The following is a 248,567-nucleotide window of genomic DNA, read 5'->3' on the forward strand; positions in this document are numbered from 1 at the left end:
GTAGTTAATGATATTTTTATGCTACCAATTAGCCATTTGTTGTCATAAAAATATTTTCATTTTAAAAAAATAATGGCAAATGCATTATCTTGTGTGCCAAATTATTCTGGTATTATACCTCAACAGAGTCTGATGTTTTTTATGTATTATTTTGTAACAGTGTTTTTGGTGGTTAATTATGCGCCCAAAAATTGCTTTTACTGAAAATTTTAAATATCATTGATTTACTGTTAGGCTTTGCATTATTGCCAGTATTTAGTCCCAGCTGACTGCCACTTTCGTGGGTGAATAAAGGGTTATGTAAGACTGGACTTTTTTTTTAAATACATGCTGCAAGTTTACACTGAAAGAGGCATAGCTTTCTAAAAGTATTATAACTTAATAAAAATGATAGATGGAATTCAATATAAATTATGACCGAACGTTTATGATACTAAGTCATGATTTTGACTAGACATGGGGTCTTAATTTGAAAATATCAAAATTATGGCTCCAGTTTCGCTAAACATAAACAAATGTTATTCCTCAGATTATGATTTTTTTCAATATCTTTCTTACTTCTTGGCTGTTAGCATGATTTTCTTTGCACAATACATCAGCACGCATAGGGAATTAAATTAGATTTACAAAATTCCATTAAAGTTTTCGTAAACGAGTCATTTCTTATCTTTAAAGCCTTTGTTAGATTTTCTTTAACTGAGCAATTCATCAGCTCTTTTTACAAGAATAAAAATATTAATTCGTTTATTTTATAACAAATAATAATCGTGCATTCTTTCCGCGTTCTCTACGTCGGCCACAAATATTGACATTGTCGGAAAGATCATAATCAAGATAAAGAAAAGTACCAATCAGATGAAAAATTTAGGAATCCTAGTGAAACGCGGCCAGATAACAGATTTTACGATCTTTTACTGACTTTGGCGTTGATAATAAGTACTTAGTTGTGAACAATCTCAACTAAAAGAACTATTACTATTAGTGTCTACTACTAGTGTCTGTTATTACTATTAGTGTCTACTACTAGTGTCTGTTATTACTATTAGTGTCTACTACTAGTGTCTGTTATTACTATTAGTGTCTACTACTAGTGTCTGTTATTAATATTAGTGTCTACTACTAGTGTCTGTTATTACTATTAGTGTCTACTACTAGTGTCTGTTATTAATATTAGTGTCTACTACTAGTGTCTATTACTACCATTCCTATTGAAGGAATACGAGCATTGATAAAAACTACCTAAACAGGTAAGCGAGAACGTTTGGAGAATCTTAAGGTCGGGACAATATTTTTGGTAATGCTCTGACAAGGGACACGTTTGACTATGGGCACTCTTCGGGCAGTTGTATTTTTGCGAGTTTCTTTGGGGGTCGTGTGACATCATTATTGCTACCAAAGTGTAACCAAAGATCATTTTTTGTTGGTTTTTGTTGGAAGTAATAATAGCAGCCACGGGGTCCGCCATATTTAGCCGTAGTCTTTGTGTGGAACAAAGAGTTCGGACTGTACATCCTCACCATTTCCCCACTCAGCCGTGTGAACATTAGCATGTTTAATTGATTATTTTTTGGACAACACATGAAAATTACATCCTGTCTGACATACTAGGAAAGTTTCAAAGTTTCAGTCTTCGTGGTGTACAGTGCTGGGAAGTCGGTAAATTAGCTACACGTTTTTCTTAAATCGTTAGATTTCTATACCGTGTGAACTTTCAACAGCGTCGGTTGAATCCTTAAGGTTCAGATGGGCCGCAGTTTTATTTTAATTTTAATTATTTTTTTAACCCACCCTATCCCCCGCCAAACAAGAACATGATTAACATTAATTTGCATTCATAATTTGCGCTACAAGCCTAAGTTATAAATAATGCTGCATATTTTTCTTTGAGACATTTAAGTTATAGTCTGTATCTAACTTCCAGCAGAACGTCAACAGTGGGAAATTCACATTAGAACACTACTTTACAGTAGAACAATTCAACAGAGATAACTGGTGCACAGTCTAGAGGTGTTAATGTCACAATAGGAATCGGGTAACAATTAATACTTCCAGTTCAGTACCCACGAATGTAGTTCTAGTCTAATTTTTGAACATATTTTCCTCTCTCATTTTGGTGGTGATAGAAGAGTTTTATTTATGCATTTTTGGTAGGGATTTAAAGGTAACTGTTTATTCTTGATAATATGAGCTCAGGGTGTTGTTGTATGTGTGTATTTCGGCGACAGTGCACAGAGAGTAATATAGCCTTGGTGATGATCCGGAAGTGAAATATGTGTTCTGTTTACATGCTGCTATGTTGACAGTCCAGTATCTCAAAAAAGAGCAGGTCAACCTTTGACGAGAACTTCACCGTGAAGTCATCTTTGAAGGTATTATTAACATAATAATTTGTATTGATTGTCACACAGTGGAAAGGTCAGTACTGAGAAACAAATGTAGAGAACATATAGTAAAATTAATTGTGTTCTATGTCCAATAGCCAATGAGGTCAATGACACACATAGGCTAGAGGTCTAGTCCCTGCACCGGACATCAATTATTCTTTCGGACATCATTCCAATTATTCTTTCGGACAGCATTGCCAAACATCGGCAATACCACAAATTAAAATACACTATGTCTTGAACTGAAAAGCATTCATTCAAATTTTAAGCTTGTATAAGATAAATGCATAGTGAAAATAAAACAAATCATAGATGAGGTCCTAAATATTATCAGTGCGCGCGCTTGCGTGCGTGGAATAAACTTCTCTTTAAAATTTGCAATTCTATTTGAAATGACTGGAATACAGGACGGAACGTTTGCGTTATGTACAATCTGTAGATGCCAAAGTGAACAGTCGATACATCCAATCAGTGGTATTGAATAGCATGTCCGTATGAATAGAAAGTCGTACGGTTAAACTATTCAGGTAACTTGCTTGGGGGAAAGGATAAACCACAGAATCTACGTTTGTACAAATAGCAAGTCAAAGTCCAATTGCACGTGAATATTTTAAACCATGGCGTGTCAGAACACAGCAGTACAGCTCTAAAATAGGTAGACATGGAGAATAAACACAATAATCAAACATAATCCGATAGAAATAGATTGTTCTAGGCGCACCACGGAGAGAGAGAGAGAGAGAGAACCAATTGAAACGAAAACTCAAAGTTGCATAAATTGTAAGAAAAGTAGGGATGAGTCTTTCTTGGTGAAAAGGCTTGACCCACTCGTTGGCACACTCCAGATAAGATTAGTCATTCAGGTCGACGAAGAAGTCTTATCACTTAATAAAGAAAAAACTGTTGAATTCAGCCAAAATATACTACTACTACTTATTATTATTATTATTATTATTATTACATGACATTCAGTGATGTATCTTTTCTTTCTTGGAAATGTTTGCTTCTTTGCTTATTTACTGCACTGTTTACCCTATTGCAAAACCAAAATACTTTCCAAATGAAATACTTACCATCACGAAAACAAACCCACTTTGTGTCACGAAAAATAAATTTCTAACACAAGACCAAAATTCTATCTCTGACGAAAACAAAATGTTTTCCATCAAGGAAACAAAGTACTTTTTATCACAAGAACAAAATACCTTTTATCACGAATACAAAAATACTTTCTATCACAAATACAAAATATTTTCTATCACGAATACAAAATAGTTTCTATCACGAAAACAAAATACTTTCTATCACGAATACAAAATACTTTCTTTCACGAATAGAAATACTTTCTATCACGAATACAAAATACCTTCTATCACGAATACAAAATACTTTCTATCACAAATAAAAATACTTTCTATCACGAATACAAAATAATTTATATCACGAATACAAAATACTTTCTATCTCCAATACAAAATATTTTCTATCACGAATACAAAATACCTTCTATCTCCAATACAAAATACTTTCTATCACGAAAACAAAATACTTTCTATCACGAATACAAAAAACTTTCCATCACACTAACAAAATATTTTCCATCATGAAAACAAAATACTTTCTATCAAGAAAACAAAATACTTTCTATCACGAAAACAAAATGCTTTCTATCACGAATACAAAAAACTTTCCATCACACTAACAAAATATTTTCCATCACGAAAACGAAATACTTTCTATCACGAAAACAAAATAAGTTCAAGCACGAACACAAACATTTTATATCACGAAAACAAAATACTATTCATCAAGAAAAAAAGTACTTTCCATCATGAAAGCAAAATATTTTCTATCACGAAAACAAATTACTTTCTATCACGAAAACGAAATACTTTTCATCAGGAAATAGCAAAATTAGAGTATGTGAATATTTATATCAATCGTCTTGATCATAGTCATCGTCAAGATCGTCAGTAGTGAAAGGGGTGAGATTAGCGACAATGGGAATTAGCATTAAAAACAACCCCTGGGTAAGATTAGCGACAATGGAAATTTAACATTAACCACCCTGGGTAAAATTAGCGACAATGGAAATTTAACATGGGCAAAAAACCCTGGGTAAGATTAGCGACAATGGAATTTAACACTGAAGAAAGGAAAAAAAAGTGACAAAGGCATTCGAACAATGGAAAAAAAAATATCGATTCTAGGGACAAAGACAATTGAACATGGGGAATAGAGTTTGGGTCTGTCTAGGGACAAGGGGAATTGAACATGGGAATAGAGTTTGGGTTTGTCTAGCGACAAAGGGGAATTGAACATGTTAGAAAAAAAAACTACTTTAGGGACAAGGGGAATTGAACATGGGATTTATTTTTTTTTTTTTTAAAAAAAAAAATTAAAAAAGGGGTAGGCAATCGAAAGGCTATCTCTTTTCGAGAAATGTGGGTGGCCCTGAAAAGGGCCTTTGGGTTTATGTTAATATTAATATTAACATAGACGGCATCTGTCACATCTTCTTCTTCTTAAACTCCTTCTAACTGCAGGTCCATACACAAGTACCCTCTTGAGGCATCCTTGTCTTTCTATGTAAACTCTTCTCATCCATAGACTAGTATCTGTCCTATCAACAACAGTCCACTTGGACCGGACATACATGAGCATGTCCGTCTTAAACATCATTGAAGACACAAGGGTGGATGATTCAACTGTGGTCCACATCGTGAGGCGACGAGAACAGGTGAATCAATGCAGTGAACTGCGCTTATTTATAGGTAGAGGAAGGATTGAAACGGATTGAGTTCATTCACCAATCCGAACACGCGTTACAAAATTCAGTCAGTCCGCATCCAATCCGAAGAGAGCAGTTTGTGACGTCATGTGGTCTATATAGATTCGCTAGCGCCTGTGTGCTGTCAATCTATGCGACAGTGATTCAACATGACGGAAACTCAGAAAACGATCCATTGGGGTGCACCAGCAGTGGAGACCGCCCAAGGGAACCCGGACTTACTTTCAGAAGAGGTGCATTGGGATTTTGTGGATTTTCTTACCTCGCAAGAATTTGTTCCGGAACCTTCGTCTCATTCTTCATTACCGCAAGTGGAGAATTTTAGACAGAGACAGAAAGACGAATTGGAGAAATTTATGCAACGACAAAAGGAAGCGGAACAAGCTTTTCTCCTACAGCAACAGCAACAGCAACAAGAAGAGGTAAGAAAAAAACAACAACAACAAGAAGTTGCAAGAGGGTGAAAATCAAACGGCTACGGTACTGTTGGACATTTTAGCGGAGTTAAGAAGTCTGAAACAAATGTATCAGACTTCTTTATCACGACCGAAGAGAATACGACCTTCCCGAGCTAAACACGCCAACCCTGTGATTAAGCCTATCGTACCACCCTTAGTGATTTCAACCCAATCATCATCATCAGAAGTAGGCCTCGGCCGTGGCAAAGGTTTAAGGCAGTTAAAGTTGATTGCTTAAACTCACCCCTACACCAAAAAAGGCCCTTTTCAGGGCCACCCACTTCTCTCGAAAAGAGATAGCCTTTCAATTTGCCAATAACTCAAAAATCAACCAGAAAAACCATTTTACCCTTATAGTACATGTCTGTGTATGAGTGCGTGAGTGTAGATTCTTATTTTAAAATCAAAACTCAAAGACACTTACCTTATATAATTAATGTATTCTTTTCTCCATAGTTACAATCCAATTCACAATTCACAACAGAACACTTTATAAATTACATTCACTTCTTCTTTTTTTTTTTTACTCTCTCTTTTTTTTCAATTTCTTCACCGTCACAGTCTTTTACTCCTCTTCTTCCTCACTTTCTTCCCTTCTTCTTTTCTTCTCCTGTTTCTTTTTCTTCACCTGGCTGCTTTCTTCCTCTGAAGAATCTCTCTCTTCTTCTGAAGAATCCCTCTTTTCTTCCGACTCCTCTTGTTTCTTTTTTGGGCAATCTGGAGACCAATGTCCTTTTTCTTGACAATAATAACAGGTATCTTGACTTTTGTCTTTTTTAGCCCCTGTTTTTGTTCTTTTTTGACGGTCTGGACACTCTGAAGACCAATGCCCTTTCTTCTGACAGATATAGCAAGGTATCTTGACTTTTATCTCGAAAGGAAGGAGAGTAGTCCGTCGGCTGGTCTGAAGACAATTTTCTAATGACCCCTCGCAAAGCTCTGATGAAACGTTCCATCTGGGTAGTCTCTTCCATCGTTGTGCTCGGTTTGAGAGTGAAATGAATAGTGAAAGGACAAGACACACACCCTTTTTATATACGCTGGTTTGCCATGACTATAAATTAGTCTATAGTGTTTAAACTTGAGTCATTTGACGTTTTGCACTCAAGATGAAACGATCCTATTCATTCGAGAAGAAAGAAGAAGAAGAAGAAAGTAAGAGGCAGAAGCGTGATCTATCGCCTCGTACCAGAGCTGAAGTCTTGGCACAAATTCATGCCAGTGATTTTGAAGAGGACATGAGTGAACCAGAATCCGAACCCTCTAAACAAAGTTCACCACCCTTAGTCAACACTGAAAAGTACTATTCCATTCGAGAGACGGAAAAGCGCTCCTCTAGAAAATTTAGAACCACGGCTTACACCTACACAGTGAAGTTTAAAGATTTCAAGTCCGACGTACCATTGGAGAAAGCAGAAGGGTTTATCACCGAGATGTGGGATTCTTTGCTCACCGCACTCAAGCGACAATGTCAACCCAAAGAAGACGATCGCTTGACACTATCCATAGATCACGACAGCTTGAAATCCCCTGTTTGGATCGAGTTTAGCAGACCCGCAGAACTAACCCCTTCCAAAGTCATGGACAAGATTCAACACGTACAACAATCTAATGACCAGTTTGACATCACCGATGGTAAAGCCACACTGAAAATGGCCCTCGTCTCTCCTCCTCAAGGGACCGGACAACGCAATAAGGTGTTATTGGTGAACGACCTTCGCAACACCAAAAAGAGTCTCGTCCAAATTCATAATTCTCAAGACCAGATGTGTTTAGCCCGAGCCATCGTTGTGGGACGAACCTATGCCAACAAGAACGACACGACAGAATGGAAAAGAGCCTGGAAAACTATTCAACGATCCGACCGAGCCAAACAACGAAACGAAGCAGAACTCCTGTTACAACAAGCCGGACTGTCCAAAGACACACCCTGTGGCATTCCTGAGATGCAGAAATTGCAAGATGTCCTAGCTCCACTCTACACCTTGAAAGTGCACCCTCAAGAAATGCGCGGACCACTGTTGTTTCGAGGGAAAGACTTTAAGGACGGAAAATACATTCATGTCTATTATCACGATGACTATTTCGATACCATTACCACTATCACTGGATTCCTGGGATACAGTTATTACTGTGAGAAATGTGACTATGGCTATAACAATCGAGAGCAACACAAACATTGCGGATGAAAATGCCCAGGATGTTTGGCCTCTCCACCCTATCTGAGCGAAGGACAAGAAAGAGTACATTGTCCTGCTTGTCTGCGCACGTTTGTCAGCCCTGCCTGTTACCAACAACATCTGAAGACGCAAGGTTCACAGCAGAAATGCACTTGTCAACTGCTGGGATTGTGCCCTACGTGTGGACAAGGCATACGTACCAACAGTGCCAAGGCACACGTATGTTCAGGAAAGAAAAAATGTCACATTTGTCACCACATCGTGGACTTGGAACACGAATGCTACGTGCAAAAATACCAACCCCCACCAGAGAAAGAGGACGGTCACAAGATAAAGGCAATTTCATCTTTTTCGATTTCGAATGCATGCAAGAGACTGGCATTCACATTCCTAATTTCTGCGTGGCTCATCGAGCGTGCGAGAAGTGCATTCAAGAACCTATCTTCAGTCATTGCCCTCACTGCAGCAAGATTCCCGGAGGGCGTGAAAAAATCTTTAGAGGACCGAACACGTTAGCCGATTTTGCCCAATGGGTCTTAGATCCCATCGACAAGACGTGGAGCCAAGAGGACATCGAACGTTACGGAGATTGTCATCGTCATGCCACAGTGATGGCTCACAATTTCTCCGGATACGATGGACAGTTTCTTCTCAGATACTATACGGAACAAGGCACCGAACGTCCTAAAGTGGGACAAGTGCAGTTTAAAGATTCGATGAGCTATTTGGCCATGCCTTTGAGTCGAATGCCTAAAACGTTTGGAATGACAGAAATGGCTAAAGGGTACTTTCCACACTTTTTCAATACGGAAGCCAATCAACACGCCGTTCTACCCCATTTGCCTGAGGCTCACTATTACGACCCCGACAACATGCGTACCGAACAACGAGAAGCTTTCTACGCTTGGTACCAGACTCACGCCTCCGACCCTTTCGACTTTCAGGAAGAAATGCTAAAGTATTGTCGTTCTGACGTGGACATTTTACGGCGTTGCTGTGGAAAATTTCGAGAACTGTTCATGGAACACGGAGGGGTCGATCCTTTGAAAGAAGCTTGCACCATTGCCAAAGCGTGTTCCTTAGTGTATCGACAACGATTCATGTCTGAAAACACCGTAGCTGTCATCAGTCCTCAAACGACCCACTATGTCAAACGTCAATACTCGGTCAAAGCCCTACGTTGGTTACATTACTTGTGCGACAAGAAAGACAAATGGATTCAGCATGCCCGCAACGGAGGAGGCGAAAAGACCATCGGAACGTATTCGGTCGATGGATGGGACTTAGAAAACCCCAAGATCGTGTACGAGTTTAACGGTTGCTTATTTCACGGATGTCCCGTCTGTTACCCTGATCGTAGCACTAAAAATCAGTTTTTACAACGAACCATGGAAGACTTGTACCAGGACACTTGTCAGCGACGCCTAAAGTTAGAACAGCAAGGATACCAAGTGGTGGAAATGTGGGAACACGAGTACGATCACCGTATGAAAACCGATCCCGAGTTTAAACGTGCCGTGGAAAGTTACAAGCTGATGGACCCCCTAAACCCGAGGGATAGTTTGTACGGAGGAAGGACCAATGCCACCTGTTTGCTGTACCAAGCCGACGAAGAGAAAGGAGAAGAAATCAGATACTTGGACGTGTGTTAGCTGTATCCTTACGTGTGCAAATATTGTCCCTTTCCTGCAGGGCACCCACAATTGTTCACGGAACACATCGACCTGAAAAACATTCGACAATACGAAGGCTTGATCAAGTGTAAAGTTTTGCCTCCCACGAACCTATACCATCCCGTCTTACCTCACCATTGTCAAGGCAAACTGATGTTTCCTTTGTGCCGTACTTGTGCCGAAACGTGCAACCAAGACCAACCTTGTCAGCACACCCAGGAAGAACGTGCCTTGACGGGAACCTGGGTCAGCGTAGAATTGTTCAAAGCTCTGGACATGGGATACCAACTGTTAGAAGTGTACGAAATTTGCCACTTTCCCAAGACACAACAATACCGCAAGGGTGACCACAGTCAGAAAGGCATTTTCGCCGACTACGTGGATGCCTTTTTGAAACTGAAGCAAGAAGGCAGCGGCTATCCTTCCTGGTGTCACACTTCAGAAGACGAAAAGACATTCAAAGAGAAATACTATGAACAAGAAGGCATCTCTTTAGACCACATCGAGAAAAACGAAGGCAGGCGGTCGTTCGCCAAAGTGATGTTAAATTGCTTGTGGGGTAAAATGGCACAACGACCGTGTTTACCCAAGACGGAATATTTGACAGAACCTTCCCGCTACTTTCAGATGATTCACGACAAAACCAAATACATGAAACACGTGGACGTCGTTCGCGAGGATTTGATCTTGGTCAATTACGAAGAAGATCTGGACTTTGTACAAGACGACCCCTTTGGAAATGTCATCATTGCGGCTTACGTGACAGCTCATGCTCGCTTAAAATTGTACGAAGCTTTAGAACTGTTAGGGGAACGTGTCCTGTACTTTGACACGGACAGTTGCATTTACATCCATCACCCGATTCAACAGCACCCTGACATCGAAGGAGACCGTTTAGGAGCCTGGACAGACGAACATCCCGACGACAAGATTCTAAGTTTCGTCAGTGGTGGTCCTAAAAATTACGGCTACGAATACCGGGACCCACAAGGAGAATTGCACACGACGTGTAAAGTGAAAGGATTGACTCTGAATTATCGTACCAGTCGTGTGGTGAACTTTGGGGTATTGAAAGAAGCCTTGCAATCGGGAGAGGATGCAAACTTTAAAGTGACCACCTATCAACCGAACAAAATTGTACGTTTACCCACTCACCACATCGTCAGTCGACCCTTGGAAAAAGTCTATCAAATCATGTACCAGAAGCGAGTGCGACTTCCCAATCATTTCACCTTACCGTATGGACACGTCGGTATTGGTCTGTATATAAAAAGGAACCCTAGGCAAGATCGATAGTTCATTGTGACTACCGAGCGAACAAGATGAATACTTTCAGAGAAACACAAAACACGTTTAGACAGGCACAATTCAAGTGTGGGGCTTCTGAAGTGGAATGTGATTGTGAGCCTTGCGACTTTTCAACCTGTGTTAGTGACGGTGCCAGAAGAACCCGTCACCCAGGACGGGACTGTCGTGGACAGGCCTGAAAGACCCTTTCGGGAGGACACTTGTGTGACCTTACCCCCTACTATAGAACTGGTTAGAACATTACCCAAAACATGTTGTACAGACACTTGTGTTTATTCCACGTTGATGGTTATCATGTGCCTTTTATCCTTATACTTCAGCCTTTGGCTTTTATGTATTTTTGTCTTTCGTATTCATGTTTGAAACATTCAATAAACGTGTTCTGAAAAAAGTATATAAACTCTTGTCTTGTTTGTTTTCGTGTCACAAGTGACATTTCTCACACTATGGCTACCTCTGCTGTCTCTGCTCCCTCTTCCTCTACTGTCAAAGTCATCGACGAACACTTAGATCGTGCCAGTTGGGAGGCTTTGTATCTTCGCCATCCCTTTAACATGCTCATTGCTGGACCTAGCGGTTCAGGCAAAACCGAATTCGTCAAACGTTTGATCGAACATAAACATCATTTGATCGATCGGCCACCTCAACGGATCGTGTGGTGTTACAAAGAGTGGCAATCGGCGTACAGCCTCTTGCGAGAAAGTCAAGGCGATTCCATCGTGTTTGTGGAAGGCATTCCTAAAGAAGACGACGGCATCGTCTCTGACTCCCGTCTAACCCATTTGGTCATTTTTGACGACATGTTAGGAGAAGACGAAGAAGAAATTAAACTGTGGTTCACGCGCAAAGGGCATCACCGTAATGCCAGTGTCGTTTACATCACCCAAAATTTGTTTCAACAAAGTAAAGCCCATCGCACCATCAGTCTCAATGCGCATTACGTGGTCTTGTTTAAAAGCCCTCGAGATAAATCGCAAGTGCAAGTCTTAGCCAAACAGTTAGGAACGCCTTGGCTGACTCAGGCGTACGACGATGCCACTCAAACTCCACACGCCTATTTACTCGTCGATTTGAAACCTACGACCCCCGAGGATTTGCGATTTCGTACCCACTTGTTTCACCACTGGTGCCAAGACGGAGGGCCTGTCCTGTACACGTCTCCGTCCTCGACTTAATTTCACTCCACAAAAAAAATCTATAAAAACCTCAGACCCTTTTCGTCTGTCTCACACAGCGTCAACATGACGTCCCTTCAGTCGCATCTTCCCGTCAAATTGATTCGTGCCTTGTATGGCATCAGTCGAGAAAAAAATCCACAAATACGAGCTCGTGTCTTAGAAGCTAGTCTCAAAGAAGTCTTACGATGGTTCACGGTGACGGCACGTCAATTACTCCAAGGAATCATTCAGATTCCTCATCAAACCAAACGCTTTTTCGATCGAAACAAAGTCGCTTTGGTCCAACTGGCCGATCCCCGCATCGACACTCAAACCAAAAAACAAATCATTTTGAAACCTGGAGGGAGCGGTACTCTAGGAGGGGTCATCATTCGCTCTCTCTTAAGATGGGATCCTAATGCCCCCAAACTTCTCCCCAAGAAAAAAGTCCAACGAAGTCCCAAGAAGAAGAAAAAGACGAGGTCCCCAAGAAGAACTTCTCCAGTGGCGGGACCCTCCTCTGACCAGACACCACCCCAGAAAAAGAAAAGAAGCCCCCAGAAAAAGAAACAGAGAAAAAGTCCCCAGAAAAAGAAAAGTCCACAGAAGAAAACTAGTTGCAAGAGAGGCACTTCGGCCAGGACGCAACTTTACACTCGCAAACTACGACCTGCCACGGCGGTGACCGCATCTCCGGCAGCCTCACGTTCATACACTTCTCCGTTGATGACACCAAGAACTGAAGAGTACTTGGAGACGTTGATCACACCAAGAACTTCTCCGTTGATGACCCCAAAAATTACTTCCCCAGTGGCAGGACCCTCCAAATTAGTGGCAGTGGCTGCTGCTCACAAAGTACCTTCTCCCAAAATCAAAGTTCAAGAAAGATCGGGCATGTTACTAAGTTTACTGGATTTGTCCAAGCAAGAACTGGCTCGATTTAGTCCGTTACGTACCCCTGCACGACGTGTCATGCCTGTCCTTAAATTGATACGACGTAAAGACAATCAGTGGCGACGCATTCCAGTATAAAACAGGTGTCACCCTCCAGAAAACCCCAAGGAAAGAAAAGGAAAGGACTACCACCACGTTTAGTCAAACATGGGGACATGTTATCTGTCCTGTCCAAAGCTTCTCCACCTCTACGATAAAAACTCATTCAATCGGCCTCCAAAGAGATCATCGATACCGTGTGCGAATGTTGTTTGAACGTCTTGAAAGGCACGATCCCTTTGTCCAAACACCAGAAACAATGCTTAAGCAAACATCGTCACGTTCTTCGTCAAATGGTTCAAAAGAAAATTCCGATTCGTCAAAAAAAGAAGATGTTGGTCCAACGTGGAGGCATTTTACTTCTCTTGTTAGGCCCCTTACTGAAAGGAGTCTTGGGAACCATGTTGGGAGGACTGGTGGGAGCAAGATAAAAAGGCCCTCGGAAGTCCCAAGATTTCAGAATCGACCCCTGACAACCCCATGGAAGGACGAAAACTAGCTTTAGTGCCTTACAAACGATGGATGGAATACCATCGGTGGCAAGAACAACGCACCCCGCATTTACCTCCCAATCCCCATTTGAGCGAGATGTCCTAGTTACAACACGAATTGCAGTCCTTGATGGATCGCCAAGATTTGTCCGAAACAGAAAAATCGCAAAAGTACGGTCAACTCTTGCAACGACTGCAACTCTTTTACCAGAAAGCTTTAGACGAAACAACTCTACCCACTCTGAAAGATTTTAAGACCTTGATGATAAGTCCAGCACCATCACCAGTACCAGTACCAGTACCAGTACCACCACTACCAGTGACCAACACAGAAAAAGGAGAAGAAGAAGAAGGGTTTCAAACTCCACCAGAAAAAGTACGCAAGTTAACAACACCACCTACCTCCAGAATTGGATGGATTAAAAAGATGTTGGCCACCCCTTCTTCATCACAAGAGAAAAAGAAAGTGAAGACAGAAGTGAAGACAGAAGTGAAACAAGAACCGATATCCCCCGCTCAGACATCCTCCTCTTCAACACCTATTGCCGGTCGCACACGCAAAGCATTGCAATCCAAGAAAATACCCCAAGAGAAAAAGAGTAGCATCCTCCAAGAGTGGGTGTCTTATTAACACACCAACCAACACAAAAAATGGAAAAAGTCTTAGCCAGCATTTACTACGATCCCTCGCATCCTGCAGGTTACGCAGGAGTTCAAAAATTGTATCGTGCTGCCAAAACGCGACTGAAAAGTCTCCGTTTACCTCAAGTGCAACGATGGTTACAAGAACAAGCTACCTACACTTTACACAAACCCATTCGACGCAAGTTTGCCAGAAGTCGCACCCGAGTGGAAGACATCGATCATCAATGGCAAGCCGATTTAGCCGATGTCTCTCATTTGGCCAGCTACAATCGTGGCTACAAATATTTGTTTTGTGTCATCGACGTCTTTTCCAAATTTGCCTGGGTCGTGCCCTTGACTTCCAAATCGAGCAGCGAGTTAGTGCGAGCCCTGCAACGAGTGTTGAAACAAAGTGGCCGTCACCCTCTTCGATGGCAAACGGACAAAGGCACCGAATTTCTGAACCAAGCTTTCCAAAAAGAATTAAAGAAACGTGACATTCATTTTTTTACCACCGAGAATCCCGAAACCAAAGCCAGCATCGTGGAACGTTTTCAACGCACTTTGAAAGAACGCATGTGGAAATATTTTACGCATCACCACACTTTGAAGTACATCGACATCTTACCGCACCTGGTGCAAGCGTACAACCAATCTTACCATCGAAGCATCGGACGTGCCCCGCAAGAAGTGACTCCCGAGAACGAAGTGTTGGTGTTTGAGCGCCTGTTTGGTACGTCCCCGACGAGGGCTGTCCCCAAGAAAAGTGGAGAGTTGGCCGTAGGAGATTGGGTGCGCATTGGCAAAACCAAACGCACTTTCGACAAAGGTTACTTACCTAACTGGACGACCGAATTGTTTCGCGTCACTGGACGAGTGCATGGCCGTCATCCTGCCGTCTATAAATTGGAAGACATGAACGGAGAAGTGCTCAAAGGAACGTTTTATTTGCCCGAGTTACAACGTGTGACCAAAAAAGAAGACGACGTGTACGACATCGAAAGCATTCTCGAACGCAGAACCCGTAAATTTGGCAAACGACGTGTCAAAGAAGTCAAAGTACGTTGGAAAGGATATCCACCCAGTTTTGATTCTTGGATCGACGCTTCGCAAGTCATCGACTATAAAAAGAAGTGACCATCATGCCCTTTCACACAGACGCAGCTACGTCGACCACTCCTTCACCTAGTTCTTCTGTGCAAGATTTACAAAAACAACCCTTGTGGGTGTGGTGCGGAGAACGTGTGCCTAAAACGCAAATCGTCTTTTTCTGCCAAATCTTCGTGGTGTATTGTGTCATCGGGGCAGCCATTGCCAATTTGAGTTTGCAACAAGGAGACAAACAATTGTGGACCATTTTATTGAGCAGTTGCATCGGTTACCTGCTTCCCAATCCCTCCCTGAAATTCTCTTCCAACGGGAACCACGGGAACCTAGTGTCCAGTACCAGTGCCAGTCACCACTCCAACCACAACCAGAACCCCATTTTGAGCGGAGACACGCCTCTAACGTCCAGTAACCCCTTGGACAGCCACAGAACTCTGGAATTATGAGTCACCAAAACCAATTTTACTTAACCTTACCCAGTGACAGTTCCATGGAGGTGTTTCCCCACAACACGTTGTGCTGTTACACGGCCAAATTACCTCAGGCCATCCCCTTAGATCACGAAGCCCATTGGGAAGTGGCTTTGGTAGAAATGATTCACCCAACACAAATCAAAAACATCACTGAAACTCAAAACATTTTTGACGTCGAAATTCTGGACCCAACAGTGCAGGAAACCATGACGACCACTTCTCAACATAAATCACTTCCCAAGACCCCAATACTCAACAGTGACACTTCTCCTCCTTTTTACGTTTATCACTTTAAAATTAACTCAGGCCATTATTTTAGTGGTCAACATCTGGTGGAGGCCATCGCTGACAAATTCTATGCAGCATTTGACAAAGTTCTGACCAAACTAAATAAACGTGTCACCATGGAGTACCACAAACTGTCTCACGTCTACTCATCAGATTTGAAAGTGAGGAAAAAAGTATACGTGTTAAATTTTGCCCTGAATTGTATGACATTTTGGGTGGAGACCTCAATATGGTCACGGATAAGCAGACCAAAAAGATTCACATAGCAGACATTGACAACAACGGGCATTTTGCGAGGTACTTTCGTTTCCCGGTAGAACTGAACCAGGGACTGAATTTGATCTTTGTGTACTCCGATGTGGTGGAGTATAACGTGGTGGGACACACCTCTGTGCCGTTACTGCGTGTCATTCCTTTCAAAGTAAATTCTGCCACGGTCACTGACGAGGAAGGTGGAAACACTTATCACGTCCACCGCGAATTTGTCCATCCTCACTATTTGCCTGTCAGCAAGTCGTATTTGGACACGGTCAACATTGCTATAAAAGGAGATTTGGGACAAAATATTCCATTCACCAAAGGAAAAGTGAAACTCCATTTTCGAAAACGGTTCTCTCACGACTCGTAAGTCATGTATCCAGTGTACCGAGGGGTTGCTCGACAGCGAGGACACGGTTTAGGAGATATGTTAAAATCGGCCTTTCGTTCGGTGGCTCCGGTGTTGAAACCGATGGTGACACGCGGATTGCACGCCTTGAAAGATGCGGCACTGACGCAAGGCAAAGAATTTCTCCAAAATGTCATCATCGACAAACAAAACCCTAAAGAAGCTTTCATGAGGGCAGGCAAAAATGTCTTGCTGCAAACGGGTAAAGACCTTTTGGGCCAACGAGACACACCTATAAATGCCCTGCACGCTACCGAGTCAGGCATTCAGCAAGGACAAGGCAGAAAGAGACGACGAAGAAAACACCCTTTCACCAGACTTCACACTTCTAAAACTAGAAAGGCCAAGAAAAGAAGAACCGTTCGAGACTTAGACGTTTTCGATTATTGAGACACAGCAACAAAAAAATGATGCACCGAGAGTCATGCGCCTGTTCCAAGTCGGAACTGGATCTGTTTGCCATGCCGCCCATCATGATGACCATGCAAGAATCCCAATGGGTGGAATTTCATCCCGTCTCCTCACTGACCGATTCCGCGCCCATCGAGTTTGAAATCAAGGGACAGCCCGAAGATTACATCGATCTGAATAGCAGTTACTTGTACTTGAAAATCAAAGTTCTAGATAAGGATGATGGTGCAGTAGAAGACACGGAAAATATAGCTCCCGTCAACAATTTCATGCATTCCTTGTTCAGCTCAGTGGACTTGTACTTGAATAACAAACTGGTCAGCAGCAGCATGGATACTTACCCTTACCGTGCCTACCTGGAAAATCTCTTGACGTACGGAATAGATGCCAAGAATACTCATCTCAATGCTTGTGTGCTATGGGAACCTGACGAAGCGGGCAAGTTTGACGAAATAGATAAAGACAATGACGGCTTTGAGGAAAGACGAAGCAAAATCTTAAATAAGAAGAGTTTAGAACTGATGGATCGTTTGCATTTGGACATGTGGTTGCAAGAGAAATATTTGCTGAACGGGGTAAATGTTCGCTTGAGACTGAATCGCAGCAGTACCGCTTTCCATTTGTTGGCTGATACTGCTGCTGGCAATCCTAAAAGCCAAATCGAGGACGTCAAACTCTACGTACGACGCGTGGAAGTGTTACCCAAAGTGGGAAATGACATCAGTCAAATGTTGAGCAGAACGACCGCCAAGTATCCCATACGACGCGTGGAAGTGAAAACGTTCACCATTCCCGCTAGCCATCATTCCATGATCGAAGATCATCTGTTTCAAGGACAGTTACCCAAGCGTGTAATCCTTGGTATGGTCCTGAATTCAGCCTTCAACGGAGCCTTCCATCAAAATCCTTTCAACTTTCAACACTTCAACGTGAAGAAAATCGAAGTCAGTCGCGATGGCAAGACCTTGTGTACCCGACCTTTCGAACCTAACTTTTCTCCCAATAAAATGAATTACTTGAGATCTTACTTGTCCTTGTACGAAGCCACCGGACAGTTAGGAACCAACACCAGTCACGGCATTATGTACGAAGATTACGCAGGAGGCTATGCTTTGTGGGCTTTCGATTTCACTCCAGACCAGGGCAGCGAAGAGGGACATTTCCACCCTATAAAATCCGGCCAGATTCGTGTGGAACTTCAGTTTGCAGAACCACTGGACAAGACAGTGAACGTCATCCTGTATGCAGAATTCGATAATACGATAGAAATCAACAGTTTGAGAGAAGTCATTCTAGATTATTAGAAGCCATGGAAGACTGTTCTCCCTCTTTATCTAGTGGAGAAGCTTTGAAGATGGAATGTGAGGAGACCGTGGAAGGAGAATCCCAACACAAAGACGAAAAGGACATCGTGATCAAGTCGAGATGTCCAGAACAAGAACAGCAATTGGTCTCCTACTGTGCTACATACCTGGCAGACACAATTACGATATGGATGAAGCATGATTACTATGAATGTCAAAACATCAGTCAAGAAGAAAAATTCAACGAATATATGGACGAAGCTTGGAGTCTGTTTTAAAAAGACGTGTTACGTTGGTGGTATAAAGACTTGCGTGAACATTTCTGTCCTCCATTAAAGACTCCAGACATCCATTACATCAAAGCCCTCTTTGACAAATTCAAAGAGAAAGTCGAGATCGAAATTGGTCACTTATTATCAGCAAAAGAACATTTAGTGACTTATTTTGATCGTGATTTTTCTAGAAACGATGAGAAAGTAAATCGTTGATTTTGTGACTAGTATGCTTATTTTGTTGTCTTCAGCTAGGAAACGTAGTGTCCATCCATGACTCAATGACTTGCAACAGTGGAAATCACAATTTCATTCACAACTTTGCCAACCCTGTTTAAAGTAGAGTGTAAATTGAAAAAAATGTTTGTCATTTGAAAAAAATGTTTGATGTTATATTGTTGGATTATTGTTAAAAAATGTTAGAGTTGTTGGTTAATGTTAAGTGATTTTGAATAAAAAATGTTATGTTTTGAAAAAAAATGCCTTTGTGGTTTGTTTGGCTAAAAGAATGTTGATTTATGCTCTTTGACTTCTTACTATCCCTCTCATGACACTCATTGAACGTTGCGGCTCGAAAACCGTAGAGGGATGTTTTCCTTCACGTCCGCGCTTTGACTTTAAGAACCGGGTTGTTTCCAGTCTAACCATCCATTGTCGACTCATCCTCCTACGAAGATGTGCTACAAACTAGCTAAGCTAAACGAAGCCTACGTGAATTTGCATAGGGTCAGACACAGTCTGATACCGAAGCCAGAAGAGATAGAGAATGTGAGAATGTTAAAAGTTACTGAAGACCTGATAGAAGAGCTCTTCAGAGAAGAAGTGAACAGGGAGAAAGAAGAATGGACAGAGAAGTACAGACTTCAGAGACAGCAGCAGCAACAGCAACAACAACAGCAACAGCAGCAGCAGCAACCTGAATCTGACAGAGGCTTTGTCGATTGTCGTATCGACACCAAAGAGTTCTTCTTCTCTTTCCGAAGAAGCAGACCTATCGCCAGAAAGTCTATCCTCAGAGGACATCGCATTCTTAGAAACTAAAAGATTGCCATAGCAAACAAAAAAACCAAAAAAAAACAGCCCTTTTCAGGGCTACCCAATACTCTAGAAAAGAAATAACCATCAATTTGCCAATGTGTGTAGGTAGAGTAGTGTGAATATAAACACTAACTCTTTTTTTAATAGTGCGAGTGTATGTGTTTGTGTGTTTGTGTTTGTAACATCTCACGTACGTTGGTGTGGATAGTAGATTAAGATCATGTTTTTTTGTTGTTTTTTTGGCTGTTTGAGGTGTGGGGAGAGTAGATTTGGGTGGGGTTTGATTGGATTGCTTTGCGTATGTGAATAGTATATTGAAGTGATTAATGAAAAAATTTTTTAGAATAGTGATGGGTAGCATAAAAAAGTGAGTGAGCGTTTCTTTTAGGTCCGCGCGTTGTTTTTTGGTCATGATCTAGGTAAGATCAATTTTATGTTTTTTGGGGATGTTTTCCTTCACGTCCGCGCTTTCACTATAAATTGAAACTCGCTGGGCAGTCTAGCTACCCTTGTTGATTGATCAACACCAGAATGAACACCAGACTAGCGAAACTGTTGGAACTTCATGTGCATCTGGATTATGCCAGGCGCCTGTTGAACGAACTGGCCGCGGAAGCCATTGTGGAAGAGGGAAGGATGAAAGAGGAGGAGAGAAGAAACAAAGAAGAGGTGGAGAGAAGATACAAAGAAGAGGCGGAGAGAAGATACAAAGAAGAGGAGGAGAAGAGAAGAAACAAAGAAGAGCAGGAAAAGGAGAGAAGAAATTTCAGAATCCCAGAGACAGAAAATTGGGATTCTGAAGCTATTTATCCTCCCTCTGCTCTCTCCCCAAAAAAGTAAAAAGCAACTGGAGAACAAGATGTGTATGTGGCGCCAGGCCTGGAAGGTGCCATCATTAACCAGGTGTCCATGAAGTTCCAAAAAACAGCCCTTTTCAGGGCTACCCAATACTCTAGAAAAGAAATAACCATCAATTTGCCAATGTGTGTAGGTAGAGTAGTGTGAATATAAACACTGACTCTTTTTTCATAGTGCGAGTGTATGTGTTTGTGTGTTTGTGTTTGTAACCGCTCACGTAAGTTTGTGTGAATAGTAGATTATGGGTTTGTTTATTGTTTCTTAGCGTATGTGGAGAGTAAAGTTTGGGTTTTGTAACCGCTCACGTACGATTGTGTGGATAGTAGATTAGGGATTTTGTTTATTGTTTCTTAGCGTATGTGGAGAGTATAGTTTGGGTTTTGTAACCGTTCACGTACGATTGTGTGGATAGTAGATTATGGATTTTGTTTTAATGATTTGCGTGTGTAAATAGTAGATTTGGGGTTAGTTTATTGTTGCTTCACTGATGTGGATAGTACATTATATGAATTGAGAAAAGTAGGGGGATGTTTTCCTTCACGTCCGCGCGTTGTTTGGTCATGATATAGGTTAGATCAATTTTATGTTTTTAGGGGATGTTTTCCTTCACGTCCGTACTTTAACTATAAGAACCCACAAGGTTTGATGTTCGAACCATTCGACGGAATAATAAAAACGAAGATGGTGGTTGCAAGTGAGTTGTTCAACAATTTGGTACATATATACAATTGGATAATGGATGGTATCTATGTAGTGGAGAGACTAGAAAAAGAATGGAAGATAGCAGAGTATCTGGACTACGCTAAATGCCTAAACGTAGCAAAAGAAGTGATAGCAGAAATGATAGAAGAGGAGGAAAAGAGATTGAGAGGTATGATAAATCCCACCTATGTCAGAGTGGGAAGCCTAAAGGAAGCACTTGACAATGCAAGCAAAGTCAGGTGCTTTCTTGAAAATATGTCACATGGGACAGAGTGCTCTTTTGTGGACAGAGGTCAGGAAAGACTGAGGAAAGGAGAGGAGTTGATGAGAAAAGTGATGGAGGTAGAGGTAAAGAAGATTAAAGAGAGATGGAATAAAGAAAGAAAAGATCAGGAAAACAAAAAGAAACAGGCTGATTTTGAAAGGCTAAATCAGAATTGGATCAAAGTCCAGGAAAAGTTTAGAGCCTTGGGCCATCCAGACTGGATGCCAGAGGAGAAAAAGAAGAAGAAAGGAATAATGGAAAAAGTGAGGACTTGGTGGAAGAAGTGGAGAAGTTAGAAGAAGAAGAAGAAACCCAAAGGCCCTTTTCAGGGCCACCCACATTTCTCGAAAAGAGATAGCCTTTCGATTGCCTACCCCTTTTTTTAATTTTTTTTTTTTAAAAAAAAAAATCCCATGTTCAATTCCCCTTGTCCCTAAAGTAGTTTTTTTTCTAACATGTTCAATTCCCCTTTGCCCCTAGACAAACCCAAACTCTATTCCCATGTTCAATTCCCCTTGTCCCTAGACAGACCCAAACTCTATTCCCCATGTTCAATTGCCTTTGTCCCTAGAATCGATATTTTTTTTTCCATTGTTCGAATGCCTTTGTCGCTAAAATGGATATTTCCTTTTTTTCCTTTCTCCAATGTTAAATTCCATTGTCGCTAATCTTACCCAGGGTTTTTTGCCCATGTTAAATTTCCATTGTCGTTAATCTTACCCAGGGTGGATAATGTTAAATTTCCATTGTCGCTAATCTTACCCAGGGGGTGTTTTTAATGCTAATTCCCATTGTCGCTAATCTCACCCCTTTCACTACTATCGTCATCGTCGTTGAATGACATTGTTCTCTTCATCATCATGATGGGAAGAGAGCATATCACAAACGAAAATAGTAACAAACACTATAGCTGAAACTGATGTGACCATTAAGAATCATGCAGATTAAATGAAGTCCAATGATTCTTGCAACTGCGCCACTCAGTATCTACCGCAGAACCACGGAGACGAAAAGCGAGTGGCTTAACCAAATTATTATTGGTTGACTTTATTCATTTTACGACAAGTATTCAATAAGTTTAAAAACCTTATTCTGATGAGCGAGAGAACTTTAGGACAATGAAGATCGCGGTAGGTTGTCTTTGACTTGGAGAAATCTGCGTACTGGAATCAACCTGATCACATGGCTTGATGGCCACTGATTTTTGTATCTGCAGGTATCGCAGAGTGAACGTGAAACGGCAGAGATGCAATGTGAGTGTCCAGGGCAGTGACTAATAGTAATACAGGCAGTAGTAGAAGTTGGACAAACAGCAGCAGTAGAAGTGGCAGTAGTACTAGTAGCAGCAGTAATGTTAGTAGTAGTAGTAGTAGTAGTGGCATAAGCAGCTGCATTAGTGTTGGTAGTATTAGTAGCAGTATTAGTAGTAGTTGTGACAGTAGTGGTAGTAGTCGTCCTTGTAATAGTCAAGGAAGCAGCAGCATTGATAGTTGATTTAGTAGTAGTAGTAACAGTATTACAAGGTCAGTGGCAGCAGTAGCAAGTAGTAGCACTAGTAGTATAGGCAATCGTATTAGTATTAATAGCATCGTTATGAATAGTAGAGGCAGAAGTTGTATTAGTAGTAGTAGTAGTAGTAGTAGTAGCAGTAGTAATAGTAGTAATTCTTGTAATGTTAGAAGCAGCCATGGTAGCTGCAGAAGTAGTAGTTGTAGTAATATTATTAGTACAAGGGCAGCATGATTAGTAGAGCAGCAGAGAGGGCGAACAGACTCTAATTGACTCACCCTCGAATTGGAAAAATAAGCCTTCCTGAAAATCGCAAAAAAAATTCGCATGGGTGGGGGTTTGCGATGACTGGGTGCCGTGTAGGAGACTTCGCCCTCTCTGCTGCTATTAATTAAAAATTGTATCAAGACCGTCTCGGTATCTCGACCTTGGGTCATGTAAATGTGTTGTTATGAAACCATGCGGGGATAACTGAGCCTGACTAAGTAAATTTTTGTACTTAATTATATCGATATCACCGCTACACCAAGTCTGATGAATATTTCGCAGAGTATGTGTATCAATTCCGTTAAACACGGCAAGAATATTACAGTTATCCCCGATCACTTTAGGTATTTGTGTATACCGCTGAGTAACATAAATCACATCTGCGTTTTTATGTCTACCTCGTGACAATATTATATTCGGTTGTAGTCTGATTAATTTTTTTAAACTCCCTTAATTCTGCATCAAGAGATCTATGATTATCAGTTATCTTCTCGTAATAATCCACAAAATTCTTTAGCCAGCCGTGCGGAGATGGCCCAACAAATGGTGGTGGTTGACTGTGATCGCCGCACATGATCACAGCTGTATTTTTCAATAACAACCAATCGAGAAACATTTTTAATGTATCTTTAGATACTGTGCATACTTCATCCCAAAAAAATAATTTTTGGAATATATTTCTCTCCCATTCGATCAGGAGTCCATGTGTCACCCTTGTATCGAAAAAAGCTATGCTAAGTACATGATCGCACTCCTCGTTGTTTCATTTATCTTGCGAGTCTATGTGTAGGTGTTGAAACAACCATATTATCTGAATTCTGTCGAAATAATTCGATCACTCGAGTCGTCTTACCAGAACCTCCCGGTCCGTATAGATAGACCATTTTGTGTCTGGATACTGGATCATACACAGATGCCGCAGACAATAATTCTGACATCTGATTATTTTTGTGATAAATATCTTTAATCGTAACATTTGCGGATTCAGAATAATTATATAACATTTCTTGTTTTATTCTCCATTAGCCCCATGATGCATCAGTACTTGTAAATTGAGTCAGTAATTCTGAATATTTTTTTTCTTCGATATAAAATGAATCCGTAGCAACTCTGACTGCAGTGGTAGGGAATCTATTTATCATCGATAATAAATTTATAGAAACATAAGCGATCATTGAGGATCTTAAATGAGTAAAATGAGGTGACTCACCATCAATGTAACCAACAATTGTACCGAATCGTGCTCCGTTAGACAAGTAGGCGTTTTCTCGACTTACAAAAATATCTCTCTTTGTTGCATCGGCGATTATAAAATTATATTCAGCATCGTCTAGAATTAATCGTGCATAATGTCATTTATGATAATATGCCCCACCTTGAGTAAATTTACCGATTATTCTTGTACCGAGATCTTTTGCGGTTTTATCATCACCAGGTGGTGGTAACCAAACTTCGGTCTGCTTCCGATATGATATAATTGCCTCACTTACAATCAGCGATATTAGTATTTTACAATCAAGCATATATCGTAATAAAACTATTGGTGCCCAGCGTTTTTCTGAAAAGAGCCTACCAAACCAAACACAACAGATCGGATGAAGACCCTTAGCAAACTCGAATGATACAATACGAGCGAATCTGGTCAGAGTAAAATCAGGTAGTGGTCCATTTATCGATACTCTTGTCATCTCGTGTGTGGGGCGTCCAAATCTTTTAAAATATCCATAACATTCTCCGTAACCAAGAAAACTTCCCGGATAACACGCGACCATATCAACCGAGATAACGTCGTTGTGGTCATACTTGGTATTCCACAATCCACCGTGTCCGTATTCACAGCAACTAAGCTGCACGTCTTCCAGAAGTTCAAATCTTGTTGGCTTCCACGAATTTTTCTCTCGTGCAAAGTGAGCTGCAACAGAAGGAAACTGTACCACAATTATTTAATAATTGTTCAGTATTCTCTGTTGAAAATTTCTGCGCGAGATTTTTCATTTCTTCGTGGAGAGATTCTTTACGATATATTTCGCGGTCAGGCCGTACAAATTGATCATATTTTTCATCATCTGAACTTTTAAATAGCTCTACTGATACAGGGTCGCTATTACTTATTTCGTGAATAAAATCAAACATGTTTCTCCCAGAGACTTTCTCTGGGTAAAATCTTACAGACCGATCTCGTGGAAATATTGTGACTGCGCATTATGATCAATAATTTCAATTGGGGCTCCTCTCGATTTATTCTTTGATTCACATAAAATCTCTTCGGTTATCGTTGCTATCTTTGCTACTATTATTGGAAATTTTAATTTATTTCCAAACTCGGTGACATCATTTATTGTAGCTCCGGTATCCTTAACCGATTTTGCCCATTTTTTTATTTTTTCACGTCGTAGATCCGTTAACCTATTTCCACGCATCGCGTTTGTAAAATATTCGATTACTCGTTGGGCTACACAATTCAGCTTTGAAAATCTCATTGGTGCAAGATCATTAATGTTTAGTCTTATCATTTAGCTGATAAATTCCATAAATAACCGCGGTCATAGGATACACTCGAGCGTAATATGGTCTGTCAATTCCAGTCAGCATTCCTGGCTTGGAATTTTTACTTAGCACAATGGTTTTTCCATTAGCAAGGACAGGGTCACGTTTGTCACGGATAATCCACTCAGCGGAATCTATTTCTGATAATACAACAAAAAAAATTTCTGAAGAAAATATTTCTGATCGTTGAGATAAACAATAATCGTTTTCGCCCGCTCATCGTTCATTGTAGCATCAATGACTTCATGGATGACTTTGTCATTGCGTATGACCTTGAATGTCGACCACGTGTGAGATGCCCCATCATCACGAAATTATTTTTTAGCATTCCGAATATTATTAATCAGATTATTCATCGGATCAGCCAGACTTCGCCTCCGAAAGTCAGGAGTTACTCTGTCAAGATTGAATCTGGATTCAGGAAACGAAGTTTTCCAAGGCTTGGTTGTCGATAATCTCTCAAACTCTTCCATATTATATTTTAGACAAGTATCTAAATAAAAAATATTATATATACAATGACTCAAATAAGGAATCAGTGCAAGTGGTTGATGGTAGGGTCTTCAACTCCTTGTAACAAATCCTGCGTAAATGAATTCTGCAGACAGCATTTGCAACGCGTGAGAAGGGTGAATCTTGGTCCAGACCCCTGTTTACGATGTGGTGTTAGATTTGAGGGAAAACGCAGTTGTGTGTGTGTGTGTGTGTGTAATGTGGTGGTAAAACATACAGACAACTAAAACGATATTATGATTTATAAAAATAACTACGTTGACTCTGTCAAGGACTCTGTCCTGGATAAGGTTATAAGAACCCTTGAAGATTATATAGCTAGATTTAAGACAAGTTATAATTTAGACAAATAATGTTATATATAAATGGAGCATAAAGAATTTGTCAGACATCCTATCATCGAGAATTATGAAGCATCTCGTTATGGTGTAATCAGACACTATCGACTGCAAAAAACAGTTGGTTTTGGTGATAGTGTCGGTTATCTTAGATTCGGCGCCGGGGGGGGGGGGGGTAAAAGTATTACAGTCACCGATGTATATACGAATGTTTCTTTCGGTGATCAAAGACGGATATTGACTTGGATAAGAAGAATTCTTTGGATAACCTGCAAGCTATCACACAGGGCGAGAATTCTGCACGTGGAAATGCCAGAAGATGCAAAACAGTTTCAAGAAAAGCAGTTAAATCTGTCAATATTGAGACCGGTGAAGAAATAATATGTCAGTCAATGACGCGGCTGGCAGGTATTTCGGTATTCACTCGCAAGGGGTACAGCGTGCTGCAGATAAAATACAAAAATCAGCGTTTTAAAACAAGTATGAACAGTGGATTTTATTTTCTTATGTTCCAATAGTGTTCGATAAAATCAACGGAGATAACTCTGCCTCGGATATGTAACGCGGTTGATAGAGTTATTCCCCTTGACACTAACCCCCTGTTCTTATCATTGACTCTGTCAACGGAAATAAGTTTCAGAGCATTTGTAAATAATTTTTGTGGTTAATTCTCTCCCAGGAGTACCTCCCGGAAGTTACACTCGGGGGATTCATGTATTCCTAAAGTCACAAAATCTAAGAGTTGAAAAAACAATCTGTATACTATAATGTTAATTTGACAAACGCGGAAGTAAATAACCACGGTCTGTCAAGCCGGTGTTACCAGGAAGTACAAACCATAGTATTTACTTGAAGCGCTGACAGTTGCCTCCGTTGTTGCATATCGAGGACTACCAGTAAAGGCAGGTGTAATCCTTTATTTAAGATAAATAATATGCTTTTTAAGAAATAATATTCTCGTTTTACTGAATCCGTCCGGTTTCCTGGTTCATCCGTATTATTTATGCGATTATAATTAATAAAACAAACAACGAGTAGTCACACCATTTCCTGAATATTTTCAGGTATATATATTATCCAGAAAATAACTTACTTTTTAAATCTGCCTTGTTAAGTAGAAAAATGTTTATAATAGCGTATTTTCTCTGAATTTGTGTGTGCAGATCTAAGTTCAAGTTGTAAAAACTTATTTTCTTGCAATACAACATAGCTAACTTTATAATAATTTCTGAAACATATATCTGTCAGATATCTCCGTAGCTCATTGACAAAGCATAGAACTCTGGTACTCGAGGTCTGGCGATTGAGTCCCATCGCCTCCGCCGCGAAACTCAACAGGAAATAAAACACACACCCGCCATGTCACCACGTGGTGTGTGCCCTTTTGTACTCTCCTGGGGATGATTTCGGAGGTGTGTGTGCAAAAATCTGTTAAATGTAGAGAATTTCTTCCGTGTATGTTGTGCTGTACTTAATTAAAATTGTATATACTACATGCATTGTGCCGTCCTTGTATATACTACATATACTCTGCCGTCCTTAGAATTAAGGTTTACTTTAAATATATCTTCTTGAGCCTGCTAGAATGTTATTTGACAATCTAGGAATTTCATGGGTGATTGTGCCGTCCTTACTGGAAACACGCCCTCTTGAGCCTGCTAGACTGATGTTTGACAGGCTAGGGTTCACATGGAGGGTTGTGTTTCGTGTGTCCCTGAGCTTCCTAGGATGTCATATGGCACTCTAGAGTTTCACATGGAATTGTGTCGTCCTCGGTGTAAAAAAAAAAACCTTCTGCACTTGCTAGGATGTCATATGGCACCCGATGAATTCACATAAAGTTGTAAAATATTTTTCTTTTAAACGTATATTTAGTATATAATGAATTACGAAAATGTCAATGATATTATTTCTGCTATCAAAAAATTAGAAAAAGACGGCTTAACTATATCTGATGAACTAAATCCTGAAAAAATTATTTCTGATTTTGAAACATTACAAGAACGTAAGGATGATGGGGGGGTATTCGTTACCATCAGAATATCGATTCGTAAAAAAATCAAACGGAAATGTTTAATAGCTGGCCACAGTAAAAGAAAATGACGTGAGAGAATCTCTCTCTCTCTCTCTCTCTCTCGTGCAATCGAAAACATAATTAGATCAGAACTATCTCGTGAATACGAAGAAAAAAGATAATTAATGTTCGCATAAGACAACTAAGAAAAGTTATGTCAGAAACTGTTAATGGTAATGAAAATGAAAGTTAGACTCATTCGTGGAAATGAAAAGTGAAAGTGTGTCAGACTTTAGTCTTTCTCTCACTGATTTTAGTCCGTTTGTCAGTAAAAAAAAAATTATGCACCCTTGATTTTATCAAGGACAAGGAGAAGACTTATTATTTTTTGCTGTTTTTAATGTGTATCACGCGTCTGTGACATCTTTAAAGTATATACTTGTTCCCTTGCTAAAATCAAGGGAGACAACACTCTGCTATTAAAAATCCTCGAAAATCGTAGATGTTTACGATTTCACATATAAATTCAGACTCAGGGTTTAATTTCGTAGGTCAAGCAAGTTGCCGGACTGGTCAGTTAGTCTGAAATTTATTCTTGATAATAGCGGATTATGACATCTTAGATAGACCGGATTAATTGGTTCTTGCACAATCAGATATCCGGGTGGAACCTGCGGGGTAAAAGTATACAGAATATATCCTTGCAGTGCCTGCGCTGATATTTCTATGTTTGTCTGATAGCTTCCAGCAATTACGTCACATACAAGATTGACCGCGATCGTTGCAGTTATTTTTACGATTCCCAGAGAAACGTGGTAGTCCTGTCCGTGTTGGTCATTGTTGTATCTGAGAACAGCTGCCGGCGGCAGTGTTTTTCTCCATTGTTCAAATAATTTAGGGAAAAACTTGTCAATGATATCATTGACTGATTTTTTTTATATAACTCAGCTGCGTTATACCCGGGAAATTTAAAATTTGGTAGATCCGCTTCTGTTATCTAGCATGCATTTAAAAATTGTTGTTTAAAGTGATTTTTGTTATCAATATTAATTGTTGCATGAATTACTCGGTGGTTAATATATTCCATGTCGGATACAAGCTGTTTTAATATTTATATTTGTTTAATAATTTCCTTGCGTGAACTTGCTATATCAAAACGATATTTAGTGAAACTTTGCTGTAGTGTTTCTCGTTGTATTTTATGTTCTTGATTAATGATTTTAAAGTATTTAATAATTTCATCTTGGTAAATAGCCATAGCTCTATTTCTTCCTTCAGGTATTCGCTCATAAATAAAATACCACCATATTTCGTCCTTACTTCTGAAGCCAAATGTAGTATCCAACACCAGTACATTTTTACAGCAAGTAAATGATCTTTGTCTGATGGGGAAATTTCCCAATATGGTAGTTTTTCCGTCGTACAATCAACCCGTATAGGTTCATGTATAGGTGGAGGCAGTAGCGGAGCAATTTCGGGCCATCCTAGCACTGATCTGATCGATGACTGATAGATATCCACGGCGTAATCGGGGAAATTTATTTAAAATCACGGTGAACAGTGTTGGTTCATGGACTGTTATGGCTATCTTGGATTCCTTTCCGGTAATATTTTTTATTCAGCTCTGGAATTCATCATTGATCTGTTCTATATGATAACTCCCCGTGGATATTACAACAACTACCCAGTCAGGTGTTCCATCTGGTTTATTTTTATTTGCAAATACCAACGAATTATTCGATTGTAGACCGACAAATGATTTTGACCTGATATTTGGCCTGTAATATACTTGCAACTGCGCAAGGGCGATTTCTTTTACTGGAATCCCGATTGGAAAATTAATACAAAATTCAGGGTTTGTTGTTCTGTCATTATTTAAATTTCCATTTTCCAAATGGCGGTTTTCTAAATCAATTACTTCATTGTAGGTCTTAACCATTATATCAAATTCAGAATCTGATATCGTCGTATCGTCAAGGCTTGATGATATCACCGACGATAATTTCGAGTACGCGTTTGATACCGTGTGTAATCGCACAACGTAGTCATTTAATTTTGTACTCGTGCACGTGGATATCTTTTTCGCGATAATATTAAAAAACACAGCGATGGCCGCAGATGATGAAACACATATCGTTGCTAGTGCTACCGTTAGCGGGGTCAGCGCTGATAACGCTACGTCGGTGGACGCAACGAGTGTAGATGCCGAGTATACAACAACATCGATGGCAACTACACGTCTTCGGTATTTTTTTACTTTCGCGCTATACTTGTCAACGATGGTTTTTAGTGCTGTTTGCCATTCACGTTCTTGATCATATCTAAATTTTTGAACGTCCATCATACCTTACACAGCAACCAATTAAGGGGTTTCAGCAACAAATTCCAGACACCACCAGTAAGATGTTGCGGTTAATTTCTTATCAGCTGCTTCCAGTATAAATGTTTCTTCGTTCCCGCTATTTAGCACAACAGACACAACCCCAAAAACCTTATCGGTTGAATGCCGCCAGAGATATGTAGTGTATATACTAAATTTTGCAGCGCTGAACACAGACAACCTGTACACACCAGTGACTTTTACGGTATGTTTGATAGTATTACTTTGCTGTAACCATGTCGAGAATCCCGAAAACTCTGTGTATACTATATTGGTGATCTGTTTGTGGGGAATTTTAATCATATTTATTTTGTTACCGATATCAAGAATTCCACTTACGAAATCTTCTAGTGGGTTTTTTTAATCATTTAAATGCTCGTCTTGATATCAGAAAGTTTCACATCAGCGGTCAACGGAGTACCGAAGAATTCCGCTGCGGTTTCATTAATTTTTATAACGTTTCTATGGAGATTTGTAAACGTACTTACGTGAACGTCATACTCGGCCCGCAGCGTGGATAATTTACCATCAACGGTGTTGTAGTTAACGTCTACATATTTTTTTGTTGCCGCGTCTTCGTCGGATGTTGGATCTCTGAGCACTACTATTTTATTTCCGTTCATACTGAGTTCACCTGTCATTGTGTCACCGGTATTCTTCAAACGATCAGCAACGCTTCTTGAAATTTCATCTCTGATGGTTATAAACGATATATGCTAGTCTCTCATTCTACCGAAGTCAGTAAACACAGGGATGATATCCGCGGTAGCACCGAGAACTCTACAAATTATATCATTCCATTTGATATTGCTCGTTTTCAGAACGCCGTATTTATCATCCTGAAAAACAACCACTTCATCTCGGTCAACCCCATAGAGGTTCATGAGATCATTAAGATCGTCTTTAGTCGCGTAATTTGACAAATCTATTTCGTGGAACATTTTTTTACTCTTAGTAGTATCACCGCGGGATCTTCCGTAAATATCTACCATTATTTCCTTCATCGTTTTTCCAAATGGTGATTTCTCAAAATGTTGACTTTTAAAATTATGCACAACTTTATGAGGCGGCAACGATGATTTTGATACAGACTTGAGTACAGCAATTGCTTCACGGCCGCATATTGGCGGATCCGTTAATTTTTGTGTTGGGAGCGTTGAGTACCAGATTGGCACTCTGTGTCCGACTTTGTACGGTGCAACATGATTGATAAATTTCCGCGGTGGAGCTAACCCATGCGAATAGAAATAAACATTTCCACGGGGATCAATCGCGTATGCAACACAGTGAGTTCTAGGTCCAGTGCTGTTATCGAGATTAATAATACCGGTTTCAGTATTGGTTAATCGTTGTGGTAATTGATCTCGTATAGAAATACCTCTAAAATATTCATTTTTAGTTGTTTAGCAGCATCAAGTAAATCAAAATGTGACATCGGCGTAAAACCGCTGATTTTCAACGAAGTGTTCCTGGAAGTCTCAGACCTTTTCCTCGATGAGTCTCCAGAATTCTTAAGCTATTCTCCCGTTGCTTTTTTAATGCCATTTCAGCAGCGGTTCCAACAGCAACTAACGCGGCTGCTTTTGCAACGGCTGGAGATGCTGCGGCTATCAGCGCTGGTATTGCTGCGAGAAGTGGGAATATCCCGCCTGTCTTAGCACCGCGGTGGAAAGTTTAAATCGTATTCCAGTCTTGGATTGTTTGGCTTTATTAAGATGTTTAAGCTGACGTTCGTCAACGACAGTTTATTTTCACCACCTGTGATTTGATTTTGTTTTAGTGTTATTGTGGTCCCACATTTTTTTGCTGATGCGGATTGTAGTTTTTTTAATCTGACCAGGAGTCAGACTAACACTAACGTGATGGTAAGACATTTTATAAAATACTCGTGTTTCTAAATAACGTGGATTAAGGTAACACATTAAGATTTTCAACTGGCGCATCAACGACTCTCATTCGACCACTACCACCTTCAAGTAACATTGAGTTGTCACTGAGTATGACCGCGATTGCTCTGTAAACAGTACCGCCACCTGTATCCACGCTGGCTTTGAAGTGTATACCAACGACATGTTGTTTGGATAAATCAAGATACTCCAGCGAAAAGTAATAGATTGGATATCGTTCTTTAAAATCATGATGTGAGATCTGTAAACCAGTATCTACGTTTTGATCACGTCCAATAAATGTCATTAACCGATGGTACACAAGTGCTATACGATTTTGTTCATAATTCAGTAGTATGTTTTCTGTTGGTTCTTGTTGTCCGTATATCCATAAAGAAACCTCAGTAACACCCAGTTTGTCAAATATCATATGGGAGTGAGTCTGTGAGTTTACTCGATTATAATAATGAAAAGCAACAAATATATGTCGTGGTGCAGGAACACTTTGCTGTGGTGCTATGTGCCATGTAAATTGACCATTAATATCAGTCTGAATAATATCCATGGTTGTTGTCAACCATGACAACAGAGACTTACCACCTGTGTCCATAAAAGATAATAGTCGTTGTTCTTCTGCGATCGTTGGAGTCATTATCGGCATCCACAACGAACGTTTTGCCAGTACTACTTTAGCAGCATCACCAATAGGTCTCCATATAGCACCGTCGTCGGCATTCTTTCTCACAAGAGCAACTGTGTGTTTAGCTCCAAAGATACGTCGGCGATTTCAGGACGAACTCTGCCAATACCTTCAAGTATTTCTTCATCGACGGGGGGAGGTTGTGCAGCATCTATGTCAGTTGCAAGAGCTCGTAAAATCTTTTTTGCTTGTTTAGTTCTCGCCGCTAATTTTCCAGTTTGCTCAGCGTTTTGTTGTACTGGCGTAAGTAGACCTTCAGTAGCAACTACGACTTTTTCAGTAATTGTTGTAAAGGTTTAAATAATTGTTCTGTGCCTGCAGCGAATTCAACTTGTGCTTGTTGTCGCGCTTGTGGGTTTTTCCTGAAAGAATCTCTCACGGGGCGAAATTTTTTAATTGCTTCTAGTCGCTCTCGGGCTAGACGTGCAGTGCAAAATTCCGGCTGAACCATTATTTGTTATAATTTTATTTTAATTAATAGCAGCAGAGAGGGCAAAGTCTCCTACTCGGCACCCAGTCACCGCAATCCCCTCTTCCGATTTTTTTGTTGCGATTTTCAAGAAGGCTCATTTTCGCAATTCGAAGATGAGTCAATTAGAGTCTTTTAGCCCTCTCTGCTGCTAGTAGTGCAACAGGCAGCAGTTATAGTCGTAGTAGAACAGCAGTAGTATTAGTACAGGCCTCAGTGGGAGTCGTAGTATGGCAGCAGTAATCGTAGTGGGGCAGCAATATTAATACCGGCAACAACGGTAGTTGTAGCAGAGCAGCAGCAGTATTATTAGTCCAGGCAGTAGTGGTATTTTTAATAGCAGTAGTATTGGTACATGCAGTAGTGGATGTTGTAGTAGCAGTATTAGTAGTAGTAGTAGCAGCAGTAGCAGTAGTATTATTACGGGCAGTATTGGTAGTCGAGCAGCAGTAGAAGTGGAAGCGGTAGTAGTGCTGGTAGTAGTAATTGTGGCATCATTAGTATTGGCACCAGAAGTAGTAGCAATACCGACTGTTAAAATAAAGCAATAAGAACGACATATCAGACAGAAGGAAAATCTTAATGCTATAGATATGTTAAATTTACTTACTTTTTATCTTCTTGTTGAGTTGAGAATTTTCCCAATTTCTTCAGGTGCAAAATTCTGTTTAAAGTTCTCTTTACGTGGCTGAATGCAATTTTGTCGAACTTCATCGACCTGCGTTATCACCGCCAGGTATAACTGATAAACCAATGAATTTGTTGCAATTCGAAAGCAGTGATATGTAGCAGAAAACCGAACTTCAAACAGCGGACATGTATTCGTCAGTTGGTTGGATTATCTGTGTTGATACTTGCGTTCGAAAATGCTCCTCAACCGCAGATTATACCTGGAAATAATTTTCCTCATACGTACTTATATGCAAATACATGAAGTCATGTTTTTGTTTTAAATTACTTTTTCAAGGATAGAGGTGTTGTCATATTAGGGATTCGATCTGTCAGCATGTAGGGATTTAAGGAGACTTAGGATCTAATTTAAGGGTTACATAATTGTATGTGGAAAAGGACCTTCCTATATGGCCTTGACATGAATTTGTGCCACAGAATCAAACAATGTATTTATGTTATTTCTTTTGCACACTTTGCTGAGGACGGACTCTTTGAATAAACGAGCAATAAGGACCGTTTTTAATATATTATTGCATTTGTTTAGTTGCCTGATTGGAAAATTTGGAATAATGATCAGTATTGTGTGCAATAGAATACAACAAACCATCTTATGGATATCAAATTCAATTTTAAGAAAATGGGGTAAGAATACAGTTGCATACGCTTGCAGAAACTTCAAAAACATTTAAATCTTCACAAGTACAAGCCCTTCGGTTAGAGATCAAGCATAAATAGGATGCGCTGGAGTTTCTAACCACTTGACGTTATTTACTTCATCACAATATCGTCATCGCTGCCGCCGCCATTATCATCAGCATCGTCGTCGTCATCATCGTAAGCATCGCCACCACCGCAATAATCGTGATCATCATCGTCGTTTTCATCATGGTCGTTTTCATCATCATCATCATCATCATCATCATCACCATCATCATTGTGAGGCATATAATTATCGCAACAAAAAGAAAGACAAGAGGTAGCAGTTGACTATTTAGCATCAAGCTGATGTAAGAAGCAATTACAATGCTATTGGTTTCAGGTACCTATATAATGACTGTATACTAACGTAACAATTGTGAAAGCCGCTCCAGTGGCCTAGCGGTTAGAGCGTCCGCCTCGGATGCGAGAGGTCGTGGGTTCGATCCGCGGCCGAATCATAAAAAAGACTTATAAAAATGGTACTAACAGCTACCTCGCTTGGCGCTCAGCATTAAGAGGTTAGTGTTAAGACTGGTCGACCTGGTGTCTGGATAATGTGGCTGGGTGGGACATCATGCTACATGTATGCGGCATGAAGCCCCAGTGCTAAGCGACATCAGTATAAACTGACACACTGCAGACATCATAGCGATATGACTGAAAAATTGTTAAAGCTAAATTAAAAATCCAAATCACACGTACACACAAAATTGTGACAAATATATGGATATATTTTAATTCATGTATCCCAATATTTGTACCATCTTTCCTATGAATATCGTGTGTTGTTATGACTTAAACTCAGTAAGATAATAGAGCGAAAACAAACAAGTTTTGCAAAATTCAACAAATAATTTATTTCCCATGAATACAAAGTGAAAATTTAAAAAGAGCTTACAGTTTGTGAATTAAATCACAAGTAGTCCTAAACGTTCTATCACAAGTACAAATGTATGAAGTGCCAACTGAAATCCAGGGGTATTCCAAATAAATTCTGATATTGAATGTGTTAATGTGCATGTAGTCTCGAAATATGCTAATGTGAAACTGGCCTGGAGTGCAATGATGTGCTAACAGTCTTTTGATGTATCACAATAATATAATCCAAAATGATCTTATCTGAATTCGCTACGATTCGAAATTAATGTTCCAGTCCAAGACTATTCTTGAGCACTTTGTAATTCCAGTGAATAACAATTTGAATAAATAAATAAATCCAACAAACTAAACACTTAACACAACAAGACTGATTGTAATTGAGATGTTAATGCAAGAATTAGTAATTTTTCAAGTAAAAAGCATTATATAAAAAGCTAAGACACAATAATAGGACCAGGATGTAGGTCCGTCTCCTTTATAAAACATTCAAAGTTGTCAACAATTTTAGGAATTTTCAAAAGAAAATGTTAATTTCCTAGACTCACAATAAAATAAACATGTTTACCTTCATTGATAATGATCTGAATATATATTACGTAACCTTAGAGAAATATTAGCTTCTCGTGGGTCGGTGGTTCTTGCCGGGGTTTTCCCTGATTCTTCCTCCCCCATTTATACTGGCCACCATGTATAGCCTATCTTGTGCCGAAAAATGGCGTTAAACCCTATAACAACAAGAACAACAACAACAAAATAAATGTGTCAGGTAAACCATTGCCTTGATTTTGCACAAGTCAAGTACAAAATACAAATCTACAAAACATATAATCATGAGGGAAAGCCAACAAATAATACAAATTATATATATATATATATATATATATATATATATATATATATATATATATATATATATATATATATATATATATATATATATATATATATATATATATATATATTGACAGTATATTTGGCTAGTCATTACTCGATCTACTGATAGAATCAGCCATGTCAGTTTTATTAACCTCCAATCCTGCTTATCTAAGTTTTAGTTACAACTGAGTGGGACAATTTTCAGTGATCCTGTTTAAAGATTGTTCTCGTGGACAACGTGTGCAAAGAGGCGGGTGGTGGTGGTGGTGCAGAGCCGGTATGCCCCTCCCCCCCCCCCCCATGAGCACAAAACAACTGCAACGTTTTCTATTGTAAATATTCTTTACAGTATGTTAAAAGTATGCACCGGAAATGCTTAAAATGCAAGAGTTTCCAGGGGCTTTTCCCCATGGCATCTATCAGGAGGTCTATGCCACATACCCCTAAACGACCCTGTTTAAGCCTAATCCCCTCCTCAAATGATATTTCTGGATCCGCTCGTGTTAAATATAGTCAAAAATTAAACTGTAAGATAACTCGAATATATATATCGATCACTCTAATACTCGGCATCACGAGAATGATTCGATCAATCCCGCTATAAAGCTTTTCCTATCACTCAGACCTTGAATAAAAAATAAACAAAACCTCGAAACAATAATTCGGACCGGCATAGTGTGAGGTTTTGTTCTCGTTATCGTCGAAACACCTCAGTCCACATCGACCCTTGACATATGTAGCTAGAACGAGCGCACTCTTGCTGATGAAATAGTTGCTGCCCTTAGCAGGTAAAATTAATAGATCAATGAGAGCTCGCTACGTGACCCACTAGTTACTCAATAAGACGACTTCCAGGATGTTCACAAGCATAGGCTCGAAATTAATACTTGAGAAATAAAGTCTTCCGATTATCATCTGCGATGGCGCGCACAAAGCAAACAGCCCGAAAGTCCACCGGATAATAAACACAGGAACCAAGGACTATAACATTGTTCTGTGACCATGAAATGAAAATTTGAAGAAGAAATGCTAAATAACAAAGATAATACAGAAGTAATAACTACAAGAAAAAATTAACAGTGAGCTCTACTCAGGAGAAACACGAGAGAAAATGGTTGCTAATAAAGCTAATAAGGAAGTTAAAGAACTAGAGTAGTTTTCAAGACAAAGAGGATAGAGATAAGTGAAGGATCGCTCCTTGAATGCTCATACAGAGAAGGAACACAAGAAATGGACATGTCAAAAATACCACGAGAAAGGGTACCAGGAATAACAGCAGTGATGATAGCACTAAACGTCCTAAACCCAGAATCCATACAACGAATTTACTCCCTCAACACAAACGGGTACATAGGCTATATATTACGACCTAGACGAACACAACCGATATTACCACTCATGGAAATAACCGTTGCAGGAGAAACGGTTACAGTAAAGGATCCCACACCCATCTTTCGGAAAACAAAAAAATAAGAAAATGGAGAGCTACACCTATCTGACATCTCACCTGATCTGCCATTACAAGCAACGGTAGAAAAGTTTCACTTCAAGGTGATAACATCAATATAAGCAACTATTCTCTTAATCACAATATACAATGAAATAAGAATACTGGTAATAGAAAAGAGGAGAATGATATACGTACAAAGACCTTTCTTTTTACATGGTTTTCTGACTAAAGCATGGTACAAGGGATGTATTTTGTCGTATAAAAAGTAATAGATTTAGACAGAGAGAGGGATACTCCACACAAGTGCCCTAAAAACGAGATCCAAGCAGAGACCAGAGAAGTGAATAAAGAACAGAAATTAACGATGACAAAAAAAAAACAGCAACATCAAAACAACAATCCGGAGAAGAAAACAAGAAGAAGGAAAACAAAACCCAAAACAGCAACAAAAATAACAAAACAAATATAAATACAAAACAAAAAGAGTATCAAAAGGAGAACCAAAAAACAGCATCAAAGAATAGAAGAAACAGCAAAGGAAGAAGCAAATCAGAAACCAACCACAGGACAAGAGAGCAAACAACAGGGAAAACAAAATCAGTAAGAACAAAGACAGGTATCAAAAAACGTTCAACAACAATAACAGGGACAAAACAACAGAATCATCACAAATTTCCTCGACAGCAACAGAAGGACAAAAAATGGAAGAAATAACAAATGAAGATACCAATCAGAAACAAACGAAAGTGGAAGAGAACAAACAACACGGAAAACAAAATCAACAAGAGCAAAGACGGGTATCAAAAACATCAATAACAATAACGACAGGGACAAAAACAACAGAATCATCACAAATTTACTCGACAGCAACAGAAGAACAAGAAAAAGAGATAGAAATGGATATAATTCGAAGGAGAGCTAAAAGGAGACAAAAGACAGGAGTAATATATAACGATGGAAGAGTATCTACTAGAATATGATGACTGTTTAGAATTTTATTAAAAACCACAACAACAAATTATTTATACAAACATTTAATCAACAAATTTATTACCATCCACCCCATGGCCCAAAAAAAACAAAAAACAAATTGCCATAGCACAAGCAGTAACATTATTGGGCAAATATAATAGTATGGTAGGGGCCTCCCTAAATGGTCTGAAAAGATCAACCAGAGAGAATACTCCCCCCTCGGGTGCGGGAGATCGTGGGATCGATCTCCGGCCGAGTCTTACCAAAGACTTAGAAAAATGGTACTGACAGCTGCCTCGCTTGGCGCTCAGCATTACGAGGTCAGTGTTAGGATTGGTCGGCCTGGTGTCAGGATAATGTGACTGGGTGGGACATCATGCTACATGTATGCGGCATGAAGCCCCAGTGCTAGACATCACTATAAACTGCCACACTGCAGACATCGTAGCCATATGACTGAAATATTGTTAAACCTACGTTAAAAATCCAAATCACAAACACAAACACAATACCCCCACCAAAAAAAAAGGAATTAATACTTGAGACAAACATTTCAACTGGAAAAAAGAATTATGTGCGACTTGTATCGTTGTTAACATAGGCTGCTACGATTCAACTTGCAACTATTTCATAGGCAAACGTAACAAGGGACCTGATAAGATCAGATTCTTCCAGATACATCCAATCCTATAGCATATCGACTAGCTACGTATGCCAAGGGCCGATGTGGAACGAAGCGGATAGATAACAATTGGCCTGTCAAGATGTTGTAGCTAGTGCAAGCTTACAAAGGGCACATAACCGAGAATCGTAAAGTCCTGACATAGAACACATTTTTCACGCAAAAGGACTGCAATCTTGTCTGACTAAAACTTGTATAAAGTTTTGATATTCAGGCAGGTGCAATATTAGTGTGCATTTAATGAGCGTCCAAATCAGGCGTATCTGGGTTTAGCTGAATAGTGGGTAATGGGGTTTTGGTAACGGCTGATCATGTTCGGTTTTCCCAGCCCGAAACAACTTTTAGGTTTCACATAAATCTTTAACAGTCCGAATTTGCTTTTGCGCGCGACTGCTTTCCGCGATTGTGGCCCGCATGAGGTCGAGATAAAGCCCATGTTATGGGTTTCGGGTTGCGGAGACATGGCCGTCCACACGCCAAATTTTGATACTGCTCCTTTACAATATTTATACTGCAAGTAAATCAATTACCTTTTTCTTTCTCGGCTTCGGGTTGGTTCGCTCAGGTTCTCGTAAATATTAACTGCCATTTTGCGTATGTTGTCAGATTAGCTTCTAAATGATAATGTAAAATTAACAAGTAACAATGTAAAATCAACAAGTGACAATGTAATATCAACAAGTGACAATATAAAATCAACAAGTGACAAAATGACAAAGTAAAATCAACAAGTGACAAAGTAAAATCAACAAATGACAATGTAATTTCAACAAGTGACACTGTAATTTCAACAAGTGACACTATTTTCAACAAGTGACAATGTAATACAAATGGTGAATTTTTGTTGCTTCCATGAGTGCATGAAGTGCTATAACAGCAAGATGAACACATATTGGCCCGTCTGTTCGAGTTTGTAACGGCATCGTTGAATAAAACAACAGTCGTCCAGTGGCAAGCCACCATGTAAACGACTTCACATGACGGTGCAAACCCGTATGGTTCAGAATACACAATATGTCAATCCGTTACCAATTATGCATTCCAATGAGACCAAAGTCCTATTCTTGAATCCACGTTAACAATGCCGGTTTCCCACATGCGGAGGATCATTGGCGCAAGTTCACCCCATACGAAGACGTGTCGGAAATATCTGATTGATTTTGTCATCGGGATTAAATCACAATTGATCACCTGTGATTCCACAACCGAAGTTATCTTCTACTCGGAAGCATTTAGTTCCTACACATGGATAGTCGAAGACTTTTCCATTTATCATGAAGTAACAATAGCAATCCCGGATGCGATTCGTAACCCCGGGAGCTGCATCTCCCAACAGTGCTAGAATGGCCGTGCGAAACAGAAATATTCCGCCGCTCTTTTGCATTTGCGTCACCCCTGACTTTGACAACTTTAATGTTATCGGCGTGTTCTTTTGTTTATCTTCTTTCATCTTTTTAAGTTGCATTTGCGTTGGTCACCAGGACAAATTTTCAGTTAACTTTGTCGAAAAAGTCATCAATGTCAGTCCGCATTCGTTTTGTTTTATCATACTTGTGATTTTTGCAAGGTGGTTTTAAGCTAAGATCCATAAATTCAGGACGTGACATTATTTTTTAACTGTGCTGTTTAATTAGAACAACTATAGGTTTTGGGAGGTCTCTATCTTCTTTCCACGGGCGCAACAGTCACCAACTGTCGGCCACCTGTGTCCTCCAGCAACAAAAGCTTATCAAAAAGGATCACAGCAATGCATTTGTGATTAGCACGAGCCGCATTCACATGTGCAGTTAATTACGTGTGGACCACGGATTATTTAACCAGGTTATGATGTTCTAACGAAGCGTAATCTGTCGAGAACAACACAGTGACATCCTTCTCGGAAATCTGCAGATCCTTGTCAGTATTTTGAACCAGGCCACAGTTCGTGAAATGCAAGTGCAACTAGACTGGTTTACCAGTCAAGTCAAATATCGTTGGATGATTTCTGATGGACGTTTAACTGCAGAGAAACGTCAAACGCTACTAAGCGGTCAAATATCATCGCAGTTCTGGTAGACCATCACTCATCAAAGTCCAAATTTGAAACACCGCAAGCACGTGTCTTGGTGTGCTGATACCTCGTTAAGACGTTATTTGCCATGAAAACAGTTTAGCATTGATTTGTACCTAGTCTGTGGTGAGCGTGAGAAATGACAAGAGTTTATGTGCTTCCAGGCACAATAAGCGACAATAAATGAGTTTATATTTTGCAAACCCAAGGTTGTGATTTTCATTGTGTTAATGAGTATGGCTTGTACATTTTCTTTCATCGTCGTCTGCTTGTTTCTGAGTTCACCTACTTATATGCGGTAAACGATCTGCATGGTATTTTTCACCCTTGTGAAACATCATAGACAGACTAGCAGATCTCGCGTAATTGTCGCTAAAGCTTGCGAATCCGAAAACGTCGATGTTGTCCAAATAATGCTTGAATTTTCTTTCCAACGCCGTTGTTACATCCAACACATCTTCGTGGACCAGCATGAGGGTTTTTCTTTATAAGATAATTATGTTTTTTGCAATATTCTCCACGACATTTTTTATCACATTTATTAGTGGTTCCTTGACGCAGCCACGCACAATTGTTCATTATATTAATGACATCTTTTTAATTCAGTTTAATTTTATCATCACCCCTGTTATCCAAATATTTTATCAAGTCCAATACGATATCTTGTTCTAGGATCGTGTAAATTTATTGTTATAAACCCATGCGGAGTAGCTTGCGCCTGTGAAAAGAAATTTCTGAATTTAATTATATCCATGTCACCGCTTCACCAGGTTTGATGAATATTTTGCAACGTATGTGTGTCTACGCCATTAAACACAACTAAAATATTACAGTTATCTCTGATCACTTTTGGTATCTGTGTGTATCGTTGAGTAACATAAATAACGTCGGTATTTTTATGTCTACCTCGAGAAAAAATCCTGGCTGGGTTTGATTGTTTGTCCAGCATCACATCGTCGTATACAACTAAATTATTAATAAGTCCGTCTATGGAATCAACTGATGGTGCTTCATCAATATCGGTTATAAACTCGATAACGTCGTTAGCGTTTTCATTAAAATCCTTAAGTACATTATAACATCGCTGATCATCAACTGACGGGGCTACCAAATATAATTTATCCCATTTTAACCATCTCATTATAAGATTAAGTAACAACTGTGTCTTTCCACTTCCAGATGGTCCTATTATTATCATTCTGATGGAATTTGGTAACGCAGGATGGTGCTTGACAGGTTCTTGTTTTCTTGTCGCTGAGAAATCAATTATATCCATGTTGTATAAAATATCTATGAATTTATATTGCTTACGCTGTAAAGTTAAAACTCCAACTACTGATTTAGCTACGGTTATAACAAAAAATAAAAAAATAGCATACGGTGGAAAATGTTCTATATGCGGTAGAAAGAAATTTTCGTTTTTACCTAATAGGCGCGGTGGTGATATTGCAAATTTGATGTCAAAGTTTCCAGGTGCTCCATGGGCTAAATAGAGCGGAGAAAAACATCTACCAGGATATAATTATTGCGGTCCTGGTACTCGACTCGATATCAGGCTTGATAATCAGGATCAACCAAAACCAGGCGAGGAACCAGTAAACGCTATTGATCGTGCTTGTCATGTTCATGATGTAGCTTATAAAAGTCAAAATCTACAAGATAGACATATTGCAGATGTGAAATTAATTCATGCATTAAATTCCATAAAAAATAAAAATATTAGAGAGTCATTAGCTAATTGGTTAGTAAGATCCGCGATGAAAGGTAAATTAGCGCTAGGGGCTGGTAATATATAAATGGAATCGATTTATTATTCACCAATCGGATACTGGAAGGGTAAAGCAGCAATTAGTAAACTCGCTGATGCAGCAGCGGTTAAACATTCTACTGCTAAAGCGTGGTTGTCCAGGCAGGCAATATGGCAAATTTATCTACCACGTCCTAAGCAAAGTCGATTTGCTTATTTTAGTGTCAGTGTTCCTAATGAGGTTCATCAAGCTGATATTCTGTTTTTACCACATGATACTGTACGTAGAAAAACGTACAAATACGCGCTAACTGTTGTTGATGTTGCAAGTAGATATAAAGATGCAGAACCGTTAACGACTAAAACAGCAACTGAGGTAGCCGACGCGTTTAAACGAATTTATCAACGAGGTGGTGGATCACAAGGTGGTCTACGATGGCCACAGCTACTACAGGTTGATCCTGGCAAGGAATTTCTTGGTCCAGTATCATCGTTGATGAAACAACATAATACCAAAATACGACGAGGACATACTGCAATTCATCGTGATCAGGCAATTGTTGAGCGATTTAATCGAACACTTGCCGAGCGGTTATTTGGATATCAGTACGCGAAGGAATTTATTCAGGATACGAGATCTCGTGAATGGGTGGCAAGATTACCAAACGTGATAGCTGCATTAAATGATGAGATTACTAGAACGACCGACATGAAACCCACTAGCGCAATTACGAAAAAAAAATATACCAACACAACGAAAAGATGTTGAAAAACAGAAAATATTGGGTGATGTCACAGTCAGGTATTTATATGAGCCTGTTGAACTTGAAGGTGGTAAAGCGAGAGCGACTGATCCTATTTGGAGTGTTACCACACACAAAATATCCACCGTGACAAGATCCTCAGGTAGACCTGCAATCTACAGATTAGATTCAGCTGCTCCTCAACGTGGATTTACACGTGAACAACTACAAATAATCCCAACGGATACACAACTACCACCGCGATCACTTAACTAGCACTAGCGCCTCTACGTCGATTACATTCAAGACAGGTCAACATTATATTTTCTCGTGTATGACCAAGATTGTTATTTTTTCTATCTACGGTAAATTGTCTTGGATCATTTTTCAGATACCGCCATAGCATTATACAATTACAACTTGCGCAATGATTATTCTGTTGTTGTTTCAGCGCATTAATAAAATCAACATCAAGATCAAAATTGCGTTTATTTTTTTTATCGCACTGTTCATAACCAGATAATTTTTTTCTTATTATATCACCTCGATATTCATCGAGGTCATCACTAATCACTGACGAGTCCATGACGATTCGTCTCAATTGAGATATTTTTCTAACTCGAGACACTGCGAGATAAACCAAGTTCGACCATTCGATGTGATCATCAACGATCCAAACAACTGTATCAGTAATAGTTAATCCCTGAGATGAATGAATCGTCATCGCGTATCCAAGCGTCCACGGGGATTTATCAGCACGTAGAGCATCTTCAACAACATCAACATCAACTGCAACAATATCATTCAATACAAGATTATGTTTCCTCTTTGACTCTCCTGGTATATCAACGTCGATATTTTGCCGTCGCGTATCTGCTGGTCGAAAACATAACGGAACTGACAACGTTGGAAACTTTTCTCGTTGTAACTGAAACAATTCCCGTTGAAGTTTATCACGAACTATCTTTCTGCTTGCAACTATCAAATCGTTTGGTCGCCACGTTTGCAGAAAGTCTTTCATGGGTGTTTCTGAAATTATTTCACGCATTATTTCACACTGAATTTTATTCGGTTGTAGTCTGATTAATTTTTTAAATTCCTTCAACGCTGCATCAAGTGCTCTATGATCATCAGATACTTCTTCAGCGTGGTCAACGAAATTTTTCAGCCAATCATGTGGAGATGGTCCAGCTACGGGTGGTGGTTGACCATGATCGCCGCACATTATCACGGCAGTATTTCTTGTTAACAACCAATCAAGAAATGTTTTTAATGTTTCTAGCGGTACAGTGCATATCTCATCCCATATTATGATCCTTGGAATGTATTTCTCTCCCATCCTTAAAGATGTCCATGCATCACCCTTCCATCGAAAAAAGCTGTGATAAGTACAGGAATTAACACCGCGTTGTTTCATCTCTCTCGCTAGTCTATGTATAGGTGTTAGTACAATCATATCTGAATTCTGAAATAGTTCGATAGCTCGAGTGGTTTTACCAGAACCTCCAGGTCCGTTTAGATAAACTGTTTTGTGTCTGGTTATTGGATCGTACACCGATGGTAACAACGAAGTTGTCAACGTTTGACATTTTTTACAGTAAATATCTTTAACCGCAACATCAGCGGATTCGGAATAATCGAGCATATATTCATTCTTTATTCTCCACGAACCCCACGATGTATGAGTGCCTATGTTTAATCCTTCTAACAGTATTGAATGTTTTTTATTTATATAAAACGAATCAGTAGCAACTCTGACGGCATGCGCAGAAACCTTATTTATCATCGATAATAGATTTATTGAAACATACGCGAGCATCGATGATCTTAAATGAGTATACTGAGGTGACTCACCGTCCATGTAGCTCACAATTGTACCTAATTTATTTCCATTTGACAAGAAAACTGTTTCTCGACTTATAAACGTGTTCTTGTTCGTTGTATCAACGATTATAAAATCTAACTCAGTATCGTCCATGATCAATCTTGCACAATGTCGTCTGTGATCATATGCTGCTCCTTGTGTAAACTTGCCAATTATTTTTCTACCAAGATCCTTCGAATCGGTTTCGTCCGAATGTGGTAACCAAACCTCGGTTTGTTTTCGATATGATATAATTGCTTCACTTAAAATCAACCGTGTTAATATCGTATAATCAAGCATATACCGCAATAGTACTATTGGTGTCCACATTTTTTCTGAAAAATGTTTTCCAAACCAAACATAACAAATTGGATGAAGTCCTTTAGACATTTCGAATGACTCGATACGAGCGAATCCAGTTAGGTCAAAATCCGGTAATGGTCCATTTATTGATACTCGCGTCATTTCATGCGTCGGATGACCGAATCGCTCAAAATACACAGAACAATCTCCGTATCCAAGAAAACTTCCGGGATAACACGCAACCATATCAACTGAAATAACATCTCTGTGATCGTATTTAGTATTCCACAATCCGCCGTGTCCATATTCGACACAACTAGATACTATGTCATTGAGAAAATCAAACCGAGTTGGTTTCCACGAATTTTTCTCTCTAGCAAAATGAGCCGCAACTGACGGAATAGTAAAACAGCTACTCAATAATTCGTCAGCGTCATCAGTATATTGCAGTGCAAGATTTTTCATTTTCTCGTGAAGAAGATCTGTTCGATAAATAACGCCATTTGGTCTCACAAACTGATCAAATTTCATATCTGATTCGTCGTTAGAACTCTGAAATAACCATACTGACACAGGATCGTTTTTACTTATTTCGTTAATAAAATCAAACATACCTCCATCAGAATTATCTATGGAATAACATTTAACAGTTCGATTTCGTGGAAACACTGTTACTGCGTTAGTCCACGCGTGTGCGTTATGATCAATAATTGTAATTGAGGCTCCTTTTGATTTATATTTTGATTCATACAAAATCTCCCCTGTTATCGTCGCTACGGTTATTGGAAATTTTAATATTTTTCCTAACCCAGCTACATCTTTGATAGACGCACCGGTATCTTTAACCATATCTCCCCACGTGTTTATTATTTTACGTCTTTTATCCGTTAGACCGTTTCCACGGGCCGCGTTTGTAAAATGTTCTGTTACTCGATCAGCCACACAATTTATTTTTGAAAGTTTCATCGGTGATAGTTTATCAACGCTGGGTTTTTCATTTAACACATAGATTCCATAAATAACCGCGGTCACGGGATATGCTCGTTCATAATACGGTTTGTCAATGCCAGTCAATAGACCTGGTTTGGAATTTCTACTTAGTACGACAGTTTTTTTATTGCCGTGGACAGGATCATATTTGTCACGGATAATCCAATCATCTGTTTCTGTCAACACGACGAATTTTATTCTGAAAAGATACTTGCGATTACCTTGATGAATATCAAAGAGGAAGTTAATGATAGTTGCTGCTCGTTTGTCGTTCATCATAGCGTTAACGATATTTTTGTTGCGTATAATCTTGAACGTTGACCAGACATGAGATGCACCATCTGTGTGAAATTCTTTCTTGGCGTCGTGAATTTTATTAATCAAACCTCTGTTTTTCGGATCAACCAAATATTTCATCGGTAAGTCAGAGGATATTCTGTCAAGATTAAATCTATTTCCACCTGAGGGTTTTATTCGGGATAATCTATCGAATTCGTTCATATATATCAAACAAATATTTAAATAAAGAATATATGTATACAATGTCTCAATGCAAATGGCTCATGGTGGGTTCAGTAAATCGATGCAATAAATCCTGTAGAGGTGAATTTTGTTGGATGCACTTACAGGGCATACGGCGGGGGAGTCTAGGACCAATACCATGTCTGCAGTGTGGTGTTGGAGTGCGAGGCAAAACAGAATTATGCGGAAAGTGCGGTGGTAAACGATACAGAGAGCTTAAAAGATATTATGACAAAAAAAAATAATAATAGTGAAAATGCTATAAAATCCGTGGAGGATTATATATCAAGATTTCAAACAAACAATGATTTAAACAAATAATATTATTATAATGGAGCAAAATATATTTATCCCACATCCTGTCATAACAAACTATGAATCAAATATTAATGGTGTCATCAGACACTGCAGGTTAAAAAGACTGGTTGGTTATATTACTAATGTTGGTTATCTAATGTTCACATGCGGGGGAGAAAAGAAACATTATCTATGTCATAGATTTACGTATGAATGTTTCTTCGGAGTGATCAATGACCGTCTTGTTATTGATCATATTGATGGAAATCCTCAAAACAATAATTTATCCAATTTACAAGCTATCTCTCACAGCGAGAATAATGCACATGGTAATACAGGAAGATGTAAGACAGTTTCTAGAAGGGCGGTAAATTCCACAAACACAGAAACTGGCGAAGTAATTATATTTCGTTCGATGTGTGCTGCTGCGAAATATTTTGATATTCACTCACATTCAGTACAAAAAGTAGCAGAAAATATATATAAAACCGCTTTCTCGAAAAAATATAAACAGAAAATCACCTTTCAGTATTGTTAACTATCATCACCACCTCGAATTAATTTTTTAAATTTATGTCATAGTATTTCCCCCATACACTACTTATTTTTTGACTCATGAAGGGAGGTAATTTTATGGTCATAATTATCTACGGTTTCTAACTTACAAAAATATACAGTTCGTGTATTTTTCTGTTCTATTCGTGAAACATTTAGAACAACACAACACATAGAAGCAACATTACATCTAACCTACAGAAAACCGTCATGTATATTCCAGCTTACTGAGTGCAGAATCCAGCGTCTAGTCTGTATCGATCGTGGGGTTAAATTTTAGATCTACAGTACAGCACAGGGATCCTGCGTGCATTTACTCGATTACAGAAATACGTGCAGGAATTAAAAATCAGTTGCATTTTCCTTGTTCAGTGCAGAAATTATGTACGTGTGTGTGATTCGAGTAATATTAGCAACTAAATACTCCATTGACTATGACACAGATTTACGAGTGGGAAATCTCGTAAATATATTTCTCCACTGAACAGTTATAGAGAGGACTGAAAATCTCGTATAGTCACAGGAAGGATGAAAACATCTAACAGTTAGATGGCGTGGTATAGTAAATAATCCAGCTTTTATAAATAACTTGTTTGGTGAAAACGTATTTCTTGAACTCAGAATTGTATTGGTTCCTTAGCTATATATTAACTTCCGAAACATATGTTCGTAACAAGGTTCGATAGCTCAAACAGTATGGTATTGGACTGTGACGCTCGCGGTCCAGGATCGAATCCCATGACTGACAATTGGTCGGGTGGTTACGCATATTAGCGATTTTTATAATTAATTGGGGCACCGCCAGCCTCTCTCCGCGAGAAACACCACCCATACATCAACTGGTGGTTGATACATGTTTTGTACCACCCACGGGTTGATTATTTGGTGGGTTCTCAGCGGAGAAAATGGCCTCTTCATTCATTCATTTCATTATATATATTTCATTTCATTCATTGCATACTTAATGAACCTGCTAAAAGACTCGAATAGAGGTTCATTCATTGTATATATCCATTTCATTATATATTCATCATTGTATATATTCATTTCCTTAATTAAGTTATATGTTTGTGCCGTCCAATGCATAATCTGAGCTCGCTAATACACTCGATAGGGGCTCTTCATTCATAATCTGAGCTCGCTAATACACTCGATAGGAGCTCTTCATTCATTGTTGTCCTTGAAACATCCCGACGAACTCGCTAAAGACTCGATAGGGGTTCTGGGATAATTTTTTTTTTATTTTAAAGATTTATATACTAAATAATGAACCATGAAAATATCAATGATGTAATTGTTGCTATCAAAATACTAGAGGAAAACGGAGTTAATATATCTAATGAACTAAATCCTGAAAAAATAGTTTCTGATTTTGAGATTTTACAAGAACGTAAAAACCAGGGAATACACACACTATCATCTGAATACAAGCTCATGAAACGGATTCAGGCGGCAATGTTTCAGTCGCTAGCTACCGTAGAAGATAATCAGGTGAAGGAATTCATTCCTCTCTCTGCCATAGTAGAAAAAATTAGATCGTTGTTATCCCACGAGTACGAGGAAAAGAAAACAATTAGTACTCGCATAAGAGTATTGAGAAAACTTATGTTAGCGAGTAACCTAGTTGGTGAAACGATCCAAAATGAAAATGAAAATGACTGGCCTGACCACGTGTAGATCATATTTATTCTGAATTATTATTTATTCTGAGATTATATTTATTCTGAATTATTATTTATTCTGAGATTATATTTATTCCGAATTATTATTTATTCTGAATTATTATTTATTCTGAATTATTATTTATTTTGCAATTTTGATGGGTTAGTTGGTACTTAGATTTATGCAAATCAATCAAATTTGCAATTTTGATGGGTTAGTTGGTATTTAGATTTATGTAAAATGATCGATTTGGCAATTTTGATGGGTTAGTTGGTACTTAGATTTATGCAAATCAATCAAATTTGCAATTTTGATGGGTTAGTTGGTACTCAGATTTATTATTTATTCTGAATCATTATTATTTATCCTGAATTATTATTATTTATTCTGAATTATTATTATTTTTTCTGAATTATTATATTTATTTCTGAATTATTATTATTTTTTCTGAATTATTATTATTTTTTCTGAATTATTATATTTATTTCTGAATTTGATGGGTTAGTTGGTACTCAGATTTATGCAAATCAATCAATTTTGCAATTTTGATGGGTTAGTTGGTACTCAGATTTATGCAAATCAATCAATTTTGCAATTTTGATGGGTTAGTTGGTACTCAGATTTATGCAAATCAATCAAATTTATAACTCTGATGGGTTAGTTGGTACTTAGATTTATTATTTATTCTGAATTATTATTATTTATTCTGAATTATTATTATTTATTCTGAATTATTATTTATTTCATAATTTTGATGGGCTGCTTGGTACTCAGAATCATGCAAACCAATAAATTTCATAATTTTGATGGGTTAGTTGGTACTCAGATTTATGTGAAATGATCAAATTTATAATTCTGATGGGTTAGTTGGTGCTCAGATTTATGTGAAATGATCAAATTTATAATTCTGATGGGTTAGTTGGTACTCAGATTCATCATTTTTTTCTGAATTATTATTATTTATTCTGAATTATTATTATTTATTCTGAACTATTATATTTATTTCTGAATTATTATTATTTATTCTGAATTATTGTATTTATTTCTGAATTATTATATTTATTTCTGAATTATTATTATTTATTCTGAATTATTATATTTATTTCTGAATTATTATATTTATTTCTGAATTTGATGGGTTAGTTGGTACTCAGATTTATGTGAAATGATCAAATTTATAATTCTGATGGGTTAGTTGGTACTCAGATTTATGTGAAATGATCAAATTTATCATTCTGATGGGTTAGTTGGTACTCAGATTTATGTGAAATGATCAAATTTATAATTCTGATGGGTTAGTTGGTACTCAGATTTATTATTTTTTCTGAATTATTATATTTATTTCTGAATTATTATTATTTATTCTGAATTTGATGTGTTAGTTGATGAATCAGATTTATGTGAAATGATCAAATTTTCAGAAAAAAAATATTCAAAAAAGATGAATTTTTCAACACAATTACCTCATCAGATATATTTTGCACCAATATTTTTATTTATTAATTATTTTTTTAAGTTGATCGACTTTAATACAGGAGTGTGCATAATTTAGAATCTGATCTCTGTCACAAATGATCTCGATAATATGTTCTTGACGGAGTTCATCTAACTGTTCTTGTGTTAATAAGAAATCCTCGCTTCCGTATTCATCAATAACTAAATTAACGTTAAATTGTTCTGTGTTTTGTGAAAACGCTGTTCTGATGGCGTTTTCAGTGCTTCTTTGTCATGTATAAAAACCCTCACGTGCTGGTACATTATATAATATTTATTGGATTAATTTAGAATCGAAGATTCTTGATCAAAGATCTACGATTTCACATATATATTTATCACAAGCTCTTCTCCACGTAGGTCAATTAAGCGATTAAGCTGGTCTGTGAGTTTGAAATTTATTCGTGACAAATACTGATTATGCGTGCGTAAATAAACAGGATTGGTTGGTACTTGCACGATCAAATCACCAGGGGGAACTTGTGGTGTAAATGTATATAAAATATATCCTTGTTGAGCTTGATTTGATTTTCCAAGATCTATTTGATAACTGCCTTCTATTACGTCACAAACTAGATTAACCGCGATTGTCGATGTTATATTAACGATTCCCGGAGATACGTGTCTTCCACCGCCGAGTGGATCATTATTATATCTAAGAACAGTTGTTGATGGGGCTAGTTTTCTCCACGCATCGAGTATTTCAGAAAAACTTTCCGTGATAAGATCCCTGAGCGTTTTTCTTAATTCGTCGGTTTCAAATCCTGGTAGTGTAAATTTTAATAATTCTGCTTATAATGATCAATGTATGCTTGTTTGATACTATTTTTTCCTCCTATATGTATCTCTATCGTCGAGGACAGCGTCGGTTCATGAATATTAATCGATATTTTTGCTTCCTTTCCTGTTATTGATTTTATTCTACTTTGAAATTCATCATTGATCTCCTCGATCTCATAACTACCAGTGGGTATTCCAACAACAACCCAGTCAGGTGTTCCATCGGGTTTGTTTTTATTAGCAAATACGAGCGAATTATTTGCTGGTGTACCATTAAATGATTTTGATTTGATATTTGGCCAGCTGTAATATACCCGTAATTGCGCTAGTGCAATTTCATTAGCGCGAATTGCAGTTGGAAAATTGATATTAAATTCAGGATTAATAGAGCTTACCGAGATCATCGTTGTCTTGTGCGGGGTTGTGTTTGCCACGATCTGCTGGAGTAATTCCGTCATTATTAATATTTGTATCTTTAATACCGATACCTTCGTCGTATATTTTAGTTATCATTGAAAACTCGAAATCAGATATAATCCATCACTGAGACTTGCTGATAACAACGAGGACAATCTCGAGTATGCTACCGTCGCTGTGTGTAATTTTATTATGAAATCGGATAATTTTTCATTCGTGCAAGTACATATTTTTTTTTGCGATGATATTAAGCACACCTGCAATCGTTGTTGCTGCTGAAATAGTTACAGCTACTGGTGCCATCATTGTTACCGTGGATAATATTATTCCAGCTCCAGCAACAACAGCGGATACTGAATAAACAATCACGTCGACGATAACTAATCGTCGTCGATATTTTTTTACCTTTACTGTATATTGTTCGACTTGATCTTTTAGCGCCACCTGCCATTCACGCGCTTGATTGTGCCTGTATTGTGCACCGTCCATATATTTTTATGCAGTAACCAATTGAGGTGTTTCAGCTACAAATTCCAAACACCACCAGTAAGATGTTGCAGTTAATTTCTTATCAGCTGCTTCCAGGATAAATATTTCTTCGGTTCCGTTATTTAATATAACAGATGCAACCCCGGAAAACCTGTCGGTGGAATGACGCCATGGAAACGTTGTAAATATTTCAAATCGCGCAGCACTGAACACGGACAACCTGTACACGCCAGTGACTGTTGCGGTATATTTGATAGTATTATTTTGCTGCGACCATGTTGCAAATCCCGATGATACCGTGCACACGATGTTTGTGATATGTCCGGGAGTTATTCCGGTTGGAATTTTAATCAAACCGGTTTTGTTAACGATCTCAGGAATTCCCGCTACGATGTTTTGCTGCGTTTGTTTGATCGTGTCAATGTTGGTCTTGATATCTTGCTGTGTTTGTTTGATCGTGTCAATGTTGGTTTTGATATCAACGAGTTTTATGTCAACGATAAACGGAGTGCCGGAGAATTCATCTGTGGTTCTTTGATAGTTTCTGCGAAATCTTGCAAAAGCGCCTGCGTGAACATTATACTCGGCCCGTAACGTGGATAATTTACCGTCTACGGTGTCGACGTATTTTTTTGTTGCTGCGTCTTCGTCGGATGTTGGATCTCTTAAAACTACTATTTTATTTCCGTTCATGCTAAGTTCACCTGTCATTGTGTCACCGGTATTTTTTACGCGATTAGCAACGCTTCTTGTAATTTCATCTCTGATGGTTTTATGTGACATACTTGAATCCCTAATTCTGCCGCTGTCAGTAAACACAGGAATATTATCCGTAGCTGCACCAAGTACTCGTCGGATTATATCATTCCATTTGATATTGCTCGTTTTTAGTTTACCATATCGATCTTGAAAAATAACAACTTCATCTGGGTCAACTCCAGCCAGGTTCATAACGTCAGCGAGGTCATCTTTAGTTGCGTACTTTGACAAATCAACATCGCCGGATGCTCTCTTAACACGTGAGGATCTTCTTCCGTAAATATCAACCATTATAATAAGACCTGTTGTTTAAAACGCTTTACGCGCAACGAATCGGTTGCTTGTATAATCATGCACGATTTTATGTGGCGGTTTGGATGATTTTGATATAGCGCTAAGTACATTAATTACTTCACGGCCGCATATTGGCGGATCTGTCATTGTTTGTGTGGGTAACGTTGAATACCAAACTTTACAACCAGAGGTTGTTGCGTGGAGTGGTGCAACATACTTGATAAATTCAACTGGTGGAGCTAACCCGTACGAATCAAAATAAACGATTCCACGTGGATCAACTGCGTATGATACCCAATGAGTACCAGGTCCAGAACGTTCATCGAGATTAATAATACCTGTTTCGAGTTTGTTTGGTTGTTTTGGTAATTGATCTCGCATGAAAACACCTCTGAAGTTTTTTATTTTTAATCGTTTAGCAGCATCAAGTAAATCAAAATTTGATGCTGGAGCGTCTAACGTGGAAGCCTCAGACCCTTTCCCCAACGAGATCCTGGCAATCTTAAGCCGCGTCCCTTTTTAAGTATCCTTTCCCTGTTGCTTTCTTTAGAGCCATTCCAGCAGCTGTTCCAACAGCACCTAACGCGGCTGCTTTTGCTACGGCTGGCGCGGCAGCAGCTATTAATGCTGGTATAGCCGCGAGAAATGGAAATACGCCACCGGTTTTAACCATGTCTTTGATGGCGCTCGGGGAAAGATGAAATTGAACTCCAGTTTTTGATTCCAGGGCTTTATTGAAATGTTTAATCTGATTATTTGTCAACGATAATTTGTTTGGATCACCACCAATTTGATCTCGTTTTAGTGATATTTTAGTTCCACATTTGTTGGTGGTTTTTGATTGAAGTTTTTTGACCTGACCAGGAGTCAGAGTAACATTAAGATGACCATACGACATTTTTATATAAAATATATTTTTCTAAATAATACGATTACAGATTTTCCACCGGTGCATCAACGACCCTCATTCGACCACTACCACCTTCAAGTAACATGGCTTTATCGCTAAGTATGACCGCGATTGCTCTGTAGAAGGCACCAGCACCTGGTGGATTAGTAACACGAGCTCGAAAGTGTATATCAACGACAGATTGTTTGGATAAATCAAGATGCTCCAGTGAAAAATAATAAATCGGATATAGACTTGTAAAATCTAATTGTGATATTTGCAAACCAGTATCTATATTTTGATCACGTCCCATGAATGACATTAAACGATGATATGCGCGCGCTACATCATTTTGATCAAAATTTAACAATATATCCTCGGCTGGTTCTTGATGTCCATTTATCCGTAAGAAAACTTCATTAACTCCAAGATTGTCAAATATCATATATGAATGTTCTTGATTATTTGTTCGGTCATTATTTTGCAGCGCAATAAAAATATGTCGTGGTGAAGAAACACCTTGTTGTGATGCTATATGCCATGTAAATAAACCATTAACATTACTTTGAATAGCATCTGTGGTTACTGTTAACCATGATAACAATGATTTACCGCCTTGATCCATAAAAGAAAGTAATTTTTGTTCCTCAGTAATAGATGGAGTCATTACTGGCATCCACAGTGAAAGTTTTGATATATTTACTTTACCATCAGCAACACCAGCGCCTCGCCAGATTGCATCATTATCATCACCTTTTCTTACGAGCACAATTGTGTGTTTGGCTCCAAAGATGACCTTTCTAACATTTCTACAAAATCCAAAGATGTGAGATAATGGAATTGCACATGAAAAATTTCTATCATTTCCTGACAACGTTGCTCGGCGTGTTGCAAATCCTAGGTTGTAAGTCGCATTAACGCTTCCTATAATATCAAAAACATCAGCTGGTCTGTCTGCGTGTTCAAAATCAACTGGTTGTGGATCAGATGCAGTGTTTCGTGGTGTTCGTATTTTGGTATACTGAACATGATCAGCGTTGTTGGTAATATCTTTAGCAAACATCATTGTTGGACCGGCTGATCTTGTGTAATCATCAGAATATCTCGCTAGACCAATTATTGTTGTAGCAACATCAACATCCTTCTGAATCGATTCGATATTTTTTCCATCAATCATGTATGTGGCGCTATCGAACAACGCCATAATCCCGTTGTTGACAAAACCAACGCGCAAATTAGCAGCATATGGCGTATTAGCTACAACATTCGTTACAAGTCTACCTTCTACTTCAATAAACGCCTCAGCGGGCAAGAAATATCTACTTGTATCATGAACCTGTAATTCGATTCTCCCCCGCTGATTTGGTTGTATTGCGTCATAAGAATAAAACTGATAATCACGTATAGATTCATACTTAAGGACAGGTGCCTCCATATCAAATGCTGGGTCTGATTCGCGCCTGAACATTTTTATTATAATTACCATTTTTCCAAATGATGATCATCGTCGACGAAGCCCGCTTCCTGCTATTAAATTTGCTGTTATATTTTTTTCCGCTTCTTCAGATAATTCCGCTAGTTTTTGATTTGCAGCTTGATTTATTATTTTACTTACGTCTGCTGGCATCACCTCAGTACTTGCCAGTTTCACAGGTGGTTGTTGTTTTCGTCGCAATAATCGTGCTAGTCTTTCTTTGATCGCCGAGAATGCCTTACCAGCAACATTGATAATTGCACCAGGAGCTTTATCACGAACAATATCGATAGCTTTCATCGATAATTGTTTTGCAATAGGTGCTGCTTTTGGAGCTGTCCTTGTAAATAATCCCTGAATAACATCACCAAGTCCATCTCCGTAAGTAGCTCTGTAGATTGGTAATCGTGAGTTCACCGCTCTGACCGATACGGATTTACGATGATTATTGTGTATGATCATCTTATTTTATTTACCATTTATCTAATCGCGGTGACTAATCATCAACGAGCTCATCAATAAGCTCTCGGTAAACGCCAATATCCATGACACCACCTTGAAATAATCGCCGACAAATATCAGATGCTTCATTGGTTATTTCTGGTGAATTATTTCCGGCACGTTTTCCTCCTATGAGAACCTCTAACCGTGACACATCATTAATGATATTATCAGGACAAACAAAATTATTTCCCAAACCACTGCCAGTAGCTCCTTCTTCTGTTGTCTCTGCTTCTTTAGATAAGGATTTTCTCGCTCTTTTAAGATACTTCTCTTTAAGTTTCGGCGAAGAAGACTGTTGTTGTTCCATTTGTCGCAGAGGTGAAGAAGATTGTTGTTGTTCCATCCGTTGCAGAGGTGGATGAAGTTGATACTGAGAGAGTTGTTCCTGTTTTAGTTGTTTCATTCTCTCTTTATAAAGTCTTTTTACTTCTTCATGAAGACTTTCGTATTCTGGACCTCTAGCTTGTTTTTTGTTGTAATATACGCGATATATCCATTTAATAAAATTATCATCATTTACTTTTTCATGACCAGTTTTTAAAATACCAGGTTTATTAAATATACCAGATGATATCATTTCAGGTAATTTTTCTTTGTCAATATTTCTAATATCTTCAACAATTCCTTCGTTAAATCTTGCAATCAATTCTAAGTTTTCTCCTGCTGGTTTGGATTCAGATGCATGTTTTTTTCTCACGTCGGCGACTTCAGTACGAAGTTTTCCAATACCTTCAAGTATTTCTTCACCGACATGTGGAGGTTGAGCTGCAGCTATTTCCATGGCTATGTCAGGTGGAAGATCTCGTAAAATCTTCTTTGTTTGTTTAGTTCTTCTTGCTATTTTTTCGGTTTGTTCCGCTGTTTGTTTTGATACCGGAAGAAGATCCTCTTTGATGACTGTTGTAACCTTTTCAGTAGCTGCAGTGACGGGCTTAAACAATTTTTTAGTTTCTTCTTCATACTCAGCTTGTGCTTCTTGCTGCGCTTGTAGATTTTTTCTGAATGAATCTCTAACAGGAAGAAATTTTTTGATTGCTTCTAATCGTTCTCGAGCTATTCTTGCAGTATGAGATTCCGGATGTACCATTTTATTATAATATAATGATTTAATTATAGCAGCAGAGGGGGTTCGTCTACAATTCTGTTTGGGACAAACAATAATCGTAGACGTGGTATTGACCTCTATGAAGGGTCATTATTTTTTTTTGATTCAAACACAAGGTGACCATTCCCTTAAGTGGTCTGATCCCCCCCCCCTCTGCTGCTCTTCTCTTCTTCTTCTTCTTCTTCCTGTCGTTTCCTTCTTGCCTCTTTTTCTCGTTGTTGCTGTTGAAGGAGAAAAGCATGTTCTGCTTCTTTCTGCGGCTGCAACAATTTCTCCAATTCTTCTTTCAGTCTCTGTTTAAAAAAACTCGACGCGTTTTAACGAAGGAGAACGTGGCGAAGGTACTGGTACCGGAACGAATTCTTGCGAAGAAAAGAGAAAATCGACTAAATCCCAATTAAAATCGGCCTCTTCTGGAAATATGACTGTGTTGACTTCTGTAGCCGTTGCTATACAATTACTCCTCGTCTCCACGGCCGGTACACCCAAATTCATCGTCTTCTTAGTTTCCGTCATGTTTGAAAACTTTCGCATTGATTCACTGTGCACAGACGCTAGCGCATCTACATAGGGAATCTGACGTCACATGCAGCTCTCATCGGATTGGAAGACAGACTCCACACTGTGACTGAATTTTGTAACGCGTGTTAGGATTTATGAAAAAAAACTAAATCCGTTTCGATCCGCTCTTCCACTATAAATAATAACGGATCATTTTATTCCCTTCACCTGTTCTCGTCACAAGATGTAGACAAACTTAGAATCATCTGCTCTCATATCGTCGATGCTGTTCCGTACGGACTTACCCAAGTATGCCAAATCATCATGGACAATCATCTAGATCACCGATACGAGCGTTTGGAAACGAAGAATGTATGTCGGGAGACAAGGCTGTTTGAAGAGAGTCCTCATCTACGGTCCAGAAGTCAGAATAGGTTTGAGGAAGAGAAGAATACCTATGCGATGCCCTCTATGTTAACGGAATGATGTTAACAAAAACAACAAAAGGCCGTTTTCAATGCCACTAATATGCCTCGAAAACATTTGCCTACTTGCCTAAAAAATTTTTAGTCGGTTGTATAGTTGTTTGTGTGATAGATGGATGTTCATCCATCTATGTTTGTATGTTGTATGTGTTATATATGTCTATGTCCCGCGAAGTGTTCTAGGTTTTCGTCCCGCTCTTTGGTCCCGATTGAGGTCAGCCCCTTGCATCATTGTTACCCATCTTCAGTACCGTGACTTCACCTCACCTGTTCCATTCATATTGTCCCTATACAACAACCCCACTTTCGCTTGTCCGTATACAGTCCCAATATCCCCCATGTTAAATTCCCATTGTCCGTATATCGTCCTATGGGGGGGGGGGGGTCTTAAAAATATTTTCCGTATGTCGTCCCAGGGGGGGGGTATGTCTTGTAATGTATTTTCCCATTGTCCGTATATCCAGTCTCCGAATACAGTTATTTCACTTAAAGAGTACTATCTCAGTAAACTGTCCTGTTATTCGTTTAGTATAGTTGTTTCTTTGCCTGCGAAGTTTGGATAATTATCATGCTATTGTTTCAAAAGATCCTTCGGTTTAGTGTTCTTGTCAGTTTTTAAGCGGAAACTTTGGTCATATAATTTGGCCCTACAATGCTAAACGATGATAAGTTCTCTTCACGATATCAGATATGTCGCAGGTTGCAGGTTAATCGCTGCGAAACGAACGTCGCTCGGTCATTTCCGTAAATATTTTCTCAACTTGACGGAAAAGGACAAGAACAGTCCGATTGAGGTTGTTAGGCAAGGTCGGGTTAAATATCTCGCGCGCGTCTCATCGTCACTTAGTTATACCCGCTTCCAGTTGCAGTTCGAAGTCAATGTTGGCCTTACAAAAACAATTGGCCTATATGTCTGTGTATGGAGTAACGAATCAACTTTAAAGAGTAGATTTTGCCTTCTTTTTGTTGCGATAGTTCGGTGATTTGATAGAAGCCGAGGTAAATCATGATTTCTTATTTTTGCTCCTTTTTACTGAGTATATTCGACTGTTGATTCAAATATCAAAAATATTTACTATTTTTATGCTTAATGCAGGAAAGCAGGTGATAAAAATAACTGAATTGTACCAAGAGAAATAGTTTATTTACTTTTACCTATTGTCATACAAAAAAATCAGTTTAATTATTGTGGTACTGTTTTCACAACCAAGTATTTGCTGAGCAGACGACACCACCCACCCCACTTCCGGTTAATATAAACTGTGTTTTTCTTTTGTTTTGAAGGAGATTGACGCGTTAGGATAAAGAATGTTGTATTTATTATTAACAGTGTGATTCCTTTTTGTGTAGTTTGGAATTTAAGCACTACTGAAACAATTGCATTGTTTGTGTTGCGGAATTTATTACATGATGTTATTCACATTTCAATTCAATACACAATTATTTTTACTTGTACTTCTGTGATGGAAGTCCTATAGTTAATTCGTCAATTAACACTGGGAAGATGTTGTTATATATGGAATCAGTGGCCTCGTTATTTCTTTCCCTTGCGTGTGTGTGTGTGTGTGTGTGTGTGTCATACGTTTATTTTATGTTATCATTTTACTGTGATGACAGCTGACTTTGTAGCAGTATAGCAGTGTTAAAATTGCATGACATTCACCAACGCCCCTGGCAGTTTGTAACTCACTTCAGATTTCGAAGACGAAAAGCCTGAAGGGCGTTTTAAACAAATGCACAAACACTTAGTCATTTAATTTCTGAATTATAATTTATAGCCCGATTTTATGTGTCTGTGTGGGGGGGGGGGGTATCTTTGGACTACACATATCACCAAGTCGGCCCAATCTGCGCGTCGGGTAATTCTGCGCAATGATTTTTTGAAAACATTGGATCACGTGTTATTTTGGGTCAAATGTCCATTTTTTATCAAGAAAGAACGATCGTACCTTAATTAAGAAAATTAATATTCATAAAATGTACAAAAATATCCAATATTTTGACTCGAAATGCATATGAAAATATGATTTCTAAAAGTCAACATGAAGACCCACTCCATGACCTTCTTGAACCTGTAACCCAAAAAATCCTATTTACTATGTATCTTTTAGAATGATACAGTTAAATGCATTATTTAAAAGATGGAAATGTGTACCTTAAAAAAATTCTTCATCTTAATCCAAGTTTAAAGTTTTTCAAGAAGTTGTACCACACGAACAAAATCGTCTGCTGGAGGGGCCCCGAGTGGCCGAGTTACGAATCACTGCCATCTCACCTGTCTGCGTGGGTTCGAGTCTCGGATTCGGTCAATGTGGGTATGTGAGAAAGCTTGCCAGTAGCTTCTCGTGGGTCGGTGGTTCTATTCCGAGTATTCCCGGGTTCTTCCTCCACCATTAATACTGGCCGCCATGTATAGCCTATCGTGTGCTGAAAAATGGCGTTAAACCCTACAACAACAACAACAACAACAACAAAATCGTCTGCTACCCAACGTGTCAACTTCCTGCTTGACTGGGTTTCTCAAGAAATTCCACAGCGTATAGTCTGTTTCCACATAATGGCTTTTTTCTAAAATGTTTAACTTTACTTATTTATTTTTTACAAGATCGGTTTAGTTTGCTTAATATATTTTGCCATTTATTGGCATTGTTACGTTGAATTTTGTAAAACAAACTTATAAACCTGATCTAATTACTCGACTGAGCTGCTGACAGAAACAGTCCAAAGTAACGTGTTTCTTTTCTATAACCCGATGGACTAACATTACATCTTTTCAATACTGTACGTAGAATAGGCCGGCATATCGCGAGTCACGAAAACACGGGGGTGGTATCCCGTGCGTCCAAAAATATAATTTTGAACAGAACATTCTGGTGATAATTGCCTCTTTTCAAATGGTAAGCATTTCAGTATTTTATTTTCGTCAATCGAACGAATTCGGTATGCGTTTTGCTTTAATATTGGTGACGGAAACCTTAGGTGCGCAGAAATGCCCGACAGCATTGTACATAGAAAGTAAACACTCTGCCATCTGCATCCAATATTTTTTGAATTTCTAGCTTCAGATGATTACAACAAAATTTTTTTACAAGAAGTGTGTTCTTAAACTTGTAAACTGTAAGTAGTTGAAAAATTGTACCTTTATTGTCTAAATTCATCAAAATAACTTCGCCCACGCAAATATGGACGTGGTGTTAGTATGGAAAATCTCATTCGGCTTGACACTCGCAATTTGTGAAAAGATAAATCATATTCCTGTCGATTTCATGCTGGTAAAACTCGATGTAAGGTTGCTTACATTTGCTATAATAAAAGTCATTATGTTCGTGTATGCGCATTTACTCTCTTGAATTATATATAAATTGTTCATTGAAATATAATAATGTTTTTGCTTAACCAAAGTTTATTCAGTCCTGATAATTGAACAATCTTTACCTTAACTATTATCAAGAAATTTCCTGACGGTTCGGTGGCCTAAGTGGTTAGAACGTCCGCCTCGAATGCGGGAGGTCGCGGGTTCGAACCCTGGCCAAGTCATACCTAAGACTTATAAAAATGGTACTAGCCCTCAGCGTTAAGAGGTTAGTGTTATGACTGGTAGGCGTGGTGTCAAGGTAATGTGACTAGGTGGGACATGATGCAAGATGTCTGCGGGATAATTCATGAGCGTTATGGATCGCTATAAACTGCCACACTCAAGACTTCGTAGCAATATGACTGAAAAATTGTTAAAGCTACGTTAAAAATCAATATCACATACACAGAGAGAAAGAGAGACTAATGCCGTCAGAGAGAATAATGGGTACCAGGGATTGGAGGTCCAAACCATCATTTAAAATATGTATGTCAATGGTCTTGTAGCTGCTCAACAGTTAACACTCAACACCTATATCCCGTGCGCCAGTTAACTCCTTTGACTTACTTAACATTTAACCGCCGTTCTATTGCGATTTTTTTTAATATATGACGTTTTACTAAACATAATAACGAACAGTAACTCATATGAAGGATACTACTGTGGGTTTGATTCCAATTTACCTCATACCATAGGCTATAAATGGCGGAAAAGTATAATTGGCGGAGGAAGAACCCGGGAAAATCCAGGTAAGAACCACCGACCCACGGGAATCAACTGACAAGCTTTGTGAAGTACTCACATTTGCCGAGCTCGAGACTCGAACCCACCGCGAACAGATGTGAGATGGCAGTGATAATTAAAGGCGAGCGCTTTTGTCCACTCATTCACCCGGGGCAACTAAAATGGACGAAACAAATATCTTCAACATTAATCATAAACTGGACTCCTTGTGGATAACGTATCATGGTATGAAAACGTACGATCAAATCATGTTTGTTTTAAATATTAAAAAACCTTTAATATTTTCATGCATGACACCTGGGTTATGATTTGACACTGGCACAGATTTTATTTATGTTTTTTTTTCTTTCTCAAACTAAGAAGCAATTAAAAAGCAATATGGTATTGTTCGCGCGCGAAAACAACCAAGTAGGTATAATGATGACAGGTTACTGTCTACTGCCATCACGCATCCACGCATATTTATTTTACCCTCTCTCTCTCTCTCTCTCTCTCTCTCTCTCTCTCTCTCTCTCTCTCAGGAGTTGGATTTGGGTAAATACTTGCAACAGTTCGTATAGTTGACCATATGTATTTGTGCCTGAAGAAGCATACAGTAAATGCAAAACAAGTTGCACATATTTATCGGCGTTTGTTGTTTTTATATTTCAGTTAATTATATTTGATTAATATTTTTTCCTACAAACATCATAGTTAGCATAAAAGCCTCATTACCTACGTAAGTATTTAAGTTGCATCAAATGTGTTCTTGGTAAATTAGGTTTAAAAAAAATTTCATCTTGTCTTCAAGTCATAATGATGTGTATTTCAATCTGAATTATGCTCCATTATTATCATTCCAGACGGAGATTTCACCTTACAAAATGAACTGGTACGGAAGAAGAACCCTCTTTACATTAGGTATTAATTATTGATTGATTGGTTGATTAGTCAGTTAAGGTTTAATGAATGAGTACATAAATACTTGGATACAAACACTGAGCGCAATGCTATTTATTTAGGTTATAAATTGAATCTGCTGAGAAAATTCACAGGGTATCTAACTATTCCATACATCGGTTGTATTTTTGAAACGCGGAGTTGACATGGAGGTATGAGTGAAGCTGTTTTCCCTTTGTTAATATTAAAAATTTTGCCTGCAGCAATTTTATTTTCTTGTTTAGTGATGTTTTCGAATGAAAAAAAGAAGAATTTAATCAAGCGGATATATTGTATGGAACCGGGAGCTTTAAGTACCTTCCGTGAACTGTGTGTCGTAAATACTCTCAGTGTATTGAGTGTTTTAAGTACATTCCGTGTATGGTGTGTTATATGAAGTATCTGTGTAGAACGAGTTGTTATATACCTCCGTCTGATAAGTGGCCTATGTACCCTTTGTGTATAGAGCCGTCTGAGCATACTCCGAGCATGGAGGATATTCAGTTTGAAAATTTAATCTTATTATCAGATTGCAAACCATTGATATGTTTGTTTATTTTATTTTTTGTTTAAAAAGGATGAAGACTATTAATAGGAAAAGACTAATAGGACAAATTTTATAACAAATATAATTTGTAATTATTTCTTAGTTGTTTATATCGTTTTTCTGTTTCATTTTTTGTTGTTGTTTAATTTTTCACAGATTTGAGTAGCTGGGATCTTGATTTATTAAAAAATTTAAATTGTATATTTTCCCGCACAGAGAAAGAATCTAAATCCGTCTTTCCTCAGACTAGCTTGAAACTATTATGGAAAAATGGCTTTACCTCGTTTACATCTATATACCCATCAACAACATGGACCCAGATCTGCTGTCGCACATTGCGCATAATCCAGGTCCCAAGATTACAGATGTTCACTATCAAACAAAGACTCAGCTCAGAATTTTGACCATTGATTGGATTTAATTTTAGCTGTTGTTGGTGGGGGGGGGACATTTGTTTGGGTTATTAACTGTCATTCAAATTTGGAAATGAATTGTACAGATCTTTTAGTTGCAGCATTTTCCGCTATAATATCCGCTATATGAGATTCTTTTACTAACTTGTTGAGTTTAATTATAGTAGCGTTCGCACAATTGTGCATGTGCCACTTTTTTTCTGACTGCACCGCAACATGCTAGTTGTTCCTGGGGAAGGGGATGGTGCCACCTCCCCCAGGCTTTTATGGATTCAAGGAACCCTGATAGTTTGGCCTCAATCTGTGGGTCCACAAAGGTCCCTACAGTTGCATGGTTGGCTGTCATTAGTGAGAAGGAGAGCTCGGGAACGGTCCTGCTTGCTTTACATCGCTGGTTTCTTGTTGCATTTGCCTGGTGGGTTTTTTTTTCTTCAAAATGTTCTAAAAGGAGGGGGGATGTTCTATGCTGTTTATAGAGGTTCTTAGTAGATATCATGTATGAAGAGAGATTTTCAAGGTTATTATGGTATTGCTAGTCGAGGTGTTTAGGGTGTGTTTCCTACGTTATGTTATTTATAAGTTTTTAGATATTACCTCTTTAAGTTATTTATTAATTGATGTTTTTAGAGACTGAATGTTATTTATACTTTATTTAGCAAGAGACCGGAGTCCTAGACGATTATACGGTTCGTTAAGGACATCTAGGACATCCGATTTTGCGGTTTCCTTAGTTTTTTTATAGGTGCTTCGCAAGTGAATTATTTATTAATACTTTTATAAAATTGAATGATATGTTATGGTTTTTTTATGTGGTGGCTTCTAAATTTATTTAGCTAGTTACTGGGTCTTTTGGTTTTGTGGGGATAGTAATTATATTTTGTTCCTAAGTCCTGCTGAGTCTATGAATTGATTTATATTTTTATATGCTGATCGTTTATTTTTATTAGAGTCCATAAGTAACTCTGGGTATGTGTGTGGTGATCCAATCTCTTTTTGGCTTTTGATAAATATTTTCCGAGCGGGTTGATATTTTGGGCATATATTGAATACGTGGTGTAGATCTTCGGTGGTGTGGCAGTTAAAGCAGTTAATGGTTGCTGGTTTGTGTCCTATAAACCTTCCAAAACTGCTTGCTATTTTAGTTTTTCCAGTTATTATCCTGTTTATGGTTTTCTGTTCTAAATAGGTACCCTTAGGTAGCTGTATGTTCCTATCTACGTTTTTTTGGGTTTCATGGTGCTTTTTACTTTTTGTGGAGGAGTTCCAAAAATCTTGCCATATTTGGTCTATATATGTTTGTGCGAAGCTTATTGCTTCTGTAGAGCTATAGTTAAACTTGATAGAGTTTTGATCTCCTAGTTTATTTTTTGCGACTTTGTCTGCTGTTTCGTTGCCAGAGATTCCAATGTGCGACGGTATCCACATGAGCTCGACTAATTGATGTGCTGTGGTGATATCGTCGATTAATTGACATGCTCCGTCGAGGAATTGTTCCCTAGAGTGTGTATTGCGATTTTGGATCGATTTGATAACGCTTAGGGAATCGCTTATAATGACTGCTTTAGGTATTTGGTTGTCTTTGATCCATTGTAGTGATTCAAGTATAGCCCAGAATTCAGTGGTGTAAATGGAGCAATAGTCAAGTAATCTGGATCCCGTTTGTATATTGAATTCAGGGATGACTATTGCTGCTGCTGTTCTTGGTGGGTTGTTTGTTTTTGATCCATCAGTATATATTTTAACATAGTCCAGGTATTTTTGGTTGATTTCGTTTACCAGTACAGGTTTTAGTAAGTTTTCTTGTCCTTCTTTATTGCCTAATTTGGTAGCTTCAATGTTAATCCTTGGTGGTTTTTGTAACCATGGTGATTTGTTCTGGTCTGTATTGTTTGTTACCTGTGTTTTTTAGTAGAGGTATCTTTTCTCTTAGTTCAAGGATTACTTTGCCACTTGGTGTGACAGGTATGATTTTGGGTTTGAAGACAACTTTACACTTATTTATAGCTATTTTGGTGGGATGGTTGTCTGGGTGGGTATCTAATCGAATGAAGTATCGGAGGAGCAGTTCTTGCCTACCTAATTTTAAGGGTAGTTCTCCTGTTAGTGTTTGTAGTTCTTCTAATGATGTTGAGGGGAGTGTTCCTGTGCATAATAGCAAGGCTTTTCTCTGGATAGTGTCAAGTTTTTGTAGTACAGGCTGCTTAGCCGAGTTATATGCTTGGCAACCGTAATCCAGTTTTGATCTAATTAGGCTTTTATATATCGTGAGGAGGGTTTCCTGGTTGGATCCCCAGTCAGTTCCTGTGATGTTCCTGAGTAAACTGAGATCTTTGTTACAATTCTGGGTGAGTTGTTCAATGTGCTGTTTCCATGTGAGGTGGTTGTCAAAGAACATTCCTAGGAATTTTACTACTGTTACGTATTTGATTAATTGATTTTGTATATAGAAGTTTGGATAGTCTAGGCTGTTATTTCGTTTGGGGGTGAATATGATTGCCACAGTTTTTTCATGAGATATTTTGAAACCCCATTTGTCCGCCCATCTCCCTATGTTGTCTAGGCACTGCTGGATTTCTTTAACTATTGTGTTATTGGCAGGATTTCCATTCCTCCATATGCCACTATCATCTGCAAATTGTGACAAGTTTATTTTTGTGGAGGCTACATTGAGGTCAAGGTCGTTTACCATTAGATTAAATAGTAACGGACTTATTACACTGCCTTGCGGTGTTCCATTTTCAAGTGATTACTAACTATAATCATGAAACTCTGCGAAATGACTGCGATGTAAGATTTTCCATGGGGTACCGAACACAAAATAGCGGCTTGTTTTGAGAGTCCAACTGCAAGGATTGTCCCTGCAGATGGTTTACAGAGGACCACGTCGTAGCACACGTGTTGCTATCGATTCGTCCAGTATGGATATGATCCATGATCGTGGTTTCTCTTGAACTATCAGAAATATAATGTAATAATATCAAAGCTAGCTTTTCCAAGCTATTGTTTTTCAAATAGTTTGTATGGCTAAATTGATTCAGGTATGCCGAGCTCGTTACTTAAAAAAAACAAAAAACTACGTGAACATTATTATCAAGTATAAACGCCCGTATTAGATTTGTTATCACCAACTTTAGAACGGACGGCATTAACTCTGATCCGCCGGACCCTTGTACGACGTAGATTATCTAATTACTCACAAAGTCCTTATACAATAAAATAAATACCGTATGTACTTGTATGAAAGGGAGTGGACGATTTTTAGTCCTGATTGTTTTGCAGATGACAAATGGTTATGTGATAATGCGTACATGAGTAAATACATTATACATTCATTTCTAAGCGTAACTCATACATAGTTGAAAATGCAAACCGAAAGCAAGACAAAGTTGGAAAATAAGAGGGACTGAGTAAAACGGCTTTACTTTTTCATAATTACACAATCTATATTCAAACACAGTGTTGTATATGTAAAAATGATCTGCGAGTAGCAAATATTGGAAATCAGAATGGACTTAATGTTGAATTAAACGTATTAATGGCACCGTGAATATTTCTCACTTTTCTAGCACTACTTATGGGTGTCACAGCTTGGACAGTTGTTACAGCAACGTCAACTACCTCCGAAACTACTACTTCCGAATCCACTACTGCCTCCGAAACCACAACGGCTTCCGAATCCACTACTGCCTCCGAAACCACAACGCCCTCCGAATCCACTACTGCCTCTGCAGCCACAACGGCCTCCGAATCCACTACTGCCTCCGAAATCACAACGGCCTCCGAATCCACTACTGCCTCCGCAACCACAACGGCCGCCGAATCCACTACTGCCTCCGCAACCACAACGCCCTCAGAATCCACTACTGCCTCCGCAGCCACAACGGCCTCCGAATCCACTACTGCCTCCACAACCACAACAGCCTCAGAATCCACTACTGCCTCCGCAGCCACAACGACCTCCACAGCCACAACTACCTCCGCAGCCACAATTACCTCCGCAGCCACAACGACCTCCGCAGCCACAACTACCTCCGCAGCCACAACTACCTCCGCAGCCACAACTACCTCCGCAGCCACTACTGCTTCTGCAGCCACAACGACCTCTTCTGCTACCACTGTAGGAGTCGTATCTACCAGTACCTCGATGACAACAATAGCTTCCACTCCTACTACAGTCTCAACTACTGGCTTCACCAATGCAACAGCGTCTAACTCAACTGATGCACAAGCAGAAAGCGGTTGTGATTGTGCAGTATCTAGATCATTTTATCTTCTATCTGCATGTATTACATTGGCCACCATAATGTATTTGTAATTATCAAATTCCAGGAATGCTTTGAATAAAGAAAATGACTATAAAAAAAATTCTAGAGGGAAGTGGGTTGACATCGTCAATATTCGCCCCAGACAGAATACAGATATATCCAGATACAAACAGGATGCTTAAAATTTATATCCAAATGAGGTTTATAAAGATAACGAAAACAGGGTTAATTAATACTTAAGTCAAACTGAAAAGTAAAATTTGAATAGCAAATGTTAACCCATCTGTCAGGGTATGATAATCAAGCACTAAACAAAACCGTTTTTTTTTTTCTGTACAGTCTAAGTAGAAGTATTATAATGGGTTGATAAAATCCAGAGATCAATATTTCTTTCATGTTTTTAGATTAGTCAGTGTTCTTACCAACAGCAAAAAATGCTCTGAAAACTATTAATACTGTCCATCGATATAAGACAAATTTCACTGGGTGAAAGTCACAGGCTTTTAGTAACCTTGGGGAGATAGCTACTATGTCCACTATTGCAAGCATACTTCATGAATCAGGATGTATCATTATTATCATCTACATCTGAGGTTTTACATAAACTGCATTCGGACTACTCATCAAATTCCTATATACATTCTCATGTGCAGTAAATGGTTAACCGGCTGATAGTATCCTATCACAGTATATAATGTATAGTCATTAATATGGAATGTTTACCACTGAACAAATATAATATCTGCTTCCAACTGCATTAGTCATATAGGTCCTTCTAGCCCATGTCAGTAAACTATAAAATATACGTTCACTGTGACTTTGTTTCGTTGTACGGGTGTGGTCCTAAAAGAGATGAGTTAAATTATCAAGTTATCTCATTCGAACATAAACAGGACCCGATAAATGATATTTAAATACAAACTTCCAAACTTAAAAAACAATTTTTTAAAAAAAAAAAATAATTTAAAAAAAGGAACAGCTGTCGATTGATTTGCTTCCGACCTCTCTATTATCCACTAGTAATCAGTGGTTGTGCCTAACCTGGCTTAAAGTATGTACCAGTACTGTTTATGAGTCTGTGAATTTTAGACTTTCACTTTCATATTGGTAATTTGCAATCATCTTATTCTTTTAATTATTCGTCATATTTGCCTAAAACGTGGCCTGCTTGTTTTTTTGTGGGTGATATTGTCTACTTTGTATTTCTTCACTCGAAGGCATCAATTTTTATGAAATGATGTCCCCAATGTTTATCATTAAAGGCATTCTTTGTGTTAACCAATCAGAAGCAGTTATTTGGTCGTTTTGAAGAGATGATTTACTGGACAGTTATCCTCTCACTTAAACTTCACTGATGAAAATGATTTTAAAAAACTTGGGAACGAGGAATGTTTCATTGAAAAGCAAAATATCGTCCATTACTCTTGTTGTCTATCCCACTTTTTTCAAATATTTTTCCGTCATCGAATTTTAGATTATAAAATGTAACTAGGGATCCAATTGGAGTGTACCAAATGTTATCAGCTACCCGAAACAGGACCCATATCCGTATGGAAAGATTAATGATGGCGTTACTGTTCAGATAGGAAGATAACCAAATACGTGAAATAAATCGATTTATCCCAACTAAACCAACTTCCAAAACATGGGTTTTGTAGAAAATGTCCTTTATCGTATGCACACAATTCCAATGACGAATATAGGTTACCTGTGGTAAATTGATTTCCCAGTTCGTAAATATACAAATATTTAATAGCTTAGTTGAATTAATAGACCATTTCAAAAAGGTTTGTGTAATCTTTCTTAACACTGTATCCGAGTATAGAGGTTTATTAATTCTTTTTTACCAGTATATGCATCTGAATGTGATATATTTTTGTATTTATTTTGGTTGACATCTTCAGCATAAGACGATATATATATATATATATATTACTGTTGTTATACCTACTAACATAAAACGTGAACTTGAATAGATGCTGTCTTACAATGTAGATATTTTCATATTTTAAACTGATGATTTAGTATTTGACAATAAAGAATTTATGTTGTGTTTTAAACTTGATTCGTTTTGATGGCACCCAAGTAAGATAGATTATGTTTCCCATCCACCCACCCGCCCTAAGCCACATGCTCAAGTTTGTCTCTCCAAAGCAATCTCTGAAATTTTCTTACTAGTCAAAATGCAGATTCAGGAATTGCCTTATTTTGTACACTTTGATACTAAATGGGGAAAAAAGATTCAAGATTAGAATAATACAGAATTATTTATGCAATTTGTGAAATGTCTACCATTTTAGATCATGTCTAAATATGTCCTTTTATAATACATATTTATGAAATAGAGTTCGACCATGTTTTTCTTAGGCAATAATTTCAAGATAGATCCGTGTTGCGTTTTGCACTCACTTAAACTGTACTTGGGCAATATTTTGAACTAAATTGTTCGAGTTCATATCGGTTGTCACCTTTACAGCAAAACATTACCTTAAATATAAATAAGAGTGCATTTCATTGCTTTAGCCATTTATTCAGTCCTGTATTTCATTTGTTGACAAAACTAGAGCCGAAAATAATATCAAAATATTCGTATTCGAATACATTTTACGAATATTCGAATACAAAAATCGTTAGGGGTTATCCATAAAGAAAGTCCGCTGACAACACCTGTTTTCCCACCCACCCACCCCTTTTCCGCATGTGGCTTACACCACCACCACCACCCCCTCCGGCTGCGGACGTCCTCGTCTATTATGTATGGAAAAGTTAAAGTAAAGTAAAGTCCGATCGTTTTAGCTGTGTAATTATTTTTCACGGAAGAATTTTTTATGTGTTTTAAAATTTTGAGAGAACTCGTTGACCGTCAAGTCAGTGAAGCCGCGTGACCAACAGTAGTTGCCATTTCTCATAGCAGCAGAGGAGGTGAACAGACCTTTTGCTATAACGTCATTTTTGAAGAAAAAAAGCCTCCTACGAAAACGAAAAGAATAAGGTCAATAACGCCAAATCGAAGCCTGTAACTTACCGAGAGTTTCTCTAATTGGATTAGTTTATTTTGTTACTTTATCTTTGACGTTTGTGTTTTTCTAAATTTGTATGTGTGTTTTGTTTACACGTCGGAACATTTGTTTTGAGGTCGCTCCTCCTCTGCTGCTATATTTAGATCACTATCATATATCAATAATGGCACCAGGTGCTGAATCTTATGTAGCTAGATTAGCTAGAGAAAGATTAGAAGCAATCAAAAAGTTTGTATATGTTCGTGATTCTCTTAGACAAAAACTTCAAGAGCGTCATGAAGCAAAAGTTGATACGCGGAAGGTACAGAAAAATTATTTAAACCTGTTACAAAAGTTACTGAAAGAGCTGCAGAGGCAACCGAATGTCTTCATCCAATGTTAAAACAGGCTGCAAAAGATACTAAGAAAATGGCAAAAAGAACTGAACAAACAAGAGATATTTTAAACGTTATTTCAGGTGAAGCAGATGTTGCTCAGCCTGTTGACGTAGACGATGATAGTCTATTGACATCGATGAAGAAGTACTTGAAGATATTGAACAAGCTAGCATTAAAGATGATACACCAGGACAAGGAAAAGTTAATGCAATTCATAAATTTAACGATGATAGTATTTCCCACATAAGAAATAATAAAAGGTAGATTTACCTACATTTGCGGTGGATAGTTGTCATAAAAAGAAGAGTTTTTGAAGCCCGCGTACTCTGATAAATATGTAAAAGATGAAACCTGGTACGATTGGGTTTATAAAGTACATTATAAACTTGATAGGATCGATAAAAAAAAAGATGCAAGATATAATGATTTTACTGATGGAGTAAGTAAATACATCAAAAAATTACGACTAGAATCACAACAAATATTAGAATTACAGGAGCAACTATCTCCAACAATAAGTAGTAAAGGAACTGAACAAGAAGGAAAACAAAAGGAAGAAGTTAAACGAGAGAGAGAAAAAGAAAAAGACTCGGGATTTAAGAGAACTAGACAAATATGGGAATTACGTTCTTGGCCAGGTAGGAAATATGCAGATGAAACAACTGGAAGTGGTTTTGTTACTCAAGGAATCTGTCCTGACAGTGTTCTTTCTGATGTAAATAGATTGGAAGTTCCTATTGGAGGAAAACGTGCAGGAAATAATTCGTCGGAAATTATTAATGAAATATCTGATATTTGTCGAAGATTGTTTACTTGCGGTATTATGGATAGCCGCATTTATCTTTCCCTTATTGATGAAATTGCTGATGATTATCACAGCGACTAAACAATTAATTAATCAGTATATAAAAAAATGATTCTACACAATGATCAACGTGGACCTGTATTGGTCAGGGTAGTAAATTCACGACTGCCAACATACAAAGCAATTTACGGAGATGGACTTGGTGATACTGTTATGGATTTTTTTTTTTTCTTTTCTTCAGAAGGATGGCTCCAAAAGCAATACCGATTGCAAAACAATTAGGGATGAAGGCTATTGAGGCTGTTCGTGATAAAGGCATCGGCACTGTTGGTAATCTTGCTGGTAAAGCGTTCTCGACAATCAAGGATAGACTAGCACGGTTAATTAGACGAAAACCGCAGCAAGTAAAATTACCCAGTACCGAAGTTATGCCCGCAAATGTCAGTTAAATAATAAATCAAGCCGCAAATCAAAAACTAGCGGAATTGGTCTAAAATGAAGTAGTTCCCACAAAGTTAGCTAATGAAATTATACCGACAAATACAAGTTTTATTTCAGGAAGTGGTCTTTGTGTTAGACGTTAATAAATATAATAAAGATGTTCAAACGTGTATCCGATCTGGCGTTCGATATTGACGCATCAGTTCTCAAAGATGAATCAATACGCGATTATCATTTTATTCTTACGACGCACGAACACCAAATCAACGTGGAAGAATCGAATTACAAGTTCAGGATACAAGTAGATATTTCTTACCCGCTGAAGCATTTTTCGAAGTAGAAGGTGAATTATAAAAACAGACCATCCTGAATACGCAGCTGATGTTAGAATTATTTTTGTCAAAAACGGTATCATGGCGTTGTTTGACAGTGCCACATACATGATTGATGGAAGCAATATTGAATCAATTCAGAAAGATGTTGATGTTGCTACAACGATAATAGGTTTAGCAAGATATTCAGATGATTATACAAGATCAGCCGGTCCGACAATGATGTTCAGCAAAGACAATTCTGATCACCCAGACAGCAGGCCGTATAATAAAAGGCGACCAAGAAATTTTGCCTATAACGCCGACGCTGATGTATGACCGATTGTTCATGACGCTAATCCAAATTACAACTTGGGATTTTCAACACGATGATTTATGTTAAAAGATGCTCGTAGAAGATTTTCATCCGCAATTCCATTATCCCACATCTTTGGTGTTGTAGAAATGTTAGAAAAGTTATTTTCGGGGCTAAACATACAATTGCACTAGTAAGAAAAGCTACTGACGATGATGAAATTTGTAGACCTGCTGGTGATGCTGGTAAAGTAATACTGACAAAACTTTCATTGTGGATGCCGGTAATGACTCCATCAATTGCTGACGAACAAAAAATACTTTCTTTTATGGATTCAGGCGGTAAATCATTGTTATCATGGCTGACAGTAACTACAGACATCATTTAGAATTCTGTTAATGGTTTATTTACGTGGCACATCGCTTCACAACAAAGTGTTTCCGCACCACGACATATATTTGTTGCTTTTCAGGAATTTACGCGAATAAACTCACAAACACGTAGTCACATGATATTTGATAGACTTGGAGTTAATGAAGTTTCTTTGCGGATAAATGGACATCAAGAACCAGCTGAAGATACGTTATTATATTTTGATCAAAATCACGTAGCGCGTGCATATCATCGTTTGATGCTGTTCAAGTGACGTGATCAAAATATCGATACTGGTTTACAAATATCACAAATAGATTTTACACATTTGTATCCGATTTATTACTTTTCCCTGGAACATCTTGATTTATCTAGACAATCTGTCGTTGATATTCACTTTCGAGCTCATTTAACACAACCTCCTGGCACCGTGGCTGATCCACCAGTCGTTCATGGTAACTACAGAGCAACTGCAGTTATTCTTTCAGATAGATCAATGTTACTTGAAAGGCGCTGGTGGAAGAATGCGAGTTATTGACGCTCCAGTGGAAAATATGTAATTAAATCACTTATCATATTATAAAAATGTCATATAGTCACGTTGGAGTTACTCTGACTTCCGGTCAGGTGAAAAAATTACAATCAAAACTCGCGAGTAAATGCGGAACAACAATATCACTAAAAAAACATCAGATTTCTAATGGCCGTCCAAACAAATTATCATTAACCAAGAATCAACTTAAACATTTTAATAAAGCCTTGGAATAAAGAACGGGAGTTCAACTTCATCTTTCTCCGAGCGCTTTTAAGATATGCTTAAAGTTGGTGGTATATTTCCACTTCTTGTAGCTATACCAGCGTTCATAGCCGCAGCTGCCCCAGCCGTAGCGAAATCAGCTGCATTAGGTGCTGTTGGAACCGCCGCTGGAATTAAAGAAAGCAACAGGACAAGGATATAAAAAAGGGAAGGGGTCTAAGATTACCGGTAACCCCTTATCGATAGGGGAAAGGTCTGAGACTTCCAGGAACAATTCAATGATCTTTTCAATGTCAAATTTTGATTTACTTGATGCTGCTTAAAAAAAATTTAAAAAATTTTAGAGGCGTTTTTATGCATGACCAATTACCAAAGCAACCAAACAATTTTGAAACAGGAATCTTAAATCTTGATGATGATTCAGGGCCCGGAACTCATTTGATGGCATACGCAATTGATCCACATGGTTCTATTTATTTTGATTCATACGGGCTTCTTCCGCCAATAGAATTTTTAAAATATCCTAGAAACATTCCATTTTGGTATTCAACATTACCAACCCAAGTACTGACTGATCCGCCAATATATGGTCGTGAAGTAATTAATGTACTTAACGCTATATCAAAGTCTTCAAATGCACCTCATAAAGTCGTGCATGATTATACAAGTAACCTCGTCGTTTTAAACAGATCTTAAAGTATAATGGTTAATATTTACAGAAAATCTTCTATCAGGGGCAAGAAGAAGAAAAAAAGATGATATTAATTTGTCAAATTACGCAACAAAAGATGAGCATGCTGATATTATGAACCTTACTGGAGTTGACCGAGATGAAGTTGTTATTTTCAAGATAAATACGGTGTTTTAAAAACGAGCATAATCAAATGGAATGATATCATTCGTAGAGTTCTTGGTGCTACTATGTATAACATTCCAGTGTTTACCGACGGCGGTCGAATCAGACTGAAATATGTCATTCGCAACTATTAGAAATGAAATTGCAAGAAGCGTTGCTAATCGTTTGCGGAACACCGGTGATACAATGACAGGTGAACTCAGCATGAACGGAAATAAGATAGTTGTTTTAAGAATTCAACATTTGATGAAGATGCCACAACAAAAAAATATGCGGACGTTAGCTACAATACCATAGATTGTAAATTATGCACGTTGCGGGCGAAGTATGATGTTCACTTAGGTGCGTTTACAAATCTCCGTAGGAACTTTGGAAACTTTATGAAATTGCAAATGATTTCTTTGGTACCCCGTTGACTGCTGACATGACACTCTCTGATGTCAAGACTAATATTGAAACGATTTTAAAAAAATAACACTAGAAGATGTCGTAAGTGGAATTCCTAATATCGTTAACAAACTTAATCTGATTAAAATCCCCCACGGGCAAATTACCAACATAGTATACACAGTATCATCTGGATTCTCAACATGGTCACAGCAAAATAAAACTCTCAAACATACTGCAGAAGTCACTGGCGTGTTCAGTGCTGCAAAATTTGAGATATTTACTACGTATTCCTGGCGGCATTCAACCGATAAGTTTTCTGGAGTTGTGTCTATCATATGAAATAAGGGAGATGAAGAAATATTTATTCTGGTAGCAGCTGATAAAAAATTAACTGCAACATCTTACTGTTGGTGTTTGGAATTCTGGCTGAAACACCTCAGTTGGTTACTAAGTAAAATATAATGAGCACTTCAATCGAAGTTCAAATATTTTGGTACAATAAAGCACGTGAATGGCAAACAAAATTATAAGATACCGTCGAACAATACACTTTAAAAATAAAGAAATATCGCAGACGTGTGGTTATTGCTGATATAATTGTTTATTCAGTGTCTGCTGTTGTTGTGGGAACCGGTGTGTTTGTATCAACAATAATATTGATGGCACCAGTAGTTGTAACAATCTGTATTTCAACTACAACAACAATTGCCGGTATTCTCAATATCATTGCAAAAAAATATGTACTTGCACAAATGAAAAATTGCATGATTACATAATAAAATTACACACAGCGACATCAGCATATTCTAAATTACCCTCGTTATTATCAACGCGCCTTAGTGATGGAAAACTATCAGATTTTGAGTTCAGAGAGATGATTAAAATCAACAATGAAGCAATGACAGTAATTCATTTAGGAAATCAGGATTTAAATAACAATGACGTAGCAAGAGCTACTACAACAGATCGTAACAAATACAGCTCCGGTAAAAACAACCATGATATCAGTAAATTCAAGTTATCCTGAATTTAGTGTTAATTTTCCAACTGCAACCTCAGTGAGAGAAATAGCACTAGCAAATTTACGAGTATATTATAGCTGGCCAAATATCAGATCTAAATCATTTGGTGGATTACAGTCAAATAATTCACTTGTATTTGAAAATAGAAATAAAGATGATGGAACTCTCGATTAGCAAGTTGTTTCTATTCATACAGGAATTTATCAAATTGAAAAGACCAATGATAAATATTAACGGAGACTTAAATCATTAACTGGAAGAGAATCGAAAATAAGTATTTCAGTTCACGAACCAACGTTATCTTTTACGATTGAAATAAATTCTCCAGATTACGTTGTAGATATTTATCAATCAACAATTATAACGGTTTTAGGTTGGCTTGAAATTGCTCCACCAGTGCCTTCACCGATACCAGAACCAACACAAGTTGATTTTACATCAACGAACAGTTCGCTTCATGGAGTTATTACCGTATATAATACCGTTTTGTGGATGGTGAAAGCACGAGGTTGGGATCGACGGGATAAGTTTGAAATCAAGGATCGGGGATACGAATGAACTTTATACAATCCGACCAGGTGCATGGTCTTCGCTAGGTGAATGTTGATAATATTGTTAAATCTATAAACTATAATCATGAACGACAGCGAGAAGTATTATGGCAGTATTTTACCGAGTATCTTCTCGATTTGACATATACACGGAAAGAAATTATTAAACTAATAGAAGTTCTGAATAAAATCGTTGATGATATGAAGTATTTTCATAATAGGATTATAAATGTAGTTTTTGAGGCATCAAGTGATCGTAGACAATATTTCCTTGATAAACATAAAATAAAAGATGCTGATCTACTAACATTTAAATTTCCTCATCATAACCCAGACCAACTAGAAAAATATGTTCCATTAAGTGAGAGATTATATCCAGAAAATGGTAATTGCGACCTAGATGAAGCAGAAGGTTTTTTTTTTTAAATCTTGTTTAGTTGAAATAATGTTAATTCTTGCGGTAACATCACAATTGCACCTATCTAGGGAGCACACTGTCAACTGTAGTCCACATTGATGATGAAACCAAGGCCGTAATTGCTAAAGTAAGTGTGGCCTTTGGCAGTATGTGTGGTAGCGTAGAGGCATCAGTCTACAAATAAAATTTAAGGTGTACAATAGAGGTCGGCAATCTACGGCACTATGTATTGTTTGTTTACAAAATAAAAATAACATCAGTGTCCCTAGTCAGGTACTTAGTGAACTTGATTTTAGACAAGGACAAGGTCACGTCAAAATACAATTATACATAACACATAATCATGGAGAGAAAATAAACTAACCAGCAATACAGATTGAATATACATAACACCCATCAAACCAATTTCGATGTTCACGAGTGGTAAGACTGATTGTTTTGGAAGCAACGGATTACACTGAGTCTCTGAAGTAGATCACGTTTTCCTCAACATTCTCGGAGTGTATATCGAATTTACTCTAGTTGGCTGCACAGTTCCTCAACAAATGCCTGTTTTGACGTTTTCCTGTTTCCATTTGGAGACATTAAGCTTTTGGTCACTTTTTGCGGTATATTCGTCTCTAAAACCGAATCCTGATAGTGAGCTTGGAGGCTATTAGCCTGTGGTCAGTCCAGCATTGTGCTCTTCCTCATTTGGACGTTCTACATGTCCTTCTGCTGACGATATCCAAGTTCATCAGTGTTTTGGTAAACAAGATGGCCGCTATCGCTTAACCGGCTTGAAGCAGCTGTTCCGTTTTTTAGTGCTGTTTGCATGATATTTGTGCTTGTGGCCTGTTTTCATCTTCGTTATTGTGTTCATTATGTATTGGCTGTTAAATTCGTATGCCTTTCTTCATCTCCTTGTTTTGGAAACGAGAACAATTAGACTTTTTCTCAGCTGTCTTGCTCCACAGATTTTGAAAAGACCGCCATCACGTGATACTCGCCAGTCAACCCGTTTATGCTACGAATGATCACTCCTTGGCTCTCCACTCTACATTGCGCTCTAGACTAAACGAACTGGGACTACATTCATCATTACCTAAATGTAAACAGAAGCGAAAAAAGAAACGTTGTTTCAAAGCTGGCCGGCGTAGAACAGGAAGAAGAATCCCAGTTACCTCCCTTATTTCGGCTCAACAATTTAAAAAAATTTCGACCGTTAATTTAGATAACCTAATTCAAATCCCTATTAATTCGTCAATCTTTGTGTCAACTATCCAATAAATACCTCTACGCATTGCATTATTCAATGTCCAGTCATTAGGACCACCGGAAAAGCACACAGAAATAGTTAATTTTATCAACGACCAAATGTTGACATATTTTTCCTGACAGAAACGTGGCTAAAAACATCAGGCGATGAACCCAAGTGTGCGGATCTAACACCCACTGGTTACTCCATCAAGTCGTTCCCCCGTAATTCTCGCGGAGGTGGAATTGCTGTCATCTCAAAAAAAAAACTCCATGATAAAACGTCTTAACTACACCACAACATTCAATTTCGACCACACATCGTTTGAAATAGTCCAAACCACACTCACACTGGAGCAAAGGTCAGTCCATTTTTTTCTACCTATACCGCCCTCCTCCTAGCAGAAAAAACAAGCTGGCTGACTCTCTCTCTCTTTGGAGCAGTTTCCAAATCTCATGGACTATGGAAATTCGATAGGTGGCAACCTGATTATTCTTGGAGATTTCAACTTTCACTTTGACTGTCCCGGAAACTCAGATACATCAAAACTAATAGATTCCATTAATGTTTTCAACCTCAAACTGTCAGTTAACCAACCCACCCATAAACATGGTCACATTTTAGACTGGATTCTTCATAGACCTGATGATAACATTCTACGGTCCTCCCTGGTATCCCATGACCTTGCATCAGATCACCTCTGCATTATATGCCATCTGGAGGTATCAGTCCCTAACCCTCCACCTTTATCTGCTACTAAGAGAAACCTCCGTATGATAAATAGAACCAAACTAATGCACGACATCCAAGCTAACCAAACAACTTGCTTACCTCCTACCGCAGAACAGATCGATAACTGTCTGCGTTCATTGCTTGACAAACGTGCCCCGTCTACCAAGTGCAGAGTATCAATTCAAAAGTGTTCTCCATGGTATAGCAGTGTTAGGGACCAGCTTCGCACTACTAAAAGAGACCGCCGTAAAGCTGAGAGGCTCTGGCTTTCCACCAGACTCACTATTCATAAGCAAATCTATGAAATAGCTAAGAAGAATGTCACAAATATAGTCCATGCAGCGAAATCAGCCCACTACACTACTAAGATCATGGAAAGTTCCAGCTGCAAAGAGCTCTTCGAGATTACTAACAAGCTAATGTCAAGGAACAAATGTACACCACTTCCAACTACATTCTCTCCAGTCGACCTTCCGGACATGTTTGCTAATTTCTTCCGTGACAAAGTACAAACCATTAAAGATAAGCTTGACACCACAATTTCAATTGACTCGTCGTCACAATAAAGTTGGCATACAGAATTTGAGCGGCAACCATTAGCAGCATTTCAACCTGTCTCTATGGATTTTGTACGCTCAATCGTGATGAAGAGTGCACCAAAGTCACGTGAACTTGATCCAATTCCAACATCACTGCTGCTAGAGTGCTTAGATCCAGTATTGCCTTCACTAACTGATGTTATTAATACCTCTCTCTCATCCGGGGAATTCCCATCATTTTTCAAAACTGCCATTGTAAAGCCTCAGCTAAAGAAACCAACACTTGACCATAACGATTTAAAGAACTACCGCCCAGTTTCTAATCTCCCATTCATATCAAAAATCTTAGAAAAGGTTGTGTTCTATCCCAGCTTGTATCTCATCTAAATTCAAACAGTCTTTTTAGCGATGTACAATCTGCATATCGAACTTGCCACAGTACTGAAACTACTCTTCTAAAAGTAGTTAATGACATTCTCTCTGCGTTGGATAGCGCAAAGATTACAGTCCTCAACCTCCTTGATTTGTCTGCAGCATTTGACACAATAGACTATGATATATTACTTCACCGTATCCAGCATGTATTTGGCATTCATGATACAGCCTTACTGTGGTTCAAGTCCTACTTGGTCAACAGGACACAAATTGTATCTGCAAATGGAATACACTCCAGCCCAGTTGATCTATGTTGTGGTGTTACACAGGGATCTGTTATTGGACCTGTTCTCTTCATTCTGTACACTCAGTCGCTCTCAAGTGTCATAGATCATCATCCAGTGTCTCACCAATTGTACGCTGATGACACCCAAATATACAAATCTAGCCACCCAACTGAAGTTGATGCTACCATCCAAGGTGTAGAGAGGTGCATTTCTGATGTGAAATCATAGATGACATGGAACAAGCTGCCGATGAATGATGATAAAACTGAGGCCATTCTGATCAGAATACAAAGACTTTCTCATTCACATCATTTACCTCAAACAATAAATATCAGCAACGCCAACATTAAATTCACACAATTAGTACGAAACCTAGGTGTTTCTCTGGACAGTACTCTCACATTGCACCAACATGTCATGAACATATGCAAGGCTGCATATCTTGAGCTGAGACGCATCAGCTCAATTCGCAAATATCTTTCAGTTCAGTTGATGCCACTAAAACACTTGTGTGTTCATTAGTACTTTCAAGACTGGACTATTGTAACTCAATTCTGTCTGGTTCATCTCGATATCTACTCCAGAAATTTCAAAAAGTTCAAAACACAACTGCTTGGATAATACTTAGAGTACCACGATCAGAGCAGACCTCCCCGCTGCTCTGTACCCTACACTGGCTATCCATTTGATCCAGAATCAAACACAAAATTTGTTCTCTGTGCTACGTTTTACTGTCGGACTCTAGTCCAACATATCTATCCAACCTCACCCATGTGTACACACCAGCAAGATGCTTACGCTCCTCTTCTGACAATCGTATACTCATTATTCCCACTATGAAAACAAAGACATATGGACAGCGTTCTTTTGCATACCAAGGCCCAGCAACGTGGAATTAATTGCCCACTGAACTTAGACACAAAGACACAGTGATCACATTGAAGAGGACTCTCAAAACTCACTTATTTCGACTGCAGGGACAAACTTAAAGACCTAATAATGTTTCCTACCTGAAATATTCTCAGCATGTTTTTTTTATATATTTTTTAATGTTTTTCTAATTTCATGGTGTTTGTTTTTGTAATAATATTATTATATGTTTTTTATCTTATAGGTGTTGTCTAATGTTGTAAAGCGCTTACAGCTTCTAAAGATTAGGCGCTATACAAAATCCTCAATATTATTATTATTATTATTATTATTATTATTATTAGAGTATGTGCATCCAAGACGTATTATTTCACTTTAGCAGGCGAAGGACTGTCGTTAATTCAATGCATTTCCTCAGGAGGTGAAGTCTGTTGTTGCTGCATTTGCCAATTAGTTGTAATTCCTCAGTTACCATCCACCATGGAACAGACGAAATAATTACCTGTCCTGACTTATCCCAAGGATAACAAAATTAACAAGAAAAGGCCATCTCGTGCGAATCCGGGGGCCGAGCTAAGCTGTTGAGTTTCACTCAGGGCTGCCATCTGGATGTTGAATTTGGCCAGTTCTTTACCATCTAGATTGTTCTTCTCTCTGATTCATCTGCTGACGTACTGTCCATTAGTTTGCGTACGTTACAATGGTTAGTTGATCCACCTTTATCTTCTTGCTATATTTTCGAATAAGGTGGGAGGACCTCGTCATATAGGGTTAAGGTGAAGCGGACATTGTTTAGGGCATCTTTTCTAACCCTTTCCTCGTGCCACGGAGGTGAACAGCGTGATCCTAAAAAGGGTTATTCAGTCACCCATCTCGCTGCTGTGTTCCACTGCATCTTCTGTCAAGTCAAAAGCGACCTTATGCCCTGAGTGGCCTGTGTGCAGGTCTGCAGCTATAGCTCCCAGTGTATCCATCTGCTGCTATGTGGCTCGCCCACGGAATTTCAGTAGCGTACTAAGGGTAGATGGCGCCGGTGGTGACGATGAAGGCCCAAAGGGGTTTTGGCGCCCTAAGACCTATAGCGCCCATATTTTTGCTTTCCCCTGCCCCGCGGAAACTCTGGCCAAAGGGGAAACCGCTCCGTCCGCTCCTCCCCCACCCCGTTAGTAAACTCTACTGCAGGACTTGAAGGTATGAGCAGGTAGCGTCATGACTCGTGCGTTGTTGTTGTTGCTGAGTTTAATTATAGTGGCATGCGCACATTTGAGCATGTGCCACTTTTTTCTGACTGCACCGCAGCCTGCTAGTTGTTCCTGGGGAAGGGAATGGTGCCACCTCCCCAAGGCTTTATGGGTTCAAGGAACCCTGATAGTTTGGCCTCAATCTGTGGGTCCATAAAGGTCCCTTACAGATGAATGGTTGGCTGTCATTAGTGGGATGGAGAGCTCGGGAACGGTCATGGTTGTTTCACTTCGCTGGTTTCTTCCCTTCAAATTGTTCTAAAAAAGGGAGGGGGGGGTCTATGCTGTTTATAGAGGTTGTTAGTAGAAATCATGTATGAAGAGAGATTTTCAAGGTTATTGTGAAATTACTAGTCGAGGTGTTTAGTGTTCTTTCTACGTTATGTTATTTATAAGTTTTTAGATATTGCCTCTTTAAGTTATTTATTTATTAATGTTTTTAGAGATTGAATGTTATTTATACTTTATTTAGCAAGAAACCGAAGTCCTAGCCGATTACACGGTTCGTTAAAGACATCTAGGACCGGAGTCCTAGCTGATTACTCGGTTCGTTAAGGACATCTAGGCCATCCGATTTTGCGGTTTCCTTAGTTTTTGATAGGTGCTTCGTAAGCGAATTATTTATTAATATTTTTTATAAAATTGAATGATATGTTATGGGTTTTTATTTAGGGGCTTCTAAATTTTTTAGCTAGTTACTGTCTCTTTTGGTTTTGTGGGGATAGTAATTATATTTTGTTCCTAAGTCCTGCTGAGTCTATGAATTGATTTATATTTTTATATGCTGATTGTTTATTTTTATTAGAGTCCTTAAGAAACTCTGGGTATGTGTGTGGTGATCCAATCTCTTTTTGGTTTTTGATAAATATTTTCCGAGCGGGTTGATATTTTGGGCATATATTGAATACATGGTGTAGATCTTCGGTGGTGTGGCAGTTAAACCAGTTAATGGTTGGTGGTTTGGGTCTTATAAACCTTCCAAAACTGCTTGCTAATTTAGTTTTTCCAGTTGTTATCCTGTTGTTTTTTGTTTTGTTTTTATTTGGTTTCATGGTGCTTTTTACCTTTTGTGGCGGGGTTCCAAAAATCTTGCCATTTTTGGTCTATATATGTTTGTGCGAAGCTTAGTGCTTCTGTAGAGCTATAGTTAAACTTGATAGAGTTTTGATCTCCTAGTTTGGTTTGTGCGACTTTGTCTGTTGTTTCGAAGCCAGAGATTCCAATGTGCGACGGTATCCACATGAGCTCAACTAATTGATGTGCTGTGGTGATATCGTCGATTAACTGGCATGCTCTTTCGAGGAATTGTTCCGTAGAGTGTGTATTGCGATTTTTGGACCGATTTGATAACGCTTAGGGAGTCGCTTATAACGACTGCTTTAGGTATTTGTTTGTCTTTGATCCATTGTAGTGATTCAAGTATAGCCCAGAATTCAGTGGTGTAAATGGAGCATTAGTCAGGTAATCTGGATTCCGTTTGTATATTGAATTCAGGGATGACTACTGCTGCTGCTGTTCTTGGTGGGTTGTTTGTTTTTGATCCATCGGTATATATTTTAACATAGTCCGGGTGTTTTTGGTTGATTTCGTTTACCAGTACAGGTATTAGTAAGTTCTCCTGAACTTCTTTATTGCCTAATTTGGTAGCTTCAATGTTAATCCTTGGCGGTCTTTGTAACCATGGTGATTTTTTCTGGTCTGTATTGTTTGTTACTCGTGCGTGAGTTGGATTTAAGTGAGGGAAAGTTTGCACAGAGTCGCACCCATCTTCTAGTCCAGGCTCGTCTGAATCAAGTGGCATGAGAAAGTCAAGGCGTCTGGGGATAGTTCTGAGTGCAGTGGGTGACTATCAATTCCTACTGCACTTTAGCCGATGCTCTGCGCTGTCCACACAGCTCCTGCCACCTACTATCTCTTCCTGGGATGGGTTGGTGAATGTTCATATATGTTCGGCCTGCTGATCCACCAGAAAGGACTTCGAGAGGAACAAGGTGTAGCTGTCTGCTCAGGATCAACAGTCGCATGTAGTACCGACTAGTGTTAGTTACTGTAGCAGTCGTAGCCTTACTTGACCTGAACTTACTGTCATCAACTTTTGATAAGAGTAAATTTTGTGGTTTCGAAGCCAGAACATTCACTTCATAATCACACATTTTACTTTTGAAAGTGATAATAAAGATAATGATTTTCCGCATGGCCGGCTTAACCCACGAGGTAAACTAGGGCGCAAAGATTTGGAGAGGCGAGATGGGTGGTGAGGCGCAAAAAACGATGTACAGTCGGGTTATTAATTTACTATCATTAAATATGTAGACTAAATAATTTAATTAATAAACTATGAAGCCGAACGTGTATTAATACTAATGAACAGTTTATAACAAGAGATGACCCGAATGTGGAGGGGGAGGCGGAAAGTAGAGGGTTCGCCTTGGGCGCCAAAATACACTTGCACCAGTCCTGTTCCCTGATTTTTTATTCTCTTGGTATGTCTTACAATAAAATTGGATCTTGTAAATGTGTCAGTGGACTTAAAAATATCCATATATCTAAATGCGCTCAAACACTAAAATTAAAAAAGGTGGAAGAAGAAAGCGTTGAAGTTTTTCTTTGCATCAAAGAGCAATCGACTACATGCCTTTGCCAACGATAGTCAGAATTACTTTCCTTCGTTTGCTACATATTTAATGCAGAAAAGAAATACAAAACCTCTATATCTGAGCATCATTTCAGCAGTTTTCTAAACTAAATTTAAACAGTAACTGTTTTAGTGTAAGTTAACAAGTTAGAACATAAACGTTCATTCAGATATTCATATCAATACTAAATAAATACAAAGAATATTTTTTTCTTGTAGGTAATTTCTTTCCACTGTGGAACTTTTGAAAAGAATTTACAATTTAAAAGCTATAAAATAAATTATGCCGAAGCAGCACAAGTCGGTCTCTATTTTGTCCAAAAAGTCGTAGTCTGTTTAAGAATTTTCTCATTCCTATTTCTGGGCACCGTCAGTTTCAATCCTCACTGACACGAATTTCGAGATAATTGGCTAGTTCCAGTCCATATTAGATTTACTTAATCGATGACAAGTGTGCAGTGCTTGCATAGCTTACTGATATTTCCCGAGACATGTTGTAGATGTGTCTGATAGTTTCATTTCCATCTTTTATCTGCAAAATATCGACTACTTTTGTCTCTTTTAGTAGTTTGTTTCTTTCTTTTCGCTTTCATCATAGCCAGTATATTTTGACTGACTCATTCTGGGCATATTGTTTCTGTTCAATCTTTATTTTGTTCATTTTATTGTTTACTTATAGAAAATCGCTGAAGAGAGCAGCTTTCCTTCAATCGCAATTGTTCAAGGTTCTCAAACCTTTTTTCCTGATGTTTCTTTCCAATCTGAAGAGCTAACAATTCAGCTTCCGGTTACTTTTCAATATGTATTTCATCAAATTTCTGAGCAATGATTACTGTTTCATAATATTTATTTATTTTTACCTGTATATAGCGTTTTCAATTTTCACCCTTATAAATGACCAATAAAAGCGGAGGCTATACCTTGATCCATAAGCGAAATTTTCAACATGTGCCTTCCACTGTGAGTGAACAAAAACTGGCTCATACACACGAGAAAACGTATCCAAAAATTTAAATTACTAGCATTGAAATATACGATATAAATTATACAGATTTTAAAAGATTTTTAAACAAAGAGCCTACATCGAAAATTAGGAATGAAATCATATTTGCTCGGAAATAGGTGATTTCCGGAAACATGTTACTAGACGATGCATAGCGTATTAGGGTTGTGGACGTAGACAATGTGCAGATAAAAGTTTGGTACATGAACTTGAGCCTGAGCTCATGTAACAGAACATGTTATGCGGAATAATACTATGAACTACTTTATATATCTATATAACCGAGCGATCTACTGTTTGGCGCAATGTCATTAGAGCGCAAGGGAAAACTTCTATACACAGATTTGATTCCGCAATTATCTACTTAAATTCATGTAAAAAATTAATAACAAATATATTAGTGAGGACAAAAATATTCATATATTAGCTAGCTTTCATAACAAAACAAAATAAGAATAGTATTCACTCGATCTGGCAAGTTAACGGAAACTCATAGCAAAGAAGTTTATGCACGCCAGTCCGAAATTCATACGTGCACTTTTTTCGTCCGAAGCTCAATTTCGACAGAAAGTGACGCTTAAAGTATAAATGCAAACCCTTTCCCTATATAATAATTTTGGGGGAAAATGGTGTACTGAACAGTTTGAAGCATTTATAACAAAAGCTTATGTGTTTTTTTTTTTTTTTTTTTAAGGTAGTATCGTCTACTGCTATGGGTAGCTAGCTCTGCTTCCTTGACGATTTACTAAGAGTCAGACATTGGGAGGTATGCATGCAACACATTAATTTCAATAATAACACAAGCCCTACGCATGAAATTCACAAACTTATTTATATATTTTATTATTAAACATGAATAATGTTTAAAATGTCACTTGGCAACCTTAACATAAGAACTTAATATGTGGATGTGTAATGTTTGCAGCCTGGTGGTTAAGCGGTCACGATCTTCCCCAAAGGTCGGAATGTATGATAAGAAACTATCATCTGTAGTGAGTTGTATTCAATATTTGACCGCGGTTTCATGAATTCTGTACACCGACAAAACTCTTTGACAGACTACAGGAGAATGCCGAACATCAAGGTTTTTAGCGGGAGCTCCCATCCCGATCTTACCATAAAAATATGTGAACGTCTTGGGATCGAGCCGGGAAAAGTTGTTACAAAGAAATTTAGCAATGGCGAATGCTGGTTTGTATTAAACACGTTTATTGAATTATCGAGGTCATAGTTTCGTAAAGCGACGGTAAGGGTCAGTGAGGTCACATTGAAAAAGTAGAGCAGATTCTGATAGAGAGCATTATACATGTAATAGAAGATATAACAACAATTTGTTGTATATATTGTGAGGCTGGCAATTTACAATTTGATTAACGGTAGGGGGAAGGGTGTACGTGTACCAGATACCCAAAATACATCCCCAGTGTGCATTTGGTACTTGTCAAATACAAAGTATATGTTCTTTAGGTATCGTTATTTAATGAAACAATCAGAAAAGTAGCTCAGTGGTTAGGATCTTTGTATGTCATAACATAATGGTGCACTTTTTTATTATGTACTAGTGTACTATTGATATATTTAAAATCTCGCTAAAGTTATCTTTTGATATTTTAAAATTGTTTTTATTGACATTAGTTTTCATTCTCAGGATCTTTTATTTTTGTTGTCACCTTTATATGATATTTACAAATAAGTTGGTTCATCCTTTGTGTGTGAAGATGACCATGACATCACCGACTGGTTTGGTTTCAGTATGTGAGCTGCTGATCAGGCCAGTTTGTGTTCTGATCGCACCTGACAGTAGATACTGCATGTTTGATCAGTAGAGGATGTGTTTCTTTTCTGAGATTTTCACTGCTCATACTTTTGCACTACCTCTGCAGTTCTCCAAGTTTAAAAATACGTAGCTCCGGCTATTGGACAATTCGGCCCAAAGACAATTCGGCCCAAGACAATTCGGCCCAACTTGGACCGAAAATAAGACAATTCGGCCCAACTTAAAAGACGATTTAGCCCAACTCGAAAGACAGTTCGGCCCAATTTTATAATACAACTGACAATAGTTTTAACAAGTATTTATTTTTAACATATATTTTGACAATTCTTATATAATATGTTTTTACCGTATAGTTCAAATTCCATGCATTAGGTAACTTAATTATTTATTCTCATTTTAATTAGTTTGTAAAATAGAATAGGCTGAGAATAAAATTTGAAACATTCGGTGAACTAGATAAATATTTTCCGAAGTTATAATGGTTAGGAGCTTTCTGATATATTTAGGAAAACCGTCCCAAAGACAAATATTACTGTGGAGAAAGGACGTCTGATAAAAAGAAGTATAGTAGAGATGGACGTGATGCTTTGAAAGTTACGTAGACAATAATGAGATGCATCATATCTCCTGTGGAAGATGGTCAATTTTGTTAGGCACTTGCCCACTTGGTCTCAAAACCTTAATTCTCAAGCAAAATACATACGTTACAAGAGATCTTCTCGTATTTGAACGTATTTGTTATGATTTACAAATAAAATGATAATGGAAAAATGGTTTTAAAATTGCATAATTAGGTATTTTGCGATAATTTCACATTAAATTAATTCAGAACATTATCGTGGTTTGCTATTATGAGTTACGAAAAAGATAAATGTGCACAACATAAGATGCATCTTTACCAAAATTTCTCGTATTTTAAATTTCATTTAAATTAATAATAATGAATATTCAAAACACCAAGAACATTTTAAGTTGTTAAATTAATGCCATTCTAATCATAACAGTTTCCAATTCAAAATATAAGCACGAAAGTTTACAATGTGTATGCCTTTTTAGTCACTCCAAAAATATAACGTATGTATCAGATACATACGACAAAAGAATGTTCATTAAATCTGTAATCGTTTTCACTCAGCTTCTTGGTTCCCTTTTGGTCATGAAAATATGGCATGAAATTATTACAAATATGTTTGATTAACCATATTAAACACGTACATTCATCGTTGTAGTTGTTTCTCCTGTATGTGACAGCTGAACATCATCATTATTCACATGATCATTGATCTGATATAATCATTATGACTTATTTTATATTTTATAAGAAGATAAAATGAATAAATATTTATACTTAATTAAGTGCTTTCACGAAGGTTTTAAACTAAAAAAAAATAAGTATCCCTCTCAAAGTAGGATTAGTGTTTTCAAGAGGAATGCATGGCCTCTACTCTTGTCGCTAATTTGTAACAATATATCATTTCTATTTTATAAAGCTATGTACATTCGAGTGTGTCATATATGAAGCAGTGTTACAATCTGAAGCCTAAAAAATCAAATATATTATTATAATATCTCATGTACCATGTCGCTACTCTTAGAAAAATGTAAATGTATTCTGTAGAATATTATCTGTTAAGTATTATTATTTGATAAATCAATATAGATAATTTGACCAGATGTCTTAAATTGAGAATGTCGCTGTGCAGATGCATATATTTTTTTAGCATACAAAATAAATGCATTTAAGTATTTTAATTAGAAAGCGCAATATGTTTGTGTTCTCTCTCTCTCTCTCTCACACACACACAGAGATAGTATATACTTGCTGGTATAGAAAAATACCTGTATACAACTATCGCAAAGTTGGGCTGAATTGTCTTTCTTGTTGGGCCAAATTGTCTTTTAAGTTGGGCCGAATTGTCTTATTTTCGGTCCAAGTTGGGCTGAATTGTCTTTAAGTTGTAGCTCCAGGTGGAATGATCCTGTATGACATCTTTCCAAGACTCCAGGTCAGTTTTGAAGTGTTTAAAGGATGACGAGAGAATTGTTGAATCATTCTTGTGATCACCCTGAGATCACTTTCCCACCTTCAGATCAGCATAGATCTTTTCTTTTCGGTGGTGTAATTATTAGAGCATCCACCTTGGATGAGAGTGGTTGAGGGTTTGAACCCTTGCTGAGTCATACCAAAGACTTATAGAAATGGTACTACAGATGCCTTGCTAGGCGCTCAGCATTAAGAGGTTAGTGTTAGGAACTGGTTGGCCTGGTGTCAGGATAATGTGATGGGGTGGGATATTGTGCTACATGTCTGTGGCACGATGCCTCATTGCAAGATATCACTATAAACTGCCACACTGCATGCATTGTAGTGATATGACTGAAAAATTGTTAAAGCTATGTTAAAAATCCAAATCACACACACACATGCACCAAGATCTTTTTTGACATCCTGGTGACCTGGCCTGCCTACCTCAAATGTGATCTCATTAGCAGAGCATGGATGCCTGGAATGTCTGCCCCTGTGAGAACCTGAGTGTCTGGGACTGGAAATGTTTTGGATTAGTCACTGCTGTCCACAACAGGAGCAAGCATGCCATCTTGGAATTGCCAAACCATTGTGATGGATTTCTGTGGGCAACCCAATTTTGCCATGATCTTCCAAAAACCTCTATGACTGGCTGTGTCAATGGCTTTTGTCAGGTCAATGAATGTCATGTATAAAGCCGTGTCACTGGCTTTTGTCAGGTCAATGAATGTCATATATAAAGCTGTGTCAGTGGCTTTTGTCAGGCCAATGAATGTCACATATAAAGCTGTCAGAATTGTAGGAAATTTCTACGAGGTACCTGTCAATCGGAATGATCGGATAGCATAGTGCACCATCAAAGGAAATTGTATTAAATGTGAACCTGAACTGCTTTGTTGTAGGTTCTTATATGCTACCCTCCCCCAAGAAAGTTATAAGTGTTATTGTTATTAATATATGTGGCAAAAAAGTGCAGTCTGAGCATAAAAAGAACAATCTGTATTTTACATTCCATAATTACTGAAATCTATGAAAAATATACATTGATTTTTTCTACTTACTTGGATCTTTAGTTAAATTCTTGTCACAAATTGGCTAAATCCATGTCGATTAGAAGTTAGTACAGTAATGTAGATACAAAACAAATTGATAAATTATTTGTGCACAACACTTTAACTAGTCTGCGTATCTCACTTTTGCTGAATGGTCGTGAAGTCCACAAATGATGAATGCTGAATTTCATCACTGTCGAATTCTTTCAGATTTGTAAGGTGGTATTGATCTGTTCGTTCCCTTATGCAGCATGTTATTTACAAAATATCTCTCCTCTAACAAAATTTTCAGTCATGTAACCTCCATGAGTCACATTGATAAAGTCTGTTTCTCTTAATATCTGGAGCCATTTTTTTTCAGTATAGATTGTTCTGCTATGTATGTGTCTACCAAAATATAATGAATCTGTGACCCATGGTTTCACATTCAAGAAACCGATTTGTATTCTTGGAACTGTTTCATATACTGTCAGTGTTACTATAAATAGAATGTAAGGAAATTAGACGGAGGTGTAATGATAGATGAATGTGCAGTGGCCAGTAGTCACATGGCATGAGCCTCAAAATGTAGTCATTATTCTGTGTCTTGCTAGCTCCTGATGATTTTGATCCGATCTTGGAAACATTGAAAATATTTTTAAATGGTACCTGCTTGCCCATTTTATTATCAACAGGCAGTTTTAGTTATGTACATCTTGGAGTTCTGTTCCTGGCATTTATCCAGGTGCTGACAAGCTGCAAACACCATTTAATGTTTTCTCATCCTTCACTGACTCTCCTAAAGGTGCCATTGATTGATGTGATGCGCAATACAAAGCAGCAGAATTCTGGCAAGAACTTTGACAGGTGCGCCAAGTGTTGTCACAAAGCTATCTGTTGCCTTTCCATTACTTTGTACAAGTGGATGATGGATGCATCTTTGTACTCCTGGGATATAGTTCCCAGAGTCTGCATTGACTGGAAGAATTCAGTCAGTTTTCTGTGCCTTGTTAGAGCCTCTGGCTTTGTAAACTTCTGGTGGTATACATGGTAATCCTACAATGTAAAGACCTTGCCTGATAATTTTGTTTTCTTTGGTCACCGTTGTACTGCCGAAATAATTGTGTAGCATGTTCCGAGGTTGACTAACATCGGAACAAGAAGTCATATTTTCAGGAATATCTCACACACTTGTCAGCTCGTAGAAACACTTTTCTATAAGCTAAAGTCATATTGCTTTTGTCAGACTTTACTTACTCTAGTGTCTTTTTTCTAATAAATTCAAAATTCTGACAGTAGCAGAAAAAAAAAACATTTTCAAGTTATTTTGACATACAGTTAAGTTAGCTGGAATGCAATGGAAACCAAGACAGCCAAAATCAGTTAAAAGGATGATAAGCATCCTGAACAAAACGATTGGTTTCTTTCAAAAAAACATATTTCATTTTAACCTGAATAAATAAATTCTGACTAAAGCCATATGAATGTAATTTGTAGAAAAGTACCGATAAGAAATTTTCTTAATATAACAAATCACTTTCTAGCTTCTTTTAAAAAATCCTTGGATAGGATTTAAAATTTATGCTTTTATTATTTGCCTTGTACTTTTAGTAACATCTTGCAAAATAGTATTTAGACAGTCTAATAAAAGTATATCTTGGGCACAGTGATGTCCACCATTACGGGTTCACTTACAGTTTCAAACTGATTTTATAAAGAAAATAGCACAAACATGTTTTTCTTTTAAATTAGAATGTGTGCTTCGCATAATTCTTTTTGTACATAACAAAGAACTACAGGTAAAACCCATTATAATGCAATGTCATCATGGCTCCCAATTTTTAATTTGAGGCAACCTCTCTTTTTAATATCCTAAATACATGCTTTCTTAAAAGCTGATTATTCTTATCCCTAGCAGACTTTTAATCCCAGCACTGTGTTTAATGTTGCCTTTACTTCACCGTGCACCGTACTTCCACCATATTAGCTTATATGCTTATTCAGAGCTAAAGTACATCTCTCCCTCGATAACTTGCGTACATTAGGGTCAAAAACATTGACTGCATTATAAGTGAGGGTACAAGTTATCGAGGGACCTCCATAATATTAAATGATGCCATCCTCGTTGAACATGGAGAAAACCGCGAATGGGGGGGTGGGGCGAATGGTCAGCTTAATCACTTATTCTCGTTTTAATTGTTACCCTGATATGGCATAGAGTGTAGATAGCATAGGTTCGTACACTGGCAATGATGCATACTGGTTAATTTATAAAACTTTATTACTGTTATATGAACATATTTTGTTTAATGATTAAAGACTTAAATAAATGTTATGTTCCTTTTAACAAATAAATTAAAAATTGGCAGAATTTCACCATTAGATATGATGCATTATAATCTTAAACCTTTATGTTGTTTTCAATTAAATGTGTTTAAAAGTATTGTTATTTTAGTATATGAATGCTGCTTTTATGTAATTTTAAATGCTCGGTTAGCTTAAACTGATTCTTGTTTATTCCAGTTAATTATTACTTCAGAAATGTATAATGTCAACCATGAGTTTTGTGTGATTCATTTTATAATTAACTGCTTTGACATTGATTTAACAAGATTAGACTTGATCATTTCATACTAATTTCAACTAACAGTTGACTTAATTCAAAGTATTTGTAAAAATTATAAATTGTTTCACAACAAAACTTGTGCATTAATCTGTGGTGAAAGATTTACATATCAACTAGCTTTAACATTCTTTATATTAAATGTTAGCCACTGTAAATTAAAATAATAAAGGAGATGATGGCTTATCGTTTCTTTTAATAATCCTACTTGCTTATTCTGGAGTTGGATTATTGATAGGGTTGGTAAATTGATATAGGTAAATACATGTTGATGATAGTTGGATTATTGATAAGGTTGGTAAATTGATATAGGTAAATAATTGTTGATGATAGTTGGATTATTGGTAAGGTTGGTAAATTGATATAGGTAAATACATGTTGATGATAGTTGGATTATTGATAAGGTTGGTAAATTGATATAGGTAGATAAATGTTGATGATAGTTTGATTATTGATAAGGTTGGTAAATTGATATAGGTAAATAATTGTTGATCATCTGAAATATCTGTAACACATATGTTAAGTATTAACACATTAATCCCTGGTGATCAGTTTACATGGCAGGAGGTAGTATCCTACTGCTGAACTCAAGCGTCAAAGGTCATGTATGATACACTAAAGTGGGTGGTATTATAGAAAAGTAGACAGATGTAGCTTTACAATGATGCCAAATAATCTGGAATTTCTAGTTGCACTACAAAATACAGAGGGGAAAACCTCATTTTTTTTGCCTGATTTTTTTTTCTGCCCAAAATTTGCTCGTGGTCAGAATCCGATTTTGTGTCCGGATTTTAGACATTTTGGTCTCAGATCTAAGGCAGACTGGTATGAACTGCAAATAGACAGATGAACCCTTGCAAAAAGTAGGATAAGATGGGCATTTGGAATAAAGAGTGGTCTTGATATGAAAATAATGGGTCCATTAAGCAAAAATAAAAATCCAACTTTTATCCTTCTGTTCATGCGCGAGCCAAATAGCCAATGAAAAACGATGTTTCTAACACAACTAGGCAGTGTGTTATTGGAAGATCACCTGGAGGTTGGTGTTTTAGGATTTATTCAGAAATAGCTTCCAAAATGTGTTTCCTACTCGAATTTCAGACGAGAATGACAAAAACCTCCAGGGTTTAATGTGTTAAACACTACATACAAGGGTTCTGGAATTATGTAAGACATGAGACTGATGTTTCTGCAAAATATATAAGGATTGAAAAACTTGTGATCGGGAAGGATGTTTTCCAAAATTTAAAAATTGATATAGGTCAAGAATTCGTAGCTAAGGATCAAATATATTGTGTTTTATAACGCTTGCCCATTTCAGATTGTGTGTACCCATTCTGTTCTGTCACTGATTATCAGTCAACATGAAATACAAACGCAATGCAGTTCAAGAGTAGACCATTAAACAAGTTCAGTAGAAGTTTTACTTCGACACCTCCCATGAAACCAGTTGAAAACATGATACAAAATAGAGATGAAACTTAATTTACAATCTCCACATAAAAACCTAGAAACACACCTACTAGCCATTATGATTATCAACTTTGAGAACTTAGTAACACGTTTTGTTGTTGGGGGAGGGAGTGTCAGCATTTTTATCATATTATTGTTTATATCACGTAGACGAAATGAGAGCTAAGTGCCTTTCCCCTCAAGACACCAGGCAGCTGCTTTAAGCTGGCCTTGTTGGATATCGAACCTGCAACCCATTGGTTGATTGTGAGTCTGATGCTCTACCAACTGAATAAGTATGGCTCTCCCCATGTACATAAATGCTATTGCTCTTCCCATGTACATCAATGCTATGGCTCTCCCCATGTACATCAATGCTAACTCATTGTTCATAATTTCATGTATACCTTCACCATTGTATTTTGGTATGAATATTTGGATGGAATTGTAAAAGTGAATGCTGTGTTGTCAAAGACAGCCTTAAATTTTTGACACAAGTGCACACAAATTCTCAAAATGTTCTCAATACATTTAAATCACAAGAAATCAGTTGCCATGTTGAACATATGAATTTTCTTCATGCATCAGTAAGCACGATTTCATTACTGTTATCTCTAAGTTTCACTCTGGACCTAGGATTATTAGGCCATCAATGAACCATTGATATTAAATTTTGCCAGGACTGTTGTGAGTATGGTAATAACACTGTCTTAACAAAATTTGTATGTCTGTCCTTGTGTTATGTACTTGGGGTGTGGATTTATGGCATCATATACCATGACTCACATTAAACTTTACTTGTTTGGATAGAAAAGACATATTTGTGGTTAATTATGTTGACTTGTGATCTAAGAAAAAAAAAAAAATATAAAATATTGAGCAACGATGAATATTTCTCAATGAAATATTATAGAGAAATTAAACGGATTGAAAGGTCTACTTCCAAACTTGGGTGAGACAGAGAAACAGTTCCCTTCTACCATGACTGGTTGTTGTTGTTGTGGGGTTTAACGCCATTTTCAGCACAAGATAGGCTATACATGGTGCCCAGTATTATTGGTGGAGGAAGAACCCAGGAAAACCCTGGAAAGAACCACCAACCCAAGAGAAGCTACTGGCAAGCTTTCTCATATACCCGCATTGGCCAAACCCGGTACTCGAATCCATGCAAACAGAGGTGAGATGGCAGTGATCCATAATGGCCAATGTACTGTTTACAGAAACCCATGGCCTTATTACACTTGTTCAGGGTTCCTGCAGTCACGGAAATCCTGGAAAAGTTTGTAAATTATAGAAAAGCATTTCAAGGCCATTCAATTTTCCCAAGTCATTCAACCTTTTGGAAGTCGTGGAATTTGGTTATTTTGCATTATCTGGTCACATTTTCATTTGCTGACACAAAAGTGTTACCAACCTACCTAAGCTCGACAATGGATTTGTTAGAGTTGGATCCCCGAAGACTACATCAGGGATCTTGCCACCATTCAAATTCATTTTACTTCGGCACTCAAAAGAAAATAACCTATCCACTAGGATGAAGTATGCCCAAAGCTGTAAAATATGATTCTGTGCTAAATTTAATTGTTAGGTAAGTGTTAGAGTTTGTAAATTTATGTAGTATGTACTCTTGAAATTGGTAAAAAGGTTTTGGAAAAGTCATGGAGTTAAAAAATTTAAAGATTTGCAGGAACCTTGTTCTTACTTTGTACTGTTTACAGAAACCTCAAGACCTTGTCACACCTGTTGCAGTACTGTTTACAGAAACACCAAGGCCATGTCACACCTGTTACAATGTACTGTTTACAAAAACACCAGGGCCTTGTCACACCTTTTGCTATGTACTGTAAGATGAGGTCAGTATTCATGTATGGATTTTGGTTAAAAATAATTACTCACCAGTCAGCATGCAAGATTAAATTCCCAGTGTCTTTTTTTTTTGTTTTTTTTTTTTATTGAGTCTAGTCTGCATACATATGTAAATCCCAGTGTCTGATTTGGGCATTATATTTTCAGTCAAGAACTCAATACTGTCTAACATGACCGACGGTCTTGTTGCTTATGTTACTCACTGATGAAACTGGATTTAAAGACAAAATGGGGAAAATAACACCTGCATTTATATGATATATAATCTTGAACATTTTAATATAACATGTATTTATGGTAGGTTAAAACATTTGGTTTACTTGGATTTTACCCTTCTTGTCTTAAAATTATTGAATGCCATTATCATAGAATTTTTCTGAATTAATCTTGGAAGATTTTAAGAATATATATTGACATGTTGTTAACAATAAATCTTCAGCAAAGTCGATTGGCCACATGAATTTTGTTCATTATTAGAGTACGAGATTTTATTAGATAAAAGGAGTCAGTCATCTGTTCAAATGGATCAGTGGTTACCATATATACTGGCTTATAAATAGAGTCAAACTACAAACAACAAAGATCCTGATCTGCCATAGCATACTGTGCCTGCAGATCAGGGTCTATATTGTTTGTTCTACTGATTACTCCAAACAAACTGCACAGACCCATTATGTGCCGGCAGATCTGGGTCTGTGCAGTTTGCAGTTGGACTCATAAGCAAGTACATATTGGTATTGATTAGCATAATCATGTTACATTAAAATATGGATTAGATATTCAAACATAAAATTAACAGAAAATAACCCCAAAAGTTTCTAACATGTGATTTTCAAATTAGGGTCTGACATACTTGAAGGGGCCCCAAGTGGCTGAGTGGTCTAGAGCGCTCTCCGTTACAGATCACTGCCATCTCACCTCTGACTGCGTGGGTTCGAATCTAGGATTCGGCAAATGTGGGTATGTGAGAAAGCATGCCAGTAGCTTCTCGTGGGTTGGTGGTTCTTTCCAGGGTTTCCTGGGTTCTTCCTCCACCATTAATACTGGCCGCCATGTATAGTGTGCTGAAGAATGTCATTAAACCCTACAACAGCAACAACTGACATACTTGAAACTACCCATAAGCAAACAGAATGTATTTTCAAACTCTCAAGATGTTGCAGTTTTATTTATATAACTGATTTGTTGAGTATCAAAAAATAAAACAATATGCCCTTTGTCAGGAAGGGAACTTGTTCAATGACTTATTTCTTAATAACGTAGACTTTTTCTGTAGGGTGGATTAAGTATCAAATAATAAAACTTTTTGCTGTATCGCTATGGCACTTCTGATAGATATTAATTATTTTGGCAGTGTTGAGATTGGAGAGTCTGTGCGTGGTGAGGATGTGTTCATCGTGCAGAGTGGGTGTAAGGAAGTAAACGACATGCTGATGGAACTACTCATCATGATCAACGCCTGCAAAATTGCATCAGCTTGCCGAGTCACAGCTGTCATCCCTTGCTTTCCATATGCAAGACAGGACAAGAAGGACAAGGTAATAATGAAAATGAGATAAAACCGATATCCTTATCTTTCATTTTTGCTTCCACCCATAGCCTTTAGTCAGGATTCAGAACCTTTATTTTCATCCTCCCCGAAAACATCATGCCAGATATAATTGTCCCATAAAATATCATGCCAGATATCATCCTCCCCTAAAACATCGTGCCAGATATCGTCTCATAAAATATCATGCTGGATGTCATCCTCCCCTAAAACTTCATGTCAGATATCATCGTCTCATAAAATATGCTGAATATCATCTTGTCCTAAAACATCGTTCCAGATATTATCCTCCCTTAAAAAATTATGCCAGATATTATCCTTCCATAAAATCGTCCTCCCATAAAACATACCAGATATCGTGCCAGGTATCATCCTTCTCTAAAACCTGCCAGATATCATCCTTCCCAAAAACATCATGCCAGATATGATTAGGATTAGAAGAAAAGAGTAACGGGATATTGAAGAGACAGTTGTGGCTAGTTGTTGTTTCGGTGTTAGTATTCGTGATGCTTCTGATCACAGCCGAACATTCTGACTACTAGTATTAAGTTAGAATGATGATACTGTGTATATCATTATGATTAATATCGATTTAATGGAGGTACAGTTTAATGTCAGTGTTATGTGTATTTAATATGCGTTGTTGTAGATAATTATATTTTGGACATGACCTTGTCCAAAATCAAGTTCATTTTCTACCTGACCTAAGTCATATTTTTAAATTTCTATAAACAAGTAATACATTGCTAATATTTTCTGTGAATGGGTTTAATATTAGGATCATTATCAATGGAAGTAAATATATTTATCTTGGTCTTAGTCAAGGACATTGTGTTTAGTATGTTCTTTATTATAATTTTAGTAATATACATTCTAATTTTATCAGAAGTTTTATCTTGTAAACAGAATGAAATTTTCCATTATACAGTAGTATTGTTTTAGATGTTGTGACCTGAGGTCACCTAGAAAACTATATATTCTTGTTTTTTCTAAAAATTATTTGTTCTGTAAGATTAGTGCAGAATCAATTGTATTATTGTTGTATCAAGCGTTTCTTTTTGGGCTGGAATGTAATTATTCAAATTATTTATTCACTGGAAATACAAAGTGATCATCATCCAAAGTTATATTCTTGGAAAGAGAAAATTTTGCTATGAATTACCATATTTCATGTATTTTTGTACCCTTTAATTTTCCGTACATATTCCAGTTATCAAAATAATAATTATTTAAATGTATCATAATTTTTTTATACATATCACTTTGTATTTTTTGAAAAAAATGATTAAATTATTGGATATAAAATTTCTAATAATAAGATTTACATTTGCAAAAAAGATCGAAAATAGCACATTGCCATTTTGTTTGTACAAAAATTGATAATTAATTGTTGATGAGAAAATAAAATGATTGATGTGTAAGCATGGGTGCCCACAGCATAAGTCAAGGGGGTCACATGACACCCACCCCCGAAATCATACTGCAAATATATATATATATATATATATATATATATATATATATATATATATATATATATATATATATATATATATATATATATATAGTCCAACATGTTTAACCATGCAAATGAAGCTGAAAATATGTCACATTAATCTGTTCAAAATGTTTAGTAAATAGCATTAGTTTCAGACTGCTTACTATATTAACTCTCCTGGCCGTGACTGCCTGACCCCTCCACTTGCAAAACTCCTGCAGGCACCCATGTGCATAAGCTATCTTATTGTCATTACAATATCTACTGGTGTTTATTAACAAATGGACAAAGGACTTAACAGACCATGCCTTAAATATTATCGTTAATTAGTTCTCCTTATTAAGTCCATCACCATAACAAAACACCACATGCATTTTAAAATGAGTTCAGAAGACCATTGATGTTTTTTTATCCAACAAAAATTGCATCTCAGTACATGTTAAAGTGTAGACCAGAAACCATTGGTCAACTAGTCTTATTGTTTCATTATAGTCATACAAACATAAAATATAAAAACCTAGTCATTTTCTATCATAAATATGAAAGTCACAGACTCCATTAAATCGATTCGTATGTATACAAATACTATTTTTATGTACTTTTTCTGTTTTGACTTGGATATAATTAACATTTTATTGCAAATCTATTCTATGATATACCCCACTATTATCTTTATTGGCGAGTTCGAATAACAAGTAATGCATATGATCGCTTGTCCTCATAACATCTGCTATATGGTCAATGGCTTCAGTAGCACATTGACATGTTTTCATTTCCCTAAAGAGAGCCTTATTACCCTACTGGCAGCCTCGCTGATTTGACCTCTTCTGTTGATTCTTACACTCAATCTGGTTTCAGCTGGAATAACCCAAAGCGCTAAACACGTTTAATTACCTCATAAATAACACTGCATAGCCATGTGGTTGTTGTGACAATGTACATCATAATTAAAACAAGAAAGAATTGTTGATTTACCAATGTTTATTGATAATTGAATATAGTAGGGTTGTAATACGTGAGAATTATAACAATCGTCAGGTAACAGTCTTTTTTTTTCTCTTTGCAAACGCTACAAATAAAAACCACCCTGCATAAATAGTCTTGTACACTGACAATTTTTTTAAATCTTTCTCTCTCTCTCTCTCTCTCTCTCTCTCTCTCACACACACACACACACATGCGTGCATGCTTGCACACATTGGCTAAAACGTGATTTCAAGTTCTTTTTTTAATTACAATTTGATAATGAGATTATTGTTAATGTAAGAATACAAGTTGCACTTAATTTCTTGACAATGTGGTATCATATCGTTGTGTACAATTTACCAATAAATAATACCCTTAACTAATAAACCATCTTAATCATTTTGCCAACATTACACAACATAAGTTACATATGCTCTAAATGCAGACGAGCTTGCACACTGAGACATAATCCTCTCGTTTTCTCCACTAATAACAACAAAAATCTTTTGAGTACTTTTATTTTTATTGTAATTAGATTCTTGAGTTGAGAGCAGAATGAGACAGAAAATATACGTTTACTTTGTATGTTGGTACCATTAGGTTGTCAGGTAGCGTGTGTTTTGTAGAACTTGTTGTTTTTATTTATTTTACATATAATTTTTCGTACGCTGAAATTAATCATTATTTTTCGTGTACGAAAAATAACATGAAATACAGTATGGTGAAACTCAAATAAGGATATATTCTTGGATTGTAATGTGATTCATCAACCAAAAAAATGGACTCATCACTATGGTACAGGTCACATCAGTCACATCAACACTTTCAGCATTGGATTTATTTTGGAATACCACTAAATTTATTTAGAACTTTAATCATTAGGAGTTGTGTTAAAGATTCTAGGAATATTGGTGATTTATTTCTCAATACCTTAAGTTCTTTTTTGCATTTTCACTTTGTATCCTAGGAAATAAATTATTTGTTGAATTTTACACAGTTTGTTGCTTCTCAGTGTTCTTTTTTTTCTTCACTTCAAGACCATTTTAAGGTTGTGTAAGTTTGCTAGGCCTAATATGTAAGTGTGCTAGGCCCATTGTGTAAGTGTGCTAGGCCCATTAATAAAAGGCTACCCAATGCATACACGGCATGGTTTTCACAAATATCAGTTTTTCAGTTGCCAATGCACTCTAACCCCACACCCTAACATAAATATAAAAATATCTAAAATGGGATGGCAGTGTTCAGTGGGAAAAAAATTCTAAGCTGTTGTCCTTGGCCAAGGATGAGTTGTTATATATACTTGTCCCAATTTTCTCGACACAGGACACTTGTTCACTAAATTACATACACTCCTAGTAAAATATCACTTGTCACCTTACTCAGGTGGCGCTCACCAGATAATATGTACTTTTGAGAGAGTGACGTATGTAAGGTGAAGTAGTTCGCATTTAAAACATGCACAGTGGAGAGAATGTTTGCATACCTCTATGCTACATTAATGTAATGTGGATGATATTTCTTTTGGATATTGTACTTTTGGAAATTTTACATGATTTAAGCACACTGCTAACTAAAATGACTGCTCCCTTGTGTTAAAAAATCAGTCTGAATTAGTCTAAAGTACACTATACATAGCAGCTATTAAAATAGGGAAAATGAATTTTGCCAGACTAGACAATAACAGCGTCTGAAAGTGCAATGAATGAATTACCAAATATATAAAATGTAAAAAAAGTTATCGGCTCTTTTTTATACAATTGACCTCTGAAGTTCAGGAAGTGAAAATAACCAAGTAGAGCTAGCACTTTTTTGAAAGGTGCACATTTGAAGTAAGGCCAAGCTGTATACTCTATAACCCATAGTACACCCATCAATCATACACCAAAATAAAGGGAATTAAAGGTTCTTTGCATTATACCTAAGATATACAAGGTCTTTTTTAAATAGCCAGTATAACCAGTGAGGAAAGCCGGGGACATTCTTTTTCTTTAAATTCCTAACCCTATGCAAAATGCGAAACTGTATAGCACCACCTTAATGAAAATAAAAAAATGTTTGCAATTATTTTTTTTTATTTTCATATAATTATGTATGATGTTCTGAATAAAATGGTACATTCATATTGCATTTAAGCATGAAAATAAGCTAATTATGATCATTTTTCTCTTGCTTGCATAATTTGCCATGAGGTATTTTTGTGTGAGTAGTGACCTTAATTATTGGGAAATTAGAAGACTTAGAATATAGGAATAGAGTCAACTTAAATTTAAAACTGTTGCAATAAGTGACAGAAATATATGGTGAAAATGTTTCTTTTCATTTATTTGCAATGAAATAAAAAAATAAATGATGAGAAAGTGAATTCGCTTCTTCCATATTAAACAATAGGCAAATATTTTACACTTTGACCTTTGACCTTTATGAAGCTGATGAGTTACCTCCCTTTTCTAATTGTAAAATTCATTGTTGATATCTCAGAAATAATTCTGGCTAGTTTCATGTTCCTATCATTCAGCATAACATTGGTTGCTATGTTTACAAAATGTAATGTGCATTCTTAAAATAGCTCACTTTTATCATGGGGGGGGGGTAGGCTGGACTTGTTAGAGACTCTGACACTCATAAATACTGTTCTGTGGGGAAAAAGGCAGGAGAATTATTCATAAGGATTGTTTTGATGCTTGCGACTTAAATGTTTCAGCCATATAAACATAATTAAATCATAAAAAAATAATACCTACATCTTCTTTATGGTGGCGCTCACCAGATAATATGTACTTTTGAGAGAGTGACGTATGTAAGGTGAAGTAGTTCGCATTTAAAACATGCACAGTGGAGAGAATGTTTGCATACCTCTATGCTACATTAATGTAATGTGGATGATATTTCTTTTGGATATTGTACTTTTGGAAATTTTACATGATTTAAGCACACTGCTAACTAAAATGACTGCTCCCTTGTGTTAAAAAATCAGTCTGAATTAGTCTAAAGTACACTATACATAGCAGCTATTAAAATAGGGAAAATGAATTTTGCCAGACTAGACAATAACAGCGTCTGAAAGTGCAATGAAGGAATTACCAAATATATAAAATGTAAAAAAAAGTTATCGGCTCTTTTTTATACAATTGACCTCTGAAGTTCAGGAAGTGAAAATAACCAAGTAGAGCTAGCACTTTTTTGAAAGGTGCACATTTGAAGTAAGGCCAAGCTGTATACTCTATAACCCATAGTACACCCATCAATCATACACCAAAATAAAGGGAATTAAAGGTTCTTTGCATTATACCTAAGATATACAAGGTCTTTTTTAAATAGCCAGTATAACCAGTGAGGAAAGCTGGGGACATTCTTTTTCTTTAAATTCCTAACCCTATGCAAAATGCGAAACTGTATAGCGCCACCTCAGTACTGGACACTTGTTCACTATATTGTGACTATAAGTATTAAATTATGTAACAGAAAGAAAGTGAAACCAACAGTTTTAAGTCAGATCAACAAACAGTTTATTTCTCTACAATGTGAAAATTCAAGAGACACTTTCAATATTGTGAATTAATTCCCAAATAATCCTAAATGTCCTGTCACAAGTCCAGAAATATAAAATAAAAATTTTCTAAATGAATTCCATATTGGTTTTGAATGTCATAATATGACAGTGATGCAATCCAGAATGTCTTGGAATGAGTTAACCGAAATCCAAAGTAATGTAAAATTAAAAAGTAATTAAAAAGTCAAGGAGCTCTTTAGTAATTCCAATGAATATTTTAAATAAATAATTCGTCTTGATTTATACCCGACAGACTAATCTAAAACAGGAATGATTATTTGTTTTGCATAAAAATGTATTACAAAGCGATGTCTCAGTTTGGCATGAGAATGTATCACAAAGCAGCACAGTCTATAATGACAGTGACCTGGGGATGAACATAACATTGTCCAGATGAAAAAAAATATAAAAATTGTACATTCTTTAACTACTGGTCATCGACCATGAGAATTTATGTGATAGCGTGTTGTGTCATATGCTCATCATATATTAGCACAAAATAATTGTGGATACTTTTAACATGTCTTTTTCACCAGCAGCCTTCTTACTGTGTCTAGTTGGACCTGAATGAAAATAATGCCAATATCCATTATGGCCATGATGGTAGCCATCTTGAAAATCTTACCACTACTTCTTCAGAATCCATAAAATATGCAAATACACAGAGCTCTATGCATCAAAATTTCAGACATGCATGGAACATTCAAAACTTTCCCAGTGGTATAATTCAAATTGATTACATGTGTCATCATTAAACATGAACTCCGGTAGGAGGGAAGCAACATCCTGACAGCTTTGGATTATTAGTAAATCCTTAAAATTACATTTTTGTACATGATTTGAACATATTGCAAGTTTATTTATTTGCATTTTTAACAAAATGTTTTATAATTAAAAATAGACTGCTGATCATTAACTCCATCCGTGCAGCTAGAATTCAGAATCTAGAGTTCATTAACTCTGACAGTGTAAATGGAATTCAGGATCTAGAATTCATTAATTTCATCAGTGTAGATGGAGTTCATTAATTTTGTTAGTGTAGATAGAGTTCAGGATCTAGAGTTCATTAACTGTGACAGTGTAAATGGAGTTTAGGATCTAGATTTCATTAATTTCATCACTGTAGATGGAGTTCATTATTTCCATCAGTGTAGATGGAGTTCATTAATTCCATCAGTGTAGATGGAGTTCAGGTTAAAAGGAAACAGGCCATGATGATGAGTGTATCATGCATAACCAAAATCATTATTTGAAAAGTTATGGAACAGAATTTTTCCATATTTTTTTTCACACTTTGCTTCCAGTATAGTGTATTTATGGCATATACTTCCTCAGACCCCTTGACTAAGCTTGCTTACTCAGGTGAGCATAACACCTCATTTGCAGATAAGACAGATAAGAACCTAAAATAATCTTTGGATTATACTCTGTGTGATTAAATATGTTAATGGATTTTTGTTGGATTAAACAGTTAATATTACTTTTATTCTTTCAACAGGATTGGTTTGACTTCGGTTGTTTAAAGCTGACTTTGGTGTTTAAAGCTGACTTCAGTGTTTAAAGCTGACTTCGGTGTTTAAAGCTTATCATGATGCATTATACAATGTACGATCAAAGCAATTCAGAAAGGAACAAAGGTGTTGATGGATTATGGTTGAATTATTTGTTACTAAAGAGCTCAAGTATCATAAAAAGGGATCAGTTTGGCTTTGATGTTTAAAGGTTGTCAAAATGTATTTGCATGTAGTATCCCTGAATGCTGAAAACTCGAATATAAGCAACTGAAATGTCACATGAATTTCAATAATGGAATTTTGCTGATTGGAATCACATTCAAATGGACATGAATATGAATTCGGCTGTAAGTCAATTTTAAGAATAACATTTAATTTTCAACCCAGATAAAATTAATCTTGAACAGTTCTGGCAACGTCAGTCTACCCATGAACAATTAAAACTTCTTGGTTATGTTAGTGGGGTTGTAAACTAGAACCAGTTCTAAAATATGATCCCTTCTGCCCAAAAATAAGTCTCTTAAGAAAGGTGGTCTCTGACCGCTCTGGTGGCTTAGTGGTTAGAGCATCCGCCTCGGCTGTGGGAGGTCGTGGGTTTCATTCCCCAGACAAGTCATACCAAAGACTTACAAAAATGGTACTAACAGCTGCCTCACTTTGTGCTCAGGATTAAGAGGTTAGTGTTAGGACTGGTTGGCCTGGTGTCAGGATACACACTGCAGACATCATAACGATATGACTGAAAAATTGTTAAAGCTACGTTAAAATTCCAAATCTCACACACACACACACACACACACAGGTGGTCTCTGATGACAGGTCATAACACTTTGTAAACAATAAATCTGTACATGGAGAACCTGGCCACTCAAGACAGGTTATCTTTCAGTGCAGTGGTCTCTTTAGACAGGTTTTACAATACTAACATTGCCACATTTCAGTGCATACATTGAAATGGAATTTTTTATTCTGAGGAATTTTCATGTTGATCCCAGAGAAAACCTCAATCCAGTAACAATACATCATCTCCTAAGCGTTCAGGTCAACAAAGATGGCTGCCATAGATATTATCCAGGCAATGATCTACAAAGAAATGAAGGCTGAAAATAAAGCTTGTGCTTCATAAAAGAACAGTGTCAGTGGCAAAATATTAGTGTGAAAGGACTGGTGCAATGAGATGATGTGCCTGTTTTAATTTTTTTTTTTTTAAATCAGTTTGTTTAGTGGGTTGTCATTTTTGTCTGTTTCCATGCTAAAAATGATGAAAATCCTCCCTGTTTTGAAGTCAAAACCCCTGACCAAATTTTGCAAATCTCCTGCCCTGTCTCTTGTGTCACATGTATGGTGATTTATTGCAATATATCCACAGAAGTGCAGATATAACGAGATGAAATTGCATGACTTGAGTGGAGGTTAATAATACAATTGCACATACCAGTCATCTATTCTAGCATCTAATGGTAAGTGGTGTTGTGACTGCATGGAAATTTAACATTTACTGTGTATGATTATGGTTAGCCTTGATCCACATCCAATGAATACATAAATATGGCCTGTAAAAACATAATTTGGTTTCAGCTGCAGCATCAGTACTATTAAAATAAACACTGCTTATCCATATGCCAGTTAGTTCTAATGATAACTAGGACAAGAGGGATGACTCTTGGTATCATTAGGTCTTCACACAGGATTCTCAGGGATCCCCAAGATCCACATCTGATTAGCCTGAAATGTTCAAAAGGCAGCCAGTTTTCCCATCTGTGATGCACCCCATTTGTTCATCAGTATTTGCAGACGAAGTATAGTGCATGTATTAGAATAATGTAAACAAGCATGCAGCAAGCGTGACTGCAACTCAGTCTGAATGAACTGGCTGACATCTTGCTTGAAAGAATGACAGCATGATATGATTGTAATGTGACCTGATTTGTGAAAACACATGCAAAATGGGGCACTATTTTGCATGCCATGTATATTGTGTATACATCTTAATTTAATTAGCCTTTTTGTGCATGTATAATTTCCTTTAATGGCATTAAATTATATGCCATTGCTCTTCGACTTGTATAAATTCTTCTTCATTCCACTAAGATTGAAAGGTATTTCTGTGGTTTGACATTGAGAACTAACTGTACTGTAGTACTCGCATACCCCCCCCCATTTGTTTGTACCCCTCTACTGATTTTAAGAATGAAAAGCATTAGAAATATATATAAAAAATGCACAAAACTTAGTTAGTTCATTCATTTATTTATAATTTCTAACCTTAAATGTCTACCAAGGGGTTGCAAAGAATGTAAAATTATTGATGTTAAATGCAGATGAAAGCTCTGGATGTGAACAAGCAAACATACCATTCACCGTCCATTTCTTGTTTCTAGGATAGTCTATTTCAGTAAAAACTGTCGCCAGTGTACGATATTTGCAATGTCTAATTTTTATATTTCTAAAACAAACTGAGCAAATAAATAAGAGGAACTCTTGTATACATGTGTTCAAAAAGATGTAATTCCAAAAGTCAAATTATTTTGATTTCATAGCTGGTCAGCAACTTAATCTGTTGCTTAAAAAACATAAACTGGCCCAAAGAAATATAGCAGCTGTGTCGCTAAAGAAACTCCCTTTTGATTTGAAACACTAGCAAGTTGACAGTGTTTGGGACCCCTTGATGACAGTCAGGTTAAAACTTGTAAATCAATGAATGAAATGACTAGGCTTTTTTTTTGCATTTTTTTTTATTTCCTTAATGCTTTGTTTTTCAAAATTGGCAGAGGGGTACAAACAAACAGGATGGAGTGAGAATACTAGTATTAAATTTGGTTAATAATGTTTTATTGTTCAGAATTACCTTGTTCTTGTATGTTGAAAGCATTAGATTGCTTCAAATTTTAATGCTCTTTATATCTAAAACAAATTGAAGAAAATATATGTATTGTAAGATAATTCATTTTCTCTGTATTGCTGATCAGCTAATACAGCATTGAGATTTCTCAGTCAAATTTTTACTGTATCTGTTTTAGTAGGGGAAATAAATCTTGTGAATAAAGTTCTTACTGTGAAAGGAGAAATAATTAAATATTAGCAATGAATTGTTATATTCAAAATAAACAACTAATGACTATATATATGCCTACAAGTGTTTTATATCATTGTTTTTACGATGTTCCATATTAAGGGGAGGTAATTCACCTTAATGTGATATTAAATTAATCATTAGTAAATAAATGAAGAAATAAATGAAGAAGAAAACATTATAAAAAAGTGAGGACTGTTGTAGATTGTGGTTTGGATTCTTGGAAAACAGCAGGGGATGTGCATGTTTTGGGATCTGGATTCTGAGCTTCTAATTCTAACATTGCTTTGAAGCAGTAATTAGGAAGAAACAAAATTTCACATGAACCGTATCATGACAAGAGCTATTTACGAATAATATGTTTCCATCACCAAATTTTGCTGTAACACTAGTGATGTGGTCAGTTAGTGAATGTACCTGAGAAAGATCTTTCTTTCATTGTTTTCCTTTCCCCATAAATCTTTTTTTTTTGTAAAGTAATTCATTGCATAATTGATTGCTAAACTATGCATATCTGCATATTAACATTGTTAGGAAAAGTTTTTAAAAAAATACAATCTCAAAAATATATTACTTTGCAGATGTCACCTACTTTTAAGCAAAATGCTACACAAGTTACTAAATTTTACATTGCCAATTTTTTTTTCAGTAAATGAATGGGCATCTGAAAAAATGTATTGCCATTTGCAAATTTGGCAATCATTAGTGCATAGTCTTAAGCAGGCAAACATGAATTCCCAGGCATTATACATGTCATTCAGGTAGCATTTGGTGAAAAATGATGTCAATATTTAATTATAAGAGCGATATTAAGAAATACATGTATACACAACAAGGATAAAAAAAAAAATATGTTGATGAAACACAGTTGCCCCACCAGTGCTTCAAACCAACATAATGCTCAATCAGTAAGATTGAGAACTACATGTATTGCACTATAGGCTTATCACTATTTTTGTTCAGCATAGCAGAAAAATGCTTGAATTTGCAGTCAAGCTTTCACTTAGAAGCAGGTTTTAAGATACTTTCCATTTGATCTGTTTGCATTTTTTCAGAGTCGAGCGCCAATATCAGCAAAACTAGTTGCTAATATGTTATCCACAGCAGGAGCTGATCACATCATTACCATGGACCTGCATGCTTCACAGATTCAGGTAAATCAATTTCTTGACGGTGGAGTTTGTCAATATTCTTGACTCATGGTGATAGAACCTAGTACTGCTCAGTGGGGCTTTCTTCTTTGATTGTTGTTGCCTTGCTGTAAAGGCCACAGGTCATATGGACACTAAATTTGGATTTTAAAATCCTGGTTAATCTTTTGACTCCAATGTCCATGATTCACATGTATTTGACATGAACTTGGATAAATACATTTCGTACTCAGATGATGTGGAAATGTTTGGTAAATCACAGTATGTCAGGTAAATCCGTGCTAAACAAACAGTGTTGGTTTACATTATCAAACATAATTATATGCATAGTGTAAAGTGGCATGAAGGGATCCAGTTCTGAAGAAAAAATACTAGTACTTTGATAAATTAGAATGTGGAGGAAAGACAGGTAAAAGTAAGAGATGTTTTGACTGAAAGCTATATTTGTCCAAGAAGTGAAGATCATGAAAATATGACTGATTTAAAAAAATTAACATCATATACTTGTTAACTTATTTCAGGGTTTCTTTGACATTCCTGTGGACAACCTATATTCAGAACCTGCAGTTTTGAAGTGGATCAAAGAGAACATTCCAGATTGGAGGAACTCTTGTATTGTCTCCCCTGATGCAGGAGGTGCTAAGAGGTACAATATTATTATCTTTAGGTCACTGGACTCTAAGGTTAAAAGAGCTTATGGCACAGCCTTTGCATATGTTGTGTTGTGCATTGTGCATCTGTCAACAATTTTACTTTTCAAAACCACTGGATCAAGCTTGGCATGAAGGCCTTCCTAATTGTAATCCACCATCAAATATCGGTTCCATTTAAAACCACTGAACAGAGTTTGATCAAATTTGATAGCATCCTAGAAGGAAGACTTTCTTATGTACAAATGATGCCAATCTGCCATAATGTACAGCCACGATAATACAAATTTTATAAGCTGCATCAGAGGTAAAACTGATGCTGATGCTAGATTTAGTGGATTTGTTCATGGAACCAGACTAGCTTTTTATATTAGATTCGGTGGATTTGTTCATGGAACCAGACTAGCTTTTTATTAGATTCGGTGGATTTGTTCATTGAACCAGACTAGGCTTGTGGGGGGGGGTACCTCAGATACTTTAAACGGCCTATATTTTTCATGCCTGCTGATCAAGCTGTTGCTTACAGAATTTTCCAGAAGTTATGTCAAACAAACGGAAACATGTTGAAGGCAAAAGTGACAAAAACTCTCTTAAATCAGTGAAACAATCAGCACATGTAAAAAATGAAACATTCATATACTTAGAGAAAAAGAAAAAAAACGGGAAAGGCATCAGTTAGGCTTATTGGACATCATGTTGTGTTCTTTTGAGAATGTATCATGGTGGCAGAGATGATTGCCATTTCCATGTGGAATTGAAACAAAAATAATATAATGTTGAAAGATCTAGCAAGATGACATTGAGCTCAGTGAGGTTTCGATCTGCAGTTTCTAAAACTAATTATGGTCTACACATACTTTACAAACTTTTTAGTTGATCATATTGCCACCTTTGCTGCATCATTCTCAGATCACTCTTTAAAATTATTAGATCCATGTTTTCCAAGTCAGTGATGTCAGTACATGATATTTTGTTTCACTTTGCTGAAAATCTTAGGGATAAGTACCAACTTAGGGAAAAGTACCAACTTGTTACGGTTGGCAGGTCAGCTGTGCATTTTAAAAAGAATTTTGACCAGATTTGAATTGAAGCATGCTCAGCGTTCATCTGGTGAGTTCTGTCAGACACTTCTATATATATAACCTTCAGTTATTAACCATGTGACAGTATTGGACCAATCAGATTTAGCAAACTGAATCCACCAACCAGTCACATGCAGCAAACTGAAAGACATTTTCATCTGCCACTATTCTTATTCCAGCAACAGGTTCAGCATAACCTTCAGTTATTAACCATGTGCTAGATCTCTCGACATTTTATTATTTTTGTTTCAATTCCACATGGAAATGGCAGTCACGTGCGGCAAACTGAAGACATTTTCATCTGTCACTAATCTTATTTTAGCAACAGGTTCAGCATACCTCAGTCTATGAAACATTTGTTCTTGCGATTTCTTATTCAGATTGAATCATCTTAGATTCAAACTCTGTATGGAAACTTGGCAGTTTTCAGCAGCAAAACAACTATTATAGAAAGAGACCAATGATAAGGTATAGCATTAGCAAATGAGATGTGTTGTTGTGGAGGATACATCTAGTGCCATACTTTGGTAGTTGTGGAGGATACATCTAGTACCATACTTTAATTATATGATTCAATTAATGTATCAACTATTTATCCACGATCTGCTTCACATATTACTGTTGGCACTAAGTTCATTGTAACTTCCTCGGAGTGTAAATGTACATGAACCACATACCTGTAATAATTAAACATTGATGTCATGGATCACTGATCACAAACAAAAATGGCATCTTTCAGAGTTTGACACAATCCATAAAAGTGTAATTACCATGAAACACAAGGAACAGGAAATTCCATATTTCATACATGCATGGCAATAGTTCTTTGAAGATGCCACAGAATGGAGATAAAGACATCAGGAATTAAATAAAGTAATATAGGCATGCAAATTACTCATGAATCAGTACTGAACATAAAATGTCAAACTTTGATATAGTTGATATGGGAGTAGCTAAAATTCATTGACTGAGCTCTCATACAGACATAATAAATATGGGATTATTTAACCTTTTTGGTATAATTTGTCTTCAACCGCTCCAGTGACCTTGTGGTTAGAGCATCCACCTCGGATGCAGGAGGTTGTGGGCTCGATTCCTGGCCAAGTCATACAAAAGACTTACAAAAATGGTACTAACAGCTGCCTCGCTTGGCGCTCAGCATTAGGAGATTAGTGTTAGGACTGGTCGGCCTGGTGTCAGGATAATGTGACTGGGTGGGACATCGTGCTACATGTCTGCGGCATTATGCTCCAGTGTTAGACATCACTATAAACTGCCACTCTGCAGGTATCATAGCGATATGACTGAAAAATTGTTAAAGCTACGTTAAAAATCCAGATCACAAACACAAACATAATTTGGCTTCATGGATCAGAGGAACTTTGAGAATATGGTTACATTGGGGATCATTATTTAAGATAGCTGCCAAGTGTCTCTGTATTTGTCCCATATTTTGTACCCAAATATGGCTGTACATTTTTCTTTTTGTTTTTAATTAAAAATGTACTTGCAGCTTTCTGTTTATAATGGGCACCCAGTTCCATTCAGAGAGTAAATATTTCACTTGTATATAGGAATATAGGGTCCTAAAATATGATTGGTTCATTTAAAATCGAGGCTACCGTGCCAATCTTTAACCGATATATTGGATTATGCTAATCAGTTGCCTCTATCACTGTATCTCATCTTTGTAATATTCAACTTCTAATCATGTCGAAAAGGATTGCTCAAGATCAGAATTTTTTCTTTCAAAGAAAAGAAAATAGAACTGGAAGGACAGCCTGAACTTGGGCTGTTTAGAAATGCCAGAGAGAACCTTGATGGAATTCAATTGAAGTTTGGTTTGCTAAATTTCTTCTAGAAATTAACCTTCCTCAGTTGCTTTTTATTTATGACATTTTTTCCAGACAGTAAAATTGCATATTATTACTCATGTGCTAAAAGGAAAACAGTTCAGTTAAAAAAATCGTACAGAATTCAGATCATCAATGAAAGATTGTTCCTTAGAATTGATAATTATTGAAAATATAAGGTGTGGATAAGGCTCCTATAAACAGCCTGTGTCTGAAAGTATGTTGCATTCTTGAACCTTCTGAATGGGCACCTGAATGGAACAGGAGTGCAACATATGCATCATTGACATTAAATAATGAAGTAAGTTTCTGTCCTACTTTACTGATGGTTGTAGATGTTGTAAATATTTACATATGCATCAAGTTTTAAAATCGGTATTTGTTCCTGAAAATCAGTATTTGTTCCTGAAAATCAGTATTTTTGTCATAAGCAGTCGGTGTTTTTGTACTCTGGGCTTGGCAGCTACAGAGAAACTATTAAAATGTAAATTTCGGTGATCAAAGAGCAACTAACTCACCACAACATGATCTCTTATAACCCATGGTCCAAGTAGAGGTACATTTACAACCAGTTTCTTCAAGCAAATATAAAACCTTGAGCACATTTAAACAGAGATGTCATGTGCTATAGTAGATATTCACCACACATGATTATGGTGCACTGCTAGTTAACCCTTAGTCTATGACAATATTTTGACCAAATTTCACAGAAATCATCCTGGCATGAACGCCTTTGAGATTTATGTAAATGATGCTGGTCCACCTTAAAATATGTCCAGTATTACTAATATTGAAAGGGGGAGGGAAAAAAAACTGGCGTTGTCTCCAGAACTGCTTAGCAGAATTTAAAGATATTGTTCTGGCATGAATGAAGAGGGGCCCAGTGTGGTCTAAGGCACTCTTTGTTATGGATCACTGCCATCTCACCTCTGTCTGCGTGTGTTCAAGTCTAAGATTCGGCTAATGTGGGTATGTGAGAAAGATTGCCAGTAGCTTCTCATGGATTGGTGGTTCTTCCCGGGGTTTTCTCGGGTTCTTCCTCCACCATTAATACTGGCTGCCATGCATAGCCTATCATGTGCTGAAAAATGGCGTTAAACCCCACAACAACAACAACTGGCATGAATGACCTTTGAAATTTATACAAACGATGTTGATCCAACATTAAATATTGCCACCATTACAAAATATTATAATAACCTTTAAGCAACGACTTCTTCAGAACTCCTACATAGACTTTGATGAAAAGTTGGTAGATAGCATCCTGGCATGAAGACCTTTGAAATTTTTACAAAATATGCCACTCTACAATCATGTATGACAAATATCACTAAAACGAATAGAGTAGCATTCAAACAACTTTGTAAAAGGTAAATTTGATCAAATTTGAGAAAAAACATCCTGCCAATAAGGGCTTTCAGTTTTGTGCAGTGAGCTATCTATCCTCAGATAAGTCAGATGTTACTAAAATTAAAAAACCTTTGAGCGACTTCTCAATCCATTCACTGGCATTTTTCCCAATTAGACAGAAAGCATCCAGTTAGTGAGGTCTCTCAATTTTATACACATGATTCCTTCTGCCATAAAATATGGCCACTATTGCTAAAAAAGATAAAATTACAGTTTCTCAAAAAAAAACCTGCTAAACAGAATTGAACCACACTTTACAGAAAGCATCCTGGCATAAAGGGATTACAGATCTGTACTAATGATATCAATCCATAACTAAAAATAGAAAGAAAAAAAAACAATTATACAACTTTCCATGTTTCATGTCGTATGTCATTTATATTGATTGTTATGCATACAAAACAGACCAGATGGAACTCCTTGATGGTCATACTTCATGATCATGAAAATGTCTCGTCAAAAAAAAGTGAAAAACTATGGCAAACTGTCTACTGTTACTAAGAATAGTTTGTGGTTCTAATTATGATACACTTCCTATATTTAGTTCTTCCTTTTGACCTTGAGAGGTTTGACAAAATAAAGGGACATTTCAGAAGGAAAATGATTGATCAGAGTTACCTCCATTGACAGAGTGTCTGTCACAGATGCGGGAGATTGTGGGTTCAAACCCCAGCCAAGTCATAACAAAGACTTTTTTAAAAAAAGGTACAAGCAGCTGCTTCGCTAGGTGCTCAGTATTAAGAGGTTAGTGTTAGAACTGGTCAGCCTGCTGTCAGAATGATGTATCTGGGTGGGACATGATGCTACATGTCTGTGCTGGACATCACTCTAAATTGCCAGACTGCAGACGTCATAGCAATATGACTGAAATTTTTTTTAAACTACATTAAAAATCCAAATCACACATATACATTCCTCCATTGATATAGTTTGACAGCAATATAGAATCATTTCAGTAGATAATGCTTATGAAAGCTATTTGTTTAAATTTGTTCTCAGTATTTTATGATCTTTTATCATTAATTTGATTTAGAGATAAGAAAATAAATTAAAGCATTTATAATTAGTATTACATGCATTTACATTGATAATGATATTTGCTTCTGGTTATAAAAAAGAAACATGATTGTCAGTATAGCAAAGATTGTGTTCATCCCTTTGATCCTGTTTAACCAGAACCTTCCAGTCCATCTGTATTCTCAAAATTCTATTTCTACTTTCTTCTGCAGGAATACTGGACCAAATTGCATGAAAGTATACTTGACTACTGGGTTAAATTACATGAATGTTTACTATCTCCAAAAAATATTTACCCAAAATTTGATCAGTATTTTTTTCTGCCTATATACTTGACCAAATTGCTTGAAAGTGTACATGAATATTGGGCTACATGAAAGTTTACTACATTTTTTTGCCTGATCATGCTAGCTGATCATGGTAATTAATATCCCTGATTTGCTGTGTCTTTGAGATTAGGGCAGCATTTCTAGATTTTTGTTTAAACAAATTTTAACTGAAACGGCAGGTAGTAGATGATGATGTCATTTGAGATCTGCAGATAGCGTTCTCGATATTTTCTTATATTAAACAGAGAAAACTGCACCAAAACTATTAATTTGCACCTTGTTAAGTGAAATCCATTTTATCTTCTTTCCAGGGTAACGTCAATAGCTGACAGACTGAATGTGGACTTTGCCCTTATTCACAAGGAGAGGAAGAAGGCCAACGAAGTTTCTTCCATGGTTCTGGTGGGGGATGTTAAGGACAAGGTGGCCATCTTAGTTGACGACATGTCTGACACCTGTGGTACCATGGGCCATGCTGCAGAAAAGTAAGAACCTGGTGAATTTTGCATAAGGACCCCTACTTTTGTCAAGTCTGCATCATCAGTATTATTAAACAACACAGTAATTCTTTTATTTATCACCCATATTATAATAAAGAATGTCTTAGATGATGAATTCAGTATTTCTTTATGATAGCATGGTTGGTTGGTATTTTGAAATGAACATATTTCATTACTTCCTTCTACATTAAAATGAGACTGCTCCAGTCGCCTAGTGGTTAGAGCATCTGCCTCTGATGCAGGAGGTTGCACGTTCAAACCCTGACTGAGTCATACTAAAGACTTTTTAAAAAATGGTACTGACAGCTGCCTCATTAGGCACTCAGCATTAAGAGGTTAGTGTTAGGACTGGTCAGCCTGTTAGGATAATATGACTGGGTGAGACATCATGTAACATGTCTGGCATGATGCCCCAGTGCTAGATATCACTATAAACTGTCACACTGCAGACCTCATACTGATTTTTTTAAAAAGCTATGTTAAAAATCAAAAACACACACACATGGACACACAATAAAGAGATTTTGGTCTGAAGAAAAACAGAAAAACCATACAACTATGATCTCTGCCCCCACACCATTTGAATGAAATATCCCCGATTCATTGTTGCTTTTGCAGGTTGCTGGAGGCTGGTGCAGCCAAGGTGTATTCCATCTGTACTCACGGCATTTTTTCAGGCCCAGCCGTCTCCAGAATCAACAGCTCCATGTTTGAGGCTGTAGTGGTGACCAACACCATTCCCCAGGATGAAAATATGAAAAGTGCACCAAAAATACAGGTAACTGTTAACTGATTAGTGTGGTTATTGAATGATGGGCTTAGTGGAGTCCAGCATGTTTGAGGCCATTAGTTTGGTCATTGAATGATGGGCTTAGTGGAGTCCAGCATGTTTGAGGCCATTAGTTTGGTCATTGATTGATTTACTTCGTGGAGTCCAGCATGTTTGAGGCCATTAGTTTGGTCATTGATTGATTTACTTCGTGGAGTCCAGCATGTTTGAGGCCATTAGTTTGGTCATTGATTGATTTACTTAGTGGAGTCCAGCATGTTTGAGGCCATTAGTTTGGTCATTGATTGATTTACTTCGTGGAGTCCAGCATGTTTGAGGCCATTAGTTTGGTCATTGATTGATTTACTTAGTGGAGTCCAGCATGTTTGAGGCCATTAGTTTGGTCATTGATTGATTTACTTCGTGGAGTCCAGCATGTTTGAGGCCATTAGTTTGGTCATTGATTGATTTACTTCGTGGAGTCCAGCATGTTTGAGGCCATTAGTTTGGTCATTGATTGATTTACTTAGTGGAGTCCAGCATGTTTGAGGCCATTACTATGGTTATTGAATGATGGGCTTAGTGGAGTCAAGCATGTTTGAGGCCATTAGTGCAAAACATGATAGATGCAAGGGCTGTCTTCAGTGAGACAATGTATGTGTCTGTCATTTTACATCTAGTTACGTCTTTTTTTATAGATCAGCTTAATTCAAAGTCATAGTTACCTATTTGAGGGGGCCCCGAGTGGCTGAGTGGTCTAAAACGCTCACCGTTACAGATCACTGCCATCTCACCTCTGTCTGTGTGGGTTCGAGTCTCGGGCTCAGCCTTTGTGGGTATGTGAGAAAGCATGCCAGTAGCTTCTCATAAGTTAGTGGTTCTTTCCAGGGTTTTTCTGGGTTCTTCCAGCAATTATGACTTCAAAGTGAAGATCTTTTCCATGGCTTAATCTGCAGTTGTATAATCCAGTAATGAGTTGCTAATAAAAAATGCCATCATTCCGGTTAGTATCAGATTATCCATTTATCAGTGTTCACATTATTTTCACCACACTGGAGAAGTGATGTTTATATTAGTGTTCACAAGATTTTCACTGTTCTGGAGAAATGATGTCAATATTTGTGTTCACAAGATATTCACCACTCTGGAGAAGTGATGTCAATATTAGTGTTCACAAGATTTTCACTGTTCTGGAGAAATTATGTCAATGTTAGTGTTCACAAGATACTCACCACTCTGGAGAAGCGATGTCAATATTAGTGTTCACAAGATATTCACCACTCTGGAGAAGTGATGTCAATATTGTGTTCACAAGATATTCACCACTCTGGAGAAGTGATGTCAATATTAGTGTTCACAAGATATTCACCACTCTGGAGAAGTGATGTCAATATTAGTGTTCACAAGATATTCACCACGCTGGAGAAGTGATGCCTATATGACGGACATTTTACTTGAGTGATGAGAAGCTGTTTTGTATTAATGGTTTATTCTTTTATTTTTTTTAGTGCATGGACATTTCAATGATAATGGCAGAAGCCATCAGAAGAACACACAATGGAGAATCCGTATCCTACCTGTTCAGCCACGTCCCATTGTGATTTACTACAACCACCAATGGCAACACCTTCTGGAAATGTGACCTGTTCAAATTCTCACTATTTTCTCATGCTAAGCACATGCCCAGCTTTATGTTTAACCCAGATTTACTGGCAAATATTACATTATTAGGTTGGGTTTCAGTTTATATTTCTACTTAATATTCCAGTGGACAGTGTATAGCTTGATTGCTGAAGCATTACATGAAAGAAAACTGGGTTTAAGTTTTGTTTACTTTGGGGTTTTAAGTGACTGGAGTAGACCCTGATCTGCTGGTGCATGTTAAGCTAGTGCATCAGAGACTATGGTGTTGGCACTGTATAAGGTAGTTACCTTTGATCTCCCCCAAGCCATGGTCTGGTAGAGGTTGTTGATCATGGAAATAATTCAGTATTCATCTAAACATATCTTGTTCCCAAAATTATCTAACTTAGGGCACTTCATGCTGACACCAAAATAAAGATTTCATATTTGTATTTTGTTTCCACCTCATTCATTGACAGTTCCCAGCAGTGTTCAGAATCAACAAATAAGGTGAATAATTTTTTTTTATTAATCGGCATGAAAAAGGCAGTATCATTGTCATGTGACGTCCAGGTTATAGACCATGTGCATGATATTCTTATTTGTAATGTTTTAAGATGTTAATATGAGTTCTTTATTTTCTGGAAAATTTTCTGTTACTATTTAAGTTAATATTCCTGCAATTTGAATAGTATTCAGGTTTATAAGATATTTTGACATACTCTGTATCATATCATATAGCTTGTATTGTTAAGATTTTTTAAAAATATTATGAATTATGAAAGAGATTGTTTTTGGTCCTAATGGTTGTAAAATTTTGTTTTATAAGTTATACTCAATATTGTAACAAGGTCTGTTCTATTAAAAGATCCATTCTGCCCAGGGAGGGTAATTGTAGAACAATTGTTATAGCGTGGATTATATTAAGGATGTACAACTACACAATTCTGCAGAATTTGAAAGTATGCCACAAAATTATTGTATTCTTGCACTCAAACTCTTTTCAATATTTTGGAGAGAGATAATTACAAAGAAAAATCTGAAAGTGTTGAGAATGAAGAACAGGAAAATGAGGGGAATTGTTGATGTTTTCAGTACTTTTAAACTTGCACATGCAGAGTCAGGGTTCACCCAGATTTGAGAAGTCTTTGAATTCTTGTTGAAATGAATAGTCCTTGAATTTTAGTTGAACTGAAAAAGCCCTTGAAAATCTTCATTAGTCTTTGAAACTTACTTGAATTTCAATAAAGCAATAGTTGCATTTGAAATGAGTGTAACTGCAAAAAAAAGTCAGACAAAACATTTGTCGGTGTTTTCATTTCTTGTGTTTATTTCTTTGTAATTGGCTGGAAAATGGGCAGTAAAATATAATAAAATGGATGAAATGCGCAACCGCTATATTATTTAAAATAGATGGTCAAAAAACAGTGATATTGTCTGTCAAAAACTTTTACAGTATTCTTTACGAGTATTCCTGATTATTCTAGGGCACTACAGTACCTTGTTCTGATATTGCATGAATTGTGTCATGGGACCATTATAAATCAACCGTGATGAAATTTTCTTTATTTAAAGTTGGTCAGGTATGTCGCCAGGGAAATGTGTGTTTAATAGGGTATGTTGTAATCAGTATTCCATGGATTAGAGAGGTGAGGGACAGGTCTAAAGTGACGTGCTGCTGCTGTTGGAAGGAATAGACATCAGCAAAATGGAGAGACTGCACTTCAGAAGTGAGAAGCGCTGTAGAAACATATGAATGCCTGTGCTTAATTTACATTATTTTGATGTCAAGAGTGAACAATTGACTGGACCCTCCCCCCAGTTGTCATTGAATGCAGATGGTTTGACTGTACCCCACCCACTTATAGATACGCTGATTATACCCACTTTCCTGTAGTGGGAGCTTTCTCCACAAAAGTCGTACCAAATAACAATATGTCATCTTTCCTTTCAAAGAACAATGTTCTTAAATCTGAAATTATTGTGGACTTTACAAACAATAACAACACATTCCTCATGTAAATATAATGAAGAAATTGGGGAATTTTTAACATCTAATATTTCCATACAGATTTTACTTTAACGGTTACTTAAAGATGAATGCAGCTTGCTACCATCCTGTAGTTCAAGATTGTACTAATTTTTAAAGGTAAATAAATCTTTAATTAAGGGTCCTTGAAAATGATAATTTTGTCTTAAAAAATTAGTTTTGTCCTTGAAGATTCCTTGAATTGTGCCCCCCAAGTTCTGTGTGAACCATGAGAGTTTCTTAGGTCCATTTCCAGACAGTTGACGTTAAACCGATTTGCATTCCATTAATATTTCCCACGTCCACAAAACCAAATAAATTTATGGTATTGCTCTTCATTCCTCATCTGGTATCAATTGCTATTTTAGCTTGTCACAAACCACCAGTCAGAGTACAAGGCTTGCACATTTACCGATTAACAAAAAAAAACTATATGATTTTGTAATCTGAAGGAATGGAAGACTTAATTTGCATTTTATTAAATTACATGGAGTTACAAGTAGTAGCCGAAGTCGTCCATTTCATTTGTAATATATTTCTTGATGAAAATCCACTTTTCTGGTAAATAATGTTTCTTTATTTGATCAAGCACTATGCCAAATTTCTAACATAGTCCATTCCAGAGAAGGGTGAAGAAAACAGCATCTTTTTAGCATCCAGATTTGATTCTTGTACAGGAAAGAAGAAAACATGCAAAAGTAAATTATCAGGGTTTTATAATGTGAACACATTTTCATTTAGTCCCATAAACAGAAAGTAGTTTGTTACAATGTAGATGTGCACACAAATCTCAAATTTTTGTTACTGAAGGAGACTAGGTCTTTCAATTTGCATTCTTAGGTTTGTCCAACCTGCCTTGGCAGAAGCATAATGGATTTTTTTTTCACTTTGACATCTGCGTGCAGATCTGTCTGTAGGCACCAAAGATAAACCTCGATGTTAAAGTTTAGTTTGTGGTCATTTTTGTCAAGTATGTTACCCACACAGTCATGTTACTTGGTATATGGTTTCATCTTGACGTTTACAGCATCAATTTACAGCTCAGGCTCTGTCTTGATATGCAATACATGGTCAATTGTTTCTCAAGTACCTTCTTTCATATACATGTGCACGATAGAAGGAGGAAGCAATGTGGCTTTTTTTACTGGCTATCTGAGAATTTGTTTTGCAAGTAATAGGCTAACAACACAAAGGCTAAACTTGTTTCACCTGAAATTTTCTTAGCATCTATGGCACATTTGATTTGTGCCCATTTGATCTTTCCACTATCACTTCAGAAAATATTTTTGCACATAATTCAAATTTATGCATGATTTAGCCATAAGTTATAGTTGACCAGATATTTGTTGCCCTCTGTACATTTTTGATTGAGTGAGAATCTATTTATCTAAGGGAGGCTTGCACTATTCGCATATGTGAATGCTACAAAGACATGTCACAGGCTTGCACTATTAGCACATGTGAACACTGCAAATACAAGTCACAGGCTTGCACTTTTGGCATATGTGAACTCTACAAAGACAAATTACAGGCTTGCACTATTGGCATTTGTGAACACTGCAAAGACAAATTACAGGCTTTTACTATTGGCATTTGTGAACACTGCAAAGACAAATTACAGGCTTGCATTATTGGCATATGTGAACACTAAAAAGACAAATGACAGGCTTGCATTATTGGCATTTGTGAACACTGCAAAGACAAATTACACGCATGCACTATTGGCATATTTGAACACTACAAAGACAAGTCACAGGCTTTAACTATTGGCATATGTTAACAACAGTGACAATTCAGAGGCTTGCACTATTGGCAGTGTTAATGATAGATCATATTTATATTTGTGTTTCTTGTTGGTATTCATGAATTTGCTACATTTCAGACCTGCTATCTCTTACGCTTTTGACATAAGTCTTATGAAAATGACCCTTAAAATATGGACTTGCAGAATAAAAGCACTTACTATGGTAATATGAATGTTTGTGGTAAAATCCAAATACTGGCTTGTCTGTATTTTATTAATATCTGGGTTTCATATTAGATAAGTGGAATTGGTCAGGAAACCAGACTACCTTTACCACAGTACTTCAGATACTTTAAACTGCATGTATTTTATGATGAAAAACAGCTGTATGATCCAGCTGTTGCTTTTTGTTTTGATTTTAAATGGTGTCCAGCAAGTGATATGTGAGGACAAAATTGTCAGTTAACCTCTTAAAAAGTTAATAGTACAGAAGAATAAAAGGGATATTCAAATCGGGGGGTGGGGTGCAGTAAGGGCAACAATTGGATTTAGTGGATATCATGTGTTGATTTGAGTATGTCACATGGCGTGAAAGATGATTGCCATCACGTCATGAAATCTTTTTAAGGATTACATCAAATTGAGAGCTATCAAGCAGACACTGAGCTATGTAGGGTTTGGAATTGCAGTTTGTGAAACTGTACTGGAGGTAATTAATGTTCAAGTAAACTTTACAAACTGTTGAGTTCAACTAATGTTTACTGCCACTGCATCAATCGTGAATCACGCCTGTAGACTTTTAAATGCATGTTTTCCAGCTTGACAATAGCAATACATGATATTTTCTTAAACCTTACTGAAAACTTGTCCAACTTATGAGGGGAAAAAAATCAACTGAATTACTGAGAAGGTCTTGTTAGGGTTGGCAGGTCTGCATGTTTGCACAGAAATTAATTTGAATTTCCTTCTTTGTGAAAATATGACAAAAATATCTGATTTATGTAAATGATAGTACATAGTTTAAATGTTTAATATTGTATTGTAAGCAATCATCATATTTCCTTTACCTTATGAAATCGTTGAAAATCTTGTAACTGCTACTCCCTCTAAACAGAATATTAATTTGCCGTCTGATTTCATGTTAAGCCTAGTTGGTGCTACATGAAAATAGTACCCAGATGATTTCATGTTAAGCGTGGGCTGGTACTGCATAAAAATAGTACCAATCTGATATCCATTATGGCCATCACTACATCCATCTTGAAAATTTTAGAGATGGGGTTTTCACCAGAAGAGTTGTTATGATGTTGGGTTGGTCCAGAAATGACAAAAAAGAGTGGTGCCACTTTCATGATGTCAGCCACAGTGATTATCTTGCAAATCTTTTAATTGCTAACCCTTCAGAATGAATGGTTGTATCAGCATGGTGTTTTCTCTAAAATACTTCATATGATGTCTAGTTGGTCCTAAATGAAAGTGGTGCTGTTCAGACAACCATTATAACTGCCATATTGGCCATCTTGAAAATTTTGTTATCACTATTTCTCCAGAATGAATGGTCACTTCAACATGGTGTTTTCACTAAAAGCCTTCTTTCGATGTATGGTTCATCCAAAATGAATTTGGTACTAATGTGACATCTTGTTTGTCTGCAACAATGACCATCTTCAAATTCTTACCACGACTTCTACATGACTGGTCATATCGACATTATGCTTTCACCATTCTTATGCGGTCAGGTTGGTTCTAAATGGACATTGTGCCAGTCTGATATCCATTTATGGCTACCATGGTAGCCAATTAAAAAATCTTGTTACCATTACTCCTTCAGACAATAAACTTGTATAAACAGGTTTTTTTAACATGTCTTCTTGGTCATAGCTTAAAATGGTGATGATCTGATATCTGTCTTGAAAATACTGGAGTCGGAGTAATGCTATTTTTCAGCACATGATAGGATATACAGGCTGGAGAATGATCCCAGGTAAAATGCTGGCCCATTTATTATTGGTACTATTAAACAGAAATTCATTTTGAAATGGTATTTCATTACAAATGGTTTTTATTATGTGCGTGTCTAGTTGGTCCTAAATGAAAATGATGCAAACTTGCCTTCAGTATGGCCACTTGGTACCATATTGAAAATGCTACCTCTACACCTCCTAAATCGATGGTCACATGGGGTTTTCACAAATTGACTTTTCATGAAAACTAGTTGGTCTTAAATGAAACGTACTAATCATACAGCCAGTTGTGACTGCTCCTCATAAATGAATGGTCATAGTAACATGGGGTTTTCACCAAAAACTTCTAACCCTGTTGACTTAGTCCAGTATGGCCACCACTATAGCTAATTTGAAATTCTTGTTAGTGCTGAAAAATATCAGATACTTTCAACCCAAATTAACTAAAAGGGAGAAATGTCTTATATTGAATTAATGGATCATTTCAACTTAAGAATCTTGTCTTATAAAAAAAGTAATATTGTATCGCTAATGAAGGTGCAATTTTCAAATGTTCATTTTTCATGTGCTAGTTAAGTTTATACCATAGAACTTTTCCCATCATCTTTGTGTTGACTCTAATGTCATTTTGCAGATTGTACATTCATGCTATCTTACTAAATTTCTGTAAAAAAACATTATTCACCAGTTTTGAATGTTGCATGTAATATTCACATCGTTAGTGTTTAAAATACACTGTATATAAGCAGTTATAAGTTAGATCCAAATGCAGACAATATAGACCCTGATCTGCTGTTGCATAATGTACTGGCAATCAAAGGTCTATGTTGTTTTTGTTCTGTTGTTTACTCCTAACAATCTACATAGACCCAGACCTGGCTGAACATTATGTAATGACAGATCTGGGTCTATGCAGGTTGCATTTGGACCCGACTTGCACGTGAATATTTACAGTACCACAATTATGGTCTCAAAATTTTGTTGATATTGTATTGATACAAATAAAGAATTTCCTTTACCCAGCTTTGCTTTTTGTGATTTTACATTCCATTCAGCAGAGGTGCTGCCAGGATGTGCAGTTGTGCAAATCATGCAACATTTGTACAAATTCATGCACTTGAAGAGGAATGATGCTCGAGAACTCAAGCAAGTTTGAAGTTGCACATATGATAATTTACTCCACACAGTTTAGTTTTCATTGCACTGCTCACTTGTAAAATGCTTATCTTGATATAAGTGTTAGTATTTATTGAACAGTTGGTATTTCCTCCCTCCTCTTCTCTCTCTCTCTCTCTCTCTCTCTCCCCCCCCCCCTTAGTCATTTTTTGGTGACAAGATGGGAGCTCCTCCCTTTCGATAAAATCTTGGCAGCATCTCTGATTCAGAGAGGTTTCATTAAGGTCACTTATTTATTCTAGATACATCTGGGACAAGCAATATATACAAAAGAAAACAAAGTGAGGAAAATAAGGTATACACCAGGACTGTGGGTAACCGTAAATGTCTTGCCTCCCCTCTGCATAAACAATGAAGAAGGGCTTTAGGAATTGTAATCTCTTTAACGAAGGTGAATGATTTATTTAAATTGTTTGATTTTCAGCTTTTCTGCCCAGTCTGTACTCATGAGTCTGGTTCAACCACAAACAACAGAGATCCTGATCAGCTGTCTCATAATATATCAGCATATCAGGGTCTGTATTCTTCTGATTGTTCCTAGGAGACTGATTAGTCCAAGATTTTCCAGCTCATTAAACAATGGTAGATGTGTGTCTGCAGTCTGCAGTTGGATCTAATTTTATGTGTACTTGAAATTGTTTTGTTCTTTCCAAGTTTAATGCCATTTCTCAGCACAAGATAGGCTATCCATGGCAGCCAGCACAACTGGTGGGGAAAGAACCCAGGAAAGATCAAGTTAGAACCACCAACCCACAGGAAGCTACTGGCAAGCTTTGTCACATACCCACATTGGCAAAGTGTGAAACTCAAACTAGAAATTTTCATTACCTTGTATTTGTTCTGCTGACTAATGTATTTAAGGACATGAGGGAAGCATTTTTAATTTTGGGCAAGAGTGAAACCTTACTAGAGATGTAGTTTGGAAATGTGGTGCTCATATTTGTGAACTATCCAGTGTACATCACCATGCTAAACTTCAGCAGAGAGTGATGGAGAATATCAGATATAAACAAGGAGTGGAGTGGGTGGTAAAACAGTACATGTACTATGGGGAGAGGGGCAGCTCTGCAACTTGATAACTTAACATTTACCCACCTCATTACCATCAGCTTTTCAAGTCTGATCCCTGTGTTGCTTATCTAATCATGCTTGTCTACCTTTTTACAGTTTGTCATGGTAACAAGAAGAATCATCTGCAGATCGAACATGAATTATACACCTTGGTATGGCATAGAACAAAATCATTTTTTTTTTCCCCAAGCATGTATTAGATAAAGTATAGTGAGAGTAATAACACCTGCTGCTGGCTGTATAAATTATGGATTACTAGCTTACAATAACAAATTGGAAGTGCCATAGTAGGTGCATAAGCTAAATTGTGTACTGGCTGCTTTCTTATTGATGCCTTTGCATCTTGGGGAAAATTAGGATACAGGAGCCTTGGTGGTGGCTGAGTTACATGTATACACATCACAGTCAACTCGTCAAAATAAAAAAGTTAACAGCAATATTGATAGTTCATGACCTTAAACTTTAAACATGAAGGCCATATTGAACAAGGACACTAGCACCTGAGGCGGATGCAAGTGCAAAAATATTACATGTTTTACATCACATTTTTGTGCCAATTATTAGAGTTTGCCCTGTACGGCCAAAGTACGCTAGGGCAAGCCTTGGGTCAAGAATTCGTTCTTGTTGCATTGGTTTTGTTGATTTCATGATTCGTTCTGTTTCGACAGTCAAAACATAGAAAATTAAAAAAACTCAGTGGGATCTTTCATGCTATCGCTGGCAACTGCCCCTCCCGTGAGCTATAATTCATATTGAGACACGTGCTCAATAACTATCGTGCTTGACCGTATTTCGCGTTTGAGCGCTACATACTTGTCAGTCGTTGAATAATCAGATGTTGGCACACTGAAATGTTCAACCACCCCAGTCTGTGTGATATCTCCAGGATCGTTACGCATATTCGTGAATCTGTTCATATCACCCGTTCTAGAGTCGGGGCTCAACTAGAGGGTTGGACAATACACATGCATTGTCACAGTTGTTATGCTATAATTGTATTGCCACAAGTACTCCGCTGACCAGTCGCTGAGCGCCAAGCGAAGAAGCTGCTAGTATCATTTTATCAGTCTTTGGTATGACTCGGCTGGGATTTGAACCCGCGATATCTTGCATCTGAGACGGACGCTCTATCCATTTATACCACCGGAGCGGTCATCGATGACGTCTTTGACTACAGCGACTTAGAGAGAGCAAATGTTCATGAAAATCCAGTGCTAAACCTTGACGTGTACATGCGGGATGATGTCTCACGAGCTCAGAAATAAACAAGTTGAGACACTAACACATTCTTTCAAAGATGCCACTGGGAATAATATCAACATCACAGTGCGCGGGTACCTCGGGGGCTAAGGTGGACATAGTTCTCTATATGTGCACTTGATTATGTCACTTAACCCCACAGCAAGACTCAGTTTACCAGACAATGATATTCAGGTATTCTTGTTCCGAACCTAAAAACACAGAACAGCTACATAGCATATGTACGTAATTTGCAGTTATATTTGCGATGGGTATCTGTACCTTCAAGCTATTATATATGTCTGTTTGGTGTTCTTTGGTCAACATACATTTGATTTCCAATTTAAATCAGATCATTGTCGGAAACGATTGATAAGCCATGTAGATTCCAGGTTATGCAAAGTGCGTTACTTTGATATCGAGGTAATACCGAAGAAAAAATAATTATGATAGCATACACTTATCCTCATGTTAGGATCTTGATGTAGATGCTGCACAAATTTTGTAATTGTTTCAAGCCTGAAATTTAAATAAAAATAGACCTTTGTTAAGACAATTTTAATTATTTAAAAGAGCATTGTTACATGTGTTATATTTTCAGTACGGTTTCCATATACAATTGGCCATCAAAACAAGTACAAGAAAATATCCATTAACAGCATGCCTAAACATCCTTAGGGCCTACTTCTTCCATACGTCCCTCTGGGTCTGTATTTTATTGGTGGCATAAAATACCTGTTGACAATAGTTGAGTCTCGTACTCATCTCTACTGCTGCATTGATGTAGTACTTTCGCTTGAATGTTAAGATGATTTTGCAAAAGATTTATCTTGTACGCTTTCTTTAGAACCACGACTCGGGCGAGGAAATTTCACCAATTACGGTTTCACTAGACAGACTGTCGATATATTTCTGGACAGCTTTGGTCCATTCTGAGGCATTCTGGCTGAACTCTGCCTCAATTCTTGTCTTCCTTTCAAGAAACTTCGCTGCAATATAAAAACGAAACACACTTCATTCAAATGCATGGTAATGAAGTACTAGCTTCTCTATCAAAATTTCCATTATTGCAATAACAGTTTAATACGCCTTTGAATTCTTGTAGTCTCCCAGACAAGATTTTTTTGTTTAAAAGAAATTTCAGTTACAGTACATGAAACTAACATATAGGCATGCCAACATTCTCTCAATTATGTTTGTTTCAGGCGCAAATAACTTCATCTTATATCTGCCACTCTCTCAGCAATACGTACTATCTATAAGGCGTCCCCAAGAGAACCTTATACGTATCATTGCTGTATGTTTCAATATTGGTAGCAAAGCGGAAACATTTAATTCGCAAAAACAAAAGCAGTCCTTTTGAACAATTCTCATGTTTTTGTCCCCACACAACAGTATTCACTAGTAACATATCCCCCGGATAAGCCCCGCACCCATGCTGAAAAGTGAGCCATTATAAAAATGCATCAATGCATATTGCATTTTTTTCTCGATAAAATGAAGCATTGTTTTACTGAAAGATAGGAACATAAATTTCCAGTCCAGAGATGACACTAATAATTTTAATAGTTTAGACAGGATGGGTCAGTTCATGCTTTCCCTTCATTTCATTACAAATGGAAGAAACGAAACATTTGTTCACAATTTCTTTTCTTGCAGATAATACAACAGCTTAAAATTTAATTTGACTTCGTCCCTGTGTTCTAAGAATTTTAACTTCCACATAATTAAGGTCACTGCACACAATACTGCCACCAGACATATTTTGCATGCAAAAGCAAAATAAGTATAATAAGCTTATTGTCGTGCGTAACAACAATATTAATGAACCTTTTGCGGGAGAACATCACAAATGGTCACAAGAAAATAAAACATTATACCAATTTGAATGTCTGTTTTAAGGTGGCGCTATACAGTTTCGTATTTTACTTCGGGTAGAGTTTTCAAGAAAAATATCTTCTCAGGTTCACCACACTATTTCTCTTTATTACGCATAATGGAAGTGGAAACAACGTTACACCTCGCCCTCTCAGAGATACATACTATCTGTAGGGCGCCACCAAATGTGGCCCGTATATATCTGGCATGACAGAGGTTACATGTGATGAATCCGATTGTTGTCCAATGGCAACGCGCAAAGTACAATTGCGTTCCCATCATTCCTTCGGTACAATCGCGTTCCCATCATTCCTTCGGTACAATCGTGTTCGTTGCATAGGAACAGTAGATACCGAATTCATCAATAATTTGAATGAAAATGGGCTGCTTTGGAGTTTGCTTCAGGGGATTTCGAAAATCGGTAGGTATAAAAATATTTTTGAAACATAAATGTTTGTATTACTATCGCGGTTCGCTGTGTAGAAGCAAAACAAGTTGAAATTAATTCGTAAACATTCAGACAATACAAAGTAACGTCACGCGATTGTCAAAGGGCGATGACGTGATTAGCATTAGAGTTGTAAAAAATAATATACTTGTGGTTGCATTATCTTAAAAGTTATTAAATAGGTAATGACAGATAGCATAATCATTTACAAGAAACCAAATAAAGCGAATTCAAACCAATGCAATAGCATGTGGACAAAAGAAGATTCATTGTTAAAAGGGGTCGGGGAAGGGTTGGGGGTGGTTGGGGTCTGATTGGATGGGTAGAGTGTTGTATATTCCAGTATGTATTTTGATTAGAAGATAATAAAGGAAATTATTTTAAAATTTGATACCTATGTTATAAATGAAATACCGTGCATATAATGTTTGTACGCTACCACATAAGCAATGAGATGTCTTACACATTATAAAATAATAAATCAGCCATTGTTTTATCTTATCATTTACATTATGCAAGAGGGGCCCCGAGTGGCCGAATGGTCTAAAGAGCTCTTCGTTACGGATCACTGCCATCTCACCTCTGTCTGCGGCGGTTCGAGTCTAAGATTCAGCCAATGTGGGTATGTGAGAAAGCTTGCCAGTAGCTTCTCGAGGGTCGGTGGTTCTTTCCGGGGCTTTCCCGGGTTCTTCCTCCACCATTAATACTGGCCACCATGTATAGCCTATCGTGTGCTGAAAAATGGCGTTAAACCCCACAACAACAACAACAATATATTATGCAAGAAATATTGTAATATTAAGACGTCTAAATATCGACATTAACTGATAAAGATATTTTACAAAGAAAGGTACGATAAATGAAACAATTTCTAAATATACTGTATAATATAGCAATACAATCATTCTAAGATACTAGGAGGGGGTCCTAGAATTAAGTTTTATAAGGCGTGGGGTAGGGTAGAATTCTTGCCACAAAAACACAAACACGAACACACATCATTTACAGTCATTTTAAGTATATATTATCAATTTGATTCCTTGGGCTATCTCATCATCAATTACAGAATATTTGCAATATTCAGCCGGGTTTCTTTTTAATTTATCAAGATTTCGTCTACAGTCGAAATGATATATTGTTGTATAAAATACCACATATGGCTTCCCGGGTATCTTACACATCACAACTTACGAATCAAGTAAGATATTATATTAAAGATACGAAGGTTTTCTAGTAGCGATTTCAATTTGGAACTAAATTCTGTATCTATTTAGGAAGCGTATCGGCCCTTATGTATGTTATTTAAACAGGTATCTCTGTATTAATGCTATTTAATTATTTCAGTTATATCTCTCTCTCTCTCTCAAACAAACAAACAAACAATTAAAAGTAGATTTTAAATATTCATTGTTTATAATCATTTTTCCACGTGAATCGTTTAAATTGTCAGTGACTGATTTTACATGACCTGTTTTATAACATGCCACCTACGGCTTACCGGGTATCATAATGAAATACTGCAAATTATCTGTGAGATAAATGATATTGCCGGTGGCGATATCATTTTTTATCGCCTTAGTGGCGATTTCACTTTGGAGCTAAAATCTTTATCTATTTAGGAAGCATATCGGCCCTTATGTATGCTATTTAAACAGGTATTTCTATATTAAGGCTTTTTAATTATTTCAGTCTCTCTCTCTCTCTCTCTCTCTCTCTCTCTCTCAATGAAAAGTAGATATTAAACATTCATTGTTTAAAATCATTCTTCCACCTAAATCGTTCAAATTGTCAGTGACTGATTTTACATGAGCTGTTACTACTGTTCGATATTGTATTTCTTATACCTGATACACTCAAAGACAAACGGTACTTTTAAGAAAAGACCTCTGAATTACCTAGGTCTATAAAAAAAAATTTTAGTAGCGATTTTAATTGTCATCAAATTCAGATTCATGACTGAATACGAGGGGGAAAATCAGTCATTATTTGGTGTCGATTGCAAGCTGAAATTAAGTGACAATCAAAATTTAGGTGCAGAGTATGTTAACGAAATACATTACAAGCATGGCAACACACAAAAGTCACCTATGAATATAGAAATAAATTAAAAATATTGTACCAAAATTCTTCTAAGTAAACTCATAATTGACAAAATGCATGGTTTAATGAAGTCTCTTTGATCGATCTCTACCGCTGAAATGTAGTTAAAATCGTTGTTTCTAAATTTATTGTAAAAATGTCGGAACTTATTTTTATTAGAGTAGTTATGCCGCTGTCACTTGCACTAAGACACTTCACTCGTGAAATATTCCATATTTCCTTATATCTACTCAAACAGTGCAGATATGTTATATATCAATATATATATGATATGTATTAGTTTATGTAACATATCTTAACATCAGCACGATAAAGATCATGAGAACTCTTTCGATACAGTTTGATATATATATATATATATATATATATATATATATATATATATATATATATATATATGCTTAATAAATATTAGTTTCATACGTTAAAAAGAATGATATAATTGCGAAATTCATTAAATATGTGTAGGACGGATTGAGAGTTACTAATAATTAGATGTTGTGAATCAAGACAGAATAGGAAAGCATGATTCCGAAAGTATGAAATAATCCAATAAGATCACTGCATTTATTATTAATATATATATATATATATATATATATATATATATATATATATATATATATATATATATATATATATATATATATATATATACTTAATACATATTAGTTTCATACGTTATAAAGAATGATACGATTGCGAAAAATGTCAAATATTTGTAGGACGGATTGAGACTTATTATAATTAGGTGTTGTGAATCAAGACAGAATAGGAAAGCATGATTCCGAAAGTATGAAATAATCCATTAAGTTCATTGCATTTATTATTAATATTACTGTATAAATTGAAATTTATATGGCGCATATGCCATTGTAAAATTTTTATGGATAATGACTTTAATGTTTAAATATTTTGACAAGGTTCCTTGATCCTGGTATATTTTCAGTGTAGTGAGTTTAGAACCCGACTGCGCAGAAGGTTCATTAGGAGGAAGGTTATTCCCCAAGGAACAAATACCGTAGGTGAGTACATTGCAGTAATGATTTATAGTACCGTGAAAAGGGTTTTATGAAAATAATGATTTTTATGTCTAACATTGTAACATTTTTTGTTCTTGAAACCTGAAGACTTGCATGCAATTATTTTCATGTATATCCCTTAATTCTTTCCATTATTTATACATGTAAAGACACCAACAAAATGCTTTACTCATAATAACTACTCAGTGTTCTGAGTTACATTTAAATTAAGCATTCATACTTGATTAGTGATAACATTTAAGTAGTTGCCCTCTGGTGATTTTCAGAATCATGGTGTGGCAACAAGACAATACATCAACACTTTCTAATTGTGATTTTCAGCAGTACAAAATATGAGGAAGGCACAGGGCAAAGTTGTTGTACAGGTCTCAAAATGTCAATAAAGTAGTTGTATTAGCAGTTATGGTTCATTAGTATCAGAAAAAAAAGTATTGTCTAAATCAAACAGCTGATGAAAATCATTGCTTTCATGTACTTAGGAAACATTCTAGAAACAGCATCAAGCACACAAAAACTGTGTCTGTCCTTGAAATACACACACAAGTGTTCACATATATCAACATTAAATTGTTCTCAATGTAGAATTAAATATAATGTGTGTGTGTGTGTGTGTGTGTGTGTGTGTGTGCCCGCGTGTACAATCACATTTATTCACCAATGATGAAATACGGCAAAGGATAAGACAAGCCATTGGGCCTCACGATGACCTCCTGATCATAGTGAACAAACGGAAACTGCAGTGGTGTGGGCATGTTTCACGATCATCAGGACTTGCCAAGACAATCCTACAAGACACTGTACAAGAAAGAATAAAGAGAGGCAGGCAAAGAAAGATGTGGGAAGATAACGTTCGAGAGTAGACAGGCTTGACACTGAGCGACTCACTGAGAAAGACGGAAAATCGAGAGGAATGGAGGAAACTGGTTGTTAGGTCTTGTGCGGTGCCCCAACGGTCTTCCAGACTACGGGACTGATGATGACGATGATCTGAATTGGCATCTTAATGTTGTGCGGTTTTAGGTTGTTTTCAGATGTATACAATAAAATGTTGTAAACCGGGCCTTAATAATTCGGTTGAGTTCAACTATCCGACTGATGGATTGGTGATGTGTATTATCAATTTTGAATTGAATGTGGATTGAAATATACAGCTTTAGGTAGACAATAATTGTGTTAAGCTGGTCTGGGCATAACACAGGGTCACAGAATAAGGAATTACATGTTTTGTTTTTCTTCTAAAAGCTGCATCTGAGAAATTACAAGAACCAATTAGTTACCCCACAGTGACTTCATCCTCTTCAAAACCTGATGGGGGCCCAGACAGAGAGGAGAGCAGGACCCCAGAGGCCCTCAATCGTGAGTAGTTAAACAGTTCATATGTTCAGTTGTAGTATTCGTAATAGGTATTTTGATGATAGAGACAGGTTTTTAATCTCATTTACCTACTATCTACTTTTAAGGTTGAATTTAAACAAACATTTGAGACACATTTTCATATTTTATTAAATTTCATATGCTATACAATATTAAATTGACGAAACATTTTTCCAGATCTTGAATTGTCAAAATTATTTATTAGGAACAAATATTGGTGCCAACTTTGTTTTTTTTTTTTTGTGCGTTGCAGAAGTGGTTGAAGAGTTTGTGGAGTACGAGATAAAGAAAATAAAGGCATTGTGCCAGCTTGAAAGCGACGTGATCGCAGACGACATGATGGCTCGGGGAGCCACCATAGCTGAGATTAGTAAGTGGGAAATGTGTTGTTATAAATTCAAATTGTTTTGTTACAGGTGTAGTTGGGTTTATTTAAGGTCCTTTTCTGAGTTAATACTCCTCTACAACAGATTGATATAAATAATTTGTGACAGTTCCTCAAAAATTCTGCTTTTTTAACTTATATATATATATATATATATATATATATATATATATATATATATATATATATATATATGATTCTCATATTTTGTTCATGCAGTAACTGGAACCAGATTCATAAGAATATATATATATATATATATATATATATATATATATATATATATATATATATATATATATATATATATATTACGCTCACATGTTGCTTTTGTGAATATATCCATGAATTATTAGATTGCAGCACGATCACGTTTGACAGATTATAATGAGTTTCTTATATTTGTAGATGAGGCAGTTCGTAAAGAGAGGACATCTGGAATGGCCACAGTTGATATTTAAACGTCTCCCCCCACAAGAAAATGATAAAGGGTTGCAACTTTTTTCAACTATTGTTTATTGATCGCATTGTTTAATGTTTAATAACATAATTCGTGCTTTTTCTTTGCATAAAACATATTACAAATTTGCTTGATGTTATGTTGGAGAAAATAAGATACCCGAACAATTAATTCTAGATAAATCTGATAATTTTGGAATTACTGGATTCGTCTCCCATGCTTTCTTTGTTTACATAACGTATTGACTATTTGAGTTGCACTATTGGCATATGTGAACAGTACAAAGACAAATCAGAGGCTTTGCTATATTGGCATATGTGAAAGCTACACAGACATTTCACAGGATTCCACTATTAGCACATGTGAACACTGCAAAGACAAGTCACGGGCTTGCACTATTAGCACATGTGAACAATACAAAGACAAATTACCGGCTTGCACTATTGGCATATGTGAACACTACAAAGACAAGTCACAGGCTTTAACTATTGGCATATGTTAACAATGACAATTCACAGGCTTGCACTAGTGGTAGTGCTAATGATCAGATCATATTTATATTTGTGTTTCTTGTTGGTATTCAGGAATATGCTACATTTCAGACCTGCTAACTCTTATGCTTTTGACATAAGTCATATGAAAATGACCCTTAAAATATGGATTTGCGGAATAAAATCACTTGCTATGGTAATATGAATGTTTGTGGAAAATCGAATACTGGCTTGTCTGTATTTTATTAATATCTGGGTTTCGTATTAGATACGTGTAATTGATAGGAAACCAGACTAGCATTACTATAGTACTTCAGATGCTTTAAACTGCATGTAGTTTGTGATGGAAACGGCTGTATAATCCAGAGGTTGCTTTTTAAAAAAAAAATTAAATGGTGTCCAGCAAGTGATATGTGAGGACGAAATTGTCAGTTAACCTCTTAAAAAGTTAATAGTACAGAAGAATAAAAGGGATATTCAAATCTGGGGGGGGGGGGGCAGGAAGGGCAACAATTGGATTTAGTGGACATCGTGTTGATTTGAGTAAGTCACATGGCGTGAAAGATGATTGCCATCAACTCGTGAAATCTTTTTAAAGATTACATCAAATTGAGAGCTATCAAGAAGACACTGAGCTATGTAGGGTTTGGAACTGCAGTTTGTGAAACTGTACCGGAGGTAATTAATGTTCAAGTAAACTTTACAAACTTTTGAGTTGAACTAATGTTTACCGCCACTGCATCGATCTTGAATCACACTTGTAGACTTTTAAATGCATGTTTTCCAGCTTGACAATAGCAATACATGATATTTTCTTAAACCTTACTGAGAACTTGTCCAACTTATGGGGGGGGGGAGGGCGGGAAATCAACTGAATTACTGAGAAGGTCTTGTTAGGGTTGGCAGGTCTGCATGTTTGCACATAAATTAATTTGAATTTCCTTCTTTGTGAAAATATGACAAAAATATCTGATTTATGTAAATGATAGTACATAGTTTAAATGTTTAATATTGTATTGTAAGCAATCATCATATTTCCCTTACCCTATGAAATCATTGAAAATCTTGTAACTGCTACTCCCTCTAAACAGAATATTAATTTGCCGTCTGATTTCATGTTAAGCCTAGTTGGTACTACATGAAAATAGTACCCAGATGATTTCATGTTAAGCCTGGCTGGTACTACATGAAAATAGTACCAGTCTGATATCCATTATGGCCATCACTACATCCATCTTGAAAATTTTGGAGTTGGGGTTTTCACCAGAAGAGTTTTTATGATGTCTGGTTGGTCCTTAAATAACAAATAACAAATTTTAAAAAATGGTGCCACTTTCATGATGTCAGCCACAGTGACTATCTTGCAAATCTTTTTATTGCTAACCTTCGGAATAAATGGTTGTATCAACATGGTGTTTTCTCTAAAATACTTCTTATGATGTCTAGTTGGTCCTAAATGAAAGTGGTGCTGTTCAGACAACCATTATAACAGCCAAATTGGCAATCTTGAAACTTTTGTTATCACTATTTCTCCAGAATGAATGGTCACTTCAACGTAGTGTTTTCACTAAAAGCCTTCTATTGATGTATGGTTCATGCAAAATGAATATGGTAAAATTTGACATCTTGGATGGCTGCAACAATGACCATCTTGAAAATCTTACCATAACTTCTACATGACTGGTCATTTCGACATTATGCTTTCACCATTCTTATGCGGTCAGATTGGTTCTAAATGGACATTGTGCCAGTCTGATATCCATTTATGGCTACCATGGTAGCCAATTAAAAATCTTGTTACCATTACTCCTTCAGACAATAAACTTGTATAAACAGGTTTTTTTAACATGTCTTCTTGGTCATAGCTTAAAATGGCGATGATCTGATATGCGTCTTGAAAATAATGGAGTCGGAGTAATGCTATTTTTCAGCACATCATAGGATATACAGGCTGGAGAATGATCCCAGGAAAAATGTTCACCCACTTATTATTGGTACTATTAAACAGAAATTCATTTTGAAATGGTATTTTCATGACAAATGGTTTTTATTATGTGCGTGTCGAATTGGTCCTAAATGAAAATGATGCAAACTTGCCTTCAGTATGGCCACTTGGTACCATATTGAAAATACTACCTCTACACCTCGTAAATCGATGGTCACATGGGGTTTTCACAAATTGACTTTTTATGCGAACTGGTTGGTCTTACATGAAACTGTTCATACGTACTAATCATACATCCAATATGGCTGCCATGCTGGCCATTGTGAAAATATTGTTGTTACTACTCCTTATAAATGAATGGTCATAGTGACATGGGGTTTTCACCAAAATCTTCTAACCCTATTGACCTAGCCCAAAACGAAGCTGGTGCCACTCTGAAATGCAGTATGGCCACCACTATAGTTAATTTGAAAATATTGTTAGTGCTGAAAAATATCAGATACTTTCAACCCAAATTAAGTAAAAGGGAGACATTTTTATATTGAATTCCTGGAACAATTCCACTTGAGAATCTTGTTTTTATATAAAGCAATATTGTGTCACTAATGAAGGTGCAATTTTCAAATGTTCAATTGTCAGGTGCTAGTTAAGTTTATACCACAGAACGTTTCCCATCATCTTTGTGTTGATTTAAATGTCATTTTGCAGATTGTACATTCATGTTATGTCTTACTAAATTTCTGTATAAAAAAAATTGTTCACCAGTTTTAAATGTTGCATGTAATATTCACATCGTTTTTGTTTAGAATACACTGTATATATGCAGTTATAAGTTAGATCCAACTGCAGACAATATAGACCCTGATCTGCTGTTGCATAATGCACTGGCAATCAAAGGTCTATGTTGTTTTGTTCTATTGTTTACTCCTAACAATCTACATAGACCCAGACCTGGCTGAACATTATGTAATGGCAGATCTGGTTCTATGCAAGTTGCACTTGGACCTGACTTGCACGTGAATATTTACAGTACCACAATTATGGTCTCAATATTTTGTTGATATTGTATTGATACAAATAAAGAATTTCCTTTATCCAGCTTTGCTTTCTGTGATTTTCCATTCCATTCAGCAGAGGTGCTGCCAGGATGTGCAGTTGTGCAAATCACGCAAAATTTGTACAGATTCATGCACTTTAAGAGGAATGATGCACGAGAACTCAAGCAAGTTTAAAGTTGCACATATGATAATTTACTCCACAGAGTTTACAGTTTTTATTACACTGTTCACTTGTAACATGCTTATCTTGACATAAGTGTTAGTATTTATTTAACAGTTGCTATTTATTGCCTTCTCTTCTTTTACCCCTCCCCCAAACATTTTGGTGACAAGATGGGAGCTCCTCCCTTTAGATAAACTCCTGACAGCATCTCTGATTCAGAGCAGTTTCATAAAGGTAACTTATTTATTCTAGATACATCTGGGACAAGCAATATATGCAAAAGAAAATAAAGCGAGGAAAATAAGGTATACACCAGGACTGTGGGTAATCATAAATGCTAGGTGCAAAAAAAAACATACATAATTGCATTTATACAAGTATAACATTGCCTCACTCACCTTGCTTCCCCTCTGCATAAACTATGAAGAAGGACTTTAAGAACTGTAATCTCTTTAATGCAGCTGAATGATTTCTTTAACTTGTTTGATTTTCAGTTTTTCTGCCCAGTCTGTACTCATGAGTCTGGTTCAACCGCAAACAACAGAGATCCTGATCAGCTGTCGCATAATATATCAGCATATCAGGGTCTGTATTCTTCTGATTGTTCCTAGGAGACTGAATATTCCAAGATTTTCCAGCTCATTAAACAATGGTAGATGTGTGTCTGCAGTCTGCAGTTGGATCTAATTTTATGTGTTTACTTGAAATTGTTTTGTTCTTTCCTAGTTTAATGCCATTTCTCAGCACAAGATAGGATATCCATGGCAGCCAGTATAACTGGCGGAGGAAGAAACCGGGAAAGATCCAGTTAGAACCACCGACCCACAGGAAGCTACTGGCAAGCTTTGTCACATACCCACATTGGCAAAGTGTGAAACTCAAACTAGAAATTGTCATCATCTTGTATTTGTTCAGCTGAATAATGTATTTAAGGACATGATGGAAGCATTTTTAATTTTGGGCAAGAGTGAATCCTTACTAGAGATCTAGTTTGGAAATGTGGTGCTCACGTTTGATGACTATCCAATGTACGTCACCATGCTAAACTACAGCAGAGAATGATGGAGAATGTCAAATATAAACAAGGAGTAGAGTGGGTGGTAAAACAGTACATGTATCATGGGGAGTGGGGCAGCTCTGCAACTTCATAACTTAAATTTACCCACCTCATTACCATCAGCTTTTCAAGTCTGATCACCTTGTTGCTTATCTAGTCATGCCTGTCTACATTTCAAAGTTTGTCATGGTAACAAGAAGAATCATCTGCAGAGAGAACATGAATTATACACCTTGGTATGGCATAGAACAAAATCTTTTTTTTTCCCCCAAGCATGTATTAGATAAAATAAAGTATAGGTATAGTGAGAGTTCTACCACCTGCTGCTGGCTGTAGAAATGCTGGATTACTAGCTTACAATAACAAATTGGAAGTGCCATAGTAGACTCATAAGCTAAATTGTGTACTGGCTGCTTTCTTATTGATGCATTTGCATCTTGGAAAAATTTGGATATAGGAGCCTTGGTGGTGGCTGAGTTGCATGTATAAACATCAAAGCCAACTCGTCAAAATATAAAGTTAACAGCAATATTGATAGTTCATGACCTTAGACTGCAAACATGAAGGCCATATTGAACAAGGACAATATCACCATAGGCGGATGCAACTACACAAATATTACATGTTTTACATCACATTTTTGTGCCAATTATTAGAGTTTGCATTGTACGGCCAAAGTACGCTAGGGCAAGCCTTGCGTCAGAAATTCGTTCTTCTTCCATTGGTTTTGTTGATTTCATCATTCGTTCTGTTTCGACGGTCAAAACATAGTTTATTGAAAAACATTCAGTTCGATCTTTCATGATCTCGCTGTCAACTGCCTCACCCGTGAGCTATAATTCGTTTTAGACACGTGCTGAATTACTATCGTGCTTGACCGTATTTCGCGTTTGAGCGCTACATACTTGTCAGTCGTTGAATAATCAGATGTTGCCACACTGAAATGTTGAACCACCCCAGTCTGTGTGATATCTCCAGGATCGTTACGCATATTCGTGAATCTGTTCATATCACCTGTTCTAGAGTCGGGGCTCAACTAGAGGGTTGGACAATACACATGCATTGTCACAGTTGTTATGCTATAATTGTATTGCCACAAGTACTCCGCTGACCAGTCGCTGAGCGCCAAGCGAAGAAGCTGCTAGTATCATTTTATCAGTCTTTGGTATGACTCGGCTGGGGTTTGAACCCGCGATCTCTTGCATCTGAGACGGACGCTCTATCCATTGATACCACCGGAGCGGTCATCGATGACGTCTTTGACTACAGCGACTTAGAGAGAGCAAATGTTCATGAAAATCCAGTGCTAAACCTGGACGTGTACATGCGGGATGATGTCTCACGGGCTCAGAAATAAAAAAGTTGAGACACTTAATACATTCTTTCAAAGATGCCACTGGGAATTATATCAACATCACAGTGCGCGGGTACCTCGGGGGCTAAGGTGGACATAGTTCTCTATATCTGCACTTGATTATGTCACTTAACCCCACAGCAAGACTCAGTTCACCAATGATATTCACGTTGTCTTCTTCCGAACCTGAAAATACAGAGTAGCTACATAGCATATGTACGTAATTTGCAGTTATATTTGCGATGGGTATCTGTACCTTCAAGCTATTATATATGTCTGTTTGGTGTTCTTTGGTCAACATACATTTGATTTCCAATTTAAATCAGATCATTGTCGGAAACGATTGATAAGCCATGTAGATTCCAGGTTATGCAAAGTGCGTTACTTTGATATCCAGGTAATACCGAAGAAAAAATAATTATGATAGCATACACTTATATCTATGCTGCACAAATTTTGTAATTGTTTCAAGCCCGAAATTTAAAAAAGAAAAACACTTTTGTTCAAGACAATTTTGATTATTTAAAAGAGCATTGTTACGTGTGTTATATTTTTCAGTTCGATTTCCGTATAAAATTGGCCATGGTAACAAATGCAAGAAAACATCAATTAACAGCATGCCTAAACATCCTTACTTCTTCCATACGTCATACGTCCCTCTGGGTTTGCATTTTGTTGGTGGCATAAAATGCCTGTCAACATTAGTTGAGTCTCGTACTTACCTCTACTGCTGCATTTCTGTGGTACTTTCGCTTGAATGTTACGACGGTTTCGCAAAAGATTTACCTTGTACGCTTTCTTTCGAACCTCGACTTGGGCGAGGAAATTTCACCAATTACGGTTTCACTAGACAGACTGTCGATATATTTCTGGACAGCCTTGGTCCATTTTAGGCATTCTGGCTGAACTCTGCCTCAGTTCTTGTCTTCCCTTCTAGAAACTTCGCTGCAATATAAAAACGAAACACATTTCATTCCAATGCTTGGTAATAAAGTACTAGCCTCTCCATCACAATTTCCAGTATTGCAATAACAGTTTAGTACGCTTTGAATTCTTGTAGTCTTCCAGACAAGATTTTTTGTTTAAAAGAAATTAAAAGAAATTTTAGTTACAGTACATGAAACTAACATATAGGCATGCCAACATTCTCTCAATTATGTTTGTTTCAGGCGCAAATAACTTCATCTTATATCTGCCACTCTCTCGACAATACGTACTATCTATAGGCCGTCCCTACGAGAACCATACAGGTATCATTGCTGTATGTTTCAATATTGGTAGCATAGCGGAAACATTTAATTCGCAAAAATCAAAGTAGTCATTTTGAACAATTCTCATGTTTTTGTCCCCACACAACAGTATTCATTAGTAACATATCCCATATAAGGCACGTACCCATGCTGAAAAGTGAGCCATTATAAAAATGCATCAATGCATATTGCATTTTTTCTCTCGATAAAATGAAGCAATGTTTCACTGAAAGATAGGAAAATAATTTTCCAGTCCTGAGATGTCACTAATAAATTTCATAGTTTAGACAGGGATGGGTCAGTTCATGCTTTTACTTCATTACAAATGGAAGAAACGAAACATTTGTTCACAATTTCTTTTCTTGCAGTTAATACAACAGCTTAAAATTTAATTTGACTTCGTCCCTGTGTTCTAAGAATTTTAACTTCCACATAATTAAGGTCACTGCACACAATACTGCCACAGACATATTTTGCATGCAAAAGCAAAATAAGTATAATAAGCTTATTGTCGTGCATAACAACAATATTAATTAACCTTTTGCGTGAGAACATGACAAATGATCACAAGAAAATAAAATAATTATACCAATTTTAATGTCTATTTTAAGGTGGCGCTATACAGTTTCGTATTTTGCTTAGGGTAGAGTTTTTAAGAAAAATATCTTCTCAGGTTCTTCACACTATTTCTCTTCATTACGCATATTGGAAGTGGAAACACCATTACACCTCGCCCTCTCAGAGATACATACTATCTGTAGGGAGCCACCACATATGTCGCCCGTATATATCTGGCATGACAGAGGTTAAATGTGATGAATCTGACTGTTGTCCAATGGCAACGCGCAAAGTACAATTGCGTTCCCATCATTCCTTCGGTACAATCGCGTTCGTTGCATAGGAACAGTAGATACCGAATTCATCAATAATTTGAATGAAAATGGGCTGCTTTGGAGGTTGCTTCAGGGGATTTCGAAAATCGGTAGGTAAAAAAAAATATTTTTGAAACATAAATGATTGTATTACTATCGCGGTTCGCTGGGTGGAAGCAAAACAAGTTGAAATTAATTCGTAAACATTCAGACAATACAAAGTAACGTCACACGATTATCAAAGGGCGATGACGTGATTAGCATTAGAGTTGTAAAAAATAATATACTTGTGGTTACATTATCTTAAAAGTCATTAAATTGGAAATGACAGATAGCATAATCATTTACAAGAAACCCAATAAAGTGAATTCAAACCAATGCAATGGCATGTGGACAAAAGAAGATTCATTGTTAAAAGGGGTCGGGGAAGAGATGGGGGTGGTTGGGGTCTGATTGGATAATAATAATAATAATAATAATGAGGACTTTGTATAGCGCCTAATCTTTAGAAGCTCTAAGCGCTTTACATCATTAGACAGCACCTATAAGATAAAAAACATATAATGATATGATTACAAAAACAAACATCATGAAATTAGAAAACATTTTTAAAAAAAAACATTCTGAGAATATTTAAGGTAGGAAACATTGTGAGGTCTTTAAATTTGTTCCTGCAGTCAAAATAAGTGAGTTTTGAGAGCCCTCTTCAATGTGATCACTGTGTCTTTGTGTCTAAGTTCAATGGGCAATTCATTCCACGTTGCTGGACCCTGGTATGCAAAAGAACGCTGTCCATATGACTTTTTTTTCATAGTGGGAATAATGTGTATACGATTGTCAGAAGAGGAGCCAAAGGATCTTGCTGGTGTGTACACATGGGTGAGGTCAGATAGGTATGTTGGACTAGAGTCCGACAGTGAAACGTAGCACAGAGAACAAATTTTGTGTTTGATTCTGGATCGAATGGATAGCCAGTGTAGGGTACAGAGCAGCGGGGAGGTGTGCTCTGATCGTGGTACTTTAAGTATGATCCAAGCAGCTGTGTTTTGAACGTTTTGAAGTTTCTGGAGCAGATATTGAGATGAACCAGACAGAACTGAGTTACAATAGTCCAGTCTTGAAAGTACTAATGAACACACACGTATTTTAGTGGCATCAACTGAAAGATATTTGCGAATTGAGCTGATGCGTCTCAGCTCAAGATATGCAGCCTGGCATATGTTTATGACATGTTAGTGTAATGTGAGAGTACTGTCCAGAGTAACACCTAGGTTTCGTACTGATTGTGTGAATTTAATGTTGGTGTTGCTGATATTTATTGGTTGAGGTAAATGATGTGAATGAGAAAGTCTTTGTGTTGTGATCAGAATGGCCTCAGTTTTATCATCATTCATCTGCAGCTTGTTACATGTCATCTATGATTTCACATCAGAAATGCACCTCTCTACACCTTGGATGGTAGCATCAACTTCAGTTGGGTGGCTAGATTTGTATATTTGGGTGTCATCAGCCTACAATTTGTGAGACACTGGATGATGATCTATGACACTTGAGAGCGACTGAGTGTACAGAATGAAGAGAACAGGTCCAAGAAGGCCAAATACATGCTGGAGACGGGGAAGTAATATATCATGGTCTCTTGTGTCAAATGCCGCAGACAAATCAAGGAGGGTGAGGACTGTAATCTTTCCGCTAACCAATGCAGAGAGGATGTCATTAACTACTTTTAAAAGAGTAGTTTCAGTACTGTGGCAAGTTCGATATGCAGATTGTACATTGCTAAAAAGTCTGTTTGAATTTAGATGAGATACAAGCTGGGATAGAACACAACCTTTTCTAAGATTTTTTATATGAATGGGAGATTAGAAACTGGGCGGTAGTTCTTTAAATTGTTATGATCAAGTGTTGGTTTCTTTAGCAGAGGCTTTACAATGGCAGTTTTGAAAAATGATGGGAATTCCCCTAATGAGAGCGAGGTATTAATAACATCAGTTAGTGAAGGCAATACTGGATCTAAGCACTCTAGCAGCAGTGATGTTGGAATTGGATCAAGTTCACGTGACTTTGGTGCACTCTTCATCAGGATTGTACGTACGAAATCCATAGAGACAGGTTCAAATGCTGCTAATGGTTGCCGCTCAAATTCTGTATCCTAACTGTATGGTGACGACGAGTCAATTGAAATTGTGGTGTCAAGCTTATCTCTAATGGTTTGTACTTTGTCACGGAAGAAATTTGCAAATATGTCTGGAATGACAACTGGAGAGAAGGTAGTTGGAAGTGGTGTACATTTGTTCCTTGACATTAGCTTGTTAGTAATCTCGAAGAGCTCTTTGCAGCTGGAACTTTCCATGATCTTAGTAGTGTAGTGGGCTGATTTCGCTGCATGGACTATATTTGCGACATTCTTCTAGCGGCTTCATAGATTTTGCTTATTAATAGTGAGTCTGCTGGAAAACCAGAGCCTCTCAGCTTTACGGAGGTCTCTTTTAGCAGTGCGAAGCTGGCCCCTAACACTGCTATACCATGGAGAACACTTTTGAATTGATACTCTGCACTTGGTACCTGAAGCATGTTTGTCAAGCAATGAACGCACGCTGTTATCGAGTTGTTCTTCTGTAGGAGGTAAGCAAGTTGTTAGGTTAGTTTGGATGTCGTGCATTAGTTTGGTTCTATTTATCGTACGGAGGTTTCTCTTAGTAGCAGATAAAGGTGGAGGGTTAGGGACTGATACGTGAAGATGGCATATAATGTAAAGGTGATCTGATGCAAGGTCATGGGTTACCAGGGAGGACCGTAGAATGTTATCATCAGGTCTATGAAAAATCCAGTCTAAAATGTGACCATGTTTATGGGTGGGTTGGTTAACTGACTGAGGTTGAAAACATTAATGGAATCTATGAGTTTTGATGTATTTGAGTTTCCGGGACAGTCAAAGTGAAAGTTGAAATCTCCAAGAATAATCAGGTTGCCACCTATCGAATTTCCATAGTCCAGGAGATTCGGAAAAGAGAGAGTCAGTCAGCTTGTTTTTCTACCAGGAGGAGGGCGGTATAGGCAGAAAAAATGGACTGACCTTTGCTCCAGTGTGAGTGTGGTTTGGACTAGTTTGGATGGGTAGAGTGTTGTATATTCCAGTATGTATTTTGGTTAGAAGAAAATAAAGGAAATTATTTTAAAATTTGATACCTATGTTATAAATGAAATACCGTCCATATAAAGTTTGTACGCAACCACATAAACAATGAGATGTCTTACACATTATAAAATAATAAATCAGCCATTCTTTTACCCTATCATTTACATTATGCAAGAAATATTTTAATATTAAGACGTCTAAATATCGACATTAACTGTTAAAGATATTTTACAAAGAAAGGTACGATAAATGAAACAATTTCTAAATATACTGTATAATATAGCAATACAATCAGTCTAAGATACTAGGAGGGGGCCTAGAATTAAGTTTTATAAGGCGCGGGGTGGGGTAGAATTCTTATCACACACACACACACGCACACACGCCATTTACAGTCATTTTAAGCATATATTATTAATTTGATTCCTTGATCTATCTCATCATACATTACAGAATATTTGCAATATTCAATCGGGTTTCCTTTTAATTTATTAAGATTTCGTCTACAGTCGAAATAATATATTGTTGTATAACATGCCACATATGGCTTACCGGGTATCATAATTAAATACTGTAAGTTATCAGTGAGAGATAAATGATATTGCTGGTGGCGAGATCACTTTTTATCGCCTTAGTGGCGATTTCACATTGGAACTAAAATCTGTATCTATTTAGGAAGCATATGAGCCCTTATGTATGTTATTTAAACAGGTATCTCTATATTAAGGCTTTTTAATTATTTCAGTCTCTCTCTCTCTCTCTCTCTCTCAATGAAAAGTAGATATTAAATATTCATTGTTTAAAATCATTCTTCCACCTAAATCGTTCAAATTGTCAGTGACTGATTTTACATGAGCTGTTACTACTGTTCGATATTCTATTTCTTATACCTGATACACTCAAAGACAAACGGTACTTTTAAGAAAAGACCTCTGAATTACCTAGGTCTATAAAAAAAAAGTTTTAGTAGCGATTTTAATCGTCATCAAAATCAGATTCATGACTGAATACGAGGGGGAACATCAGTCATTATTTAGTGTCGATTGCAAGCTGAAATTAAGTGACAATCAAAATTTAGGTGCAGAGTATGTTAACGAAATACATTACAAGCATGGCAACACACAAAAGTCACCTATGAATATAGAAATAAATTAAAAATATTGTACCAAAATTCTTCTAAGTAAACTCATAATTGTCAAAATGCATGGTTTAATGAAGTCTCTTTGTCCGATCTTTCTACCGCTGAAATGTAGTTAAAATCGTTGTTCTAAATTTATTGTAAAAATGTCGGAACTTATTTTTATTAGAGTAGTTATTCCGCTGTCACTTGCACTAAGACACTTCACTCGTGAAATATTTCATATTTCCTTATATCTACTCAAACAGTGCAGATACGATATATATCAATACATATATGATATGTATTAATTTATGTAACATATTTTAAGATCAGCACGATAAAGCTCATGAGAACTCTTTCGATACAGTTTGAGATATATATACTTAATAAATATTAGTTTCATACGTTAAAAAGAATGATACGATTGCGAAAAATATCAAATATGTGTAGGACGGATTGAGACTTATTATAATTAGGTGTTGTGACAGAATAGGAAAGTATGATTCCGAAAGTATGAAATAATCCATTAAGATCTCTGCATTTATTATTAATATTATTGTATAAATTGAAATTTATATGGCGCATATAACATTGTAAAAACTTTATGCATAATGATTTTAATGTTTCAATATTTTCACAAAGTTCCTTCATCATGGTATATTTTCAGTGTAGCGAGTTTGAAACCCGACTGCGCAGAAGGTTCATTAAAAGGAAGGTTATTCCCCAAGGAACAAATACCGCAGGTGAGTACATCTGCAGTAATGATTTGTAGTACCGTGAAAAGGGTTTTATGAAAATGATGATTTTGATGTCTAACATTGTTCTTTAAACCTCAAGACTGGCATGCATCTATTTTCATGTATATCCCTTAACTCTTCCCATTATTCATACAAGTAAAAACACCAACAAAATGCTTGACTCATAATAACTACTCAGTGTTCTGAGTTACATTTAAATTAATCATTCATACTTGATTAGTGATAACATTTCAGTAGTTGCCCTCTGGTGATTTTCAGAATCATGGTGTGGCAACAAGACAAGACATCAACACTTTCTAATTGTATGTACGGTTCAACGTTGATGGTTTTCAGCAGTACAAAATATGAGGAAGGCACAGGGCAAAGTTGTTGTACAGGTCTCAAGATGTCAAGAAAGTTTACATGCCCTTGCAAATGTAACTGTACTTGCAATTTGGCAGTTATGGTTCATTAGTATCAGAAAAAAAACGTATTATCTGAATAAGAGAGCTGATGAAAATCATTGCTTTCATGTACTTAGGAAACATCATAGAAACAGCATCAAGCACACCAAATACGTGTCTGTCCTTGAAATACACACACGTGTTCACATATATCAACATTATTGTGTTCTCAATGTAGAAGTAAACATAGCGTGTGTGTGTGTGTGTGTGTGTGTGTGTGTGTGACCGCGTGTACAATCACAGTTATTAGCATGTGTTCATGTAATTTACCATTAAAGTTTAGACATGACCAGACATAACTATCAATCTTATATCCACATCTGTAAAAACCATCATCCTTTACATATCGACATTAAGAAACGGAATGTTCTATAAACCATCTGGTCCATAAGAAAAGGAATGTTCTATAAACCATCTGGTCCATAAGAAACGGAATGTTCTATAAACCATCTGGTCCATAACAAACGGAATAGTCTATAAACCATCTGGTCCATAAGAAACGGAATGTTCTATAAACCATCTGGTCCATAAGAAACGGAATGTTCTATAAACCATCTGGTCCATATGCACATTTCTTTTTCTACGACAAGGATTCTCAGTGGGGAGAATCAGAACAATAACAAGTCTTCAACCCTTGAATTCTGTGCAAAAATCGGAAAACTCAAAGCTGAACCTCAAAACAAATTTGAACATTCACACATTTCAGTGGTTCAATAATATTTAAGCTATGTACAAAAATAAGTTTACATGTTTTGCATTTGTGGATACTACACTCCTTGAGGCAGTAAGGTGAAATGTAGATTTTCCAGATCCATCAGGAGACATAGATTTCGTCTGAATAATTGATTAGTAAAAGTAATGTGGGATATGTCAGTAACTAATGGAATCAGATACTAGTAGTATGGATAATCGGTTTCCAAATGTAACTAAAGTTTCATATGTAGTTGGAGTTATGCTTTTGACCCCAACCCTTAACTCCATATTCTCCTGCTGCCTAAAACCATCATTTCACTATCTGAATTTGCATCTTAATGTTGAGAAAGACGGAAAATCGAGAGGAGTGGATGAAGCTGGTTGTTAGGTCTTGTGCGGTGCCCCAACGGTCTTCCAGACTACGGGACTGATGATGACGATGATCTGAATTGGCAATCTTAATGTTGTGCGGTTTTAGGTTGTTTTCAGATGTATACAATAAAACTTTGTAAACCGGGCCTTAATAATTCGGTTGAGTTCAACTATCCGACTGATGGATTGGTGATGTGTATTATCAATTTTGAATTGAATGTGGATTGAAATATACAGCTGTAGGTAGACAATAATTGTGTTAAGCTGGTCTGGGCATAACACAGGGTCACATAATAAGGAATTACATGTTTGTTTGTTTTTTCTAACAGCGGCATCTGAGAAATTACAAGAACCAATTAGTTACCCCCCCAGTGACTTTATCCTCTTCAAGACCTGATGGTGGCCCAGACAGAGAGGAGAGCAGGACCCCAGATGGTTCTGATGTTCAGTTGTAGTATTCGTAATAGGTATTTGGATGATAGAGACAAGTTTTTAATCTAATTTACCTACTTGCTACTTTTAAGTTGAATTTAAACAAACATTTGTGATACATTTTCAAATTTTATTAGATTTCATATATGCTATACAATATTAAATAGATGAAACATTTCTCAAGATCTTGAACTGTCAAAATTGTTTAATAGGAACAAATTTTGGCGCCAACATTGTTTGTTTTTTTGTGCGTTGCAGAAGTGGTTGAAGAGTTTGTGGAGTACGAGATAAAGAAAATAAAGGCACTGTGCCAGCTTGAAAGCGATGTGATCGCAGACATGATGGCTCGGGGAGCCACCATAGCTGAGATTAGTAAGTGAGAAATGTGTTATTATCAATTCAAATTGATTTGCTACAGGTTTAATTGAGTTTATTTAAGGTCCTTTTCTGAGTTAATACTCGTCTACAACAGATTGATATAAATAATTTGTGGCAGGTCCTCCAAATTCTGCTTTTTTAAACTGATATACGATTTTCACATTTTGTTCATGGAGTAACTGGAACCAGATTCACAAGATTGTATTATATATATATATATATATATATATATATATATATATATATATATATATATATATATATATATATATATATATATATATATTACGCTCACATGTTGTTTTTGTGAATGTATCCATGAATTATTAGATTGTAGCACGATCACGTTTGACAGATTATAATGCGTTTCTTATATTTGTAGATGAGGCAGTTCGTAAAGAGAGGAAATATGGAATGGCCACAGTTGATATTTAAACGTATCTTCCCCCCACCCAGAAAAAGATAAAGGGTTGGAACTTTTTTCAACTATTGTTTATTGATCGCATTGTTTAATGTTTAATGACACAATTCTTGTTTCTTCTTTGCATAAAACATGTTACAAAATTGCTTGCTGTTATGTTAAAAAAAAATTAACGAACAATTAATTCTAGATAAATCTAATAATTTTGGAATTACTGGATTCGTCTCCCATGCTTTCTTTGTTTTCATAACGTATTCACGATTCGAGTTGCATAATGTTAATTTCAAGACACTTGTTTCCATTTTCCATGCATGTTATTTTTTTTTTTTTATTTTTTGGTGGTGGTTTTCTTCCCATGCATGTTCCATTTATACAAATAATAAAAAGGCAACGGAAATAAGTCCAAATGAATTAAATAAAGAATTTGTTTGGCTTTGCTTCATAATGCTTTGCTCCACAGTAATAAAATCTGACTTTACTTATATATATCCCATGTTTTTCCAAGTTCAAACCTTATCACATGTTTGCTTTCTACACGGACTAATCAATCTAAGAATTAAAGAGAAAAATGAAATCCCTTTTCCCACCCCAGCCAAAGTTTTGAATATATAAATTTTAATTTTTGCAGAATAAAATTTCAATTTTTATATTTTTAGAAACTAATTACGGTAGCAGCCATCAACTGGTCAGGGAAGTTGTTCATTGTTCAAGTTAATGAACAGAATAGGATGAGATCCAAAAATGGTGACCCCTCATGCAAGATGTCATTCATTCTTCTATCGGCGAATCCATAACCTATTTAGGCTCGAGTTAGAAATCATAGGTTATCTAATTAATCATGGTGACATTCAGCATTTCGTGAAGGAAATCATTGGTTGTTCAAATAGTTAGACAATATATGATGATAATCAGTTTTAATCCAAAATTGGTAGCCCCTCTGGCATCAGCTTTGTGTTCTTCTATAAGTGCATGTAACAATAATTTACAATCAGCTTTTGATATTCCTTTTTAGTCCTAAGAATGATTTATACTTTAGACAGAAAATATATTTGCACATCCTATGTTCATAAACACTAGTTTTTATCTGAATTTTATGCTTATCTGTTGTTTTGTTTTGTTGTTGTTGTTTGTTTTTTTGTTGTTGTAATTTCTTTCTGTCATTTTTATTCTCTTCAACTGTATTACAAACATAGGTCTTGCCTAACATTCCTCTACACTTCATCTCTAGCTTTAAAAAAAAAAAGTTTTTTTTTTAAACAACAACATAATTTATTCAGTGAGTTCATATCAAACAAAGTACATTTCATTTATTAGATTAATTTATAAGCGGTATATAAACATGTTTATTATTTATTTGTGAAAATCAATATGAATTTAATTTTTAAAAAAATGTTTCTAAATTTAACCAATATAAAAGGTTTAAAAGTTTGTAATCTTTGCTGTAATAATTAGGAAAGAGAGAAAAGTCATATTAAGTCATTAATACAATTTATAAAATATGCTACATGTACTTAGAAAACATTTTGTAAGATTTAACTTCACCATCTATCTTAAAATTCACTTGAAACTGTGATGAAAGTGAGTGAAACTCAACTAATTAACTCGTCCTTCGATTTTGCTAACTTTGCCGAATACACATACATCATTACTGTCAAAATCCCATGTCACAATTCATTTGTTGTCTTATTATTCATGTATTTTCCCCTGCAAAAAGAATAAGAAAATGTCTCTATCAACATCCTTCATTGTAAAGGCACTAAGTGAACTGTTACATAACTACTTACTTGCATATCTTCAATTTCCAACGTGTGCGACAATGCGGCCATGTACGTCGAATTACAAAACCAGCCAATCGGTCTATTTATATCGCTAGACATGTTAGTGCAATTTCTTGAGAACAAGCGCAATTTCAAGTCAGTTATTCCAAGGTTGAGTGCATCAGTCAGCTAGTGTGTTCCCGAGTTACACTCCATCATAAGAATATATCGCTCAAATTACACTATACAATATGTAGCAGGGAACCAGACTACGAATCAGACTACAATGTGTAGCAGGGAATCAGACTACGAATCAGCAAGCATATACTTCCGGTCCTTGTTACTTGTGCGCACCGCATTGTGGCTGTCGCACGCTTGTTGACGGGCATAAAGATTTAAAAATGATAAGGCTAATGCCGAGAGAAAAAGTTGATCCCGAGGAAGAAAAGAAAAATGCTAGATCAGCAACAAAACAAACTTTGCTGGCATTTGTGATCTTATGTGGAACTATTAGAGCATGTATGTATTTACCCAATGTGTATACCCAGTACAATAAGGTCCATGCGAAATTACCTAGTTCTACAGACGTATCACATGCTATGTATGTTTTATGTGAGATATTCTTGAGAATTTGGTCTCGTTTCGATACCATTGAACTCGGAACACGCTACACAAGGCCGGTACTTGGGCAATAAGACGTTGCACCAAAACAAAAATGTGTGATACATGCATGTCATGCATTGTAGAACTACCAAAATCACCTAGTCCTACAAACAGGGGCTCGTTACAAAGAAAATCAAGGGATGGGGGTTCTAACCTGTAATACAGGTTAGAACCCCTTCTAACCTGTAATACAGGTTAGAACCCCAATCTTGATTTTCGTTGTAACGAGCCCCTGTGGTCCTACATGTAAGACCTGACGATGATATTTATGTTATGTGCGTCAAGGTCTTACAGCCTAACTAACGACGCTGTGTAGCATGTTTTGATGTCGACTAACATCGTTACGAAAGTCAAATTTTCAGGAGGGTTTTCAAAAACGTCATATTTATGAGCAGAGGAATTTGAATCTGCGTTCAGATTTTCATTAGCTCAGACTTTTGTAGAGTTTTAGTGATTTCATATAGAATGACCCATATATGAGAGCTCCTCATCTTTAGTTGTTCATTGTTTTTTAAACCATAGAAAATAATATTAAAACTAGACAATGCAAATACTGAATGCAGTTGGACACTGGTTTTACTGTAAAGCCTAAAGGACTGCTCTAAAACCTGATTGTCTGCTTGTTTGCATAGAGAGCTCCAGTTTTGGTCTCGAACACAAATAAATTGATAGTATTATAAACCCCCTCGCAACAATTAGACCAAACTTATAAGCTGATAAATTGACAGAGTTTTGAGCATTTTTGTTTTATCCTTGATGTTTTCTTTATGTTTCAAATCATTATGGGGTAAAAACAAACACTGCGGTGTGCAAATTGAATACTGTTTTCAGTGCTAGAATATAGTAAACAATCCACACATTTTGGTTATTTTTTTCAATGACAGACGCATCAAACTTTTATTTGTTTATCCACAATGCATACCCACCATTTTGTTTGTAATTTAACCCATTTTCAGAGCTTGTTTTCTAAGACTTAACATTATTGACATTTAAAAAGATAAGTGATAAAAAAAAATATTGATAGATTTGTTTGTATTAATAATGAAACAATGAAAAAGTTTCTACTTGCATAGCAAGTAATTGTTTTACATGTTATTGCAAGATCCATTTTGGAAAAATATAAACCTGATTGTTAAAATGGACAGTTGTTGAAGAAGTGGGTGCATATTGTCTTTAGGCTTTACCAAAGATACTAAATCAGCATATCGTGGCTGGCCTGTACAGGTATATTACCCACAATCCCTGGATGACAAGTCAAATGCAGTATCAACCATTCCCATTTGCAGTCTTAATCAGCCACCTTAGATTACATGTGCAGCATGTTGTGCTTCAGGAGCGGTATTTCAGAGTTATTATATTTTTCACAATTCATTACATGCTTATCAATTTTTTAAAATGGGTCATTTTATTTTTGAATTTCATTGTGCAATCAAAGAAAGTTATTTTCCCTTTGCCGTAAGGCCATTAGACAAAGAGTCAGTAATTGAGACATTTCTTCCTGGTTTTTCTTTTTGTTTGTTTGTTTGAAAGAACCATGTGAATTGTCTGAATTATAATTTCTTCTTTCAGTACCATATGTAATCCAGGTCTTTAGCAGATGAAAAGGAAGATCTGGTTGATGTAATTGGACACTCCATTGCAGTAGCAGTTAAGGAGATTCATCCCATATGAGGCAGAGTAACATGAACATTAATCAAAAAAAGATGCATGGACATCTCTGATTAGAATATACATTGGAATGTATATTACAGTTAATGTATACTACAAAGAGATTTTAAGAAGGGGGAGGACTAAAAAGATGTGTCACTTGTCATTTCAGTGCTTAATAAACTAATTTATGGAATGTTATAACTTTTTTATTGATATCTTTAAAATTATCACAAGTACGACTTCCGTGTTAACAAATACCAATTTTTACATACAGAACACTGTTTTGATACATTTTTGTGATTATGATTTTCTTGTCTTAAAAATAAAGATTTTAGGCTATACATTTTTTGAAGGTTGTCTCAGTTTTTCCTCAAGTTTGAAACTTGTAACTGTGGTATATACTCACTTTAAAGTTGAGTCCAACTGCAAACATTTTCTTTTATCTGCCAGTGCATTATGCAATGGCAAATTAAGGTGTTTGTTATATTCATTACTCCAAACAAACTGCACAGGTCCAGATCTGCCAGTGTTGTAAGTATCTGTGCAGTTTAGAGTTAAATCAACTTTAAAGCAATTATTGCGGTTTATGTCATAATCTGATAAAGAACGTTGATGGTAAAAATTTTACTGTGAATACACGTTCTTTCATGGGGTAGTAGTTTTTGGGTTTAACATCATTTTTCAACCCATGGAAAGCTACTGGCAAGTTTGTTCACATACCGACATTTAGCCCAGCCATAGCCTCAAGCCCATGCAGACTGAAGTGAGATGGCAGTTATTGGTAGAGGCAAGCACTTTAGACTGCATGAGGCACACTATGGTTTCTGTGGTTGTCAAACCTGGAGGAAACGCAAGGTCACAATGTTTGCAAAAATTTCAAAACATGTTCATGGTGCACAGTAACCAAAATAATGCCATTGAATCAAAATATATTTTTGTTATATGTTTTATTACCTTTATTATGGTAGAATTCAGTTTCCAAGACGTGTCTTAAATGCATCTAATAATTTAGGTAAAACATCCTTGTCCTTACTGTTAATTAGCACCTAAAGCATGTATTGTTTTATACAGTTTCTTGTTGTTGTTGTTGTTGTTGTGGGGTTTAACGCCATTTTTCAGCACACGATAGGCTATACATGGCGGCCAGTATTAATGGTGGAGGAAGAACCCGGGAAAACACCGGAAAGAACCACCGACCCACGAGAAGCTACTGGCAAGCTTTCTCACATACCCACATTGGCTATACAGTTTCATTTTACACTCCTGAAATTGTTCACAAGTGCCACTTAATTTTTAACCAATGTAATATTACACAAGTTTAAGCATGAGAAAGGAACAGCTCAATTATTAAGTATTTAATTTGAAACATCTTGAACAATTCAATAGCAATTAAACAAGACTAAAAAAGAGTAAAAGAAGATCACATGTTTTCTGTAAATCATTTTATGGGGTAGTTTTTTTCTTTTATTCATCTCAACTTTTGTCCAAGGGCAGCATATTTTTAATTGAAGACTCAAAAGCCAAAGTGAAACCTTTATTACTTCTGATACACAAAATAAAAAAATGATGCATCTGGGCCTAAACTCTTCAGATTACAGCAAAATGTAATCAATTACATTGTTGGCTTTAATCCCATTACTTGGCCATGTGCCATTGCAATGGTAAAAATAACTTCTTGAGCAGTTTTGGTACCCAGTAGACTGGTTCAAGATGGATTTTGCAAAGCATGCATAGAACACAAAAAATACTATTTTTTATTCAATTAAAAAAATGTCAATTTTCAAAAGTGGTACGTTTCAACAATAAAAATAGATGCACAGCAGACATTAATAAAAATGGTATTTTGTCTCACCGCCAGTAGAATTCTGTTTGTTAAAGAGTAAGCTCTAATTACAGACGACCCAAGCAATCTCTTTCCCCATAGGTCACATACTTCACATTGTATGCATAGTTTAATGAGAATCGCATGTTTGTTAAAGCCAACAGAGCACTACTTACAGACAACCCAGGCAATCTCTTCTCCATTCATAGGTCACATACTTCACATTGTATGCAAAGTTTAATAAGAATCGCATGTTTGTTAAAGCCAACGGAGCACTACTTACAGACAACCCAGGCAATCTCTTCTCAATTCATAGGTCACATACTTCACATTGTATGCAAAGTTTAATAAGAATCGCATGCTTGTTAAAGCCAACAGAACACTAACTATAGGTAACCCAGGCAATCTCTTCTCCATTCATAGGTCACATGCTTTGCTTTGTAAACAAAGTTTCGACCTTTTGATAGAATTATGATAAGTAGACAATCTTCATAATGGTAAGGGGCATACATGGGGATAAATTTTAATAATTTACTATTCTTTCAACAACTTAAAAATAAAATTTCTCACATTTCATATGTGCGATCAAAGTTTTCACAAGCAAATAACTCAGGAAAACAAAGTGAACCAAAATAAGTTTTCCCTGCACCCTGTGGATGTTTGCATTGAGAAATGGAGCCTTAGCTGACATGAAAGATTTGAGAGGATTGTATCTGCATTGGGCATACTTTTGAGGGCCCTATCTTATTGCTCTTGTCTTCCTTAGGAAATGAAAACACTGGTCACTGGGTCTGTGGAAAGATTGCCTCAGTGGTAGTTAATTGTTTGATTTCAACTGTGACATTGGAACAGGAATTTAGAAGACGATATCTGAGATTCAAGACTGCCTTGAAGTAAACTTGGGGCTGTGTGGAATGGATAGGAAGGCATTTTCATGAGCTGGATATTAATGAAAGCAGATATGGAATTGGAATACTGTGTTGAGCTGCTCTGTTTGGTATGGAAGTAGCGTGTGAGACGGATTTCGAGGGGTGTCTGTCAACAGAGGTCTTAATGATGGGGTCTAGCCTATGCATGGATTGCTGAAAGATAGCATTGGAGACCAGATAGAGCATGGGACCAATCTGCGTCATGACTTGGATAGAAAGTTTGGGTATTCACAGACTTGCGTGTATTGTGAGAAGAAAAACCTAGTGATGTTGGGACACTTGTCAAATGCATAGGTGATCAGGACCTAATTTTGTCAGCATATTTCTCATTTTTTTCTGCACGACACAAGTTTCAGGACTCTCTGGTCAGTGATGTTTGAAAAATCAAGCTAAACCAAAATGTTGATCAACACAGAAATGTCACACTAACCCATAAACTTTGTAATATGGTCATAAACTGAAGGAAAAAAAGATTTACTGCACAAGAATAAATTTCGTCCTAAAATCAATAAGATGGGATAAAATGGCATTAAAAATTAATAATGTGTACAAATAATGATAACATATCTTTAAAGTTGAAGGTGTTTCATCAGAAAGTTGATATTTATTTTGTTGGGCAAATTCATCATGATCCTATACGGAAATATTTCTTAAATGGATCATACTAGGAAAAAACTCAAAAAAGTTGAATGATAAGATTTTCTAGATTTAACAAGTACTCATTTAAGTTTAAATGCAAATATATGAAAACCTCCATCAGGATAATTTGCTAGCAACACAGGATCCATAAACATGGACTGCAGCATAGGTATGGGTGACTCAAATTTTTGTTTTTTCCTCACAGCTGTAGTGGACTTAGGAACTTTCACTGAAGAATAAGAATTATAATCTCCATTGTCCTACACAAATATTCTTTAATGGACTTTAATATTTATGGATGCTGGATCTAAAGAAGTGGTTGAAGTCAATCAACTGATGAGACTAATATAAATCAAGTTCATGTGCATTATCATATATCAGTAAAGTTGGAGTTCCTTCCCTTTGCAAGGCTTGAACATGTGCAACTAAAGTTTCATTGCTAAAATAGTATAATACTTACAAACTGCAAAAACCAAAGCCATCAATATTTTTGCATTATAAATTTCTTAAGTGAGCAATTTTAAATGATACAGTGAACATCTTCAGTGATAGCACAAGGCAATGAGCAGTACAACATGGCATCATTTGTAATAATAAAAAGGGGCAATGGCAGTTATATGGTTATGAAAAACTATATCCTGATAGAAAAAAATCTACCAAACTTAACGAGAACACAAAAAGCTTTTTGTATTTGATGAGAACATACAATATAATTTTGAATGTATAGCTGCAAATTTGCAAGAAGAACCCATGTACAAGTAAAAGGCGAAAGCTCGATTTTGGCATGAAATTATCATGGTCCCTGCACACAGATGCTGCTACATTGTAATCAGCTAAGGCAATTAAAGGATCATTACACTTTTAATAAACTGCTCTGGTGGCCTATTGGTTAGAGTGTCTGCCTTGGATGCAGGAGTTTGCGGAATTGAAGCCCTGTGGAGTCAAACCAAAGACTTATAAAAATGGTACTAGCAGCTGTTTCACTCGGCACTCCGTATTAAGAGGTTAGTGTTAGGACTGGTCGGCCTGGTGTCAGGAAAGTGTGATTGGGCAGGGCATGATGTGAAATGTCCGTGGCATGATGCACTGGTGCTAGACAACACTATAAACTGCCACACTGCAGACACTGTAGCAATATGACTGGAAAATTGTAAAAGCTACATTAAATCCAAATCACACACACACACTTTTAACAGCCATTTAAAAAAACCAGTTAGCATTTAACCAAGTAGTTATTCGGATTATGTGTATCCATAAACAGTTGGTTGACTCTTCAGAAGAAGGTACATCACTTTATAACAATTGCACTGAAACCAAATAAAAATTCAAACACTAATTTGAACTGACAAGACTTCTTTAATTGACATTTATTTCTTAAGGTGTTGCCACCAAAATGCAATTCACAATATTTTCATTGATCTATATTTTATATTGTATTACTTTATTGCAAAAATAATTTAACTAAAAAAAATCTTACATTCTATACAAATACAATCTGCAAATTTCATTGTCATTCCATAGTTTCATCCACTAATTAGCATTTCCATTTGAAAAAAAAACAATTTATATATTTAGATTTCAGCAGTTTTTAATAAAAAATTAAATTTTGTATATATTTTTTGCTTTCTCTATTACAAAAATGGGATCAGACTTGCCTCCACATTATAGCAGGTTTAATAGTTCTCAGGAAATGCTAAAATGAGGAAGCAGTGTACATGTTCTCATTTTCAAAGTAACTTTTAACATAAATATTCATTTATCTCCCAGATTTGTTGAAAAAGTATCCACTATAAATATATTTACTGTCATTTTGGTACCATAATTAAAGTATTTTTTAAAAATAAATATGAGACTTAATTATTTAGGCATTTAATGATATGCTCGGAACTCTATCTTGCGTCATTGTCTCTGTACTGGAAGCAATCTCTAAGGATCCATCCCGATCACTGGTTCCCATGTCATATGGTAGTTCTTCTTTCCCTGAATTACACCCCTAAAATATAGGACTTGATAAAATTATCATGTCTGTCCCAGAAGGGCAACTAAATTTGGCAAGTTCTTGATCTCAAAGTCTAACAACATCTGGCCAAGTGCTTTTCCCTGAAAAAAGAAAAAGACATAAAAACTAGAAATTTGGTTAAGTAACACAAATGCCATGGTTATTTTATTACAAAGAAAGCCAAACTTGGAAGCTGACTTTGGATTCTTTTAATTGTGCTGATTTTTCTTTTTTTTGGTTTCTTTTGAATATACAAAGTCAGCATAGATATGGAAGCTAACTTTGGTTCCTTATCACCACTATTCACAGGAATTTAAAAAAATAAATTGAATAGTGGAACGTGCACGGACATTGATGGCCCAGCATCACCCAAGATGATTTCACCAACACTAAGATCGTTAACATGGCTGGAATTCTTGTGTATTTTGATCTCATTGCTGTGCCCACTGATGATAAGATGGGGGTTAAAAGTGAGAATTTGCATGACTGTGCAGAGTTTTAAATATCTTACTTTTATCATTTCAGTTTCTACTTCAGGAGATGTGTTGCCTCCAATGATAATTTTTCACGGAATGAACAAATATTCATGCACCAAAAGAATGGATCATACATATGCATGAGAAGGGCTATGTTGAGATGATGCTGCAGTGGATTAAAGAGTTCACTGTACTTTATTTATAAAATGTCAGACTCCTGTGGTTGTGTGTTATTGGACATAAGCGATACACATTACATTATGGATGCCTATGCTACATATATGGAGTTCGTGGATATATTTTATTCTCGAATGCTCATGATGAAAAAAAGAGGAATAAATGATAAGAATACAAGGATAATTTCTTTTTTTAATTTTATTTTCAAATAAGCGTTTTGTTTATCTATTTTAATACAAGATGCAGTGGGGTGTGCAAAATCAACACGGATTTATTTTGTTTCTTAAGTCTTGGGACATGTGACCAAGGTGAAAAAAATGTTACACCATAAGTTCTGATTCAGGAAAAAAATAAGTATTTTATCGTGTCCCAATATATATATGGTAAATATGATAGGTAAACATACCTCTGTGTTGTGATTGTACCTTAGCATAGTCATTATCAAAATTTATTTAAATGTTACCAAGTTGCAGGCATTCATATTGTAGAATAAAAGGATCCTCGTTAAACAGATTCATAAATTAAAATTAAATGCTCTCCAAAACTACAAAGTCCTTAGTGAAAGGCAGTCCTATGAACAGCAGAGAAATAATTAGCCACAATTGTCTTTCAGTTTGTTCTTTTTATCCTCAATATTATGTTCCAATTTGTTCCTGGCCTCTTTTTTCTTTCTAGCTTTATGCCAAAAAGCATTAGATTGAAAAATCAATGCAATTTTCCCTTCTGCCTCTAGTGCAAGTTTGTCTGCAGAAGTCTTTAATTCAGTTACTCACTTTGAACTCTACATTTTTAAGATCTTCGTCCATTGCCTTTCTCTTCTATGCTTTATTGCTGCTTTCCACTTCTTACATATTGTCATCCATTTAAAGCTGGTATTTACGTTGCGCTCCTGAGTTAGACAGCACATGTCAAGTTCCTTTGTGATCTGGACCATGGAGATTCCTCCAGCCTTGTGGACATGTTTAATTATTATGCGTAGAGCTGAGCTGAGCTAGATTTTCAACAGAAACCTCTCTACTGACAGAAAAGCCTCTTTCAATGGCTGCCTAAGCATAAGAAAAGATCACCTGCTTTGCAACATCCCATACATTTCTGAATCTTCCTTGTTGGTCATGTGTGTGTACAAAAAGCTATCTAGTCTTTCATATACATTTTTCTGCCTTGTGTTTTTTGCCTTTTTCCATGACTGAAAATGGATTGCTCTCCCACTGCAGCTACTAATAAGCACTTCTTACAAACACAGCAAAATGTGCTGTATTCATTTCCACTGGGATGTTTGTTAACTATGATTTGAAGTCTGAGTGATTGTGGTTCAAAAGATTTAACAAAGTGTCCAAATTACATGGATCAATTCTGCACTATTAATAATCATCCAACAATTCTGAAGATAGTGACAAAATCTTCACAAAAAAGGTGTTTGGAAGATGAATCAAATATGTAATTCAATAAACATCTAGCTCAAGGGTTACTTCCCGTTGTTCATTAACTAAGAAGCCAAATGGAAGGTGCCATCATTCTAATCGTCAAACTCAGATATTTTTTAATAGATTTTTTTAAAAAACTGACAGAAAAAATAATTTCCATCAAATTCACAAACATTCACAAGCTTTTCAACAAAAAGTAATTTTTCATGAACTATCATGAACATGAAATGGCCACCTGAAATTTCACAAACTTTCATGGTCTGTATGAACCCTGCCCTCTCTCCATTTCCTTATTAATCCTATATTGATGTTATAAAGTAAGTAAATAATAATACAATAATTCAAAATTAGGTTGGTAGCACAACTTCACACAGAAAATTCATGTCACATTGTGTTGCGACACTGAGCCATACTACATGTAATTTAGGAGACACAAAGTTTCTTTGTAATAATTTGAGAGTTTTTGTTTTAAAAAGTTTATACACAATAAATACTCTATTTCTTGTTTACCTGAGGGTCACTGCGTAGTGAGGCAATCCCTCCCCCACCCAGAGAATTGTACAGAACGAAGTTCATTGCATGGATTCCTGGAACATCAAACCTGAAGAAAACAAAAGTCATGACAAACAATAAATCAGTCAATGTTTCCTTCCTAAAGAATTAATTTATCAAGATAAAGACCGGAGTGTATATGCTTTATGTCATTTCTATACAAGGTATTGCTGAATTTAGTGCGGGCCATTCCATTTAAACATCCATGGTACCCAGGGAAAGCACTTTTAAAAAAATATATGGCACAGTACTCTGGTTATTCAGAGAGTTCATATGAAAATTATACAAAGTTCTAAACTGTATCCATGGGTGACTACACCATATTAAAAGTGCCTTCCCTGGGTACCAAGTATATTTTACTGGAATAGCCTTGATACATTTCTTTATCTGCATATCAATCTAAATGTATTAAAAAAATTTGTGGTGGAACTTGATGTTCAATTTAATGTTTTATATGTATTTCTTCACATAAATTTCCAGTACTTAAGTTCTCAGATTGTGCTGATTATGCTATTTGCTGGTATTTCCTTGTTCGGTCCAACAAAACTGAATATATTAATAATAAAAAATAAGAATACAACTTAGAAAAATTTAAAACCTAAAATCATTTGAAAACTGTGAGATGAAATCCTTGAAATTCTATTTAGCACAAAGGTTAATACTTTTGATTGTTCTGATTATCATTTTTTAAGGGCTGTTCCAGTAAAACATACATGGGACCCAGGGACTTACCCATAGATGCAATTTAGAACTTTATTTTCATTTTAATATGAACTCTGTGAAATCAAAGTACCCAAGCGTATATTTTCAAACAACTACCTTCCCTGGGTACCATGGAACAGCCCTAAGGTAGACAAGGTACTATTAGGAGATCATGACCAGATACGACATTTTTGATTATCTGGGCAGTCATTTCATAATATAAACAATCTGCTATTAACAGTTACAAAACCATAGCTGATTATTTGGATACTAAAGTCACTTTATAATGTAAGCAAGCTGCTATTAACAATTACAAAAACTAGATACAACAATTATGATTATTTGAACAGTCATTTATATTGTAAACAAACTTATTTTGGATTATTTGGATAGTCACTTTATAATGTATGCAAGTAGCTATTAAAAGTTATAAAATCAGAAAAACATTTCTGATTATTTTAAAAGTCATTTTATAATTTAAACAATCTTCTTTTGGATTATTTGGATAGTCATTTTATAATGTAAACAAGCTGCAATTATGCCAATAACAGCCAGTATATTTGGTGAAGTTGTGTGTAATCTGAATTTTAATGTAGTTTAAAAATAATTTGCAGTTTATAGTGATGTCTAGCACTGGGGCATGATGCCTCAGACACGTAGCATCATGTTCCACCCCGACACATTATTCTGACACCAGATCAACCAGTCCTAACACTAACCTCTTAATGCTGAGCAAGGGTTCAAACTTGCAACCTCTTGCATCATAGGTGGATGCTCTAACCACTTAGGTCAAAAGAGTGGCCCATTTGGTGTGCGGGAAGAATCCAGAAAGAAGTTGGGAGAAAACACTGACTTACAGGAAGCTACTAGCAATCTTTCTCAGACACCAACACTAATCAAGGTGGGACTCGAATTCATGCGGACAGAGGTGTTTTGTGTGAGTGATCTGTAAAGGTCAGTACCTTAGACCACTCCATCATCCAAGGCCCCATTCTGGACTATACACAACATTTAAAATTATTCTGATGGTCATTTATAATGTAAAAAAACTCCTATTACAAACTAATATTTCTGACTTCAAGTGAAAAAGTACACAAAATAAATTAATCTTTTGCAATAACACCACTTCACAGCAAAAACAATTAACAATAGACATTACAGTAATAGTGCTATAAATAAAACACACAAATAAAAATTGTGAAAACCATGAAGAACTAGAATCATGGTTAACAAACTTGACACAGTGAATATAGCAACCCTGTACTAACTGGAAAACACATGCTCAAGAAATAAGTATAGTCCAGCCATCTTAGGCAGTCACATTTGGAAAACAAGAAAGCTGGTAATTGCTTAACTTGGATTCACTACTACAATAATTTATTTAGTTTACAGGACCTGGGGAAAAAAAAGGATTTTAATATCGGTAACCTCGAAGGGACATGATCATGAGAGCTACCTTTGAATCCTGGACTCTATGGGTCCTTGCCGGTTCTCAAACAGATGAGCAAAGTAGGCATCAACAGCTTTAGCAGTCAGGGCTTGTTGTAAATAAGGTAAGATGTCTGGGTGTCTTGCAATCACACCTGGGAAAACAAAAAGTACTGAATTCATGTAAAACTACATTAAACAGGCTCCAAGGGATGAATATGCCAATCATCAGGACAGCTTCCACTTGCATAAATGGATTACTTGTAGTTATAAACTACTCTCACTACTGAGTACAGTAAATATTAAGGGAGAGAGTGAGAGTTGTAAATGATGAAACCACTTCAAGTCATTATTTAAGGAAAACAAACGGTAATGCATGGAATATCTCTGATTAATTGAAGCTGTACAGTATCAAACAATACAGTACAAATGGCAGCACATGACATGGAATCAAAGTACATATTCAGTGTCTAGTGCCTTTCTTTTAAACTAGTCTTGTCAGTGCATTTAATCTTCTCTGGTATGCTTACTCCACCCATAGGATTATGCTAAATAATTGGTCAGGTCAGTGCATGTTAATCTTTGATACCATTACTTCACCCATAATGTCATGATGAAGAAATGGTCTTGGCAGCGCAGTTAATCTTCCATGGTATTCTCCACCCACAGTGTCATGCTGAAGAACCAGACTGGGTAGTGCAGTTAATCTTCTCGAAAACACTTATTGCATGCACTGGGTTGAGAAGGAACAGTCTGGTCAGTGCAGTTAATCTTCTCCTGTACACTTACCCCACCCAAGGATTGTACTGAGGAACTGGTCTAGATGGTGCAGTTAATCTCTGCTTTCTTCTACCATAGTGTAGTGCTGAATAACTGGCCTGATCAGTGCATGTAACCTTTAGTATAATTATTTTACCTTGTCTGTACAGTGCAGTTAATTCTGCTATGGTATGCTTATACTTTTGACCTTTACTGATATTAGTGTACTGTGCCTTGCCAATATTAAAAACAGGGCTTTTGAAAGTTACTGATCTTATTGTACAATGTCATGCCAATATGAAAAACTGATGGCTTTTGACAGTTACTGACTTTTTTGTACTGTGAAGTGCCATTATGAAAAACTGATGGCTTTTGACAGTTACTGGATAGTATGGTACTGTGCCATGCCAATATGAAAAACAGGGCTCTTGAAAGTTACTGATGTTATTTTACTGTATCATGCCAATATGAAAAATTGAGGGTTTTTGACAGTTCATGATGTTATTATACTGTGCATTGCCATTATGAAAAACGGGGCTTTTGACAGTTACTGATGTTATTGTACTGTGCATTACCATTATGAAAAATGGGGCTTTTGACAGTTACTGATGTTATTCTACTGTGAAGTGCCATTATGAAAAACGGGGCTTTTGACAGTTACTGATGTTATTATACTGTGAAGTGCCATTATGAAAAATGGGGCTTTTGACAGTTACTGATGTTATTATACTGTGAAGTGCCATTATGAAGAACGGGGCTTTTGACAGTTACTGATGTTATTCTACTGTGAAGTGCCATTATGAAGAACGGGGCTTTTGACAGTTACTGATGTTATTGTACTGTGCAGTGCCATTATGAAAAACAGGGCTTTTGACAGTCACTGATGTTACTGTACTGTGCATTGCCATTATGAAAAACGGGGCTTTTGACAGTCACTGATGTTATTGTACTGTGCATTGCCATTATGAAAAACGGGGCTTTTGACAGTCACTGATGTTATTGTACTGTGCATTGCCATTATGAAAAACGGGGCTTTTGATAGTTACTTATGTTATTGTATTGTGCATTGCCATTATGAAAAACAGGGCTTTTGACAGTTACTGATGTTATTGTACTGTGCATTGCCATTATGAAAAACGGGGCTTTTGACAGTTACTGATGTTATTGTACTGTGCATTGCCATTATGAAAAACGGGGCTTTTGATAGTTACTGATGTTATTGTACTGTGCATTGCCATTATGAAAAACGGGGCTTTTGACAGTTACTGATGTTACTGCATGATTAGTATTCATTACCATTGCTCAGAACTTAAAAGATGAAGAAATCTCAATGTCATATAAGCTCTGTGGTTAATCCAGACTTTCAATGATAAAGAAACACAACTAGCACATTATATACAAATAGACACGAATCTGAATTAAAAATTCATGCATGGCTTTAACAGAACTAAACATTCTTCCATACTGTTGACGAGTATATAATTCTAATGCAGAAAGAAAAAAACCTGATCCAAAAGTAGAAGATCCAAGAAAACTGAATTTTTTATTTCCTTTATTTCATACAGAATTTGGAAACCTGTACTTATTTCTAGTTCAAGTTGATCATATACTGTTGCTGAATAAAAAAAACCATATGGTAAGATAGTTGTGTCCCAAGCTATTGTTGTTGTTTTGTGGTTTAAGGCGATTTCTCAGTGCAAGATGGGCTATACATGGTAGCCAGTATAAAAGTTGGAGAAAGAACCCAAGAAAACCCCATTAAAAATCACCAGCCCTAGGAAGATACTAGTAAGCTTTCTCACATAACCGCATTGGCCGAGCCCTAGACTTGAACCCACATGGACACAGGTGACATGGCAGTGATCTGTAATGGTGAATGCTTTAGACCATTCATCCAAGTTAGGCACACAAGGCTGATACATATCCCAAATATATCTCCTATCTTATGGAAGACACTATTTCAAAGCACTATAATGATTATCACTGAAGTCTGTAGTTTCTACATTCCCGACTCAACCCTCTCCATATCTTGTATAGATATGAAGATACACATGCAACATTTTCTTGAGGTAACCAACATGGTTGAATACTGCATAGTACAGCACGTAGCATGATGACATTCTGGATCCCAACCATTCTGTTATGGTAGGGTTTCACTGTAAGTTAAACCAGTACCAGGCTTTGCTGACATAAATAATGATCTCTTTCTTAGCCACCTTCAAGCTAGACCCTGATTTAACCATTTATTCTTCCATTTTACCATGCTAAACACCGGACACAGTCTTCATTCATATCTGATGACTGACAGTACATCGGCATTATATGTTCAGTACTGGAAAGACTTTATGCCAGGATGCTTTCTCTTCGTCTGATTCCACAGAGTGGTTTCTGAGGTAGTTGGTCTAATTCTATTCAGCAGTTTCTGAGGTAAAAGTTGTTCAATTGTTCTTGGTCTACTTTTATTAATGGCAACCCTATCTGATAGTCAATGAACATTATTTCCATCAATGTGTAAGTCGTTCATATCAGAATGCATTCAGTCAAACTCCTGTTATGCAGTTTCTAAGAAGTCATTTAAAGAATTTTCTACTTTTAGTAATGGCAGCTATATTTGACAAAAGATTGGCATCATTTCTATAAGTTTGAAAGACCTTCATGCCACGATGTTTTCTGTCAAATTTTGGTTACTTCTGTTACAAAGAAGTTATTTAAATTTTAATTTTAGTAATGGTTGTCATATTTTGATGGTGTATCATCATTATTTGTATAAAACTGAAAGACCTTCATGTTTGGATGCTTTCTGTAAAATTCTGTAAAGCAATCATTGAGACAAAATTGTTGAAAGGATTTTCTCTTTTTAGCCCCTGCATTAAAAACAGATCAGCATAATTTGCACAAAACTTAAAAGCCACTGACATGTGTTTTCTTTTTATCAATTTGGACATTATTTTGTTCATTGTTCTTTTGAGAAGTTAAGGTTTTTCTACATTTGGGACATCATTTGCACAAACCTGAAAGTACTTCATGCCAGGATGCTTCCTGATATATGTACACAAAATCTTTGACTTGTTTAAGAGATAATGTTTGAAGATATCCCTATTTTAGTTATGTTGGTAATATCTGATGGTTGATAAGCATCACTGGTACAAACATATGGCTCATATTAAGATACCATCAGTGAAATTCAACTAAATTCTATTCAGTAGTTCAAAGAAGAAAAATGAAAGTATTTATGGATACATATGATGGACCAAGGACTCTACCACACGCTTTACAGTCATTCAAAATAATGGACCAAGGGACTCTACCACAAGTCTTACAGTCATTCGAGATAATGGACCAAGGGACTCTACCACAAGCCTTACAGTCAAGTGAGCTAATGGACAAAGGACTATACCACAAACCTTACAGTCAAGTGAGCTAATGGACCTAGGGACTCTACCACAAGCCTTTCAGTCAGGTGAGCTAATGGACCTAGGGACTCTACCACAAGCCTTACAGTTAGGTGAGCTAATGGACCTAGGGACTCTACCACAAGCCTTACAGTCAGGTGAGCTAATGGACCGAGGGATATACATTAAGCCTCAAAGACAGGTGAGCCAATGAAGAACAGTATAAAAGTGCACTTATCATTTTCAGCTGAGTTTTACCGATATTTGCAGTATTTCCTTTATCTCCACTACGCGTGTAGGCCAGTTCCTCTAGTCTGAAGGTGTGTGGTCCAGTGGGGAGGGGTTCTTTGGAGACAGTCTCCTCCTGGACTCGCCCCTTATTGGGGTACTCAGCAGTTGGCTGCTGAGGGGGTACGTAATCCTCAACAAACTCTTCATTCATGTAAATCTGAACCTGGGACAAAAGAGAAACTGACAAAATTATAGTTGGGTTGCATGATGTATTGTCTGTCAAAAGAAAATAGATGTAACTATTATATAACCACACTATTGGCGGGATGATTTGAAAATGGAAAGGTTCACTGCCCCTGAGTTGTGACAATTCTTGGACAGTGAATGTCCTGTACAAAACTTCAAATGCCATTGCTACTGTTACAGTTCAATAAAAATTAAATTATCGGTATCTTGTACAGCTAAACTTGTCAAATATGTACTGTAGACACTTACTTATTAGGCAAGTCCAACTACAAACAAGATAGACCCATATCTGCCATCACATAATGCACTGGTAAATCTGGGTCTGTGCAAGGAGTAATGAATATGACAAACAACATACTAAACCTTAATCCACTGGCATATTATATGGCAGCAGATCAGGGTCTGTGTGGTTGGCAGTTGGATTGATGTTTACATGAGTATATAAAAGTAGAGAGAAAGTGGTTTCTGATGACTGTAAAAGGTTCTGGTAGATAGTTGTTGCTGAAGACAGATATATGCCTCATAGAGATGACCTTTTTGACAGGTCTTAATGTATATTTAAAGGGATCATATGAAGACCGGTAAATGCCTCATAGAGATGACCTTTTTGACAGGTCTTAATGTATATTTAAAGGGATCATACAAAGACAGGTAAATGCCTCATAGAGATGACCTTTTTGACAGGTCTTAATGTATATTTAAAGGGATCATATGAAGCATTTCACATGAGTTCCAACAATGTGGCAATGTTAGATTCATCTAGAAAACAGATGACAAATTTCATTATTCTAATGTGTAATTGTCCCAACAAATCTTTTTAAGTATGCATTATATTCAACAAAGTATTTTATCGCTATGCCCAAAGTAATCTTCAGACTGAAATGTTGGTACATTTGTAAGGACATAACAATATAGGAAATATAAATTTATCATGAATAAATCAAACTCAACAACTGCGGATTAAATAAAAATGAATGACAGTGGGTTACATAACAATCAATGATTGTGAGTTAAATAAAAATCAATCATTGTGGGTTTTTGAGTATGTTTAGTTGAGTATATTTAGTTGAGTATATTTAGTTGAGTATGTTTAGTTGAGTATATTTAGTTGAGTATATTTAGTTGAGTATGTTTAGTTGAGTACATTTAGTTGAGTATATTTAGTCAGAACTCTAACCCTAACACAAGTCAAAGATTAATATGATGACAACAATTCTTCACAAACTGAATTACTTAACCTTACAAAACAATAGCCATTGCTGGATTGAAATGGAAAAATTGAATAATTGTTAATAATTTATTTCCTATATTCTTTGACTGACTAAATTCAGCATAAATAATTCAATTAAACTTGACTGCTTGAATGCAAAATGATTTTTAAAATTCAAATACATTAATAATTTTGTCTGCATTTCAAAGAAAATATACACAGCAAACCTAAAATCTTGATATCATTACTTGACAACCCACAGCAGAGGAAGATTCATGGCCAAGAACATAAATACTTAGAAGAGAAAAAAAATCAAAGCTATAAATAAATGTCCTAATTTTCAGTTTCAATTAAATCAACATTTATGTTTCAGTCTTGAATAAATTCAGCGGCAAATGTACGTACTGAACTTTGACTCTTTTCTAGCACACTGTATATGATTAAGGAGTGTGCAAAGGAACATTAATGCATCATTTAAAAAAATACAAAATACCTGAAAACCTTAGGGAATTGTAGTCCATGTAAAAACTTAATTTTCTCATAAAGTACTATCAAATATTTGGGTATACATATATAATCAAAGTGAAACTTTCAGATTTTAAAAAGTGTTGAACATTGTTTCTGAGTTTACAAATAGTGCACTAGAATAAGGTATATATATTCAAACAGCTGTGGCAGTTACCATAAAGCTGATGATTCCATGTAAACATCAGCTTGATGAAGACCCATATCCCAGAAGAGGAAATGTGTTTCGTGGAAAAACTGTCTGTACAGATGATTATAGTTTCATGAAGGAAATGGAGAAAGAATACATAGCTGAATTACCACAGATATAACAAAGCCACATGCTTGTAACCTAAGGAAAATGACTTGAAGTTAGCTGATACGAGAAAAAGATGGGCGACTCAAAACAATTTACTACAAATGCTTGATTATTAATGATCTAGTTGACAGTATGATTTTGAATAGATGTTTGAGGCAAATTTAAATGAGAGTTACAGATTTACATAAATTAGTGATTGAAGAAAGGATATGCATTTAATATAATTGATAAAAGACCTATAAAACCAGTGTTCAACAGAATTAATAATAATAATAATAATAATAATAATTCAGTTTTTCTTTTCCCATTCACTAATTGTGTACTTCACAACCACTCCTTCTACAGTCAAGACAAGTAGAAAATTAATGTATTATGAACAATTGGAACATCATATTATTAGGTCAGATGGAAAATAGTGTTTCAGCAAGAGTTTCTGTTGTTTTATAGTTGTAATGAAAGTACTGAACATTAAAATAAAAGTCTTGTCAGTAAAGTTAATGTGTGTAGTTATCAGTTATTTAATTCATTTCAGAGATATGCAAATTTGTTTTGTGTTTCGACAGTCATAATGTTTAAATAAAGAAAACCTGAATGTTAACCCCATGCAACTTTTTTAAAAAGGTGGGGATTATGTCTTCATGCCTGTCTGTCTGTCTCTCTGTCCCTTCATTAGTAATGCAGTTTACCTTCACTAATAAAGACACAAACTTCAAATTTTGGGATAAGACCCCAGGTAGTTTTTATATATGCATAGTGATTTAAGAATTTTTATTATAACTCTTGGATAGGGACCACTTTCTGAGAATAGCTATTACTTTGTTAAACTCTAAACATTTTAAGTCTTGTAGGTAGGGATCTGAAATTGGTTTGTGTCAACTTCAAGGCCATACTTGATTCTTTCAAGGTATGTTTCATTAACCCAAACAAAATTAACTTCATTTCTTGAAAAGTAGTAAAGAGTTTTGACCTGTTCAAAATACTTCTTTGTATAGTTCATGACAATAAGCTGGTGATATATAAGATTTACACTGCCCATCTATTGTATGGGTTAATCATCTTCAATGTCTTTCCTGAAACTCTTGTACAGCTTCAATTATTAACATTAAAATTTCACTAAGGGTGAACTATTATTTTATGAAGGAGAGAGAGATATATAATAACATAAACTTTCTATCAGTAACACTGTGACACGACATCCCCATGATCCAATTAAATGAGAAATTTACTTGTTTTTTTTCACTGCTCTAAAACTGTGTATAAAAGGTGCTTTAATTCCAGAAGAATACATCTATGGGTGACTGTAGTAGATACTATTTTAATAATGTGAAACCATTAACATCCACTCATGCTGTTTGTTGTTGTTGTTGTTATTGTTGTTGTGATGTTTAATGCCATTTTTCAGCACTCAATAGGCTATACATGGTGGCCAGTATTAATGGCAGAGGAAGAACCCGGGGAAACCCAGACCCACTAGAAGCTACTGGCAAGCTTTCTCACTTACCCACATTGACTGAATCCGAGACTCGAACCAGTGCAGACAGAGGTGAGATGGCTGTGATGTGTAACAGTGAGTGCTTTAGACCACTCAGCCACTCAGGGCCCCTCATGCCATTTGTGCTGTATATTTGATTTGTCATATGACCATATTACATGTCGACAAGTTCTATTTTTTTAACAAGGAAAGCCATATTTACATCAAAATTTGACCATCTTTAGATATGATTTTCAACCTTATTAGGTCAAACACTAGGTTAATTTCAATATATTTATTCTGAATCAAACAGAAAATCGAAAGCAATGTAAATTTTTTGAAACTTTATTAAGTAGTGCTCCTTTAGATTCCACTTAATGAAACTTACTGAGCTTAAAGTACTTCATTCAACGTTAATGGATTCCACACAGATTACAAATTACAAGAATGTTGATCAACTTGCTCACATAAACATACCCCACTTTTGTAAATCCTAAACCCCATGATGGAGCAAATAGTACAATGATTGTCAAATGTGCCTATCTTCTGATGATGACCACAATATGTGCTAAGTTTCAGAGCAATCCAATGAAAACTGTGAATATAGTCATGATTATACAAATTCTGTCACAGCCGTAAGTAAACAAGAGCAATAACTCTTGCCAAAACTGTGGAAGCATAAAGATATGAAAATTTGCAAAATCATTGATGTACCAAGTTTTACATTTGATTTTACACTGATTTCAGCTGCATGATAGAAAGGGCAATAACTCTAAAACAAACTTGTGAGCAAAGTGCTATGTCAATATACAAATATTCAGATGATGACTGTGTCATGTACAATGTTTCATGGCGATCCACTGAAAACTGAGATTAGTTGTTATCAAAATATTCTAACATACACTATATTCAGGTGCAAAACAAAACGAGCGATAACTGGTTTTCAAATTCCTTCATAAAAGTGCTCATATATTGGCAGTCAGACCTGCACCATTTTCCTTCATAACAATATAATTGTTTAAGTGAAAACTGTCAACTGAGCAGACAGCATAGCAATAACAACATTTTTTAGATGGCCACTATAGTGCCAAGCTGAAGGTTAGATCAACAGTTGTTGTTGTTCTAAGGTTTAACGCCATTTTTCAGCACAAGATAAGCTATACATGGCGGCCAGTATAACTGGTGGAAGAAGAACCCTGGAAAATCCAGGGAAGAACCACAGGCCCACGAGAAGCTACTGGCAGGCTTTCCCATGTACCCATGCTAGCTGAGGCTTAGACTCGAACCCATGCAGACAGAGGTGAGATGGCAGTGATCTGAAATGGTGAGCGCTTTAGACCACTTGGCCACTCAGGGCCCCATTAGATGAACAACTATGCATTCAGAACATATTACTTATAATGTGAAAACACCTTGTCAATAAGAACATTCATTCAGAAGAAATAACCACATAAAGATTTTGTGATGGCCGTCAAGACATTTTCTAGATTGTATCAACATCATTTTAATTAAAAAATATATATTACAAGAAAAATGAGATTAATTTTTTTTAAGAAAAGGGATTTTGTATGGCTATCTAATCAGAAGAACAGTTCATTGGCCCCTTCATTCAGAATGAGATTTTTCACATTCTGGGAGGTGTGGCATCATTTTCATTTAGAACCAATGAGATTTTTCATTTTGGGAGGTGTGGCATCATTTTCATTTAGAACCAATGAGATTTTTCACATTTTGGGAGGTGTGACATCCTTTTCATTTAGGACCTGCTATAGATTAAGTGTTTTCATGAAAACTTGATGATGATATGACCATACTTTCAAAAAGAACAGTGATATTTTTAAGTTGGCTATGATGGCCATTGTTATTTTAATTACGGACCATTGTTTGTTTGTTTTGAGTGGTTTAATACAATTTTTCAGTAAAAGATGGGCTATAAATGCCAGCCTCTAAATTTTGGTGGAGGAAGACTGCAGGAAGATCCACTGACCCAAAGGAAGCTACTGGCAAGCTCTCTCACGTACCTATGATAGGCGAGCTCAGACTTGAACTCATATGTACAAAGGTAAAATGTGCAAATAATCTGTAAACCACCTGAGACCCCTCATTAAGTACCAACTAGATATTGTAAGAAGTCTTTAAATGAAAACCCCCATTTATTGACCATCTGTTGATGGCTAGTGGCTATACCAAGATTTTCAAGATGGCTACCATTGCAACTATATCAGAGGTCTGGTTGGCAACATTTTCATTCAGGATCAACAACATATAAGAAGTCTTTTAGTGAAAAAGCCATGTCACTATGGCCATACACTAAGTACAGTCAGTAATAACATTTTCAAGATGACCACTGTAGCAGCTATATTGGGAGGTCCGATCTGCACCATTTTCATTTCTGAACAGCTAGACATCCTATGCTGATATGACCATCCATTCTTCTGGAGAAGAGACAAGATTTTCAAGATGGCCACTGAAGCATGGCATCTATGGTGGTGGAGTACCATTTTCATTTAGGATTAACTGGATCATGTGATGAATGTGTATGTTAAATTTGATGGTAATCCCCTGATTAAGTAGTAGGAAGAGTAGCAATAGCCTATGAAAAATGTTCTTTTTCAGACACAGGCCCAGGGCAAAATTCTACTTGCACTGGAGGGCAAAATATTTTACAATTAATTCCAGTTAAACTTACTAAACTTTTAAAATATAGAACTTTAAAACTTCTTTCTATTTACACTTTTCTGTCTTTATTTGCCCTCAAGAAAGTGTACGTCAGCAAACTGTGTGTGACCTTTGTCACATAATTGCGTAAATCCTTTGTTATTTATTAAATAAATGTACTCAGGTTTTTATTTTTGTGTACAATGATGCCCAAGGGTGATTTATGTATATTGTACAATTTTTGGCAACAGTGAGTTTGGTTCATCCTAAGCTGCATGTGTGAGGTGCTTTCAATGGGAAAAACCAACATTCATCAAGTGCACAGATGATGTTGGGTTACATCATCTATGAATAAATACCTCACCACAGATGAAAACTTTTACACTATGGAAAAGTCTTGTCAGTATGCAGTCTACTTAAGGACTTGCAGATCTCTTGATGTAAGCATGTAAGCTATTTATTAATTTCTTATGTATATTATAGCTTATAACTATTGTACTACTACATTTATTTTTGTATATTTTCTATGTAGCTCTGGCTTGCATAGTATAATGCAAATATTTTCTATTCCTGTATTTGACTTAACAGGAGATCTATATTAGCAATAAAGTTTATTTTATTAAAAAACATTAAATACCACAGGATTCTTACTGGACACAGGTAGGTTCATTTCTGAACCTGTTTATTGCTTTGTAATGTTGTGCTGATAATGTAATTTGTATAGCTTACCGTATATAACATCAGTATGTGTTATCGTATATGCCAGTGTCATTCTTAGTACTCGGTGTTAGATTTATTTTCAGCTGATCAGAGTTGATGGGACAGCAGCTGCAGAGCTGACCATAGTGATCAGAGTTGATGGGATAGCAGTTGTAGAGCAGACCATAAAGCTGACCATAGCAGCTGTTGAGCTGACCATAGCAGCTGTAGAGCTGACCATAGCAGCCATTTAGCTGACGACAGAGCTAGTTGAATAGAGCCATAAAGCTGACTGAACAGTGTTTTGCCGGTTGAGTAGCAGGTGATCAGATGTTGCTGATCAAATGATGGGTACTGATTGCCTGATTGACCAAGTGATTGAATGGTGGTCAGTGATTACCTGTAAAACTGACTGCTTGTTTGACCGGTGTGACTGGTAGCCAAGTATTCTAGTGATGGAGTGTTTTGTGTAACTCCATACAAGTACTCTTTTAGCCATGGACTAATTTTTTGGGTTTTTTATACCCAGTGTTTTGGGACTGAAAAGATATATTGTACAATATCTGTCCCATTTTTACATCATTTTACTATTTTCATTATTTGAGTGAATATGTCATTTTTACTATATGAGTAGAGTACATTATGTTTACTATTTGAGTAAAACACATCATTCTTTTCGTCATTTGAAGTTACTGTGAATCAGTAATCTTTGTTCTTGTACTATTTAAGGTCATATACTTGTATTCACATTTGTGTTACATTATTAGGTTCGTGCGGATTGTGTTAATTTGTCCAATAATTATATCTTATACATGTACATATTAGTCATAATTCTTTTTACATTTGAGTCATTCATCAATAAACATTATATCTGTATCAACCATCATTAGTGTTTCGTTATAAATCTGACCCCAACCCGGTTATCTTGTTACAACCTTGTTTTCTATAGATTTGATTTGATTTCATTCTTCTCATCAGACTGGCTCAAACCAGTACAAAGTACCAAAATAGTTTATACTTTGTGGTGTTTTCATTGTTTACTGAAAACTCTGATTAAATTTTCTGATGTCAAATAGTCAAATCAATATTTTACTTATAGCATAGATCTGAAGGAAAGAGCATTGGAGGGGTTTGTAGTTTTGTTTCTGAACACTGCATGAATCTCCAATTGTTGCACTACTTAAGTTGAAAACAGATTAAATCAGAGAGCCAGGGTCCATCTATGTTCAACCAGTAACAGCAAAAACTGTAACTTTTCCAGTTAGGTCATGTGAGAGAAAAAGATGGTAGTGAATGCATCACAATTACAAAAACACTCTCCCATATATGAATATATTTAGCATGATTTTTCTAAGGCATGATCAGCAACTAAAGTGTAAGATAATTTTACAAGTCAGTAGTTACCACAGCACTTTGAACATGATATAATAGTCTAATAAAATATTTAAGCAGTAATTTCTGTTGAAATATTGCATAATTTTTTTTTTTAAGCACAATGCAGAAGTTGTAAAACAATCACAAGTGAATCAACTGCTCTGTGATTAATCATTCCTTCTCAAGATATAACTTGGGTGCCACAGGTGGCCAAGTGGTCTAAAGAGCTCGCCTTTACTGATCACTGCCATCTCACCTCTGTCCACAGGGGTTTGGGTCTCAAGTCTGGCCAAAGTGGGTATTTGAGAAAGCTTGCCAGTAGCTTCTCATGGCTCAGTGCCTCTTATTGGGATTTTCGGTGGGTTCTTCCTCCATTGGTTATAGTTATCGCTATGTATAGCCTTTGGTGTATTGATAACTGGCATTAAACCCACAACCCCTCTACATAGCTTGTATTATTCAAGACCAAACTAGCTAAATATAGAAAAGTGCCTATTATTAGAAACACAATTAATTCTTAGTAAAGAAGAGTAGACATTATTGCCAGAGACTTGGAATTAGTCCACTAAAACTATATAAATAAACTACATTATAATTAATGCCTTTTCATGAAAAAATTGCATGGATCCTAAAATGTTTACTAAAGTTGTGCTATTACTATGAATATAAATTTCCACCAAATTTTATTAAGAGACTGAGTAAGACAGACAGACAGATGTATTCAGAATATATTCCCTTATTATATTGAGTTCCTAACCATCAACTGCATTATGTACCGAACCATGTTATACATAGAACAACAATATTTATGGAACAAATGATATATCGAGGACAGCATAATATACTAAATAGTGGTATATTGGGCACTAACAAAATTTGTTAAATAATAGTGTTTTGAAAAGGAAATGAAGATGGAAGTCTTTTCCATCTATATTGTTCTACACTGGTGTGATTTTGGCCATGGAGTAAATTGGAGTATACTGTTATTACCAGATCCCATGGTAACTAGGCATGTTAAAATGGGGGAGAGCAATATTCTCCATGCCAAAGCATATGATTAAACATACAAATACAGAATACTTGCCTTTATGTTATGTTTTGGATACAAGAAAGAAAAGAGCTTCAAGACTGGAGACCTGTGAAAGAGAGAGCAGAAATTAAATTTACTTCCAGCTAGCTGAGGTTATATAAGCTCTGTAAGTCTCTAGTTATACGGACGTTGGGAACTTTGATCCACAGTCAAATGGATGGACATTTTCACTGGAGTTACCATAACCCATCAACCAGACACTTGGGGCTATTTTTACAGTATTTCTTCACAACTTTTAACCAATATTTTAAAACAAATCTATATTATAAAACCTTTTCTTCTTGTTTCATGCAATTTTAGGATAAACAGGGTCAGAAACCTATTATGAGCCTTCTAGTGTTGGTTACTGAAAATGGCTACTGAGTGTGTCTATGCATTTGACCTTAGCTTTAATATCCCCGCCATCAGTATAAGCATGGGACTTACTGAGCTAAGGTAATTTCAATTAACTTCCAGAATGACATTAGCAGTATATTTTGTGATAAGACTGACTCTGAATACCTTTGTTTCCAATGCAAAAATTGTAATAAATGATTTCAAGATAAGAATCCATTTCTAAATAATCCAATATTCTGTTAAAATTATTCAGAAGCCAAAGTATATGTGAAAAATCTGAATCAGAAAAATACAAAAAAAAGTAAACTGCATGAGCATGTATACCATTTTCTGCTAATTACATGTAATCGGCATTGTAAAAACTCCATTTTTGTTCTGTTTGATGTGTAAGTGGACAACAATCTTAAAACAACAAAAATTTTACAAATAAACATAACCTGTTTGAGTTTATAACATAAACAGCACAGCATGTCCTTAAGAAAATCACAAGAAATGAGTCCATATGGAATATAGGCCCCCATCAAGATGATGCAACTGAAAGGCAAAGCTCTAAGTCAATCAAGGTTCACAATTCAATACAAATTTTCTGCCCAATGGAAAAATTTAACCTGACCATGACCATGTTAGTGTTAAACCACATACCAAATTTGGTTTAAGTCCATGAAGTCCTTCAGAAGTGGAAACTTAAGGGAAAGTTTTGAATCAGTTAGGGAGCATAAATATGTAAAATTTTGCCAGCAAACCATGAAAATCAAACTTGACCTAGGCCTCAAATCAAATTTGTCCTTTGAAAGTTACTGAATAGTAACTGAAGGGAAAAGTTCAAAGTCAAATGCAGGGCCATAACAAATTCTACAAGAAAACAAGAAGAGATACAGGTAATCAAATTTGCCCCAGGTTTCAAGATGTAAAACATTGTTAAAAATTATTTTAAATCCATAGAATTCTTTGAAAGTTATTTAGTGGAAACTGAAGTACAAAGTCAAACAGGGGCTTTAACCTCATACAAATTTTCTGGAAAATGATGAAAATCAAAAAAGGTCTCTTTCATGTAAAGCCTCATACCACCTTTATGCATCCTTAAAAAGTTACTTAACAGAAATTGTATGTGTAAAGCTCTGAGCAAAACAGGTACCATAAATCCATACAGTTCTGAGGAAAATGGAGAATAGTTGAACTTAATATAGCTATTCTTAATTTAAAGTATGATACCAAATTTGAAAGCCTTCAAAAGCTATAGAATGGAAACTGAAGTGCAATGATCTACTTGACACAATGGGCCATAACTTCCTAAAATCTTCCTGGAAAAATGAACGTAGCCTAGGACTTCTTAATGTTAAGTCTCACATTTAGTTTGATTTCAATCCATTGTCTTTTTACAAATTAGCAACTCCAGTGAAAACTTAAGTGCAAAGTTTGAAGTCAACCAGGAGTCACGAATCCATTTAACTGTGCCAGATCCAGATCTGCGGTTGCCTAATGTACCAGAGGATCTGGATCTATGAAGTCTGTCATGAGTACTCAGTAAAACAAACAACACTGACCCTGACCTGCTGGTAGGATCTATAGTAGGATCTATATTGTTTGCAGTAGGACTCTATTTATAAGCAAGCATAAACAATACTAGAGAATAATTTTGATTTAATGTATTTATAGCACAGATCCAGTAAGTAATGACTATATCTGTTCAAAGTCTTTTGCTGAAATCTTTATAAAAAAATAATTATATCTAGATTCTTCTGATAAGTAATATCAAAATTATTTCCAAAATAAAGCCCCATTGAAAATCATTCATAACCAAAGCAATGTTTTGTTGAATGTTTGGCCCCAACAACTGTAATACTTTAAAGTAGGACACAGACATTACATGCCATTTTTAATACCTATATTTTCCATTATCCAATGGAAAATTGTCAGCAGGTTTCCTTACTTAAATTATCTACTGAATAGACTAATGTGGATGGTAATGTATGAACAAGCTGATGATAAAAAAATGAGACTGGAATTATTTCCAGAGAAAATGGAAAATAATATGGTCATATCCATTGATAACAACATCCCAAAATAAAAGCTTAGAATTAAGAGAACTAATAGGAAAGTGCATATGTGATTATATTACTGCAATATTTGTGGAGCTACATAGTCCTGTTGTTACTGCCAAATAAAAGGCAACAGTGGGGTATTGCCTAAGGAAAGTAACTCAAAAGTTGCCTATTACATAATATACTGACTTAGAAATGGCAGTTTTTGCTAATATTTGGCAACTAATAGCATATTTAGTTCATCTCCAGACATTAATATCACTGATGAGCAGAACAGTTATGTTTACTATATGACATAATCTAAAGTACATTGTAGCCACAGTTATTGGACTCAATGGGTACAAATAAATAACACAGCACTAATATGACTGTTGGATCAAAGGATTTACTTGTGACTAACATTCATTTAATCTTTCCTACTCATGCTGTCCTTTTCCCATCACGAGATAAAACAAATTTGGATAAAAAAGACTAGATTTTATTATTCCCTGGAACCTTAAGACTTTTTTTATACTGAAGACTGTATTAACTAAGGTACTTGCACTCTAGGACGCCCTCCAACAACTGTGGTAAGTCCAGGACCTGTAAAACAAATAATACAGAAAAACGTTTTTATTTTTTACAAAAAGGAGTATTAATAAAGTAACCAGCAAAGGCTCCAAGGGCTTAAAGATGACATCCAAAACATAAATACAAAACTGTATATATGTTTTGTTCTAGGCCTGGTGTCAGGATAATGTGACTGGGTGGGACATCATGTTACATGTCTGCAGCATGATGCCCCCGTGCTAGACATCACTATAAACTTCCACACTGCACAAATCATAGCGATATGACTGAAAAATTGTTAAAGATATTTTAGAAACCCAAATCACACACACACATACATCAAGAGGACTATCCAGTGCAAACACCAGGCCAACCAGTCCTAACACTAATTTCTTAGTGCAGAGTGCAAGCAAGGCAGCTGTTAGTACCTTTTTTGCAAGTCTTTGATATGACTCAGCTGGGGTTCAAACCTGCAACCTCTCGCATCCAAGGCAGACACTCTACCACTTAAGCACCAGAGCAGTCTCTCCTGATGTCGCTGAAGGCTTCCTTCTTAGAAGATGAAGTTTTGCCTTCTAAACTGGCCATCTGAAGCTGACAATTCTTGTTCAGAAGTCTCTGTATGGCGGCATCATTCTCATCAGGCCAATCTTGATGTTTGAGTGGTGGGACCAGGTGTTTTGGATGCTAAAGAATATAGTCTCTGAAGGATGTCCAGTTTTCGGACATTCCTGGAAATCATAATGATTTTAATTAGTTGTTTGCACAGTTCTTTGACAAATTCATTAAGCTTTCTTTTTTGCCTAATGGTATTTGCTTGACTGAATGAACTTGGAGACAATCAGCCTATGGTCAGTCCAGCATTCTGCACTTCTCATGGCCGTTGTCACTCAGGCATCCTGCCTGTCTCTTCTCTTGATAATGATGCAGTCCCAGTGCTTGGCTACAGGTGCATCCAAGATATCTTGTTGTAGTTTAGCACAGGGAAGACTTTATCGGTTGTTGAATTTTCCACAGCCATTTTTGCCAATGACACCTGATCATGTCAACTGATATGTGCGTTCTAGCAATGAAGTAACCAAAGATGATTAGATTGTCTGCCTTTGGTACTTCTATGGTTAGGGATCCCAGGTCCTCATACAATTTGTTCTTGATCACATCTGGGTTGGTCATGGTGAGTGCCGCTAATAATAGCTACATGTCTTTTCCCATACGGTGCCATCTGGAAGATTTGGGAGCTTGCTTGCTCACCATGATTTAATGGCAAACCAAACCAGCTTCGCATAACTCTTCTTTATTTTGGCAACTCCAAAAGACAGTGTAGCTGGCTTCTACTTGGGTGGGTTGTCTTTCCTTACGTAAATAAGTTTTGCTCAGGGATGCTATCATGTTGAAACTGGCCAGTTCTCTATCAACCAGAGCTGTTCGTCTCCCTGGTCTATCTGCCGATGTACTGTCCTTTAATGTGTGCATGTTCCAGTAATAGATGGTGTGCATTGCTTCTTGATAGGATGGACCTTCACCAGATGAGATATGTTCACTATTGTTAAGATAAAGCCAGTCATGTTGAAGATGCCTTTTCTGTCCCTTTCCTCATATTAAGGAGGTGAGCAGTGAGATCCTAATAATGACTGTTAAGTCACCTGAGGACTATTGACTCCCACTGCTGCTTTGATCCAGTGAAAAGTGATCCATTGCTTTGGGCTGCCTTTGTGCAGGTCTGCAGCTATAGCTCCCAATGTATCCAACCAGCTGCTTTGCCACCTGTACCTTGCCACAGGACTTGAAGGTACTTGTTGGAGAAGGGGAATAATGTCATGACCTATGTTGTTGTTGTTTTGGGGTTTAATGCCATTTCTCCATGCAAAATAGGCTATATATGGTGGCCCGAGTAAGTGGTGAAGGACGATCCTAGGAAAACTCCAGTAAGAACCACTGACACATTGGAAGCTATGGGCTACTTTCTAACATACCCAAAATGTCTGAGCCTGAGACTCAAACCCAAGCAGACAGGTGAGATGGCAGTTATCGGTAAAGACAAGCACTTTAGACCACTTGGCCATGTGGGGCCCCTTCGTGACTTATTTGTGAGTTGGATTTAAGCGATGGAAAATTGTGCAGTCACCTTCCTTCTTTTTTCCATGTCTGCCTAAATCCAGTGGCATGTCAATGTCAAGACGTCCAGAAGAAGCCAGGTATATCTGTCCGCTTTGGGTCAACAGTCACAGGTATTACCATAATGTTACTTACATAGACAGGCATAGCATAACCTGACACACATATATCTATTTAGGTAGGCATAGCATGATCTGGCACACATATATCTATTTAGGTAGGCATAGCATGACCTGACACAACATATATCTATTCAGGCAGGTGTAGCATGACCTGACTGCCACACATATATTTAGGTAGGCATAACATGACCTGACACACATATACCTATTTAAGCAGGTATAGCATGACCTGACACAAGTATATCTATTTAGGCTGGCATAGCATGACCTGACACACATATATCTATTTAGTTAGGCATAGCATGACCTGACACACATATACCTATTTAAGTAGGCATAGCATGACCTGACACATATATCTATTTAGAAAATGCAACATATAAACAAGAAATTAAGATGACAACTTTTTGATATACATATAATGTGGGATCCAGACATAAACACTTTCCTATTTATTTGATACACAGGTGTCATTTATAGATACATCAAGGATACTGAAATTCTCTTGGTTCTTGCAGGACATTTTCTCCAAAATTAACATGACAGCTAGATGTTCACCAATTTAATACACAAGCATTCAAAAGGCATTAATAAAAAAGAAATTTATTTACTTTATTATCTGTTATGTTTGGTTCAAGATTTGCTGTTGCTTCAATTTTTGCATTCTTTTGATGCTTCACTGGTGTTCTCTACAATTTTTTATTTAGAGACACTCATCTTTCATTCTCAAAACTACTATTATACAAAGTCTATCTAATTTCAATCAACAATAGTATTTTATGCCCTTCTATTGTTTTAAAAAATTATTTATTATGACTACAATTAGAATTACTACCTCATAAGTACTTAATGCTTAATTAACATGCATTTCTGACAAAGTACTAATAGCTTGTTGTTAGTTTCATTTTAATTAATTGTCTGTAATTTGTAATAAACACTTTTATTTGAATGGAGTTTTTCTTTACAAATGCGTTTGAAAGAACATGGAGAAAGCAAATGCAAAATGCAGACTGCAAACAATGAATGTAAATGAAAATGGGAATGGGCATGAAATATAAAAGCATTTCATAAATCAATAATTTACAAGCTGCTGGTAAATTTCCATGATTTAAAGCAATTTCATGTGATAATCTAAAATCAGATTTTCACACTGCCAAACAATATTTCACCTCTTACAAGTTATTACATTGTTTTGTTGTGGCAGACAAAAATATTTTTAAAAATGCCACTGATGTTATAAGATCATTATTAGTTCAATTTGTACATTCTTTTTATTGGTTGAATTTGTACAATATTTTTATTGGTTGAATTTGTACAATCTTTTTATTTGTTGAATTTATACAATCTTTTTATTGGGACCGCTCCGGTGGTTAGAGAATCCGCCATGAAAGCGAGAGGTCATGGGTTCGAACCCTTGCTGAGTCATACCAAAGACTTACAAAAATGGTACCAACAGCTCCCTCGTTTGGCGCTTAGCATTAAGAGGTTAGTGTTGGTTTGCGGCATGATGCCCCAATGCTAGACATCACTATAAACTGCCATACTGCAGACATCGTAGCGATATGACTGAAACATTGTTAAAAGCTACGTTAAAAATCATAATCTCACACATACTTTTTATTGGTTGAATTTGTACAATCTTTTTCTGGTTGAATTTGTACAATCTTTTTATTGGTTGAATTTGTACAATCTTTATCTGAATGGAACAAAATATGAAATAGGATAAATCTGCGAACAACTACTCTATAACTATGGTTTTACGGTTTTTCATTTGCATTTTTATTTGTCAACTCAAATCTATCTTTTTAATATTTTATGAAACTGCTATTTTATCAAAGCACATTGTTCGTTAGATATGATACAAAAGCCATAATTATATACCATTAATACTCTTGAAAATGGAACCCTGACTTCATTAAATGCATTTACTTTTTGTTCCAAAAAGCAAAATGGAAAGGAATATATAGATAAATGTGCATAACACAAAACCTAAACACATACTGGAGACCATAAGCAAACACCATGATGACATGAAATACAAACATGAATAGAACATAAATGACCATAAGAAAATAAAAATGAATACAAGTAAAATGCAGACTTGGGGACTTTACCCAGCTGCAGCCAAGTGAATGTATTAGAGCAGCCACAAGACAGCCAGGTGGATGCCACAATGTAGCTATATTGATTCTAGAATCCATACTACAGATACTATGAAGCAGCCATGTGAATACCGCAAAGCAGACAACATTAAACGGGCATGCAGAATCTATGAAATAGCCTTTGCTGCTCTGTGCATTCTTACACAGTCTCCAAAGCAGCCATTTGTTATGAACAGCCAACGAACATTTAGAAATAATGTACATCCAGTGAGCAAACATCCCACAAGCACCCATTACAAAGCCATAATGCTGCAAAATGGAATCCCTTAGTTAATGCTGCAAAATGGAATCCCTTAGATACTGATTTCTGCATAGTGTACTACTGTCAATAATGTAAATATCTGGATATTAAAAAACAGTTACTTTTTCCTGTCCAGATCATTTGCTAGTGAATATTATTAATATTCTGAAATAAATATCTGTATTATCAGAACTGTGTATTGATAAACTCAGCAAGTTCAATGCTGGTTGAATGTGGTCCAGATAAATGGGATATCATTTATATCTGCGTTTGTTAATCAAGAATGCTTACACAACATTTTAGAGTTGGTTTTTTTTACAAATAATGAATCAAGGTTACAATTCTAGTGGGTTTTATTAAATATCTTTTTCTTGCAAAACTAGCAGTCTATTCATATACGTGTAATACCATTTGTGATAAATGCACAGTTTCAGCACCACAGTACCCAGAGGCCAGAATGAAATGATAGTTGCAAGGTCAATGAAAATTGCAACAAATTTTGAAATATGGTGTCTGGATATTTACATTAATGACAGTATATGTCATAAATTAACAAAGCTATATGTGACTCAAACACAGACACAGAATGGTTATTTCCTTTTCTCAAATGTCATTAAAACTTAATGAATGGAAGATTATAAAGTGACATGTTAGAAACAATACTGAGCAAAATTATTGAACTGCTCTACCAAGGAGAAATTATAAAAAGTGCTTTACAAAGAAGGGTAAATTTGAAAATAAAATTCTATGAATTGAAAATACTTACCTCACCAGAAATTGTATGGAAAGGAACCTCAATACCTCTTTAAAACCCATCCCTCCACAACAAGAGAATGACGTAAGCATAGTACCACAAAAACCACACAACATGTCTAGGGGGCACTCTATAGATATTATGAACTTTTGAGAAAGTAGCAGGTGTAAGGTGAAGTTGTTTACATTTTAAACATGCACAGTGCAGAGAATGTTGGTATATGTCTATGTTCCTTTCAAGTACTGTGTTGAAATTTACCTGTATATTGTACTCATGAAACTGTACATGATCTAAGCACACAGCTAACTAAAATGACTGCTCCTATGTGCTCATAAAATAAACATGAATTAAACTAAAGTACACTATCTTTAGCAGTTATTAAAATAGGGAAATTAATTTTTCCAGACTTGAAAATACCAGCTTCTGAAAATACAATTAATAAATTACCAAATATATCACATGTAACAAAAGTTATTGGCTCTTTTTTCCCATACAATTACAGGACCAAGCAGAGCTAGCACTCTTTTGAAAGGTAGACATCTGAAGCAGACCAATCTGTATACTATAACCCAAATTACACATATCAATCATACACCAAAATAATGGGAATTAAAAGTTCTTTGACCAATACTTACGATATACAATTTTTTCTTAAAATAGCCAGTATAACTAGTGAGGAAAACCAGCGGAATGCTCTTTCTTTAAAAATCTCACCCTAGACCCTATGTAAAATATGAAACTGTAGAGCACCACCATAGTGACCTTTTCCCTACTAATGACCTTGACCTTTGAGTTACATACTCGACTTGCATGAAAAAGTGTGGACCTGTATAAAGTTTCATTCAAATATCTGTATAGACTAAAAAGACATGCCACTGACTTACATTATACCTTGTTGTGTCTTTGACAATGAGGCAAGCGTTATGACTCTGAAAACAAGAGACACTGTCAAGTCATGATATATAACATAGAAGTTTTATTAAAGTAACTTCATTGGTTTAAAAGTGAAACCAATACATGGTGGACAGGGTCACTGATTTATGTTGTCCCTCATCATAACCTTGACCTTGAGGCATGGCTGGGATATATGACGCACTGTGTAGACATGATACATAAATGATTCAAGTTTCATTACAATATCTTCAGTGGTTCACAAACTCTACTTTGGACAAGGATAAAAGTCAGAGAAATAGATTATTCTCTTGCCATGACCTTGACTTTCAGGCAAATGTGTTGCCATCATATGCAACACACATTCTAGTCATAGTATATACACTAAAACCTGTCTTGTGAGACCTCTGCTATGAGAGATCACCTGTTTTGAGGGACCAGGATCTCCATGCATGGATTTATTGATTATATAGTGTTATTACCTGTTATGAGAGACCACCTGTCTTGAGAGACCAATATTTTTTGGCAGAAGAGGTGGTCTTTCAAGACAGGTTCTACTGTAATTGAAATAGTTTCATTAAAATATCTTCAGTTGTTCAAATATTATACTCTGAACGAGGGTACAAGTCACATAATTAAGTTTTCCCTTAATGTGACATTGATGCTGAGGCAGGGGGATACGGCTATATGGATATGTCTTGCATCACATCATCTAGTCATGATTTATATTTGGACAAAGATTCATGAAAATCTTTCAAAACATTATAAATTTATGGGCCAGACAAAGAAATGTTAATTGACAGACAACACCATAATATGCCCGACTTATGATGAGCACATAAAAATCATCTTTTTCAAGGTAAAACACTCTAAACCTGGTTAATCCCAATACTTAAAGTAAATAATTACTACATCGGTTACGGTTATAGTGTTGCCTTGATTAGCAGTGCCTTTGGTTGATTTACATTTGGCATGGAAACCCTAGAAGGGTACCATACTTGTCTGATAAGAAGGCCGTACCTGATTAACATACTACCCCCATCTTACACAATCTGGCAATTATTTACAAAGGATATATCTGTCTGAAAATAACCTGACCCTTTATATTTTTTCACAAAATTATTAAACTGGCTTATGGTATTATCAAGGAAGAAATATTTTTGATTTTAAGGTCAGGTATGTATTCTAAAACAAGAATATTGTAAATGGTAAATTATAATGCAAGGGATTCACAAAGTTTTTGGTCTTGGTTTGTGGCACAGAACCTTAGTTAATTTTGTGGAAAACATTTTAATTCTGAGAGTCCCTCTGACCTTGATATTCTGACATTTCAAAAAGAAAATCAGTATTCCCTGTCTTAAACGTATGTCATCTAACAGTCTTGAGCCAAGGCATGTGGAAGTTGCTGGAAATTATTTTTCCTTCTTGCAATCATGGTGACCTTTAACACCCCCTCCCCCCAAATCAATAGGCATTGTATTGTCACAAAATTCCTTCATAACACCAAGCTGTCAGCAACTACTCAAACTGCATAAGCTGTGATCAGCAAGAAGTTCATGCTGAGCCCAAAAACTCTAAATGAATAAATCCTATCTAGCTAGAAATCTGGCAATTAATAAAAACAATAAAGTAATATGTAAATATTTTGATTGGACTATGAACAAAGTTACAAATTCTGAAGATCACAAATTCAGAAATCTGAGCATGAGTTCAATTTTTGTGCAGAGACACATTCATGAAAATGGGCCACAACATCTGCGTGTCCCTGGAAGCCACCAAGACTTCATTTCTTCTACTTCATGACTGATTCCTATAACGCAAGGTCAAACATGACTACTGGGAAAGCAGGTTTAACATACTTTGGGAGACATTATGACATTTTGGAACAAAACCCAGAAAAAAACAAGAAATGTTTTTGAAATAATGAAAACAAAAGTAGTGGGTAGTTACACATGCCGAAAAAAATCCACAGTCACTCAGTGATTAGCATACTGGACTCACAACCATAATGTTTGAGTTCAAATCCTACAATCAGACCAGCATGGGTCGTTGTTGTTGTGGGGTTTAATGCCATTTTTCAGCACACGATAGGCGATACATGGCAGCCAGTATTAATGGTGGAGGAAGAACCCGGAAAAATCCCGGAAAGAACCACCGACCCACGAGAAGCTACTGGCAAGCTTTCCCACATACCCACATTAGCTGAATCCGAGACTCGAACCCACGCAGAAAGAGGTGAGATGGCAGTGATCCGTAACGGAGAGCGCTTTAGACCACTCGGCCACTCCGGGCTCCTCCAGCATGGGTTAGCTACCTTGATGTGTCCTTGGGCACAGAACTTTATTCCAACTGCCACAGTACTAAATAACCTACATGTGTTGCTGTGCCACAAAACACCAAACAAAACCATGAGAAACATACCAATAATGATGACTAAAGGAGTATTGTTGTTTTGCTTTAACAAGTATTAAAGGTTTGCTTTCACAAAAGGTTTTCTCATATATTTTTAAATAATTGGGTTTTCTTAGATTATCAAACAGACCTTACGTCACCAAAGTATTAGAATGTTTTGCCTTAAAAAAGATGAGTTTTACACTTTTTCTGTTTTCCTTGAGAGGTCTGGGTGCAAAGAGGTAGTAAGGTTAATTTTGGAACATTTCATCTTTATCTCTGACAGAGAACAAATATATTCAAACTGGAAAGAACTAGTGACTGACTTCAACAACAACAAAAACAATACAACAACATCATCTCCCCATAATAAGGGACTTTTTGTAATAATTTGTAAATATTATGAAGACCTTGTCTGGAACAACATACCTCCTGAAATAAGAAATGTCCCATCAGCAATGTGTCAAACACCATGAAATTGAATCCATTTATTGATTTTGTACCACTACAATTGTCTATAACACTAACAGTAAAAATTACTACTTGCACAACATAAACAACAAATCTTCACTTGGTTAAAACATCAAACTTTAACTACCATCTATACCAGCTTATAAGTCCAACTGCAAACATACACCCTTACCTGCCACCACATAATGTGCTGGCAAATCGGGGTCTATGTTTATTGTGCTACTGACTGCTCCTAAATAACTGCACAGACTCACATATGATGGTACATCATGTGAGTACAAATGTGGGTCTATGCAGCTTGTTCATGTTTTCATGTTTGCATATGCAAGTATAGATGGTTATTCTAAATTATTATATGCTCATTTTTTTCCCCCGTTAACTTTACATTGTCAGAATCGTTCAATATTCCCCAATACTGAACACGCGCGACAATACACATATAGCATTCACATGAATAAATGAACTACTTTCTTTTGTAAACAAACAATGACGCAGATGCACTTTTGATTTGTAAAAAAATCATATACACTCGCGTAAGAGGCTCTTTACATTGTGGTTGTTTAAATTTGTTTCTGAATGAACTAAAACATGTTTCGTGGACTGCAATAAAACCAAGCTGTTTTGGCACATTCCGCGTTGATACAATGTTACGGATTTAGGCTAGCTACATTATATTAAATACCAAAGATTAAGTCCTTACAAATAACATACAAGTGACAAGGCATATACTATCTTCTTTATCTGGTGATCAGAATGGCAAAATAAAATATATTTACAGTTTTACATCCTGAATTTCCTCAAAATGTTTTTTCTTAATTCTGCAAACCAAATTACATGAGCCATGTCATAGGTTTTCAATTTGGATTACACATTTCGAAATTGTGCTGTAATTTTGCTGATAAGTGCAATTGCATCCTCCTTACTGCACTCAAAATGAAATAAGCATTAAATTCCAACGTCTTTTTGATAATTGCAACTGAAAGACTTAATATTTTTCCCACGTTATGATTTCAAACATTCAGTGACCGAAACAGAAACACATCTGCAGACTTAAACATGCTTTTCTCGCACCACTTCAATCTGGTGTATTTCATGTATAATTTGCACCGATGAATCCAGTCCAAAATCACAAACTTTCATCGAATCGAAACAAAATACCAAAATATATTCATTCCAGATCAAATGGAAAAGTTGTTGCAATGCTCATTCATTCACAATATGACTGCAAATTTCAATCTTAACTAGATACATCATTTTCTTTCGAAAGTTATGTCGAGCGCATGACTAAGTTCAAATTTATCTGGGCAGAGTTGTGAGCGCATTAATAATGATATCATTGTGTAATGACAAATCTGCGCTTGTGTATTTAGTTTGGAATACAGCATTCATTCATTTACATTGTTTCTTGTAGTGTATTTTGTTTATATAATTAAACCTTAGGTAGAATAAAAAAATGAGCACATAATAAAAAAGGTTACTGCATTTGTATGGGAAAATATGAACTCGTATTGTTGGAAGGTTATACTGCACTCACAAGTTCATGCAGTATTCCATGCCAAAACTCGTTCATATTTTCCCATACAAATGCAGTAACCTATAATTACTGTCTTACTTTATTATGTCATTGAGATCTGTTAATTTTATTTATTGAAAGGTATAGGAACGCAATTTTCATATATTTCTCACAACCATGTCTGTGTGTGTGTCTGTGGATAACAGTGTTTAAAAAAATCATGTACACTAATCTCAGAGATTTTAATCAATAAATTGGTATGTATATGTGTTGATAGTATGAGAGAGAAAGAAAGAGAGAGAAAGAGAGAGAACATGCTAATATATTTTGACACATTGCACAGAGATAGAGAAGACATGCTAATGTTTCTACATACTGCATATATCATTGCTAAATAAAGTCATCATCATCATCATCATCATCATCATCATCATCATCTCATTATTATTGACAAAAAATAAATAACACCAAATAAATATGCAATATTTTGTTCTTTCTATGGTCCATTTGAACCCTATGAAAGCCCAGTTTGATTTTTTAAAAGTATTATGAAAATCCATTTGTTTAAGCAAACCACCTAAAGTCTCATATATATTACTGTTGGCATACATAACTGATTGGTTCACAATTTATTTTATAGGTTTTATTCTTTGTGATGTATATTTATCATAGTCATCTCTACTCTCTATGCAGGTAAAGTCTATTTCACTGAAGGCCAATTTTTTCAACCTCCTATTAACAACCTTATTGCTTTATTGACATGGTCAGTATGGTAGATGACCACAAGCACATATCCATTGCCATAGTCATAGGAATCATTAAAACAATTAATAGAAATAATGAAGAAAAAAATATGAAAACAGAGTGACATGATAATCTGATGTAATGAAATTCACATTTTGTATTTCTTCTATAAATATCAATGTTTGGGAGCAAAATGGGAAGTGATTAAAAATAAGAGAACATTTTCCAAATTAAAATTCTGTAATTAGAGTCTATTTGCCTTTTGGCACAACCTAGGTTCTCTATGCAGTGTCCATTTCAGCAGTCAGCTGGCTTGTCTCCTTTTTTGCAGGTCAGGTAAGGGTGACAGAACAGTAAACAATGTTATTATTATAGCCTGTTTGATGCCAAACTTGGCTGTGTTATTAACTGGACTTAACTTTCATTTACTAGAAGCACTTCTTGACAATTTGTGATGCACATATAGATCAGAGAATAAAATAACATGTTAATGTATGAAATTTTTTAACATTTCTTGTGAAGTTACATACTGCTATTAGACCAACCACTGTGGTATTTAAACTTTGCTAAACTTTATGAATTTGGAGAAAAATGGAAAAAACTGGGTTATACCAACCAAGCTATTCTAATATCATCATTAGCAACAAAAGCCCTCACCACCACCACCACCACATCATCATCTCTTATCAAACAGGAATATATATTGAATTGGGTTACTGAAACATCAAGATGAAGCTAAGAAGATTATCTGGACAAACTAAACATACCCATCCCAGTACCAGCTGGTGCAACCTCCCGAGCAAAAAACTCTAGTGCTTTCCTTTGGGGGTGGTGAACAGCCAGCCATAGCACAGCTTCACGCACGTCCTAAAACAAAACAAGGGTACCATGGAACATTATCTCAAATCTGTCAATCATAGTGTAGTGTGTAACAGTAATTTTAAAAAAGTAATCTTTCCGTATCATTGATTTTCCTTTACAACAAACAATATTAGTTCACACTGGCTATTTTTGCCACCAACAACATACTCAAAAAGCAAGGCAACTGACAAGGATATTTACAAGAAGTAGGTGAATCTGAAGTCAATGAGTTGGACACTCTACCAACTGTGTTTTTCCCACTTATGTGCGATCAAAGATTTCAGGAAAACCTTTGTCAAAAAATCTGAACTCTCTACTGAGTTATCTCACTTCTCATGAGTGATCAATGATTTACAAAAACACTTTGTTAAAAAAATCTGATAATTGCTGACATGATGAAACTGACTGAAGGTGTGCACCATCTCTCACATGCAACCAGTTTGTTCAAGATTACTTACTCATCAACTTGCACACTACATTTGAAACACGCAAACTAAAATTATTCACTTACTGTAAGAACATTTTGGCTCTGCACAAAATATGTAAGAAAATGTTGATCATTGTATTCTGTTAACGAAAATATAAATAATTATTGCAGACACTCTTTTTATATCAGAATATGATGGAAGCTACTGTATATCATATATTCCTAATTAACGTCCCTGATGCATTATATTTTCCAAAGGCGGGGGGGGGGGGGTGTGTGAGGCATTTGTTAGAACATAATAATGACAGCCAAAGTTGTGATCATTGATCAATCAATCAAAACATTTTCCCACTCAGCAGCTTGTTTAAGTATGACTAATAAGTCTTCGAACTTGTCACGAGGCTATAGCATCATGTTCAACACTACATGAGTGTCTGTCACTTTAGTAGTTTATACATCGAGACATACATTCTAGCAGTGTGATCAAATGATAATGCTATTGTAACAGCATTAGGTTGTAGTGTGATCAAATGATAATGCTATTGTAACAGCATTAGGTTGTAGTGTGATCAAATGATATTGCTATTGTAACAGCATTAGGTTGTAGTGTGATCAAATGATATTGCTACTGTAACAGCATTAGGTTGTAGCGTGATCAAATGATATTGCTATTGTAACAGCATTAGGTTGTAGTGTGATCAAATGATATTGCTATTTTAACAGCATTAGTTTGTAGTGTGATCAAATGATATTGCTATTGTAACAGCATTAGGTTGTAGTGTGATCAAATGATATTGCTATTGTAACAGCATTAGGTTGTAGTGTGATCAAATGATATTGCTATTGTAACAGCATTAGGCTGTAGTGTGATCAAATGATATTGCTATTGTAACAGCATTAGGTTGTAGTGTGATCAAATGATATTGCTATTGTAACAGCATTAGGTTGTAGTGTGATCAAATGATATTGCTATTGTAACAGCATTAGGTTGTAGTGTGATCAAATGATATTGCTATTGTAACAGCATTAGGTTGTAGTGTGATCAAATGATATTGCTATCGTAACAGCATTAGGTTGTAGTGTGATCAAATGATATTGCTATCTTAACAGCATTAGGTTGTAGTGTGATCAAATGATATTGCTATTGTAACAGCATTAGGTTGTAGTGTGATCAAATGATATTGCTATTGTAACAGCATTAGGCTGTAGTGTGATCAAATGATATTGCTATTGTAACAGCATTAGGCTGTAGTGTGATCAAATGATATTGCTATTGTAACAGCATTAGGTTGTAGTGTGATCAAATGATATTGCTATTGTAACAGCATTAGGTTGTAGTGTAATCAAATGATATTGCTATTGTAACAGCATTAGGTTGTAGTGTGATCAAATGATATTGCTATTGTAACAGCATTAGGTTGTAGTGTGATCAAATGATATTGCTATTGTAACAGCATTAGGTTGTAGTGTGATCAAATGATATTGCTATTGTAACAGCATTAGGCTGTAGTGTGATCAAATGATATTGCTATTGTAACAGCATTAGGTTGTAGTGTGATCAAATGATATTGCTATTGTAACAGCATTAGGTTGTAGTGTAATCAAATGATATTGCTATTGTAACAGCATTAGGTTGTAGTGTGATCAAATGATATTGCTATTGTAACAGCATTAGGCTGTAGTGTGATCAAATGATATTGCTATTGTAACAGCATTAGGCTGTAGTGTGATCAAATGATATTGCTATTGTAACAGCATTTTGTTATAGTTATGGATCTGAAGCACACAGGTCTTATACTGCATCTTTTAAATTTTCTAAAAAAAAGTGGAGGAGGGTGTTAATTATACTGGGGAAATTAATTTGGGCATATATATACACAAACACACACACATATACATACACACACAAGATCTTCAAAACAGTATTTTAAATTGTATAAGTGCAATTATTACATGGTTTTCCATAGAATTTAAAAGTTGCAGTCCAGGACTCCTTCATTGGAAAAAGCTGCAGACCTAAAACTAGGACTAATAACATTATTCCATGCAATAATTATTGGTATGTGTGTCACCAATATATATGTCATCAGATTGCTCATTCATTGAGAAATACTTAGTATAATGATAAACAAACAAAAATTGAGGTAGTTTATAACCAAGATAATTGTGATTGATGATAATCATGTTTGTGATGTTATAATAAGAACAATTCTCAATGCCTTGACCTTCCCATTCTTTAAGTTTCTACACAGCTATGTGGAATCAAGGAATAAATTAGACTTTCTTTTCCATAAAAAAGGTCATTTAATTAGATTAATTCCATTTAAAATCAAAACATTTTCCAAGACACTTGAAGAAAAAACAAACGACCATTATCTATTTGCACATTATGCAATGGCAGATCAGAGTCTATGCTGTTTGCAGTTGAACTTGACTTATAAGCAAGTATATATGGTGCATACATCATTGAAACACAATTTTCCTCATATCCTACCTTAGTTTTACTACAGAAGTGTGCACCATATGGGGGGGGGGGGGAAAATAACTGTATTATAAGTTACAAGGGGCTGTTGATTCCCAGTTATGGAAAAAAGTTAAAAAGAAACTTACTGTCCAAAGCGCTAATATAAAACCTAGAAAAGTTTTTCCACCAATGCAATGTCTTTTTCATACTAAATCACTAACAAACTATTTAATTAATTTACTCCATATTTTCTTTATATAATTCCCATCTGGTGGCAAAGCAAAGAAAGCTTAGGAACATAATGTGAAACAGACTCCATTTGTGGCATCATGCCAGTTATTTTTCTCCTGACCCATAGAGTTTCATACTAGATCTCCAAGTGACAAATTCAGACTAACAAAAAAAAATAAAATACTTTACATGTATTAGTGAAATACTTAACTTGTCCAAGTGACTCTGACCATAGTAACAGAATTGGTAGAAGCTTACCACATGGACCCTGGAGTTGGCACCATACATGTGTTCAGACCCCAACACCTCAATATGGACTTTGCTGAAGTCCTGTAACCCTAACTGGTTAAAGATTTTCCTGCACCTGCATAGTAAAACAAACACAATAAATATAGACTGGTACACCAACAATGCAATTATTCAAAATTTAATCTGAATCACATTTTTCACACATTGCACAAGGGACAAATGTGCTGAAACAACAGTTGTGTTTGTAAAACATGTATGACCCCAATGCAGTCCTGAATAGTTAAAATATGTAGAAAAACATTAGAATTTTTTCTCACAGCATGTAATTAGGTCCAGATGTATACACAAAAATGTATACCAAATTTAATTTGCTTACTACAAGTTGTTTTTATTTAATTATGCAAAGTTTTTATTCCCTATTTCCAAAGTCTTGCAAGTACAAAAAGTGAAAAAATTTAAAACACATACAACAATGATAATTTGTCATTCTCAACTGAAATTTTAATCAAGTCCTCTGCATATAAATGCACACATGCCTATTAAATTTAATTGTAATTACATGCCTACTAAATTGAATTGTATTTACATGCCTACTGAATTTAACTGCATTTACATGCCTACTAAATTCAACTGTATTCACATGCCTACTAAATTTAATTGGCTAATAAATAAACACGTGCCTACTAAATTTAATTGTATTTACATGCCTACTAAATTTAACTGGTTAATAATAGCACATATACCTACTCAATTTAATTGGCTAAAAAATACACACATGCCTATTAAAATTAATTGTATTTACATGTCTACAAAATTTGAATGGCTAATAAATACACATATGCCTACTAAATTTAATTGTATTTACACGCCTATTAAATTTAACTGTATTTACATGCCTACTAAATTTAATTGTATTTACATGCCTAATAAATTTAATTGGCAAATAAATACACATTTGTTTACTAAATTTAAATCTATTTACATGCCTACTAAATTTAACTGGCTAATAAAAATGCCTATGCTTACTAAATTTAACTGTATCTACATGCCTACTAAATTTAACTGTATTTACATGCCTACTAAATTTAACTGTGTTTATATGCCTACTAAATTTAACTGTATTTACATGCCTACTAAATTTAACTGTGTTTATATGCCTACAAAATTTAATTGTATTTACATGCCTACTAAATTTAACTGTATTTACAAGCCTACTAAATTTAACTGTATTTACATGCCTACTAAATTTAACTGTGTTTATATGCCTACTAAATTTAACTGTATTTACATGCCTACTAAATTTAACTGTGTTTATATGCCTACAAAATTTAATTGTATTTACATGCCTACTAAATTTAATTGTATTTACATGCCTAATAAATTTAATTGGCAAATAAATACACATTTGCTTACTAAATTTAAATGTTTACATGCCTACTAAATTTAACTGGCTAATAAAAATGCCTATGCTTACTAAATTTAACTGTATTTACATGCCTAATAAATTTAACTGTATTTACATGTCTAATAAATTTAACTGTATTTACATGCCTACTAAATTTAACTGTGTTTACATGCCTACTAAATTTAACTGTGTTTATATGTCTATAAAATTTAATTGTATTTACATGCCTACTAAATTTAATTGTATTTACATGCCTAATAAATTTAACTGGCTAATAAATACACACATGCCAACTAAATTTAATTGTCTAATAAATACACATATGTTTACTAAATTTGTTTGGCTAATAAATACACATATGCCTACTAAATTTAATTGGCTAATAAATAGACATGTTTACCAAATTTAATTGGCTAATAAATACAAATATGTTTACCAAATTTATTTAGCTAATAAATACACATATGCCTACTAAATTTATTTGGCTAATAAACACACATATGTCTACTAAATTTATTTGGCTAATAAATACACATATGACTAATAAATGTAACTGGCCAATAAATACACATTTGCCTATTAAATTTAATTGACTAATACACATATGCCTATTAAATTTAACTGGCTAATAAATACATATATGTCTACTAAATTTAACTGGCTAATAAATACACATTTGCCAAATAAATTTAAATGGCTAATACTCATACCTATTAAATTTAATTTGCTAATAAATACACATATGCCTACTAAATTTATCTGGCTAATAAAGACACATATGCCTAATAAATTTAATTGGCTAACAAATAAACATTTGCCTACTAAATTTAATTGGCTAATATTCATATGCCTACTATATTTAATTTGCTAATAAATACACATATGCCTACTAAATTTAATTTGCTAATAAATACACATATGCCATCTAAATTTAACTGGCTAATAAAATACAAATGTCTAATAAATGTAACTTAATAAATACACATTTGCCTACTAAATTAATAAAATACATATGTCTAATAAATGTAACTTAATAAATACGCATTTGCCTAATAAATTTCATTGGCTAATACATATATGCCTGCTAAATTTAATTGGCTAATAAATACACATTTGCTTACTAAATTTAATTGGCTAATACACACATGCCTACTAAATTTAATTGGCTAATACACATATGCCTACTATATTTAATTGGCTAATAATACCAGCCACTTTTGCTTAATCATACTAACAAGATATAAGTCATAAAAGTCAAAAGTCCTTCAAAAATTGAAAATGTGTCAAACAAACTGAAATACTGCTGTGATGGCCTGAAAATCTAATAAGGTTATCAACATATGGATTCAAATATGTCTACCAAGCTTCATTTTTCAGCCTGAAGGAGTTTTTCTCTTAAACATGCTAACAATGTTTTTTTTCCAAGTTCAAAAGTTATAAAAAAATAATGTGTAAAACATTTGAAAAGCTGTTGTAATAGCCTAAAACTCTAATCAGTTTGTCTATATTCTATATATGGATACACATATGCTTACCAAATTTAATTCATCTATACTTAAAAGTTTTGTGCAATTTTTCTAAGAAGTGTTATCATGCTATGGTCTTAAAATAAATAACAAGAAAAAGCAAAACCAACAAGTTTTGTATAATTGAAAATATTAATTAAATTTTCCTAAAATACAAATGAAAGAATTGAAAATAATTTACAGTATGGTCAGTAATGTACTTATGTGTCAAAAGTACAGAAGAAATCACTATGACATAATCCCAAAATGTCTGTAAATGAATTCAGGCTAATTCCAATACAACTACAAATAAAAATATCTTTGAATATCTTCTCAGTAATTCTGTACACCTATTATATATCCGAATAGTCTTTATATGAATGTTAGAGCACTATAATTCCAAAAAATATTAAATTAAATAAATATATACCTCTCCATGAATAATTCTTCTGAGACAGATCATACTACTACAAATGCCTAATTCTAAGTATTGATTATCTTACACAGAATGCTAGCATGCAGTCGAGAGAAATGCAATATGAGGCTTTGAATGAATTAGCTGGTATTTCAAAATCACTTTACAAGTAAACAAAATCAGCCAATTTACACTGACTAATCAGAAATCTGGTTAGCCTGGCCTTTCCAGAATATCCGTCAGATCATGTGATGTTTACTTGTACTTACAGTACCACTCACCTTAAAACCCATGAATGAAACATTTTACACAATAGTCATCTTTAAAGTGCAGACTACAATCATCGGATATCAGCATTAAAAATGTCATTAACTAAATGCTCCTTGCAAAAACTATTATGAAAATAACACACATAATATAGATATACATAATATATATACACAACACAAGCTTCATAAGAAACAGATAACATAAATATAAACAAAATCTATCAAGGAATGTAGGAAATATAAAGAATTCTTTTAACCATAACCTAACTCAAACCATCTAATTATGTGTATGATCCTTATCACAAGGTTAAAGGGTGAGCAAGTCTGTTGCAGAAAAAAAATGCCATTGTTTCATGATGATTCACCCCTGTCTAAAAAGAATCTATTAATGGTTGTCAGGGAAAAACCCCACATCCTTAATGCTTATACACCTACTGAAAACATGCTGATCTAAAAGTTCATGTTAAAAATTTATAAACATAGGAGAAAAAATTTAAATATTGCAATAATTGCATGAAAATCTAATAAAGTCATCTACATATGCCAACAAACATGTATCTGAAGTGGTTTTTGTTTATTTTTGTGAAAAAATTTGAAAGCCAAATAGTTAAAAGCATGTGTAAGAAACTAAATTATCACTATAATGGCCTGAAAATCTAATCGGGTGATCTTACATATCAACCAAACTTTGCCTAACACATATCACTTATCTGCCTTAACAGGCAGTTTACCAGTTTGCATTTTAAAGTAATATTTTGTAAAATAAAATCCGAAAAAGTTCTCTAATTTTGTATATATCTTCATCAATAATAATAATAGTAATAATAATAATAATAATAATGACTTTATTTAAAGAGGGTAACACAATTAGCTAAGAACTAATCTACCTTGAGGCCCTCATACAAAGGAATTTATTTATTTTAAAGCATGTGTAAAAGGGCGAATAAGTCTGTTGCAGAAAAAAATACCATTGCTGCATGATGATTCACCCCTGCATAAGAAGAATCTAATCTATTATTTGTCAGATACTGAAAGACCCCTATGCCAGGATGATTTGTATCAAAGTCATTCAAATTCTGATTAGCAGTTTTTCTACTTTGAGTCATTTATAGTATACATCATGAAAGGTTTTCCTATTTTTAGTAACAAGTCACATCTGACAGTACATTGGCATTAATTGGTACACACTTAAGAACCCTTCAGTCCTGAATGCTTTCTGTAAAATATAGTCGAATTCTGTTCAGTTGTTTTTGAGAAGTCATTCAAAATTTTCAAGTTTTAGTAATTGTGGCCATACCTCATGATAAATTGGTATCATCAGCAGAAATCTGAAACCCCTTTTTACCAGAATGCTTGCTGTCAAATTTGTTCAATTTCTGCTGATCAGTTTGTGATAAGTTGTCTAAAAAAAAATAATTATATTCTTAGTAACAGCAGCAATAATTGCTGGTGGATTGTCAACTTCTGAATACATCTGAATGATTTTAATGCCAGGATGCTTTCTATGAAGTTTGGTTCAATTCTGTTAAGTGGTTTGTCAATTTAAATGTTTGTCTATTTTTAGCAACAGTGGCCATATCTGATGGCAGATCATTACCATCTGAATAAAACTAAAAGATCTCTATGACAGATTGCTTTCTGTCAAACTTGGTTAAACAACTTTTGAACAGAGGTCCTTTAACAGTACTTTATATCTGATGTTGAATCACACCAGGCTTTTAATTGTAAAGCTTTCTATGCCATGATGTTTCTATCAAATCCTGTCAAATTCTGTTGAGTGGTTTTGGGAAGAAGTCGTTTAAGAAACTGTTTCAAGTTTTAGTCATGGTGGCCATATATGATGGTAGAAAGGAATCATTTGTATCCACTTTAAATAGTCTCATGCCAGAATGACTTCTATCAAGTCTGGTCAAATTCTAGTTATCAGTTTTGAAGAAGTTGCTTAAATGTTCTTCCATTTTTAGTAACAGCTGCCAAATTTGATGGAGGATCTCCATCATTTTTTGTAAATTTGAAATGTCTTCAAGCCAGGATGGTTTCTGTAAAGTGTCATCAAATTCTGTTCAGTGATTTTGGAAAAGCTGTTTAAAACTGTCCCTATTCTTAGCAACTGTGGTCATATATTTTGGCAGATTGTTATCATTTTCTATCCAGTACTTTAGGAGAAGTCAATTTTTAGTAATGGTAACCACATTAAATGTCAGATCAGCATCCTCTATTTACAAGGAAGACTCAATGGGCCAATTAATGAGCTTACCATTACATTTATCCCATTTACAATGTGGACTCTGTATGCCTATAAATAAGCCAATCCTACATATTATCCCATTTACAGTGTGGACTCCATATACCTAGAAATAAGCCAACCAACAATGTGGACTTCCTGGACCAATCATGCGAGAAACACTGTACCTCTTTATGATTTGTTCCGCTGTTTTTTCAGCCTTGGCCTTTGACCTGGGTCCTGCCACTACAGCCACTGCTGTTGCTCGAAAACCATCCGCATAAGTAGCACTAACCTATTATGACAACAAGAGTAAGCATGGATTACTCATTCATATCCAATGCTTGTTTGATACATTAAATAATTTTTATAAGGAGCAGATAATTCATTTGTGAATAAAATTGACTTTTTCCCCCCCCCCCCATGAACCTTTAAAATATGACAATTACAATATTTACATTATTGCCTTCTTTTCCATCATATGCTATTGCTTCTGTCTACTACAAACCCAAGCTCTATCATAAATAGGGAATGTTATTTGTATTTGTAAATATAACTACATTTCTCACTTGTGAATGAGACCGCTCCAGTGGCCTAGTGGTTAAAGAGTCTGCCTTGGATGCGAGTGGTTGCATGTGTGAACCCCGGTCAAGTCATATCAAAGACTTTTAAAAATAGTACTAACAGCTGCCTTGCGAGACACTTAGCATTAAGAGGTTAGTGTTAAGTCTGGTGGGCCTGGTGCCAGGATAATGTGACTGGGTGGGACACCATGTTACTATGCCTGCCATGTGCCAGTTTATAGTGCTGTCTAGCACTGGGGCATCATGCTGCAGACATGAAGCATCATGTCCCACCAAATCTCAATATCCTGACACCAGGCCGACCAGTCCTAACACTAACCTCTTAATGCTGAGTGCCAAGCGAGGCAGCTGCTAGCACCATTTTTATAAGTCTTTGGTATGACTTGGCCAGGGTTCAAACTCACAAACTCCTGCATCTGAGGCGAAGAGAAAGATATATCCACAAGCTGCACTGAAATTTATCAACTCAAATTTATGTTATTTTGCTGAACTAATATACAATAGCAAAAAAAAATTAAGAGCAACGCTGATTTTTAAGCTACTGACTCCCAAATCAATAAGTTGCCTTTTTTGTGGGATCAACACACATTTAATATCTATGAACTATGTTCACCATAAATTGGGCGGATAGCAAAACAGCTAGACTTTACTATAATGCACAAATTTCATGAATTCAGTTGCCTTTTCTGTGCGACATTTTAAAAATCAGCATGATTCCTGCATTCATGCATTGCAGAATAGGCCCCAATTTCAATAGTTATCTGGAACACCTGCTGGGGAATTCTCTCTCATATTTGCTATATTTACCTTTAACTCTCCTGCAGGGGGATTCCCTCTGGCTCCAGATACATACACCAATCCTCCATCATGACCTATTAAAAAGATACAAAACAAATAATCATAGGCAAGAAAAGATGATGCTTAGTTTGTTTACTCATCTCCCTATTTTCTTATAGGACTTCTGTTTAAACAATGTTTAAGGTCTAAGATACTTTTTAGATGACTGACCCTCCATACAAAAATTGCCATTTTCAGTTTGATGCATTGCTACATTATACTGATTCACAATATAAATCAACATTTTTAATCACTGTCAGGGTCGACTAAGGCTTATTGCATCCTCTTGGTACCAATGTCAACTAATGAGTGTAATTAGCAGATCATTAGCACTCAGGTAGACTGCATGTGTTGATTAACTATAAATTTGTTGACATACAGTAAATCTGGTACTGACTGGTTCTTCCAAAAATAGACAGTTTTCATTACCCCATCCATCTCCACTGAGGCTATGACATCATAGTTAATATTTTACATGCTATAATTACAGTACAGTGAATGAAATAATGTACATTTATGTACATTTATTTTTACTACTAACCTGGATCTACAGGTCAAATTACTTGGCAAAAATGGGAAACTTTAATGTGGATTAGAATGAGAATACAAACACAAAACGTAATGAATTTTTTTTTATTATTCAACACATACTTTACCTTGTCTACATGTCTGACTATTGCCAAAATATTGTGAAGTCCAAACTTCTGCAATGGTCATGATGAAGTGCCCAATCTGAGTTCTCTATTGCATATTCCTCTTTACAAATTTGTAAAGCAGTGTTGGCTTGCCCTTTTTTTTTGAGTAGATATTTTGAAGTTTCAAAAGACACATCTGCTCTAAGAATTTTCATGCACAAATCAAAGTGTAAAAGCCTGTTTCACTTAACATCTGGTGCCATTTTTTTTAAAGTACAGACTGGTCTGCTAACTAACTTGGCCAAGAATACATCGAATCTGTGAGGCAAAGATTCAAAATTAAAGACACCAGTCTATGTTTTTGGAAATGAGTCATCTACATTTGCTATAAATAGAAAATTAGGAAAGTACATGAGGATCTATGATAGACAAATTAACTCTTATGCTATTCTTATGCAGCAATCTTTCTTTTTAGAATATTCTACAACTTTTATGAGGAGTGGAACTAAAAAGAAAATATAAATGACATATAACATTTTTTATTCCTTTATTTCCATTTCATTTTTTTTTATACAGGAAAAACATAATCCATATATAGGCAAATGTAAGATGTAATTCTGTGAAAAAAGCACAGTGATTATGTGAAAAGTGTGATGGTTGGTACATATGTCTTACTGAGAAGGGAAAAGATACATTTTATTTCACTACTACAATACATGTCCCAAGCATGTAGTCATTATATACAGTAAACAGTCCTGCTTAGAGCCGGGGCCTCGAGTGGCCGAGTGGTCTAAAGCACTCTCCGTTACAGATCAATGCCATCTCACCTCTGCATGGGTTCGAGTCTCAGATTTGGCCAATGTGGGTATGTGAGAAAGCTTGCCAGTAGCTTCTTGTGGGTCGGTGGTTGTTTCCGGGGTTTTCCCAGGTTCTTCCTCCACCATTAATACTGGCCATGTATAGCCTATTGTGTGCTGAAAAATGGCATTAAGCCACACAACACCAACACCTGCTTAGAGCCCATGTAGGCCCTGGGCCAGTTTATACAGCTGATTATCCCAGTGTCAAATAAAGGTAAGGTGGTTAGAGATAAGCAACCACTGATTACTTAACTGGTTCAAACTAGTTAAGACAATGCTATGTCAAGTCATTTCAACAATGCTGTGGGAGAAAAGCCCATTAGGCTAATTTGCAAAGATAAAGTAAACTCAGTGGAACGACCCAATTTGTTAGAGTTAGGTAAAATCAGAGACGTGTTAGTTATGAAATACAAATTTTATTACCCATCAATGTCTCTGAATGAGAATGTTAAAGCCATCATTATAAAAGATTATTTGCAAGTTTGTGCTTAATTAGCAGCAATGTTCCTTTAAAGTTGGATATTATAAAATGCAAAAGATAGTTATTTCTGGAGTCAGAACAGTGTACAAGTGTATTTAATTTTTTAAGGCAAAACTGCAAAATGCAGGTGTGATTTAGAAAAGATAATCCATCTGCAAATTGAACAAAGTCCAGCAAAACTAAATTTCTGAAATCCTGGATGGAGTTTGACACTGTGAATCACAGCAGCAATGGAAGCATTTTATTCACCACATTTTTTTACATTAGTTATTTTGTAGTATATGACATACATCGACATAGCAATATACATCGACACAGCAATACCACCCACAGCATGTTTACCACTCCTTTAGAACAATGCAGATGCAGAAAGATCATTTTATAACTTGAGAAAAAAAGACAAACTTTTGTTTTGAGAGAAGTAAAGACTGCATCCAATAAAGAAAATATTCTACTCTCTCTCTCTCTCTCTCTCCATACATATATAAAATGCCTGTATGGTAGTGTTTATGTTAGTGTGGGCACATCTGTGTGCGTGTGTGGTAACCATGTTGAACGATGCTAAGTCTACCAACCTTTTCGGTTTATAAGTTTACTAAATGTTTAAAAAAATCTGTTATTTTACATGAAAAGGTAACTTATTCTCAACTGAACAATGTCACTTTTTTAAGTCAGTAATACTGAACCCCACCCACCTCTTGTGGCCTCAAAACACACTTTTTGATCTCCAAAACCTCCATCACTGTCTGGGATTCAATAAAATAAATAATGAAATAATATTACCATATATGTTGGGACACAATAAAATAAATAATAAATACTAATTACCATATTTACCATATACATTAGGACAAAATAAATAAATAATGAAATAATAATTATCATATTTACCATATATATTGGATCATAATACAATTTTAAAAAATCCCATCCCAGAACTCACGGTGAACTTCTTTTCACTTAGGTCATGTGCCCAAGACTTAAGAAATGAAATAAATTTGCTGAGGACAATATTCACAGGCAGCTGTAGTTAAAGATGGACAAGATGCATCACACTAAATTTACGACATGACATTTTTGTGTAATCAGGCATGGCCCCACTTTCATTAAACATCTCAAAATTTCTTTCCCAAATTAAGAATTTGTAATATCTTCCATGAATTTGTAATATCTTCCCAACTGCTTGGTTGCAAACAATAATTTACTCAGGGTACATTCAGCATGCATCAAGGATTAAAAAAGATGGTCATAACAATCTTGAATTTTCCTTGCCCTATTTTGCCCTACCCTCTCAAAATTTAGAGCAGGAATTCCTCCAAATCTGAGTAATCTGTGGACTCTTTATGATTCTTGGTAAAAAGGTTCAGGTATTAAATTTTAAAACTAAAAAGTGATTTTCCAATATATGTAACTCTGACAAAATACTGATATTGCATTAAGTATCATAATCATGATGTTTCATTATTCATGTAGTACTAGCTTATTACATCATTACAATTATCAACCGTTACAATAAGAATCTTGAAATTGCTGCATTAAATTTATGTGTGTGTGTGTGATTTTAATTTTTAATATAGCTTTAACAATTTTTCAGTCATATCGCTAATATCTCTGCAGTGTGGCAGTTTATAGTGACGTCTAGCACTGGGGCATCATGCTGCAGACATGTGGCATGATGTCCCACCCAGTCACATTATCCTGACACCGGGCCGACCAGTCCTAACACTAACCTCTTAATGCTGAGCATGACATAAGCAGTGTGGTTGTTCCATTTTCTTGTACATTGTTTACACGTGATCAGCTGAATATTACTCCCAATACAATAGTACAAGTCATACAAATCATGCAGGCATTCAGTACCGACTATTTCAGCAGTGGGTATTATTTTTTTTAAATCTGATTACCTTTAAATGGCATTTACATGTATTCACTTTATTTTGATCCTTACATCTATATTCCTTGTCCAAGAATATATAAGGCAAAATCAATCTTAAAGCATGTGGACATTTTTTTATGAGTTTAACTTGAAGGTGTGATCCAGTACAAACCCAAATGATTGTCATGATCTGTGATCCCACAATGAATGCTGCTTTTAAAAAAAATAATCTTACTCCCTGTTACTGTTTCTTCTTTTCCTGATCCAGTTTAGTACTCTTCCACCATTGTAAAAGACCACAGTGATCGATAATTTTTGCTTGGAAGTATTTTAATGACATTCATATTCAAATATCAGGGCTGAATAGACTTTGATTAAAGTATATTAGTATTCAATTTTAGAACAATTCCATTTAAGATGAGTAAACATGACTACAAGACCATGTTGACAATACACATACTGGATGCTGTGGGAAAGATTCTGTTGTCTTTGTCATGAATTTCATTTTTTCCTATATCTCTAAATTAAAACTACTTGCATCAGTTAGTATCACCTCTAATGACAAGAATTCAATCTGAAAAAGTGAGCCATTTGTTAATTTTGCAAGATTTACTCACCTGTAACTCCATCAAAGCATGAAGTAATCTTGACCAACGAGAAACTTGCTGCAAGGCTCAAGTGATACAAAAATGCATCTTGATGACATAGAGGACTCTGCCTAATAGGTGGGACAAAGAGCTCAAGAGAGCAAATAATAAAGATGGAAACTTTTCTAAACATTGTACAAATTGTTGCTGATGCATATGTGTGCCCTTGCAAGATCTAATATGAAAAAGGCACAAGAGTGCGACCTGAAGAAAACAATACAAATGCACTGATGACAAAACAGATGAACATTAACTCTATATTACCTTTGACCTCAGAAATCTTGACATTGGTGAAGTCGCAGACAACATCTGGCAGGAAATAATGCGATGGGTCTTCGAGCTCATACACAAGCTGTTCACTAACAGTTGCCTTGGAAATAAGTCCCCCAGTCTTTAGAGGTTTATAAAGGATGAAATTCCCATCAGATCCTACCTCAACAATGGGAAATCCTATATCTGCCCTAGAATGAGTACAAAGAACCTTACTTATCCAAACCTAAATCAATTATCTGCAGAGTGCCAACTTTTGTGGATTTTGTGACAGCTATACAAAAATGAATTGAAAAGCCCCATAGTACATAACGTTCATGAAATTAAGCTCAGCTCTCCCTTGTTATAATGCAGCAGATTGGGTATATTACTGCCAATCACATTCTGTACAGAACAACATTATACAGTGAGAAGCAATATCTATAAAACAGTGATATACATGTACTAAGATTAGCTTAATAAAATGAACTGTGGTATAGCAGGAACTAACAAAATTTGTTAAATAATTGTGTTTTGAAAAGGAAATGAAGATACAAGACTAAGTTTCATCTTGTTTTCTTTCAACGCTTATTGTAATATATTGTGTAATTTTGGTTACAGGGTCCAAAGCAGTACCGCATTATATTTGGAATCGGGTTGTAATGATATGAATTATAATGATGTAGTGCTGTACTGGTAATATATCCCTTTTGTATAAAACAACCACATAAAAATCCAATGTATGAAAATATATGAATTCAAAGCAATCAAACTTTGTTCATTCAAACTAATGTTAAACAAATGCTTTAATTGGTGTCCATACGAGTTTAGTTAAACAAGCTCCTACCATAATGTGACCATAGCTGAATAACAATCATTAAGAGCAAGAATTTCAAGTCACTATTAAAGTCATAGATAGCATGTAAAACCTACCCAGACTCAACTCTTGCACGACTTTAATCAAATATTACAAGCAGAAACATAATAATGTAGAAAAGGATAAAAAAGAAAAAGAAATGATAAGAAAGGCTAAATATCATTACATTACCTCTCGATCAAGTAATGAGTCTGCTTCAAAGGGAAGGATTTTTTTAATGCTTTGTCATGATGTCTTTGTAATGAGTCTACTTCAAAGGGAATGTCTTTTTAAGAGTCTGCTTCAAAGGGAAGGATTTGTTTTATGCTTTGTCATTATGTCTTTGTAATGGTCTGCATCAAAAGGAAGGATTGTTTTATGCTTTGTCATGATGTGTTTGTAATGAGTCTGCATCAAAGGGAAGGATTTGTTTTATGCTTTGTCATGATGTCTTTGTAATGAGTCTGCTTCAAAGGGAAGGATTTGTTTTATGCTTTGTCATGATGTCTTTGTAATGAGTCTGCTTCAAAAGGAAGGATTTGTTTTATGCTTTGTCATGATGTCTTTGTAATGAGTCTGCATCAAAGGGAAGGATTTGTTTTATGCTTTGTCATGATGTCTTTGTAATGAGTCTGCTTCAAAGGGAAGGATTTGTTTTTTGCTTTGTCATGATGTCTTTGTAATGAGTCTGCTTCAAAGGGAAGGATTTGTTTTAGGCTCTGTCATGATGTCTGCTTCAATGGGAAGGATTTGTTTTATGCTTTGTCATGATGTCTTTCTAATGAGTCTACTTCAACAAACTCTTGTATATCAATAGAATCCCTAAGTTTGTTGTTTATGTGTTCACAAAACACAAATGCCCCACTAAAGCACATACACATGACCTCAACACAAACCCTGACTAAATGACTGGTGAGAATTTTACTCATGTAAATATTCCCCAACCTCCACCCCATCTCCATGATGGAAATGAGTTTACAGCATGAAAATGCATTTACTATTTCTGAAAATAACTTGAGTAAAATGATTGGTTATCTTCTGTTAATGAGCATGGTATGTTAAATTTCACAGCAACTCACTAAAATCTGCAAGAATAGCTGCATTAAAAGAAATGTCTGTTATACATGCCATCAAGCTGTAAGTGAAAAATGGGCAATAACTCTTACAAAAATAATGGAAGATGATGACCATGGTATTTACAATAAAACTTGTATTAAAAGAACACAGCTGTGCAAGAACACCTGTCTTGAGAGACCATATTCTCCATGTGCAGTTTTATTTATTATATAGTGTTATGACTGGTGATGACACACCAGCTCTCATAAGAGATCTTTGTTGTTATTTTTATTGGCAGAAGGAGAAGTCTTTTAAAACAGGTTCTGCTTAAACAGGTTCATGACAGGCTCTACTAAGTTTCAGAACAGTCTAACAAACTGGAAAGACAAGATGGGTTCACAAAATTCTATTCTGCACTCAAATGCAGGACATACAAATCAATAAATCAACCAAACTTAAGAAAGCAGAGTGATTTGTCTATATGCACATCTTCAAATGATGCAAATAACATGTACAACGTTTTATGGCAATTTAGTAAAAGCTGTGAAACTCCACAAGATTCTGTCATACACTACATAAGGCTCTAGATGAAAATAATGCTATATCTCTAAACAAAAATTGCAGCAACACAATGATTTGTTGATATTTGCATCTTTAGCAGAGGATAATAAAATTCGCCAAATTTCCAGACAAGCCAATGCATTCTTAAGACAAGGTGTGTTTAGGCAATTCTGTCACACATTGCATTCAATCACAAGGCAAAAATGGTGAAAACTCTTAGAAATTGTGAAAACTCAGTGATTTGATTTTATGTACATATTCAGGTGATGACCACAATATTTACTATCTTGCAAGGCAATAACAATATATCAAAAATTGCAAAATATATTGTGCTATTGAGATTGCTTCACACACTACATTAGGACAAATGACAAAAAAATGCAATAATACTAACAAAAGAAATTACAGGAGCAAAGTGATTGGTCAACATTAAGTTTCATGGCAATCGATGAAAGACTGTGAAACTAGTTGCTCTGGTAAGATTATGTGCGGGAGAAAAGGACAGATCTGAGGACTCCTTTATATCAACCTGCATAGACACAGGTGTAGAACAAGATGTCAGATGAACATAGGTAAGACTATAAACCTGTACCATTTATAGGACAGTAATATATAAGATATATTTCAACATCTTGAATGATGACATCATGAGGGAACATATACAGAAAATGGTTATAAACACCTGAAAAACTATAGCCACAGACCAAAGATTCTTGGTCAGACTTTAGTTCACTGTAGGACTTTGAAGTTCACGTTTATTTTGTGTAATCTAATCTGCAGAAACCATGGTCCATAGACCCCAATAAATATGAGTACAAAGAATCAAATGACTGTGAAAGGATGGTTATGCACTGAGAAAACTGCAGTAATTATTCATGTTAATTGTTAATCATCATTAAACAAAACTGAGGCATTACTAATTGAGCGGGTTGGTGGAAAATAAGATGCTCTGTGAAAAGAAAACTAAAACAAAATCAGGGGTAAAATCAGTTTGAGGTTCATGAAAATAAATATGGTGAAGAAGTTTATTTGATTTGATTAATATTATAAATTCATCATTATTAGTCCCAATATCAGTTGGAACAGTCACGGCAAGACAACTAGAAATGAGTTATAGTAAAAATCACACAAGTCCTGTAAGCACATTTATGGATATAAATTTAAAAACTCATCTTATTTTCAAAATTTAATTGTAATATAATTAAAAAAAAGTTTATTCAACTGTGATCTTTCCGTGATATATACATTAATTTTAATTAAAAAATTCCAGATGAAAATTATCGATCGTTATGGCAGTTCAGCATTACACTGGGTTATATTGGATTGCACTATTGCTAGTGCAGAGGGAATCAATGTAAGATCAAGAACAAGAAGTCATGCGCATTTTCATTAATCTCCTGTATGAATGTTCAACTCTGAATGGGATAGAGGAGTAACATGCAGTAAGTTTTATTCTTAGCATATACAGGTGACATTTCATCAAAATGATAATTTAGCTTGATGTAAAATTTAACTAAAATAAAACTGAATTGACAGCCATGTTTCTAGTCTTTTATGTGTATGAAAGCACATACTTCTATGGGAAAAATTGGTATTATGTACGAACTGAAATAAAAGACATGATATACCATACAGAAGACATATATGAAGTTTTATAATTGCCTCCAATTTATTGGATTTGTGTGCTGTTGGGGGGTGGGTTCTTGCTGGTGTTCTCTCCAGCTTTGTTTATGACGACATTACTGCATCTGTTTATCTTTGTAGTACAACTTCTTCCCAACCACAGGCGTGTTCCTTCTTACATCAAACATTTAACTGGTTTAAATAGGATCACCCTGCTTGCTTGACTGTGACTAAAAATGTCAAAGTTTGTTATCAATTAATTCACTGTCAAGCATTTTTCGAGGAATTTATACAATAATCTTCAATGGAATTTTGATGGACAAGGCAAGAAATAAAGTGAATAAATGACACTTAAAGGTATGTGTAATCAAATTCTCCAAAATGACACCTATAGCTGTAAAAAGTGACTTAAAGCATGTACGTAAGCTATGTGAGTTGCATCACAGAATGACACTGTTACAGCTGTAAAAAGGAAAAACAATAAAGTGGTTTTGAGGTCGACTTGCATGGAATGTTCATTTCCCATTTGAAAAAAGTTGTATTTTATGACAAGAAGGTTATTATAAGACAGGGTTTCCATGTATATGTTTGAAGAGCAAGTGATTAAGTCTGGAGACAAAGGGGTGCAGCAAGAATCATCAGAAGAATGTACCTAGATGTCTGAGGACCACTCTGGTGGCTTAATTGGTTAGAGCATTTGGCTCAGACGTAGGAGGTTATGGGTTCAAACCCTGGCAAAGTCATACCAAAGACATAAAAAGATTTAAATCCTAATCTTTACATACACTTTCTTACCTAGTGTGATGTAGTCAAAGGTGTTGAAATATATTTGGCCACTTACTTTGGCTTGGGGGAGCCCCCCTAGTGGCCGAGTGGTCTAAAGCACTCACTGTTACAGATCACTGCCATCTCACCCCTGTCTGCGTGGGTTTGAGTCTTGAGCTCAGGTGGCGCTCACCAGATAATATGTACTTTTGAGAGAGTGACGTATGTAAGGTGAAGTAGTTTGCATTTAAAACATGCACAGTGGAGAGAATGTTGGCATATCTCTATGCTACATTAATGTAATGTGGATGATATTTCTTCTGGATATTGTACTTTTGGAAATTTTACATGATTTAAGTACACTGCTAACTAAAATGACTGCTCCCTTGTGTTAAAAAATCAGTCTGAATTAGTCTAAAGTGCACTATACATAGCAGCTATTAAAATAGGGAAAATGAATTTTGCCAGACTAGACAATTCCAGCTTCTGAAAGTGCAATGAATGAATTACCAAATATATAAAATGTAAAAAAAGTTATCGGCTCTTTTTTATACAATTGACCTCTGAAGTTCAGGAAGTGAAAATGACCAAGTAGAGCTAGCACTTTTTTGAAAGGTGCACATTTGAAGTAAGGCCAAGCTGTATACTCTATAACCCATAGTACACCCATCAATCATACACCAAAATAAAGGGAATTAAAGGTTCTTTGCATTATACCTAAGATATACAAGGTCTTTTTTAAATAGCCAGTAAAACCAGTGAGGAGAGCCGGGGAAATTCTTTTTCTTTAAAATCCTAACTATGCAAAATGCGAAACTGTATAGCGCCACCTCAGCCAATGTGGGTATGTGAGATAGCTTGCCAGTAGCTTCTTGTTAGTCGGTGGTTCTTTCTGGGGGTTTTCCTGGGTTCTTCCTCCACCATTTATACTGGCCACCATGTATAGATATCTTGTGCAGAAAAATGGCATTAAACCCTACAACAACAACAGGAACTTTGGCTTGGCTACTGAATTAGAATTTATCACAGGGGTATTATGATAATACAGTCTTAAAAGGAGCTCAAATTGTGATTTTCTTACAATATAAAATGTCCTCATGAAAAAGAAAATGAATACAAAACGGTCTACTTCTTACCCATATATGAGATGATTTTGTTTAAACAACTGAAGGAGACGGATGTGACAAACCAAGAGATTAGCAGCTTAAGGTCATACTACAATGTTACATACATACTGACCAGTTGTCTATCTTGTCCCAGTCTGTAAATATCCCACCGCACACCTGAGGTCCACACTCAACCAGATGACCTGCCAAACTGCATTGCCAAGAAAATTAAATGCATATATTTACCAGTGTATAATGTGCATGCAAATGCCAACAGTATAGACCCAGACCTGCCACTGAATTAAATAGTTTGGCTCTACATTGTCAACAGTATAGACCCAGACCTACTACTTAATTAAACAGTTTGGCTCTACGTTGTCAACAGTATAGACCCAGACCTGCCACTGAATTAAATAGTTTGGCCCTACATTGTCAACAGTATAGACCCAGACCTGCCAATGAATTAAATAGTTTGGCTCTACATTGTCAACAGTATAGACCCAGACCTGCCAATGAATTAAATAGTTTGGCTCTACATTGTCAACAGTATAGACCCAGACCTGCCAATGAATTAAATAGTTTGGCTCCACATTGTCAACAGTATAGACCCAGACCTACTACTTAATTAGACAGTTTGACTCCACAATATCAACAGAAAAGACCCAGACCTACATCTGAATCAAATGGTCTGGAATCACAATGTCAATAGCATAGACCCTGAACTGCTACTGAATCAGACAGTTTGGCTCTATTCTCTTAACAAAGACCAATACCTGCATTCATTAAATAGTTTGGGTAAAATGCTTTTAAAACTTGTTTTAAAAAAACAACTGTACATAATAAAATCTGATCTACTGGTGCATTACATAATGACAGATCTGGGTTGACACACATTATACACCAGGAAGTAAGAGTATTTAGCAAAAATGAAAAAAGAAAAAGAAAACAAATAAACAAACACTGGAAATCAATAAAAGCATAATAATGACTCTTATGATTTTCAAAGTATAGCCATGATACATTGATGACAAATTGGAACCAACTGAAATTACCCAAGTATGAAATAATTCATATGCAAACATTCATGAACCTGAAAAATCTGTACTAATGTACTATCTGATTCAATATTAATAACTGCAAAATTACTTGAGTTTTTCTATCTTTACTTTCCAAGGCACTTATATCTATTTACAATGATTGATATATGATAAAATATTGTACAATCACATTAAATCTGTGAACATCTGAGAAACATGACTGCATATGAATTCCAAAAAAATTAAATGACAATCACAGTTTACACATTTCTTAAGTAAACATATTCTTCAAAACTTAGTCACAATTTACTCCTAAAATATCAACATAATGTAGGGATCATGAAAGCTCTGTATGACAACTGTTAGACACTATTCTGAACTGAATAAATACTTTGACACTGTTCCAGACTGAATAGATATATTACTGTGAAAGCAATTATTGTGTATGAATCAAACAAATAATTTCATGAACTTAAAACAATTTTTGCTGCATTTTTTTATTCTGTTGATCGCAAGTAATATTAATTACTCCAATGAGCAAGGAAAACACAGACAGACATTGTTAATAAAAAATACATTTCCTACATAGGAACTAAATGCCGAATGAACTATGCCGTTGTAATTAGGTCCAGCTGAAGTGACATAAAACTGTAATACAGTTACCAATTACACTGATAGAGGATTTTATTCTGGATCATATGTGATGAAATAAGTTGCAGATGTTGTCAGTGTTGCTGCACACATTAGACTTTAACATGGCTGTAGTAATACTTGCTGTAGAATTGGCACAGTGTCCCATTTATACCCATTACCAATTTTAAAAATGAAAAGCCTCAAGGATATAAAAAATGACAAAACTTGGTAATTTTATTCATTGATTTATAATTTCTAACATGACTGTTGGCAAGGGGTCCCTAACACTGTCGAAATATTGGTGTTTCAACACAAACAGAAGCTCCCGATGTAAACAACCAGTCTCAGCTCGCTATTCATTTCTTTTTTCTCGAATAGTCTATTTCAGTATAATCTGTGTCATTTGCGTTCAATATCTGCAATATCTAGGTATAATATTTCTAACACAACGTTACCAAATAAATAGGAGAAACTCTTGTATGCATGTGTTCATAAAAACATAAATCCATATTTTACTGAAATATTGAGATTTCAAGACTGAACTACATCACATCTGTTTTCTTGAAAATATTGACAGGTCCAAGCAAATATGGCAACCGGGTGGCTAAAAAATTCCCATTTGATTCAAAATGCCAAATAGTTGACCGTGTTGGGACCCCCTGGCAACAATCAGGTTAGAATTTATAAATCAATGAAAGAAGTGACTAAGTTTTGAGCTTCTTGTGGGTCGGTGGTTCTTTCTGGGGTTTTCCCGGGTTCTTCCTCCACCATTAATACTGGCCGCCATGTATTGCCTATCTTGTGCTGAAAAATGGCGTTTTGTGCATTTGTTATATCCCTGATGCCTTCTGTTTTTAAAATGGGGGGGGGTACAAACAAACAGGATGGTGTGAGAATAATATTGATTACAAGCTTTTTTCTCTTCTACATGCAGACTTTTTCAGTCAACTATTTGTCACTTAGTAGCTGAGGTCTATCTGGAACTAAAAAACATTGCTTTCAGAATGTTTAAAACACCTCAAATGCATCAAAATAGCATTATGTATTGGAATAAATGTACATATATTATATTACTCATACATTACTAATGGGTTATCCCTTAACGAGGACATATTTAGTGCCATATAAGAGATTCATAATAGCCACTGAGAGATTTTGTGTAATTTATTTTCTTCTAAGATGAACTTTTGAAATAGAAATGAGAAAGAAAAACCATGAGAAGGTAAATGTCTGATCACCTCAATCAGCCCTATCCATTAGAAACAAAATCAATGTAATTTTGTAGTGACTTGATCTTTGATCTGATGATCATAAACTCAATAATGAGCTGTTCTTCCTCAAGGGTAATGCAACAGAAGTTACTAGGAAGTTGGTAAAAACTGGGTGTGGGAATCTTGATAGTTTATTTAACATGTGGAACTCAAAACGACAATTTTAGATTCAGTGACCTTGCCCTTTGATCGTTCAATTGGTAGATGATTCTCATGTGCAGACTTCCAGATCCACTAAATTTTACTTCTCAAGCAGAAATTAAACAAATTATAATGTTAGCTCCAGTGACCTTGACCTTTCTTGGGCTCGGAATTAACAGGGAGCTGCCCATGTAGAAGTACAGTATACTACAAAGATTAACCATGCAGGAAAATAATTTTCAGCTCCAGTGACCTTGACCTTCCAACCCTCAAATCAATTGACTTCCTCTTCTACCCAAGGGAAAGACACAAATGTAGTTTGAGGAAACAAAAACACAATTATGTTGCAGAAATCAACTCATCTATAGAAAGATGGATGGTCTGACAGATGGAACAGACAAACAACTGTACAGATGGATGGTCAGATGGAGAGAGAGATATCAATGTAGCCACACACACACACACACACACACACACATTTACATTTAGTCATAGGGATATAAATGACTAGTTGGAATTTTACAGAATACAAAAAAGCAATAATCTGTTATGCTTACCTTGCACTAGCAAGTTTATCAAAATCATCCATCTTCCAATGAAACTGAAAGTGAAAGTACCAATCTCTCAGCTGAAGGGTCGGACAAATGCAACCAGGACTAAAGCTTTGCTAAGACCTATGTATTTCAATGTTGCTTTTATATTCTATATTCTAACTTTTCTAATGGTCGACTATTGGTTTACTCAGTTTTAAAATGACATTCCCAGTTAAAAGCACACATTAAATGATGAGTCCCTTGCAGGGACTGATGAACTACAACCCAAAAATGATGGATATCATGGAGTTGGTTGGCTGTAAGATCTCTACCATTTTCATTAAAATAGGCACCATTAAAAGTCTTATGGTGGATTGGTAACAAACTTGCAATAATAGATGAACAATACATAACAGGCCTTACTATGAGCTCTTCTGGTATATGACTAAAACTACAATAATGAAAATCATTTGTGAAATCCTTAAATTTAGTTTTGCACTTAAAATTAACATCTTAGAAACGTATTTTTTAAAAATAGTAAGGACTTTAAATTATGTCAAAACTAGAATATGTCCCTGAACACACTTGTATGTTATACCAAGTGAATATATATATATATATATATATATATATATATATATATATATATATATATATATATATATATATATATATATATATATATATGCATATATATTAAATAACAGTGAAAAGTTATTACTATTAACTGTCACTAATAATTGAATTTTAAACTAAGATATTTATCTCCACAGGCCTATAGGGAAATGACTGGATATTAAATAATGATGGACTTATGTATGTGCAAAAAACTAATGAATAAAAGTTCAAGTGATACCTACCACCAGTGGTGTAGTGCTAAATAAAGCAGTGAGAGAAAGCAATAAAAACATGAGGACACATGTTTACTCAGATGTGAGGGAACAATGGCAAGTGCAAAAAAGGAAACACACATAAAAAGGGAACACCATTCCCATGTGTACCCACAGTACTAAAGCCCTCGTTACCACTGAGAAGTAAATGAAACAGGACATCCAGTAATTTCTTAGTTACAAGACAAGCATTCAAAGTTACCATTCATTCAATCAACCAATTAAGTTTCTATGACTTATCATCCAATAAATGTATCAATTATGCTCATCCAATTCATTACCATCCAATTAATCAATTAACCTCCTCTGACTTGCTACCGTCCAGTCAATCTATCAGTTATGTTCATCCAATTCATTACCATCTAATTAATCTATCAATTATACTCCACTGACTTGTCACCATCTTCGGAGGCCAAGGTTCTGATATGCTAACCCTATCTACAACTTGGCAGATGGAGCAGATATTTCTGTGTTCGGGTCTGTGAATTTGAATGGATGTGGCGATAAGCCACCACATCCAAATTAAAATTAACTTGTTCAAATTTGAGCACTATTCCCACATGATTCAAGCAAGGGGAGCACACAACCAGAATGAACTGATAAATAAGCAATTTTCCAAATGACGGTCTGTGTTTGTACAAACGCCTTTCACTCAAATATGCCTGTAATGACTACTCTTTGGTATGTAGTAACACTTTTGACGTTAAACTTTGAAAGTATCCTTTTTGAAGTCAACTGCCTCCACCCATTTTGGCTGATATACAATGCACTGATGTTAGATGCTGCTGGTTACTTGGATTTATATACAAAGGGAGGCAACTCATGAAATCCAATAGATATCAGTAGGACAGATCTGCTCTGTATGCCAAGGTTTAGATCGGGTTAACATATTGGAACTTTGGATAGTGAAGATGACTTGTTACCATCCAATTTATCAATCAAGCTCCTCTGTCTCATTAACATTCAATCAATCTATCAGTTATGTTCATCCAATTCAATAATATCTAATTAATCAATCAATTGTGGCCAGGTGGTTAAAGCATCTGCCCCAGATGCAGGAGATCATGGGTTCGAACTCAGGCTGAGTCATACCAGAGAGTTCTAAAAATGGTAATAACAGCTGTCTCGCTAGGTGCTCAGCATTAAGAAGTTAGTGTTAGGACTGGTCGGCCTGGTGTCAGAATAATGTGACTGGGTGGGACATCATGCTACATGTCTGCGGCATGATGCCCCAGTGCATGACATCAATTTAAACTGCCACACTGCAGACATCATAGCAATATGACTGGAAAATTAACTGAACTACATTAAAAATCTAAATCACACACACACACACACACAATCTATCAATTATGTTCCCCTGATTCATTACCATCCAATTAATCTATCAATTATGCTTATCCAATTGATTACCATCCAATTGCCGGGCCAAGTCATGCCAAAGACTTATAACAATGGTACTAGCATATGCCTTGCCTGGCACTCAGCATTAAGAGGTTAGTGTTAGAACTGGTCGGCCTCATGGCAGTATGATGTTACTCTAGTAGGTGGGACATGATGCTATATGTCTGCAGCATTATACCCAAGTGCTAGACATCACAATAAAGTGCCACACTGCAGACATCATAGTGATATGACTGAAAAGTTTTTTAAAGCTACATTAAAAATCCAAAATCACACACACTCACAAACACCATCCAATTCATCTATCAATTATGTTCCTTTCATTCATTACCATCCAACTAAATGATCAATTATGCTCATCCAATTCATTACTGTTCAATTATTCTAGCAATTATTGTTCCTCTGATTCATTACCATCCAATTAATCTATCAATTATACTCATCCAGTTCATTACCATCCAGCTAATTGATCAATTATGCACTGCCAATTCATTACCATCAAATTAATCTATCAATTATGCTCATCCAATTCATTACATCCAATAAATCTATCAAATATGTTCATCTGATTCATTACCATCCACATATTCTATCAATTATGTTCCTCTGATTCATTATCATCCACATAATCTATCAATTATGCTCATCCAATTCATTACCATCCAATTAATCTACCAATTATTCTCATCCAATTCATTACCATCCAATTAATATATCAATTATGCTCATCCAATGCATTACCATCCCATTATTCTATCAATTATGTTCCTTTGATTCATTACCTTCCAACTAATTGATAAATTATGCTCATCCAATTCATTACCATCCAATTAATATATCAGTTATATTCCTCTTCCTCATTACCAAACTTAACAACTTCATTACAGCTCAAGAGGTTATTTTTGTAAATTTTCAACATCTATTTCATAACTGTTGAAAGCATGCTGAACATTTTACTAAAATCTGATGAATCAATGAATTTGCATGTTAAGCTGCATGAAACCACTAGCATATATGTATCAGAGATTTACCGTATTTTCCGGCGTATAAGTCGATGCGGAGTATAAGTTGAATTGACCAATTTTGTAAATTTTCCATCCTTTGTCCATATATAAGTCGATTCGGAGTATAAGACGAGACCAGGTCAATAACTTGGCTTTGTATTTAATACTACCGGTAGTAACTTCCGGTTGCATGAATATTGATGGTATCGTTGTATGATATTCCATATTACCAGCAATCGTGAAATTGCATTACCGATGCTAACATGCTTGTGATTTTACTTCTGAACTGCTATATTTTGTTATCAATTGACACAGCTGAATAAACAGTCCATGCTTGTCTTATTATAATTGAAAGCACATCCATGTTGTAGTTCATTTTATTACCTGTAGTTACGAACGTAACTTATACAAACTTGTCATTTTCTATCGTAAGTTTGAAAGTCACGGACTCCGTTAAATCGATTTGTATATATATATATATATATATATATATATATATATATATATATATATATATATATATACTATTTTTTAAGTGTTTGTTCTGTTTGGACTTGGATATAATTAACATTTTATTACTAATCTATTCAGTGCTATACCCCACTATTATCTTTATCGGCAAGTTCGAATACAAAGTAATGGGTATGATCTCTTGTCCTTATAACAAATTTTGTATGGACAATGACTTCAATAAAATGTTGACAGATTTTCATTTCCCTAAAAAAAAGCCTCATTTCCCTACTGGCAGCCTCGCTGATTTGACCTATTCTGTCGATTCTTGCCCTCAATCTGGTTTCAATTATAGCCAAAGCGCTAAGCATGTTTAATTACCGTGTAAATAACACTGCATAGCCATGTGGTTGTTGTGACAATGTACATCATAATTAAAACAAGAATGAATTGTTGATTTAGAGGTGTTTATTGATAATGGAATATAGTAGGCTCATAATACATGAGGATTATCACAATCGTCAGGTAACTCAAAATACCATCTTTTTTCTCTTTGCAAAAGCTACAAATAAAAACCGCCCTGAATAAAAGAACGATCTTGTACACGGACAATTTTTTTCATCTCTCACTCTCTCTCTCTCTCTCTCTCGTGCGCACACACACAAGCACGAGCGCACTCACAATATATCTGATTTTAGTTTAGTTTAAACCATATTTGTTTTAATTATGATATCCATTGCAACAAGAGCCACGTGGCTGTGCATGCTATGAAAAGATTGATCAAAATATACCGAACTCATTAAAATGTGCCCGTACTATAGCAATGAAAACAATGCCCATGGCTAAATTCATTATTTACATCTAGAGAAGGGAGTGGGCATCATTTCCTGTTGTACTTAATACCATTGATATTAAAAACGGGTAGCGTAATTGATGCGGATTAATGATAAAGAACAATGGGGTACCGGCAATATGGTAACTAGTATCGGTAGCTAAAGCCAATATCAAGGTCTAAACAATTGCGGCAACTGGCTTTGATTGTTGTTGGAAACCAAAGGCCAATTTATCAACAACCGGTATAATCAAAGAGAGACAGCGAATTGTCAGCTGGTTAAGAATGAATATAGGTGAAGTGTTGACATTACAATTTGCTTTAAACTGAACTGCGGAACTAAAAATCATGGATCACTGATGATCTATGAGTACTGGTAGTCCATCTATATATCTGATTTTAGTGTAGTTTAAACCTAATTTATTTGAGAAACTTTGTCAAATACAGTTAGAAGCATATGATTTGGGGGATTCAGTCGAATGCATGATCTACATTATTTTATAAATAATCATAGAATGCTCGAGTTAATATGGATTACATCCCTTTGTAGGATCAATTGGATCAATTAAAAAGTTATGCCGGTAATTGCTCACATGTGTCCAACATTATACTGGAAAATCAAATATTAATGCACCAGTTATTTCATATCTTTTTTTTTAGGAACAAACAATATGCTTTGAATTAGTACAGTACACTATAGAGTATAGACCATAAGTGTGCTATGCGGCCCGGTGAAGTTTTTACCGGTACGGTAAATTGTTTTCTTTTATTTTATGTTTGAGAAATAAGAAAAAACACGCAGAATGCAAAATAAATAATGACAAAACTTACAAATATAAACGCAGTCATATTAGTTTATGACAATTTATTGACATAGTAATTTAACATGAATTTGTACTTCTATGTGACCTGTTTTCGATTATGCCGATTATAGAGCAATGTCAATAGCATACCGGATACTGTAATCCATATATAAGTCGATGCAATTTCAATGACACAATCCATATATAAGTCGATTCGGAGTATAAGACGAAGACCGAACTTTCAAGTCAAAAAGTATCGACTTATACGCCGGAAAATACGGTAGTAACGGGAATCTGTCAATCATTATTTGATAGTTATGTGGTAGGACACGATATATTTAGTTAGCAGGCAAATGATATAGCAAATAAACAGTAGTTGGTTTTAAAACAGCAGTCCACTCAGATCACAAATGAGCAGTAGTTGATTTTAAATCAGCAATCCACTCAGATCACAAATGAGCAGTAGTTGATTTTAAATCAGCAGTCCACTCAGATCACAAATGAGCAGTAGTTGGTTTTAAATCAGCAGTCCACTCAGATCACAAATTAACTACTTGATTTTGAATCAGCAATCCACTCATATCACAAATGGGCAATACATGGTTTTAAATCAGCAGTCCATTCAGATCACAATGAGCAGTAGTTGATTTTCAGGAGTTGTTGATTTTAACTCAGCAGTCCACTCGGATCACAATGAGCAGTGCTTGATTTTAAATCAGGAGTCCACTCAGATGACAATGAGTAGCAGTTGATTTTAAATCAGCACTCCACTCAGATCAAAATGAGCAGTAGTTGATTTTAATGGGGAGTAGGTGATTTTAAAAACCAGTAGCCCATTCAGATCACAATGGGCATTAGTTGATTTTAAATCAATAGTCCACTCAGATCACAAATGGGCAATAGCTGATTTTAAATCAGTAGTCCACTCAGTTCACAAATGGGCAATAGCTGATTTTAAATCAGTAGCCCATTCAGATCACAATGGGCATTAGTTGATTTTAAATCATGAGTCCATTCAGATCACAAATGGGCAATAGCTGATTTTAAATCAGTAGTCCACTCAGATCAAAATGAGCAGTAGTTGATTTTAAATCATGAGTCCACTCAGATCACAATGGGCAGTACTTGATTTAAAATCAGATGTCCACTCAGATCAAAATGAAAGAAAGGAAATGAACAAAAGTGTGTGTGTGTGTGTGTGTGTGTGTGTGTGAACAGGCATTCACATATCATGCCTTGAAAAGTCCATGTGCTTCTGCACACAGCTAAGGAAAATGAATTCCTATCTTTATTGGACCTACTTTTAATTTCCCCAGCTGTGACCAGTTTATAAAACACAATAGGAAATACCACAGTGCAAGATGCATCCTTCAGTATGAAGCTGTTTTTACTTGTGTTGATGGGATAAGTATTTTCAAGTGGATGGAATGACCAGTGGGTAAATCAGTTTACCATATATATACCAACGTACAACATATAACATAAAAAACTTCACTGATCAGTATATTAGACCACACAGATAATGACCCAAAAAATTTTCTTCAAACTTAACTGCTTATTTATCAAGCACATACCAGAAACTAATATAAGCAAGATATACAATGCAATGGGTGTGATGTTGAATTTTGTCATTATAAAGAAGATGGAGTCAATTAACAATGGTCCACTAAAAGCGATCCAGAGATTTACTTCTACTGTAGATGGTTTTACATCACCATGAGGAAGAACAATAATTAGCACAGTGGGCACATAATGTGAATGTAATGAAAAGTGGAGAGTGGGCTTGCCATTGACAAAGAAAAAATATACTTGAATCTTTACAGGTTGGGGATGGGATTATGGTAAGTATATGCTTATCATTTGAGAAATATGATACTTAGCATCATCATGACCAGTAGGTATTTAACATACATCATCATCATCACGAAGACGTCCCAAATACTGACCTTCCTAAAACATGGGGTTGGGCTATTGACAAAGCATGTCACTGGACAAATATGATACTTAGGAATGGCATAACTAATATTTATACTTACTAATAAGTTGAGTCCAACTGCAAACAACATTGACCAGCAAATCAGGGTCTAGGTTATTTGTTCTACTGATTATTTGCTAACAAGCTACATAGACCCAGATTTTCCTGTGCATCAGGCATCAGCAGATCTGTGTTTGTGTACTTGGACTTGACTTGTAAGCAAGTAAGTATGGTAGTAGGTATCTGGCATTGTCATCATCAGGAGGTCATCCCAAAAATTGACCCTACTAAAATGTGGGGTGGGTTTATTATCAAGAATCGTTGGAGAAATGTGTCATCTTATGTCATCATCATCATGATCGTCATCATCATCACGATCATCATCATCATCATCATCACGATCATCATCATCATCATCATCATCATCACGATCATCATCATCACGATCATCATCATCATCATCATCATCATCATCACGATCATCATCATCATCATCATCATCATCATGAGGATATCTCAAACACATTCCTACAAGCAGTCCAACATTTCATTTTGCTTTCTCACAACTGAAACATAATCTCTTCTCTGAGTTCCTCTACCTGACTCTTGATTCAAGATGACAGCAGAACATATCTGCTCCAGTACTGTATAACAATGCATCAGTATCATTGCCAAATAGCTGCCATTACATAATGTACTGGAAGATCAGGTTCAATTTTGTTCTTTCTCTAACAATTTCAAGCAAACTGCATAGACCCTAACCTTAGACATTAGTTCTCATTCAATTATATAGTTTTGTCTTCTGTAACTGTTGTTTGAGAAAAAAATAAAATAATAATAATAATAATAATATGTACATTGAGTCACAGACATGCATATCACCCTATAAATAAGCTCAATGCTCAAAATTTCAATAAATTTTCTAAAAATGTTCTCAAAAAAAGGCAAGAGGAAAAAAGTTAAATTTTAATAGACATTCATGACTACCATACAGCTAGCCTACAAAGCTTTTATAAACTTTTTAGAGTGTTGTGGAACAAGCACAATTCCAAAAATATCCCATTTCTCAAAATATTTTGAAGAAATGTACCCAAAATGGGCCAAAAGGAAAAAAAAAGAAAAACCTCACTGCATACATCAATGAACAACATAAGTAGCCTAAAAGGCTTCATTAAAATCTTGAGCAGTGTGGGAGAAAAGCAATAACAAACTTTGTCATGGATGGAGAGACTGATGGATGGACAAACAGATGAACAGATGGATCTACTGACACAAGAAGGCAATAAAAATATCCCTGCTTTTGCTAAAGTACAGGGATAAAACAATCTTTCAAACAGTTTAGGAGAAGCAATGACAAGTTTAATTCGCTAAATTCACCTTAACGTAAACAATTTTTTAAAAAGTAATTTCTCCAAAAATAGGCCCAAGTAAACTTTATTGCATGTCTACATCAATTACATTGTCTATACATCAATTACATTGTCTAGCCTGCAAAAACATTCAACAAAATTCTTTGACTTATGTATGAGAAGTGATGATGAACTGAATTCCCCAAATTCCCCATTTATGACAGTTTTTCATGGAATGTTCCCATATTGGACCAGGGGAAAAAAAAGGAAAGACTTGTTGTGCATCTACATTGAGCACACATCTTGCCGACAAAGTTTAATTTTTTTTTTTAAATCTGCATCCATTGTATAAGGAGAAACAATTATGAAGTAAATTCCCAAATACTAAATTTTCAAGACAATTTCCCCAAAAATTAAATCAAAGGAAAAAGGTGAAACCTTATTGCATATCTACACCAACCATATATCAAGCTTACAAAGTTTTAATACAGTCCTGCAACCAATGTTGGAGGACAAATGATGATGAACTTTATTTCCAAAATATCTCCTTCTGAAAATATTTAAAGAAATGTCCCCCCCCCCCACCCCAGAAAATGGGTGCAGGAAAAAAGTATAAGCTTATTATACATTTAGCCTCATCACATATCTAGATTACAAAGTTTCAATGAAATTGTCAATCCAGTATAGAGGTGACAATGAACCGATTTCTCAAAATATTGCACTTGTTGCCAATTTTTTAAGAAATCTGCCTACTAATGGGGTTGAAGAAGAAAGTAAAACTTTATTGCAGACCTGTACTAACCAAAAATCTAGTCTACACAATTCTATTCCAATTTTCCAAACAGTGAGGGAAAGAAAGAGATAACAAGCTTTGTCACACATGAATGGATAGAAGCAGAGATGGTCATACATAAAGATGAACAAAATAATGCATGGATGCAATGAGAATATACCTGCTTTTCACAGAATATTATCACTATTAACATTACTAAACAAAACTTGAAATATGTTTATAGACAACGAATACCCCACCTCTGTGACAATTCCTGTAATGACCAAATGCAAAATGTAACAAAAAATGGGGTGGAAGGATGGATGGCTGCATGGATGCATGGATACACTACATGACCCTGTTGCTATCCTGGTGAGGCATGACAGCTATTTCCTTGATCAGCTGTTACATCAAACTAGTCTTATCTCATAATCCTGTATCTGAGTTTATTACAAAATCTTCATTAATTTACTATATCCTTCCCAAACAGAATTCTACACATACTACAGTATGTCCTGCAATGTGCTGGAAGATCATGCCTGGCATCATGGCATTTGCTGGAAGATCATGCCATGTGCTACATGATCCTCCCAGCCAATCCTTAGTTCAGACTTGGTGTAATCAACACATACATATTAGCCATCCCAATCATAAACTTCTGACTGATATTCAAGTTTAGATTTTTACTTTTGATTATTAAATATGTATTGTAGCAGCTTTGTTGTACTTAAAATTTTCTTTTATATCCTTCTTCTTTTAGAAGGGCAGGGTGGGCATGGGTGGAGAATCATGACATAATACTTTTCATTGGTGCTGGCATCAAGTGGGATATATAAACAACAATATACGCATGAGATGGTTCACAGCAAGTGCATCATAACCTCATTCAACAAATACCAGGGGCCCCGAGTGGCCGAGTGGTCTAAAGCGCTCGCCGTTACGGATCATTGCCATCTCACCTCTGTCTGCATGGGTTTAAGTCTCCAATTCAACCAATGTGGGTATGTGATCAAGCTTGCCAGTTGCTTCTCGATGGTTGGTGTTTCTTTCCGGGGGTTTTCATGGGTTCTTCCTCCACCAATAATACTGGTCGCCATGTATAGCCTATCATGTGCTGAAAAATAGCATTAATTCCTACAACAACAACAACAACAACAGCAAATACCATATTTACTCATATTTAATGATTCTCCAACTGCAAGCTCCAGAGTCTAATCTCTGCTGCCCATAATGCAGATCAAGGTATATGTGATTTATTTTAAAATTTTAAATGGACAGCCCAATAATCACAAAAATCTATGAGCCCAAAGACTGAACTCAAACTCCAAATCATACTGAGAGTCACTCAATATAGTTACAATTTGGCTTGTCAGTAGAAATACAAAGAACATTATCATTCCCTAACATTCATGGTTCTAACATCAATCCGAATAAAGATAAAGCAGAAAAAACTTAGCAAAACTGAGCACCAATTTTATTTTCATGTTCAGGTAGATTTGTGAATGCAGGACCATGCCCTGTTGTCATAAAACTGTCTGAGCAAACAAAATGAACTCAGACTAAGGATTCCAAATGTAAAATCATACTCAGAACTGCTCAAGTAAAATTTGGCATGCTCAATCCTATGCCATGTGCTGGAAGATCAGAAGTGGTATAATGTATATGCTGCTAGATCAAACCTGGTATCATGCCATATGCTGGTTGAGCAGGCCTAGAATCATGTCATGTATTGATTGAGCAGGCCTGGCATCATGCCATGTGCTGAAAAATCAGGCCTGGCAACATGCCATGTGCTACTTGGGCAGGCCTGGCATCATGCTATGTGCTGGTAGATCAGGCCTGGAAATTATAAACAATGTAGCTTGAGTTTAAGTATGACATTTTTATCATTGATCACAGAAGCTCAAACTCAAGCTCAGAGTTGTATTATCTCCTGGCCAGATCTGGTTCTAAATCAGCAGTTTGTAGCTGTTCTCAGATCTTAGTCTACACACGCTATATCCAGATCAGGAACTACCCTACCTGTGTCCAGATCAGGGTCTATGCAAGCTATTCCCAGATACGGGTCTACACTAACTGTCCCTAGATCTGGGCCTAACCTAATCTTGGCCTATACTATCTGTTCTCAGATCTGAGTTGATAATATCTGTTCTCAAATCTGGGTCTATGCTAAATGTTTACAGATCCAGGTCTACACTAACTACTTCTATATCAGAGTTGACACTATCTGTTCCCAGATTTGGACCAAACTGTCCCCAGATCTGGGTCTACACTAGCTGGTTCCAGATCTGGGTGTACCGGTCTTTCTGAGATCTGGATCTCCCCAAGCTTTTCACAGATCTTTGTTTTCATTAGCTCTACCCAGATGTAACTAACTGTTTCCTGATGTGGATCTAAACAAAATGTTCCAAGATATGGGACAATATCATTCCAAGCTGTGTTTTGTACAGAGGCGAATATGGTAACAAGGTAGCACAATTACAGTCAATCCTCTTCACCTAATGACACATCATATGTAGTACCAAGTATTCACATTCCTATCAACAAGACTTAAGTTTCCTTTCATTATGCTGACAGACGATAACATATACTGAAACAGTATAATGATTGGATTTAAGAGAACAAGTCAAATTTAATAATTTTGTGGAATATACCAAATCCATTCAAGGTAAGATTCAAACTGACAAAATAATTATCAATCAATCAATATAAATGCCAAATTAAATTAAATTTTAAGCAGATCAACACTGGATTGAAAATGAATATTCTATAAAAATGAATTTATGGAAGGAAGGAATTCATGGAAGGAAGGAATTTCTAGCATTTTCTTTCACAAAGACATCTAATTATACAGAAATAAAATCATTTCTTTAAAACAAACAGACAAAATAATGTTTACATTATCAGTATAAGAATGTTTTGCTTAAAAGTTAATACACTCATCTCAATCAGTTAATAAATTTAAATTTTATTGAAATGATTTATTTTTTAACTATGCTTTAAGTAATGTACACTATAATCCATTTAGACATTTTTGATTTACTCTGTTTTGTCTGTTTAATTTTGCTTATCATAACCTAATAAAATATTCATTTATTAGCCTTCCATTATTGTGGGTGTTATTATGCCAATTTTGTCAACTAAAAATAAATCCTAAATGATGGAAAGACTGACAAGTACAACAAATGTTAACCTACAATAACAATATACGGATCATACACTCACTTATAAGTCCAGACCAACTGCAGCTGCACAGACCCAGACCTGACATTGCATAATGCACCGCAGATTTGTTAGGAGTCATCAATGGAACAAACAACATAGAACCTGACCTGCTGATGCAATATCTAATAGCAATTCATGGTCGATGTTGTAATCAGCCATTAGCCAAGTATATATGGTAAGTAACTGAGTGGTAAGAAATTTCACTGGACTTTACTTCATTTTTTTCCTCAGCAGTATCAATTACAGACAAGAGATTTATTTACTTTGCATTCATGATAACTATATTCTGAAAACAGTTTTGTTTACCTTTTCAGACAAATAGTGTTGACCAAAAGAAGAAAAACAAACAAGTATGAGATCCTATTTTACAGAATTTGGATTTGTGTATGTTCTTTTATTGACAAGAATTGAGTTCTTGAACTCAAAATTCATCTGCCCAACACAACTTTGTAAATGTGATAGTGACAACAATATTGACTGCGCCAATAAAGGACTGAAGACCATTCCAAAATTTGCCCCTTCGAATACAAGTTTTAATAAACTTAACTTCTCTGCGGACCCAATATATACGTATAAAACTCCAAATAACATTTCCATACTTTATTTGGAATCTTTCAAAAATATAACTGTTGAGCAAATTGATCTGCGATCTGCCAGGCTCACACACATTGACAGCAAAGCCTTTGCTGGTGTGGAACATTTTTTAAAAGTGTTGTATATTGAAGGAGATGGAAGACCTGTGGTAAATCTTCCCTTTTTGAAAGGGTTAAAGACATTGGAATTTCTACATTTGGAAAATTTTGGACTGACAAATGTTAGTGAGGACAACCCATGGAAAGACCTTACCAGTTTGAAGGAAATCCAAGTAAAGAGCTGTATCAATCTAACTTCACTAGGAAATAACACTTTTGTAAACATGCCTAACCTAGAAATAATCCATCTTCAAAATTTACCATCTCTACAAACTGTTCCTAAAGCCATTCAAAACTTACAGTCACTGAAGAACTTAAAAATTTACAAAACAAGTATTTCTCATTTGGATGCAAATTCTTTCAAAGGTTTGACAGAACTGCAATCTCTTGATTTGTCAAAGAATTTTTTGCAGTTTTCTGAGCATACTACATTCACTGACATCCACGAAACATTACAGTATCTGGATCTAAGTCTAAACAAATTTTCTGTCTCAGCATTGTCCCCATTGACAACTACAAAATGGATGAGTCTCAGAATCCTAAACCTTTCACAAAATCCTCTCACAAGTCTAAATGAGGGAGTCTTCTACAACATGTCCACCTTAAGGGTCCTGATTTTAAATCAATGCAAGCTGGGGAAAATCCAAAACACAACATTCAAAGGACTGGGAAATTTGATTGAACTGGACATTTCCATGAATGAGATAGTAGACATAGAGGTAGGTTCTTTTCTTCCCACTCCCAATCTCACCCGTCTTAACCTTCATAATCAACATCAGGTGCCCTCCTGTCGTTTGTTACATTCATCAGGTCACCCTCCATTAAATCTGCCACATGAAGCCTTCTGGCATCTCAGATTCTCTCTTACTCATTTGGACTTGTGTTACAATCTCCTGAATCTGACAGATACTTATGAGCTGATTAGAAGCCTATCAAGTCTTCAGGTTTTAGGTCTGAAATGCATAGGACTTGAGGAAATACCTTCCTATCTGTTCATCAACCATTCCAATCTACAAATTTTATACCTGGACGATAACAACCTAAAAAAACTGAGTCCACAGACTCTTTATGGCCTCGGTGGTTCCCTCAAAGAGCTCTACCTTAACAATAATAAGCTGAAGACACTATACAAATGTGTGCTGGAAAATTTCACTCAGCTTCAGAAACTGGAACTTCAAGAGAATGAATGGATCTGTGACTGTCATTTTCTATGGCTGTATGACAGGATACAAAGAGGATCATTCAAAAAGAATTTTCTTAAGTGTACCGCACCAGCACAGTATAAAAGTTACTACCTAACAATTTTGTCCCGAAATATGCTAGTGTGTAGAGATGACTATTTCCAGTCTGACTGTCCCATTTGGTTTGACATGAACATTACCACTTTGTCCCAGACCTCTCTCCAGCTGACCTGGTCAGTCAGTGATAACTATCTTTTGTCTGGATATCTGCTGGAGGTCATGAACTTGCAGAACAGAACTAGCACCAGATTTAAGCTTCAAGCTGATTGGAAATCATATATAATGACTGAATTAGAACCAGGGACACCATATCAAATCTGTCTACTAATTGTGATCAGTGAAAAAGTTAAAGCCAATCTGGAAGCATGTAAGACCTGGGAAATCCAAGGTCCATCATCCTCAAAGGAAACACATCAAGGACAGACAAAATCAACAACAATAATTTTCAAATCTTTGGCAGTAATTGGAGCTGTTGCATTTATCATCATCGTATTGGTCATCACAGTAATACTAAAGATGGTACCTAGAAAGAATGCTGGCAGATCAATGCAATTAGTTTTAACTCAACAGTGTGATAGTGGCTGCACAACAGAAGAAACCTTTCCAAAATCTTCCTGCAGCTCGGATTCATCAGATGCCCATTTTCTCAAACACAATGATAATCTGCTTTCAATATACCCAGAACTTACCCCTGTCGGGCAAGAAAAACTAAGGGAGAGGTGTAAGCACCTCTTATCTGCTTCTAGTGAAAATGATGTGCAAATCACATATGCAGAAGTGCTCAGGTCTGAGAATGGTGCTTGGTCTCCTAACATATCAAAGACTGAGGGACCTGAAACTGGGTCACCGATAATATATACAGAAGTAGACACAAGCCTAAATCCATCCAGTGAAACCTGGGACAATGATGAAGAAACAATCAAGAGCCTATTTGTCCATACAACTGTGCCTCAAGGCAATGAAACAGCATGTCAAACTACTGAAATGTACTCCGAGATAAATGAGCCTACTATGGATAATGCTATTACAGAGAAAGGTTCCAAATTTGACGTATCAATATTAAATAAAACCGAATCAATCACAGGAGAAGCCACATTAACTTCACTGCCAGTTCACTTAGCAGTATCAAGTCAAAGATCATTTAATGTGTACATAGATATTCCTGCATCAAAGAAAATGAAAAAGAAAAAACCAACAAAAGGTCGTGATTTGAAGACCTGGGGATGGAAGAAAAGAAGCAAATCAAATGAAGGACTGATGGATAAACAAGCACAAGATGAAGGTGTAGGACAATATGTTCACTTGAGTGATTCGGAAAGCTTACACAAGAAGAATCCTGGTACTGATCTCACACCCACAAATAACATTAAATCCAACCACATCAGTGTGACAGGAATGCCAAAGATTTCACAAAAAACAAAGCTATATTTTAAGCCAACCAAGAGTGAGTGTGATGACGATGCTTTTAACACCTTTTCTTGAACAATATCTAAATTATCTGAATATCAAAATAACTAAAACCCTTTTACAAACAAAAAAATCACATGCTAGCTTCAAAATACCAAAAGAAATTTTAAAATAAAATATAGAAACTTCAAAAATTTCATTGAGAATATATATCCAGTCCTAATTTCAGAGGATGTCTCACCTTTTTGAGTAAAATCTCACTGAGAATTTTGCTAGCTGGTCATTTGAAAACTAACATTAAATAATATTATTAAACCTTTGCTATAAAAACAAATTGGTTACTTCATTGTGTTAATGAAATTCTGTCTGCAGATTTGACTCAAAAATATTTTTACAAAAGGATACAATTTTGAGTGGAGCTGGTAAGTTTGATTGGACCAGGAAGAACATATGAACTCCAAGAAAGGGTACCATTCTCAATGAACCTACAATTATGTATCTGAAAAATTAAAATATTTTTTACATAAAACTACCTTAAACAAACACCTATATCACATTTAAGACTTCTAATTCATATTGTGAAGCATTAGCTGAAATGTACACACTAAAATGACTGCCACCCATTTGTTGTTCAGACTGAAAAGAATTTTCAAACTGCACAACAAACACAATTTGCATGTGCCTATCTGAAAAATATCTGAAGGGTCTGCATATATATACATTGGCTGCTGCTGCACTGATTGCTTATAATACAATTCAAACTTAAATGAGCAGGATCAATAAAAAGCCATTCATACCGCTGGGCAGCCAGCACTGAAGGGGAGAATTTATTTTAACAAGCCTAGGAAACAGAAAGCCACATGAGTGAGCTGTCATTACTGTAGAAACAGAGAGTTTTGCCCCAGTGAGGAATCGTAGCCAGTTATCTTCCATTAGGTGGTAGCATGGAACAAAGCTGTCCAAGATTATTTCTGATATATATTTCCTGCTCAACAGAGACGCAAGAAAGAGACAGCATCTTCATCTTGATTTACAAAACGTCTCAAATGGATGGATTATACACAATAGATAAATAACTATTAGGCATAATCAGTGATATTGGAGTCACAAATGGAAAAATAAAATTTTCTCATATCTGCATAAAAATAAAATACTCATTTTTTCATAATTAACTTTGTGATTATTTTTTGACATTGTTTTTCAACATATTCATATCCCTAAAATCACACAAATCATGGGCGATTCAGCAATTTATTCAAAATAATTCTTCAGATAGTTACATGATTGGGTAATTTAGTAAAAATATTTGACTTCCTCAGAAAATATCTTTAAGTTAGCGGTTTAGTTTAGAAATATAGAAGATTCTCATTAAATATTTTTTTACATTAAACATATATCTGATATATTATTATGGTAAAATCATATCTGCATTATATGCAACTGTGAATGTTCTTTTTCCTCTCAGGTTGGCGGTCTACGACAGTAAGTTTTTTCAAAGATGTTGTCCTAGAGAAGTATTTTTTGTAAGTCATGTAAGTGAATAAAGTTTGCTACGTTAGTGCTGCTCTCCTCCAGAAAATAATTTTCAGTTAAAAGAGACAGAATATTATTAACTTTATTATGACAGCTATACTTCTTATCTAAATTGGGTTTAATTTTTTTTTTATATTAAGCCATAGATTGGTAAGAGACAGAGAGACAGACAAAGAGAGAGTGTGTGATGTGATTTTGATTTTTAACGTAGCTTTAACAATTTTTCAGTCATATTGCTACGATTTCTGCAATGTGGCAGTTTATAGTGATGTCTAGCATACTGTATTATTCAAGTGGATATCTGACAATAAAACATGTACCCTCATGCTGTGACAGTGTGAACTGACTGATATTGTAATATTCAAGTGGACATTTGACAATAAAACATGTACCCTCATGCTGTGACAGTGTGAATTGTGACTGATATTGTAATATTCAAGTGGATATTTGACAATAAGACATATACCCTCATGCTGCAACAGTGTGAATTGTGACTGATATTGTAACATTCAAGTGGACATTTGACAATAAGACATGTACCCTCATGCTGTGACAGTGTGAATTGTGACTGATATTGTAATATTCAAGTGGATATTTGACAATAAGACAGATACCCTCATGCTGCGACAGTGTGAACTGTGACTGATTACTCTCATCAAGTATTATTCATCTCCGACAAAGCCCCCACTTAAAAGTGACTGTGAAGCAGAGGCGTAGCTATGATATTTTGCGCCCGGGAACGAACTATAAAATTGGAACCCCAGCCCCCTCCCCGTTTAATCACATTTTTGAATATTACCCTTGTTTACTTATTATAATGTAACATTGTAAGCCTCATTTTGGCGCCCCTGTACCTTGGCGCCCAGGGACATATGTACCCCCCTGGCCCCCCAGGGACATATGTACCCCCCTGGCCCCCTCTAGCTATGCCTCTGCTGTGAAGAAATCCAAACTCACAAGAGTTATTCATTTACACCAAGTTCCAACATGTGATTCAATGCAATAGTAATGTTCTAACATGTGATCTTATCGTAAATGGCTACTAATTATTTGTTTCCATTCAGTTTCATGGTCTTCAATCTCATACTCTTTTGAAATATACCATGCCACAAGGGTGTTATGAAAATCTGGGTCATAAATACTGTATATACTGCTTCCTTTTCTTATCACTGATTAAAATCCAATAAAAGAAACAAACAAGGAAAAACAACCAGGCAATGTATGGCAACTGAGATATGGATATAATACTCTTCATAATTAGGTAAAGTCTGCATCCAGTGGCAAACAAAATAGAACCTGATCTGCAATAATGTGCCAGCAGACCAGGGTCTACGTTGTTTATTCTACTGATTAGTTCTAGCATATTGCAATGACACTTACTTATGATAGTGTATTTGCATGTCTTTTTTCTTTTCTTTTCAAGTTCACCATGAAATATGATAATCAGTGTGATTAATGTTATGTTTTATACTGCTCTGCAATCCTGTACTGCAATCTAATGAAATATTAAATAATGTGGTGCAATTAAATTAAAAATACTGACCTTCCTAAAACACGGGGTTGGGCTATTGACAAAGCATGTCACTGGACATATATGATACTTAGGAATGGCATAACTAATATAATAAGTTGAGTCCAACTGCAAACAACATTGACCAGCAAATCAGGGTCTAGGTTATTTGTTCTACTGATTATTTGCTAACAAGCTATATAGACCCAGATTTTCCTGTGTATCAGGCATCATCAGATCTGTGTTTGTGTACTTGGACTTGACTTGTAAGCAAGTAAGTATGGTAGTAGGTATCTGGCATTGTCATCATCAGGAGGTCATCCCAAAAATTGACCCTACTAAAATGTGGGGTGGGTTTATTATAAAGAATCGTTGGAGAAATATGTCATCTTATGTCATCATCATCATGATCGTCATCATCATCACGATCATCATCATCATCATCATCATCATCATCATCATGAGAATATCTCAAACACTTACATTCCTACAAGCAGTCCAACATTTCGTTTTGCTTTCTCACAACTGAAACATAATCTCTTCTCTGAGTTCCTCTACCTGACTCTTGATTCAAGATGACAGCAAACCATATCTGCTCCAGTACTGTATAACAATGCATCAATATCATTGCCAAATAGCTGCCATTACATAATGTACTGGAAGATCAGGTTCAATTTTGTTCTTTCTCTAACAATTTCAAGCAAACTGCATAGACCCTAATCTTAGACATTAGTTCTCATTCAATTATATAGTTTTGTTTTCTGTAACTGTTGTTTGAGAAAATAATAATAATAATAACAATAATAATAATAATAATTACATTCAGTCACAGACATGCATATCACCCTATATTTAAGGCATATTGTACAAAACATGTTAGTTTTCTTAAACAGCAAATAACGTGTATTCCTTCTGGAGCAATGATATATCAAAATGTCTCATATACATCAGTAACTCTTGAGAAGTAATATTTTATAGGGTTGTTTAAACACCAATAAATAAGCTCAATGCTCAAAATTTCAATAAATTTTCTAAAAATGTTCTCAAAAATGGGCCGGAGGAAAAAAGTAAATCTTAATAGACATTTACGACTACCATATAGCTAGCCTACAAAGCTTTTATAAACTTTTTTGAGTGTTGTGGAAGAAGCACAATTCCAAAAATATCCCATTTCTCAAAATATTTTCAAGAAATGTACCCAAAATGGGCCAAAAGGAAAAATAAGAGAAACCTCATTGCATACATCAATGAACAACACAAGTAGCCTAAAAGGCTTCATTAAAATCTTGAGCAGTGTGGGAGAAAAGCAATAACAAACTTTGTCATGGATGGAGAGACTGACGGATGGACAAATAGATGAACAGATGGACCTACTGACACAAGGAGGCAATGAAAACGTCCCTGCTTTTGCTAAAGTACAGGGATAAAACAATTCTTCAAACAGTTTAGGAGAATGACAAGTTTAATTCACTAAATTCACCTTTCTGTAAACAATTTTTAAAAAAGTAATTTCTCCAAAAATGGGCCCAAGTAAACTTTATTGTATGTCTACATCAATTATATTCTCTAGCCTGCAAAAACATTCAACACAATGAACAACACAAGTAGCCTAAAAGGCTTCATTAAAATCTTGAGCAGTGTGGGAGAAAAGCAATAACAAACTTTGTCATGGATGGAGAGACTGATGGATGGACAAATAGATGAACAGATGGACCTACTGACACAAGAAGGCAATAAAAATATCCCTGCTTTTGCTAAAGTACAGGGATAAAACAATCTTTCAAACAGTTTAGGAGAAGCAATGACAAGTTTAATTCGCTAAATTCACCTTAACGTAAACAATTTTTTAAAAAGTAATTTCTCCAAAAATAGGCCCAAGTAAACTTTATTGCATGTCTACATCAATTACATTGTCTATACATCAATTACATTGTCTAGCCTGCAAAAACATTCAACAAAATTCTTTGACTTATGTATGAGAAGTGATGATGAACTGAATTCCCCAAATTCTCCATTTATGACAGTTTTTCATGGAATGTTCCCATATTGGACCAGGGGAAAAAAAAGGAAAGACTTGTTGTGCATCTACATTGAGCACACATCTTGCCGACAAAGTTTAATTTTTTTTTTTAAATCTGCATCCATTGTATAAGGAGAAACAATTATGAAGTAAATTCCCAAATACTAAATTTTCAAGACAATTTCCCCAAAAATTAAATCAAAGGAAAAAGGTGAAACCTTATTGCACATCTACACCAACCATATATCAAGCTTACAAAGTTTTAATACAGTCCTGCAACCAATGTTGGAGGACAAATGATGATGAACTTTATTTCCAAAATATCTCCTTTCTGAAAATATTTAAAGAAATGTCTCCCCCTCCCAAAGAAAAATGGGTGCAGGAAAAAAGTATAAGCTTATTATACATTTACCCTAATCACATATCTAGATTACAAAGTTTCAATGAAATTATCAATCCAGTATAGAGGTGATAATGAACTAATTTCTCAAAATATTGCACTTGTTGCCAATTTTTTAAGAAATCTGCCTACTAATGGGGTTGAAGAAGAAAGTAAAACTTTATTGCAGACCTGTACTAACCAAAAATCTAGTCTACACAATTCTATTCCAATTTTCCAAACAGTGAGGGAAAGAAAGAGATAACAAGCTTTGTCACACATGAATGGATAGAAGCAGACATGGTCATACATACAGATGAACAAAATAATGCATGGATGCAATGAGAATATACCTGCTTTTCACAGAATATTATCACTATTATCATTACTAGACAAAACTTGAAATATGTTTATGGACAATGAATACCCCACCTCTGTGACAATTCCTGTAATGACCGAAAGGCAAAATGTAACAATTTAAATAACACACAATAACCAGGTTCAATATACACTTTATTATACATATAAAATAATCTTTGGCATAACGGGGGCATCAAACAAGTTATGAATGCATGAACTTGGGCAATAGGCCCGAGAACAGACTGGAACAATATGCCATACAGGTAATGCCCCAAAATGAATGACATGGTGGAAGGAGGGGAGGCGGGTGGTTCTTTCCGCAGAAAACTTTTTACGTTAAATGCAGCGTCTACACTGAAAAGTACACATCTCCACAGGCATCCCGGTTGCTGACTCAATGCCTCATACAACAGACAATGTTTCATCACGTGCTCCACCTCGGTCGTCTGATTGGTTCACATAAAAATATCTAAATTTAGTTACTAGCTTATTAACATACTAGCTGCACTGACCTCATGTCTGGCAGAGTAACCATAGTATACAAAGAGGGGCCCAACAAGGGGCCAGAGAATGATGCACTGTGTGTTACTCAAACTATATTTAATCAATTAAATTACAATTTAAATAACACACAATACCCAGGTTCAATATACACTTTATTATACATATAAAATAATCTTTGGCATAACGGGGGCAAGTCCTGTCACAGCACACTGCACCAGCCTAGCTCTGAATTGTTTGTTCTATAGGAATTACTCAGGAAGAGAGACTTGTGGGAGTTTGTAATGTAGGATTGTGAAGTGTGTCCGACACCTGTATGTGGAGCCGCAAGTGGCTGATACTTGGTATATAGGGACACTGATAACCGAAACTCGACAAGTCTGATCCTGAGGATGCCATGATAACAAACATCAGCCGATACTCCATACATGCACCTTAGGAAGCGGGTATGAAGTATATATGGGCATAATAGTTGAGTACATTTAAGTACTGACACAAATTGGGGGTTCAAAAGCAAAGTTATGAATGCCTGAAACTTGGCAATGGCCCAAACAAAGTGAAGGAAGCACTGTGGCTATGGAACAGTGTGACTGTAATGAAGGCCCCCAATTTAAAGTAAATGTAAGTATATATATGGATAATAATGATTGAAAATGCATGAAATAAGGTTGGAATTGCATGATAAGCCTGATGTGCATAAACGTAGAAATGTTAGATATATGCATTAGATAGCCAGTTTGGAATTCATATGTCCACTAATAGATGATACAGTAAAGAAATGAATATTGCACTTATTGACACAACTAGTGAAGCACATGCTGTGACATCTGTCGCTGTGCAAAGTTAATTCTGTCTGGGTGCACCTGAATATATCTACAATATGTATTAGAGGACCATCGACCTAAGGTTTGAATAAGATGGTCTGGAATTCCAGCCCTAGCTGCACTGGTAGCCGCCCCGATGCGGAAGGAGTGCCCATTATAACGATGTGAATCATAACCTAACCTGGACAAAACGTTCTTAATGGTAGTGATAAAGAAAGTTCTACTTAAAGTGCGACCATTGTCCATGAGAAACAGAGGATCAGAAGGGCGAGCTCCAGCTAATAACCGAATACAATGGAATTTCTTCATCACACGGTAATGGCATATAAGGACATCACCGTTCATAGCATAAATACTGATATCCACCCCTTGGCGGAAAACATCAGTCTTAGATGCCCTAAGATGCAGAATGAATAGGCGCTTATTCTTATGGAATATTATATCCGACAGACACAAATTGTTTGTTGCAGAAAAATGGGCACCATAAATAGTAAATTCTCCACACCTCAAAAAAGCATAAAAAGCAAGTGCACAGGCAGTCTGTAGTAAGAGTTTGGTGTACTCACTCAGTCCATAGTGTTGCAAACACTGCCATATGTCACACAATATATCATATGTAATCGGAAGTCGTTTCTGTCTGTAGTCACATTGTACCTTTCTGACTCCTTTCAATATATTCTGTAATCTAATTAAAGAGCTACTATTAGTTAATGGTGTGTGAACACCAAGATGTAAATATGAATGCCGAATACCGGCTAGATAAAGTTTTATAGTTTGATATGTCAGGTGCAGCATCTGCGTACAATGCGCAACAAAGTAAATCAAGATGTCCTCATTCACAACAGGGGGCAAACTAGATCCTGGAACCCACAATCCTACCATTAGCAAGAAAGACCTGAAGGTTTGGAAGCCTGTTGAATATGCACATCTGGTGTTCGTGGTCAAAGATGAGTCCCACAAGAAATTTATGGTAGGCTGTAGGTGAGCAGTAGTTTTGCTGGAGGAGGGCACTCGCATGGTTGTTGTGCTGCTGTGGGCGCCAGCTGCCGGAATTGTGTAATCTGTAAACGAGATAAAGCATCAGCTATAGCATTTTTCTTCCCTGGTATATGTTCAGCATATATGACAAAGCCATTAGTAGCAGCTGTCAAAGTTAGACGGCGCATTAATTTCATAATGTCAGGACTCTTAGATCTGCCTTTTTTTATGATTGCAACTGTAGTCTCATTGTCACTGTGGAAAAGTATTTTCTTTTGCTGCCATTCCTGACCCCACAACACTGCTGCCACCACTATGGGGTACAATTCGCAGAAAGCTATCAACAGTTTATGGTCCGCTAAAGGACTCAACTCATCTGGCCATGAATTTGCAAACCAGCAACCGCTAAAATAACCCCCAAAACCAACCGATCCTGAAGCATCAGTGTAAAGTTCCATATCTGCAGAATCAGAAATAGTATCATCATAAAATAGAGAAATTCCATTCCACTGATTGAGAAAACCGTTCCACATTTGTAAATCTTCTTGCATTCTCTGGAAATATGTATGTGATGATGTAGCTCCCTAACAGACGTTGATACCTGCAATAAATAAGAGACAAATGACCTGCCTGGGACATTTACACGACAGGCAAAATTCAAGTGTCCCAGGAGACTTAAGAGTTCACGTTTAGTTACGGATTTTGTCTGGAGAAATTGAGTGAGAAGGTTTCTAATTCTGTCTATTTTTTCCTCTGGTAATTTTGCTTGCATGTTTAATGTATCCAGAAGCACTCCTAAATATTCCAAACATGTGGTAGGACCAAGAGTTTTATGAGAAGCAAGTGGGATTCCCAAACGAGAAAAAAGCATTGTCATGATGGCCATGGTTCCATCAGCCATGTGGTGTGGGTGATCAATTGTAAGGAAGTC

The 248,567-nt window shown here is 36.0% G+C and overlaps 4 protein-coding genes and 1 long non-coding RNA gene across 8 annotated transcripts; 4 read left to right on the plus strand and 1 right to left on the minus strand.

The window, feature by feature from the left end:
• Nucleotides 1-89,963: 89,963 nt before the first annotated feature.
• LOC149797667 (ribose-phosphate pyrophosphokinase 2) lies at nt 89,964-129,082 on the plus strand. Its single transcript, XM_089962579.1, has 7 exons — nt 89,964-90,209; nt 101,148-101,331; nt 112,999-113,097; nt 113,616-113,740; nt 119,747-119,920; nt 120,554-120,713; nt 122,213-129,082. Exons 1-7 carry the CDS (start codon nt 90,043-90,045, stop codon nt 122,303-122,305), a joined length of 1,002 nt encoding a protein of 333 aa, XP_089818705.1. The 5' UTR covers nt 89,964-90,042; the 3' UTR covers nt 122,306-129,082.
• Nucleotides 129,083-133,759: 4,677 nt separating this feature from the next.
• On the plus strand, nt 133,760-155,917 carry LOC149797668 (uncharacterized). 3 transcript variants are annotated; one of them, XM_089962580.1, is made up of 5 exons: nt 133,760-133,849; nt 136,926-137,001; nt 138,262-138,375; nt 154,644-154,757; nt 155,841-155,917. In XM_089962580.1, the coding sequence occupies exons 1-5, from the start codon at nt 133,802-133,804 to the stop codon at nt 155,897-155,899; spliced, it is 411 nt and encodes a 136-aa protein (XP_089818706.1). In that variant the 5' UTR covers nt 133,760-133,801; the 3' UTR covers nt 155,900-155,917. The 3 variants fall into 3 exon arrangements, with proteins under 3 accessions (XP_089818706.1, XP_089818708.1, XP_089818707.1); XM_089962582.1 differs by lacking the exon at nt 155,841-155,917 and adding an exon at nt 155,146-155,266; XM_089962581.1 differs by lacking the exons at nt 154,644-154,757; nt 155,841-155,917 and adding exons at nt 138,647-138,763; nt 139,187-140,581.
• Nucleotides 155,918-156,978: 1,061 nt separating this feature from the next.
• Nucleotides 156,979-159,595, plus strand: LOC149797669 (uncharacterized). Its single transcript, XR_016421856.1, has 2 exons — nt 156,979-157,460; nt 159,174-159,595. It is a non-coding gene; the product is annotated as an uncharacterized LOC149797669 (long non-coding RNA).
• Nucleotides 159,596-163,980: 4,385 nt separating this feature from the next.
• LOC149797670 (uncharacterized) lies at nt 163,981-230,951 on the minus strand. The gene is made up of 14 exons (XM_089962586.1): nt 230,907-230,951; nt 223,512-223,555; nt 220,006-220,083; nt 213,921-214,117; nt 209,128-209,192; nt 207,925-208,031; nt 201,928-202,033; nt 198,454-198,553; nt 186,276-186,315; nt 183,350-183,401; nt 173,812-174,007; nt 169,431-169,557; nt 167,231-167,321; nt 163,981-164,744 (listed from the first exon to the last, which is right to left on the minus strand). Exons 1-14 carry the CDS (start codon nt 230,934-230,936, stop codon nt 164,664-164,666), a joined length of 1,314 nt encoding a protein of 437 aa, XP_089818712.1. The 5' UTR covers nt 230,937-230,951; the 3' UTR covers nt 163,981-164,663.
• On the plus strand, nt 225,816-240,699 carry LOC149797671 (uncharacterized). 2 transcript variants are annotated; one of them, XM_089962585.1, is made up of 2 exons: nt 225,816-230,711; nt 236,506-240,699. In XM_089962585.1, exon 2 carries the CDS (start codon nt 236,544-236,546, stop codon nt 239,604-239,606), a length of 3,063 nt encoding a protein of 1,020 aa, XP_089818711.1. In that variant the 5' UTR covers nt 225,816-230,711; nt 236,506-236,543; the 3' UTR covers nt 239,607-240,699. The 2 variants fall into 2 exon arrangements, with proteins under 2 accessions (XP_089818711.1, XP_089818709.1); XM_089962583.1 differs by lacking the exon at nt 225,816-230,711 and adding an exon at nt 235,502-235,634.
• Nucleotides 240,700-248,567: the final 7,868 nt, after the last annotated feature.

This window comes from Sinohyriopsis cumingii, chromosome 6 (assembly GCF_028554795.1).
Source record: "Sinohyriopsis cumingii isolate HCF-2022 chromosome 6, ASM2855479v2, whole genome shotgun sequence".
Lineage (NCBI taxonomy): Eukaryota > Metazoa > Mollusca > Bivalvia > Unionida > Unionidae > Sinohyriopsis > Sinohyriopsis cumingii.

Coding starts and splice junctions, on each gene's coding strand:
- LOC149797670 (XM_089962586.1), bottom strand. CDS start 230,936: ATGTTGTTTGCAGTTGGACTCAACTTATTA. Junction 209,193..213,920: donor CAAGATTTCTGAGGTCAAAG/GTAATATAGAGT, acceptor TCTTTTTAATAG/GTCATGATGGAGGATTGGTG. Junction 202,034..207,924: donor GCGGAACAAATCATAAAGAG/GTACAGTGTTTC, acceptor TTTACTATGCAG/GTGCAGGAAAATCTTTAACC.
- LOC149797668 (XM_089962580.1), top strand. CDS start 133,802: ATGAAAATGGGCTGCTTTGGAGTTTGCTTCAGGGGATTTCGAAAATCG. Junction 133,850..136,925: donor TCAGGGGATTTCGAAAATCG/GTAGGTATAAAA, acceptor GTATATTTTCAG/TGTAGTGAGTTTAGAACCCG. Junction 138,376..154,643: donor GACCCCAGAGGCCCTCAATC/GTGAGTAGTTAA, acceptor TGTGCGTTGCAG/AAGTGGTTGAAGAGTTTGTG.
- LOC149797667 (XM_089962579.1), top strand. CDS start 90,043: ATGAATTCTGTACACCGACAAAACTCTTTGACAGACTACAGGAGAATG. Junction 101,332..112,998: donor GACAGGACAAGAAGGACAAG/GTAATAATGAAA, acceptor GCATTTTTTCAG/AGTCGAGCGCCAATATCAGC. Junction 113,098..113,615: donor TGCATGCTTCACAGATTCAG/GTAAATCAATTT, acceptor AACTTATTTCAG/GGTTTCTTTGACATTCCTGT.
- LOC149797671 (XM_089962585.1), top strand. CDS start 236,544: ATGAGATCCTATTTTACAGAATTTGGATTTGTGTATGTTCTTTTATTG.